Source organism: Leucopleurus acutus (assembly GCF_964270905.1).
Source record: "Leucopleurus acutus genome assembly, chromosome: 5".
Classification (NCBI taxonomy): Eukaryota; Metazoa; Chordata; class Mammalia; order Artiodactyla; family Delphinidae; genus Leucopleurus; species Leucopleurus acutus.
The window spans coordinates 342,094-627,347 of record NC_139147.1 but is presented as its reverse complement, the minus strand read 5'-3'; the positions used below and the strand labels follow the sequence as shown (position 1 = coordinate 627,347).

The following is a 285,254-nucleotide window of genomic DNA, read 5'->3' as shown; positions in this document are numbered from 1 at the left end:
GGACGGACGCAGCCCTAGCAGTTTACTGTCCATTAGGTGGTGTGACCCTCACAGCACTCCGTGTGGCAGGCTCGAACGTGCTCGTTGGACAGATGAGAAAACTGAGGGCAGAGCCCGGATATGAAGCCCAGGCTGCCGGATTCCAAGCCTGTGGGGTGCTGACTCCACTGATAGCGCCCTGTGGTCAGTCACATGGCCAGCGTCTCTCACAGGTCTGCACCTTGCCCCTCACTGGAGATTCAGTTAGGGATGAAAACCACAGTCATATAATTGTGTCAACATTACTGTGGGCTATTGCTGGACACTGTTCTAAGTGCTCTGATACAGCCACCTTATAAAATGACTCCCGTTCCTTTCCATACTTAGCAGATGAGAAAAATGAGTCCTGGACAGGTTAAAGGTACTTACCCAAACTGGCATGGTTAAAAAATTGGGGGCCCAAGATCTGAATCCAGGATGCCTGAATTCGGGGCACTTCACCACAGTCTAGGGTGGGTTTCAGAATGGTTTCTGGGCTGGGTGTGTCATTCACTGGTGATCAAGTCAAATCTTTCCTAACCTTCCAGTGTGTGGATGGACTCAAAGCTCTCTCAATATCAGGAACTTAAAAAGGAAAGAGTTCCTCCAAGTCTAAATGTAGGAGATGTCCCTGACATGAGCAGAGAAAAGGAATCCCCATGACGGAGGTTTCTGATTTCCATCTTAGCAGCATGAATCACGTGGGGTGGATGGATGACTGGGACTGACTGCAAGACCTAAAGTCTACAGGAGGACTTCTTAGCTGTGTAGCTTCCTCCGACTGGCTTCTGCTGTTGCTGGTCTGCTTTGCTGCAGTGACAGCAGTAAAACTGTTTTCTTTAAAATGCCTTGCTTAAAAGAGCCCTCAGGAAGATGTATCCTACTCAAAAAAAAAAAAAGAATGGGACACAATCATGGAAGTACAAGTTAAAAATCAATGAGGCTGTACTGTACACCCAGCCAAATGGCAGAATCTAAAAAGACTGACAATACCAAATGTTGGTGAGGCTTTAAAACAGCCGGACTCTCACACACGGCTGGGTGTAAGACGGCCCATCACGTGGCAAAACTGACAGTTTCTGCTGAAGCTATATATGCATCTCCCTATGAACTAACAAGTCCACCCAAGGTAAAACCAGAAAAAATTGCATATATACCTACCCCCAAAAACCCTGCAAGAACGTTCATGTTGGCTTTGTTCATAACAAACCCAAAACTGGAAGCAATAGTCCATCAACTGGATAATGAATAAATCAACTGTGGTGTAATTCATCGATGGAACATTACACAGCAGTGAAACAATGGACACATGGCAATATGGATGAATAAATCAACTGTGGTATAATTCATCGATGGAACATTACACAGCAGTGAAACAATGAACACATGGCAATATGGATGAATAAATCAACTGTGGTGTAATTCATCAATGGAACATTGCACAGCAGTGAAACAATGGACACATGGCAATATGGATGAATAAATCAACTGTGGTGTAATTCATCAATGGAACATTGCACAGCAGTGAAACAATGGACACTTGGAAATATGGATGAATAAATCAACTGTGGTGTAATTCATCAATGGAACATTGCACAGCAGTGAAACAATGGACACATGGCAATATGGATGAATCTCACAGACACAACACGGTGCACACTATATGCTTTCAATTGTATTAAACTTAAGAACTGGCAAAACCAATCTATCATGCTAGAAATCAAAAAAATGGTTATCTCTGGGAGAGAGTATTGACTGGGAATCATGATGGAAATGTCCTGTATCTTTTTTTTTTTTTTTTTGCGGTACGCGGGCCTCTCACTGTTGTGGCCTCTCCCGCTGCGGGGCACAGGCTCCGGACGCGCAGGCTCAGCGGCCATGGCTCACGGGCCCAGCCGCTCCGCGGCATGCAGGATCCTCCCAGAGCGGGGCATGAACCCGCGTCCCCTGCATCGGCAGGTGGACTCTCAACCACTGCGCCACCAGGGAAGCCCGAAATGTCCTATATCTTGATCTGAGTGGTGGTCACAAAGTATAAATGTATGTAAAATTCATTGGGTTATAAACTTAAGATTTGGGCATTTTGCTCTAAGCAAATGATTTCTCAATAAAAAAGAAGACAAGAGAAGTTAACAATGGTTAACTTAGAGATTGTTTTTATTGTGTTATTTACTTTTGGAAAAAAAAGTAAGTGTTTAAAATTCTAAAATTATGAGGTAAACCTCTTTGTGTTCACAAGGTAAGATATCCATGACATACTGTTGACTGGAAAGAGCATGTAACAAAACACGAAGTACAGGAGATTTCTGATTCAGATCAGAATGGGAAAGACCTTCATTCCCATAGGGCCAACAAGAAAAACCAAGACAAGATAAAAATTGTACATTTATATAAGAGTAAGAAGAGGGGAAGACAGAAGGAAGTCTTGAGAACTGGATTCCAGAAAGAAACAATCATGAGTGAGCAGAGAGACATGACAGCTCCCTGCTTCCACACTGAGGTCTGGGTAGAGTTAGCCTGCCATGGATGAAAAACCTTCATGGTAGCAGAGGGCTGTGAGCTGGACTTTGGGTGGCAGTATGGACTGATGGCACGAGCTGGAGTCTAGAAGAGCCACAAAGGCAAGGATGGAGGACTCAACCTGAACAATTCTCCTCCCCCACTCCAGGTCTTGCCATGAAAGGGGCATTGGAGTAGGGGTTGCTAAGCAGAGAGAAATCAAAAAGTCCCATGCTTTCTTTCAGTCAATAGAGTTGAGACTACAAGCAACCCTTCCCAGCCCAAATACCGACAAGATCCAGAAGACTATAGCTCAGAATTTGAGGCTGGGCTAATTCACAGGTTAACTCAGTCTGAAGAAAGATGCAATTTCTCTGACTCAGCTAGAGGCTAGGAGGAAGCTGAGTGACTAACTCCTCACCTTCACTGCATTCAGAGGAGACGGACTTCAGTCTCTAAGGAACAAACAGGACAAAACAAAAATACTTCACCTTTATTATTCTTTTCTACACAGTTTGCAGAATACAATAAAAACAATTATAAAACATGCAAAAAGCAGAAAAATGTGACCTGTATTTAAGAGAAATTACATTCTTTAGGGGAGACCATTGATGGTTCAGTTACTGGAGTAAGAATAAACTAAAACAATTATTTCAAATCTGAGTGAACAGATGGTATATTTTAGGAAGTGAATGTCAACACTAAAAAAAAAAAAAAAAAAAGGATGGGCTTAGGTTGGACAATGCAGTAGTCAGAATCAGTGAACTTGAAACAAAGGTCATTGGAAATTATCCAGATTGGCCGAGAGAGAAAAAAGAGTTTAAAAACATGACCAGAACATCTGTGAAATGAAAGATTTGTATCAAGTAGTCTGAGATACAAGCATTTTGGAATCCAAGAATAAGAGGAAAGAGAGACAATGGAAGAAAAATACATGAAGAATTGTTGGCCGAAAACATTCCAATCTTATGAAAAGCCACAAACTGCTGAAAGCCAAATATAAAGAGAAACATATGTCCGAGGAAGAATACGCATTACATAGAGCAATGGCTTTTCTTAAATGGCTGGTTTCATTGGAAACATTTGGAGGCAGAAGGCAATGGGGCAACACGCTTACAGTGCTGAGAGAAAAGCAACTTCAATCTAGAATTCTGTAACCAGCAAAATCATCCTTCAAAAAGGAAGGCAAAATAGAAATTTTCAGATAAACGAAAGTTAAAACAAACAAACAAACCTGTGTAGCAACTGAACCTCCACGACAAGAAACACTAAAGGTAGGTTTGGGGACTGAAGGGAAATGATACTGAATGTAAACATGGAGCCACAGCAGATGCTCAGCTGCAGCACTGTTGACATTTGGGGTAAATAACTCTCTGCTGTGGGGACTGTCCTGTCCATCATCCCTGACCTCTACCCACTAGATGCCAGAAGCACCAGCTCCCGGCTGTGACAACCAAAACTCTCTCCGGTGGGACTGAAGTCTGCAGAAGAAAATGAAGAACAAAACAAAGGGTGACGGACGGAGTGAGTGTGTCACCCCCAGATTCATATTTGAAATCCTAACTCCCAGTGTGACGGTATTAAGAGGTGAGGCCTTGGGGTGGAGCCCTCGTAAGTGGGGTTGGGGCCCTTATGGCAGAGAGCTGTCTGCCCCTTCTGCCACTCGACGACACAGCGAGAAGTCGGCCATCTGCTCCCAGAAGAGGCCCTGCAGCTGTACACCGCCCTGCTGGCACCCTGATCTTGGACTTCCAGCCACCAGGACTGTGAGAAATAAATTTCTGCTGTTTATAAGCTACCTACTCTATGGTACTTTGTTATGGCCGCCCAAACTGACTGACAGGAACTTTGTAGGTTAATATAAAAGAATATTTTCCTGGGTTTTTAGTTTTTGAAAAAAAAAACTGAGTTAAAAACAATGATAACAACAGCAAATTTTGTGGTTTGTAATTTATTTAGAAGTAAAATATAAGAAAAAAAATGAACAAGGGTCAGAAGAGGATAAATAGAAAAATACTGTTGCAAGGTTTTCATATTACAGTGAAATGGTGAATGTTAATTCAAAGTAGACTGATAAAATAAGTATATGTGTCATTTATAAAACAACCACTAAAAATATATAGTTAAAACCCAATATTAGATGGGCTTCCCTGGTGGCGCAGTGGTTGGGAGTCCGCCTGCCGATGCAGGGGACACGGGTTCGTGCCCCGGTCCGGGAAGATCCCACATGCCACGGAGCGGCTGGGCCCGTGAGCCATGGCTGCTGAGCCTGCGCATCCGGAGCCTGTGCTCCACAACGGGAGAGGCCACAACAGTGAGAGGCCCACGTACCGCAAAAAAAAAAAAAAAAAAAAAAAAAAAAAAAAAATCCAATAGAAGAGAAAGAGTGGAATAGTTATTTTTTAAAAGGTGAGAAAGGAGGAGGAACAAAAATAAACAAATAATAATAAATAGCCAGGCAGTAATAAGCAAACCTTATTAATAATTTGAGTAAATGAAAATGGCCTCAATCCTCCAATTAGAAGGCTGAGATTGTCAAACCAAATTTCTTTTAAAAGTAAAAGCCAATTATATGTCATTTATAGGAGATATCATAGAGATATAAATAGGTTCAAATCTAAAGAATGAAGAAGTTTGAAAACATTAATCATAAGAAAGCTGGAGTGGCTCTATTCATAAAAACTGAAGTAGGTTTTAAGACAGGAAGTGCTAGTTGTGACAGAAGAACACTTCGTAACGATAAAAGCATTACTTCATGAAGGAAACATAACAAATCTAAATATATTTGCACCTAACAATCCACTATTATTGTTGGAGACTTAGCTCTCGTCTCTTAGACAGAAAATATTAGTAAGAATATATAAAACCTGAACAACTATCTGTCAACCTACTTGACAAATATAAAACACTATACCTAATGTTTGAAAAATATATATTATTTTCAAGTTCACATTGAACATACTCCAAAATAGGCTATACTTTGAGCCATAAAATGTCAATAAAAGTAATAGCGTTGAGATCATATAGAATATGGAATTGGTTAGAAATCAATAACAGAAATATATCTGACTAAGCAGCTTTAACACACTAGAGGCATAATTCACAGCAGGGGCAATGACTCTGTACTGGGAATATTACTTGGTGGGTCTTTGGTTGTGGAAGGTGAGCCCCAGCCCCACCCTTCTATTCCCAGGGTCCAACTAGAAAGAGCTGCATTTCTGCATCAGGAAAAATGTTAATATACTGGGAAATCCCCAGATATTTGGAAAATAAACAATATATGTCTAAATAACATATCAATAAAAGAAATCACAAGGAAAATCAGAAAATATTTTAATTGATTGATCATTTTTCTTTGAATGACAATTCTTTTAGAGTATGTTTACAGCAAAATTGAGAGCAAGGTACAGAGGGTTCCTATATCCCCCACACACGCACAGCCTGCCCTGTTACCAACATGCCGCACCAGATGGTACATTTCTTATCAATGATGAGCCTGCATTGACACATCATTATCACCCAAAGTCTGTGGTTTACATTAGGGTTCACTCTTGGTGTTGTACATTCTATGGGTTTGGACAAATACATAATGACATGTGTCTGCCTTATAGTATCATAGTCATTTTCATGAGTATGATATACTCATATAATGTATCATTTTCACTGCCATAAAAATCCTCTGTGCTCTGTCCATTCATCCCTCAATGGTAATTTTTTAATACAGCATACTGTGACACCAAAACCACATGCAGTGAAAGAAAAAATAGATAAATTGGGCTTCATCAAAATTTAAAACTTTTGTTCTTTAAAGGATACTGTCAGGATAGTTAAAATACAACTCACAGAGTGAGAGAAAATATTTGCAAATCATGTGTCTGATAAGGGACTAGTATTCAGAATATATGAAGAACTCTTACAACTCAACAATAAAAAGACAAATAACCCAATTTTTAAATGGGCAAAGAATTTGAATGCACATTTAACCAAAGAATATGCACAAATGGCCAATAAGCACATGAAAATATTTCTCAAGATGATTAGCCATCAGGGAGATGCAAATCAAAACCACAGTGAGATACCACTCTCACCCACTAGGATGGTTGTAATCAAAAAGACAGACAAAAGCAAGTGTTAACACGGATGTGGAGAAATTGGAACCCTCATGAACTGTGGTGGAAATGTAAAATGGTGCAGGCACCTTGGAAGCAGTTTGGTAGCTCTTCAACATGTGAAACACAGAGTTATTATATGATCCAATAATTCCACACCTAGGCCTATACACAAGAGAATTGAAAACATATTGTTCACACAATGTTTACTCAGTTGTACATGAGTATTTATAGCAGCATTATTCATAACAGCTAAAATACAGAAACAGTCCAAACGCCCATCAAGTGGTGACTCAGCCAATGAAAGATGGAACATTAGTCAGCCGTAAAAAAGAATCAAGTACTGATTTATGCTACATATGCTAAGTGTTTGAAGCCAGTCACGAAAGACTGTATGATTCTAACTACAGGAAATGTCCAGAATTTGGAAGTCCACACAGACAGAGAGTAGATTGTTGTTCACCAGGGACTGGGAGAGTGTGGGATGGAGAGTGACTGCCAGTGGGGATGGGGTTTCTTTTCAGGGTGGTAAAAATGTTGTACTGGATAATGGTGCTGGTGCACAGGTTTGTGAATATACTAAAACCCACGGATTGTATGTTGTAAAGTGTGGATTTTATGGTATGTGAATTATATCTTAAGAAAACTGTTACTAAAAAATGGTGGAATATTGTAACCACCTTATTCCAATGATGAAATGGATAAAAACCTTGAAAGACAGACCTCACCAAAACTGACCCAAGAATGAATAGAAGTAGAATTCATGCTTCAAAACATCCCAATGAAGAAAAGGACAAGTTCAGATGGCTTCACTGGTAGATTATAACAAACATTTAAGGACAAAATATTACCTATTATCCACAAACCCTTTGAGAAAAAAAGCAAAGGAGCGTGGAATGCTTCCCAAATCATTTGATGAGACCAAAGGAAGCCCAACACCAAACCCTCACAAAACTAAAGAAAAGCTACAGAGCAACACCCTAAGTGAGCATAAATGAAAAACATTAACAAAATGTTAGCAAACCAAACAGCAACACACAAAGAAAGGACAACCCATCATGACCAAGTAGGGCTGACGACACTGATGTCGGGGAAGCTTTGAGGAGCTGCTCACGCACGGACCAATCAAGATACGGTGCAATGAACAGAGCCGTGATCAACAGATCCCGTGTCCTTAGGTTCCCTCTAGATAGGGTATTCTTGACACACGCTATCGTATTTTTCCCTCCTGTTGCAAACTTGCAAATTCAGCCTTAAATATGGAATGTTTGGCACGTGGCCTCCAAGCCAGATGTGACCCCAGTGAGGTTATCGCAGAGCTTAGGGAACATTTTCAAAGCATGAGGCAGGGTCTGGCATCTCTGACAAACAGCTTCATTTCCAGGGAATCTGCTGGAGGGAGGGCTGTCTGGCCTGCCAGGATTTTCATGAGAACAGATCTGGTCTCTTCCTCTGCTCGGACCCATGGGCTTTCCTCCTCTCTGCTGGCATCAGCCTCAGGTGGGTTGCAGCACCAGACTGGGTAAATGGGGCACCTGAAGCACCTGCACCACAGTGTAAGTCGTTATGTTTTATGCCAGTTAATTTGTCTTTTCAGAGCCCTTCAGTGCACTTGCTTTGTTCTGAAGGAAACAAATTCTAAATGTGTTTTAAATCCACGTGTGTATCACCCTGCTTTTAAGCAATCGTGAAACAGGCAAGCATACTCACGCAGGGCCCTAGATCCAGTTGGAGGCGGCCTTTCGCCTCCGTGTTAGAGGGGACGAGCTGACCTCCAACAAAGGCAGCAAGCGCTGAGACCTCACACGTGCTCCCCCTTCTCCAGGGCTTTTGCTCAGGGGCTTCTGACGAACATTGCTTGGAGGTTCTGGAATGAACTCGCAGAGTAAGCCAGGGACTGGCGGGCCAGCTTTCCTTCTCCCGTAAATCTCCTTCCCTCTCAGAAAAATAAAGGGGGTGGTAGCCAAAAACAGCGACCCCTCCACCTGGTGGTACCAAGAGAAGCCAGAGGTGCCCTCGGGGCTGCAATGCTGGGGAGCGAGGGAAGGGAAAGGCTCTCTCCTCCCATTTCTCGTCCTTTCTCCTCCTCTGGACAATGTGGCACCTGGGGGGCTGGTTATAGCCCCAGCCGCAGCCAGCAGTCCAGCTGCTACGTGCCCCAAACACCTCCATGTGCCCTTTAAGGGAGATGGTGTTATCTTCCATTTACAGATGAGAACAGTAAGGTTCAGATAGTAGCGGTTTGCCCAGGACCACAACTATCAGTGGCAATTTGGATTCCAACCCAGGTCTGCACAGCTCCAAATTCTGTTCTCTTCCAAATGAGCATAGTACCATGCTCCACGGCACTGAATTGTCGACAGGGTAAGAAAAGAGGAAGCTGGAAGCCCTGCTAAGGAACAGAAGGACCTACGTTTAGGTGTGGCTTTGGCTGAAGCACTTCGTGCGAATTGGGCCCCACGCTGTTTCTAAGGGAATATATCGGCTTCGTCTAAAGGGAACAGAGTGGTTCAAAATTAAAAGGAGACTTCGGGTTCCTGAACTTCTGCAGAAAGGAAGCAGGCCAGGAACACATCTGCAAACACTGGTCATCTCCTAAGGGGGACGGGGATGACTCGGGGGCCAACAAGGACTCAGAGAACAGAGCTGAGAGAGGAAACGTTTCTCCCAAGATGTGGGTGGGTCGGCGAACGGGCTGTAGACGGACGCCCAGCCAGACTTGAGACTTCTGGGAAGTAACAACCACTGGTGCCTCGCATGTCACTCCCGTCTGGTCAGGGGTGTCCACTGAGATGGGCCCGTCCCTGTCCACCGTGGCGTGTTGAGTGTGCGGGGAAGACAACTTGCCCCTTTTTCCATAAGCCTTTGAAACCAGAGGAGCTTTTCCCCGGGGAACCAAACCTGAGGGGTCTTATTCACACGTGGACTTGATTGGGGAAAAGATCCTCAACGCTCAGCACGTGGCTGAAAGAAGGATGGAATGAGCCTGTCTGGGGAGGGAGAGTCTACTCTGCTCCGGGGAGCAATACAGATGACTTCTGTCCAGAGAGCGATTGTGGCAGTTATAAGGCGTGGCCGCCAACTCTGTGACCCTTCTCCCTTCAGAGACGGCTGTTCACGACCCTTTCCTCTGAATCTGCGTGAGCTTGTGACTCCTGCCACTAACAGAGCACGTGGGAGGGACGCGATGGGGCCTCTGAGGCTGGACCTTCATAAAAGGCGGTGCCACTCCTGCCCTGGAGCTGGATGCTTGCCCCGGGGGCTCTGAGCCACCACGTGGACTTCCACCTTGAAGCTGCCGTTTTGTAGGGAGTCCGTGCGTGTATGTGCTCCCGTCCACATTTCCGGTTGGGCCCGTCCTTGGAGTCCCCCTAGCCCAGACACCATGCATGTTGCGTGAAGAAGCTTTAGTTGATTCCTGCCCTCAGCATTTCTTGTCTTGCCCCAGACACCGTGGAGGGAGCAGAAACAAGCCATTCCTGTTGTACTCTGTCTGAATTCCTGACCTACAGAATCTGGGACTGATAATCTTGTATTATCAATAGTGCATTTCATCATGATTTGCTAATCAGCAGTAGAAAACTACAACAAAAATTGAAAAACCTTTCTATTTAAAGGCCCTCACTAGCTAGTGGGAAGCGGCCACATAGCACAGGAGATCAACTCAATGCTTTGTAACCACCTAGAGGTGTGGGATAAGGAGGGTGGGAAGGAGACGCAGGAGGGAGGAGATATGGGGACATATGTATATGTGTAACTGATTCACTTTGTTATACAGCAGAAACTAACACACCATTGTAAAGCAATTATACTCCAATAAAGATGTTAAAAAAAATAAAATAAAATAAAGGTCCTCACTAAAAGAAAGATTAAAGGATATACTTCAACCAAAAATAAAACTAATTTGGGGGCTTCCCTGGCGGCGCAGTGGTTGAGAATCCGCCTGCCAATGCAGGGGACACGGGTTCGAGCCCTGGCCTGGGAAGATCCCACATGCCGTGGAGCAACTGGGCCCATGAGCCACAACTACTGAGCCTGCGTATCTGGAGCCTGTGCTCCGCAACAAGAGAGGCCACGATAGTGAGAGGCCCGCGCACCGCGATGAAGAGTGGCCCCCGCTTGCCGCAACTAGAGAAAGCCCTCGCACAGAAACAAAGACCCAACACAGCCAAAAATAAATAAATAAATTTATAAAAAAAAAAAAATTAATTTGAAGAAATGGCATGGGTTATAAAAAAAGTAGTTAACTTGTGGCATCCATAATAAATTACAGTTTGAAAAGTTTAGTCTTTTAAAAAGGTAAAACTAAATAGACAATAATAAGAAGATAGGGCAGAGTTCAATGACTAGTTAAAGCACACTAAGGTTTCATGTTCTGGAAAAGGATAGAAATACTGAGTAACTTTAGAGTTTCTTAGAAATTTTCTAATGTATAATGTATGATAAAAATTTAAGATAACCTCTAACAATATAGAAATATTAATCTTAGCTTCCAAACTAGCAGAGAAAGAGAGAAATATATATATATAGATAGATAGATAGATATACATATATATATATATCCATCAGAAGTCAGGAAAGAAAGAAAAAAGCAGAGGAAAAAAGTCCTAGTAAATAGAAAATCCAAAATAAAATGGTAGAAAAAAATTGTTACATATGTCAGTAATTACTGTAACTGTAAGTGGATTAAACTCATATTTTAAAGGATAAACATCAATAGATTGTATGAAAATAAAATAAAATCATATTCAATTAATGCTGCTTACATGAGACACACCTAAAATAAACCACACTGACAGACTAAAGATAAAGATAAAGAAAAATATAGACTAAGTAAACAAAACAGCATTTTAAACACTGTTTTTAAGGATGAGCAGCCCTGCCCTCTCTGGCTCCTAGGTAACCACAGTGCATAACCTGGGGCTTATCATTTGCAAGCAGGTAGGATGAGAGCGTCTTGTGGCCTCTGGAAAATGCACCCTCTGCGGTGGGCAATTTCGTCTTGCTCCTGACTACAATGGAGATGTTCTAGTTTCACTACTACGTTCAATATTAACTATGAATGTTTGATAAATATCTTCCTCGGGTTAAGAACATTTCCCTCTATTCCTACTTGCTGATAATTTATGTTTTGAATTAAATCAAATTTTATCAAATGCTGTTACTGCACCTATTATCATGATTGTGTGGATTTTCTCTCTATTCGTGTTGCGCTATCAGTTAGTATGTTTTCTAACGCTGAACAGGATCATTACCTCTTCTTTAAAGGATCAGTGCCTTCTGGAATCAGAGAAGAGCACACGAAGGCTTGATTTTGTTTACAATGTTTTATTTCTTAAAGAAAGCAAATATGACAAAATGCCAACTTACATTAAACCTAAGTGGCAGCTCCATGGGTGTTGGTAACATTGTTTCTGTATCTTTTTGTTTGACATATTACACCATTTTTAAACTACAAAGAATGAATAGCAGTTTGGACTTTACAGAAAACCAGATCATTTCAAACAAAAGCTCAAGAAAATTTCCTAGGGTACAGAAGACAATATGAATTGAAAAAATATGAGAGAAAACTTAAGATGTATGGAGAACAAATCTGAAACATCATATGTAAACATCCTAACCTCACACCATATGTAAAAATAAACACTCATAGATTGTTGGCCACAGAGACTGTTTTTATCTGATAGAGAAATAAATAAAAAATAGAAACTCAAGAACAGGGAAGACACACTATAAAGAGACAGTGGTGAGAAGTTAAAACTTAGTGAGAGGTGAGTGGGTTTAATTAATTGCTGTTTACCTGGTTATAAAATTTAATTCAAGTAATTTTTTAAAAGAAGTTATATATTTAAACTTTGTTTATTATAGTTACTAGTTCAAAATTTTACGTATAAAATCTCAAGTCATTTCAACAAAACGAGGAGGTATGGGGTATAAAATTACACTAGATTTCTTTTCTCTCACACCTGAGTTCAAAATCACTTTTGCACACTTGTGCATCACTTTCTGCGCCCCTTCGATATTTGTTAGGCATTTTCCCACCACCTGTTGGAATTTGCTCATGGGGTTGCACCTGGTTCATACTGAGAAAAGCAACAGTTGCTCGTGTCCCCATCCTTGTGTTCTAAGGGCTGAGCACCTTTGTGCTGGTGGCCAGGGCTCTCTCCCTTTCACTTCTCCATCTAGTGTCCTACAAATTGCCTGGGTGCCAATTTTCTACAGACTCCAGAGTGGGACCACTAGAGAGATCAGATTCAACTATGGACAGAGTCCACGGAGGAAGGCGACCCCAGGAAAGGGAGCTTATTCAAGTGCAGGAGGAGAAATCCCGCCTCCTCAGGGGGCACATAGGTGGGGCAGCTCTGTGGGAAAGGAAGGCAGGCTGGACACCCAGGAGGGAAGTGACCGACAGCCCGAGGCCCTCAGTGGCCAGAGCTCCCACCCGAGGTCTGACGGTCTCCAGAGAAAGGAGGACCAGGGTAGGGGGTGCGAGAAGATCCATCCTTGTCCCCAAAGGCCTCAATCTAGAAGGAACATGGTCCACTCCCTTTAGCAGTGAGCTCCTGGGCCCTGCACTCTCTCTAGCTCCTGCCTGGAACTATTTCCAAATACCTGACCCGGCGGGCAGACCTGATGGCCAAGGTCTCCTGGCATGTGCCTTCAATGTCCCCTGCCACACCCCTCCACCGCCTCTCACCTGCCACGTCCCATTCCTCGGCTGAATCACTGCCCCAGAGAGTAAAGGAGTCTGGGGGACGTAGTCCTGGCCAGGACGGCAGAAACCTTCCTCTCCAGAGCATGGAGGGCTTTGCTCAGCCCAGCAGTACTGTCCCAGACCCGCCCGCTTCTCCCCTCAGAGCTTCTGCCCAAAGAGAAGGGTGGTCCCCCTCTCTTCCACCAGAAAGCGTGGATCCAGCCTCTGCCCAAGGAGATGTGGACACTTCAGCCTCTGCGCTTTAGCCCAGCGGGGTCCTGGCTTGGGTGGGGGAGAGGGTGGGACTGGGAGCCTGGAGTCTGGGAAACCTGCGCTGCGTCCATCACCTGAGCAGAGAAGAGAACGGGGCCCACGTGCACCCGAGGGGCGAGTCCCGGGCAGAATCCCAGTCCCCTCCTCTGAGTGTTGGTGTGGCCGGCTCTGCTCTCTCCTCGTGGAAAACCTGTGGCCGTGGTCGGTGGTCACCCCCCGGCCCTGTGAGCCAGTCCACAGGCCCCTGTGAGGACGGGGCCGGCGTCCCACTGGCCAGACACCACTTCCTGGTGAGAAAGGGTGGCCACCTGCCCGCTCTCCCTAAGGGCTCCCAAAGGGAGGGGGTCCTGCTCTGTGGGGAGCTGTCTGTCCAGCGGAGAAGCACCTGGAGAAGCAAGGCCAGTTCGGGGCTCCTGCTGCAGGAACATGGTTCCTTTCCGGAAGGAGAAGGACCATACCACGTGCAGGAACCAATGGCCAAGAGGAGCAGTGCTGGCCCTGGGCCTGGTCGTCACGGTGGACACAGAGCCCAGAGCCCAGAGCCCGGTCCCCACCACTCACCCCACCCCCTGCTCCACCAAAGCCGGCTGTTAAATGCAAGTGACGCTACCGCGGCGTGCCACAGATGAGAGCGGGTGCCTGCCGGCGGGGTGGGTGGCAGGGACAGCAGCACTGCCGGTGGGGACTGGTGCCTGCACTTCCGAAAAGCCGGCCCGTGTCTGTGCCAGGACCAGCTGGCCCACTCCCGCAGGTGCTCAGCAGGAACGTCAAGTCTCCATCCGACTGAGCCCGTTTAGGACGGAGTAGCAGACGGAGGCAGACTCACAGGAAATCTGTAGGGTGATGGACACAGAGCAGTGAGACTGCGTCTCTCAGATGCCGTGTTGACAGAAGAAGCCAGATTCTATCCATAGAAAGTTCAAGGCCAGACAACACCACCGGTCTGCTAGAAATCAGGACTGTGGCCGCCCTGGGGAGGGGGCAGCTGGAGGGGCCCGATGCTTTTTTTTTTTTTTTTTTTTTTTTTGCGGTACGCGGGCCTCTCACCGCTGCGGCCTCTCCCACCGCGGAGCACAGGCTCCGGACGCGCAGGCCCAGTGGCCATGGCTCACGGGCGCAGCCGCTCCACGGCATGTGGGATCTTCCCGGACCGGGGCACGAACCCGCGTCCCCTGCATCGGCAGGCGGACTCCCAACCACTGCGCCACCAGGGAAGCCCGGGCCCGATGCTTTGTTCTCCATCGGGATGCGATGCACCAGGCGCCCATCCCAGGAGCTGGCTGTCACGTACAGTCGATGAGTGCGCTTTTCCATGCGTGCCACACTTCAGTAAACCGCGTGAAAGCTGCGGCCGGCACCAGGCCAACACGATGCTCTCCGGTGACAGCGGCAGGCATGCTGACCCTCCTGAGAGCCTGCTCGCTGCCAGGTGCCATGGTTCTCAGGGTTTTCTCAGCTGAGGCAGCCCCACGTCCACCTGAGGAGGTCACCACTATCCTAACCCCTGTTTCAGAGGGAGGAAACTGAGGCTCGTGGAGGCTGAGCTGCAGCCCCACATGACCCCTCCAAGCCCTCTGTCCGCTGCTGCACTGAAGCCGGCGGGGATCACACAGGGGGAGGCAGGGGCTGCGGTGAGAAGACGGCCCGCAGGCCTCAAGCGGAAGCAGCTGCCGGCCCAGCGCCACACCACACATTTCAACCCCCAGAACAAAACCAGGCGGGAAGGCGCACAAAACCACAAGCCAAGGTCGCATCCCTGCTCCTCCTCCTGTACCTGCTTCATCCACATGGAGGCCCCGGCCACCCGTCGCACTCTGGGGTATCTGGTCACCCGTCGCACTCTGGGGTATCTGGTCACCCGTCGCACTCTGGGGTATCCGGGGTCTGAATCAGTCAGAGGGGCTAGGAACCAAATATCCACAAAATACCAGAAGCTGGAAACAGAGGTTTCATTTCTATGTCTTATTTGCTCGCTGCATGTCTGGTGACCCGGCCCGACTCAGGCTCACTCAAGCCCACCAGGGCATCTCACGTTTCCCATTGCAGACGGAAAGACCCAATAACGCCAAAGGTCTTCTGCTAACCTTGCAATGTTGTCCCAGCTCCAGGTGTCAGAGGACACCTGGTGACAGCACCAAGGTCAACCAGGGGCTGGACAGGGGAGGGGCTCGCCCACCTGCTGTCAGAGCGGCTGCACCTGCCTCCGTCTGCCCATCGGAGTCCGGAGGTGACCCTGGTCTGGGCACTTGGGCCCACGTAGGGCATCCCATGGCGTGGAAGGAGGAAGATATGCCCAGTGGCCTGCCCGCACCCCTGCTGGGAAATGGACCCCGCAGGGCTGAGGTCTGGGTCCATGTGCCTGTCCACTCCCCTGTCGCCTGCCCACTCCCACACACCATCGAGACAAGGTCGGGGCTTGGTCTCCACTCCGGAAGCCTGGGCCTCTTGTGTTGCATCAGGAGCAAGGGCTGCTGTGAATCACCCCTTCCCTGTAACATGTCACTTGACTCTAAACAAACACGCTGAGGAGAACACATCTGCAGGAGGATTTCTTCTGAATCAGAAGAAAGGAAATGGGCCTTTGAGTGGGGAGAGTGCCAAGCCCCGCCTGGGGTGCACGAAGGGACGTGCAGGAGAAGGGGTGAGGGAGGCAGCACCTCGGCCAGCTGCCTTCTCAGCACACGGCCGCCCTCCAGGGTCCCAGGCCCTCCCTCACCCACCGGAGATCCACGGCAGGGGGGATGGCGGGGGGCTCACAGCAGGAGCCAGGCCCGCCCCACTCCCACGCCTCCCCCACCAGATTCCTAACCGCCACTCTAACCCTAACCGCCACCAGATTCCAGCTGGAGCATCGTGTGCGGGGCCTCGCAGCCTTGGGTGGGCAGCGACTCGTCCAGGTGGAGTGACCTCCTGACTTCCAGGAAGCCGCCCGTCAGCCTTGGAGGTGCAGACGAAATCACCCCAGCATGGGCTCCCGGCAGGTCACCCCACAGCTCAGGCCCCAGCTGGTGGACTCAGATCCAGGGTTTGCTGGGAACCACCGGCCTTTAGCAGAGGGTGGGGACCTCTGTCCTAGATGGCCCAGCGTTATTCCCTGGAGTAAAGCACCCTCCCCGTGGGCCCCTGATTTAAGGAGCTGCACATATGCTGCGTCCAAGCAGGTAACGGGCTCCCATGCTGTCACGGTGGGGTGAGGACGCCCTTCCAGGGAGAGTCGTGATTTCCCGCACAGCTCTTAGGTGCCCTGGGAAGGCCTCAAGTTTGCAGAGCCCAGGGCAGCCCAGAGGAGAGGCCAGGAGGCTGGACAGGGTCAGGGGACAGTGTGGGCCACCCTTGGTGACGACAGATGGAGAGGAGCAGACACCCAGGCCCGCTAGCCAGGTGTTTCCAGGACTTGATGACAGCGAAAGGGGTCATCTGACTTGGCGGTCACGGGAGGAGCAGTAACGACGCAGAGCAGAGGGGTGAGAGCCTCCGAGTGCCGGTCTGAGCCGTCCACAGCCTGACAGCAGCTCGGGGGTGGGGCATGGTGGCACCGAGCGGCAGGCACACGGCAGGGGAGCTCACCTGGCTGGGTGGTCCTACCCTCACCCCTCACTGAGATGTCCACCAGGGACAGGGGTAGGGGCCCTGGATGACAGGGTGGCCGTGGACATCGGGGGAGCAGACCGGGCAGTTGGACCCAACGCTTTCCGAGTCCAAACCCGGAATTCTTCTGTCCCAGCAGCCATGATCTTCAGGCACCTCCAAGGACTTGAGGGTCACCAACGGGCTAACAACATACATATGTTTGTTGTATTGTGTGACCGGGCGAAGGTTCCATGGCTCATCATGGACCCAGATGACCCACACGGGGACCCACCTGGCCGTGCTCTCACTGGGACCCCGAGTCCAAGCAGGGCTCCCTGCAGGCGCATCGCCCCCTTCCCCTCCATGTCTCCGCCTCAGGGGTTCTCTCTGTCTTACTGGCACACATGTGAACACACGTGCACACGCACAGACGCCACGTGCACGGCCACAAACAGATGAGCAGCCTGCCGAGACCCTCCCGCCCCTGCCTCGGACACGCCCCATCTCCCCACTGAGCTGAGAACGAAGTGCACGGCGGGGCTGGCGAGTCAACCGGGGGCTGACCCAGACCCCTCGGAGGAGGCAGCTCTCTACGTGGGGTAGAAGGTGGGAGCCACAGGCCAGCTGCTGCTCTGGAAGCCTGTAAATATTTAGATTCTCCGTCTCCTTCTGGTGGATTGTGATTTTTCCAAAGCCCTTCTCCTGCATGTGAACATAGAGACAGCACAGTTGGGCCATGTCCCATGAATAATATTTCTTTTTCTGTTTTGATAACATTTCAATCCTCCCGACTAGTAAAAAATGAAGACATGACGCACTTTGCCCGCACGCTAGAGCACTCTGGAAGGCAGATGGGCATCCCGCCCGCAGCGCAGGGGCTGAGCCCCGGGCCCTCCGTACATCCTGAAACCCACCCATACCTGCCCTGGGGTCGGGGCCACCCTTCCCCTCCTGGCTGGTACCCCCAGGGGCTGTGAGCTCGGCGCGCCCTGTGGTCCGCCTCTCTCTCAGTGGCCCCCACTTCCCTCGCATGTCTGTCCTGCCCTCTGCAGACTGAAGCCAGTCGGGCTACGAAGGCCGGAAGGGCTGCCTCCTTCAAGCTGCGGTCCTTGTCCTTGGACCACAGGGACACTCACTTGATTTTTTTATTTTTTTAAACAGCAACGTATATTTACTGAAATGAAAGGGGTTTGTATTATATTGATACATGGGAAAAAAGCAAGTTACAAACAGGTACCTGCAGAGGATCCTGCTTTTAAAAACAACGTATGGGGGCTGCCCTGGTGGCGCAGTGGTTGACAGTCCACCTGCCGATGCAGGGGACACGGGTTCGTGCCCCGGTCCGGGAGGATCCCACAACCGTGGAGCGGCTGGGCCCGTGAGCCGTGGCCGCTGAGCCTGCGCGTCTGGAGCCTGTGCTCCACAATGGGAGAGGCCACAACAGTGAGAGGCCCGCGTACCGCAAAAAAAAAAAAAAAAAAAAGTATGGGTGTGCAAATGTACGCATGTGTGGAAAATATTGTGGAAGATTATATACAAAAATATTACAAGTGGATCGGATGGGCTGCTGGGTGGGCTTACGGGGGATTTATAATATTACAAGTGGGTCGGATGGGCTGCTGGGTGGGCTTACGGGGGATTTATAATTTATTTATAATTTATTTATAATTTTTTTTTATACTTTTCATAGGCTCACATTTCTCGGGGGACCTGTGCAACTTCTTTTTCTCTTTTCTCTCTTTTTTTCTTTAAACCAGGAGTACAACTAAATTTTTTTGCGATATAATTCACATACCATAAAGCTCACCATTTTAAAGTGTAAAATTCAGTGGGTTTTGGTATATTCACAGAGAGGTGCACCACCACCATCATCTAATTCCTGAATATTTTCATCCAAAGTGAAACCCTCTACTCGCCAGCAGTCTTTCCCATTCCCCACGCTCTCAGGGCCTGGCAACTCTTAATCTACTTTCTATCTATGTGCATTTTCCTGTTCTGGGCATTTCATGTACATGGAACCATACAACATGTGGCTTCACGTGACTGGAGTCGTTCACTTAGTACAATGTTTTCATGGCTCATCCATGCTTTAGCGTAAGTCAGTACTTCGTCCCTTTTTACGGCTGAATTACGTCACTGTGTGGATGGACCACCTTTTGTTTACCCAGTCACCAGCTGATGGACGTACAGATTATTTCCATTTTTTGGCTATTATGAGTAATGCCGCTATAAGCATTGGCGTACAAGTTTTTGCGTGTCCGTTGTTTTCAATTCTCTTGGGTGTATCCGAGGGGTAGAATTGCTGGGTTATATGGTAACTCTATGTTTAACTTTTTGAAGAACTGGAAAACTGTTTTCCAAAGTGGCTGCACCATTTAACATCCTCACGAGCAGTGGATGAGCTTCCAATCGCTCTGCATCCCCCCAACACTTAATAATACCCGTGTCTTTTACGCTAGCCTTCGTGAGTGTGAAATGGTATCTCTTTGACGTTTTGATTTGCATTTCCCTAATGACTAATGATACTGAGTATTTTCTCACGTACTATTAGCCGTTTCTATGTCTTCTTTGGATAAATGTCTATTCAAGTTCTTTGTCCACTTTTTTTTTTAATTTATTTGATTGAACTGGGTCTTAGTTGCAGCAGGCGGGCTTCTTAGTTGCAGCTTGCGAACTCTTATGCAAAGTCTCAGTTGTGATATGCATGTGGAATCTAGTTGCCTGACCAGGGATGGAACCCGGGCCCCCTGTGTTGGGAGCTTGGAGTATTAACCACTGCACCACCAGGGAAGTCCCTTTTGTCCACTTTTTTTTTTTTTACAATTTTCTTTTTTTTAATTTATCTGTTTTATTTTTGGCTGCATTGGGTCTTCATTGCTGCGCGCAGACTTTCTCTAGTTGTGGCGAGCGGGGGCTACTCTTCATTGCGATGCATGGGTTTCTCAGTGCAGTGGCTTCTCTTGTTGTGGCACACGGGCTCTAGAGCACAGGCTCAGTAGTTGTGGCACACGGGCTTAGTCTCTCCTCAGCATGTGGGATCTTCCCGGACCAGGGCTCGAACCTGTGTCCCCTGCATCAGCAGGCGGATTCTTAACCACTGCGCCACCAGGGAAGCCCCGCTTTGTCCACTTTTTAATCGGTCTTTTCGTTGTTGAGTTTTAAGTGTTCTTTATACATTCTGGATATGAGTCCCTTATCAGATATATGATCTGAATTTCCATATGAATTTTAGGATCATCCTGTCAATTTCTGCAACAACAACAACAAAAAAGCCAGGTGGGATTTTAATATGGATTTTGATGAATCTGTAGATCAGTTTGGGGAGTATTGCCCTCTTAACAATATTATGTCTTTCAATTCATGTACATGGGGTGTCTTTCCACTTACTTGCATCTTCTTTAACTTCTTTCAAGAATATTTTGTAAATTTTGGCATATAAGCCATTCACTTCCTTTGGTAAATTTATTTCTAAGTATTTTATTCTTTTTCATGCTATTGTAAATGAAATTGTTTTCTTAACTTCATTTCAAATTGTTCATTACTAGTGTATGGCGTATACAGTTGATTTTTTATATTAATCTTGTATCTTGTCACCTTGCTAACTCTCTTATTAATTCTAATAGCTTTTTCCGTGTTCTTCAGAATTTTCTATAAACCAAATCACGCTATAAGAGAAATTTTGCTTCTTCCATATACTGTCCACAGATATTAACTTTAAATATAATGATATAGGCAGTTCGAAAGTAAAAGGATAGATAAAGATATATCATGCAAACATTAATCAAGAGTGACTGTATTAATATCAGATAAAGTAGACTTCAGACCAAAGAAAATAACCAACAGAGAGGGACGCTACATATGATAAAAGGATCCATGTATCAAGAAGACATCACAAACCTAAATGTGTATGTAGCAAACCACAGAGCTGCAAAATATAAATATATAAAGCAAAAAAAAGCTGAAAGAGAGACAAACAAATCCACAATTGTAGTTGATCACGCCAGCACCCCTGCATCAGCTTCTTATTGTTGCTATAACAAAATACCAAAAATTTAAAAGAACATAAATCTATTATCTTAGAGTTTGGGAGGTCAGAAGTCTTAAATGGATCTCCCTAAAATCAAGGGGTCAGCAGATGAGGTACAGCTATACAACGGGGTACCACTGAACAATACAAAGGAATGAACAACTGGCACACACACCAAAACTGTTATGCTGAGCGATGGAATCCAGATACCAGAGCTATACTTTATACGCAGTTCTGGGCTGGGCAAAATTAACATACGGCAATAGAAATCGCAACAGGGGTTACTTGGAGGTGAAGCTAAGGTATTGAGAAGAGGGGCTGCTTCTGGGGGTAGGGGGACCCCTAATCTGGGAGGTGGTATGTGAGCTACAATAGGGAACGTCTACAGAGCTGTACACTCAGGGTTTGCACTTTTTCCTAAATTAGATCTTGATTTAAAAATAGGCACAAACGTCCACAAAATTTCATTCCTCTGGAGTCAGTAACTCTTCTTAGGAATATTTACTAAATTAGTCTGAAATGTAAATATTTACTCAAATTCTGGAGGCAGTGTAAATGTCCAACAGCACAGAAAACCTCTCAGCACAAGGAAACGTTCCCTGTGTGGGAGCATCCAGGATCCCAGTGTGCGGATGGGGGCGACCTTCACAGAGGTGAGGGCCCCGCTCGTAGCACTGACCACACGGCCTATGCTTTGTAAATGGTGGCGACCCAGCCGTGTGAGGATCCCAGCAGTGACACAGGGGTGAATGGCTCATGCCAAGGGCAGAACGGCAGTGGGGACTTGGCCGGCACGGCCAGGTTCAGGTGGCCTGGTGATGGCTCTGCCCCCAGGCTGGGTGAGGCCAGGCTCCATGGTGGCGGAGGTGGGTTTGGGAAAACCTCTCAGAGGAAGGAAGGAAGCCTGCTGCTTGGACACAGACCAGAGGATGCTGGCCTGAGGGGCTAGGCCGAGAGGAAGGTGGAGCAGATTTGACAGCGACTCGGAGGTGCTGTCTCCAAGGTTCCAAAGTGGCTGGAGGGCTAGTCCTCTGTGGACCCAGCAAGGGGACACACTTGGCCTAGACTCGGGCCTGCTGGAAACTACACTGGGCCTGGAGACAATAGGTCCTGGAGTGAAGGACGTAGAGGGAAGGACAGGGTCAGACCGCCCAGAGGACAGACAGGAGAACTGGACGTCAGAGGGACTCACCGAGGCTGGTCACCCTAGGCCCAGAATTCTAGCAGGGGGGTGGCGGTGGGGAACGATGCCCCAAAGGAACCAGAGAGGACGGAGAAGTGAGACCACTGGACTTCTGTCCCGAGGACAGTGGCGGTGGACGTCCTAGGAAGTCCTCTGCTTGGAACTGCTGGCGTCAGGCGGGCTGAGCTGGGGACCCCGGGTCCGGCCCACCACCAGCCCTCCTTCTGTGGAGCTGCAGAAGCCCATCAGCTGATTCAGGGGCAGGCGGGGCAGTTTCCTCGGTTCTGCAGGCCGCCCTTCGGTTCTGGTCTCTGGGCAGGCTCGGGGAAGGCCTGGGGCCTTTAAAGGATGGAGCTCAGATAACCAGATTCTGGAATCACTCCTCCAGTTTTCCACACCACACCCCACTCCGGGCACTGTCCCACAGAGCGTTCAACTTCTGCGGAAAGCTGAGGTTAGGGAGGACAGACTCTTGGCTTGGACGTGGCCCCAGATGGCTTCCATCACGCCCCCTGACAGCTCTGGGAAGTCCCCCCTTCTCGGCCTGTGGCTTCTTGAAGGAAAGAGGCCAAAGCAGTTCAGCTCTGGGACCGTGGGTTTTCTGAGGATTTTGGCAGTTTGCCGGGGAGAAAAGGAAGCTGACCACAGAGAGGGCCACGAGGGCCGATGGGGGCAGAAAGAAACCGAAGCCTCAGAAGGGACGAAGAGCAGAGAACAAGGGAAAGAACTCAGACAGAAAGGGGCTGTGCGGGGCGCAAACCCCAGGACAGACAGAAAGCCCTGGGGCTGCCTGGGGCGCTGGACCCCGCAGTCCAGAGGGGGATAGGCATCTCTCAGATAATCCCCAATCCAAGAGCCACAAGCCCTGAGGGGAGGCCGGGGGCCCAGGGCTGGGTGGGATGACGAGGGCTCCTTACAGCGACAGGCTGGGCCCTTCCACAGGGAAAGGGCTGAGGGGAGCCCACTGCCCGGGCACCGCAGCCCAGACAGCGGCCCTGATTCCAGGCAGAGGTGCCCTCTGTCCACGGGAGATGGACAGGGTCCTCCCGCTGGTTGAGCAAATCCCAGACGCCTCCTTCTTCTGGGCCAGGAAAGGGAGCGGGGGCTGGACCATCAGCCCTGGGCCCAATAATGGGTTTTGGGGTTCTCCCATGGGGTCTGGAGTCTGACCAACTCCCCACAAACAGAACAACTAAAACACCCAGAAAAGCCACCAGCTGGGAGATGTCCTTGGGTTACGAAATTAACTCCCGTTGTCAGTGTGCAATAATATTTTCTCTGCAAAGACTTATTTTTCACACATTCACTCCTTCAACAACTTCCGGGTGAGTGTTGTCGCCACTCACTGTCAGCTGGGCTGAAAACAAGGCCAAACTCATAGCCAGACGGGAGGAGCCAGGACTCAAGGCCAGGGTGGCCTGACTTCAAATGGCTGCAAAGATAACTTGCCCAGGATGTGATGTATGGATCAAAAATACATTGCTGAAAGCAAAATAAAGTGAGAGTACAGCTCAGGACCGTTGTTTAAGCGCGCACAGCAGGCAGAGGTGTGACGAGGGTCTGTTCGCGGGCCTTGCAGGCTGACGCGGACACTGCCTAGCGCTCCCTGCCCATCAGGCCGCCCAGCAGCACGGCCCACAGACTGCGGCCCATGGGCTGCCGCCAGCACAGGCCACCTATGGTGGAGGGGGCTCGGGCAGGACTGAGTCTTGTCCCAAATGTGCCGTTCATACCCCAAGAGGAGAGGGCAGCCGGGTGCTCAGAAAAGCGTAGTTGAAAAAAAACAGATGAGTGAGGGAGGCTGAGGCTGGTGGCCAGTGTGGCCTGGGACAGCCTCGGGGCCTCCGGGGATCTCAGAGCCCAGCCCCAGGACTCCTAGCTCCCCCTGCTCGGAAGCTCGTGGTGGGCCCAGGAGCTGGCCCGACTGGGCACGTGCCAGGGGCCTCCGAGAGGCACTGGGACGTCAGCACGAAGCCATGTCCCTCAGATCTGAAACACGTGTAGGCAGCGGCAGCCAACCCATGTGTCACGAGGAAGTGAGCGGCCCAGAGCAGCCAGGGGCCCAGTGAGTCAGCAGGCACAGGAGGCCCCGAGGTCCTGTCCCTGTGGAGACGGCAGCAGGCGTGAGGCCCCTCAGCCCAAATCTCCTTGTGTCCCCTGAGGCACACGGCCCACCCCGACCACCACGATGGTCTCTCCACGCCCCACCCGCACCCAGCGGCGCATCAGAGCCCACGTGGAGGCTGATACATGTTCAGTAATTTTGCAGTTGCCAAACACACCCACTACCAAAAACTAAATTATATAAGCTTACAATTCCATAAGTTGTATTAAAGCTAAGGCAGTGGGTACTCAAAGCTCCTCATCACGGCTCTGTTTCCCAGGCCTCGTGCTCTGGAAGGGCTTCACTTCTGTGTGTGTGCTGTGTGGCAGCCCTGCCCCCAGGCCGCCCCTGACGGGGCATCTCGGCCCACACTCAGCCGCAGTGCCCCCTCCACATTGTGGCTCCACACCCCTCCACCCTCCCCTCCAGCCCCACCTCCCAGGGAACCCCATGCGCCACCGGGCCTGGGGCCTGGTACCCCCCCTGCACCCTGCCCAGGGGAGCACACGCCCTAGGTGGGCTGCCCAGCTGCCCCCTGGGCCTCCAGCTTCCTGACCATCTGTGCTGCAGCCAAGTCTCCTCTTGGGCATCTGCATCCACTCAGAGGTCCCAGCCCAGATTCTGGAGTCTCCCAGAGCAGCTCTGCCTTTAAAATCTTCACCTGGGGGTGTCCTCTCCAGCAGCCCCCACTTTTCCTCTGGCACCAATGCCAAGGAGTGTCCCACCCCCCCTCCTGCTCAGTCTGTCCCCTCTGGTTCCAGCCTGTCCTCACCCAGCCAGGACACGTGCATTCATGTCCATGCAGACTGACCAGCAAAGCCTCAGTTCCTCGAGTGCCAGGTAAGACAGGCTGGGCCTGGAGAGGAAGGCGGTCTGAGAGGGGATAGTAGCGGGAGCAGTGGCTCCAGGCCACCTCTTTAGAGGTCACTTGACTGCATCACATCTGTTTATTCTCTTCTCCGCCTGGACCATCTCTCCATTGGCTGCTGCTGCATGCCTCCCCCAGCTTGTGCCCACCCCAGCCAGGCCCTCAACAGGCATGTTAATGGCCCTGCACATTTGGAGGCATCCTTGGAAAGTTGGCCAACAGATGCCCATTGACTTCATCTGTTTAAAGTTCCCTCCTCCCACATCAGTGATAAGAAAAAGGGTCATTCCAAACTCAAGCCCTTTAGGCCACCATGGGTGGTCCCAGTGACCAGAGAATCATGTGTAGAGGGGCCAACGGCAGCTCCCACAGGAGCTATGGCACACATCCAGGCCCTGGAACTTCTATTGTCTCCATCTGCTTGGCCAACCTGACCAAGACATACCTTGGAAAACACCAGTATAATAATTATCTCAGTGGGGCTCCTGCAGCTCCTTTTTGCAGAACCTTAAATTCCATCACATGTAGCCCTGTAGACAGGTCTGGCTGAGGAGTTTCTGCCCACATCACAGGCAGAGCCTGACCCTCCCTCTTATCCTTCTCTCCTTCTTAGGTTTACAAAGCTAAGTGCTCCAAACAAGAAAAAGCCAGATAAATTCACACTCAGATCCTCACAATCAAACTTCTGAAAACTAAAGACAGAAAACTATCTTCATTGCAGAGATAAATGACACATTGCCTAACAAAAAACAGTAATTTGAATGACTGAAGATTTCTCTCCAGAGACCATGGAGGCCAGAAGGAAGTGGTACATTTTCCAAACACTGAAAGAAAAGAAAGTTAACTCAGAATTCTGTACACAGCAAGAATAACCTTCAGGAATGAAGGTGAAATAAAGACATTCTTAGATAAAGGAAAACTAAGATAATTTGCTACCACCAAATATACCCTAAAAGAATAACTAAAAGAAGTTCTTTGCACATAAGGGAAACCTAGGAAGGAAGAGCAAAAAGTATGGTACGTATCTGGGAAACTCTTCTTCTCCACTTGAGTTCTTTAAAATATGTTTGACGATTAAAAGCAAATTTTATAATATTGTGTCATGCAGTTTTCAGCCTATGTAGATATATTATATAAGACAACTACAACATAAAGGATGGAGAGCACAGCAACATACGTGGTGGTAGGATTTCTACAAGACACTTGAAATGGTAAAATATTTATTCTAAGTAGACTGTAAAAGTTTAAGTATGCATATTGTAATTGCCAGGAAACTACCAAAAAATGTAAAAAGATACATAATCAACAATGCAATAGATAAATTAAAGTAGAATACCAAAGAATGTTCAAATGACCAAAACAAAGGCAAGAACAAGGAAACAGAAGAATTTTTAGAAGGGGGAGGGGGGACAAAAAGCAAATAATAAAGTGGTGGGCCTGAATCCAAACAGATCAACAGCTACTTTCAATGTAAGTAGTCTAAATTAAAAGACAGGGATTAGAGTGAAGTAAGTCAGAAAGAGAAAAACAAATACCATATGCTAACACATATATATGGAATCTAAAAAAAAAAAAAAAAAACGTTCTGAAGAACCTAGGGGCAGGACAGGAATAAAGACACAGATGTAGAGAATGGACTTGAGGACGCGGGGAGGGGGAAGGGTAAGCTGGGACGAAGTGAGAGAGTGGCATGGACATATATACAGTACCAAATGTAAAAGAGATAGCTAGTGGGAAACAGCTGCATAGCACAGGGAGATCGGCTCGGTGCTTTGTGACCACCTAGAGGGGTGGGATAGGGAGGGTGGGAGGGAGAGGCAAGAGGAAGGAGCTATGGGGATATATGTATATGTATAGCTGATTCACTTTGTTATACAGCAGAAACAAGCACACCATTGTAAAGCAATTATACTCCAATAAAGATGTTAAAAAAATAAATAAAATAAATAAAAAGATTAGTTCCGAAACCAAAAAATATTTTAAAATTAAAAAATAAATAATAGTATATATACACTATATATATGAAATAAATATATAAGCATGTAAAATAAAATATAAATATATTAAAAATATATATGTATATATAAAAATAAAAGACAGGGATTTTCAGGATGAATTTTTAAAAATCACCCACCAATATACTATCTACAAGAAACTCATTTCAAATATAATATTGGTAGGTTAGTGTTTAAAGGATGGAAAAAGATATACCATGCAAGCACAGATTTTAAAATGGGGTGCCTATACTGATAACAAATAAAGCGGACTTCAGAGAAAAAAATTCATAAATTAACTTCAGAAAAAAATATCATAGATAAAAAGGGGAGTTAATGATAAAAGTGTCAATTCACCAAGAAGATACAACAATCCTAAATGTATATGCACCTAATAACACAGCTTCAAAATACATGAAGCAAAATTCACGAAGACAGAAGGAGAAGGAGAAACAGAAAAATCCAGAATTATAGTTGGAGATTTCAACACTCTCTCTGAAAACAAATAGGCTAGAAAATCAGCAAGGATAAAGAACTGAATATCAGTGTCAACCAGTGGGATCTAACTGATTTTATTAAATACTTCACCCAACCAGAGCAGAACACAAGTATTTTTCAAGTGCACAGGAAACATTTACCAAAATAAATGATACCTAGAGTCATTAAAAGTCTTTAACAAAGCTAAGAGAATTGAATCACACAAAGTATGTTCTCTAATAATAATGGAGCCAAACTAGATATCAATAACAGAAAGATAAGAAATATCTCTAAATGATTAAAAAGTAAATAACACACTTCTAAATAATCTAAGTAAAAAGATAAAGCCTCAGGGAAATTAAATATTATATTTAACTGAATGAAAATATAACATATTAAAATCTGTGGTATGCAGCTAAAGCAGCTCTTAGAAGGAAATTTATGACACTAAATGTTTATATTAGAAAAGAAGAGGGCTTCCCTGGTGGCGCAGTGGTTGAGAGTCCGCCTGCCGATGCAGGGGACACGGGTTCGTGCCCCGGTCCGGGAGGATCCCACATGCCGCGGAGCGGCTGGGCCCGTGAGCCATGGCCGCGGAGCCTGTGCTCCGCAACGGGAGAGGCCACAGCAGTGAGAGGCCCGCGTACAGCAAAAAGAAAAGAAGAAAGATCTCAAAACAATAATCCAAGCTTTCACTTCAAGAACCTATTTTAAAAGAGCAAAATATGTTCAAATCAAGTAGAAGGAAGGAAAAAATAAAGAAAAAGAATCAATGAAATTTAAAACAAGTTACTATGGAGAAAATCAATGGAAACAAAAGCCAGTTCTTTGAAGTAATTGAGTTCAATAAAACTTTGGCAAAACTGAATACCAAAAAAAAAAGGAGAGAAGACATGAATTACCAATATCAGAAATAAAAGAAGACATATCAAAATTTCAGATCTTGTAGATGTTAAAAGAAAACTTGGCAAATACTACAAACAACTCTGAACACATAAAATCAATAACTTAGATGAAAGGAATCAATTCCTCAAAAACTACAAACTACCAAAACTTACCCAAGATGAAACAGATGATCTAAATAGTTCTAAAACTCTTAAAGAAATTGAATTTGTAGTTAAAACCATTCCAAAAAAGAACTATCCAGGGCCAGGTGGTTTCACTGGTATATTCTACCAAACAATTAAAGAAGAAATAACGTCAATTCTACGTAATCTCTTCCTGAAAATAGGAGAAAACACTTCAAATAATTTCATGAGACTAGCATCAGCATCGTGATGTCAAAACTAGATAATGAAATCACAAAAAATAGAAAACAACGTACCAATGTTTTCCATGAACAAAGATGCAAAAATGATCAACACAGTGTTAGCAAAGAAAATACAACAATATATCAAAAGAATAATAAGTTATGCCAAGTGGGGTTTATTCCAGAAACGCAAATGTCCTTCAATGGGTGAATGGATAAACTGTGATACATCCATAAAAAGGAATACCGTTCAGCAACAAAAAGGAACAAACTACTGATACATGCAACAACTGGAATGGCTCACAAATGTATTATACTGAGGGAGGAAAGTCAACCTCAAAAGGTTAAATGCTGTATGGTTCCATTTATATAATATTCTTAAAATAGCAAACTTATATAGCTAAAGACCACAATCGTGGTTGCCAGGGGTTGGGATTTGAGAGAGAATGTGACTATAACGGGATAGTATGGGAGAGTTTCTTCGGGGTTATGAAAAAGTTCTACGCCCTGATTGTGGTCATGGTTACACAAATCTATAAATTCATGGACTCGATACTGAGAGAGAGGGGGAGGAAACTGGTGAAATTCAAACAAGTTGCTTAATTAACAGTTTGGTACCAATGTTAGTTTTCTGGTTTTGATATGCTTTGATTTGATGTTATATAAGATAATATCACTGGGGAAGCTGGGTAAACGTACTAGGGAACTCTGTCCTGTATCTGCAACTTTTCTGTGAATCTAAAATTATTTCAAAATAAATAAGTTTTTTTTACAGGGAGGCAAATGATTAGAACAGACACTTCACAAAAGAGGATATACAAATGGCCGGTGAGTCTGTGAAACAGGACTCAACTTCATCAGTCATGATGAAGTTCATGGTATTCCCTTGTCCATCTTCCGCGCACGGCTCAGCTCCAGGGTCAGCCCCAGAGCAGGGAGGACAGTTAGGTCCTCGTCACCAGGCTCTGCTCAGGCAGGAGCGCGTGACCCACACATGGCAAGGAATCTGCTGGGGCTTCTGGAAAGGCACCCTGCTCCAAGGAGACATCCCCAGGAAGAGCCGGGGCGCCCAGGGCCTCTGCCCCGGCTCTGCTGGCTGGCAGCCCGCGGAAGTGCCTCTCCAAGCCCCCTTGCGTGACTTCCTTTGCCAAAAATGGGAAAGAGTCTTGCATAACCAGACATCTGTACGAATCAAAATCCAGAGGAAATGCAGGCAAGTGCTGCGGGACAGTTAGAGGAGCTTCGCAGAGAAAAGGAGATCAGCACGGGAGCCAGCCCTGCCCCCTTGACTCGGGCCTCACGTGTTCTGTGGCTGTTTATTTGGGGAGAAAGCATGAACCCTGGGATTCGAACGGCAATTTCACAGTTTATTACAAGTTTTAAGAGTCTTTTCCAAGAACATTTCATCAGCTCTGTTCTGTGCACAATCATCTATTGCTTCCTCCCAGTGGGGAGCGAATTTATTTATTTTTTCACTCTTCCTATAGATCTGTTATTCATTAGGTGTGCTACTCTTATTTTTAAGTATGTAGATTTTTTTCAACCAGACAAACATTTAATTCAAGATTCGTACTGGGAGACTCCCTATTCCTGAGGAGGAAATGTTAGTTTTGCTTGGCAAACGGCAGCTTTTCATGGGCGACACGGATGGTCATACTATTTTTTAAAAAGCAGGTGATGGCAAAGGGCCCAAATCGGTCCCAGAATCAGGAGGTCGGGGACAGGCCAACAAAATGAACCCCTTCCTTCCTCTGGGTAGGACATGTCCCCACAGAATGAGCCCACCCGTGACCCAGGCTCTCAGGACCTGGTGACCAACCAGGGACCTCGCGTCCCTCAAGGTTAACCCGTCAACGTCCACTCAGTGGGTGACCTGGAAAAGAGGGCGTAGGGCCCGGCCCCCAGCTCAGAATGAAGGGGCAATGCTCTCAGAGTGGACAGAAAAGCGGGTGCCAGGGTCACCATGCCCGGCAGGCTCTATGAACACACTGGCAGGACAGAGCTCTCTGCCCACTTGCTCCAGGCAACAGGGCAGGGTCCCTCAGTCAGGAACAGCGGCCTTGCCCTGGGCCACCTGGAGCATCTTTTCCCAGGGGCTGCACAGGTCACGTGGAGGTCCAGCCCCTGCCACAGCACCACCCCACAGCCCGGCCCCCCAGGCTGGCACAGGGACCGTGTAGGACACGGACCAAGCTCCAACTCAGAGGGCTGGAGAGGGTCCCTCTCGTCAGCCTTCCCATCAGACACCCCCAGGCTTGGAAACCAGGTGGCCCAGGGCGGGGGCTGTTCAGCAAAAAAGAAGAGTGACAATACCTCTGCCGTGGGCTGCAGGCAGGGAGCTGAGGGAGGGACAAAGCAGGTGACAGGCAGGGGGGTGGCCAGGCCAAAGCTGGCCTGGTCCCAGAAGGCGGCAGGGAGCCTCCCCCCGGGGTCCAAAGGAGGGACAGATGGGCCTCAGCTGTGCCTGAGGAGGCGGGACGGGGTCAGATGGGGAGAGGAGGGGCGTGGGGCCTCCATCGGTCTCCACCCGATTTTACACAGAACCCCCTTCCCAGCCATTCAACAGGTAGAACAAAGCCTCTGGCTGACGTTGGGGAGACCCTGGGCCCCTAAAGTGCTGCGAGCTCCCAAGGGTGGACAGGCCCTGTCCGCTGTGGAGGTGGCCTGGGGGACCCTGGGGCCAGGCGGAGCTCTGGACACCTGTGCGCAGGAGCACAGAGTCAGGAGGGGTCCCAGACGGCGTGGTTCTGAGTTTACTCCCAGCTTCGCCCTGACAGGCCGTCAGTGACCCCTAACGCAAGAGGTTCACCGAGGCCTGTGCATCCTTAACCCACGCAGATCCGCAGATGCACCTCGCCTGCAGCCCTCCCCCGGGCAAAGACAGCTGCAACGCCCTGGGCCCTGAGCCCCCTCCTCTAGTCCCTCCCCCGCCCCGAGGCGTGCTGCACGGGGCTGCCGGGGGCGCTCAAGGACCGCGGGAGGAAGCCGGCTGGGGTGCGCGGCCTGGAGCTTTCCGAGGCTGCGCTGGTAGCTGCGAGTGGGGCGAATCCCAGCGCAGAGGGATGGACGCAGGATGTGCAGGACAGGCGACCGGGCTCCATCCCTGGCTGCACAGGGCGTCCCTGGGGACAGCCTAATGCAGTCCAGCCACTCCGTGAGTCACGCGGAGGCCCACATCTGGAACCCCTCAGGCCTGCCAGACTGGCTGGCACGCAGGCTTCCCGTGGAAAGCCAGCCGCCAGCCCCCGGACCGGATGGGGTGATCCTCCGGGCCCCGCCCACTGCCCCCTCCCTCTCCCTCTCCCTTTCTTATTCTTCTTCCCCTGAAAAATGGAGCTCAGCGGTCTGCCTTCTGGTGTGGGGTGCTACTGGGAGGGATGGGGGTCTGGGGATATGATGGGGAGGGCCCTGACTCACCTTCAAAACGTAGAGACAGCAGGAAGGCCAGGGGCTCAGGGCCCGCTGACCATGCCAGACAGCCCAACTGGTGCTCAGGCTGGCATGGGGGAGGGTCTCACAGGGAGCTGTGGGGACTCTAGACACGCCCCCGGGCTCAGGCGGAGTGGAGGCTGGTTACCTGTGTCCTACAGAGGGTGCTTGGGACCAGAGTCAAGGCCAGGGAACCAGCCTGAGGCTCCCCGAGGCTAGGTGAAAGGGGCCCTGGAGCTCCCAGCTAGGCAGCCTCATCCAGCAGAGCACATGGTGGAGGGTGAGGCTGCTGCTTACCCCACACCTATCCTGCCCTTCCTCCTGGGTGTTCAGGACAGCAGCCACTTGAAGATAACATGTGCCAGCCTCTCTTGCAGCTAGTGGCCCATGAGCTGTCAGTGGAAATATGGGAACATCACAGAGGTCACTGGGAGGAAATCGAATTTTCCAGTAAGAGCTCCCTCGGGTCCCTCCCTGACGTTTCTTGCTGCTGTCCTGGGATGCAGATGTGAGGGCAGCAGCTCCAGCAGTCATCATGAACCATGAGGTAACTGTTATATAGAGGGTGACAGAGCAGGGAGACAGGATCTGCGTCCTCCCTGATGGTGCTATAGAGGAGCCAAACTAAGTAAGAGAATAAACACTGTGGTCTGGTCACTGCCGGGGTCTGACCGTTAGGAAACACTCTGAGTCCAGCTCTGGGCTTGGCTGGGAGGCTCCATGGTGGGTGAATGAGGGTGTAGGGCTGTGAGGTGGGGGTGTGATGTCCCACCTGCTCCTTCCTTATCGTGTCTCCACAGGGCTCCTTAAATGTCTGCTCCCCGCAGCAGTGAGTCCTGAAGCCAGCTGGTCACAAGACTCGCCGGGAGTCTCACAGGAATATCGATTCTCCAGCCCCACTGACGCTCCGTCAGGCCCAACTTTCCCAGAGAATATTTCCTCCCCTCTGATGACCTATCATGGTGGTTCTCAGTGTGGCCTGGGGATCCTAGGGGCTCCCGAGATCCTTTCAGGGGGTCTGCGAGGCCAAACCTGTTTGTTTTTTTTTTAATAAATAAATATTTATTTATTTGGCTGTGCCAAGTCTTAGTTGCGGCATGCGGGATCTAATTTCCTGCCCAGGGATTGAACCCGGGCCCCGTGCGTTGGGAGTGCAGAGTCTTAGCCACTGGACCACCAGGGAAGCCCCCAAACCTGTTTTGATAATGATGTTTCCCTTCTTCATTCTCCTTCTCTCACACATATATGTTCAGATCCCACACTGCAACAAACCGTCAAGAAGTGACCTTTTATTAGGTTTTGGTGTCATGTCAAAGAGTACCCACAGTTATCTGAAAAGATTCTCAGAATAGTTTTCCTCCAGCTCCATGCGTGTATGAGGCCAGACTTCCGTCACAGATTTTACCCAAAACAACCTATCAGGAGAGTTTGAAGACAGAAGCAGGTCTGAGAATCCAGCTTTCTTCCGGATGTTACAGTCTTGTACAAGTGAACCAGAGTGCCACTCCTCCCACAGGGTTTGGTTTTGTTTTTTTTTGAAAATATAGGTTTTTCATTTAAAGTGTGTTATTTATGTTAACATGCAAGGGGTTTATCCTTTTAAATTTGAAATGGATCAATAAATGGATTTTTTAAATTTCTGTTTTAATTTCTAATATAATAAATATTGGCGGACGTGAAGTTCTGTGCAATTCCCGCTTCTGTCCAAGTGGAAGAGGTTTGTGGTACCAGATGTGGCTGTGGCTGAAGTCGGGGGGGGGTGGGAGCCAGAGTGGGGGCACCTGGATCCAGCACCCCTGCAGTCGGGAGTCACAGGACATGGGCCCCCAGAGTGAGGGCTTCCAGAAGAAAACGCTGGCCCTTCTCTCCCAAAGAGCCGTGACATCCTGGGCCCAGCATCCCGACTCCTTCACCCTACCCCCGCCCCTTTCCTCCCAGCTCTATGGTTACTCCCTCTCTTCCGCCCCACAATCCTTAGGGGAAAATGTAGTGTGTGTCTGGCAAAAGATGCAAGACCGCAGGACTATGGCTTGCCTCCCCCTCAAATCCCTACAGGATGCGACGATGTGGCTGGGTCTCCGCCACCGTCGCTCAGCAAAGGGCAGGCAGACCTCACTTGTACTGTACAAACACTGGTGCCTTCCTTATAAGTTTCATGATCAACCTTAGTGGCGTACAATTCACACAAAGCAAAGAGTACGTATATAAAGTGTACGGTCTCATGACCTTTTACAAATGCGCGCAGCGTATGCCGGCCACGCTCAGGCACAGGACACATCCGTCCCCCCGCCCGCCCAGGTCCCCACTCGTCTGCTCTCAGTCACTAAATATGGCTTTGCCTGTTCTAGAATTCACAGGAACAGACTCGCACGGCACACATCCCTCGGTGTCTGACTTCTCCCGCACACCCCGGGCTGTCACGTGTCAGGAGCTGGTGGTCTGATGGTGGAGCCGTGACCACAGTGTGGAACCGACCAGCCTCTCTCCTTGACCGGCTCGGGGTGTTTCCGCTTTTCCACTGTTACGAATAAAGCTGATGTGAACATGCTTGCAAAAATCTTTGTGAAGACATGTGTTTTTATTTTTCTGGAGGAAACACTCAGAGGTGGAAAAGCGGGGTCACCAGGGAAGTGTAAATTTAACTTTATACAAAATTGTCAGTTTTCCAAGTGGCCACACCACTTGAAACTCCCACAGTCAATGTGTGAGTTCACTTGCCCTCACCCACAGTTGGTAGTACTGTCAGTATTTTTAACTATAGACAAACTAGTTGGTGTTCAGTGGAATCTCACTGTGGTTTTAATGTACATTAAATTAATTACTTATGTTAACTATGATCTATGATACATATTATATATGTTAAAATTAATATATCTTCATAGTAAGTCTTAAAATCAAGTGGTTTAAAGCCTCCAACTTTGTTCTTCCATTAAAGATGATTTTGAATTTCCATATAAATTTTAGAACAAACTTTTCAATGTCTACTTAGCCTGGTGGGTTCGGCTGAGATCACATGAAATCTAAAGATTAGTCTGGGAAAGACTCTAAGCGTAATAATATTGAGTCTCCCACTCCATGAGTATGGTCTATTCCCTACCTTTTAAGTCTTCCGTATTTATCAGCAGTGATTTTTAGTTTTCAGTGGTTTTGGCCTTTGCAGCTATTTTCTTACATTTATCCTTAAGGATCATGTAGTCTTTGATGCTGTAGAAAAAAAAGCTTTTAAAATTTTTCATTGCTCAAATATAGAAATCCAGCTGAATCCACGCATCAGCGTGGCATCCTGCAGGAGAGCGTGGGCATGAGGCCTGCGGTGTCAGCTCTGCTCAGACAGAACGAAGCAGTGCACGGTGGGAAAGGACTCCAAAGGCACCTACTGGCCCACGTCCGGTGACGGGACGGAGCACTGTTCCCTCAGCCACCCTGATGCCCCAGAGCCCGGAGCCCCAGAAGTCAGTCTGTCCCTGGGTTTGTCTCAGCTGGAGCCCTCTCCCCACCCCAAGTGCCCTCTGGCAGGACTTCAGAGGGACTGCCAGCTTCCTCGCCCACACGGCCCACATCTGGCCCAAACACACGCGTTCCTTTCCCCCCTTCCCTGCGCGGGTCCCCGCTGTGTCCCCAGCCAAGCCCTCTGCCCCCTCTGCCCTGTGCAGCGGTTTGGCTGAGCCCCCAGCAAGCAGGCTCACCCAGGTGAAGGCCCCGCAGCAACTGCCCCCAGAGAAACGGCTTCCGCAAACCTCCCCACCCCACTCTGGACCCGCCCAAGACAGTGTGTGAGTGTGGACGCGTCCTAAGGGCTCACCCACCGGGCGCGAGACTTGCGCTTGGTGATCCGGACCCTCACCCGAGAGTTCCTCTTCTACTGCATCCTGGGCTCAGCAGAAACATCAGCTTTCACATCGTCTGATGCGTCCTCTGTGGCACCGAGCCTCAGCAGGCCAGCGCTCAGGACCCAGTCACGTCCGGAGCCTGGGGGGCAGGGGGCGTAGTGGCAGGAGCTCTCAGGCCAGCTGCGGGAAGCTGAGCACCGTCCCAGGGGACTAACAGGTGGGTAACATCTCAGCAACTCAGCTCGTAAGGGCTCACCGCTGTTCCTGCCACAGTTCAGAGCAAGCTGACCTGTGGGTTCACTCGGGGAGTCAGATCCTCCCCTCGGGTGGCGCTGCCCCCGCTGGCGCCTCGGGATCGGTCACTGGAGCCCTCCGCACCCAGGCCGGCGACAGGGAAGAGGGGCGTGGGGCCCGCACGGAGGACGTTCACACGCCAGGGCGGGAAGAGCAGCCATCACGTTCTCACGGTCCACGGCCAGAGCCCAGCCACGTGGAAGGAGGCGGGGGAAGGGCGTGTCGCCACGCGCTGCGTGAACACGCAGTGGGCCTAGGTTCAAGTCCCAGACCTGCCCCTCGTTACCTGTGCAGCCCAGCACGAGCTGCCCCTCGGGTCGGGGTCCCCTGTTCACCAAGGAGATGCTCTGTGCCTTCCTGACCTCCGCTGTGACTCTCTGGCCACTTGCCACTCTGAGACCCTCGGTGGTCCTCAGGGGCGACAGAGAGGCTGCAGCTCACGCCAGGAGGCCCCCCTCTGGTGGCTCCACCCGCACGCCCACCTTGCGAACACGCGCTGGCCTGACGGACATCCACCTGGAGAAGCCCAGAAACCCGCCACTCTGTCAGGAGTTAGCGGCGCCTGCCCCACAGGCCTCCGCTTTTCCCCAGCCTATGGCTCTTTTCACACAGTTTCGTCACTGGCTCATGTTTATACAAATTGTTCTCTAAGATATCAGTGACCATATCAGTGCTGTGCTGTACTATTGTAGAATTCTAGACAGAAAACTGGGAGAAATGGGAAACAAAGAAAGAAAGAAAATGCCATTTTGCAACTAAAAAACTGAGTCCACGTGGCAACAGATGAAAAACTTTTTTAAAAAAACAAAAACTAAGCAATTACTTCTCTTGCCTGTTCTTCATTAAATTGACCACATCTGTTGGTGCGTGATTGTGGAATGGACAAAAATACCACGTCCAAGTCCACGTAGGAACAGCTTCGCTTTGATTTTTGCCAACTTCACTCAGTCTTAACTTCGTAAAAGAAAGTGCTTTTTCATTAACCTTCAACTGACTCTAGAGAGGCCAAACCTGAGATTTCCTTTTACCAACTGAGAGTCTTCCGATACAGCCTTTACTAGAAGGCGCTCCCTGCGGAATCTCTGCAGCTCGTGTCATGTGACTCACACGATGTCCCTCTGCCCCATCCTCCAGAAAGAGAGCCGGTGCTTCTGGGCCACGAAACGTCTTTCCTTCCCTCGCTGCTTAGTCATCGCCCAAGTCACTTGGCAGTTGTCTGGGGCCCCCTCGAAATGTTTCCATTTATGGTTAGAATTTGGTCTTCCCAGTTTGGTCACACAGATGGGAAAGCTTAAGTGAACAGACAGCATCACAGAGCAGCCAGAGCGAGAGCCCAGGGGCTGGTGGCGGAAGGGGGCTCCGTGGGCGGTGACGGGACAGACCCCAGCCTGGCGAGGGGCTGGCCGGGGGAAGGGCCCGCGCCCACCTGGGGTCTGCACCGTTGCTGTGCTGCCAGGCACGCCTCGCAGACACCGTCACACACGGAGCACACGCCTGCTGGGGCAGCAGTGCCGCCACAGGGCCTGGAACAGTGGGTTTATCGCCCGGTGGGTTCTGTTTATTACTTGTCTAATGGCCCCAGGAGACTGTAAGTCTCGCTGGGGCAGGAACCACCCTGCCCACTTCAGGGAGGGGCAGAGGGTGAAGGGTGGGGGCCCCCCAGGCTGGTCGCTGCCTCAGCCCCGAGCGCACCCTTGAATGGGGCTGGGTGCCCATGATGGCCCCAGACACCTGGAGACCAGGGTAAAGGACTGCCTGCCCTGGGAACCGGCCCCCAAGCGCTGGCGCCTTCCTCGTGCCCGGAGGCCTCACTCCCGTCTCTTCTCTCCAAGGGCCCCGGCCCTCTGTGCAGCCCACCCCTCTTCCACACAGACTGCCAGGGCCTAGGTGGGCAGGGGTCTCCTCCACACCCTACGCCGCCGGGAAGGAGACCCCAACCACAGAGGAGTCTTTCCTCAGAGGAAACTTCCCATCCTTCTTTGAGCTATCAGCTAAAGGGCAGCCAATTTTCAAAACCGTAGTTTCTCCCTTTGTGTTACATTAAAGAGAAAAGTACTCAGTGTTTGCGTCTTAGTTCTGTCACCAGGACTACAGCACCTTGAGAGCTGGGGCTGTCTTCCCCACCAGGCCGGGGGCTCGGTGGAAGGAAGGAGGGCATTAAACTTTCTGTCCGTGAGCTTTCCTCCACGCCTCCCCTCAAGACACTCTCGTGCCCAGAACTACCATCCCTTCCTAGAAAGAACAAGGCTTTCCCATTTCTGGCTGGGCTTTCCTCGCTCGCCCAGGGAGAGGTCTGACCCGTCATCACGGCCTGGATACTTGTCTGTGTGCCCAGAACACGTCCGGATGAAAGCAGGTAGGGCTTCTCTGCCCCGGGCTGGTCCTCGTGTCCCGGGACGTGGGGAGTGGGTGACCTGGCCTTGCCGCCCTCATCTGCAGCTGCAAAGGCTCCTCGGGGACCTACTCATCCTCACTGTCAAAATACAGTGACGTGCCTCTCACACGAATAGAGGATGAAGACATGGCGGAGCTTCTCTCCAGCTCGCTGGCGAGAAGAGAGAGAGGGTAGGGCTGTTTCAGACAGTCCTTGCAGGAGCAGGGATGGTCTGTCCATGAGGACGGGCTCTCTGAGATGAGCGTGCCGAGTTACATCCTAGGAGTCAAACCGTAACCTTTAGAGTTATTGCAGTGGAAACCCTGACAGTGGGTTTTTTAACCTTTTTTGTAATTTGAGTGCCTGACTTTAGCTTTGATCGCCAAGGCAAGGCATCCCCTTCGAAGCCTGCTGTCTCGAATAAACACACTGCCGGCCACAGACTAGAGATAAAGAGCCAGGCCTCCTTCCCCAGCCCACCACCACCCAAGGAGGCTCCTTCCCCAGCCCACCGTCACCCACAGAGGCTCCCTCCCCACCCCACCGTCACCCACAGAGGCTCCTTTTCTTAGAGGTCGTGCTTGGTTTTCAATAGCTACCTGACCCTTTGGGCCTCCCGCTTTTCTCTTCCCACTCTTCAAACTGTCACTCTTATGTTTTAAATTCACCAATAAAGAGTGAGCCCAAGAAACCCTGGGCCTCCATCCTAGACCCCAGTAAAAGCAGAACCCCAGGCCCACACATGCTCTCTCTACCCACAACCTTGCTATGTAGCCCCAGGTGAACTGTGTAATTTCCAGGTCCTGTAAGTAATAAGTCTTCCAAAGTTTCCTGATAGTTATTGCTGAAAAAAGGCATCTTGCAATTATAATAAGAAACACAAGGACAGGTCCAACCACAACACTGCTTACTGATATAGCGAGACGGGCACAAAACAGTTACCCTTTTGTGGAAGGAAAATCACAATGGAGTCAGTGTTGCTCTAAATAAGCCGGGAAGCCACTGAGGAAGTGGGGCTCGTGCCCGTCTCAGCCCGGATGGAATCTGACTTTTTGACCACTTATTGTCCCAACAAATGCATCCAGGACATCTGACAGAAACTCAAGACACTCACTGGTCCCTCACCCTAAAATAGCTCCTGATTCCTCAGGACAAATGTTTCCTGACTTACGCCAATCACAGGTCTCGCTGGGCAACTTTAAGGACCTCGTGGCCTTTTGGCTTTGGGAGCCCCTGACTCTTTTTCTTCCCCAGCACACTCTTTCGGTTTTACCCAAAACTGTGTCTCCAGAATTGCAATTCTCAGGACCCCCCCAAATAAAGCTCTTTGTTTCTCGCAGCCTAGATACTGATTATTTTCGACACTTTCAACCAAATACAGATTATTTGCGTCTGTCCTGGAAAGAACCTGCGAGCCAGCATGAGACATCACAGAACCTGAGCCCTTGGTGAAGGGTGATGTCAAGTACAGGTGCACAAGGACACAGACCTAAATGACCGTGGAGTGCGCTGGCTGAACAACACCCCAGAATGACACTGAGAGGACACAGCACTCACCGTCTTGCTTTATTTCCAAGTTTTAAGTAACCAAAGGCTGCAAGCCGGGGTGTGAGAACATCAGTGCTTTCCTGACCTCCCCCATCCTTCAGTGTTTTTACTTATCTCTCATTTTTGTTCTTTTTCTCATATGTGGCCACCTCAAAAATATCAGAATATTGTTGTTATTCATAGTACTTGCTTTGCAGAGTAATATGTACCATATTATAAATTTTGAAAAATTAACAGAATGTTTTATATTTCTAAAGGGAGTGCTTGATAGTGATCAATTAAAAGTCAAGTTCCCACCCCAACTTCAGCCCTCCAAGCGCTCTGGGAAACACACCAGGGCACAGATGGGTAGACAGAGAGCCGGAACACCTCATACTGGAATTCTCTGAAGGTCAAAGGGGTCGTGTGGATAAAGGCATTTGTTAAAAAGTCACACCTACGAATTCATGATACTGGGGGAGAGGAAGCACCTAACTTTCCCTGACAGAACAGCCATGTGGCTTAAAAGTAAGAGCCCTTCGGGCTTCCCTGGTGGCGCAGTGGTTGGGAGTCCGCCTGCCGATGCAGGGGACGCGGGTTCGTGCCCCGGTCCGGGAGGATCCCACATGCCGCGGAGCGGCTGGACCCCTGAGCCATGGCCGCTGAGCCTGCGCGTCCGGAGCCTGTGCTCCGCAACGGGAGAGGCCACAACAGTGAGGGGCCCGCGTACCGCAAAAAAAAAAAAAGTAAGAGCCCTTCGCTTCCAGCCCTGGACTCACCGCTCACTGGGCAAGTCGCCTCCCCACCCACCCAGGCTCCTTTCTCCCTCTTGTCACAGGACTTGTGGTTCTAGGAAGACATGGCGGAAACTACTTAGTTTTGGAGGAGAAAAGCAACCAGGTAATGCCACAGTATTGCGGGACCTGCCTTTTCCTTTCCAATTCCCTTTTCCCACCCTCAAAAATGGCGTTGTGAAGCTCAGACTTTCCAGCTACTGCTTCACTTAGCCTTGCTTCTTCAGTGATGAGGTGCCCATGGTGAAAAAGAATTATCATGAGAATCCACTCAGCCAAAGCTCACAGTAGAAAATGGGTCACAGGGAGACCACAGTGAATCATTCTGGATGGGGTACAGAACACACATACCCGCCCCCGGCTGGCTGGGTCCTCTGGGAATTTCCAGCGGAAAGTCTTCACTTCTGACCCAAGAAGGACGGATGACCTGTCCCAGTGGAAACACTTACGGATATCAACGCAACTCTATTCAATTTAAAATTAATGCTAGTTGCCTTTTTATGGACCTACTTCTGCTGAACCCTGTGCGTTTTCTCAAGGGAGGGGGTGACGCATCAATATGGATGACATCAGGAAGAGTTTTCATGCAGGAATCATTTTTTGGTCTTGAAAGGTGGTCAAGATTTGGATAAATGGAGGCCGTGGGAAAGGCATTTCAAACACTGGGAGGAACATGAGGACCTCCTGCCCCATCCCTGGGGACTGGAGAGCATCTGCTCTGACAGAGCAAGTCACCAGCTCTCGCATTCAGGCTGCTATCGGGCGGAGAGCATCCCCTCACACTCTCCCCTTTATGCCAATGCTTTCCCTCCTTTCTGACTTTCTTAATTCTGTCCTGGTTCCCAGAGGCCCCAGGCTCAGTCTCAGAGCTGCGCTTGACTCTCCCTCACCCTTAAACCGCCCAAGGAGCTGTCAATATAGACCTTGCCTCGGTGGGGACCGCTCACCTCCACCTGCCCTTTCCCCTTCCCATACCTCTTTAGGCCCTCTACAGGACCCCTATTTTGGTTGTTGTAAGACATTCTTACGTTTTTCCCAAACCAGGCAGGAATTTCCCTAACTCCCAGCTGTATACAGCATGGACTCTGGTTCTGGTTTTCCAGAATGGTACGTTGTCTGAGATCTGGGTTTCAAGTGTGGAGTGCTAGGGGTGAAATTAGATGACTCGGCTCCACGGCAACGGAACAATGCAAGTGTACTCTGGCCAATAAGCACGGTCCTCTAGACACAACTGCCCCCCACACAGAAAACATGTACGTAGTCCACTTGTAGCAGGTTCTACTGAGGAGCGCCAAGGTGACATTCCCTGAGTCCCCTCTTCACCCGCTCTGCAAAAGAGGCAAATGCAAATGTGGAGGAAAGAGAACCAAGTGGGGCCAACATTTTAATATGAATCCCTCATTGCTTTGTTTATGAGATTCATCGTCAGTTCAACCACGAGTAGGGCGCAGACGAACAACCAGGCACTCGACAATTGTCCTAAACCTTTGGATAACGGCTCTAACTCTTCACGGCTAAACCCTAGGCTCTGATGATGTCACCCCCAACCTTCCGCGGGTCCTTTTCCCGCTTCGTCTGCACGGCCCGCTGCGGCTTTATCACCCCTTCTCACTGCTTTTCAATTACTGGCCTTAATAGGCCCGAAACAACCCTCATCTGCGGTGTTGCCCAGGACCACCAAGAAGCGGCCCCAGGGCCCGGCCTCAGATGAGGGGAGCAGCTCAGGAGAAGCACATCCCCGTAACTCCCAGGGGGCGTCCGACCCTAAATACCCTCAAGAGGCCTCCCACCTGGAAGGAAGCGGAAGCACACGCCCCCGCCGGAAGTCATAAGTCACGTGGGCCCGGGTCAGGCGGGCTCCTGGGAAGGAAGTCCTGGGAGGGAAGTCCCGCCTCTGCCGGAAGTCACGTGGGCCTGAGCCCGGAAGCCCCGGGAAGCTTTGTAGGTCCCAAGCCTTGGATCCCCTCGCTGGTGGCGGAAAGTCCACCGAGTGCTGAGGGTACTTCCAGCCCTGCCTGGGCGCCTGTCCAGAATCAGTTCTGGGTGAAATAGTTCCTCGTGGCCACCTCTGCTTCCCTTGCACAGCAAGTGGGGAGAAGGGAAGCTAATATTACAAAACTTGCAAAGGAAAGGGCGGCCATTGCTGCATTATTCACAACAGCCCAAAGGTGGGAACAGCCCGATGTCCATCAGAGGGTTGAATGGATAATTAAAATAGTGTATCCACACCATGGGATGTCAGCCACGAAAAGGAATCATGTACTGATAATGTGGACGAACCTTGAAAACATGATGCTCAGCGGAAGAATCCAGATGCCAGAGGTCACATATCGTATGAGTCAATGTATATCAATTGTCCAGCAGAAGCAAATCCACAGAGATGGAAAGCACGTCGGCAGGGCTTAGGGGGAGGAGTAGGGAAGGGAGCACCGCTTCACCCGTACAAGGCTTCCTTTTGGGGTGATGAGAATGTTCTGGAACTAGGTAGAGCTGCTGGTTGCTAAAACACTGGGACTGTACTAAGCACCACTGGATTGTACACTTTAAAATGGTTAAAATGATGAATTTTATCTGGAAGGAAGGAAGCCAGCCAGCCTAAGCCAGCCATCCGTGTGGTGGGTGCCTTGAGGCCAGGCACCGCGTCTGAGTCTTTCCGAGGGGCGCTGCCTTGGAGCCTAAGCCAGCCATCCGTGTGGTGGGCGCCTTGAGGCCAGGCACTGCGTCTGAGTCTTCCCGAGGAGCGCTGCCTTGGAATGCATCAGTGGTGATGCTGGCAGTTGTGCAGGAGTGGTGGAAGCGTACATGCTGGGGCTGGGGGGCATCTTACAGGTAGACAAGAGGCCAGTGACTGCCCAGAGGGACCCGCTGGCGGCAGAGCTAAGATCTACCCACTGGCATGCCTGCCCGGCACGCTGTGTGTGCACTGCCCTTTCCTCTGGGGCCTGGTTGGAAGAAGACTGGTCCCACCCCATTCCAGGCCATGGAAAAGGCACCGGCAGTACGTGGCATCTCGTCTACTCTGGAAAGACCTGAGTTGCAAAAGAGCTGGCGTCGGGTCCTGTGAGGTGAGTTACAGCTCCACTGGCCCGTGTCTCATCTGGTGCTCTGCCTTTTCTTTAAGTTCACAGCTTCCTCCCTTCCGGTCCTCTGATTCCTAATGTCTAATTGCTATAGCAGTCCCTCCCCACCTATTCATAACCACTTGATAAAGCAGCCCAGTGTCGTCTGCGGCTGGGTGGTTCTGCTTAATCCACTTAGCAATCTAACGCTCACAGTCAGAGCAGTGAGTCTCTCCTGACCGTGGCTGGGAGTTACTTCACGTCATGGCACTGCTCCCAGCACTGAGGCAGAGGGCAGCCGTGCCCACGTGGAGAAGCCAACTTGCTTTCCCGCCTCCCGAGTCTGAGCGTGCTGGGGTGGGGTGGGGCGGGGCGGGGGCGGCCGAGGCGGGGCAGAGCGCACTGTTATTGGAGACTGGGCTGCCTGGCTCTCCTTTCTGCGTGCACACAGACTTTCTCTGGAGTCAGTTTGGGTTTTCGTGGAAACTTTATTTTTGTATTTTTCCCTCTTGTTTCTCTGGTAACATCAAAAACAAACACACACACAGCTGTGTCACCTGGCTCCCAGCTACATTTTTCCAGCAGGCACCTAGGGCTGGAAACTCAGCAAGACTTGGACTCCAGAAATCCAAACTAACTCTCACTTAACTCCTTCTCCCCCTTTTCAGTCTGTGCCACAGAGCCAGGTGGACAAAAGTCTTCTTCCGGGTCACCAAGGAGAAAGGGCTGTGGCCGTTCTCTCTACCACCCTGGAGCAGGCTTCTCTCCAGATCAGGCCGGGGTGGGGGGAACTCTGCTCCCATGTCTTCCAGCCCTGCTCGTGATATAAATATAAGAGCAAAAAAGCTCGCAGCACTTGCCTTTTCTCCTTCCAACAGCCAGAGCTTTTGATGGTGGAATAGGCTTTCTGTACCCTGAGGCTCAGGATTCCTTGTCTCTGGAAATCACGGAATTTGGTGGCTAGGAAAGTATCGTTCCTTTATTCCAGCTGTTTCATTGTAAAATGAAACAGCTAAGGAGCAAGGAGAAGGCCACACAGCAAATTAGTGACAAAGCCCTCGTTCCCGAGCGCCAGCGTCTCCTTCCCACCGCTTGGCCGGTCCCCACCGAGGAAGGCTGCTGCGTCCAGATGGCCCCAGGCTCCAGGAACCAGCTGCTTCGCTGACTCGGTGTTTGCTGACTTGTTCTATTTTTGTTCTACATAAGGAATTTCACACTTCCACCCAGTTTTGAATCTCAAATATGTACTCTGACAATACAGAAACTGTCCTAACACACACTAACATGTCAACCAAATTCCCCTTCTATTCGTTAGTTCACCCAGTGGTTATTCAACACCTGCTAAGAGAAAGGCTTTGTATGGTGAGAATGGGAGGGACGGAGCAGACCAGGTCTCTGCTCTCAAGAGCTCGAGGGGCTTCTGGCCTCCTGCAGGGCAGCCGACAGACCACTGATGGGTGATGCAGGCCACGCCGACCACAAGGGCGAACACAGATCTGCATGGAAGTGTGCTCCCCTTCCGCGGTAGTTTCCAGCTCAGAATATTTGTTGCTTTGGCCTCTCAGCGGCACCATCTCATATTAACATTCACAGGAAACAGAATCGTAAACCCATTCCACAAACTCCGAGTGTCTCGTTATTCTTGGTGCAGGTACCCTTCGTAGCCCTCCTCTCGCCGGCTCACCCTTGGTGCAGGTACCCTTCGTAGCCCTCCTCTCGCCGGCTCACCCTTGGTGCAGGTACCCTTCGTAGCCCTCCTCTCGCCGGCTCACCCTTGGTGCAGGTACCCTTCGTAGCCCTCCTCTCGCCGGCTCACCTTTGGTAATTCCTCAGCCCAGACCTCTGCAGGTTGGATAAGCAGGAAGGAGACTCTCAGATTATCTCATTCTTATTTGCGAAACATGATTTTATTGAGCCCCACCGTACATTCAATGAGAATACGTGCAAAGATAAATACAATGTAATTTTACAGTACTTTACAGCTGACAGTAAAGTTTGGGGAGAGAATTTCAAGCAAAATAGTAATTTGAAAAGCAATATCTAACTCTCCCAACCAGGGCTTCCCTGGTGGCACAGTGGTGGTAGAGAATCCACCTGCCAATGCAGGGGACACGGGTTCGAGCCCTGGTCCGGGAAGATCCCACAGGCCGCAGAGCAACTAAGCCCGTGTGCCACAACTACTGAGCTTGTGCTCTAGAGCCCGTGAGCCACAACTACTGAGCCTGCGTGCCGCAACTACTGAAGCCCACGCGCCTAGAGCCTGTGCTCCACAACGAGAGAAGCCACCACAATGAGAAGCTCGCTTACTGCAACAAAGAGTAGCCCCTGCTCGCCGCAACTAGAGAAAGCCCGCCCGCAGCAATGAAGACCCAACACAGCCAAAAATAAATAAATAAATAAATAACTCTCCCAACCAGAAGCCCTTTAACTTATCTGGGCTAGAAATTCCTCACCCCCCTTAAAAATGTGTTCAGGCTAAAAGCCAAGGGAGAGGCTGTCTGTGGCCCAGGTCTCTGTGTAAGTGGTAAGCCAGTAAGGACCCACTGAGGCTGTCTGAGGCTCTCCTCCTGTGAGGAACCCCAGCCCAGGACCCAGGGCCAGAGGGAGGGCGGACCTGGGGCAGGTCTCTGCTGAGAGCTGGCAGCATTTGGGTCACATCAGCAGCTGGGGAGGCCTCAGGACTGTACCTGCACGAGTAGCCCTCGGTGGCACAGACTCCACTCCCTTCCGGGACGGTCTGCAGCTCCTGCTGCCATGGCGCCCCTCGCTGGATGCTGGATCTCAACCTACACACAGAAACTCGCCGTAAACCTGTCTCCCTTCATCTGGCTGTGGAGGAATGCTGATGGGAGCACACTTCAGTCTCAAGCAGGGCCCATCTGAGTCCTAACATGACTGTAAGCCATGCACCACTTACACGTATTTCCAGCAAAAACACCGAGCAAAGAAAATCGCTGGCCTTAATAAAAGATGCTACCATTTGAGAAAAAGAAGAGGTGCTAGTTAGTGTCTTTCAAGAAGCAGATACCAAGAAAGGATGCAGGAGGTGTCCTGGGGAAACCTCTGTGACAGATAAAGGGTGGAGGGGCTGGGGAAGGTGCGGGGGAAAGAGGAGGAGGGGGCAGGCAGTGCGGGCTCTGGAGCCAAACACACTCCTTCGTAAAGTCTGTGCGTCACAGGAGCGACCCGCTCCCACAAGCTGAGTCGTCGGGCTGCAGCATGCCAGGGCACCGTGGGGTCTGACAAGGGCACCGGGGGCCGTCAGTCACTCCTGCTGCCCCAGCGCGCCCTCCACGGCCGCCTGCCCTGCGCTGCACGGGCCCAGCTCCTCCACGCTTCCCACGGGCCTCGCTTCTGGCGGACACTTAGAGGAGGGGTCAGTGGGGTGGACCACAGCCCCCATCGCTGCAGCAGGTCTCAGCGCCGTGACAGACCCTGGTCCTCTCCCTCCTCCACCATCCTTTCTGAGTCCCCTCACGCTGGGCAGCCTTCAACCCGCAGGTCTCCCCGGCTTCCCTGGGGTGTGACTCAAGCCTTCATTCTGGAGGAGTCTGAGCCCTTGTGCACGAGTCCATTCACAACTAGGACTGGGAAAGGGACTGCCTAGAGGCACCCAAGTGAATCACAGGTGTCTTTCCCAGCCTCCATGGCGGGAAAGTGGTCCTGCTCTCTGGTGATCAGCGCCAGTTACCCTGCCAAGCTGGTGATTCCTTTTCTCGTCTGCTGGACCCTGGATATAAGCCATCCAATGTGCCCTGTTAGTCCAATGGCACCCTTTGGGGACTGGACCTTCAACCCTGTAGAGTCCGGAGTTGCAGGGACAGGAAGCCCCAGACCCTCCAATGGGCCAGAGGGAGCGATGGTAGGTGGGGCTACTTCCGCTCACACCCTCAGTTCCTGAGGCCACATATTCTTCCTGTTGGGGACACAGTGCCGTGTAAGTGTCTCTGATTCAGCACAGACGCTGCCTCCTGAAAGAGGGCACTCCCCTTTTCAGTGTCCCTCCTCGTCAGGGCTTCAGCTCGCCCTGAGAAAGCTGTTCGAGCCTCCTGGGAGGCCGCCTGACCCTGGGAGGAGCAGTGGGCCCCATGGTCATGTGCCCAATCCCACGCTCCTGTGCTGTGAAGTGGGTCCCCTGGTTGGATGCTATGCTCATGAGATTCCATGCCTGGGGACCATGTGGCTGAGGCCTTGTGAGCAGGTGAAACTGGGCCTGGAGTATCTATTCACCAAGCTCTCCCAGGATGGACGTAGCCCAATGTGGCTGACTCACCACCAAGCATTCTGTTGTCTCCTGAAGAATAACGGGGACCCAGTGCTGTTCTCTGTTGCTGCCAGGTTGGACATTCAGAGGTAGCTGAATCTTCCTTGGAAGTGAGTATCCATCCTGCTGGGTCCATCCCCACTATGGCCTGCATCTCTGCCCTGTGCTCATTGCACTTGTGTGCCCATCACGCTGGTTCTGGGGTAACTGATAGCGAAAACTGGCTGGTGTCTACTGGCCGAGTCACAGAGCCTCTTCTGTGGTGAGTGTTTCCTGGTGGGTGTTAACGAGTGATACAAAAATCTTCACACTTCATGTCCACTCCCAGAAGTCCATCCACATGCCTCCAGCCCAGAATCCTCATCCCTGATCCTGCAGCCTTTTCCTTCTGGGTTCCTGACCAGGCAACCGTGCAGTGCCTGCTGCCTGGGAATCTGTACATATTCTCATCTTGGCCACATCTCCTTCCCTACAGAGTGGGTGGCCAAGTGCCTGGAGCACTGCCCACTGGGTAGCTGTCTCCTCCATTGCCTTCAGAGATGTCCTTGCCTCTGGCTGGAGTGCAGCCACCCTCCATTTTCAGCCGGCTCCCATACTGAGCTGACTGCACTGTGAACCAAGCTCAGACCTTTCCCTCCTTCTGCATGTGGCCGACAGAGCCTCTCCCACATACGTGTGAGCTGGGGGAGGGGTACCACTGTCACTGCTGGGGTGACGTGAGAGTCAACACTACCTTGTCACACAGCTGACTCATCCCCTCTTTTCCATTTTTTGAAAGACCGCTGCTGAGCACACGTGGCTTTATGACATGGTGAGTCCAACAGGCTCTGCCTCTGCATGGGCTTTCAACACATGGTCAGTCGTCCCCTAGACAAGCGCTCCCTCCTATCAAGACAATAAACATTTCTCTGAGTGCCTGTGATTCTCAGCTATAGATGGAATGGGCTTGATCCCGAATCCCGCTTTCTCGTCGTGCCTGATCAGCATGACGTCAGCATGACGTCATCAATGTAACTGATCAACGTCCTTACGACAGAGGACAGAAAAGTTAACAGAACCTGAGGCAAAACAATAAGTGGGTATTTTAGTCCATCCCATACGATTACAGGCTTTTCTGATAGTCTCTCTAATTGAAATAGAAAAGAATGCATTCATCAAATCAGTGGCCACACGTCATGTACATGAGGTCTTATTAGTCTGTTCTAGCAGCAATACCATGCCCAGAAGAGCAGCTGCATTTGAGTTACTGCTCGGCTACTCTCGTGGTGGATTATAATCGTTCTCCAGGATCCACCTGGTGCTGCGGGGGTGAATTTCAATGGAGCTACGATAGGGAGCCTACATATTTAAGGTCTTTAACGGTGGTACTACTCTCTGTCATCCCCTTTGGAATGCGATATTGTTTCTGATTTACTATCTTGAGGGGTTGGGGAGCTAAGAGAATCCTTCACCTGCAAAACTGTGCTTATAAGAAATGCAAAAGGAACTTCTTTAGAAGGAAGGAAAATTATACCAGATGGAAACTGAAATCTACATAAAATAATGAGTACTGTAGGTAAATATAAAAGAATTTTTTTCATTTTAAAATTACTTAAGATAATTCACTGTTTAAAGCAAAAATAAGAACAATGTACTTTGAGGTTTGTAACATATATACATATAAAATGTAAAACAGCAACAGCCTACAGGGTAGGAGAGAGACATGGACGTTCACAGTTATGAGTTTATTACAATACATATGACACAGGATAATTGAAAAAAGTAAAAGATGTATATTTCAAACCATAGGGGGAAAAAAACAAATGTATAGCCAATAAACAAACAGAGGAGGTAAAGTAGAATATTAAATACCCAGTCAAAAATAAGGCCGAAAAAGGGCTTCCCTGGTGGCGCAGTGGTTGAGAATCTGCCTGCTAGCGCAGGGGACACGGATTCGAGCCCTGGTCTGGGAGGATCCCACATGCCGCGGAGCAACTGGGCCCGTAAGCCACAACTACTGAGCCTGAGCGTCTGGAGCCTGTGCGTCTGGAGCCTGCGCGTCTGGAGCCTGTGCTCTGCAACAGAAGAGGCCACGATAGTGAGAGGCCCGCGCACCGCGATGAAGAGTGGCCCCCGCTTGCCACAACTAGAGAAAGCCCTCGCACAGAAACGAAGACCCAACACAGCCAAAATTAATTAATTAATTAATAAACTCCTACCCCCAACATCTTCTAAAAAACAAAACAACTGACAGAATGGAAGAGAGAAATGAACACACCCCCAATTATAGTCAAGATTTCAACACCTCTCTCAATAATTGATAGGGAACAAAACAGACCATCTGCTGGGCCATAAAATGAGTCTCAACAAATTTCAAAGGAGTAAAATCATACAGAGTATATTCTGTGGCCACAGTGGAATAAATCTAGATGCCAGTAATAAAAGACACCTGAAAAATCCCCAAATATTCTGAAATTAGACAGTACTCTCCTAAATAGTACTTTGCTCAAAGAAGAGATCAAAAGAAAATTAGAAAATATTTTGTAATGAGTGAAAATTAAAATCCAAAATGTCAAAATAGGTGGTGGAGCTAAGTAATGTTTAGAGGAAAATGCATAGCTTTTTATGTGCTTATAATAGAACAGTAAAAAATCTAAAATCAGAGATCTAGATTTCCTTCTTAAGAAGCTAGAAAAAGAAAAATTAAACCAAAAATAAGTGGAAAGAAGAAAATTAAAAAGAAAAGAGTAGATATCAATGGAATTGAAAACATACCAAAAAATAGAGAAAAATCAATGAACCCAAAGCTGGTTTAATGAAAATATTAATAAAATTGAGAAATATCCAGATAAACTGATCAAAAGAAAAAACACAAATTACCAATATCAGGAATAAAATAGAAGTCCAGCACTACAGACCTTGCAGGTATTAAAAAGATAAGGGAATGTTATAAAGATCTTTATTCCTCCCCAAACTGACAATTTAGAAGAAATGGAAAAATTCATTAAAAGACACAAATTACCAAACTGAACCAAGGGGAAAAAAAATAGAAACTCTTCTACAGGCCAGGATCCCTCATGAGCATAGTTCAACAAGTCCTTAACAAAATCAAATCCAGCAATGTATTTTTTTAATGTATCGTGATCAAATTCAAATTTGATCAAATTTGTTGAGGTATTTCCAACAAACGCTAGATTCATTTAACTTTCAAAGATTTAACAATGCAATTCACTATATTAATAGAATGTCTTTAAGAACAATGTGATCATTTCAATAGATGTAGGAAAAGCATTTGCCAAAATTCAACAGCTGTTTGTAATAAAAACTCTTAGAAACCAGGCATAGCAGGAAATTTCCTCAACCTGATAAAAGATAGCCACAAAAGTCTCATAGCTAATTTCAGTGTAATGTGAAAGGCTGAATGTCCTCCTCTTAAGATAAGAAAAAAGGCAAAAATGAACTTGCTATATTAATATCAAAGTAGACTGACCATCCTTATTCAACATGGTATTCGAAGGCCTAGCCTTGCCCTAAGCCTGGCCTTTCTCCAAGAAAAAGAAATGAAAAGTATACAGATTGGAAAGAAAGAAGTGAACTTGTCTTTATGCACAGACAATATGACTGCATACCTTAAAAATCTACTAAAGAAATCTACTAAAAAGCTACTAGAATTGACATGGCAACTTAACAAAATCGCAGAATGCAAGGTCAGTAAGCGCCTTCCCCCAAGGAAATTGTGTTTCTATATTCCGGCAATGAACAGTCGGAAGTTGTAATTTTTGTGTGTGTGTGTGTGTGTGGTACGCGGGCCTCTCACTGTTGGGGCCTTTACTGGGGTTACCTCCTCAGTAAACTTACAACAATTCACTGTCATTCTCCAATACCCGTCTGTCTTCTGCGGAGGCCGGCACGGAGAGTTGAATGAGGGTGTGGTGGGAATCATTGCCCCTGCATCTTTCAGGTCCTTGGTGGTGGTACTAATCTCTGCATCCCTCCAGGGATGTGGTACTGCTATGATTTACTATTTTCCTGGGTAGAAGCAGTTTTAATGGCTTCTAGTTGGCCTTTCTCAGCATAATAGCCCCCACTCCACAGGTCAGGGAACCAATGTGGGAATTCTGCCAGCTGCTAAGTATGTCTATTCCAATTACACTTTCTGGAACTGGAGAAGTAACCACAGGTTGTGTTCAGGGACCCACTGACCCAATGTGAGACAGACCTGAGCTAAAACTCTATTGATCGCCTGACTTCCGTAAGCCCCTCCTCTGACTGGGGGGCCACGTTTTCTTCTCCTGAAATCAGAATCAGTTCAGATCTATTATCCAGTAGCCCCCAAAACGTCTGATTATTTACTCTTCCCCAAAGCACAGTTACTCTGGTAAAAGGCTCTATGTTCCTTTGAGGAAAGACTGGGAGAAAGATTACCAGTGTAACTTTTGGATGGTGGGCCAGTGTCCTTCCTCAAGGGAAGGACCTTCATCCAAGGGGTTCTGGGTCTGTAAACTAGCTCAAGGCTGGGAATTGACTGAGGGGCCATAACTCTGTTTTTATCATTTGAGTTAGACCTTTGTTCAGTTGAGCTAGAACTTTTCTGCTTATGCAGGGCAAGCAGGGATTTAGTAGACTTCCTATGTATTTCTCTCCCGGAACATCATGGGTAACCAGCCAGTGCTGTAGGTCTAGGCGAATCAGACAATTCTGATTGGTTTCTTGATTCTGCTGTTGTTATGGGGACCGTGCCCATCTTGCCTTTGGTGATTGAAAGCTATCACTTGGCCCCTGACACCCCGGCATCCAAATACTCCATTGCATTTAGGTTTTCCAATTGGATGGCTGCCGTTCCCACTATAAGGTCCGGGCTACAGAGAAGAATTATCGAGGAGCTCTTCAAGGATGTTGGGGCTCCCCTCACAAATTCATTTCTCATAGTGGTAGTGAAAGGTATGTCTTTTGGACCCTCCCAGGAGGAATGTGTAGGTCTTAAATGACAAATGCACTCGGGCATTGCAATCTCTTTAAGCTTCTGAACCATTTCCTCTACTTTCAACCAAGAGAGGTCAGGTGTTTCTGAGGTGCAGAGGGTGAGCCATCTTTTGGATCATGTTTCAGCCAACCAACCAACAAAACACACTGAGAGCCCTTTCTAGCTCCTGGGGCAGTAACATTAAATGCAGAATCTCTGCTTAATGGACCCATACCCATAAATTTGACCTGGTCCGGTTTTATGCTCCTTCTATCATGATCCCACACATTTAGGATCCGTTCTCACACCTGTTCCAGGATTTCTGCCCGTATAAACTAGAAAACTCAAGTCGTTCTTTTGGAGTGCGTGCAGCACACTTCCTCTTGTGTCACACTTTGTGCCTTACCTTTAGGGGTGTCTTGGGACTTGAGTCTAGATACAGGTCTAGAAGCAAAGACGAGCGGTGGGGTGGGTCCTGGGTACAATCAGCGTTGTCTTGTGGGAGGCCATTAAGGTTTCCCCAGGAATCGCAGGGTCAACCCCCTTAGATGAAGGTGGGAAGGCTGATACCCCCATGGATGAAGACTCTGCAGGGAAGGCCGTTTCTGCTGGGTTGGAGAGGTCTCTTCCACTGACAGAGAAGACTCGTCAGATTTTAGGGGCTTAATGTCCACAGCTCCAGCAGGGTCTTCCCACACATCCCCACCCGACTTATAGGAGCCGTTTCCTTCACACTGAATGCCCTCACATTAACAGTAGCTATTCCACGAGGCGATCACGTGGGTGAGGTTCTGCATTTGATTTAGAGCAGTTTCATCCCTCATATCCTTTAGGGCAGATCCAGAAGCTCTTAGATCATCGTGCACAGCTTGCGCTGGGAATTTGAATTCCTGAGCTCATCTTTTTCTTTCATCGCTTCATCCAGTGACATTAGGAGCGACCAACTAATGTCTTTATATGCCTTCGTTTTCCAAACGTTTGAAAGTATCATATGCAGAGTCACCCAGCTCTTTGTTTTTCATGAGTGGTCGATTAGGGGTACCCCATGCAGGTATTTCGTCCATCTCTATGTCCATGCCATGGGCTATCAGTGCTCTCTTGACGACTGAAAATAGTCTTTAGTGTCTTTAAAGCAAATCAGATTAGAGAGCTAATTCCAGAAACCCCAGAACTAACTCCCCTGGGACCTAGTATGCAGCTATTAATCTGGCAAACGCCCTTTTTTCCATCCCTGTCAATAAAGACCACCAGAGGCAGTCTGCTTTCTTCTGACAAGGACAGCAATACGAGTTCCCCCACCTAGCTCAGGGGCACGTCAAGTCTCCAGCCCTACCTCATAACGTAGTTCACAGGGACTTTGATCACCTTTACCTTCCACAAGCTACCACACTGGTCCATTACACTGATGATACTGTGCTCATTAGGCCTATGGGGCAAGAAGTAGCAGCTACTCCAGATTTACTGGTAAGACATTTGTGTGTCAGACGGTGAGAAGTAAATCCAACAAAAATTCAGGGGCCTTCCACCTCAGTGAGATTTCTAGGGTCCAGCAGTGTAGACAGGCTGAAATATCCCTGTTAAGGTGAGGGCGAGCTGCTGCGTCAGGCCCCTCTTAGAACCTGGAAAGAGGCATGACGCCTGGCTGCCCCGTAGGATTTTGGAGGCATCGTATTCCTCCTTTGGCCGCTACTCAGGCCCATCTCCCAAGTGACCTGGACAACTGCTGGCTCTGAGTGGGGCCCAGAACAAGAGAAGCCTCCTTGCAGGTCCAGGCTGCGGGGCAAGCTTCTCTGCCCTGCACCACAGATCCAGCAGATCCAATGATGCCTGAAGTGGCAGTGGCAGAAAGGATGCTGTCTGGAGCCTTTGGTGTAGGTGAATCTTGGCCCAGGCCTTTAGGACTTTGGAGCAAGGCCCTGCTGCCCTGTGCAGACAGCTACTCTCTTTCTGAGAAACAGCTCTCAGCCTGCCACTGGGCCTTAGATGAAACTGAATGCGAATGTGGACCACCGCATTACCATGAGACATGAGCGGCCCGTCGTGAACCAGGTGTCGTCTGGCCCACCAAGCCATAAAGTTGGAGAGGCACAGCAGCACTTCATCATCAAATGGGAGTGGTGTGTGTGTGAGGGGCCTGAGCAGGCCCTGAGGGCACAGGGAAGTCCCATAAGAAAGTGGCTCAGACGCCGCAGGTCCCCACGCCTGTCCTCTGCCTTCTCTCTCCAGCCAGCACCTATGGCCTTGTGGGGGATTTACTTCCTAGGATCCGTGACAGAGGAAGACAGGACTCGGGCCTGGTGTGCAGATGGCGCTGCACGATATGCAGCAGGACCCACAGGCGGGTGACTCCGGGACCACAGCCTCGCCCTGGGCCATCCCCCGAAGACCTGGTGAAGGGAAACCCCCCAGGGAGCCGGACTTCAGGCAGCACACCTGGCTGTGCACTTGGCTTAGAAGAAGTGGCCGGCTGTGTGGTCATACACCAATTCTCGGGCTGCAGCCCGTGGCTTGGCTAGACGGTCAGGGTCTTGGAAGGACCATGACTGGAAAACTGGTGACAAAGAAATTTGGGAAAGAGGAATACGGATAGACCTCTCTAAATGGAGAAAAAACGTGAAGACACTATGTCCCGTGAGAATGCTCCCCAAAGGGTGACTTCAGTGGAGAAGGATTGTAATTATCAAGTGGACAGGTGACCTGTCCTGTGAGTACCGCTCAGCCTCTTTCCTGGCCAGCCCTGCCGTCGCCCAATGGGCTCTTGAGCAAAGTAGCCATGGTGGCGGGGTGTGGGGAGCGACGAGTGGGCCCCCACTCACCAAGGCTGACCTGGCCACTAGCACTGCTGAGCGTCCAACCTGCCAGGAGCAGAGACCAACACTGAGCCCCTGATACGGCATCACTCTGCGGTGAGCAGGCAGCCACCTGGTGGCAGGTTGATTACATTGGGCCACTCGATCACGGAAAGGGCAGCATTTCGTCCTTACAGGAGTAGACACCATGGATTCAGATTTGCCAAACTACCACCCATGGACTTACAGAACACCGTATCCATCACGCATTCCACACAGCATTGCTCGCTTCACAGCAAAAAAAAAAAGTGTGACAATGGGCCCATGCTGAAGGAGTAACTCGCTCTCCCTCGTTGAGTGGACGTCCACCTTCTCCTGCCCTCGGACATTGCTGCTCCTCATTCTTGGGCTTTGGGACTCAGACCAGGACTTACAGCATCAGCCCCCCAATTCTCAGGCCTTTGGGCTTGGACTGAAGTACACCACCAGCTGCCCTGGGCCTCCAGCTTACAGAGGGCAGATTGCGGGGCTTCTCGGCCTCCAGAACCACGTGAGCCAATGCCTACAATTAATCTCCTCTTATGCATATCTGTATATAAGTGGATCCTTATACATATATCTACAGGACATATTTATATACAGGATCTATAGACCTATAAATATCCTATAGATCTATAGGCTGTATACAGATCTATTTCTAGATCTATAGATCGAGATATGAATATAGATACAGATCCCGTGGTCTGTTCCTCTGGAGGACCCTGACTGATACTCTTGCCAAGGCCGCACAGCCTGGGGGCGAGGAGCCAGTGACAGGCCAAGACCTCGTCATCCTTCGGGCCTCTTCCTGGACCAGATCACCATCCTGTACCTTCCTCTCCACGACTTGGCCCTGGCAGCCACCACGGACCACCCTGCACGGCCCATGGGGGCTGCCATGGTCGGAAGTGTCGGATGGGTTCCCTGTGCTGCTGCTTCCCCATCGGATGCACCTCCGGCCCTTCTGCTCCAACTGATACAGGAAGGAGGGCAAACACACTCTTCCCATGTTCGTATTTCAAGGTCTTAGTACCTGAGGGGGCTAGAAGGGCCTAAGGTAAGGTGGAAGGTTCTGGAAAGATCCTGCTTGCAGGCTGAGCCTGGGAAAGGCGACTTTGGCAGGGGAACTGACAAGAGCCACCCACATCCACCTGGCTGGGCAGGTGTACGGGCCCCACAACAGGGCCACCTGGGCTGCAGCCTCCTGGAATCCCCACCCCAGCACAGGGTCAGAACAGAAGGGGCATCCACAGTCCCCAAGAGGCCCCGGCAGAGAAAATGCTGTGGCCACTGGGGCCTGGGTGCTGGGCAGGGCATGTCCCTGGCTCTCAGCAGCAGAGGCCCCACTGTCCCCTGCCCGTGCCTCTGCCCCCAGGGGCCTCCTGGGATTCTCTGGAGAGGGTCCGAAATTCACGGTGACAGAGATTTAACAGCTGTGGTCCCCGGGGCCGAAGGCTGAGCTGTGAGGAAATGAAGAGCGTGGGTCCTGGAACCACCTAGTGTGGCTGCAAAGTGCCGCAGGGGCGCCCCAGAGAGGAGCGAGCGCCGCCAGGCTGGAGAGGCAGCCCCGCACAGCCACAGCCCTGCACCCTCAGGAGGGACCCCGGCCCGCCACGCTGCCAACTTATCAACCAACCGAGGGTCCAGGCCAGGCGTCCCAGATGTGGGGTCAGAAGTGCCGACGCAGCTGCCGTGCAACCGGACCCCGTCGGGTCACCAGCCTCCCCCATCCCAGCCCTCTCAGTGGCCCAGGGTGGACAGGGACGCAGGCCCCTGTGGGTCTGAGCGTCCAGGAGGCTACGCGGAGCTGCTCCCAGACTCCAGCCCCTCACAAGGCAGGCTCTGTGCTGGCGGGACCGTAATTAGAAACAGACCCGCGTGTGACTCAGAGGGAGAAGGCGCCACCCTCCCCCACCAGCTCACACGGGCTTTTTAACTGGGGGCTCACTTCCTGTGAGCCCCCGCTTCGGTCTGGCTGACATGTGTAGGCCACAGAGCTGATCTCATCCAGCTGGGATATTCTAGAAGGCTCTGCTCCCATGCACGTCTGGCCTGACTCCAGGAGAGGGGTCACCACAGCTCCTCATCCTTCCCTAGAGCACCTGGCTACATACATACACATGCATACATGCACACACATTCACTCACATGCATGCACACAGGCACACGTAGACACACATGTACACATGCATACATGCACACACATTCCCTCACATGCATGCTCACAGACACACATAGATACACATGTACACCTTCATACGTGCACACAGCACATTCCACCAGCTCCTCACGCCTGCAGGGACGTGGGATCCCAGCTCACTGAAGTGACCACTCAGGACTCCCAGGACGATGCTCTAGGCCTCTCCAGGGGCTCTGCTTTGGGAAAACGCAGCAGAGAGCAGGCCGTCTGCAGTGGGGATGGAAAGGGCACCCAGTCCCTCCTGCCAGCCCATGGCCTTCCCTCATCCCCTGTTGAAAAGCAGCCTTCATGCTCACAGCAAATCATTCCTGCTCTGTGGTGTCACCATGGGGGGTGTGCCTTGGGGTCTGTGCCGTGCGGGGTGTGAATCATGGGGTGTGTGTGCACCATGGGGTGCGTGCACCAAGGGGATTAAACAGGACACGTGCCACCTGCTCCTAAACCTGCCTCATCAGCCTGAGCACCTTCTGTACCCCATCCTTGTGTTACCTGTTCTCATTCCCTGGAGGATGGTCCAGATTAACTGCCCTGGCCACACCCACGTGGCCTCTGGCTTCCCAGCTCTAGAGCCCACTACCAGGTGAGCAGGGAATAGCCATGAGTTTCTTTTTTTTTTTAATTGAGGTGTAATTGACATAACATTAAAATAAGTTTCAGGTGTACAATGTAATAATCCGTTATTTGCATACATTACAAAATGATCACTACAGTAAGTCCAGTTTACATCCATTACTACACATACTTACAAATTTTTTTCTTGTGATGGGAACTTTCCAAGATCCACTCTCTTAGCTACTTTCAAATATGCAGCAAACACCCTATTATTAAGTACATGACATCCTGTGACATTTTCATTTTAAGCCGGAAGTGTGCATCTTTTGACCGCTTCACCCATTTTGCCCACACCCCGCCACCCACCTGAGGCAACCACCAATCTGTTCTCTATATCCACGAGCTCGGTTTTTTGCTTGGTTTTTTTGTTTGGTTTTTTTTTTTTTAGATTCCACAGGTAAGTGAGCTCATACGGTATTTGTCTTTCTCCGTTTAATTGATCTCAGCATAACGCCCTCTAGGTCCATCCATGTTGTCACAAATGGCAAGATTTCAATCTTTTTTATGACTGAGTAATATTCTATTGTATATATATACCACATCTTCTTTATTCACCCATCAATGGACGCTTAGGTTGCTTCCATGTCTTGGCTACTGTGAATAAAGTTGCAATGAACATGGGGGTGCATATATCTTTTTGAGGTGATGTTTTCATTTCCTTTGGGTAAATACCCAGAAGTGGAACTGCTGGATCATGTGGTAGTTCTATTTTCAGATTTTTAAGGACCCTCCGTAGTGCTCTCCACAGTGGCTGCACCAGTTTACATTTCCGCCAACAGTGCACACGGGTTCCCTTTTTCCACACCCTCCCCAGCGCTTCTCATTTCTTGTCTTTTTGGTGACAGCCACCCTGACAGGCGTGAGGTGATACCTCGCTGTGGCTTTGATGTGCACTGCCCTATGATCAGCAGTGTTGGGCACCTTTCTTGTACCTGTTGGCGTCTGTATGTCTTCTTTGGAACGTGAGCTTCTCTCTGGGAGTCTAGAGCACATTCAGTGGGTGCCGGGCGATGCCAGCCCTTGAGTCCAGTGGCATCAGAAAACAGCAGCTAAACCTGCAGGGCAGGTGCAGAGAGGCTGCCAGCCTTGCGAGGACTTAGCAGAAGGGAGCCCCCGGGAGTGTATTAGTTTTCTACAAACTGCAGCTTAAACGCACCCACCCTTAGCCCACTGTCTCTGGGTGAGAGGCCCACGAGGCCAGCTTGTCCTCACACGCTGACAGCCAGGACAGATGAGCTAGGGTGAGACTGGGGGCTCTGAGGACCCTCTTCCAGGCTCATTCGGGTCACTGGCTGCGTTCAGTTCTCTCTGGCCGTAGGACTCGGTCTTCTGGCCTCTGTCAGCTGGGGCTGCCCTCAGCTCCCGCCACAAGGTCACTCCATCTCTGCAACAGAGAGCCCTCACCTCCCTCACGCCAAATCCCCCCAGCTCCACCCAGAGAGAACTCAGCTCTGTAAGGGCTGTGTGGGCGGGTCAGGCCACCCGCATGGTCCCCCATCCTAAGATCGGCTGACTGGCAACCTCAGCTACGCTGCAAACGTGCCGTGGCACTCAGGCCTGGCCCAGGGGCCATCTCAGAATCCTGTGCCACGGGACAGAGCTGGCCTCCAAGCTGGACGCCGGGAAGGGCAGGTCTCCTGGGCAGCAAGGCCAAGACAGCCACCACACGGCCCCCCAAAACCTCGTGGGGCCTAGAGCGACTTCTCTGGGACAGCGGGACGGAGGAAGAGACACAGAGACATCGGCCGAATGATTTCATCTCCACCGGGTACCAGACACGCGCTGGTTCTGCAGAAAATGTGGGTGTTTCGCTGTTTCCACAGTTACTCCCAAACAACCCGAATTCCCTCCTGAGAAATTTGCCGTGACACATTCACCTGGACCCAACTACCTTCAGAACGTTCTTCTGGAGTGGCTAATAGGGCTCAGCGGCCCAGGCTCTGGAAAGCGCCTTGTAACAGGAGCTGCCGTGGCCAAGTCGTCTGGCCCGGGGGAGGGCTGTGGCCGTGTCTCTCCCCAGCAGCGTGACGCTTCCCTGGTCCCCAACCCTAGGGACTGAGAGGTGGGCCCAGAGTGGGCAGGGGGGAGGGGCTTGCCTCAGCATCCCTGCTGGCCAGTCACCACGTCTCTGGCGCCCAGATTCCTGGCACTCCCTCTCTCAGCACCCCACCCAAGAGGGCCGGGCGGGCAGGGCACCCCGAGCTCGAGGGCAGGTGGATCTAACCTGACCAGCGCTCAGGACCGACTGCTTGATGGAATCTCCGCTGGCGGCACAAGGGGTGGCAACGTCCTCGCCTTCGTGTGTCGTTCCCTTGTTCTCAGGCGGAGCGCCCTCACGTGGGGACTGGAGAACCTCAGCTGAAAGCCAGGGCATGTGCTTTGTCTCACTGACCTCCTCACAGGACGTGCCCGCCCTTTTTACCGGCGGGGAGACTGAGGCAACGCGGAGCCAACGCCTGGCCTCTGGCTGCACGGCAGACAAGGTGGGGCTCCAGGAGCCTGGCTCTCCATCAGCGCCGCGTGTGGGTGATGGTCAGAGGGCTCGGGCACTGAGGCGGACTCTGGAGACCCTGCCCACCATTCAGTGCCCAGATCCCGAGGTCCAGCGGGGAGCCATCCCTCCGCCATGCTGCAACCACGCGGCCCAGAGAGGCTGACCGGGAGCATCCAGCACGGGCAGTGCACGAGCCCAGGCCCAGGAGGGGCCCATGAGGCCAGGCTGAGAGGCGGGGACCTCAGGGGCTTTGTGCCAGGAGTGGCTTTCTGGATCCACAGGCCTGGCCACCCACCCCGGCAACCACTTGCCCTGCACCAGCCGTGGCTCCAACCACAATGCTGAAGGCTGGGCCACCATGGCAGGGCCTCTAGGAGGCCAAGGTCAGTCCTGGAGTGAGCAGGCAGGGCCAAGCTGCTGTCCCTCCTCCTGTAGGGAGCGACCTGGTCCCTCACCCACTCACTTAGGACCCACCGCTGCGTCCTCCGGGCACCACTGGGCCCTCCAGGGCCACCAGCAGCTGCCTGCCCCTCTCTCCCTCTGACCACCGGCCCAGGGGACCTTGTTCTTGGGTCCCAGAGACTCCCCCCCCCCAGCCCTGACCCACCCTGTGGGCCAGGCCTCGACAGCAGAGCTGGGCAGGGCACTGGGGGCTCTCGCTTTGGGGCCCTGTTCCGCCTGGTGCCGAGCCTGAGACTCCTGGCTACCAGGCAGCCACTTGGACCAGTGGGGAGAGAGGGCTCGGGGGGACCTGGCATCAGGCAGGACAGAGAGGACCAGAACCTCCTCCAGGAAGGCCACTCAGAATGGCGAGGCCAGGTCACCAAACACAGGCCAAGTGAGAGGACAGGCTGCCAGGGACCTGGGATAGGGCGGAGTGGCCGGGTAACCACGTAAGGGGGTCTCGGAGCTGGTGGAAGGGGGCTCCAGGAAGAGCTGGCCGGGGTGGGGCTTCTCCACGGGCCAGGCACAGACGTGGTGATGGGCACAGGCCTCTGCAGGACGGGCGGGGTAGCTGGGCCTCAGCCAGAGGAGTACGCAACCTGGCCAGACACTCAGCAGCTGGACCTGAGCTTGGAAAGGTGTCCGAGGGTGGCCGGGCTGCTTCCCCGTCAGTTTCCTGGGTGGACGAGGGCCTGCCCTCAGGAGGGGCGTAGTCCAGGCCCCCCAGGTGGAAGCAGTGACCCCAGCACCCCTCCCACACCTGCCGCCGTGTCCCCACGCCCGGGGTCTAAGTGTGTGGAATAACTGACTGGAGGGAGGGGTGGGGGGGGACATGTTGCTGGCCTCCCTCAACCTCGTCCTCGTGACCAGGACGGGCCTGTTCAGTGGGGCTGGATGTCCCCCCGGGCCGTTCAGGGCAGGGCGGTGGCAGCAGCAGCCTGGGCCCCTCCCGACCCTGGGAGCCCTTGATCTGAGGGGAAATGGATAGGGCTCTTGGGGCATTTCAGAAAATCCCACACCCGCGATTATCCTGAGCCCTGGAATCAGGACTCTCTTGAAGTCCCTTCCAACTCTCAAATCCGTTCCAGTCACCGCCCACAGAGCCGCTCACCCCCTCCGTGTAGGTCTGCAGGAATTCCGCGTCTCAAGGCTGTTAATCCTCAGACAAGCTGGTTCTGTTTAAGGTTTGATTTGTCGGACAATTTTGAATTTTCTTCCTGCCAGAAGGCGGTCCCATCAAAGGGAAGAGACCCTTCTCGTGGCTGAGGTTGCTGGGCCCTCCCAGCTGCGGCCCACGGGGAGAGGGGGGGCGCACACCAGCCGAGGGGTCTGCAGACGTCAGGAGACTCTCATCCCAAGGAAAGCCGGCAGGGCCCCCGGCCGGCTCTGGTACCACAGTCACCCTTTCCGATCACAGGGACCTCGCAGTACAAGTGGGGTGCTGGTGAGGACACGGAAGTCCCTGAATCCTGGGGGGGGCGGGCGTGAAATGGGTGTCCCTCCAGGGGGCCCCTGAGGTCCCTTCCAAGCAGGGGAGCTTTATTCATGATGCTTGGGCTGCACCCTGTGCTCAGGGGCCCTTCCGCCTCCTGGCCCGTCCCCGTGTTAGGCCACAGGCATCTCAGCAGTAGCAGCCTGACTTTGAGAGTCAGTTTCCGGCCTCTGGGTCTAAATCACCCCAGGTCAGCTGTGGCCCCAGGCCTTGCAATCCAGCTGTGGGAGAGGACCCAGGGCCCTGTCCCAAGCTCTGTGGTGTGCCCTCACCTCTAACCACGGCTCCCGTGCTGCCAGCAGTCTGCATCTGCGAACTCTCGCCATCCGGGGTGGCCAGGCCACAGCCGTTTGGGAGGAGTGGGGAGCGGGTGGGCACCATGGAGGGGGCTGCCAACCAGATAAGGCGCTGACCCCTCATGCCCGACGCAGTAAAGGCACAGTGGGAAGAGCAGGGGTGAGCCCAGGCAGGAACCGGTCACCATGCCAGTGGGAAAATAGGGAACACACGGGAGCACATGCAGTCTCACTGCCAAGCGTGAGTGTGCATCTCTAAAAATGTGAGAATAGGGCTCGTCAGGATGGATGCTGGTGTTGTTAAAAGCAGTTTTGGCTTTTCTCCTCCCTTCCCTATGGGACACTCAGTTGTGCTTCCTGGGTTCAGCTGGACGGCTTTCACATGATCATGCCAGACAGCACATATGTCCACCCAGTGGTGCTAACACCTGCCAGGTGAGCAGGGGAAGATGCCAGAGGGGCCAAGTCACAAACCAACGCTGTCCTGGCCCTGGCACCCTGCAGAGTCACTTCCACGGGACAGCTTGTCGACACAAGTGCTAGGAAGATCCCTTTGACGGAGGAGAAGCCACAGGTCGGGTGACTCCGAGGCCTGGCCAGCATCACAGGGCACAGGTGGGATTCTGGAGTCGTGCCCTTTGCGACTGGTCACTTGTGTGCCTTGGCCCGTGATCCTGACCACTGTCATCATGGACCAGCCAGAGGCACCGATCTCCCAGATGGACTGACCTGAACGGGGCTGTTCATCATCTCAGACAGAGAGACAGGCCCAGCCACACAGGGAAGCCACTGAAGTAGAAACGCTGAAGTAGGAGACAGACAAATGAAAGATAAAAATCAACAGAACAGAAAGCTGGTCGCTTGGAAAGACCAATAAATTTGATAAAACTGCACACACTGATGTGGAGAAGGAGAGGCGCCGCAGATTATTAATATCAGGATTGAAAGGGAAAACATAGCTATCGACCCAACAGACACTAGGCAGACAATAAGGAACAATAAAGAGACGCAATGATAAGAGAGAAGCATAAGCAAAGCCCCCACCGAACTGCCAACACAATAGGAATCACACTCGGAAGACCCTGGACTCACAGACTTCAGATCTGTTTTATCCCTGGTTCTTAAACACTAATGTAGAGAATTCTTCTCTCTCCACTTCATTTTCCAAAAAATGAAAAAAGGAAAGAAGAAAAGAAATATAACGACCATCTTTATAACAGTAAATTTAGACAACTTACATGAAATAAACAAATTCATTGATAGACACAAATTTTTCTAAACTAACTCAAGAAGAAACAGTCTGACATTTATTAAGGAAAATAAATTCATTATCCCAGAGGGCATCACTGAAGGATCCTATCAAACATTTAAGAAAGAAGTAACACCAATCCTGTATAAACTCTTCCAAAATATGGAGGAAAAGGGAACACTTCACAACTCATTTTATGAGGCCAGTATTACCCTGATACCCAAACCAGACAGAGATATTAAAAGACAAGCATAGACCGACATCTCTCATGAATATAGACACAAAACTCCTTAAGGAAACACTAGTAAGTTGAACCTACAAATTTAGAAAAAAGATAACATACCGTTACCAAGTGGGTTTATCCCCAAAATGCAATTTTGGTTGAAAATTTTTAAAAATCAAACAATATAACTCACCATATTAACAGAAAAAAGATGATGGACCCATTTGACCTCCTCAATAAATGCAGAAAATATATTTGGCAAAATACAACACCTGTTTATGAAAATACTGTAAGAAAACTAGGAATTGAAGGTAACTTTCTCAACCTAATAAAGAACATCATCAACAAAAAAACCAAAATTACCCCACAGCTAATATTGTATTTAACATGAAAACAGGAGACTTCCTCTCTAAATTCGGGGACAGAGTAACAGGTGTTCACTCTCACTCCTGCTACGTGACATCATACTGGAGGTCTAAATAGTGCATAAAGGTGAGAAAAGGAAATAAAAGAAATCTAGATTGGAAAGAAGTAAAACTGTGTATTCACAGGTGATATGATTGTGTACTTAGAAAATTCTACAGAATCTACCCAGAAAAAGCTGCAAGAACCAATAAGTGAATTTGGCAAGGCACAGAATCAATATACAAAAGTAAAAGGCAGAACCTCAGGAATGGTGGAGTGAGGACCTCTGTGAATCTGCTCCTTCTTAAAAGCAACGAAATCACTAGCAAAATCATCTAAATTAACTTTTTCTGAGCTCTGGAGATTAACCAAAGGATTACAACAACCTGAAGATTTTATTCAAGAAAAACTACTGTGCTTTGGTAAGAATAAACTACTGAAAAATGCTATGACATTAATGAACCTCAAAAACATGATGCCAAGTGAAAGAAGCCAGACACAAGAGCCCACATATTATATGATTCCACTTACATGAAACATCCAGAAAAGGAAATATATAGAGAAGAGTAGACTAGCGGTTTCTCGGGGCTGAGCGATGGAAAGGGGGCTAACTCTAAGTGGGCATGGGGGCTCTTACTGGGATGATGAAAACGTTCTAAAACTGATTTGTGACGATGATTACACCACTCGGCAGACTTACTGAAAATTACTGAACTGCATACCTGAATAGGATGAATTTTGTGTTACGCAAAATATACCTCAATAAATCTGTTTTTTTTTTTTAAGCTATGCATAGCCTTTGCTATTCTCTCAGTTCAACACCTAGAATTCTGGACCTTCAAAGAAATGGAAGCCTTGGTAAATACGCCAGGTTCTCAACTGGGTCACTTAGAAAGTTATGCTCTAAAAGTAATGAAGAACTGGTAATTTACCAGTCTTCACAGAGGCATAAACCTAGGTGTGAATTATATCGACCCCTGACTGGAGAAAGGAATCCAGGCCTAAACTAACTGCCCACCAAAATAAAATTAAACCCTATAAAAAGGAAGATAACATTAAGAAGAACCTCTACAATCTTTCACTGATAATGTCCAGCACTTAATAAAAAATCATCAGGTTAGTCAAGAGACAGGACTATATGACTCTACGGGAAAAAAACCAACAAGAGAAAAAGATTCACAAGTGGACCTGGTTTTGGAGTTATCATACATGAACTTTAAAATAAATGTGGTTAATATCTCCAGAAAATGGAAGGTAAGATAGAGAACTGAATAAGAGAACTGTAATCTAGAAATGGAAGATTAAATGGAAATTCTAAAAATTAAAAATACAGTGATTAATAGTAAGAACTCAATGGATGGAATTAACAACAGATTAGACACGGCAGAAGAGAGGATAAATTCGTTGGAAAATTGGTCAGTAGAAAATGGTCAAGACTGAAGGACAAATTAAAAACAGATAGAAAATACAGAAAAGAACATAAGAGATAAATGGAACGTGATGAAAATGTCTAACATATGTAAAATTTAAGGCCCAGATGGAGAATAAAGACAGAATGGAGCAGAGGCTATATTTGAGGAGCTAACAGCCGAGAATTTTCTAAAACTGAATAAAGATATATAACTGCAGACTGTAAAAAAGAAATCTACATAAGCCAAACAGGGCAAGTACAAAGAGCACCACTCCCAGGTGTATCACAGTGAAACACTGTAAACCAAAGGCTGCGTCTTGAACTTCTCATCCCACCAGTGGTGGTGGGTTTTCCCCTCCGTCACCTCTGGGTACATCTAAACCAAATAGAATTCGTTTACAAAATGCCTCAGAGTATTTATGCCTCCTCTTGACCAGCCGTGTGGTACTGAATTGAAAGGGCCCCAGAATGTCATGCAACTCAGTTTCTGCTGGCACAGGAAGGCCACGCCACCTTCTCAGGTTTTCTTCCCCCACCTGTCCTCCCTGTGAGCATCTATCTCTTGTTTGTGAGGCTCTCATGACACAGGATCCATTAGATCAGGTGTATGAAGGAAGCTCTGTGGATGCCACCTTGGGGAGCTGCTATCTTCAGGCTGGCTTCACTTCCCAAGAAATGACCAGACATGCAGGGGAAGTAAGGACCCTCAGGAGCGTCGCATGGCTGGACGGAGGCCACCATGCACTCACAGCCTCTTTCCATCAAGGGGGCAGCTCTTGCCCAACAGCACGTGTCCCCCAACCTTCCTGCCACCCGGTGTCCTGGCCCCAGGCAGGCCCCTCGCCGGGGTCCCCCTCTGTCCTGGCTCGCACTGGAGATGTGAATGGTGGTCCATGCCAAGTTGTCACAGCACCCTAGGTTGTCATGAATACAAGCACTCTGCTGCCCAACACCCACTAAGTTTATCCAGACCAGTGAGGTAGCTTTGGCTTAAAACCGTAAAAGGTGTCGCCCTCCCACCAACTTGGAACACACACTGTGACACACTGACTCCTGGCATCGCCCGTTAATGGCAGGTTTTGTCATTTCTGAGTCTGGAAAGCGGACAGTGGAGTTACTCTGTCGGCCCCATGGGTGAGGAAAGGAAAATGTGAGTCCACAGTCTTCTTCTAAATGCATTTCTGAGGCTGTGAAAGCCCCGCCCCGCCCCCCAGAATAGTCCCACAAGAGCCACTGAGCATGAGAAAGCCATGGAGGGCTTGTCCACATGGAACCACTTAAGGCCTCCCGCGGCCTAAGAACATGTGGGCAGAGGAGGAAATGACACTCCTTTTTAAAAAAAATTTATTTATTATTTTTGGCTGCGCTGGGTCTTTGTTGCTGCACATGGGCTTTCTCTAGTTGCGGGAGCCGTGTTGTGGTGTGCGGGCTTCTCACTGCGGTGGCTTCTCTTGTTGCGGAGCACGGGCTCTAGGCGCGTGGGCTTCAGTAGTTGTGGCTTGTGGGCTCAGGAGTTGTGGCTCACGGGCTCTAGAGCACAGGCTCAGTAGCTGTGGCGCACGGGATTAGTTGCCCCGCGGCACGTGGGATCTTCCCGGACGAGGGCTCGAACCCGTGTCCCCTGCATTGGCAGGTGGACTCTCAACCATGGCGCCACCAGGGAAGCCCCAGAAACGGCACTTCTTAATCCCTCAGGTGGGGCCGGCAGGGCCCACAGCCAAGGGCAGCTCCTTCCCTCACTAAGGGCACACTCACATCTTCAGGAATCGCTGGTCCCCCAGGCCTCAAAGCGCATCTGTGCTGCTCACCCCCGCACTCTTCCCACAGACAGGAGTGACCCTGGCACCTGGCTTCCTCCTGGACACCCCTCAGGGCCGTGAGCCCCCAGCCTCGGACCTCAGCCAGGTCCCTCACGGGGTGCTGCGCGGATCGGGCAGCGTGGCAGTGCAGACAGCAGCCCGGGGCCAGAGCTGCCAGGGCCGCTGGACTCAGGACACCTGGCTGAGGTGGGGCTGACCCGGGTTCTCCTCCGTACCCTTCTGCACCTCAGAATCCTGGGGGAACAGCTGTGCAGGAGCAAGGGGAAGGCTCCTCAGGCCCAAGGGACCATAAAGGCTAAGTGACGCCTCCAGAACTCTCTAAATACAGCCACAGCGGGAGGCGCTGGTGGTTTTCAGGGGAATGCGGGGTGTCTGCTTTCACTGCGGACACCTCGCAGACCCCCAGCCGAGATGGGCTGGACGCAGAGGGCAACTCTCAGGGTCTTGGTCCCCACGAACCTCCATAGAGTATCGGGCCCTGCAAAGCCTGCCTCTGAGGCTCAGGATTTACCGGCGCAGCAGCCCCCTCCCCGCGCTGAAGCCGGGCCCTGCCCTGCAGGCACAAAGGCGCAGGAGGCCGGCCTCGCCTCCCAGGCTGAGGTTCTCTTCCCAGGAAGGTTACCTGCGCCCTCTGCAGCCGAGAGTGCCGGGCAGCAGGTACCATGAGCCGCGTGCGTGCAGAGTCCGGCAGGAAGTGGGACGCCATCGAGTGACCGACGCTGTCATGACCGCCTGGATAGGCAGACAGAGCTGCGAGCACGGCGGGTGCTGATGGCCCCCACGGAGGACAGGGTGGGGACGCAGGCTCCCAGCAAGGCCGCAAAGTGCCCAGCCTCCCCCGGAGTCTGGTGTCCCGGGTGATCCCGGTGATCGGGAGTCGGGAAGCGTCTCTACAGGTGAGGGTCATCCACAGACACACGGCCTCGCTCCGGGGCCCAGGGACTGCCCAAAGCCCGCAGGGCGCTTCCCACCCACACCTCTGACGCCAGGGCTCCGAGCACAGGGCCGCCTGCACCCAGCCCGGCCTGCTGCGCGGACACACCTGCTCCCCGCCCGAGTCACCGGAGACACGGGCGGGGCGATATTCCTAAGAGTGGAAGGTGCGCCTGCCAGGCCTGTGCTTCTTCCTAGAAAGGGGACGCCAGGCGCAGCAACTCGTCTCTCACTTTGGGGGGACACCCTGGCTCACCCCCGACCCCCGGCCCTGCAACCTGCCTGAGGCGCAGCTCTCTGCATTTCACAGGGCTCCCCTCCCACATCTGGGCACACGCGTCCTAAGGCCCTCTGCTCACAGCCTCCTGGCTCGCCCTGCCCAGTGCCTGATGTCCTCACTGCGACGGGCCTGTGTCCTGTCCTGGGGGACGTCCAAGGGCCCAGTCCCCTTGACTGTGTTAGGACAGAGGGGAGAGCCGGCACGGCCCTGAGGCCAAACCCTGACCCCTCCCGCTGACCGCAAACTCTTTCTGACCATCTTTTTCTAACTGGGATGGAAAAGGACGTCATCACTGATCCACGGCCTTACTAACCTGCGACGAGGGTGTCACGAGGACGTCACACCTGGCGCAGCAGGTGCAGCTGGGCTGCTCCCTGGTTAAGCCTCGGGGGTCTACACTCTCCAGGACCAGCCAGTCTCCACAGCCCTTGTCACCACAGAGACCGACAGCCCACCCCGCCTGCATCCTCCAGGTCGTGACCTCCAGGACAACACGTAGTTTGTGGTTTACCTTCTGGGGCACGAGGGGGCCATGTCCAAGCTTCCCCTTGGGCTTCCCTGCTGGGCTGTCTGTGACCACACTGGCAGGGAGCCTAACGTGCAGTTACTCCAGTGGCCAGCTGCACACCTGGGGACAAGGAAAATGACCACTGAGTGGTCTGACCGACACTTTGGCCAGAATTCTTTTATTACCCGGCCTGGTAAACCCCCCCTCCAACAGGGAGGCCATGGTGACATTGTGGGTCTCCAGGTGTCCAGTGTCCCCTCAGATTCTGGGTCCATCATCCTCAGAACGTCTTGAGAGTTCCCTACCAGAGCGTTCGGGCCACCCACGTAACTGCTGTAGGTCTCTGGGAGCGTCGGGGAGCCTCACAGTAAAACTGGCCAAGGCGTGGCCCTGTCCTTCCTCGTGGCCGCCCGGCCACCTCTGCAGTCAGTGGCTCCGATGGGAACGTCGTGAAGTCTGGGAACAGAGTCGGGACCCCGCCCCTTCACTGGGCCCTGGCCTCGGCCTCTTCGTTCCTTCCTCCGCCATCTACCAGGGCAGCTTCAGCACTTCTATTCTGCTCACTGTGGGCCAGAACCTTCTCCAGGCCTCTGCGAGTCATCCCAGAATTGAGTGTGCCCGGTGACCTGAAGACGTGCCAGGAGCTTAAATCCCAAGTTCCGAGTAAGCGCCTCCAAGGTGAGAATTCCTGCTTTCACAGTCTTCTGTTCTGGCCTCTGGGTCAAGGACCCTCAAGTCCAACCCCAGGGCTGCTGCCCTGCGCCGGCAGGTGGGCCGGCTCTCCCGCAGCTCCTCTGACATACGACCTCCGTCCTTCTGACCCGGCCCACAGGTCCCCATCAGGTTACACTGGACTCTGTCCCAGCCATTGGCCTGGCAGCCAGGAGATGGGCTGGGGTGGCCTCCGAGGGGGGCATCTGTTGCCTTGCAGCGGGGAGGCCCCTGCAGCAACTCCCAGCACAGTGAAGTGCTGGCTCTACCAGGGAAAAGTGGGGCCCCGCAAGCTCTGAGGGCTCAGGGGTCTGCAGAGCCTCATCCTCAGGGCTTCCACCCGGACGTCCCCACCCAGGTTCAGGGTCTCGGGTTTACTCGGCTGGGGCCTGGCCGCCACCGACCAGCGACGGCCGAGCAGTCACCGCGCCTGGAGCCGGGTGCTCCCATCATTCTCAGCTGCTGCTCAGCCCTCGGTTCTTCCCCCGAAGGAGGTGGGATCTCTTTTTAGGACAAAGAGACCCTGGTGCTCACTCTGTGCCCTTAACCGCTGGCTGACTGCCTCAGTCTCCCGTTACCCCCTGCAGGGCCATCGGTGCAACTCAGCACTAGCCAGGTAGACCTCCGACCGCTTCAGACTCCTGAGTTGTCATACCTGCGAGGTGCTCCTTGTAACAGGACATTTTCCCAGGTCACCCCTGGTGGAATCTGGCAACTGGGCCTCCACCTTGTGCCAAGAACTCCCTGCCCCCCACACACCAACCGGGGCGGGGTCCCCAGTGCTGGGAGAGGCAGCACCAATGCCCCCTGCACTCCTGTGTCCACTGGGGCCCTCCAAGAAGGAGGCACCAAGGCAGGCGGGATGTGACTAGAAATGTACTGGGGCAATGGCTGCAAAGGATCCAGGAGAGGAGGCTGGGGACGATGGGGGAGCCCTCGGACCAGAGGTGAGACCCCTGGGAGGACACGGGGAGGGCGCTGGGGAGGGCGAGTGGCCGCCCACAGAGCAGCTCCTAGACTGTCCCGGCCATGTTGACAGGGGCACCTGGAGCCAGCTTAGCCCCTTAAAGGATTTGGGTCTTGCAGGAATGGGCCTGCGTTCAAAGCCCTGGGAGCAGCCCCCATGTGAAGTGTTGCCCCAGAGAGCACAGGTGGACCCAGCAGGGCAGCACCATGCAGGGCCCTAGGCGGCAGCACTCCAGGAACAGGGAACCTGGGCTCGTGTTCCTGGCCACCACGCAGCTGCCACACTCAACACACTTGCACACAGACACACAGCACACACACTGTACATCCACCCACACACTCATACACCGATACACACACTCACACAGCCACACCCCCACCTCAGTGCCCCCTGGCTCTGGCACCCATCCACACGGGAAAGGCCCCTGGGGAGGAGACAGTGACTGGTGCTGCCAAGGGACGGGTGGGCAGTGGGTGGTGGAGTGGCACTGATGGGCGTCCAGCCTGAGGGCCTCCGGGAGGGGCAGCAGGTGGAAGGCCGCATGCTGGAGCCAAGGAGTAACCGGCAAGCCCTTCAGGTGGCAGAGCAGGGCCATCCTGTCTCAAGGCTACAGGGGCTGCATGTGCCTCCCCTTCTGCTTCAAGTCACTACTGCTGGGCTCACTGAGGACACAAAGACCCCTGGCCTCGGCCACCAGACTGTCCCAACAGGAGAGGGGAGCCAGCTGCACCAGAATCAGGGCACAGTCGGAAAGAGGTGGCCAGGAAGACCAGCGGGGCTGCACGCAGTGGGGAAGTCCTCCTGGGCACACACAGGTGACCGAGAAGCTCTGGGGTCTCTCTCCTCTTGGGCGGAGGGGCTGAGTCAGAGATGTGCAACGCTGCTCATCTGAGGCTGGAGCCACATCTCCTGCTGCCTGGGCCCCCTTCAAGGATGGCGGTGGCACGCCCTATCCCAGAGCCCAGGGACCTCACCCCCAGTCCGCCTGCACCCTCCCTCAAGGAGGAGCACTGGTCCTGGGGGGCTGCCGCTCCAGGGTGGGTGGGGGAGTGGCGAACCCCACCACAGCCCTGACAAGGACCCTTCTCACCCTTTCCCAGACTCGGCTCAGGTAGGGCCATCACAGTGGCCCCAGGGCCCAGCCCCAAGAGCACCTGTGGGTTCTTGCAAGGAAACCGGGGCCCAGCCAGCACTACTAGGCCCTCGCTCCCCACCCAGAGCGCCTGAGGCTCCCACTGTCCTGGCTGCCCTTGCCCCTCCCCGGCCGGCCTTTCACCCCTGAGGGGCGGGGACCCCACAACGGGACACACGTTGTGATCAGTGGGTCACAGAGCTGCGTGTCCCTGCACGAGGAAGAAGACCCCAGCTCGCTGGTCCTGAGCAAGGGGGACGTGGGGAGGGGACGCCGGGCGGGAGGACCCTGCGGCCTCCCAGGGCTGCTCCCTCAAGGGGCGAGTGATTGGGGAGTCCGAGGCGCCCCAGGCCCCGGAGTAGACGCCGCTGGTCGCGGGGAAATGGGCGGGGGCGGGCAGCAGGCAGGGAGGTGGGCAGGCGTCCAGTCGGAGCAGCAGGCCGAGGGCGGGGAGGGGTCCTGTCCTCGAGGGGCCGCTCTCCCGCCCCGTCCCCAGACTCCCCGCACCCCTGCCCCCTCCGGTCCCCTCCCGGCCCCTCGGGTCCCCTGTCGGCCCCACCCCGCCTCCATGCGCGGGGCCGCAGCGCCTCCCGGTGGCCTCTGTGGGCGCGGGGCGGGGCGGGGCGGGGGCAGGGGCGGGGCCTAGCAGCGGCCCCTCCCCCTGCCCACTCGGCGCCGTCTCGCACCGACTGGACCCGGAGCCTCTGCGCTCGGGAAGAGTCCGGCGAGGGCTCCCGACGCGTGGTCAGGTAAGGCCCTGGGCAGCGCGGTCCGTCTCGGCGCCGGGACGCAGCGACTTGGCGTTCGCCGCGGGACGCGCCCGCCGCGGTGCCCCCACTTCCACCGCCGGCCTCGCTCGGCGCCCCCGGGTCCCGCCTGGGGCGCCTCGCGCGGGGGCCCGTCCGTCTGTCCCCGCCTCTCCTGGGGCCGAGCTGGTCTCCCGGTTCCCGGCGCGGTGCTGAGGCCACAGCGCCTGCCGTCCCTGCCCGGGTCCCCCATCTGCAGCCAGACCCTTGGCCGCTCCTGGGCGGCTTGGTTCTGTCTCGGGCCCGGGGACATCTCCGGAGGTTCAGGATCCCAGCTCACTCCCATGAGAGGACCCCCCCCCCCAACGGAACTGAGCACAGGGTCTCCAGGGGTGCTGGCCCCCCTCCTCAGCTCGGCTGAGAAGGAGCCGATGTCCCTCGTCCCCCTGGAAGGACTGGCCCCTAGAATGAACTCTGAGGGACCAGCTTCCCGGGCACTCGGACTGCAGGGGAGGAGGGGGTCTCTGCTACCCGGAAGCAGGGGTGAGCAGGGATGGGGAGAGCGCAGGCCACACCCCACTCTACCCAGGAGTCATTAGGAGCCCAGCCTGCCCCTATTCCTCTGAGGCTGGAGGGGCGCACCGGCATCCCCCCGACAAAATCTGTTGGTCGGGCCCCACACCCACCCAGGGCTCCTCACGGGCCCAGCAGAGCCCAGGACAGGGCCCAGCACCCACTGAGGGGGTGGGGAGATCAGCCGCTGAGAGTATCAGCTGATGCTGGAACAACAACCAAAAACGGCAGGGTGGCGCCCTGGGGTGCCTGCCATCCTGCCTGGGGGCCCCAGAGAATGGTCCCCTGAACCCAGGGAGAAAGCTGATGGCCCCTACACCCCCAGGTCACCCAACTGTCCCCAAGGGAAAGATCTGCACTTGTAGAGGGACACCCAAAAAGAAGGAGGGTTGAGGTACACAGATTTCCCTGGGTTTTGTTTACAGTATAGAAGTTCTGGCTTGGAGGCCATCTTGCGTTGGAGTTTATTCCCTGTCTGCCTCACCAGGGCCAGGAGGCTGGACGGGCGCTGGGGGCTCCCAGGAGGGAGGAAAGTGGTCTGCCTTCCTTCTGCCATTCCGAGGCAGGAGAGCTGGGCGGGGGAGAGGGCCTGGGCCCCCGGGGCACAGGTAACTGGAGGGGCTGGATGCAAGGGGCGCAGATGTGTCCCCTTGGCAGGACGTGGGTCTCAGTGGGCCACTGGGCCACTCTGGCCCCTGGGAAGCTGCCACCCTGGGCTGATGAAAGTGACCTGGGAGGCCAGTGAAGACCGCGGCAGGTTGGGGGCAGGTTGGGCATGTCCACAGTGGAAACAACAGGGAAGGCAACATCCAGGTGAAAGCCAGGCTCCAGCCGCTGGGTCACCTGGTCGGGTGGAGTGCAGCCCTGCACCGGGCAGGGCACATCCACGCCCAGCAGACTCTGCATCGCCGGCCAGCACAGGCAGCTCTGTTGTGCAGCAGGCCCGCCTGCGGTCCCTCAGGTGTCAGATGAGCTCCCTGGGATGGGCCGGTGCCTGGGAGAGGAGCAGGACCCAGGGGTCTTCCCGGGGCCTCAGCAGAGGGTGTGGGCCAAGCCCAGCCTCCTCTCTGGCGCTGCTTTTCATCTGTAGAACAAGGTCTCTAGGTGCACAGGGTATAGGGAGACCGTGTTTGTGGCCACAAGTGCTTTACAATGCTGGGAAACCTAGCTCTTGTGATTATTTTAAGAAAAACTCAAATAGTTCGATTCTTTTCCTTTAAACACAGCCCCGCGTTCCAGTGGGTCTCTCCTTCCTGTGGCTCCTTTCAAACATTTGTGCAAAGCCGGGGGACCCTGGTGTGGGGCACACCTGCAAAGAAGCAGGGTTTGTGGGGTGCTGCCCACTGAACAGGACCTGGGGGGCCGGTCCCCGCCCTGAAGCATGTGCTGGGATTGGGCCAAATCAGAAAGCAACACCCTGCAAAGACCGGGTGCAGATCTGCCGCGGAGATCTGAACAGGCCGGCGTCCCCACGCCCCGCCAGCGGTTAGCCTCCGGGGGCCCACTGTAGACCCTGTGACGGGCAGACGGAGGGTGGGCATCCCCGCTGTGGGGGACTGCACCTTGGAGAGCAGAGTCTGGGTCAAAAGTTCTGAAAGGCGTCAAGGCTTCCAAACCTGTTGTCAGAGCCACCAGAGGAGTGGAGACGGGCCCTGGTGCTCTGGCTGTGGACAGTGTCTGGTTTTCTGTCCTGTTTGCCAGTTTCATAGATGAGGGATGGTGCCTTGGTGGTTTGCCTGCATGTCCTTGGTTTTTGTGCAGCTCGATCACTGACCATTTGTGCTGCTGTTACTTTCCTCATCTTCCCCATCTTCCTAAGGGGCGCTCATTTTTTACTACTTTGTAAGAGATTTTTTTCCCTAATTTTTCAAAATTGTGGTTAAATACACGTAACATAAAATCTACCATCTGAACCATTTTTAAATGTATAGTTCAGTGCTATTAAGTACCTTCATATTGTGATACCATCACCACCGTCCATTTCCAGAACTCTTTTCATCTTGTAAAACTGAAACTCTGTCCCATTAAACACTAACTCCCCAATCCCCCCTCCCCCAGCCCCTGGCAACCACCATTCTACTTTCTGTCGCTATGATTTCTGAGATATTCAAAGTACCTCATATAAGTGAATCATACAGTATTCGTCTTTCTGTGTGTGGTTTATTTCACTCAGTATAATGTCCTCAAGTTTCATCCATGTCATAGCATGTGTCAGAATTCCCTTCCTTTTCAAGGCTGAATAATATTCCATCGTATGGATGGACCACATTATGCTTATCCATTCGTCCATCAATGGACACCTGGGTTGCTTCCACATTTTAGTTATTCTGAGTAATACTGCTATGAACATTGTTGTACAAATATCTCTTTGAGACCCAACTTTCGATTCCTTTGAGTCTCTATATCCCCAGAAGTAGAACTGGTAGATCATATGGTAATTCTACTTTTATTCTTTGAGGGGCCACCATACTATTTTCCATACAGCTCTACATCTGCACATTCCCACCAGCAATTCCAATTTCCCCTTATCTCTCCAACATTTCTTGTTTTCTGATACTGTCCATCCTAATAAGTGTAAGGTGATAGCTCATCGTAATTTTGATTTGCATTTCCCTAATGATGAGTGACGTTGAGCATTTTTTCATGTGCTTATTGGCCATTGGTATAACTCCTTTAGGGAAATGTCTGTTCAAACCCTTTGCCCATTTCTGAATCAGGTTGCTGGGGTTTTGGTTGTTGAGTTTCAGTTCTCTCTATATTCTGGATATTAATCCCTTATCTGATATATGATTTGCAAGTATTTTCTCCAATTATGTAGGCTGCCCTTTGACTTCTGGATAGTGTCTCTTTTGTATTGTTCTGCATTTATTATTAAAACCAACAGTCAATGGTAAGTGACAGACTGACTGCCTGTCTTTGTTCACTTTGGACGTTGAAGACTGGAATAGGAACACAGTATCACTTTTCCACAGCAGAGGTTAGCCCTGGCCTCTGACCCCCAGCAGCAGGTAGAGTCAGACTTCATGGAAGTGACAGTCACCATCGTGGGAGACACCCTCCCTTTCCTTTGGGCTCTTCTGTAGTGGAGAGGAGCACCCAGAGTTGGGCTGAAGACATCTGAAGACACAGGGAGAAGAGCCGAAATAATCAGACCTCAGACGGTACTTACGTGCTGAGAGGTACGTATGGACGTTTATAGTGCCAAAACAGGTGTGCTGTGGGGACCATCAGGTTAAAACTTCTAAACTTTATTCCTGTCAGAGACAAGTCAGACTAAAGAGGCTACTGCTTTAGGGGCAACTAGAGAAAACTGGTGTCACCCAGATGCAAAACAGTAGCGATCACAGTGATTCCAGGACTTCAAAGCTCCACAAACATGATGTGTTTTCTTTTGCTTGTTTAGGCTTTCTTCTCTCTTTTCTCTTTATGCTTCATTCTGTCTTTCTCCAGTTTCCATTAGGCTCTACCTGCACTCGCCACTGGTACCTTCAAGCTCACTTCTTTCTCCTCTTCATCTCTCTTGCTGCTTTGAGGAGTGGCTGTTACAACACGTCATAGTAGAGCAACATTCAGAATGCTCCTCTATCACAGTTCTGATTCTGGAAACTGGTGGTTTGGTGAATTGCGTCAGCTCATTTTGAAAAAGGCAAGCAAGTTGTAAAAAGGGGGTGGGGAGCCTTGAGGCCAGACGCTATGAACTCCCCAGGTCCACCATCCAGCCTAACAGACTGACCAGGCGTGGAACACGTGTGTGCCTGTATGACGCCACCTCATCCTTTGTCTTCTCGTGGGACCTGACAGCATCATCACAGAGAAGCTAACACCGTGGAAAGGTTTCTTTCAAACGTATGACAACCTTGCCTTGTTTTTATTCCTGAGTGGTATCTGCATCAGTGTTAGAACTGACTGACTGAATTCTTACTGCTGTCACCTAACATTTGAAGCCTATTTAAGGGTTTACTGTTTCTCTGAGTCCATATTTTCTATTGATAACAGGAGCAGAGGCAAGCAGTCCCGCTCTGGATTTAAAAGCGCCAGTTGCCGTCTCTCACAAGTGTAACGCTCGCAGAACTCATTATTGCCCCCCAAAACCCATCTCCATAATAACAAGAATTTCTTCTCCAGGTTCAGTATCTCTTAGAGCCTTCGCACTTGCTGTGTCTTGGCCAACTGACACAAACCCACACTTGGTCTGCAGTCATGGTTTGTAAGTGTAGCAGGACCAAGGCGGGCTGAGCACGGCTTTTCCTTCTGGAACACACAGCACTGAAGTCGTTTTCTCTGGGTCCAAGTAGGGTATTCTCCTCAATTGCTGAAAGCTCAGCCACACAACCCACCAGTAATTCTGTTTTGTCATTGCATTTCCACTCTTTTGTTGCAATTATTTTGGCTCTGTTTTGTTCTAATGAGTATCTGTTACAAGGCATTATTTCAAATCCACTGTCAGTTGCAAACATTCGCAAGTAAATAAATACGTGTTCCTTGAATAAATTCTCCTGCATCATTTTCTTTTATAAATTTATTTTGTTTATTTATTTATGGCTGCGTTGGGTCTTTGTTGCTGCGCGTGGGCTTTCTCTAGTTGCGGTGAGCAGGGGCTACTATTTGTTGTGGTGTGCAGGCTTCTCATTGCGGTGGCTTCTCTTTTCGTGGAGCACGGACTCTAGGCACGCGGGCTTCAGTAGTTGTGGCACGTGGACTCAGTAGCTGTGGCCCACGGGCTCTAGAGCATAGGCTCAGTAGTTGTGGCATGTGGGCTTCAGTAGTTGTGGTGTGTGGGCTCAGTAGTTGTGGCTCACGGGCTCTAGAGCGCAGGCTCAGTAGTTGTGGTGCACGGGCTTAGTTGCTCCTCCTGCATCATTTTTGTTGTTGCAAAGTCAGACATTTGACGGCTTTCTCCAAGTGCTCGTCTTTCTTAAAATGTTCGATCACTTCCTTTAGTTCTTCTTGCCTTCCTGTAAGAGACCGAAAGCTAGTATTCATTTTGTGTGTTTGAAAACCGAAATAGGGATCAAGAACCAAACTGGTTGCGAGGTCATCATTTTCAGAGTTCCTTGGTGGACATTCCAGAAGATGGTACATATCGACTGTGCCCTTCACATCCTGAATTACAATAACCTCGCCTCTTGTGCTACCCTGGGGTCCCAAAGGCAGCAGCTGGCCTGGGGACTCCTCATCCTGGGTCCCGAAGCCTCGTGTTCTGAGGCTTCGCTGCCTCCTCTGGTGCCAGACTGCCCTCCCCTCACAGCCCCAGAGCCTCACTGCCCTCCCCAAAGATGCATCTCCGCCCCCAGTGAACCGCTCAGACCCTGCCCGTGACTGGTGGAAGGACACAAAAAGGAGTGCCCTGGACCAGGCTGAATAGTGTCTTTTGATGCACAAATTTTTTAAATTTTCATGAAATCCAGTATGCCTATTTTTTTCTTTAGTTGCTTGTGCTTTTGGTGTCATATTCAAGAAAGCATTGCCAAATCCAGTATTGTGAAGAGTTTTGCCTTCTGTTTTCTTCTAGAAGTTTTATAAATTTAGGTCTTACACTTAAATCATGGATCCGTTTTGAGTTAATTTTTGTGTATGGTGTTAGGTAAGGTCCAACTTCATTCTTTAGAATGTGGATATCCAGTTTTCTGGCACCATGTGTTGAAAAAGACTGTCTTTTCCCCCACCGACTGGTCATGACAGCCTTGTTGAAAATTGTTTGATTACATACGTGAGGGTTATTTTTGGACTCTATTCTATTCCATTTGTCTAGATGTCCCTGTATCCCAGTGCCATACTGTTTTGATTAGTGTAGCTTTGTAGTAAATTTTGAAATCAGGAAGTTTGTTCCTCAGTTTGTTCTTCTCTTTTAGAATTGTTTATGCTATTCAGGGTCTCTTGAGATTCTTTGCGAATTTTAGAGTGGTTTCTTCCATTTCTGCAAAAGTCATTATTGAGATTTCGAGGGAGATTGCATTAAATCTGTGAATCACTTGGGATAGTATTGACATCTTAACATTAATTCTTCCAAACTATAAACACAGTATATCTTTCCATTTATTTATATCTTCTTTAATTTCTCTTATAAATGTTTTATATTTTTTAATGAGTCTTTCACTTCTTTGGTAAAAATAATTCCTAAGTATTTTATTCTTTTGATGCAAATGTAAATGGAATTGTTTTCTTATTTTCCTTTTTGTGTTATTCATTGTTAGTGTATAGAAATGCAACTGATTTTTGTGTGTTGACTTTGTTTCCTGCTACTTAGCTGAATTCGTTTATTGTAACAGTTTCTTTTTGTGGACTCTTCAGGATTTTCTACCTATACAATCATATCATCTGTGAACAGAGATAATTTTACTTCTTCCTTTACAGTTTGAATGCCTTTTATTTCTCTTTCTTGTCTAATTGCTCTGGCTGGGACTTCCAATACTATGTTGAATAGAAATGGTGAAAGTGGGCATCTTTGCTTTGTTCCTGACCTTAGAGGAAAAGCCTATAGTCTCTCACAATTGAGTATGATGTTAGTTGTGGGATTATTATAAATGTCTTTTATTATACTGAGGTAGTTTCCATCTATTCCTAGTTTGTTGAATTCTTTAATCATGAAAGGATATTGAATTTTATCAAAAGATTTTTCTGCATCAGTTGAGATGATCATGTGGGTTTTTCTTTCATTCTGTTAATGTGGTGTGTTACATTAATTGATTTTCATATGTTGAATCATCTTTGCATTCCACGAATAAATCCCAGTTGGTCATGATGTTTAATCCTTTTTCTATCCTGTTGAATTCTGTTTGCTAATATTTTGTTGATGATTTTTGTATCCATGCTGATAAGGGATATTGGTCTGTAGTTTTCTTTTCTTGTAGTGTCTTTGTCTGGCTTTGGTATCAGGGTAATGCTGACTTCATAGAATGAGTTTGGGGGTATTCCCTCCTCTTCAATTTTTTTGAAAAGTTTGACAAGTATTGATGTTAGTTCAATGCTTCCTAGAATTAATGCTTCCTAGTTTAAATGCTTCCTAGAATTCACCAGTAAAGCCATCAGGTCCAGGGCTTTTCTTTGAAAGGAGATTTTCAATTACTGATTCAAACTCCTTACTAATTACAGGTCTATTCAGAATTTCTATTTCTTCATGGTTTTGTCTTTGTAGGTTTTGTGTTTCTAGGAATTTGTCCATTTCATCTAGGTTATCTAATTTGTTGGCAAACAACTGATTCTAGTACTCTCTTATAATTCTTTTTATTTCTGTAGAATCAGTACTAATTTCCCACTTCCATTTCTGATGTTAGTAATTTGAGTATTCTCTTTTTTTCTTAGTCCATCTAGCTAAAGATTTGTCAGTGTTGTTGATCTTTTTGAAGAATTGACTTTTGGTTTCATTGATTTTTCTCTATTGTTTTTCTATTATTTCATTTATCTCTGCTCTAGTATTTATTATTTCATTCCTTCTGCTAGCTGTTAATTTGTTCTTTTTCTAGTTCCTTAAGTTGTAAAGGTAAAGTTAGGTTGTTAATTTGAGATCTTTCTTGCTGTTTTATGTAAACATTTGTAGCTGTAAATTTTCTTCTTCATACTGCTTTCACTGTGTTTCATATGTTTGCTGTGTCTTGTTTTCATTCTTATCAGTCTCTGAGTATTTTCTAATTTCCCTTGTGATTCTTCTTTGACCTATTCTATTGGTTGTTTAAGGATGAGTTAATTCCCACAATTTTGTGAATTTTTCAGTTTTCCTTCTGTTACTGACTTCTAAAGTCATCCCATTGTGATTAGAGAAGATACATTTTATGTTATTTTCTTTATAAATTTATTGAGGCTTCCACTGTTGTTACACTTCTCCTCATCATTGCAAGCCTCCCCCTCTCTGGTTGAACTGACTTCCAGGAGATTTAAAGGGCTGGCACCTTTTTTCCCCCATTCATTTTTCTCTTTTTCTCCTTTTGGGAGCCAGACATTGAAGATTATGACATTCAAAAGCAACTGCATATACAGGGGAAATTAGACAGGATTTCCCCCATGCCTGGGGGAAAGTGCAGGCTCAGGAAGGAAATGAGAAGACCTTACCTTTACTCCTCAGGCTGAACCTTGGCACAGAGACAGCCTACGACAATCAAAAACAAAAAATAAAAATGAAAACAAACAAACAATCAAGAACAGCAAACCCTAGGGAAGGACAAGAATCTGATTTCCAGAGTTACCATTTTAGATTCAAATGTCCAGTTTTTAACAAAAAATCAAAAGGCAAACAAAGGAACAGGAAAGTATGGCCCACTCAAAGGAAAAAATGTAAACCAACCAAAACTGTCCCTGAAAAAGACCTGATGGTGGATCTACTAGACAAAGACTTTAACACAGCCACCTTAAAGATGCTCAAGGAACTAAAGGAAGATGTGGAGAAAGTCAAGAAAATAATGTATGAACAAAATAGAAATATCAATAAATAGGAAACCTAGGTAGAATGCAAAACGATTTAATAGAGCTGAAGAATACAATGACTTTTAGTTACTTATTAGAGGGATGCAAAGGCCAATTTGAGAAGACAGAAGAAAGTGTTAGTGATGTTGAAGATAAGACAATGGAAATTATGAGTCTGAGGAGCAGAAAGAAAAAAGATTAAAGAAAAGTGAACAGAACCTAAAGGACATGAATACTTGTTTTGGGAGTCCCAGAAGGAGATGAGAGAGAAAGGGGCAGCGGAAATATGTGAAGAAACTTCCCAAATCTGATGAATGACATGAATAGAAACATCCAAGACAAGTAGGATGAACTTAAAGAGACTCACACTGATACACATTATAATCAAACTGTCAAAAGACAAAAACAAAGAGAGAATTTTGAAATCAGCAAGAGAGAAGTGACTCATCATATCCAAGGGATTCTCAATAGGATTACCAGAAGATTTCTCGTCAGAAACTTTGGAGACCAAAGGCAGGGTGTTGATATATTCAAAATGCTAAATGGAAAAACACCTGTTGCCTGAAAATTCTATATCCAGCCTAATTGTCCCCCAAAAGTGAGGGCAAACTTAAAACATTCCCAGATAAACAAAAGCTGAAAGAGTCCATTACTGCTAGACCTGCCCTGTAAGAAATGCTCAAGAGGGTCCTGCAGGTGAAATGAAAGGACACTAGACAGTAGCTTGAAGTCATATGAAAATATGAAGCTCTCAGTAAAGGTAAATACATGAGCAATTATAAAGCTATTATTATTATAACAATAATTACTGTAACAATGGCATGTAACTCGCTTTTTTTTCTACATGATTTGAAAGACTAATACATTTTTTAAATTATTAATCTAATATATACCCAAGAGTGGAATTGCTGGGTCATATGGTAGTTGTACTTTTAGTTTTTTGAGAAACCTCCATATTGTTTTCCACAAAGGATGCACCAACTTACATTCCCATCAATAGTGCATGAGGGTCCCCTTTTCTTCACATCCTCACCAACATTTGTTATTTGTGTTCTTTTTGACGATAGCCATTCTGACAGGTGTGAGGTGATATCTCATTGTGGTTTTGATTTGCAATTCCCTGATGATTAGCAATGTTGAGCATCTTTTCCTGTGCCTGTTGGCCATTTCCTCTTTGGAAAAATGTCTATTCAGTTCTTCTGCCCATTTTTGTTTTTATAATTGCTTCACAATACCGTGTTAGTTTCTGTTGCACAAAAAAGTGAATCAGCCATATGCATACACGTGTCCCCATATCCCCTCCCTCTTGAGCCTCCCTCCCATCCTCCCTATCCCACCCCTCTGGGTCATCGCAAAGCATGGAGCCCATCTCGCTGTGCTGTGCTGCTGCCTCCCACCAGCCAATGATTTTACATTCGGTAATGTGTATATGTTGATGCTACTCTCACTCACCCCAGCTTCACCCTTCCACCCCATGTCCTCAAGTCCATTCTCTATACCTACTTCTTTATTCCTGACCTGCAACTATGTTCATCAGTACCTTTTTTGTTTGTTTGTTTAGATTCCGTGTATCTGCATTAGCATACGGTATTTTTCTCTTTCTGACTCACTTCACTCTGTAGACAGACTCTAGGTCCATCCACCTCACTACAAATAACTCAATTTCATTTCTTTTTATGGCTGAGTAATATTCCATTGTATATCTGTGCCACATCTTCTTTATCCATTAGTCTGTTGATGGACATTTAGGTTGGTTCCATGTCCTGGCTATTGTAAATAGTGCTGCAGTGAACATTGTGGTGCATGTCTCTTTTTGAATTATGGTTTTCTCAGGGTATATGCCCAGTAGTGGGATTGCTGGGTCATATGGTAGTTCTATTCCTACTTTTTTAAGGAACCTCCATACTGTTTTCCATAGTGGTTGTATCAATTTACATTCCCACCAACAGTGTAGGAGGGTTCCCTTTTCACCATACCCTTTCCAGCATTTATTGTTTCTAGCCTTTTTGATAATGGCCATTCTGACTGGTGTGAGGTGATACCTCATTGTAGTTTTGATTTGCATTTTTCTAATAATTAGTGATGTTGAGCATCTTTTCATGTGCCTCTTGGCCATCTGTATATCTTCCTTGGTGAAATCTGCCCACTTTTTAATTGGGTTGTTTGTGTTTTTGGTGTTGAGTTGTATGAGCTGTTTATATGTGTTGGATATTAACACCTTATTGGTCATATCATTTGCAAATATTTCTTCCCATTCAGTAGGTTGTCTTTTCGTTTTGTGGATGGTTTCCTTCTCTGTGCAAAAGCTTTTAAGTTTAATTAGGTTCCAGTTGTTTAATTTTGGTTTTATTTCCTTTGTTTTAGGAGAGAGAGCCAAAAAAATATTGCTGTGATTTATATCAAAGAGTGTTATGCCCATGTTTTCCTCTAGGAGTTTTATGGAATCTGGTCTTACATTTAGGTCTTTAATCCATCTTGAGTTTATTTTTGTATGTAGTGTTAGAGAATGTTCTAGTTTCACTCTTTTACATTTAGCTGTCCAGTTTTCCCAGCACCACTTATTGAAGAGACTGTCTTGTCTCCATTGTATATTCTTGCCTCCTTTGTCATAGATTAACTGACCATACATGCATGGGTTTATGCACTGGGCTGTCTGTTCTTTTCCATTGATCTATGTGTCTGTTTTTGTGCCAGTACCATACTGTTTTGATTACTGTAGCTTTGTAGTATAGTCTGAATTCAGGGTGCATGATTTGTCCAGCTCTGTTCTTAAAACTAGCATTATTGTAACTCCACATTTTGTTTTCTACATAATTTAAGGGACCAATGCATTAAAAATAACATTTGCTTGTGTTTTGGGACACAAACTGTGTAAAGATGTAATTTTGTGACATCAATAACTGAAAGGGATAGGGAGGGAGCTTTTAAAGAAGCAGATTTTTTTATGTGTTGTTGAAGTTAAACTGGCATAAATTCAAATTATATTGTTACAACTTTAGAATGTTAAATGTAATCCCATGGTAACCATAAAGGAGGTACCAAAAGAATATGCACAAAAGGAAATGAGGGGGCTTCCCTGGTGGTGCAGTGGTTGAGAGTCCGCCTGCCGATGCAGGGGACACAGGTTCATGCCCCGGTCCGGGAAGATCCCACATGCTGCGGAGCGGCTAGGTCCGTGAGCCATGGCCACTGAGCCTGCGCGTCCAGAGCCTGTGCTCCGCAATGGGAGAGGCCACAACAGTGAGAGGCTCGTGTACCGTACGCAAAAAAAAAAAAAAAAGAAATGAGGAAGGGATGTAAATGTTTTACAACAAAAATCAGCTGCACACAAAAGAAAACAGTAATGCAGGAAATGAGGAACAAAAAAGCTATAACTACATAGGAAACAAATAGCAAAACTACAGAAGTAAGTCTCTCCTTATCAGTAGTTACTTTAACTGTAAATGGATTAAACTGTCCAAGCAAAAGACAGAGACTGGCAGAATGGATGTTAAAAAAATGAGATCCAACTATATGCTGTCTACAAAAGATTCATTTTAGAACCAAAGACACAAATAGGTTTGAAGTGAATGGATTGAAAATGTTATTCCGTGCAAATAGGAACCAAAAGAGAGCAGGCGTAGCTATATTAACAGCAGATTAAAATGGACTTTAAATCAAAAAGAGTTACAAGAGGCAAAGAAGGACATTATATATTAATAAAAAGTTTAAAACAACAAAAACATATTACACTTGTAAACATTTACACAATAATAGGCCATCAAAATTTTAAACCTTAAGAATATGAAACCTTGATCATGCATTGGGAATATGGTTGCCTGGCTCTTGGCATGTTTCCCCTCTGCTCACGTTGTTTTGTTTTAACGAAGGTGATATGTGGGACCCCAGTTATCATGAGTGTGGACTCGGAACCATGCTGCCTGGATTTGGATCTCAGCTATTATCTGAGCACCGAGGACAAGTTACCTGTCTCAGTCTCAGTTTCCTCATCTATGAAATGGGGATTATAATAGCACCAGTGTGCTATCCACAAGGGCTCTTGTGAGGGTTAAAAGAAAAGATGTAGTATAGTGTCTGGTGCAGAGTAATCATAAGACATTTCACTGTCATTTCATCTTTTCTATTTCCTTCAAAGACTTTTTGGTCCATGTTTTACACTCAGTTACTTACTTCTCCTGGACTTTATTTGGGTGTACTGTGTGAGGTGGGATTACTTTATTTCTAATCACATCGTGACCCCTTTTCCCAGCCTTCTCTCAGTGCTCTGAAAAGCAGCCGTCTCATTTCCTCAGTTCTCATATGGTGTTATGCCACTGCTGTGTGGTCTGTTGGCCATTCCAGCACCAAAACCACTAATGCTTTATTACTGTAATTGTATTCCATTATTGCACTTGATAACACAAGTTTCATCACCCTTCATTTTTTATTTTTCTCAGCTACTCTTTTTCTTCCAGGTAAATCTTAGATTCATTTTGTCAACACATAATGGCAAAAAAAGCAAAAAGTTTTATTGGAAATTTTAATCAAAATTACATTCAATTATAGATTCAGTTAGAAATAACTGATATTCTTAAATATTGTGTCTCTCATCCAAAAACAAAGTTTGTCTCTCCACTGTGTTCCTTAGAAACTTTTTCATAAGTCCTGCACATCTGTAGATTCTTATTAAGTTTATTCCTTGGATTTAAGTTGTTTTTCTTGCTAGTGTAAATAGTTATTTTTCCATTACGTTTTCTAATTGGTTGTTGCTGATAGAAGAAAATCTGTAGATTTTTGTGTATTTTTTTCTTATAATTGCCTCATTGAATACCTCTTTCTCTCTCCCCTAAACTTTGTTCAATTGATTTTATTGGATTTTCTAGGTAGACAGTCCCATCTTTATTAAGGACAGTTCCTATCTCTTCCTTTCCCAGACTTACATTTTGTTTCTGTTTACTGTCTTATTGCATTGGCTTCGAACACAACAGTGAATAATATAATGAGATCAACACTCTTTGTCTTTTTTATTTTTTGTACTCTAATGGTCATTCTTCAAGTGCAGGAGTTTTTAATTCAGAGTCAGTTCCATAGATGGACCCCCTGAATTAATGAGGACTTTGGTTTCTGTATATGAGTAATCTGTGCATATGTGTCAGGTGAAACTGTCCAGATTCTTAAAGGAGTCTGTGACCCACAAAGATAAGGACACCTATTTAGGTTTTGTGTAAAATTTGATAGTGGCTGTTGATTTGAAATTTATATCCTTTATAATATTAATCCAACTCCTAAGTCTCTTATGAGGTTTTGACTTGTTTGTTTAACCACAAATGGAAGTTTGGGGCTCTTTTAGAGCAATTACACACATACCTCGTTTTAATGCACTTCACTTTATTGCACCTTGCAGATGTTTTGGTTTTTACAAATTGAAGGTTTGTGGCAACCCTGCATTGAGCAAGTTTATCAGCGCCATGTTTCCAACCACGTTTGCTCACTTTATGTCTGTCACATTTGGATAATTCTTGCAATATTTCAGACTTTTTCATTATTATCTTGTTATGGTGATCTATGATCAGCAGTCTTTGATGTTACTACTACAACTCACTAAAGCCTCAGATAATGGCTAGCATTTTTTCTAGCAATAAGGTGTTTTTAATTAAGTTATGTACATTGTTTTTTAAGACATAACACTATTGCACACAATAGACTACGGTATAGTGTAAACATAACTTTTACATGCACTGGAAAACCAAAACAATTCCTTCAGCTTCCTTTATTGCAGTGTTTGCTCTATTATGGTGGTCTGGAACCAAATCCACAATGTCTCTGAGGTATGCCTGTACATGATTTTCTTTTTTATATTAATGTGACTTACATTAATATGTTTCCTAATGTTGCATCATTGTATTTTTAACTAACTTCATCTTAGTACTGGTTTAGTAGTCCTTAACATGCTACTATATTTTATTTCCTATTTTCAGTTAGGATTTTTGCAACTGTATTCAAAAGTGATACCTATCTGTAGAGTTCCTTTTAGGGATATCTTTTATCAAGTTTTAGTCTTAGGTTTTGCCAAGTTAACAAATGAATTGAAAAGCTTATCTTTTTATGTTCTGAAATAAGTTAAATAGAGTAGTGTTTGTTCTTGAAAATGCAAAAGAACTCACCCAAAAGCTGTTTGGGCCAGAGTCTTTGGAAACGTGTTTCCTTCCAGTGTTTCCATTCCTTCCAAGTCAGAGTCCAGCCAGTTCCTCACCTCCTCTCTAGAGGTGAGACCACTTTCCCAGAAAACGGTCTTTCACGTTTACTAGCTTAAAGCTGCACTTGGTATGCTCTTAAAAACAAACAACAATAAAAACTCTCCTCATCTATTATTATTTTACTCCTTAAATTTGTATATTTCTTTATTTGTGTTTACATCATTTTTATTCTTGCTTAGACTTGCTAAAATTTTTTCTATTTTATTGGCCTTTTTGAAGAACCAGCTCTTAGATGTATTTATTATTCTACTGTAGGGTTTTTTTCAACCAATTGTTTTTGGGGTTTTTTACCACTTTCTCTCTCTTGCTTTCCTGAGATTTATCTCTTTAAGTACTTTTTGTCCCTGTTCTTTAACCACATGCCTAATTTGTTACACTAATTTCTTCTTTTATAACATAAAGCATCTGAGGCTAGGTATTTCCCCCCGATTATAGCTTTGGCCTTCTCATATTTGTTTTTAAGTGTACATCGTCATTGTCACTAATTCCTATGTAGTTTTTGCGAGAGTTTTTCAATTTCAAGTGCTTTGTTTTGGGTTTTTTTCCCCTATGTCTTATTAGTGACAAATTTTGCATTGTAGCTCAAAGAATTTTATCTGTAAAATTTCCATTTTTTTAATAAATTAAAGCTTTCTTTGTGGCTTACTCTAGGATTGAATTCTGTAAAATTTTTAAAAGAGTGTGTGTTCCCTACTTGTAGGTTTTGAAAACATAGGTATATATGTAATATGTGGGTGTGTTTTAAGCACATTATCCAAATCCCTTATGTTTAGAAAATACATAATCCCTGCTTGTTACTATCAAAGTTTTATAAAACATGACATTCAGATCCTCTGTTTTTTTTAATATGATCTGCCAATAACATAAAAAGATGAGTTAAAGTCTACTTGGTTGCAGTCTGTCAGTTTTTTCTTTGATTTTTCACCGATTGTGCTTTAAGTAATATTGTGTTATGAAATTAGGTACATAAAGATTTATAACTGGACTGCAGCAGCTTTTATCTTTTCCTGGGCCCCATCCCTCATCCTCTGTCTTCAATTCTAGTGTCTCAACAACACTGCCCCGTCTTTCTCTCCGTTTGCATCCATCCCTCCCCACTCCATTTTCTTTACACCATCTGTGACTTTCTACATAAAGTGTGACTCATAAACCTCATTGCAATGGGTTTCATTTATTGACCCAATTTAGGAAAGTTTGTCTTTACAGGAGAATTTAAGCCATACACCTTTATTGTCACACTGATCTATGTGAAATTTCTGGCTTTTAATTTTATGCTTCAGTTCTTTTCCCTTCATTTTCTATATTTTACTGTACATCTCAAGTTTCTTTGCTTTTCATTTATCTTTATTCATTTCTCAATTGTTTGCAGAAATTCCTTGCAGAATATTTTTAGGAATGGTGTGTGGGTGGCATAGATGTGAACCCATTTACATCTGAGATGTTTATCCTTTTTTTATTTTTAATGGAAGTATAGTTGATTTATGATGTGCTAATTTCTGCTGTATGGCAAAGTGACTCAGTTGTACACATATATACATTCTTTTTTATATTCTCTTCCATTATGGTTTATCCCAGGATATTGAATATAGTTCCCTGTGTTATACAGTAGGACCTTGTTGTTTATCCACTCTATACATAATAGTTTGCATCTACTAACCCCAAACTTCCAATCTATCCCTCCCCCACCCCCCCATCCCCCTTGGCAACCACTAGTCTGTTCTCTATGTCTGCGAGTCTGTTTCTGTTTCGTAGATAAGTTCATTTGTGTCATATTTTAAGATTCGGTATGTAAGTGATATCATATGGTATTTGTCTTTCTCTGTCTGACTTAACTTCACTTGGTGTGATAATCTCTAGTTGCATCCATGTTGCTTCAAATGGCATTATTTTGTGGGTTTTTATGGCTAATATTCCACTGTATGAATATACCACATCTTCTTTATCCATTCATCTGTTGAGGGACATTCAGGTTGCTTCCATGTCTTGGCTATTGTGAATAGTGCTGCTATGAACATAGGGGTGCATGTATCTTTTGAATTAGAGTTTTGTCTGGATATATGCCCAGGAGTGGGATTGCTGGACCATATGGTAGCTCTATTTTTAGTCTTCTGAGATGTTTATCCTTATACGTGAAAGATAAGTTGGCTGGGGAGACATCCTTGGGTCATTTTATTTTCCTGTCAAAATTCTGAATTATTGTCTCATCTTCTGTCTACAACGTTGTGGAGAAAAAGTTTTATGCCTCTATTAGTGGTCTATTGCTGTGTAATAAAGTACCCAAAACTTAGTGATTTAAAACAATAAACATTTACTATCTTGTAATTTATTCAGGCCAGGAGTTCAGGAGAGGCTTCGCTGGGTGGTTCTCGCTCAGGGTCCCTCATGAGGTGCAGTCAGGATGTGGGCCACAGCCTCGGTCATCTAAGTCTTGGCTGGGGTGGAGGGTCTGCCTCCACGATGGCTCACTCACCACTGTCGGCTGTAGGCTTCATCACCTCCCCCATGAGCTTCTGCAAAGGCTGCTTGAGCATCTTCACGCTACAGCAGCCGGCTTCCCCCAGAGCAAGCAAGTGGAGAGGGGCCCAGGCAGAAGGCACCTGCCTCTTACGACCCAGTCGTGGAAGTCACACAGCATCACTTCCACGTTATTCTGTTGGTCATACTGGCCAGAGACCATTCAGGGGGTGAGAGGACTCTGGATGGGCAAGAGTAATTGGGGGCCACCTTGGAGGCTGCCTGCCACAGGACAAAGTGATTTTTCCCTTTGGGTGTTTTCTGTATTTTGTTGTTGCTATTGTGTTTTTCCCCTGGGTAGATATTTTTAGAATTTTTCATTACATTTGAGAGTAAGATTTTCCACCATACACTTTATTATGTGGGCTTCTTTTAATATATTATGTGTGTTTTGTGTGTGGTGTATGATGTGTGAGTGTGTGTGATGTGTGTGTGTGGCATGTGACGTGTGTGTGGTGTGCTGTGTGTGTGGTGTGTGATGCGTGTGGGGTGTGTGATGTGTGTGGCGTGTGACGTGTGTGTGGTGTGCTGTGTGTGATGTCTGTGTGTGTGGTGATGTCTGTGTGTGTGATGTCTGTGTGTGACATGTGTGGTGTGCTGTGTGTGTGATGTCTGTGTGTATGGTGATGTCTGTGTGTGGTGTGTGCTGTGTGTGTATGGTGATGTTGGTGTGTGGCATGTGATGTGTGTGTGGTGCACTGTGTGTGTGTGGTGTGGCGTATGTGATGTGTGTGTGTGATGTCTGAGTGTGGTGTGCTGTGTGTGTGTGTGGTGTGTGATGCGTATGTGGTGTGTGATGTGTGTGGCATGTGATGTGTGTGTGGTGTGCTGTGTGTGATGTCTGTGTGTGTGGTGATGTCTGTGTGTGTGCTGTGTGTGTGTGTGTGCTGTGTGTGGTGTGTGCTGTGTGTGTGTGCTGTCTATGTGTGACGTGTGTGCTGTGTGGGTGATGTCTGTGTGTATGGTGATGTCTGTGTGTGGTGTGTGCTGTGTGATGTCTGTGTGTGGCATGTGATGTGTGTGTGGTGCACTGTGTGTGTGTGGTGTGGTGTATGTGATGTGTGTGTGATGTCTGCATGTGGCATGCTGTGTGTGTGTGTGATGTGGTGTGTGGTGTTTGTGATGTCTGTGTGATGTCTGTGTGTGGCGTGTGACGTGTGTGGTGTGCTGTGATGTGTGTGTGTGTGGTGTTTGTGATGTGTGTGTGATGCCTGTGTGTGTGCTGTGTGTGTGTGATGTCTGTGTGATGTCTGTGTGTGGCATGTGACATGTGTGTGGTGTGCTGTGACGTGTGTGTGGTGTTTGTGATGTGTGTGTGTGATGTCTGTGTGTGTGTGTGTGTGTGTGGTGCTTGTGATGTGTGTGTGTGATGTCTGTGTGTGGCGTGTGACATGTGTGTGGTGTGCTGTGTGATATGTGTGTGGTGTTTGTGATGTGTGTGTGTGATGCCTGTGTGTGCTGTGTGTGTGTGATGTCTGTGTGTGGCGTGTGACGTGTGTGTGGTGTGCTGTGATGTGTGTGTGTGATGTCTGTCTGTGTGTGTGATGTGTGTGTGATGTGTGTGTGTGGCGTATGACATGTGTGCACATGGAGAACAGTGCCAAGCTGGGCAAGCCTCCCCTCCGTTCTGTCCCCTCTCATCTGTAGCAGACAGGACATGGTGGGCCTTACGGTGCCCTCTCTGCGGTCTCTCCTCCATGGGGCAGCGGGGTGAGGGGTAGTGGAGGACAAAGCCGGGCCCGCATCTCAGTGGTCAGCCCTGACTGGCCCCCTGACTAAGGTCCCACGGTGGCCGTCGCCGGTGGCTGATGGCTCTGGACCCTTGGCTCTGGCTGGTGCAGCCCGACTCCCTCTTGGCCTCTGGGTGCTTCTGAGCCCCTGGCCTGCCCCTCACCCCACCTTCTTAGTCCTCACCTCAATTGAGCGTTGCCCCCAGACCTCCCTAAACCAGACTCCTCTCGGCCAGGAGCTTCCTTCCTCTGGCCATTCCCTCAGTCTGGGCACATCCATCACCTCCTGCAGGAAGCCCTCCTGGATTTCCTGATACTCCCACGGGGCTTGCTTTAATCTCAGCAACTGTCGCCACCCTCGGGGTCATGACCGTTACCTGTAGCCTCACAGCCTCTTGAGCTAACCATGACCCCATGCGAAGGGAGGCAGGACCACATCCTGTGCACCCCTAACTACGCCAGGAATAACCCCTCTCACCTTAAACCCAAGTGCAAATTCACCTCCTCACAAAAATGAGAGGTTTCCACAGTGTTGAGGGGCATCACCACGAAAACAGCACCAAAGCGCCCCTGACGCCTCTGCTTCCCTCCAGAGCCCTCCAGGTGCCTCCTCTCGCACCCAGCCATGCGGGGGCCCAGGCTGCCAGCAGAGCCCAAGTCACCAGCAGGGCTGCATCTTCACCAGGTTCACCCTCTGTTCCAGGGGTGCCAAGTGAACCAGTTTGCAGGGTCCCCACTGGAACAGCAGGGTGACAAGCCCCTTCCTCGCCTTCCCACGAAGGGTTCCCCTTCCCCTCACACCATGTCCCCAGAGCCCAGCCAGCCCACCCCGCCGCACCTCGAGGTCCTCTCACTGCATTTGTCCGGCAGAGGGTGCGCTCGACTGCAGAGGCCACAGCATCAGGACCACCTCAGGCCCCGCAGAGACATGCCAGGGCACAGTGACCTCTCTAGAGAAGGGTCCCCTGCAGCCGGTGCAAATGTCCCACGTCCCTCAACAAAGCAGGACCTGGAGGCCACTGCCTGCCAGCCCTCCAGGCCTGTCCTCATCAGCGCCCATGTTCCACTCCCCAGGCCGTCCCCTCCCCCCAGTCAGCATGGCGTCCAGTACCAAGGCGCACCCCGGCCCAGCCTGGGCCTCTCTCCCCTCCCCGGGTGCCCCTCCTCCCAGTCGCCCCCAGCGACCCCTCTGCCCTGCCCACCGCAGGACCCTCTCTGTCCTCACTGATGCCAGTCACTGGCTTTTCAGTTCCCAGGACGCACCTGTCTGCCCAGCGCACCCAGGGTCTGCAGGGCAGGGAGGAGTGGCGAGCGTCCCACCCGGAGCGGAGCCCAAAGCTTGCCGTCTCTGCTCCCAGTCAATGCTTGTGGCCCATCCAGGGCAGGGGGATAGGAACCCCCTGAGCCCAGCTGCTGGCCGGCCGCGTGTGTGCCGCCCCCACCGTCTGGGGAGTAGGGCTCGGACCGTGCTGTGCGCGCGGGGCACCGTCTGCAGCGCCGCTCTCCCTTGCTGCAGGATGTCGGGGCGCATGCGCGCTGCCAAGATGCTCCCAGGCCCCTGCTCCGCCCTCCTGCTCTGGGGCCTCCTGGGGGCCGTCCACGCTCAGCAGCAGGAGGTCATCAGCCCCAGCACCTCCGAGAGGAACAGCTGCCCAGGTACCACCGGGGTGGGTGCGGCGAGGCCTGGGCGGGGCCGGGGGGCGAGGGCGGGGCGGGCTGCGTGGGGGGCGGGGCGGGCTGAGCCCGGCCCCAGCCCGCGCAAGGGCCCCCGGCGCCGCGGTGACTCGTGTGCGTCCCCAGAGAAGGCCGACTGCCCGATCCACGTGTACTTCGTGCTGGACACGTCGGAGAGCATCACCATGCAGTCCCCCACCGACAGCCTGCTCTACCACATGCAGCAGTTCGTGCTGCAGTTCATCAGCCAGCTGCAGGACGAGCTCTACCTGGACCAGGTGGCCCTGAGCTGGCGCTACGGCGGCCTGCACTTCTCCGACCTGGTGGAGGTGTTCAGCCCGCCCGGCAGCGACCGGGCCTCCTTCACCAAGAGCCTGCAGGGCATCAGCTCCTTCCGCCGCGGCACCTTCACCGACTGCATGCTGGCCAACATGACCCAGGAGGTCCGGCGGCACGTGGGCAAGGGGGTGGTAAACTTCGCGGTGATCATCACCGACGGCCACGTCACAGGCAGCCCGTGCGGGGGCATCAAGCTGCAGGCGGAGCGGGCCCGCGAGGAGGGCATCCGGCTCTTCGCGGTGCCGCCCAACCTGAAGCTGAACGAGCAGGGCCTGCGGGACATCGCCAACACGCCGCACGAGCTCTACCGGAACAACTACGCCACCATGCGGCCCGACTCCACCGAGATCGACGAGGACACCATCAACCGCATCATCAAGGTCATGGTGAGTCGCTGGGCCGGGGAGGCCACGCCCACCCGCCAGCAGCAGGGACGTAGCGTGGGGCCCAGAGCCTTGGGATCCGCTCACCCGCGTGGCAGGGGGCAGTCCACCGCTCCGGGCCTCAGTTTACCCCCTCTGAGTGAGGTGGCTGAAGAGGGTGGGCCCCGGGCAGGGTCCTGTCTACTCCGGTGTTCTGCGTCCCTGCCCAGACTCGGAGCTGACCATGTCTCCAGCTCCCCACTAACCAGGGTTTCTCTCTGGGTCTTTTCCGCAGAAACATGAAGCCTACGGAGAGGTGAGAGCGTTTCCATCCCTGCCGGGAGCTACTTGGGGCCTCTGACCCGGCAGAGACGATCACCCGCGTCCCACTCCCTGGGGCTCCCGAGGTCTAGGACAATGAGGGGGGCCCGGCCAGGGAGCAAGACCCCTCAGCTCCACGTGGGGCCTGAGACTCGAGTCTGGACAAAGGGATCCTGGCCAAAACCAGGCTGTTTAAACGCAGGAGGTCAGCGTTAGGGTCTACACAGCCGAAAGATGAGGGTCGAGGTTGAGGGTTGCCCTCTGGGCTGACGGGCTCCATCCACCCGAGGGAGGCCAGGAGGAGAAGGCAGGTGGCCAGCTGGGTGCCCAGCACGGGACCTGCAGCACAGAACCTGAAGCCTGAGCTTCCCCAGCACCAGCTCACAGCCCAGGATACTACAAGCGCACCCTTTCCTGGAGCAGCTGCTCGATACCACAGCGATTTAATATGCAAGCACAGGGGGGACTGGCCAGCAGCGATTTAATACTTTCTACTGTTGGTCATTGCTTAATGCAGCCTTGATTTCCAAAACTTGACTAGAGCACTGGTGTGGACCCCTGAACCCGCCCCTGGTGGGCACAGGGGCCTCCTGGGTACCTTCCAGGTCTGTTCCGTCATGCAGCCCCCAGCTCAGCGTGGCCCAGTGTCCAGTGGGCCACAGGCTGCACCCCCTCCCTCCCTCCTGGGACTTGTGGTGCTAGCCTCACGCGCTGCCCCTTGCTTCCTGTTTCAGTGCTACAAGGTGAGCTGTCTGGAGATCCCCGGGCCCCCCGGCCCCAAGGGCTACCGCGGACAGAAGGTAAGATGCCCAGACGACCCGAGGGGTCTGTTTCCCAGGAAAGCCCCCGACCTGTCTTGAACTCCAGATTTAGGGCCACTGCACCTCAGATGGACTCACCACTTCTCACCCTGGCAGAACTAAAATTCAGCTTTTATCAGCTGCCTTTTATATGGCATTTTGAGAAAAGGAGGAATACTTTTTAATTAAGATTTGCCCATAAAAGACTCCTGTAAAGTAAACAGACATGTTCAAGTGCATAAGGAAACATGAACTCCGTCACTCTTGGTAATATGGCGCTAACTCATACAGGGCGTTCAGGCCTGTCATTTGTTACATACGTAGGTTTTAAGAGGTTAGGTTGGCCCTGCATTTTCGTAACAACAGAGGTATAGCAGATGAAATCCTTCCACAATTACTGCCAGGGAATCAGAAACACCAGTGATTCATGTCAAACAGTGTAAAGGCAGGAGAGGGAAAGAGACCTCTGAGGACATGAGACAGAGCGTTTGAAACACCGTTACAGGGAAAGTTATTACCAAGTGGCTTCTTTCTAAATTCGGGAGAGGGGTGTCTGCTCGTCTGCCAGGCCGCTGGCCAGATGCATCTGCTGCCTCCCCACCTTGATTTATTCGTTTTTCTTTCATCTGCTTTCAGGGCGCCAAGGGCAACATGGGTGAGCCCGGAGAGCCTGGACAGAAGGGGCGACAGGTGAGTACCCTCCACACCCCATCCCGGCGGCCTCCGCTCCCCACGGCTGAGGTTACATCCACGGCCCTTTGCTCTTGCACAGGGAGATCCAGGCATCGAAGGCCCCATTGGATTCCCAGGACCCAAGGCAAGTTGCTGCGGACCCTGCCCAGGGGGCGGGACACGTGGGGACAAGCCAAGGGCTCCCTGGCTCCAGGCGGGGCCGGCCGCTGGGGTCAGGATGTGTCTGGCGTGGCCCACCGCTCCCACCCCTGCCCCAAGGAAGGGAGGCGCTTCTGCATTTCCAGTGACGTCCCTGGTGGCGCCTCCGCACCCGAGCCTGACGACCACCACCCCACCCCCATCCCCCCACCTCCCCGTCCCTCCTTCCTCCCCCAGGCCTGCTGGGTCCCAGCACACACACTGGTAACGCTGCTTTTCTTTCCTTCCGACCTCAGGGTGTTCCTGGTTTCAAAGGAGAGAAGGTGAGCGTGGACTCTGGGCGGCCAGACCTCACATGGCCCCAACCCTGGCAGCAGTGTCCGGCAGCGAGCCGGGGGTCCGTGCTGGGGCATGGGACCCGGTGTCGTGCTGGTAGTAGCCTTCTGGGGCCGCTCTGGCCTCGTGTTTTGTCCAAGGGTAGACTTGGGCCTAATGCAGTGGCATCTGTGATGTGTCAGCAGCGTTAACTAGCCTCGTTTCCTCCTGTGCAGGGCGAGTTTGGAGCCCAAGGGCGGAAGGTGAGTGGACAGGCGGGCGGGGGCAGGGCGCCTACCTCCCCACTGCTCAGAAGGAAGGAGCATCGGGGCTAACAGGGTCCCTCCTCCCTCTCCTCCAGGGTGCCCCCGGCCTGGCGGGCAAGAACGGGACGGATGGACAGAAGGTAGAGTGCGCTGGGGCTCCGTCCCTGGGCGGAGCAAGGGTACCCGCGAAATGACAACCACGCCCTCGAGACTCTCAGGTCTTCCCAGGGGCCAGGCCTCTGGGCATCTCTGGCCACTGCGCGCAACCTGTGGCTTGGGTGGCCCGTGGTTGCATCTACCCAGTGGACACAGGGCACACGGGAACCTTGCAAGAGCGGAAGTGGACATTTGCTCCTGAAAAGCAGGGCCGGCCTTGCAGGAATCTCCCTGCCTGGCCTGCAGACCCCACGTCTGGCCTGACTGGTGGTTCACACACGTGCACAGGTGCACACAAACAGCACACACACAAATGTCACAGGTGAGCACGCACCATGCATGCACGCACACATGCACACTCCTGGAGGGGGTACCACAGGCACTCATGCTCCCGGCTGCAACCCCGGAGACTCTGGACCGCCACCCTGACAGCCACTGACACACACGTCCACAGTGGGGTGCCCGGTGCACATAGACCCGGCACCACTGACCTCTGTCATCGGGGCTTGTATCCTCCGAATCCTGGCCCTGACGCACCTTCTGCTCCCCTCTTCTCCTTCAGGGCAAGTTGGGGCGCATCGGACCTCCCGGCTGCAAGGGAGACGCCGGGGATCGGGTGAGCACAGCGTCGAGGCTTTGCGTCGAGCCCCTGGCCCTGGGAGATGCTGGGCGCCAGGCGGGGGTGGGGAGGGCAGCCACCAGCCCTGCAAGCTGCAGCGGGAAGCCAGTAGCTGGGCTCCTCCCTCCAGCCCCTGCCCCGCCTGTCCCGGAACCCCGCCAGGGTTCAGCCGGGGTTGGGGTCACAACATGACGAATGGCCTCAGGGGCTCCCGGGTCAGGTGGAGGGTGGCTGCTTCCAGAGTCCCGAGGGGCTCCCGGGCCAGCGGCTTGTCCAGTCTGCCCACCCAGGCCGGGGGTCCCGGCAGCCAGTCCAACGATGGGGTGCTGGTCACCCTGCCCCTGGTCAGCTGGCCCTGACCCCACAGGGAAAATGCAAGCGCAGCTCCCGGCCAGAGCCCCAGCACAAGCCTCTCCCTTCTTGCAGGGCCCAGATGGTTACGTGGGGGAAGCCGGCAGCCCTGGGGAGCCAGGAGATCGAGGCTCCAAGGTAGGCGGCCTGGCCAAGGTGGCGGGCCGGCCAGAGCAGAGGGGGTCGCCAGCCTCCTGGGGGCCTTCTCCCTGCCTGTAGCACTGGGCCGAGACGCCCAGCAGAGAGGCCCTGGCCCTGCAAACCAGGCAGGGGGCCGTGGGTGCCCACACGGGGACCTGCTCCACAGACACGGGAGGGGAAGCGCGTGCCCCCAGCCCCGCCGGGGTCCTGCCCCACTGCTGGCATCTGAAGAGCATGAGGCTGATTTCTCCAAACCTTTCCAGGGGGACCCTGGCCGCCCGGGACGCAGAGGGCCCCCGGGGGAAAACGGGGCAAAAGGAAGCAAGGCAAGTGTTCCCGGCGGGCTCCGGCCGCACTCCCATGGTGCCGCATGGCGGGGGGTGGGGGCCCTGAGCGCCCCCAGCTTGTCTGTCCCTGCTGCCAGGTGACGGCGCACAGCACCGCGAGGGAAACACGGCCCCACCGGAGACGGCGGGCATGCGTCCGCACGGGCTGGGCCCTGCCCACAGGTGTTCGCCCGCCTGGGCAGGTCACGGCCGTAGCTGAGCTGTCTCTTCCCCGCAGGGCTACCAAGGCAACACCGGAGCCCCAGGAAGTCCCGGTCTGAAAGGAGCCAAGGGTGGGCCTGGGCCCCGAGGCCCCAAAGGCGAGCCCGTGAGTTCACCCGCGCACAGGCCCTGGGCACCCCGGCCGGCCTGCCGCACCCTCCCGCAGGGCTGCCTCAGCGCGCGCTGCTCTGGGCCTCTGGGCCCAGCGTCCTCCAGCCTCTCCAGCTGAGCCTCCTGGCCCCCGCACGGCAGCCGCCACGGAGGGCCGCTGAGGAGTGGCTTGCGGGGCCCAGGCACGCCCCTGCCGGACGCTCGGTACCCATTAAGTGGCCCCAGGGCCCCACCTGCCCCGCTGGCAGGACCCCCCGAGGGCTCAACCTAGACCCAAGCACACACTCTGCAGGTCCACACGGCGACCCCACCTAGCCGTCCCTGAGGGTCTCGCCACGGGGTGGGTGGAGCCCAGTCCCAGGGCTGACCCCCAGAGGGGACGCATCCCGATCCGGAGGGAACAGAGGGACTTCGCGAAGAGCTGGTCCAAGCTGGGTCCCAGTCACGTCACCTGAACTCCCGGACTTACAAGCTCACCAGCCCCCATCATTTCTTAAATCCTCGTCTGGGACCAAACCGACCCAGCAGAGGACAGGGTCTAGGCTGAGGCCCTCTGGGGGGGCCCCCAGACCCCACAGCCAGAGTCCCTGTGGGGAGAACAGAGTGTCGGGTTCCAGTGGGGCTCCCACCCTGGAAACCCACACTCCCACGTGCCTGTTCTCTGCAGGGGCGCAGGGGAGACCCTGGAATCAAGGGCAGCCCAGGCAGCGATGGCCCCAAGGGCGAGAAGGTGAGTGTCCGCGCGGGGGAGTCTCGGGCGCTGTCTGCCGTGTCTGTGTCTACACCGGAGTCTCACCGTGGTGCCAATGGAGCCCCTGTGACGAGGGATGACCAACACCCCCTCCACGGTCCACCTAGGAGAACAAAGGCAACCCCCGGGGCCTGGCCGTCAGGGTGCACTCCCTGCAGGGTCTGGGAGAGCAGTAGTTACTCCCTGATCAGAGGCCTGGGCAAGGACGGTTCCACGCACGCCATGCACAGCTGTGCAGGCCGTGCACTGCTCCACCCCCCAGCATCCCCCCCCCCCCCGCACACATGTGCTCCTGTAGCTGGCACAGGAGGTCTTTGTCTTTGTGGTGAAATCCAAGGGCAGCCATTTGCCTGTGAGATGTGGGGGAAGGTCTCAAAGGAGGGGCTCCCTCCTCTGGGACTGGTGACCCCTGCCCTGCTGCATGAGGCCAAGCTGGTAGGCCTGCTGGTCCAGCACCACCCTCCACCATCTGGGGCCTCATCCCCGGGGAGCTCATGATGCCCTCTCCTCACCTCCCCCAGACTAACCTGGCCTCTCTTCCCACAGGGGGACCCTGGCCCTGAGGGGCCCCGGGGCCTGGCTGGAGAGGTTGGCAACAAAGGAGCCAAGGCAAGTGGGGCAGCGGGTGGGCAGCCACAAAGGCCACATACCCTCCTGGGGTGGCACCGCCAGGGCCCCCTGCCCCTCTCCTGCCCTCCACCCTGCAGACCCTGCCTGGGGCCACTGGGGTCAGGGCTAAGGACCTTTTGGAGGGCAGCAGGGCCCCCTGCCCTTGCCGAAGTCCACAGTGAGTGACAACAGCGTCTCTGAAGTGCCCTTGTCTCTTTTCTCTCCAGGGAGACCGAGGTTTACCTGGACCCAGAGGTCCCCAAGGGACTGTTGGAGAGCCCGGGAAGCAGGTCAGTAGCAGGATGCCTGGAAGGGCCCATGGCTTTGCGTCCTCCTGTCCTCGGGCAGGCAGGATACTGTCCGCACAGTAAACCTGGGCAGCGGGACAGGGAGCCAAGGGCCCCCACGCACCTCACTCCGCCACCCTGCCCTGAGGGGTCAGGCTTTACCAGGCGGGGGATGTGCCGGGGGAGCCGGGACGTGGCACGCGGAGAGGAGAGACCCTCAGGACGGCCAGCCCTGCAGGGCAGCAATGCTGCCTGGGGGTCAGAGCTGGATGAGGTCAGCCTCGTCTGTGCCGACGCCCTGCTTCCTTTCTGCCCTCAGGGATCTCGGGGAGACCCTGGGGATGCTGGCCCCCGCGGAGACTCGGGACAGCCTGGCCCCAAGGTATACCCCCTCCCCACCCGGCAGGCAGGTTGGGCCAGGGCTCCTGAGTAAGGCTGCCGGGAGCATGCCTTGGTGAGGGAGGACATCAGGGGCCTGGGCAGCAACCTCCCATCCCAGCCCGTGTTCTCACCCTCAGGGGTGGCGTGTCCTCCAAAGGCGGGCCCTGCCCACCCACCCCCAGTCCAGGCCGACTGACTCAGTCTCCACCTTTTCCACTGGCACTGCCCTGACTGGCCTCCCGTGTCCCCTAGGGAGACCCCGGCAGGCCTGGCTTCAGCTACCCGGGACCCCGAGGAGCACCTGTAAGTCCTGGGGGGCGGGGGCAGGGACTGGGGAAGGGGGTGGGCACTGTCGGGAGGGCCTTCCATTGACTGGAAGGTTCCTGCTACTTCCTGCCAGGGCCCCCCGCCGGGCCCAGGGTGAGGCTGGGGTTGGGGGCAGGGGGTGACCATCAAGAGCAGAGCCAGGTCCCCCGGGAATCAAATGTTCTCCCATAGCCTCTGTGGCTCTGTACAGATTTCGATGCCCAAGCCCACCCGTCAGGGAAGGGAGGGGGCTGCATGGCCATCACCCCTCAGCCCAGTGCTGAGTGACCCCTGTGTTTGCTTCCCAGGGAGAGAAGGGCGAGCCTGGCCCCCGCGGCCCCGAGGTACGTACCGCGGGGTGGTCTGTGCAGCGGGCCTCCATGCTGAGCTCTGCTGGTGGGAGCGGGCCGCGCCCTGAAATGCCGCCCTGTGGGGCTGCATCTGACAGCCCCGCACTGCTGAGTACAGGTTCCTCCTGAAAAGGCGTGTCCCTCTTGGGCAGATCCCTGGAGGGCTGGGGGTCAGCAGGGGAGCAGTGCCAGCTGCCGAGCTCTCTGCGTTGTTAACACGGGTGTCCTGTGTCACAGGGGGGCAGAGGTGACTTTGGGTCCAAAGGAAAACCCGGGAGGAAAGGCCAGAAGGGCGAGCCTGTGAGTACCTCTGCGCCCTGTCGACGGTTGCCCGGGGCAGGGCCGCGTGGGGGGACCACCCAAGGTACTGCCGGAGCCCACCTGCCCTTTTCCTTCTCAGGCAGATCCTGGTCCCCCTGGTGAGCCAGGCCCGCGGGGGCAGAGAGGAGCGCCAGGACCCGAGGTAGGTCAGTCGCCCATCCCTTTGGCCCTCGGGCCACAGTCCCTGGGCCATCCAGGCCAACGGGCACCCCGAACCATGCAGGGGTCCTGGAGTGGCCACGTGAGAATAAGTCCAGCCCTCCCAGCCTCGGCCATGACAGGTGTCACCTCTCACTGATATCCTTCCTCCTTCCAGGGAGAGCCTGGCCCCCCAGGAGACCCCGGCCTCACGGTAGGTTTCAGTCGGGGTGGGACTCAGGGTCCTTCTCCCTCCTAAAAATCTGAAGGGCAGGTCAGCAGGGGTGAGGTCAGAGCAGGGGGTGGGCAGGGACCACAGGCTTCCTGCAGAAGCGCTTCCAGCCCCTCCCCAGGGTTTGCGCTCTGGGCTGGGGGCTGACCCCGCTGTGTCACAGGAGTGCGACGTCATGACCTACGTGAGGGAGACGTGCGGGTGCTGTGGTGAGTCGCGGCCCCCACGCGGCTGGACTGGGACACTTGTGTCCTTGGGGGCTCTTGTCCCGGGGTCAGGGTCATCTGTCCGAGTCCTCCCCTCCCGCTCACGTTCAGTGTTTCCCACGGTGCACCTGGCTGCACGCCCCTGGGGTCTCAGGCTGTCTCCCTGGGCCGGGGGTCAGCGTTTTCACCCGCCCGCCCCTCCCCGCCTGCTCGCCACGCCCTCCGCTCGCCACGCCCCCCGCTCACCCCGCCCCGAACGCTCACCCCTCCCTGCCTGCTCGCCACGCCCTCCTCTAGCCACGCCCCCGCTCACCCCGCCCCGCCCGCTCACCCCGCCCCCCCGCAGACTGTGAGAAGCTCTGTGGCGCTCTGGACGTGGTGTTCGTCATCGACAGCTCCGAGAGCATTGGCTACACCAACTTCACCCTGGAGAAGAACTTCGTCATCAACGTGGTCAACAGGCTGGGGGCCATCGCCAAGGACCCCAAGTCGGAGACGGGTCAGCGGCACCGCAGTTCGGGGGGTGGTCCGGCGGGGCAGGGGGCACCAGGCCGCATTCTCGAGCAGAGGGGCCGCAGGACGCCTGAGGTCCGGGTAGAAATCCACGGGAGGGGGCTCGGAGGGGTCCTAGCTCTGCCGAGGGCCGCCGTCATGCCCGCGCCCGCCCGCAGGGACCCGCGTGGGCGTTGTGCAGTACAGCCACGAAGGCACCTTCGAGGCCATCCAGCTGGACGACGAGCGCATCGACTCACTGTCCAGCTTCAAGGAGGCCGTCAAGAACCTTGAGTGGATCGCGGGCGGCACCTGGACGCCCTCAGCCCTCAAGTTCGCCTACAACCAGCTCATCAAGGAGAGCCGGCGCCAGAAGACCCGCGTGTTCGCGGTGGTCATCACAGATGGCCGCCACGACCCCCGCGACGACGACCTCAACCTGCGGGCGCTGTGCAACCACGACGTGACGGTGACGGCCATCGGCATCGGGGACATGTTCCACGAGAAGCACGAGAGCGAGAACCTATACTCCATCGCCTGCGACAAGCCGCAGCAGGTGCGCAACATGACGCTTTTCTCCGACCTGGTGGCCGAGAAGTTCATCGACGACATGGAGGACGTGCTGTGCCCGGGTGAGTCCGGAGGAGAGGAGGGGAGGGGCGTGTGGCCGGGGAGGGGCCAGGTCTCCGCAGGCCTCCGAGGGAGCCACCGGGACCCCCACCTCTTTTCCTCTCTCCTAGACCCCCAGATCGTGTGCCCGGAACTTCCCTGCCAAACAGGTAACGCGGGCACCGCTGGCCCCCCAGGAAAGCCGGCAGCCAGGGCCAGGGGGAGGGTTGTGCAGGGACCCTAGGAATTGCCGCTGCAGCCGCCCCAATGAGAAGCCTCGGATTCCAGACCCGCGGTGGCCTGGTCTCCGGGACCCCGGCACTTCTGAGGAGGGGGCTCAGGGTGCAGTTGACGTCTGGAGTCGCTCGGCCACCCCACCCACCTGGCGCATGTGGGGAGGGGGTGCGCTAAGCTCTCGGGCCGCTGGTCTCGAACACAGATTCACAGCCTCTTGGGCTGAGGTGCCCAGAGGCACAGACACCCCAGGGCCGCCCGGCTCTTGCAGGCGGAAGCCCTGGATCCAGTAAGTGAAATGGCTGGTCTTAAACCCTCAGGGAGGCGAGCACATCCACAGCCACCGGGGCAGCTGCAGAGCGGGCCTCTGCCCTGACGCCCTGAGCTGCTGCCTGGCGGCTGGGGTTTGCTCTTCCCTCCAGAGCAGATGTGTTTAGGGGGCCGTGCCTCGAGCCCTATGTGGTTGCACTAGAGTGGGAGGCTGGGGGCTGGGGTCCCTCGGGGCGGGGAAGGGGCAGGATGCATCGACCAGCTCCTCTGGGCATCCTGCTGCTGCCTCGGAGGGGCCCCCGGGGCCGGCTCTGGGTGGTGGGTCCTCCGCAGCAGGCGGGCGGCAGGGTGAGTCGGGCTGGACTGCTGGCAGGTCCAACACCGATGGGAACCTTGAGGCCTGCGCCCACATCCATGTCTGCCACAAGGTCAGTGTTCCGGCAGGCTCCTCCCAGGCGTCAGGGGGCCCCGGGCAGGTTCAAAGGTACCGAGGCCGCCTGAGGTAAGGGACCGTGTTGAGTTGGGGACGGGGGTCCACACACTTATTCTGACAGAGAACTTCCAAGGAAGTGCTCGCCAAGATTGTACCAATGACTATGCCATGGCCGTTGGCAAGCTGTGGGGTCATCCCAGAGACGGCCTGGGCTTGGGGTCCCCAGAGTCAGCTGAAGACGGTTGTGTGTAGCACCCAGAGCCACCCCAAACCCCAGAGGCTGGCCCAATAGCGCCAACCCCAATCTCCCCCGGGGGCTAAAGGGGGTTGGGTCCACACAGAGACCCAACTAACCCCTGGTCTGTGCCCCTGCCCTCAGGGTGCCTGACTCCTCCCAGGGTGTGGGTGCCGTGGTCAGCTTGGCCCCTCGAGGGCAGAAACCTGACCCAGCCCCTGGTGCCAGGGCCCAGCGGTGATTTTGCTGGGGAAGCTGTGAATTTCTCGCCATGGGGGAGTCCGCTGAGGGTCTCTGTAGATGTTCCTTATCAAGCTGAGGGCCCCCCATTCCTAGGTGCTGAGAGTCTATCGTGAACGAGTGTGGGATCTTGTCAGAGGCTTTTTCTGCACCTGTTGACATGATCAGCTGGCTTTTCCTCTTTAGCTTTGCTGACGTGATGGATTACGTTCACTGAGTTTTGAGCGCTGAACCAGCCTTCCAGACCTGGGATAGATCCCACTTGGTCATGACGTATAATACATATATATTGTTAGAGTTGATTGCTAATATTCTATTGAGGATTTTTGCATCTGTGTTTGTGAGAGATCTTGGGCTGTCGTGCCCTGTCTTGTGATGTCTTCGGTTTTGATGCTAGAGTAATGCTGGTGATCTCACTTCCCCTGAGCCTCCAGGACCTGACAGTGAAAGGGAACAGCCCCCTTAGGGACCCCTCCCCTGTTCTCCTAAGTCCCCCCTCTGCTAAACTCACAATCTCCTTCTCCTTTAAAGCGATTTGAAATTTCCCAGTAAATTAGACATTGTGCCCAGAAGGGAAGGAAGGAGCTGTAACTCCAGAATATGCATTTACAAATGCCTCCTTGACACGAGTGGACTCGGGCGCGCTCGCTGAGGGCTGCGCAGATGGGGCGCTGGGTGGACGCGGGCTGCCCTGGCACAGCCCTGACCTACTGGGCCAAATGGCCCCTTCCACCCAGAGGCTCAGCCACATCCTGGGCTTGGACCAAGGCAGGGGGGCAGCTCAACTGGGGCAGAACCACGAGGCTGTCAAAGAGCAACAAAGGCGGACGCCAGGCAAAGGCGGCCAAGGCAGGTCTTCTTCCGCGATAGCTGCTGCTCAGGGAGACCTGAGCCCTGCCCCCCACGCCAAGGCAGGAGGCTCCGGAAGGCTGGGCGCCCCAAAGGAAGGGCGCAGGGCAGGGCTGGGGCCGTGAGGCCGGGCCACCCGGGCGAGCTAACTGGACGTGTCCGAGGCACCCTGCGGACAGGAGGCCGTGTTGCGCCTGGAGCGAGGGGCCCGGAGGGTAGGCCCTGACCTCCCCCGGGACGGGATGGGACGGGAAGGGGAGAGCGTGGGGCGCCCTGAGCGTTTGCTCTCTGGTCCTCAGGGCAACAGCGCAGGGCAGGGAGGTTTACATCTGAAGGTGAAGGGCGGAGGATTTGTAATCACACGCCGGCTAGAGAAACCACCCTGAGAGGGGCTCTGGGGGCCCAGGTGCCTATCACAGGCCGGGCTGGAACAGGCAGGAAGTTGTCCCGGTAGTACTGAGCATTTTAAGGGGCTGGGGTCGTCCCAGGGCAGGGCCGCCAGCACCCGGTTAGCCTCAGCAGCCGTCTGTGCCAAGAGTCTTGCAGTTCTCGAGCTTCTGCTCCCCGTCTCCTCCGGGCTCCCCAAAGCTCCATTTGCTTCGCCTTGGCACCCCGTGCTGACCACGGGGGAGCTGCAGCCTCCCCGGCTCCTCGTCTGACCCCCTCGCTGGCCTCTTGGTCCCTCCTCGTCTCCGAGGAGAGAGGCGGCTGGAGCCCCGATCACGCCGACCAAGTCCCTGAAAAGCTTCTCTGGAATCCCCCGCAGATGGACCGCGGCCTGGCGGCGAGCCCCCGGTCACCTTCCTCCGCACGGAAGAGGGCCCGGACGCCTCCTTCCCCAGGACCATCCCCCTGATCCAAAAGTTGCTAAACGCCACGGAGCTCACACAGGACCCAGCCGCCTACTCCAGGCTGGTGGCTGTGCTGGTCTACACCGCGGAGCGGGCCAAGTTCGCCACAGGAGGCGAACGGCAGGACTGGATGGACCTGTTCATTGACGCCTTTAAGCTGGTGCACAGGGACATCGTGGGGGACCCCGAGACCGTGCTGGCGCTCTGCTGAGCCCACAGGGTGCGGCCCCCCAGCTGCAGGAGCTCCCAGGGGCTGCCTACCTTACACTGCGGGGCTGAAGACAGCAGGAAGCTGTTCTCTTGGTCTGGAGGCCGGAAGTCCAAAAGCAAGGTGTCCCAGGGCCGCGTGCCCTCTGGGCCTCTAAGGGAGGCCCTTCCTGCCTCTCCAGCTCCCGTCTCTGCTCTGTGGACACCTGGCCTCTCCCCTTCCCCCCCGCCCCACCCTGCCCCGGCCTCCCTCCTACAGGGACACTTGTGTGGCATTTAGGGCCGGATAATCCAGGAGGGTCTCCCCATTTCAAGGGAATTATTAATCAAATTCCGTCTGCAAAGCCCTTTTGCCATGTAAGGTCATAGTCACAGGCTCCAGGATTAGGACGTAGGCATCTCTTCGGGGCCATTATTTAGCCGAAAAGAAAGAGGGAAGACCAGAGCCTCATAAACGGCCCCAACTCCCGGATTCACCTCTGGCCTCTGTGCCCAGGTCACCCCTTGTGCGCTTCTCTCGCCCCCCTGGTTGATACATCGAGAACCCCCCCAAACCAGCAGTCCCTGCGTTTCTGACTCTGACCGCAGGGACTTAGAGGCCCAGGGGCACACAGGGAATTCGCTGGGCAGCTCCAGCTCCAGCTCCAGCTCTGTGGGTTTAAGCCAAAGCTGCTCTTCATCTGCACTGCCGTATAAATAAGCTCCTTTAAAAAAAAAAAAATTGCCAGAAACACTCGCTCCTCCGCGGGTAGCCCAGTACTGCAGGTGACACGCCCAAGAGTGTCCTTCAGGTGCTGTGCGCGCATCGCATACGTTCTATAAAAGCTGAAAAACAAGGCGTGTGAATGTGTGCTGTGGTCAGCGACCTGCTGGGGCGAACTGCTGGCTCGCCTGGACCTCGGGGATTGCCCATGCAGGGGGCACCTGGTGCCTGCGGGGCCCACGCGGGGTCCTGAGCCCCTCGTGGTTGGTGCCACAGGTCAGGACCTCCTTCCGATGGGACCCCTGTGCTCCCGGCCCTGGGTCAGCACGCCTGGGCTGTGAGCGGAGTCCCCTCCTGCCCAGGTCAGGAGGGTGCCCATGGGGCTGAGAGCTGGACCCACGAGGAAGGACCAGCCCCGCCGCTGCCGAGCCCCGTCGGCCGTTAGAGCTGAGATCTCGGGAGGGGCTTGGCTGCGCGTTCCTGGACGGAGACCCAGCCTGTGGTCCCGTGCGCGGAGCGGGTTTTCAGGCTGTGCAGAGGCGCCCACGTCCCTCAGAGGCCCAGCCTCAGCCCTGGTGGCAGCCTTGCCCTCACACTGTCCAGTATGTCCTGGGCTGGTGACTGCCCGGAAGAGGCAAGGGTCTCAGGTAAACGGGGAGTCACCCGGGCTGCCACACCTGTGCCCACTGCCCACCAAAGCCTGAGCCAGTCGAGGGGACACAGGCCCCTTCTCTCCCTGATGCTCCCAGGGCTGGGAGAAATACGGCCCAGCCTCCAGAGGTGGGTCCTCGCATCTGGGGATCTCCATGAGGTCTTTGTACACGATCACAGGTGTGATGACACCTCTCTCCCCCACCCCTACTCCCCATGCCCTGTGGTCCTTTGGGCGCATCCAGTTCTTGGGCCAAAAGAAGGGGCTTTACTGATCCCTGCCTGCCTGCCCGCGAGGCCTGAAGGAGGTCGCTGGGCAGGAATGGTGCTGGGAGAGTGGAAAGGGACCCCGCAGCCTCAGGTTTGGGGACATTTCCTGGTGGGAGCACAACCAGGGAGACAGGGTGGGAGCCTGGACCCACGTCCTGGGTGCTGTGGAGGGCTCCCGACCGCCGGTGACCTTGGGTGAAGCTCCAGCGGTCTGAGTGGCTCCTGTGGGTGCGGTATGCGCCGAGAGGCGGGCGCAGGGCGTGGCCGGGGCGGGCGTGGCCCGGGGGGCGCGGCTGGGGCGGGGCAGCGGGGCCTCACCCAGGTCGCCCGCGCACCACCCCGTCTCGCCCCCAGAGCTGTACGTGGCCCAGTGCACCCAGCGGCCCGTGGACATCGTCTTCCTGCTGGACGGCTCCGAGCGACTGGGCGAGCAGAACTTCCACAAGGCGCGGCGCTTCGTGGAGGAGGTGTCCCGGCGGCTGACCCTGGCGCGCAGGGACGACGACCCGCTCAACGCGCGCGTGGCGCTGCTGCAGTTCGGAGGCCCACGCGAGCAGCAGGTGGCCTTCCCGCTGACCTCCAACCTGACCGTCATCCAGGAGGCGCTGGCGAGCGCGCGCTATCTCAACTCCTTCTCGCACGTGGGCGCGGGCATCGTGCACGCCATCAACCAGGTGGTGCACGGCGCGCGGGCCGGGGCGCGCCGCCACGCCGAGCTGGACTTCGTGTTCCTCACGGACGGCGTCACGGGCAACGACAGCCTGGAGGAGGCGGTGCACTCCATGCGCAAGCAGAACGTGGTGCCCACCGTGGTGGCCGTGGGCAGCGACGTGGACGCGGACGTGCTCGCCAAGATCAGCCTGGGTGACCCGGCCGCCGTCTTCCGCGAGAAGGACTACGACAGCCTGACCCAGCCTGGCTTCTTCGACAGGTTCATCCGCTGGATCTGCTAGCGCCCCCTGCCCGCCCCCACCACCAGCCCCGCGACCCCTGCCCCGCGGGTGCTGTCCTCCTGTCCGTGGTGCTACTCAGACCCCACCTGAGAGGTCCAGCGCACTGAGGGCTCAGTCTCTCCGCGTGTGGGTGTAAAGTCAGGAGCGGAGGACCCCCGCCCACCCCAGCTCCTACCGGGGACCCCGCAGCCCTGGACACCCTGAGCGCACTGTCCCTCCTCACCATCCACCCTTGTCCTGCCCTCTGTGCCTTCCCGGGACCCCAGAGGCTTCACGGGGAGCACGTCTGGGGCTGGCCTCCCTCAGCCCAGCCTCATTCCCAGACTTGTCCTCCCGCGAGTGCCCTCCAGAGGCTCTCTGCCAGCCCTCGGGCCCCGCTCCCAGGTCTCTGGGCGTCGCCTCCCCCGTCAGACCGAGCGGTGACCGCAGGCCCTGCACCTCCCTGTGTGCACACACCCCAGCCCAATAAAGGCTCTGAACCCTGCTTGCTCCCCAGCTTCCAAGTGTCTGTGCCAGTGGGGATGCTGAGACCGTTCACATAAGCCCCAGGACTGATCATACCCTGGGTCCCCCGGGTTGCTCTGTGCACCCAGAGGGTGCCGGGCCTGGCCCCCTGTCCTTACAGGCACCCCACTCCCAAGGGCACCGACTGGATGGCCTCAACCGTGGAGTCCACCTTTGTCTAGTTGGCTTTGGGCTGAAAACAAAGTATTTGGTCAGTGAAGTCTCACTCTGTCCCCAAAACGGGGCCAGAGAACTTTAGGGATGTTTGCTGGTTTGCATAAGGATGTTTGTGGATAGAGATAGATGATAGAGAGATGATAGATGATAGAAAGAGAGGTGATACAGATAGATGGTAGACAGATGACAGGTACACAGATGAGAGAGAGAAAAACAGATAATTGATAGATTGATATACAGATATAGAGAGATAGGTACACAGATGACAGAGACAGAGATGATTGATATATAGATAATAGATGACAGGTACACAGATGAGACAGAAGTAGATAGGTAGATAACTGATTGATATATAGACGATAGATAGATAGGGGAGAAATAAGAGGCTCTTTCTGGCAGCCGCAGTGACTTTTTGTCCAGACGCCCAGGTCTTTTAAGTTCACCCTCTGGGAAGTGCCCTGTTAAATCCCAGGCTGTTTAGTCTGCTGGGCCTGGCCTAACAAAGTATGTCAACCTGGGGGCTTCAACAACAGCCTGGAGGCCAGCAGTCGGCAGAGTCCCGGTGTCCCCAGGCCGCGCCCCCGCTGACGGCTCTCGGGAGGGACCGTTCCAGGCGCGCCAGTTCCTGTCCCTCCTCCACGGCCCATCTGTGTCCACGTTTCCCTCTTGGACACGGACACAGTCATTTTGAATTAGGGCCCATTCTACCCCAGGATGACCTCATCTCAACTAATTACAGATTATGTTGCAACGTCTCTATTTCCAAATAAGGTCAGATTCTGAGGTACTGAGGGCTAGGACTTCGATATGGGAATTTGGGGGAGGGGGACACAGTTCAGCCCAGAACACGATGACACCCTGTTGACCCCCCTTTGGGGGTGACTGACTCACTTCCGCCTCTCCTGTCATTTGCCTAGACGGCCTGCAGCTGAAAGGCAGGGCGTCACACCGAGTATCTTCTCTTCCTCTGCCCCCCTCCCTCCCCGCAAAGAACAGTACGAAACGCCGGCACGAGAAAGAGAAGAGCCCGGCAGCCCCAGGCCTCAGGCCGCAGGGCTGGCGCCTGTGAACTTCCCGGGGTCAGGGCCGGTGGGGGGAGGCAGGGGCCCCTCCCTCCACGGATCTGGAGTTCTGTCCGCTCGACCCTGCACGGGGTCCCCTCTGCAGAAGAAAGGACGTCCCTCTCCGTGACTCCGGCCTACGACCCCGGAGAGCAGGTGGGCAGGGTCCTTCCCGGGCGCAGGCCACCTTGGGGACCCGCAGGGCGCCCGCCACGCTGGTGTCCCCCGTGCTCTCCCCTGGGGCCCCGACCTCCCTGGAGGGCAAGGGCACCAGCTCCCTCTCAGGCCCCACGTCCCCAGCCCTCCGCCCCTTGGAGGGACGCTCAGACACACTTCCTGCCACGTGTGGTGTCTGAGTTAGGGTTCTGCGTTTCCTACCAGAGCCTTCCCTCATACACACGGGACACCCTCAGGCCCTCTCTACAGCCGAGGTTAGCTGGGTCCCCACTCTGCCTGCTCACCGCCACCCAGCCCCACTCGGACGTGGATCCTGTCTCCTGAGAGCAGGGGGCATGAGTGAAGGAGACTCGGCACAGCTGAACCCAGATGGGCTCACCTGGGGCCAAGGCCACGGAAGGAAGCCAGCGGAGTGGCCATGGAACCCGCCCAGGACGGCCGCTGTGCAGGCATCACCAGCGTGCAGTCCTCGGGGGAGCCCAGCGGACTCCCCAGGCCTCCAAAGTGTGCACAAGGCCGTGGGTCCTCATACGGGGGAACCACACCCTATTCTGCGACCGAGACAGTGTTCGAGGTGGTCCCTTAGCCTGAGTGGATGTCATGCCTGTCACCTCCACCCCCACAGGAAGGACAGACGCAGGCCCTCAAAGTGGCCGTAAGGAGCCAGGCACACTCCTGCCTCTGAGAGCGGCACATCCCTCACCAGCATCGCCTCATGAGCAGCCCAACACTAAGGCCCCTCAGCGGCATCCCCTCAACAGCATCTCTGCACAAACACCTCCTCACCCAGGACCCTCACCAGTGTCAACATTCTAATGTCCCCACACCAACGTCCCACATTAATGTCCCCTCACCACCATCCGGTCATCACTCAGCAACGGCCACACCAATGTTACCCCACCCACAAGCCCTTACGATCTCGCCCCCACACTACTGTCCCCTCAATAACTTTTCACAGCGTCTCTCAGTATCGACCCGTCACCAGCCTCCTCCCCAACACCCTTCACTTGTTCCCCACACTGACTGCCCCTAGTGTCCCCTCAGAAATGTCCCCTCACCGGCATGCCTCTCTAACGTCACCTCACTAATATACCCCAGGAGCGTCCCTCACAGACGCTCCCTCAACATTTCCTCACCGACGGCCCACAGTAACACTCACACTGTCTCTACCATTATCACTTCACCCGTGTCCTCGCACAAATGTCCCCTCACCAAGGCCTCCCCACCAAATCTCCTCACACTGTCCCTCATGAACATTTGTCAGCAGAGTCCCCACACCAACATCCTTTCACTAACATACCCTCAAAGATATGCAGTCACAAACGTCACCTCAACACCCCCACAAGAACACCCCCTACTAACACCGCCTCAGCAAAGACCCGTCACTAACGCCCTCTCAGCAGCAAGCACCCTGTCACCCACACCCCTCACTGAGGCCCCCTCGCCGGCTCCCCCCGGCAACGCCTCTCACCATCACCCCTCACTGAGGCCCCCTCGCCAGCTCCCCCCGGCAACGCCTCTCACCATCACCCCTCACTGAGGCCCCCTCGCCGGCTCCCCCTGGCAACGCCTCTCACCATCACCCCTCACTGAGGCCCCCTCGCCGGCTCCCCCCGGCAACACCTCTCACCATCACCCCTCACTGAGGCCTCCTCGCCAGCTCCCCCCGGCAACGCCTCTCACTATCACCCGTCACACACGACCTCCCCAGGTGCTCCCGCTGACCCCTCTACACCACCGTCTCTTCCCCAGGCACAGGCTCCGCCTCCAGCCATCCCTAGAAAGGCCTGGGCAGGGCGCAGGGCTGGCGGACAGGGAGAGGACAGGACAGGGCTGGGGCAGGGCCCCATCAGCTCTCAGGCGGGGTTGAAGCAGAGCTGCAGCCCCAGCAAGGAGGCTGCCAGGACAAGGAGGCCACTCCAGGGCCGACGGGACACAGCCCCACAGCTCGACGGCGGCCGCTCGGGCCTGACTTAGCGCGTCCCCATCACGGCCGCCCCCGAGCACCTGAAGCCCTTCCCAGACCCCGGGACAACTCCCTCCAGGCCCAGGACTGGCGCTCCGACCAGGCCCAGCTGACCCTCCCAGGGCAGTCCCTGTGCCCCACCCCACCTGCACTCCATCAGGAAGTGAGATTCTCCCAGGACCACCCTGTCAAGGTGTAGCTGTGCTCCCCAGACAGAAGGGCCCTTCCCTGCCCCCAAGGCCCCATGCCCCACCTCCGGGCAGCCGGGGACGGACCTGTGCTCGCACGGCTGGGCCTGCTGCTGTCCAGGGATGTCAGAGGCGAGGGGCTGATGCCAGGACCTCCAGCCATGGTGTGAAGGGCCCGGGAGGGCACCCACCCAGGTGGGGATAGTGGGGGGGGGGGGTCCTAGTAGCATTCTCAGTGAAAAAAAGAGAAACAGAAACTGCAGTTAGATCCTTCTCCCCTTCCCTGTAGTTGATAAGCATATATATAATAAATTTGACTGTAAAATTTTTAACTGACTCTGTAACCAAAATGCTATTATAAACAGAATTAGAAACAAACGGGAGAGGAGCAATTGGTTCACGATGGCGGAGTAGAAGGACGTGGGCTCACTCCCACTTGCGAGAGCACCAGAATCACAACTAACTGCTGAACAATCATCAACAGGAAGACACTGGAACTCACCAAAAAAGACACCCCACATCCAAAGTCAAAGAGAAGCCACAATGAGATGGTAGGAGGGGCATAATCACAATAAAATCAAATCCCATAACTGCTGGATGGGTGACTCACAGACTGGAGAGCACTTACACCACAGAAGTCCACCCACTGGAGTGAAGGTTCTGAGCCCCACGTCAGGCTTCCCAACCTGGGGGTCCAGCAACGGGAGGAGGAATTCCCAGAGAATCAGACTTTGAAGGCTAGTGGGATTGGATTGCAGGACTTTGACAGGACTGGGGGAAACAGAGACTCCACTCTTGGAGGGCACACACAAAGTAGTGTCTGCATCAGGACCCAGGGGAAGGAGCAGTGACCCCATAGGAGACTGAACCAGACCTACCTGCTAGTGTTGGAGGGTGTCCTGCAGAGGCAGGGGGTGGCTGTGGCTCACCGTGGGGATAAGGACACTGGCAGCAGAAGTTCTGGGAAGTACTCCTTGGCGTGAGCCCTCCCGGAGTCCTCCATTAGTCCCACCCATCAGCTTGATCATCTCAGGCCAAACAACCAACAGGGAGGGAACACAGTCCCACCCATCAGCAGACAAGCAGATTAAAGTTTTACTGAGCTCTGTCCACAGAGCTACACCCAGCTCTATCCACCACCAGTCCCTCCCGTCAGGAAGCTTGCACAAGCCTCGTAGATAGCTTCATCTACCAGAGGGCAGACAGCAGAAGCAAGAAGAACTACAATCCTGCAGCCTGTGGGAAAACAAATATTCACAGAAAGATAGACAAAATGAAAAGGCAGAGGGCTATGTACCAGATGAAGGAAAAAGATAAAACCCCAGAAAAACAATTAAATGAAGTGGAGATAGGAAACCTTCCAGAAAATAAATTTAGAATAATGATAGTGAAGATGATCCAGGACTCTGGAAAAAGAATGGAGGCAAAGATCGAGAAGATGCAAGAGATGTTTAACAAAGACCTAGAAGAATTAAAGAACAAGCAAACAGATATGGGTAATACAATAACTGAAATGAAAAATATACTAGAAAGAATCAATAGCAGAATAACTGAGGCAGAAGAACGGATAAGTGACCTGGAAGACAGAATGGCGGAATTCACTGCCACAGAACAGAATAAAGAAAAAACAATGAAAAGAAATGAAGACAGCCTAAGAGACCTCTGGGACAACATTAAATGTACCAAAATGCACATTATAGGGGCCCCAGAAAGAGAAGAGAGAGAGAAAGGACCCAAGAAAATATTTGAAGAGATTATAGTTGAAAACTTCCCTAACATGGGAAAAGAAATAGCCACTCAAGTCCAGGAAGCGCAGAGAGTCCCAGGCAGGATAAACCCAAGGAGAAACTCGCCAAGACACACAGTAATCAAATTGACAAGAATTAAAGACAAAGAAAACTTATTAAAAATAACAAGGGAGGGCTTACCTGGTGGCGCAGTGTTAAGAATCCGCCTGCCAATGCAGGGGACATGGGTTGAAGCCCTGGTCCTGGAAGATCCCACATGCTGCAGAGCAATGAAGCCCATGTGCCACAACTACTGAGCCTGTGCTCTAGAGCCTATGTGCCACAACTACTGAGTCCACGTGCCACAACTACTGAAGACCGCACGCCTGGAGCCAATGCTCCACAACAAGAGAAAACACAGCAATGAGAAGCCCATGCACCACAACGAAGACTAGCCCCTGCTCATTGCAACTAGAGAAACACTGTGTGCAGCAATGAAGACCCAATGCAGCTAAAAATAAATAATAAATTTATATTAAAAAAAAAAGTAACAAGGGAAAAACGACAAATAACATACAAGGGAACTCCCATAAGGTTAACAGCTGATTTCTCAGCAGAAACTCTACAAGCCAGAAGGGAGTGGCACAATATATTTTAAATGATGAAAAGGAAGACCCTACAACCAAGATTATTCTATCCAGCAAGAATCTCGTTCGGATTTGATGAAGAAATCAAAAGCTTTACAGAGAAACAACAGCTAAGAGATTTCAGCACCACCAAACCAGCTCTACAACAAGTGGTAAAGGAACTTCTCTAAGTGGGAAACACAAGAGAAGAAAAGGACCTACAAAAACAAACCCAAAACAGTTAAGAAAATGGTAATAGGAACACACATATCGATAATTACCTTAAACGTGAATGGATTAAATGCTCCAACCAAAAGACACAGGCTCGCTGAATGGTTACAAAAACAAGACCCATATATATGCTGTCTACAAGAGACCCACTTCAGACCTAGGGACACATACAGACTGAAAGTGAGGCGATGGAAAAAGATATTCCATGCAAATGGTAATCAAAAGAAAGCTGGAGTAGCAATACTCATATCAGATAAAATAGATTTTAAAATAAAGAATGTTACAAGAGAAAAGGAAGGACACTACATAATGATCAAGGGATCAATCCAAGAAAAAGATATAACAATTAAATATATGCACCCAATATAGGAGCACCTCAATGCATAAGGCAAATGCTAACAGCTATAAAAGAGGAAATTGACAATAACACAGTAATAGTGGGGGATTTTAACACCTCACTTACACCAATGGACCGATCATCCAGACAGAAAATTAATAAGGGAACACATGCTTTAAATGACACAATAGACCAGATAGATTTAATTGATATTTATAGCACATTCCATCCCAAAACAGCAGATTACACCTTCTTCTCAAGTGCACATGGAACATTCTCCAGGATAGATCACATCTTGGGTCACAAATCAAGCCTTGGTAAATTTAAGAAAATTGAAATCATATCAAGCATCTTTTCCAACCACAACACTATGAAATTAGAAATGAATTACAGGGAAAAAAAACGTAAAAAACACAAACAAATGGAGGCTAAACAATATGTTACTAAAATAACAAGAAATCAATGAAGAAATCAAAAAATACCTAGAGACAAATGACAATGAAAACACGATGATCCACAACCTATGGGATGCAGCAAAAGCATTTCTAAGAGGGAAGTTTATAACAATACAAGCCTACCTCAAGAAACAAGAAAAATCTCAAATAAACAAACTAACCTTACACCTAAAGGAACTAGAGAAAGAAGAACAAACAAAACCCAAAGTTAGTAGAAGGAAAGAAATCATAAAGATCAGAGCAGGAAAAAAATGAAATAGAAACAAAGAAAACAATAGCAAAGATCAATAAAACTAAAAGCTGGTTCTCTGAGAAGATAAACAAAATTGATAAACCTTATCCAGACTCATCAAGAAAAAGAGGGAGAGGACTCAAATCAATAAAGTTAGAAACGAAAAAGGAGACGTTACAACGGACACTGCAGAACTACAAAACATCATAAGAGACTACTACAAGCAACTCTATGCCAATAACATGGACAACTTGCAAGAAATGGACAAATTCTTAGAAAGGTATAACCTTCCAAAACTGAACCAGGAAGAAATAGAAAATATGAACAGACCAATCACAAGTAATGAAATTGAAACTGTGATTAAAAATCTTCCAAAACCAGACAAAGATACTACAAAGAAAAGAAAATTACAGACCAATATCACTAATAAATATAGATGCAAAAATCCTCAAGAAAATAGTAGCAAACAGAATCCAACAACACATTAAAAGGATCATACACCATGATCAAGTGGGGTTTATCCCAGGAATGCAAGGGTTCTTCAACATACGCAAATCAATCAGTGTGATACACCATATTAACAAATTAAGGAATAAAAACATACGATCATCTCAATAGATGCAGAAAAAGCTTTTGACCAAGTTCAACACCGATTTATGATAAAAACTCTCCAGAGTGTGGGCATAGAGGAAATCTACCTCAGTATAATAAAGACCATGTATGACGAACCCACAGCAAACATCATTCTCAATGGTGAAAAACAAAGCATTTCCTCTAAGATCAGGAACAAGACAAGGATGTCCACTCTCGCCACTATTATTCAACATAATTTTGGAAGTCCTAGCCACGGCAATCAGAGAACAAAAAGAAATAAAAGGAATCCAGTTTGGAAAAGAAGTAAAGCTATCACTGTTTGCAGATGACATGATACTATACATAGATAATCCGGAAGGTGACACCAGAAAACTACTAGAGCTAATCAATGAATTTGGTAAAGTTGCAAGATACAAAATTAATGCACAGAAATCTCTTACATTCCTATGCACTAACAATGAAAGATCAGAAAAAGAAATTAAGGAAACAACCCCATTCACCATTGCAACAAAAAGAATAAAATACCTAGGAATAAACCTACCTAAGGAGGTAAAAGACCTGTAGTCAGACAACTATAAGGCACTGATGAAAGAAATAAAAGATTAAAAAAAAAAAGACCAACCGAAACAAAACAAAAAAAATCAAAGATAACACAAACAGGTGCAGAGATAAACCATGATCTTGGATTGGAAGAATCAATATTGTGAAAATGACTGTACTACCCAAAGCAATCTACAGATTCAATGCAATCCCTGTCAAACTACCAGTGGCATTTTTCACAGAACTAGAAAAAGAAAATTCACAATTTGTATGGAAACACAAAAGATCGTGAATAGCAAAAACAATCTTGAGAAAGAAAAACGGAGCTGGAGGAATCAGGCTCCCAGACTTCAGACCATACTACAAATCTACAGTCATCAAGACGGTATGGTACTGGCACAAAAACAGAAATATAGATGAATGGAACAGGCCCAGAGATAAACCCACGCACATATGGTCACCTTATCTTTGATAATGAAGGCAAGCATATACAATGGAGAAAAGACAGCCTCTTCAATAAGTGGTGCTGGGAAAACTGGACAGCTACATGTAAAAAAATGAAACAAGAACACTCCCTAACACCATACACAATAATAAACTCAGAATGGATTAAAGATCTAAATGTAAGACTGGACACTATAAAACTCTTAGAGGAAAACATAGGAAGAACACTCTTTGACATAAATCACAGCAAGATCTTTTTTGATCCACCTCCTAGAGTAAGGAAATAAAAACAAAAATAAACAAATGGGACCTAATGAAACTTAAAAGCTTTTGCCCAGCATAGGAAACTATAAACAAGACGAAAAGACAACCCTCAGAATGGGAGAAAATATTTACAAATGAATCAACGGACACAGGATCAATCTCCAAAATATATAAACAGCTCATGCAGCTCAATATTTAGAAAACAAACAACCCAATCAAAAATGGGCAGAAGACCTAAATAGACATTTCTCTAAAGAAGCCATACAGATAGCCAAGAGGCACATGAAAAGCTGCTCAGCATCACTAATCATTAGAGAAATGCAAATCAAAACTACAAGGAGGTATCACCTCATACCAGTTAGAATGGCCATCATCAGAAAATCTACAGACAATGAATGCTGGAGAGGGTGTGGAGAAAGGGGAACCCTCTTGCACTGTTGGTGGGATTGTAAACTGATACAGCCACTATGGAGAACACTATGGAGGTGCCTTAAAAAACTAAAAGTAGAATTACCATATGACCCAGCAATCCCACTACTGGTCGTATACCCAGAGAAAACCATAATTCAAAAAGACACATGCACCCCAATGTTCATTGCAGCACTATTTACAATAGCCAGGTCATGGAAGCAACCTAAGTGTCCATCAACAGACGAATGGATAAAGAAGATGTGGCACAGATATACAATGGAATATTACTCAGCCATAAAAAGGAATGAAATTGGGTCATTTGTAGAGACATGGACAGACCTAGAGACTGTCATACAGAGTGAAGTAAGTCAGAAAGAGAAAATCAAATATCGTATATTAACACATATATGTGGAATCTAGAAAAATGGTACAGATGAACCGGTTTGCAAGGCAGAAATAGAGACACACATGTAGAGAACAAACGTATGGACACCAAGGGGGAAAAGCGGGGGTGGGGGTGGGGGTTGTGGGATGAATTGGGGGATTGGGATTGACATATATACACTAATATGTATAAAATAGATAACTAATAAGAACCTGCTGTATAAAAATAAATAAATTAAATTAAATTAAAAAAAAAAAAGAAACAAACTGGAGAGACATTACAGGACATGTGACAAGCTGAGGGCTGTGTCTGCACTATAAGAAACCCCCAGATTCATAAGAAGGAAAGTGACTGCAAGGAAGTGGGCAAAGAGCCTCAGCAGACAGAAAGTCAAGTGAGTATAAACGGCCAACAGGCACGTGCTTGTATAAGACAAATCACTAATAATCAGTTAGACCCGAGAGTGCTGGGGCATCTTTCCAGCAGCATCTGGAAGCACAAGCATTTGTCCCAAAGCCTGTGAAACACCTGAGACCTGGGAATGGCCTCCTGTGGGGGGTCAGCTTAGGGACACCCCTGGATTTGCCTGGCAGAGCCTCTCCCAACTCAGGTGGGGGTCCCTTGAAGACAGGGTGTCCCCAGGCCGGAGTCCCCAAAGACAGGATCTCCCCAGAGATCAGAGTCTCCCTGGGTTCAGTGTTGCCAGGGGAGGGTCCCTCCCATCTGCCCACAGGGCACCCCCTGGTCTGTCATAAGAAACGGGCCACATGGTCGCTGCTGAGGATGAAAGGTGTCTGGAGGCAGAAGCCGGGCCCCCTTGGTCTTGCAGAAGGTCGTCCCACCATGGGGGAGGGGGCAGTACCTGGGGGGGAAGGGCACGGAGCAGCGCTAGGGGGCCCTCGGGGAAGGCGGGAGGCGAGGCGCGCGGGCTGCAGGGCCTCCCGTGAGCGCCCCGGAGCCGGACGAGCCCCCCCAATCCCCGCACCCGGTCCTGCGGGAGAGGGTGGGCGCGGCGGGTCTCCCCTCGCTCAGGGATCGGTGCCCCGCGTCCCGCTGTGCGGTGGGCGCCAAGCAGGGTCCTGGGTGCCGCCCTGAGATGTCCGGGCGCCGTGGGGAAGGAGAGCGGAGACCACGTGTTTTCAAGCCACACACACACACACACACACGCACACGCACACACACACACACACACACACACACACACACACACGGCGAGACCCCAGGCGCCTCGCCTTCCAACCCCTCCAGAGGAGGGACCTGGAGGAGGCGCGGAGCGTCCGGATCAGTGGGCTGGGGTGGAGTAGGGCCCGTGCAGCAGACGAGCTCCCAGATCACGAGGAGGGCCTCCTGGTCAGGGACGCTGTGATTTCCAATAAAAATAACGACCATGAGCAACTACAACTGCCTCACATGCAAGCAAGTAAGAGCGGATGAAGGGAGTCGTGAAGGAGCCGCGGCGCCGCCTGGGCAGCCCGGACCCTCGATGCGCCGTCTGGGGGGTGGATTCTAAACCCACCTGCAGTTCTTCCCCTAAGCCTCTTGGAAGGAACTCCATCCCTCCCCATACGGGCCTGCAGGTCCCCTCCCCAGGACAGCCCCCCACACCACCCCCGCCCCCACTGCTTCACGTGTAGGCGGGGCCCCTACGAGAGCCTCTGGCCTACACGGTTGCAGGCCCCTCGCCTGTGCCACACTCCACTGGGAGAATACGGTAGAGGTAACGGAGACCCTGCACCCCAAGCTCACGCCCTTTCCAGAGTTTACCCCTTGAGGACGTTCCTGGAGCTGTCCTTGCATTTGCACATATACACCCACACCGGCTTGCACACGCAGACAAGCACACCCACCACACAACTGCTCAGACACTGTCCTTGTCAGTTTAATTTGTAGGAGCTCTTCTATTGGTCATAGTAACTCTACCTGTTATCTATGTTGGGTTTTATCCTTCCAATAGGTTCTTGACATTTACTTTGGGATATGATGTCTTTTACCAAAACAAGTTGTTTTGGGGGGGTTGGGTTTTTTTTAATAAATTTATTTTATTTATTTATTTTTGGCTGTGTTGGGTCTCATTGCTGCGCGCCGACTTTCTCTAGTTGAGGCGAGCGGGGACTACTCTTCGTTGCACTGCACGGGCTTCTCATTGCAGTGGCTTCTCTTGTTGTGGAGCACGGGCTGTAGGCACGCAGGCTTCAGTAGTTGTGGCTCTCAGGCTCTAGAGCGCAGGCTCAGTAGTTTTGGCGCACGGGCCCAGCCACTCCGCGGCATGTGGGATCTTCCCGGACCAGGGCTCAAACCCATGTCCCCTGCATTGGCAGGCGGATTCTTAACTACTGAGCCACTAGGGAAGCCCACAAAGCAAGTTTTTAAGTTTTTAGATAGTAAGACTTCCCTGTAGAACATTTGGGTTCTCTGGCTTGCTCAAGGAGGATATACTCCCCAAATCATTTTCTTTTAATATCTTGTATGGTTACCTAGCAAGTACATTCATACTTTTTGTTTCTCCATGTGCACAGCCTGTCTGGAAGGAATTTCAGTGTGTGATGATTTTTTCAAATTATTTTTAACAGGAACTTCCTGGAGGCAGGAGGCTACAAACACAAACACGTGAATATATATTCTTCATTCTTCCTTCACTACGTAAAGAGAGCAGATCAAATGCAGCCAAGGACGCCCCCTGGGAAGGAGCTGGAGGCTGGCGGATATTTAGGGCCCGTCTAGTGCCCAATAGAAAAACAGGCTACGCACATGAACAGACTGCAGAAAGGGAAATCCATCGTTAATGATATGAAAAGACAGTCAACCTCAGATATAACAAAAGATAACTAAACCATACTGACACCCATCTTCCACCTCTCAAGGCAAAACCCCCAAAGTTGGACAATACACTCAGTTAGGAAGTGTATCTGTCAGCTGCTGCTACATAACAACCAGCCATGACGTCTCATGGATGGGACAGTTGAAATTTATTTCATTCCTGAATAAGCCAGGGCAGCTCTGCTAAGACTCCTGGGGCTGCCTCAGGTCCGACTCTCACCGAGGGGCTGTGGGTCAGTGGGGAGGCTCAGGTCAACGGCAGTGGCCAACTGGGGAAAGCTGTCCTTGGGTAGAGGTCAGGGGTTCCCAGGCAGGCAACAGGTGAGAAACAGGTGAGTCTCTTCTGGCCCAGTGGGCACCGTGCTCACCCCCTCAGCCCCCATCCCAGCATCTGAGAGCTAGGGACACACTCCACCGTCAGTGGTGAGAACTCCTCCGAGCTCTGCCACGGGAACAAGGGGAGATTGAGTGCAGTGGTGCAGCTGCTCGGGAGGGTGACACCCCAGGACTCAGCGGTCCCCCCACCCTGTGAGCCTTGTGCAAGATGCACGCGAGGTGGAGAGACACAGCAGACGCCAAGGGCACACACGACCCCGTTCACCCAGATGTCAGCCCACGGGGAAAACTGAGCCTTTGCGTGGGGAGTGTGCCCTTGTGCCGGATGGCCTACGGGAAGCCAGAGCGCGGTCACCGTGGAGCAGGGCCGTTGGGGTCAGGGGTCAGGGTGAGAAGGGGTCTGTGACGGGAGAAGGCCGATCAGGACATGCACCTTCCTGAATGTATCTTCTATTTCACAATGAAATGGTGAAGGAAATACGGAGAAAGGACGAGTGAATAAAGTAAGTAGGAGTCTCTAAAATAAAAGCTGATGTGAAAGGGCTCCGGGCCATGGCCTCCAGGATAACGTGTTAACTAGGAACAAAAGTCAGCATTTGATCTGCTCTCTTAACGCAGTCATGGAAGAATGAAGAGTATATATTCACATGTGTTTGTGTTTGCATAAACACTGAATGGGCGCAAAGAGGGAATTCAGTGATTTCCTGAAGAGGTTACGCAAGGGCTGCTGGGGACCCGGTGGTGGGAACTCTCTGCACAGCCCTGGGTTTTGAACTACGTGATGCGCTGCCTATTTTAAAAGAACAGGTTGGGGCCCTCCTGCAGCTCCTGGTGTCTCCTGGCCCTCCTAAAGTAACGCCGACGCGCGCGCGCTTACAGCTCCAAGCCTCAAGGATGCTGCCCTACTGGGGCAACACGGCTGCCTGCCCAGGCCTCTCCCACGATCCCTGCAGGGCCCCACGCACACCTCTCGCCCCCCAGGATCCCTCGTCCCTCCCTCGGGCATCATTGGCTCTGCAGCACCTGGACCAGGTCGGTTGCCCCCAGCCCAGGGGGCTCTCCACCGCACCCCCACCTCCCTCACTGCCCAGGCCCTGCAGGGACCCTCCTGGGACCCCCACCACTGGGCCTCAGCCCCTGAGCTTCCACTGAGGGAAGTCGGTGCCCAGGTGCCCAGTGCCCAGGACCCCCCTCCCAGAGCCCAGGTCCAACGCTTTGAGCTCTCCCGCCAGGACGTGGGGCCCGGCCGCACGTCAGCAGCACCTCCCCAGGAACTCCCGGCCCTCTGCCTGTCCTCACCTTGGCAGGTCCCCGCCCATCAGGCAGCGCGGCCTTCACCCCTCCATGTGACGGGCTCTTTCCCCCAGGACTCCAGGTGCTCTGGGACCCTGTGTCACCTTGGGCTGCACCTCCATCTCCCCCCACCTGCCTCCCACACTGGCACCCCACGGGTCCCCGTCCCAGCCGCTCGGCTCAGCCCTCCCCCAGCCCACCCACGGATCCCCTGTATGCACCCCACAGGCACCAGTGTGTCCTCACTTTACTGGAGGCCCCAGGTGACAGAAGGTGACACCACGAACCCAGACACACCTGCCCCCACACCCTCCCCTCTCTGGGCCCCATGGGATGTGTCTGGAGGGGCCTCCGGGGGAAGCAGAGTCCAGTGAGGTCCCCCGCCCGGCCATCACTCCCGCCGGGCCTCCAGCTGGTCCAGCACCAGTGCCGCCTGGGTCTTGGCTTCCTGCAGGAGGCCGGAGATGCGCTGGCGGACCTGACAGACACAGGGGCCCCGTCACCACCCCAAGCCCGCCACCAACCCCGCTGGCCCCACCTCCCCGCCACCTCCCTGGGCTGTCCACTCTGGGTGACCCCAAGCCCCTGACCTAGGGGTCCCCAGCTCCTCATGGGTCTCTTGGTGGTGACGGGAGGGGCCCCTCTGTCTTTCCTGAGATTTGGGGCCAGCCAGCCCCCACCCTCCCGGTCTCCCCACTTTAGCCATGACTGCCAAGGGCAGGGCTGTGTCCTTGAGGACTTAAGGGCCAGAGCTCAAGCGGCCTGTCTATCATCTCAATGCTTCCCTGATGGCCAAGCCCAGCCCAGCTGGAGAGGCAGGTGGGGACAGGCTGACGCTCGAAAAGGCCGTGGCGCTCCCATTCCGAGCCGCGAAATCACTTTTTAAAGATTGTCACAAAATCACAGAGACACATGGGCAGTGGCCAGGGCTGGGAATGGGGGTGACTGTGGGGCATCCTTTGGAGTGATGAGAATGTTCCAGACCTTGATAGAGGTGGTGGTCTCGCAACCCCGTAAGTGTGCTTAACGCCACTGAATTGTATCATCTAACACAGTGAGCTGCACGTTTTGTGAATTTTCCTCCAATAAACAGTAACAATGACATGATCACAAATGCTGAAGTGGGATCACTGCTTAGGCTGGAGACTGTTCTTTGAGACCCTGTGCTGCCAGCGCTACAGCCCAACCCACCTGGGAGAGACCCCAGCCCTGGCCAGAGCCCCCTGGGAGGGAACTAGGGGGTGCCGGCAGGCCCCCAGGCCACCTGCCTCCACAGAGGCGCTGAAAGACGGCTCCAGCCGTCCCCGACGCCTGCGTTCTGCCGCCCAGGCCTCGTCCACCCTCAGGAGCTGGAGGAACTACTCATCTGATGGACACTTCCCTCCCTTGAGGACCTGCTGGCCAGGTGCCCTGGGCCCCAGGTCTGGGAGCCACGGCCCGAGGGCAGCCTCCAGTGCCCTCGGCGGGCCCGGCCCACATCCCTGCCCACCTGGTCCTTAAACGCGTCATCGGTGACATCCTTCAGGTTGATGAGCACATTGAAATACGCGCCAAACACACCCGTCTCCAGGGCCTTCACCGCCACCTACAACAGCCAAGGGGCAGGGCCCTCGTCGGTACCGGGGGCAGCAGGGCCTTGCCCTGCCCACTCCTCAGCCCAGGGACACGGCCTGGGGGCCTCACGCCTCATCCGTGAAGACGGCAAACTGACCAGCCCAAGGGTTCCCTCCAGGCGGCACGGCCGGCCCTCTCCCCACAGAGAGAAGCAGCTCGGCCTGGCCCCCTCCAGAGGCGGATATAACAACCAGCCCAAGGAAACGAGGCTCCTCCCCTCAGGATGGGCTGCGGACACGCAGAGCCGGCCCTGACGGTCCTGGTCCCCAGCCTCTGCGCACGGCGCGGGCTGCGGACAGGGGTGCCTGTGCACATCTGCAAGCCCCTGGGTTCTGGAAGAGGGGCGGTGGGAAGGAGGGAAGGGACGGGGTCTGCGGGATGGTTAGGGGTGGCCTCTGGAGACACACTCGAGTTTCTGCTTCTCTCTGCCACGCGACCTTGCACAAGACCTTAATGGGTGACGGAGCCGGCCCTGCGGGCTGAGACTGACCGAAACGCCCTGTGAGCGCTTGTGCCTGCCCGGCTTGGTGAAGAGCTGTGATGCCCAGTGCCCCTCCGCAGGTCGCCCCCGCAGCGGGGCTCCACAGCGTACCTGCAGGTCCGACCGGCAAGCCAGGTTCGCGCACAGGGCCAGCTCCTGCAGCGCCGGCCACAGCGAGGTCACCATCTCCGCCAGCGCCAGGGGCACGGCCACCGCCCGCCTCAGCCCCTCCTGCAGGGCAGCCGCGCGTCTGGAAGCAAGAGGGTCAGTGGCTAGAGCCCAGGGCGCCCGGACACTGCTGGACCCACCTGATGGCTCCGCTCTGAGCAGACGGAACCAGGGTGGGGACCACAGGGAAACTGTTCTTCAATCACCACACATCCCAGTGGGGGACTGACTGGCACCAGGGCCTCCTGAGGCGTCCGGATGTCCGCAGCCAGCACTGCGCTCACCTGTCCTTGTCCTCAGGTGTGTTCTCGGGCAGCTTCGTTGCTTTCTGCCGGAGCAAACACAGAAACGCGCGGGTGACTGACTGTGATGAGGGGATACAGGAGCCTGGGGCAGGGAGGGGCTTCACGCAGGGCCCACACCACCCCCGAGGTCGGTTCCGTGGATTAGAGCTCTGGGCTCCTGACAGAGGAGGGCAGGCAACCCGGCGCAAGGCCCCACGTGGTCAGCACTGGAGGCTGGAGAGGAGGGTGGAGGGGGGCGTGTTCTCCAGCCCCAGGCCTCCCAGCCTCCAGGCAAGGCAACCGCACAACCCCCGAAGTCCAGGTGTCATGGTTCAGGCCGTGTCCGCGCATCCCCGAGGGGCCACACAACCCAGGCCTCCTCTGAGGAGCCATCAGCCCATGTGTCGCTCGCCTCGCCGCTGCCGGGCAGGCCTCCCCCGTCCCGCACCCTGTGCTGTGAGCACCCGTCCAGCCCCGCTCGCTCACACCAGCGCCCGAGGCCTGCCCACGTGCCGGGTCCAAAGGCGTAGCTGGTGGGGAACATGCCCTGCTGGTTTTGTAGGTTTCACCAAATCTCCGCCCAAAACCGTTAACAGTCAGCTGGTCCATCAACCCTGCATGAGCATAAAGGATCCCTGGACCCGACCTGAACCAGATTCGATCAGCATCCTGACCCGACCAGAACCAGATTCTGTGACCATCCTGGACCCGACCTGAACCGGGTTCTGTCACCATCCTGACGTTCCCTAGTCTCCCCGGGCGCCCCTCCGGCCTCCTGTCTCCTGTGACACGTGTCTTTTCCGTGTGGACCCACAGCAGCTCTTCCCGGACACGGGGACCTGCCGACTCTGCTGCAGACCCAGGTCGGGGCGGGGGTGGGGGGGCAGGAGGGTCTGCACTGGGCAGAGCTTTGCTGATTTTCGTCAAGTCTGACTTTCACGTGGCCACGTCTGTGTCTGGCTGAGGGGGCCTGCCCGCCCTCAGGGCTGCAGTCTGAGTTATTTTCTGATTCACGGTGAGGTTTCTCTGGTGACTCCACCTGAGATCGCGCATGTATTCGGTGCAAGATAAGGACGTTTTCTTATTTTTGTTCAAAAGTCTGTCTTCCTGCTGCTCACTGGGGACCTAGACCAGTGCAGTGTCTATCATACTCACACGCGTGTGTGTGTGATTGCCGGTCAGGTGTGTCTTCAGTCTAACCATTCTATGTTAGGTTTTCTCTAAACCACACCTCTTTGCTGACTACTTTTCTTTTTCCTTCCTGCCTTTGGATTAGGTTTTCATTTTTCTACTGTCCCCTCCAGTTGTTTTATATTTGTCTTATTTCTAATCTCTAGCGGTCAGAATTTTTAATATTTGTTTTTAATTACGTGTTATTACTTATATGCACACTGATGCCTCTTCAGTATCTGAAGTGCCTCAGACCACAGACAGCTAGAGGTGCCCTGAGAGAAGTGCAATAATTCTGGCCTGGGGAGGCCGTTTAAACTACGACACAACACCAAGGAAAGAGCAAAAGAAAGACTGAATATTCGACGACATGAAAACACAAGGCTCTTATGGTCAGAAACCAGCACAAGCAAAGTTGAAAGTCAAACAAGCTGAGACTCCCTGGCTTATGAAAAGGCCTAGGCAGCACCACGCAGAACAGAGAAGAAAAGTACACCTCACTTTCCTGAGAAGGAAATAAAACCGCTGCAGAAAGTATGAAAACGCTCCTCCCCCTGCCCCGCCCACGTGAGACGCTCGCACCAGGGCAGCACCAAGAGACGCACGTGACCACCAGGTCCAGTGGCCGCGGCATCGGGGCAGACGGCGGGAGGGCCACTCCAGGGCTCGATCCACACAACCTCTGCAAGGGCCACTGGGCAGCACCCTCCACGTGGGAAACACACCCGCCCTGGGGGGGAAAGCCCGTCCCCGAGTCGCTCCTACAGCCCGTCCACCGAGTGCCCAGTGACGGAGGCCAGCTGTCCACACTGCCTGTCCCAGGTGCTGACTGGACCTGGCCAGAATCCCCAACAGGGCCGGTCCAAGGCCTCCACCCCAGGCGACCCCGGAACACCGGGCCACTGAGCCGGGGGTGTCCCTGCTCCAGGAGGACATGAGGTGAAAGATGCAACTGGACATCTGCCTGCCGCCATTTGCGTAAGAAAGGAGGAGAAAGGGAAGACCCAGTTCTGCCCAAATGCACACAAACATCTCAGGGAGACGTACGCACTGGGACTGTACCTGCTTGGGCACAGGGGCAACACACCAGCTGCCCTCTGCCCCTGTGAACTCTGAACCCCTGAAGCCTTCACCCATTTTAAAAAGCAAATAAATGAAATTAAAACGTAAAAGAGCATAGGGGAAAGGTGATCAGTCTCTGTACCCCGCCCCCGGGGACCCAGCTTCTGTCGCAGGGTCACCTCCTCCCGCAATGCGACATCCTAGACTGTCCCCGTGCGGATGTGGCACTCACGTCGGGGTGCCCAGCCCAGCAGCCCCCGAGGTCGCCTGGCCCAGGTCCTCCTGCCCCGTCCCCCACCCACCCCCGAGGCGGCTCTGGATGCCTGCTGTCTGTCGGGAGCTCATTCCTTCCCAGGCGTGTCTTCCTACCCCCGTGGGGTACGAGCGCCCTCATTCCCACCTCTCCCAGGTCCTCTCTGCTGTATCTGCCTTCAGACACGCCTGGGGCTTCTTGACCTTGAATTCGGACCTCGACCTTCCTGCAAGTTCCCCATCCCCCGCCCGGTCTGATGGACGTCCCACCTCCGCTGCCCCCTGAATGGGCACTGCCTGGATGCAGCCGCCCACGTCCTGTGCTTCTGAAAGTGCCCGGCTCCCCGGGGGCCCTTTGTGTCTCATGGCTGAACATCTTCTCTGATCTCTGAGACCATGACCCACAGCGTTTCTTCTGTGAAGGTTCCTGTTCCCGCCCTTCCCGGGATGGGAGCTCTTCCTTGGGGACCTTGTTTTCCTCCGGCATCTGCAGGTCGGGTGTTACCCATCAGCGGGACTCAGGGACGTGGGCAGGGGGACGCTGAGCCTGGCTGACCCTCAGGACAGGTGCCCTTCTTGCCCCTCCCCCAGCCTGCAGAGACCCCGACCTGGAGTCACGCCTGCACCACACCCGCCGAGCTTGACCCTGCACGAGCGGGGGGAGGGGGGTGCCCAAGAGGGGCTAGACCACTGTCTCCTCCCTCCAGCCCCCGGGGTCTACAGACAACTGTGCTCGTGGCAGCCCCTCCCCCTCCCCGTGACCCTGACCCACTTTTCTCTCGTCTGGACCCCGTACTGTCCACCGACCCCACTCTCCCTCGGGGCTGCCTCTGCGGGGCTGGTGACGGAGGCCCGTCTGCACGCTCACCAGGTAGGCCTCGAAGGCCCGGGCGTCGGCGTCCACCATCGCGGTCAGCTCAGTCAAGGCCGTGTGGAAGGGTGGGACCAGGCGCCGCACGGTCGCGTCCAGGTGTTCGAACTGGCGCCGCCCGTAGGTCATGAGGCCGGCCATGGAGGCCAGCGCGGCACCCTGGGGAGAGTGCCCTGTGCGTGGGACCAGCCCCAGGCTGGGTGACGCCCCCAACCCCGGCCGTCCACCCCGCATCCTCGCCCAGGCCCCACTCACCATGGCTGCGCTGGCTGCGGCCACGGAACCGCCCCCTGGGGCTGCCGAGCGGGCGCCCACCTCACGGACGAAGGTGCGCAGAGGCTGGTCAACCAGGCTCTGTTCTGGGCTGACCTCGGGGACCAGGTACCTGCAGGGGTGGGGCTGGGAGTGAGGGTCTGCATCGTGCAGGGGCGGGAACAGGGTCCTGGGTCGTTGCAGCCAGGCTGTAAGGGTGGGGTTGGCCAGGCTGGGGGCCCCTGATTCGCAGCAGTGTGTGGGGGGGCAAGGATGTGGGTCCAATATGCAGAGTGGCTGCCCCGGGGAGGGGCTGTGACCAGCCAGGAGCTGCGTGAGGACAGAGTGGGACCTTGTCGGGACCCCACTGGGCCCCCCAGCAAGCTCCCAGCCCCACGCCTGGCGACAGAGCAGAGCTCTGGAGGACTGAGGGGGTCTCCACGCAGGGGCGGGGCGTGGGGGCTGCTCACTCGATGATCCGCTCCTTGGGGTTGAAGGGGGACAGGGAGTCCAGGCCCAGCCGGTTCACCACCTGGAAGAGGGGCCAGTGAGTGGAGTCCCCTTGACCGGCACGTCCCACCCCTGCCGCCCGCGGGGCACCCTGCCCTGGTGGGGAGCCTGCAGGGGCGCAGCTGCCGCACCCCATGCCCACCAGCAGCCCTGTCGGCTGAAGGCCTCACCGAGAGCAGGCACCCTGCCTGGGCTCCGGACACACCACCCACCCACCGTGCTGCTCCAGGGAGACCAAGGCCCGTGGTGACCCATCCTGCCCCCACAAGAGCCTGTGCCGGAAAGGGACCAAGAAAACTGCCTCTTTGGACAGGATTCCAGCTCCTCGGGTGTCAGGGTCTCTCTGGTTCTTAAAGGCCGGGAGCTGCCTGATCTGCCCAAATGTGAGACTTGATATGTGAGGAAAAGTGAATTTTACCCAAATTCGAAATTAAGTTGGAAATATCCCCATTTTGGAGTAGAATTCTTTCCACCAAAAACCACTCAGGACACTTTATAATGCTCAATGCCGTCACACTGTTCCAACCCCTCTGAGCCACACAGGTGACATGTTCCACACAAAACAGAAAATGACAAGTGCAGCTTGAGGGAAACGAAGCAGCAGGCCCCGGGGGACGGTCATGAGGTCTCCCTGAGGATGTGGAAATGGGGCAGAGAGTGCCCAAGGGCTGGCGGTAGAGCCGGCAAGCAGCCCGCCTGCCGCAGAAAACCTCAAAGTGAGGAACAGAACTGTCAGAATGGAATTCAGCACCCGGCAAATCTGGCAGAAAGTAAAGGAAACCATTCACAGCCAGAAGTGACCAGAGATGCCCAGAAAGACCTCCTCTCCCAGAAGCTGGGTCCACCCTGGAGACATCTGTGACCTCTCACGAGTAGGGTGGTCTCGAGCCCACAAGAGCTGTGTCAGACGGGAGACCCTTGAAAGAGGACATCTCCAAGGATGAATCTTGGAAAAACCGCCCATCACAGGAAATATTGGGATACTTCCCAGTCTCGGGCTTCCGTTTGGTGAAGCACGAAAAAAATCTTTCCTGGGAATTCTAACCTGACGGGGAGGTGGGCCACCGTTCACACAGAATTCTCTTCCTGTGTGGCACCAAAGCGCCAAGCAAAAGGCTCATCTAAAGTGGCCCAAACATCTAACAGAGGCAAACACGAACTAAACCAGGTGACCAAGAATTACCACAGACGAAACTCTAAAGAACAGGCCCTCACGATCCAAACTCACAAAGCGCGTGAAGAAGCACCACCATGAGAATCAGCAGACACAACAGTCTGCAAAATCAGACCTTCAAGGACTGCAGACCTCAGAACTTTCAGACAAAAAATATAAAATAATATGTTTTAAAAGACAGTAGAGGGCTTCCCTGGTGGCGCAGTGGTTGAGAGTCCGCCTGCCGATGCAGGGGACACGGGTTCGTGCCCCGGTCCGGGAAGATCCCACATGCCGCGGAGCGGCTGGGCCCGTGAGCCATGGCCGCTGAGCCTGCGCATCCGGAGCCTGTGCTTCACAATGGGAGGGGCACAACAGTGAGAGGCCCGTGTACCGACAAAAAAAACAAAAAAGAAGACAGTAGAGAGCGTCAAACACATTAATAAAGAATAAATAAATGTGGGAGAGGTGAAAGCTGCTTAGAGAAAAAGGATGAAGTTAGAAAATTCTCGATGCTCCTAATACTTGCGGCTGGAATTTTAAGAGGAACAGGTCACTTACACATTCTTAAACTACCTCCCCAGGGAGTTCTTATTAACAACAAAAGGAAAACAGAAACACTGCAGTGATAACCCTGGGTCAGGGATACCAGCTTGACCAGAGGACCCAGGTAACGCCCTGAGGGGGACACTCCATCACTTCTGTGCTACTCCTGCCGGAAATGCACAAGCACACACAGCCCTGAGACAGGTCAGACCGGCACCCAGCGAGCGGCGCTTCACAAAGCCACCAGCCGGTGCTCCACAGTCCGTCACGGTCAAGGAAAGACGGGGAGAACTGGGGACCTGATCCAGATTAAAGGCCATAAAAGACACGCCAGCTGAAACCACTGCTGCTCTGGGGCAGACCATGGACAGGGGGGCACGGATGCGATTTGATTCCGGTCTGCAGATTAGACGCCAGGCTGTACCGTGCTGGATTTCCCGGTTTTGATCATTGCACTGTGATTGTGTAAGAGAACGTCCTTGATCTTAAGAATTACACCCTGAATAAACAAGGGGTAAAGGGCACAGTGTCTTCAATCTACTTTAAAATGTTCCAGAAAAAAATATGATTATGCGTGGAATACAGAAATAGAGTGATACAGCAGATGGGCAAAATGCACCAACAGGTGAACCTGGAGAGCATAAAAGAGCTCCTGGCACTGTGCTCGCACCTCTTCTGTGAGTAGGAAATTACATCAAGATAAAAAGTTACACAAAACTTTGTAACTGCTAGAAAGAGAATAGACCCAGCCATAAACTGCATCAGTGATTGCAAAATGAAGCCTGAGAAAACCACAGTGAATACGGGGGAAAGAAAGCACAAAAAAGGCAGAATATTGGAAGAAAATGCTACCGCAGTGTAACGGGTGTCGGTAAAGTGAAAGGACCAAAAACTGGATCAAAAATACAATGGAAGAAAATATTCCTGAAGCTAAACAAGAATGAACCTGTGAATCACAAGAAACCCTGTTCCAGAGAAAAAACTGATGCGGAACAATCCACAGCAAGACTCCTGTGGCAGCGTCGTTGACCCTCAAGGATAAGGATGGAATTCTTCAAGCATCCAGGAGAAAGAACCGGCCACCAGGTCAGGGTTAGCCTTAGACCTCCGCACAGGGACATTCATTCCAAAGGTGGTAATGACGTGTCTGCAACGTTCTCAGGAAAAGACTGGTGACTTGAGGTTTTGGTTGTCCTACGGTCTTGCAAGCATAACGTCACAGAAAGACATTCCCAAACCTGCCAGAACCCACAGAATAAAGCCCCTGTGAGCCTTTCTTTAAAAATCTGCTTGTCTGTGAAATCCAGCCAGACAGATGGGAAAGGACAGAGATGCATAGTGACCTCACTTGTGTATAGAACCAAGATTAAACATCTGTGGGTATTTAGTATGTGTGGATATGGTTACAGAAGGTCAATGTTATACACTGACAATGTAAAAATAACAGCAAAGCAGTTTAAATCTGGAACAGAGATGACCACTCACACAAGCGCATTAATTTTTTTGTCTCTCTTCACCAAGAGTCAACAGACATTGTCTAATATTGATAAACAGCTAAAGGATTAAATACATTATTTAAACTTAAAAAGTTAAGCACCTAGAACTAATAAATGAATTCAGCAAGGTAGCAGGATACAAAGTCAACACACAAAGGTCAGTGCATTTCTAAACACTAACAGTGAACAACCCGAAAAAGAAATTACAAAGACAATTCCGTTTTCAATAGCATAAAATACTTAGGAATTAATTAACTTAACCAAGGAGGTGAAAGACTACAACGGAAACTACAAAACATGATGAAAGAAGGCAAAGACAAATGAAGGGGAACACGGCCCACGTCCAGGGCTGGAAAGACGGTGCTGTAAGACAGCACCACCACCCAAAGTGGCCTGCGGAGTCAGCGCGAGCCCCGTCACAGTCCTGACAACGTCTTTTGCAGAAATAGGAAACCCCATCCTGGACACTGGTGACAGCTGCACAACTTTATACACATACACCAGTGGCCAGTGCACTTAAAAATGGTTAAAAGACGACACATTTTATGTCATGTCTATTTTACCATAATTTAAACAACTGAAAAAATATTTAAGCACCAAAATAACCAGCTCCCTAAAAAATAGCACGAGTCTAAAAAATCAGGAAATAGAGAAGCAAGAAAGACAGCAGTAAACGCTGTGTAGTTACTTTCTCATTCATCTCCTGTGTCTCATGTTATGGGAATGTAGATTCTTTTCTTAAAGTGTATATTATGCTTTCAGATGATTATTTCTTCAAAGCTACATCACTGAGTATAAGCTCTGTTGGCTTCCGCCAGACAGCAAAAGGCAGACCTCCCTCTACCGCACTTCACAGATAGTACGTTTCTGACAAATTGAAGGTTTGTGGCAACCCTGCTTCAAGCAAGTCTATTGGCACCATTTTTCCAACAGCATTTGCTCACTTTGTGTCTCTGTGTCACATTTTGGTAATTCTTGCAGTATTTCAAATCCTCCTCCGGCACAAAGATCACGACTCTCTGTAAGCTCAGATGATGGTTAGCATTTTTTAGCAATAAAGTACTTTTAAAGTAAGTATGTACACAGCTTTTTTAGACATAATAGTATTGCAAACTTAATAGACTACAGTCTAGTGTAAACATAACTTTTATACACACTAGGAAACCAAAAAAATCGTGTGAGTTGCTTTATTGCGATATTCGCTTTCTTGCAGTGGCCTAGAACCAAAGCTATGCTATCTCCAAGGTGCCTGTGCTGATAAAAATTAAGTCAAACTGATACATTTGGATAAAGTTTTTAAATTAATAAATCAAAAAATAGAGATAAATATATTGTTATAAGGTAATTACCAGAATTCCTAAAAATAGACTAACTCCTCCATACAGCCCAAAGGAAACCACATACTCTCATGCCTAAAACTAGGACAACAGTAAGTCCAGACATACCTGCTAAATTAGTAGATACAAAAGGATAAACTCAACTACCAAAAGCTTTCAGAGAGGGCTTCCCTGGTGGCACAGTGGTTAAGAATCCACCTGCCGATGCAGGGGACACGGGTTCGAGCCCTGGTCCGGAAGGATCCCACATGCCACGGAGCAACTAAGCCCATGCACCACAACTACTGAAGCCCGCGCGCATAGAGCCCGTGCTCCGCAACAAGAGAAGCCACCGCAATGAGAAGCCCGTGCACCGCAACGAAGAACAGCTCCCGCTCGCCGCAACTAGAGAAAGCTGGCGCCCAGCAACGAAGACCCAACGCAGCCAAAAATAAATAAATAAATAAATAAAACTTTCAGAGAAATCCAATCACGCGTTCATTATAAGAAACGCCCTCAAGACAAAATGACTCCGAGGCCAGAGCAACAGGACTGAGAAGGACGGCCACACCCAGAGCAGGCGGTAGGACCTGGGACCAAAGGAACAACTTTGTGAATAACCCATGGACACTAGATTCACGCACCCAAATCCCAACAGGCAGGGAGCGGACAAGGGGCAGGTCCTTCCATCCGCGGGACGCGGCTCCAGGACAGGCACCGGGCCCCGTCCTCTCTGCTGAAGTTTCACAAGACTGAACACATTTTAGGTCACACAGAAAACCTCAACAGTGTCCCCCAGGTGAAAACAGTGTGATCTCAACTTCCAGGCACAGACAAGAAAACAAAGAAGGAGGAGGCCTGGCCCCGCAGACAGGGCCCCAGGCCCGGGTGCAGGCGTCCGGAGCCCCCGACCTGCTCCCTGACTCACCCCCAGCCCCACCCACCAGCCGGAGCCGCTGCCCCTCCTCCAGGACGAAGAGGTTCTCCTTCTCGCAGTAGAAGGCGGCCACGTCCAGCAGGGCCTTCAGAGGCACCAGGCCCACCAGCTGCGAGCCCACCACCGGGAGACTCAGCTCCTGCAGAGGTCAGAGGTCGGAGGTTGGAGAGTCAGCGCCCAGGGGGCTGGGCTTGAGAGACAGGGGAGAGGACCCACCCTGCTCACCTGGGCTTCTCTGCAGGTCTCCTCGTAGACCGTGTGCAGCCCTGTGACCTCAAAGTCCAGGAGGTTCATAGACACCTGGGCCAGGTTCTTCTCATCCAGGTACCAGCCGATGCCCTGCACCTTTCTCAGGCGTCCTGGCTGCCAAGGAGAAGGCTTGCCCAGCCCGGCCTGCCCAGCCTCTCCTGCACCCCGCACTGAGAGCCCCTTGCCCCTGCATCCCCCAGCCAGCCCAAGGGCTCCCTTCCACCCCAGACACCCGGACGAGGGGGGCCATGGCCTGAAGACTGTGCGGTGCAGCCGGGCAGCCGGCTTCAGGCAGGTCTGTTCCTCACTCGCCCATTCTCATCTGAGCCGGGAAAGGGCCTGCCCACCACGGGAAACCAAGGCCCCGAAGGGTCAGTGCCGCGGGACCCGCCCTGCACAAGCCACAGGCTCAGACCAGGTCGGGCGGCCCGGGCATCCCGCCCACATCCCTGTCCTGGGGCGGGTCTCTGCCTCCCACCCCTTGCCCCAGAGGCCAGCTCCTGGCCCTCACTGCCTGGGGTGACTCAGTCTACCGTTCGGGCTTAGGCAGACTCTTGACGTCAGCAGAGCACAGAGAAGCATTCGGGAGTTGCCGTGTTTTTGTACTGTGTTTGCAGACAACTGAGTGTTCAGCACGGAAGCTGGGCTCCCAGGGCCTCAGCTGCCTGGAAGGCCCAGGGCTCTGGGAGTGGGGCCTGACAGGTGGGCAGGGCCTCCTTCACCGGGTGTCTCTGTGTCTGTGTCCAGCTCGAACTTTCTGCAGGAGCCATACTCACACTAGGTGACAGCTATGATGGCAGACTTGGTGGATCGGGGCACCTGGGGGTACCTGGAAGTACCTGAGGCATCTGGAGGTACATGGGGGCACCTAGGGGTACCTGGGGTGCAGAAGCGGCTGTTTTCCTATCAGTGTGGAAATGATGCAGTATTTTAGCCACAGCTGCAGCCCTGCAACTTCCATGGAAAATGTCCTTAAAGACCTGCTCCCCAGCTTCAAAGCCTGGAACCCCGACCCTGCCGGTCCCCCGTGGCGTGGACCCCGAGGCAGGCTGGTCAGCAGCCCCACGCACGGGGCAGGGCCTGGCCCCTCCGGCGGCGGCACGGGTGCCCTCGCGGCGACCCCGCGCCCGCCCGCACCTGGCCCGCCCCGCGGCCCTGCTCCCGGAGGCCGAGGGCGATGCGGCGCGCTTGCTCCCTGGTGCCGAGCAGGTTGACGTTGAACGCGAGGAGGAACTTCCGCGCCCCCGTGACAGTGGCCCCCCAGCTGGGGACGAAGGAGCTGGGGCCGAAGTCGGGCGCCCACTCAGCCTGCTTGAGCTGGGGGAGACCAGTGGGTGAGGGAAGGGGGAGGAGGGCCCGCCCTGCGGGGTCCGCCCCCAGACCGCCCACTGGGAGGGGACACCGCACCTTCTCAGGCAGGGCCTCGTACTCGCCGGCCCGGATGGCCGGCAGAGACCGGCGGCTGGCCGTCCGTGCTGCCTCGCCGTAGAGGTACACTGCAAGGGGCCTGGCCGGTCAGGCCCTCGGCCGGCGGGCGCTGCAGGACCCCCATTCCCGCAGCTCCGTCTTGCTGGCAGCGCCCCCATCTCTGAGCCGCGTCAGATGGGTGTGGGTGGTCGCTGATGGGCACTCTGCATGGGCCAGGACCCGTCCTCTGCCCACCCCTGCTGCCCCTGCACAGATGCCCCAGAAAAAGCCATTGCCCGCCCACAACAGGGGCTGGAAGGATATTCGTGTTTCTCTCCAAAGTGCATTTTCATTGAACGAGCACCACGCCCGCAAATTAAGGAACGAGGAGGAGAGAAAACAAAACTCACCACCAGCTCTGACACCGGCACAGGGCAGGTGGCACCCCACCAGCTCTGACACCGGCACGGGGCAGGTGGCACCCCACCAGCTCTGACACCGGCACGGGGCAGGTGGCACCCCACCAGCTCTGACACCGGCACGGGGCAGGTGGCACCCCACCAGCTCTGACACCGGCACGGGGCAGGTGGCACCCCACCAGCTCTGACACCGGCACAGGGCAGGTGGCACCCGTCCGTCAGCCACATTGCCGGGGCTGGACCTGTGCCCGGCCCACAGGTCCGCCTGCTGCCCTGTGCTGGGCTTTTCCTTGACTCGGTTAATTCCCCGAAGAGACCGTTTAGGGGTCCCCGTCCGTCCTGCTCAAGTCCTTTACAGAGCGGCTCCTCGGTCCCTGCCTCCCTGACGGCCGGGACCCTGTCCCTGTGGTTTGTCCCATTGCAGGAGAAGCGGGACATATTCCTACCTGTCAAAAACCTGCATGGTAGGGTTTTTGGGTTTTTTTCTTAAAATGCAATTTTAAGGATGCAAGAGCAGAGAGCCTCAACGGATGGTTGAGGCTGCTGGGAGGTGAAGTGAAGTGAGGAGGGGCCTGCTGGGGGAGCCCCTGGGGTAGGCCGCCCTTCCCCAGGCACGCACCTGGCACACCCAGCTCCTCTGCCAGCCGCTGGCCAAAGGCCTGAGCACAGAGCACGCATTCGTCCATGGTGACGCCCCTCACTGGGATGAAGGGGCACACGTCCAGGGCGCCCATCCGAGGGTGCTCCCCTGCACAGAGATGGGGGCTGAGGAAGCTGGGGCCCGGGTGTGGAGCTCGGGGCAGACCCTGCACTCCAGCCCCCTGCACACGCACACCCGCACTGACCACAGGGCCCCGGGAGAAGCAGCCGCCGATTTCTGCGGCATCTCAGGGGTAAACCCCTCCCTCTCCTAAGAGCCGAGAGGATAAGTCCGAGCCCTCAGGGAGGGGCGCCGTCACCCGGCTGCCCTACAGAGGGTCCTTCTCAGAGCCCGAGTCCCACTGTGGGTCAGATGGCAGCTCCCGCGGGCCCCTCCCCCCAGGCAGTTCCTCTGAGATAAGCCTCCATCTCTCTTCACCAGTTGGGATCTCTTGTGAATTTCCTCCCCCTCTGTGGGCGTCCAGAGACCCTGCCCTTTTGACCAGCTCCCTGTGTGTCCACCGACCTTTGACCCTGCCGCCCAAAGAATGTGTTTGGTTTGTGGGCTGTTGACAGATCGGGCTGTGTCCCCCACCCCCGCCCAGGGCCTGCACAGAGTGCGATCACCTCTCTGCCAGCCACTCCAGGGCCCCCTGAAACGTGGACGGGGTCCAAGGAGCATCCAGCCAGCGCGATGGCCCCATGCCCCTGGGGAGCCCTGCGGGCGAGGCCGGTCGTGCGCACTCGGGCCCTCACCTCTGTGCCTGCCCATGTCGATGAGCCGGTGGGCGACCCGGGCGGCGTTGAGGGCCCCCTCCACCACGTCCTCGGGGCGCCCCACGAAGGTGTAGACGGTGCGGTTGGTGGAGGGGCCAGCGTCCACGTCCAGCAGCACGCAGCCCGGGGTCTGCACCACCGCTCGGGAGATGGCGTCGATCACCTGGGGACAAAGCCAGGCCTGCACCTCGGTCTCCCCACGTGGAAGAGGGGGCGGGAGCTGCAGGGGCCATGCCCGCCCTGCCCCCATTCAGACACGACGCGGGGCGAGGACCTGGACATATGGGGGCCGGCGCCCGGGCAGCACCCTCCGGGAGAAACTGAGGCAGGAAGCAGAACCCGGGCGCAGGGGCTCTCAGGGCCCCGAGAAGGTGACCCACAGGCCAAGGTCACGGAGGGGCAGCGCCCCAGCCCACAGGCCACCTGTGTCTGGGGGGCGGAGCGTGAAGGGCCCGGAACCTTCTGAGGCAGCAGGAAGGCCTGCCCAGCTCTCTGTGCCTCAGTTTCCTGCAGGTCACGTGGGGATGAGAGCGGCGCCCACCTCAGAAGGTGGGGAAGGGAGACGGGGTACCCCCCGGGGACCCTGAAATGGCCCTGGGGGTCGGGCTTCAGGGGCCCTGTTTCCACACAAGAGGCCAAGTGACCCCCCCGGACCCCAGGCCCAGACCTGGGCCAGGACCTGGCTGCCTGCCTGCTGCCACCTTCCTCACCCTTTCCAGAGAAGACAATCCCCAAACCGCACACTGAGCCGCATCCTCCTTGCCCTGAGCCCCTACACCGCCCCCCGCCGCCCCCGGTGCCTCACCTCCTGGCTCTTCCCCTCCGAGAAGTTGGGGACACATTCTACCAGCTGGGACATGGTCCAGGCCCTGCTGTAGACGCTCCTCTCGCCAGCAGAGGTGGGAAGGAGGCCAGCAGGGCCTTTATGCCCTCGGGCTGCGCCCCACCCCAGGGCCAGGCTTCTTATTAACCGAGTAGATGGGGGAGGGGCAGAGCCAGGACCCGAGAGGCTGCCAGTGGAGGGCGAGGACTGAGGCCTCCACCCACGTGGGCGTGGGCTCCGCGGAGGGAAGTGCCTGTGACCTGGACCCTCGGGGGAGGGTCCTTGGCAGGCGGCGGCTCAGGTCAGCCCAGGCTTGAGGCCCAGCTGGGTCCAGGGCCCCCTGGTAACCCTCTGGGTGACCGTCCGGTGACCCTCCAGGCCTTTCGTTCTTTGGCAGAACAGCCAAGCCTCAGGGCTTCAGGGGGGTGAGAGGGACCATGTGTGAGGCCCCGGCACCAGCCCTGGCTCTCAGCAGAGGCAGCGCGCCTGGTCGGGCAGGAGAAGGGGCAGGGGGTGAGTGTGTGCGGGGACGTGTCTGCCGGCGGGGCGGGCAGGTGAGGCCCAGCTCTCCCGGCTGCTGGCTGTGCTCCCCGAGGCCAGAGGGTCCCCACAAGGGCGACGCACCCCAGGTCAGCAGCACAGGGTCCTGAGCCCAGAGAGCCAGCTCGAGTCAACACCGTCTTGAAGTCCTTCGTGATTTTTGAACAGGGGATTGTTTCCATTCTGCAAAGGCCCACCGATCACATGGTCATCCTGGCAGCACATGGACCCCCACAGACCCCTCCCTCCCAAGAGCAGACTGCAGCCATCCATGCTCCTCCCGGAAGCAGGCCCCCACGCGGCCTTTGTGGGGTCAGCGTCTGGGCCAGTCACCACAGGGCCAGGAGAGGGGATGCCCAGATCTCTCGGGTCAGCAGCTCTCTGGTCCTTGGGAAGCCCACCCCTCCAGCAGCTGCTCACGGGGACTGGAAGAGGGAGAAGGGCTGGGCGAGCCCAGAGACCCTGGAGGCTAGGGGCAGGCCCGTCCTGTCCAGCTGTGGCTCCTTGGGCTGACTGTGGGAGAACGTGGGTGATGGCCGTCCTGCCCCCCGGGTCCCAGGAGGGGACGTGGGCACCCCGGCAGCACCTGGTCCTTTGCAGGGGCTTAACCAGGGCAGCTCTCCAAACTCAGGCCCCGACGCCAGGTCCCACCCGAAAGAGCCCGCAGGCCCAGGGGTGGGGGCCCAAAGTGCCCACCAGACGGCCCTGCGTCCTGCAGAGGGCCCCCAGGTGGTGGGGAGTCTCAGCAAGGGTAGTGTCTGGCAGCTGGGAGGGATGAGTTCTGTTAAGGGCTGAATTGTGACCCCTGCCCCCAAATTTATATGTCGAAGGCCTAATCCCAGCATGACTGTGCCTGGAGACAGGGTCTTTGCAGAGATAATGAGGTTAAAATGAGGTCACTAGAGTGGGCCTGATCCCATAGGAGTGGCATCCTTATGAGATTAGGACACAGACACCCACAGAGAGTGATGACCATGTGAGGACACAGGGAGGAGACGGCTGTCCACGTGCCCAGGGGAGAGGCCCCAGGAGGAACCAGCCCTGTTGCACCTGGATTGCAGATTTCAGCCTCCAGAACTGTGAGATGATAAAGTTCTATTGTTTAAGCCACCTCGTCGGTGGTATTTGTTACAGCACCTGAGCTGACTGAGACAGGGGCCAGTGCATCTGGGACACAAAAGGCTGTGACAACCAAGGGACAGGGTGCCCTAGCACCTTCATCCTCATACCTACAGCAGAGAAGGAACCAGGAAGGTGTCCTGACTGCACAGCCTCAGGGGGCCACCTGCCCTCTCCAGGCTTCAGGAGAGTTGGGGGCCAGAGGGCTCTGGCAGGAGTGGGGCTGTGTGTCCTACAGAGACGGTTCTGGGCCAGGGCTTGGCTACGGCTGGGAACGCAAGATGCAGGGACAGGACCCAGTGTGATGTTGGGACCAGTTTTTTTCTTTTCTTTTCTTTTCTATTTTTTTTCTATCTCAGGGGAGTGGGACCAGTTCTTGGGGGCACTTTTGAGACATTAAAATTTTTGGCAGGTGCTAAAAATAGCTCCTGAATAGGGGACCCTAGAAAGCTCCACCACTTACAGGAAAAAGCCATCTTACCAGCACCCGGTTGCTGGTTTCTACTACCACCTTCCAACCAAAGGGACCAGGGCTCTCGATCCCAGAACCAGGCAGAAAATCGACGCCCTTTGCACACTGGCTCCCCTTCCCCTGGGGGCTCCTGCTTCCTTGAATCATCTCCCAAGTAAACTGCCCGTCCTGCACCAGCCTCACCGGCAGGGCGCACCCACACAGCTGCACGCAGGCACGTGGTTTAAAGCGCTGCAGTCGCTGTCTTGCAATTCCTGACTTTTGAAAAAGGGGCCTGTGTTTTCACTCCACCCTGCAGATTCTGCAGCTGCCCTGCCTGCTGCGGAATCCTTGCCCCAGGCTCCGCCTTCGGGGAAACCCGCAGGGGGACGGACTGCTGCCCTTCCAAGAGGAGGCACTGCGACCCCAGGGGAGGGGACCAGGCGCCGTGTGTGCTGGCGGGTCCTCAGGGTTGGTGGCCTCGTTCCAAACACAGCAGGGCCTCTGCCCTCAAAGAGCAGCGGTAAAGAAGGAACAGCAAACAGACGACTTTTAATAGAGTGCGACCCGCTGTGCAGGTGTGGGCGGTGGGGCGGGCGGCCGGGCGCCGGCTGGCGTGTCGGGACAGCGCGGGCGTAGGCGTACCGGGCCCTGGCGCCCTCAGCGCGCCCTCCGGAGAGCGGATGAGGAGCGCGGCACCCGGGTTACAACACGCGTTTATTGCAGGGAGGCGCGGGTCGGAGGCTTCACGAGGCGAAGAGCGGGCGGCCGTCCTCCTTGGAGAGCTCGCACAGGCAGTTGAGCAGAAGCAGCGAGTCGCCCAGGAACTTGGGGGGCACGACGTCGATGACCAACTTGCGCAGGGCGGCCGGGCTGCTGTGCAGTGGGTTGGCGCGCAGGTCGGGCCGCTGCTTCAGGATGCCGTAGGTGTTGATGAGGAACTCGCTGAACACGGGGTGCACAGCACGCTTGTAGCCCAGCCTCTCCAGGCGCGCCGTCAGCGTCAGGTAGCGGTGCGTCGGCTCCAGCCGCTTCTTCTCGTCCACTGAGCCGTCGAGGGACTTGATGGACGTCTGTGGGCACAGGCGCGGGTGGGCGGGCAGAGCCGGGAACCCGCAGGCGGGGCCATGGAGTGGGGCAGGAGGTGAGGCCCAGGCCCAGGGCCGGGGGCAGGGCAGGGGCTAGATTCCCCTAGCGCAGCTGTGTAGGTGGTGACACTGAGGCCCACAGCCAGGCCCCCACCAGGGGAGCCGTCCCCCAGTTTCCCTCCAGCACAGTGTCAGGGAGAGCAGGGAGTGGCACCCCAGGCTCGCAGAAGGTGTCTTGCCAGCTGGGGCTAAGCGTCAAAGTACTCCCCCGCCTGGAGCCACTCCTGAGACTGTCCCAAGCTAGGAGCGGGAGCAAAGGGACTCATGGGACCAGCTCATCGTGTCCCCTGGCACATCTGCCTCAGACACCACTCAGGCTCGCCCAGGGCTGCAGCTGCGTGGGCACCACATGTGAGGGGGCAGCAAGGGGGCCCCGGGGCAGGGGGTGTTATAGGGCAGGGAGGGCCCCCAGGCAGGGAGGCGCACCTGCTTGATCTTCTCAGGGATGTTGGACACAGTGAAGCCATAGAGCCGGGTCACCCCTGGGAAGACATAGGCCAGGATGCGCCAGTCCAGCTGGAAGGCGATCTCCCCAACGATGCGCCCGTCCTTCTCGGTGCCGGCAAAGCTCTGGGTCTCAGCAAGGGGGAGGGGGGCGGGGGGGCCAGTGAGACAGGCCAGCCAGGGCTCGGAGGGTCAGGGGCCACCCACCTTCCTCCTGCCTGTGCTCCAGGGTCCATTTCAGGGAGAGGACCGACCCGAACGCAGACACTGTGCGTTTGCGGTGAAGCCTCGGGAGCCCGGCAGAGCCTTCCGCAAGGCCCTGGTTGTGACCTGAGGGGGCACCCTCCTCCCCACTGACACCTGCCCTCCACCGTGAGGCAAACACAAATTGAAAAGGAAACTTTGAATTTTCTGTTGCCAAAGGGGAAAGAGAGCTTTCGTTCCTGGCATGTTCCCGGAGCACCCTGACCCCAGGTCCTTTCTCCATCCCTCCCCCGCTCCCCACCAAAGACGGGCGTAAACACTTTGAAAGCCTGTCTCACAGCCCGGCATTATTTTCTTGCCCCCCCGAGTCTGCTCAGCACCCAGTCTAAGTTGGCCCCTCAGAGGCCCCAGCCCTGAGACCAGGAAACTCGGGACGGGCTAGGCGTGTCCCCCACCTGAGGGTGGGTCTGGTTAACTGAAGGACGTGTAAGTAACACGTGTGGATCCAGTCTGCGTAGCTCTGTCTCGGCAGCCCGCGTGCCTCGCATGCTGGGCTAGTGCTTGTTCGGTAATAAGACTTTCCTTCGTTGTGAATAGGATTGCTGCGCTGGCAGATTCTAATTTTAATTATTTCCCACCGTCACCCCGGCACATCAACCGCCCTCCCCTCCAAAACCTGCTCCCAAATCTCCCCTCCCCACAGCAGTCTCCGATGTCAGCAAGCCTTCCACCTGACAACCGTGATTCGATCAATACCCTTCAAAACCACTGTGCTCTTTGAAGGTCACACTGCCCACTGTTATCACCGGGTGCACCTGACCTTGAGAGACGGCTGGGTGAGAAAGGGCCTGCCTCACGATGCCCGGGGCGCCCTCACCGACCAGGACACGCCCGGCGGGGGGCGCGGGCTCTCGGCACAGCATCCGGTGCCTCCCACGCTCTGCCCTTTCTTCCCCACGGGAGACATTTAGTAACGTGCCCATTGCTAAAGATTTTCCTGCCACCTTCAAACCCGCCCGTGATCCAAACCCCTTCCGAGGGTGTCGGATGGTGCAGCCCTGCCAGGTCCGTCCACCGGGCGGGCAGTGCCCGTGATCCAAACCCCTTCCGAGGGTGTCGGATGGTGCAGCCCTGCCAGGTCCGTCCACCGGGCGGGCAGTGCCCGTGATCCAAACCCCTTCCGAGGGTGTCGGATGGTGCAGCCCCGCCAGGTCCGTCCACCGGGCGGGCAGTGCCTGTGATCCAAACCCCTTCCGAGGGTGTCGGATGGTGCAGCCCTGCCAGGTCCGTCCACCGGGCGGGCAGTGCCCGTGATCCAAACCCCTTCCGAGGGTGTCGGATGGTGCAGCCCTGCCAGGTCCGTCCACCGGGCGGGCAGTGCCCGTGATCCAAACCCCTTCCGAGGGTGTCGGATGGTGCAGCCCCGCCAGGTCCGTCCACCGGGCGGGCAGTGCCTGTGATCCAAACCCCTTCCGAGGGTGTCGGATGGTGCAGCCCTGCCAGGTCCGTCCACCGGGCGGGCAGTGCCCGTGATCCAAACCCCTTCCGAGGGTGTCGGATGGTGCAGCCCTGCCAGGTCCGTCCACCGGGCGGGCAGTGCACAAACGGGATAGGTGCTCCGCGTGGAGAGCCGGCCCCCCGGTCCTGTTACCCACAGACACCTGTGCCCACCGAAGGCTCAGGACCCCTAGCACACAGAGAGCTCGGCCTGACTCCCCAGCCATGCCGGCAGGGCTCAGTGGCCCGGGGAGTTGCTGAACTGCCCCTGCGGGCTGTCTGTGTGGGCGTGAGCGCTGGGCTCCAGGACCAGCCCTGCCCGTGACCTCGTTCTGCTTCCCTCGGCCCCATCCTGTGACTGTCCACACAGCCCCCCATCCCAGAACCCCGCCCGGTCACTCTCCACAGGAACGTGATTGCCAGTCAGCACGGGCTTATCAAGGCCAGGTATCGGCAGCCTCCTCCTCTGTGGACACCAGGAGAGGCTGGGGGGACATCCGTCCTTCCGCTCCCTCGGCCGGGCCTGTGCAGGTGCTGAGTGGGGAGGACGAGGCCGAACTCAGAGCACTCCGGGTCTCAGGGGATGTGGGCCGGGCAGATGGGAGGGCCAGCATGGGGGCCGAGGGGGTGTGGGTGTCCGGGGCAGAGGGCCTCCCCTGAGCCACAAGACCCAGAGCCCTGTGAGGGCCCTGGGGTCACAAGGTCACAGGGTTGGGGGAGGCAGAGAGCCAGGTGTCCGAGGGCCCAGGAGAAATGCTGGGCTGAGCCTGTGGAGACAGGGAGCCACAGAGGGTGTCGAGAAAGTAATCTGGCGGCTGCGGCCGGAGCCGCAGGACAGGCTCTGGACTCGGGGTTAAACCGGGGGTGACGGGGAGGTTCCTGGTAACAGGGGCTCGGACCCCCTCAGAGGGGCCCTTGAGGCCCCGAGCAACCAACCCAGCTGAGCCGGGCTGCTTCCGTTCCCTCCTCCAGGAGCATCTCTGGTCCTTCCGTGGTTTGACTTATCCTCATGATGAGCCTTCGAGGGGCCTCAGACTCCACTTACACACAAAGGAACTGAGGTTGAGGGGCTCGCTGCGTCCCAATGACTTTTAACTCTTTTTATTGAGATGTAACTCACATTATAAAATTCACTCTTTCAAATATGCAATCCAGTGGCTTTTAGTATATTCACCAAGTCGTATAGCCATCACCACAGTCTACAAAACCCTGTACCCAACTAGCACTCACTCACGGTTCACCCTGCAGCCACACACCCACTTTCTGACCCTATGGATTTATCTACTCTGGACATTTCATATCAGTGGAATCCCATAATATGTGGTCTTTCGTGACTGGCTTCATTCACCCAGCATGTTTTCATGGCACATCCATGTTTTAACGTGTGTCAGGACTTCAGTCCTATTTATGGCTGAATAACATTCCGTTGTATGGATACAGCACATTCTGTTTATCCATTCCTCCATTGACAGGCATCTGGGCTGCTTCCATTTGTTGGCTAATATGAATAATGCTGCTATGAACGCTCATATAAACATTTTTGTGTGGACAAATGTTTTCAGGTCTTTCGGTGATATACCTAGGAATGGAACTGCTGGGACACGAGGTAACTCTATGTCTAACTTTTTGAGGAACTGCCAGACTGTTTTCCACAGCGGCAAGGTGTGTAGGTTCCAATTCCCCCACTCCCTCTCCAACACTGCTTATTGTCCGTCTTTTTTTTTTTTTTTTTTTTTGCGGTACGCGGGCCTCTCACTGTTGTAGCCTCTCCCATTGCGGAGCACAGGCTCCAGACGCGCAGGCTCAGTGGCCATGGCTCACGGACCCAGCCGTTCCGTGGCATGTGGGATCTTCCCGGACCGGGACACGAACCCGCGTCCCCTGCATCGGCAGGCGGACTCTCAACCACTGTGCCACCAGGGAAGCCCCGTCCGTCTTTTTTATTATAACCATCCTGGTGGATGTGAAGTGGTGTCTCACTGCAGTTTTCATTTGCATTTCGCTGATGGCTGAGGATACTGAACATCTTTTCACGTGCTTATTGGCCATTTGTCTGCCTTCTTTGGGGAAATGTCTATTTAAATTCTTTGCCCATTTCTAATTGGACTGTTTGTCTTTTACTGAGGAGTTGTAAGTGTTCTTATATATCCTGGATACTGTTCCCTTATCGGATACATGATTTACACATATTTTCTCCCACTCCGTGAGTTGACTTTTCACTTTTGGAAATGCTCCTGTGAAATACCAAAGTGTTTACCTTTGATGAAGTCTGATATATCTGTTTTTTCTTTTGTTGCTCATGCCTTTGGTGTCACAGCTATGACTCTCTTGCCAAATCCAAGGTCATAAGAGTTATGTCTATGTTTTCTTTTAAGAGTTTTATGGTGTTAGGTCTTTTAAGTCTGTGATCTATTTTTAGTTAATTTTCTACATTGTGTGAAGTCCAACTTCATTATTTTGCACCTGGATATCCACTTGCCCGGCACCGTTTGTTGAAAAGACTCTTCTCTCCCCACTGAATTGTCTTGGAACCCTTGTTAAAGATCAAACCTGTAAATGCATGGGTTTATCTCTGGACTTATTCTATTTCATCGACTTGTATGCCTGTTCTTATACCAGTACCATGCTGTTGATTACTGTAACTTTATAGTAACTTTTGAAATTGGGAAATGTGTGTCCTCCGATTTTATTCTCCTTTTTCAAGATTGCTTTGCCTATTCTGAGTCCCATGCATTTCCATACAAATTTTAGGATCAGCATGTCAATTTCTGCAAAGGAGCCAGGTGGGATTTTGATAAGGATTTGCATTGAGATTTGTGGATCAATTTGGGGAGTTTTGCCATCTTGATAATAGTAAGTCTTTTAAGCCATGACTGCAAGATTTTTTCCATTTATTTAGGTCTTAATTTCTTTCAACCATGTTTTATGGTTTTCAGTGTTCTCCTTCCTTAATCACTTAGCAGTGCTGTAGAAGGTGCCCAGGAATTAAAGCTGAGAACCAGATACACTGCACAGAAACATGTTAGGGAAAATGGGGCCCATGGAGGAGCAGGGTGCAAACTCCCCCTTCTGTATTAATACATTTATCTCATCAGAAATCAGTCCTTCTCCCTGCTTCCCTAAAGTATAAAGTAGGCAGAAGAAACGAGCTACACCTGAGAGGATCTAGAAATCATGTCTAGCCAACTTGGGCCTTCCAGGATCCAGCCAAAAACCTATTCCTCAAAGAAAAAATGTCAGTAAGATTGATAAACCTCTATCCAGACTTATTACAGAAAAAAAGAAGACAAAAATTACCACTATCAGAAATGAGAGATGGCATCACCACAGATTTTACAGACATTAAAAGGATAATAATGTAATATTAACAACAACTTTATGCCAATAAATTTAACAACTCGGATGAAATGAACCAATTCCTTAAAAGATACAAAAGCTCACTTTTGTATCTTTTTTTGTGAGTGAACTACCAAATCTCACTCAAGAAGAAATAAAAAAAAATTTGAACAGCCTTATATCAACTAAGGAAATTGAATTTGTTGGGGTGGGGAGAGAATGTTCCTACAAAGAAAATTCAATGCTCAGATGGTTTCAGTGATGAATTTTACCAGACACCTAAGGAATACATAATGCCAATTCTACACAAACTCATCTAGATAATTAAAGAGAATGGAACACTTTCTTCCTCATTCACTGAGGCTGACATTAACCCAATATCAAAGTCAAAAAATGACATTATAAGAAAACTGTAGACCAATATCCCTCACAGACTGCAAAAATTCTTAACAAAAATGTAGTAAATTGAATCAAACAATACAAAAAAGTATAATACATCATGACCAAGTGAGGTTTATCTCAGTAATGCAAGGTTGGTTTATAATTCAAAAATCAATCAATGTTATTTACCATATTAACAAACTACAAATGAAAACCAAATGCTCATCTCAATAGGTGCAGAAAAAGCATTCAACAAATTCCAAAATACATCCAGGATAACTCTGAGCAAACAAGGAATTAAAGGGAACTTCCTCAACCTGATGGAGGGCATCTACAAAACTTAGCTAACATCATACTTAATGGTGACAGACGGAATGCTTTCCCCCTACATCCAAAAAAGACAAGAATGCCCACTGTCACCATTTCTATTCAACACTGTTCCAGCCAATGCAATAAGACAAGAAAAAGAAATTAAAGGCATACAGATTAGAAATGAAAAAATAACTTTGTCTTTATTCACAAATGACATGATATCTAGCCTGAAGAATCTAAAAAAAAACTACTAGAACAAATATGTGAGTTCAGTTAAGTTGCAAGATACAAGGTTCTATTTGTCAGGGTTCTTTAGAGAAACAGAAACAGAACCATATGTGGTGTGTGTGTGTGTGTGTGATTATGAAAACTGACAAGTCCCAAGATCTGTGAGGGTGAGTCAGCAAGCTGGAGGCTCAGAAGAGCTGATGATATAGTCTCAGTCTGAGCTCAAGGTCTGAGAAGCAAGAGAATCAGTGGTGTGGCTCCAGTTCAAAGGCCTGGAGGCATGAGAGCTGAGATTTCAGTTGCAATCCAAAGGCAGTCAGGCAGGAGGAATTCCCTCTTACTTAGGAGAGAGTCAGACTTTTTGTCCTATTCAGGCCTTCAAGTGATTGGATGAGGCCCACCCACATTAAGGAAGTCAATCTACTTTACTCAGTCTATTGATTTAAATATTAAACTCATCCAAAAACATCCTCACAGAAATACCCAGAATAATGTTTGACCAAATATCTGGGCACCTAATGGCCCAGTCAAGTTGACAAATAAAATTAACCATCATGGGGTCAATATACAAAACCAATTGTGTTACTGTATACTAGAAACACTCAGAAATTCATATTGATAAAAACAATACTATTTATTTTTCAGCATCAAAAACATGAAATACTAAGGGATAAATTCAACACAAATGTGCAAGATCTGTACACAGAAGACTAGAAGAAGAAATATTGCAGAGCAATATTTTTTTAACTTATTTATTTATCTATTTATTGGAGGCGTTGGGTTTTCGTTGTGGTGCGCGGGCTTCTTATTGCAGTGCCTTCTCTTGTTGCGAAGCACGGACTCTAGGTGCGCGGGCTTCAGTAGTTGTGGCACACGGGCTCAGCAGTTGTGGCTCACGGGCTCTAAAGTACAGGCTCAGTAGTTGTGGCGCATGGGCTTAGGTGCTTTGCGGTATGTGGATCTTCCCAGACCAGGGCTCGAACCCGAGTCCCCCGCATTGGCAGGCGGATTCTTAACCACTGCTCCGCCAGGGAAGTCCCGAGGGTGTGTTGCCTCCCCGTCGGGGAATCGAACCCCGGTCTCCGGCATGACAGGTGGGGATACTCACCACTATACTAATGAGGACGGCGGCTTGAGCGATATTTTTAAAGAACTAAATAAATGGAGAGATATACAGGCATACCTTGGATATATTGCTGATTCAGTTCCAGACCACCACAATAAAGCAAAATATCACACTAAAGCAAGTCACATGAGCTTTTTTGGTTTTTCAGTGCACATAAAATTAGTTTTACACTGTACTGTAGTCTGTAGTGTGCAATAACATTACGTCCAAAAAAACCCCAATGTACATACCTTAATTTTAAAATATTTTATTGCTAAAAAATGCTAACCATCATTTGAGCCTTCAGTGAGTCACAACCTTTTTGCTGGGGAGGGCCCCTGCCTCAGTGCTGATGGCTGCTGACTGATCAGGGTGGTGGTTGCTGAAGGCTGGGGTTGGTGTGGCAATTTCTTTAAAAAGGTAACAATGAAGTTTGCCACATTGACTGCACCTCATTTCAAGAATAATTCCTCCGTAGCATGCATTGCTGTTTCATAGCATTTCACCCACAATAGAACTTCTTTCAAAATTAAAGTTAATCCTCTCAAACCCTGCTGCTACTTTATTGACTAAGTTTATGTAATGTTCTAAATCCTTTGTTGTCATTTCAACAATCTTTACAGCATCTTCACCAGGAGTAGATTCCATTTCAAGAATCCACTTTCTTAGATCATCCATAAAAAGCAGCTCCTCATCTATGAAGGCTTTATCCTGAGATTGCAGCAAGTCAGTCACATCTCAGGCTCCACTTCTGATTCTAGTTCTCCTGCAGTTTCCACCACATCTGCATTTATTTCCCCCACTAAGGTCTTTTTTTAAAAAAATAATCGAATATTAGGGTTTTGTTTTGTTTTGTTTTTGGCTGCATTGGGTCTTCGTTGCTGCGCCCAGGCTTTCTCTAGTTGCGGTGAGCAGGGGCTACTCTTAGTTGCGGTGTGAGGGCTTCTCATTGAGGTGGCTTCTTTTATTGCGGAGCATGGGCTCTAGGCATGCGGGCTTCAGTAGTTGTGGTGTGCGGGCTCAGTAGTTGTGGCACACGGGCTTAGTTGCTCCACAGGATGTGGGATCTTCCAGGACCAGGGCTCGAAACTGTATCCCCTGCATTGGCAGGTGGATTCTTAACCACTGCACCACCAGGGAAGCCCCACACTGAGGTCTTGAACCTCTCAAAGTCATCCATGAGGGTTGGTACCAACTTCTTCCAAACTCCTGTTAATGTTGATATGTTGACCTCTTCCCGTGAATCATGAATGTTCTTAATGGTATCTAGAATGATGAATCCTTTCCAGAAGGTTTCAATTGACTTTGCCCCGATCCATCAGAGGAATCACTGTCTGTGGTGGCTGTAACCTTACAGAATGTATTTCTTCAGTAATAAGACCTGAAAGTCAAAATGACTCCTTGATCCATGGGCTACAGGATGGATGTTGTGTTAGCAGACATGAAAACAACCTTTATCTCATTGTGCATCTCCATCAGAGCTCCAGGGTGACCAGGTGCATTGTTGATGGGCAGTAATATTTTGAAAGGAATCTTTTTTTCTGAGCAGTAGGTCTCAGTAAGGAACTTAAAATATTCAGTAAACCATTTTGCAAACAGATGTGCTGTTATCCCGGCTTTGTTTTCCATTTATAGAGCGCAGGCAGAGTGCTCTTAGGATTTTCAGATGATAAATGCATAATTCTTCAGGGCCTTAGGATTTTCAGAGGATACATGAGCACTGGCTTCAACTTCAAGTCACCAGCTGCATTAGCCCCTAACAAGAGAGTCAGCCTGTCCTTTGAAGCTTTGAAGCCAGGCAGTGACTTCTCCTCTCTAACTGCAAAGTCCTAGATAGAATCTTCTTCCAACAGAAGACTGTGAACAACCAATTTTCAATGTAGATGCCAGCAAGGTTTTCTTGTAGAAATGGGCAAGTTGATTCTAACATTCATACAGAACCTAGAATAGGCAGAACAACTTGGACAAAAAGAACAAAGTTGAAGAACTTATACCATCTGATTTACAGTCTTATTATAAAGCTACAGTCATTGAGACACTGTGTATTGGAATCAATACTGACACAGATAAATGCAGCAGCACAGAGCCCGGACCACTCTCCCCAGCAGCGCCTCCCACCCTGCACCCACCCCTGGCCCGCTGTACCGTTAAGGTAGACGCTCTTCCTGGTCCTGTCCCCGGAGGGCAGGCTGCTCTCCAAGAAGCACACCTTCTTGGGCCGGCCCACCTCCCTGGGCTCCAGCAGGCTCTTGTCCGCCAGCGGGTCCTGCAAGGAACTCAGGAGCGGGGACAGCTTCCGGTCAGAGCCACGGGGTGCAGACAGCTCTGGGGAGCTGAGGAAATTCTTGAAGGGCACCTGGGAGGAGGTCGCACAGCCCGGGGAGGCATCGTCCTCGCTGGAGAGGGGTGTGTGTGAGCACAGCAGATCCTCCAGGGAGGACGCCTGCAGCTGGGAGGGTGCATCAGGGCCACCGTTGAACCTTCCAAAATCTGGAACTAGGGCAGGGAGGAGAGGAAGGAGACGTCAGGCTGAGGTTCCCGAAACATCCCGAGAAGTGCAGAGACCACTTTAAGAACACGCACACACCCTGCCCCGGCTCTGACACCTGCTCCCATTCATGCTTTGGAGGAGGTGACGGACACGTGGGCGAAACAGCTATGGGCGCCGGCGCCCAAGGACACCAGCAGCCTCAGGTTCATGGGCACAGTGAGCGTGGTGCCTCTGATGCCTCCTCCAACCTGTGCATCCACACACTATGACAGTGACTGTTATGTGCTTCTTAAATTTTACAGAAATGGTATCATCTGACACATGTTTTATTCTGAAACTTATCTTTCGTTGAGATTTATCCACATTGACTGAGTCATTTGGTAGCTCACTGGTTCATTTAACCATTCCCCGGCACACGTGCACACACACTTGCACACAGTCACAGATTTCTTTAACCATCATCCCACTGAGGCATGTGGGGCTGTTTCCAAATTTCCTTGTAAAAGCAAAGCCCTGATCAGTGTCCCTCGACGTGCATCCCCTGCCAAACACACAGCCCACAAACTGCCAACGGGACACGCCTCAGGGACTTACCAAGGCTGAGGCATCAAGGTCCCCAGAGCTGGATTCTTCCTCTGGCTCAGCCCCAGAGGAGCCTGGAGCCCTGTGCTCAGGATGCAAATATCCCGAGGGGAGGTGGGCTGTTCCAGCAGTGGGCAGGGGCTGGAAAAACACCTCATGGACTTGGGGAAGAGCCACATCTATGAGGGATTGTTGTGTGGCCAGGTGGGTTTGCACTTTTCATTTAGTTTCTATTTAGTGAATTGAAATTCCCTTCTGTTATTCCTAAGCCTTAATAAATTTGTGTTAAACGTTAAAAAAAAATTTTATTTAATCCTCAGTGAAGTCCAAATTTTCAGGTCACATTACAATAAAACTGTAATGAAAAATGAGAGTCAATAGAAAACTCCATCTCCTCAGAATTAAAAGCATTCTCTTAAGTAATGATCAAATCAAGGAGGAAATAAAAATAGGAAGAAAATGATTATTGAAAAGTACTGAAAATCAGAACACTATATATACTACGACATCAGTACATTTAAAACTGTATTTAGGGACCTCCCTGGTGGTGCAGTGGTTGAGAATCTGCCTGCTAATACGGGGGACACGGGTTCGAGCCCTGGTCTGGGAGGATCCCATATGCCACGGAGCAACTAGGCCCGTGAGCCACAACTGCTGAGCCTGCGCGTCTGGAGCCTGTGCTCTGCAACAAGAGAGGCCACGATAGTGAGAGGCCTGCACACCACGATGAAGAGTGGCCCCCGCTTGCCGCAACTAGAGAAAGCCCTCACACAGAAACGAAGACCCAACACAGCCATAAACAAATAAATAAATAAATTTAAAAAGAATAACAACCCAAGCCAAGCTGTAGGATTTGTTTAAAAAAAAAAAAAACTGTATTTAGGCGGACTCTGGGAGGGCTCACGCCAAGGAGAGTACTTTCCAGAACTTCTGCTGCCAGTGTCCTTGTCCTCACAGTGAGACACAGCCACCCGCGCCTCTGCAGGAGACCCTCCAACACTAGCAGGATTTCAGAGAGGATTTAACATGTAACGGGAAGAACTCTGCTCTCAGTTTGAAGTCTGGGTTTTCGATAAGCAGTGGTCCCTTGGTATCATTAGATTGACTATTGATTCATCTTCGTCTACATCAGTCAAGATCTATCATCTGAGTTTCTGATGCTGCTGACTCTACATCTGAACCTGGATGTTTTAAGAGCATTACAAACTGAGCAAGTCTGAAAATGAACTGGTGGATAAAAGTAATCATCTAAATTCTCCTAGGGAGAGAGCAGACAGCAGAAGCAAGAAGAACTACAATCCTGCAGCCTGTGGAACAAAAACCACACTCACAGGAAGATAGACAAGACGAAAAGTCAGAGGGCTATGTACCAGATGAAGAAACAAGATAAAACACCAGAAAAACAATTAAATGAGGTGGAGACAGGAAACCTTCCAGAAAAAGAATTCAGAATAATGATAGTGAAGATGATCCAGGACCTCGGAAAAAGAATGGAGGCAAAGGTCGAGAAGATGCAAGAAATGTTTAACAAAGACCTAGAAGAATTAAAAAACAGACACCTAGAAGAATTAAAGAACAAACAAACAGAGATGGGTAATACAATAACTGAAATGACAAATACACTAGAAGGATGAATAGCGGCAAAACCGAGGAAGACGGGATAAGTGACCTGGAAGACAGATTGGTGGAATCCACTGCCGCGGAACAGAATAAAGAAAAAAGAATGAAAGGAAATGAAGACAGCCTAAGAGACCTCTGGGACAACATTAAATGCACCAACATTCACATTATAGGGGTCCCAGAAGGAGAAAAGAGAGAGAATGGACCTGAGAAAATATTTGAAGAGATTATAGTTGAAAACTTCCCTAACATGGGAAACGAAATAGCCACCCAAGTCCAGGAAGTGCAGAGAGTCCCAGGCAGGATAAACCCAAGGAGAAACATGCCAAGACACGTAATAATCAAACTGACAAAAATGAAAGACAAAGAAAAATTATTGAAAGCAACAAGGGAAAAACGACAAATAACATACAAGGGAATTCCCATAAGGTTAACAGCTGATTTCTCAGAAGAAACTCTACAAGCCAGAAGGGAGTGGCATGGTATTATTAAAGTGATGAAAGGGAAGAACCCACAACCAAGTTACTCTACCCGGCAAGGATCTCATTCAGATTCAATGGAGAAATCAAAAGTTTTAGAGACAAGCAAAAGCTAAGAGAATTCAGCACCACCAAACCAGCTCTACAACAAATGCTAAAGGAACTTCTCTAAGTGGGAAACACAAGAGAAGAAAAGGACCCACAAAAACAAACCCAAAACAGTTAAGAAAATGGTAGTAGGAACACACATATCGATAATTACCTTAAACGTGAATGGATTAAATGCGCCAACCAAAAGACACAGGCTTGCTGAAAGGATACAAAAACAAGACCCATCTATATGCTGTTTATAAGAGACGCACTTCAGACCTAGGGACACATACAGACTGAAAGTGAGGGGATGGAAAAAGATATTCCATGCAAATGGAAATCAAAAGAAAGCTGGAGTAGCAATACTCATATCAGATAAAATAGACTTTAAAATAAAGAATATTACAAGAGACAAGGAAGGACACTACATAATGGTCAAGGGATCAATCCAAGAAGAAGATATAACAATTATAAATATATATGCACCCAACATAGGAGCACCTCAATACATAAGGCAACTGCTAACAGCTATAAAAGAGGAAATCAACAGTGACCCAATAATAGTGGGGACTTTAAAACCTCACTTACACCAATGGACAGACTATCCAGACAGAAAATTAATAAGGAAACACAAGCTTTAAATGACACAATAGGCCAGATAGATTTAATTGATATTTATAGTACATTCCAGCCAAAAACAGAAGATTACACTTTCTTCTCAAGTGTGCACAGAACATTCTCCAGGGTAGATCATATCTTGGGTCACAAATCAAGCTTTGGTAAATTTAAGAAAATTGAAATCATATCAAGCAAAATTTCTGACCACAACGTTATGAGATTAGAAATCAATTACAGGGGAAAATATGTAAAAAAAACACAAACACATGGAGGCTATACAATACATTACTAAATAACCAAGAGATCATGAAGAAATCAAAGAGGAAATCAAAAAATACCTAGAGACAAATTACGATGAAAACATGATGAACCAAAACCTACGGATGCAGCAAAAGACTTTCTAAGAGGGAATTTTATAGCAATACAAGCCTACCTCAAGAAACAAGAAAAATCTCAAATAAACAAACTAACCTTACACCTAAATGAACTAGAGAAATAAGAACAAACAAAACCCAAAGTTAGTAGAAGGAAAGAAATCATAAAGATCAGAGCAAAGATCAATAAAACTAAAAGCTGGTTCTTTGAGAAGATAAACAAAATTGATAAAATCTTAGCCAGACTCATCAAGAAAAAGAGGGAGAGGACTCAAATCAATAAAATTAGAAATGAAAAAGGAGAAGTTACGACAGACTCCGAAGAAATATAAAGCATCCTAAGAGACTACTACAAACAACTCTATGCCAATAAAATGGACAACCTGGAAGAAATGGACAAATTCTTAGAAAAGTATAACATTCCAAGACTGAACAAGGAAAATTGAAAATATGAACAGACCAATCACAAGTAATGAAATTGAAACTGTGATTAAAAATCTTCCAACAAACAACAGTCCAGAACCAGATGGCTTCACAGGTGAATTCTATCAAACATTTAGAGAAGAGCTAACACCCATCCTTCTCAAACTCTTCCAAAAAATTGTAGAGGAAGGAACACTCCCAAACTCATTCGAGGAGGCCACCATCAATCTGATAACAAAACCAGACAAAGATATTACAAAAAAAGAAAGTTACAGACCAATATCACTGATGAATATAGATGCAAAAATCCTCAACAAAATACTAGCAAAAAGAATCCAACAATGCAGTGAAAGGACCATACACCATGATCAAGTGGGATTTATCCCAGGGATGCAAGGATTCTTCAACATAAGCAAATCAATCAATGTGATACACCGTATTAACAAATTGAAGAATAAAAACCATATGATCATCTCAATAGATGCAGAAAAAGCTTCTGACAAAATTCAACACCCATTTATGATAAAAACTCTCCAGAAAATGGGCATAGAGGAAACCTACCTCAACATATTAAAGGCCATATATGACAAACCCACAGCAAACATCATTCTCAATGGTGAAAAACTGAAAGCATTTCCTCTAAGATCAAGAACAAGACAAGGATGTCCACTCTCACCACTATTATTCAACATAGTTCTGGAAGTCCTAGCCACGGCAATCAGAGAAGAAAAAGAAATAAAAGGAATACATATTGGAAAAGAAGAAGTAAAACTGTCACTGTTTGCAGATGACATGATACTATACATAGAGAATCCTAAAGATGCCACCAGAAAACTACTAGAGCTAATCAGTGAATTTGGTAGAGTTGCAGGATACAAAATTAATGCACAGAAATCTCTTGCATTCCTATACACTAATGATGAAAAATCTGAAAGAGAAATCAAGGAAACACTCCCATTTACCATTGCAACAAAAAGAATAAAATACCTAGGAATAAACCTACCTAGGGAGATAAAAGACCTGTATGCAGAAAACTATAAGACACTGATGAAAGAAATTAAAGATGATACCAAGATGGAGAGATATACCATGTTCTTGGATTGGAAGAATCAATATTGTGAAAATGACTATACTACCCAAAGCAATCTACAGATTCAATGCAATCCCTATCAAATTACCAATGGAATTTTTACAGAACTAGAACAAAAAGTCTTAAAATTTGTAGGGAGACAAAAAAGACCCTGAATAGCCAAAGCAATCTTGAGGGAAAAAACACTGAGCAGGAGGAATCAGACTCCCTGACTTCAGACTATACTACAAAGCTACAGTAATCAAGACAATATGGTACTTGCACAAAAACAGAAATATAGATGAATGGAACAGGATAGAAAGCCCAGAGGTAAATCCACGTACCTATGGTCAACTAATCTATGATGAAGGAGGCAAGGATATACAGTGGAGAAAAGACAGTCTCTTCAATAAGTGGTGCTGGGAAAACTGGACAGCTACATGTAAAAGAATGAAATTAGAACACTCCTTAACACCATACACAAAAATAAACTCAAAATGGATTAGAGACTTAAATGTAAGACTGGACACTATAAAACTCTTAGAGAAAAACATAGGAAGAACATTCTTTGACATAAGTCACAGCAAGATCTTTTTTGATCCACCTCCTAGAGTAATGGAAATGAAACCAAAAATAAACAAATGGGACCTAATGAAACTTAAGAGCTTTTGCAAAGCAAAGGAAACTACAAACAGGACGAAAAGACAACCCTCAGAATGGGAGAAAATATTTGCAAACGAATCAATGGGCAAAGGATTAATCTCCAAAATATATAAACAGCTCATGCAGCTCTATACTAAAAAAACCAAACAACCCAATCCAAAAATGGGCAGAAGATCTAAATAGACATTTCTCCAAAGAAGACATACAGATGGCCAAGAAGCACATGAAAAGCCGCTCAACATCACTAATTATTAGAGAAATGCAAATCAAAACTACAATGAGGTATCACCTCACACCAGTTAGAATGGGCATCATCAGAAAATCTACAAAAGACAAATGCTGGAGAGGGTGTGAAGAAAAGGGAACCCTCTTGCACTGTTGGTGGGAATGTAAATTGATACAGCCACTATGGAGAACAGTATGGAGGTGTCTTAAAAAACTAAAAATAGAATTACCGTATGACCCAGCAATCCCACTACTGGTCGTATAGCCAGAGAAAACCATAATTCAAAAAGACACATGCACCCCAATGTTCATTGCAGCACTATTTACAATAGCCAAGAAGCAACCTAAATGCCCATTGACAGAAGAATGGATAAAGAAGATGTGGTACATATATACAATGGAATATTACTCAGCCATAAACAGGAACGAAATTGGGTCATTTGTAGAGACGTGGATGGATCTAGAGACTCTCATACAGAGTGATGTAAGTCAGAAAGAGAAAAACAAATATCATATATTAACACATATATTTGGAGCCTAGAAAAATGGTGCAGATGAACCGGTTTGCAGGGCAGAAATAGAGACACAGATGTAGAGAACAAACGTATGCACAGCAAGAGGAGAAAGTGGTGGGCGGGGGTGGTGGTGTGATGAATTGGGAGATTGGGATTGACATATATACACTAATATGTATAAAATGGATAACTAATAAGAACCTGCTGCATAAAAAAATAAATTAAATAAATTTTTTTTTAAATTCCGTATTTAGAGGGACCTCCCTGGTGGCACAGCGGTTAAGAATCTGCCTGCCAATGCAGGGGACATGGGTTCAAGCCCTGGTCCGGGAAGATTCCACATGCTGCGGAGCAAGGAATCCCGTTCACCACAACTACTGAGGCTGCGCTCTAGAGCCTGCGAGCCACAACTACTGAGCCCATGTGCTGCTACTGAAGCCCACCCGCCTAGATTCCATGCTCTACAACAAGAGAAGCCATGCAATGAGCAGCCCATGCACCACAACAAAGAGTAGGCCCCGCTCACCACAACTAGAGAAAGCCTGCATGCAGCAACAAAGACCCAACGCAGCCAAAAGATAAATTAAAAAAAATACTTTATAAAACAAAAACTGTATTTAGAGTGAAATTAGTAACTTAAATCCTTTAATTACTTCTAAAACATCACCAAAAAATTAAACATTCATATGGGAATGAACTCTTGAAGAAAGAAAAAGTTAGAAAATAATAAAAATGGCAGCAGAAATAAACTCGAAACATCTCTGGGAAGCCCAATGAGATAGCGAAACTGTGGAAAGCTACTTTAGAGAAACAGAAAACATAAAGGAATAAAATTGGAAATGAGAAAAGTGATATAAGAATGACTAGGAAGATAATGTTTAAATTATAAAAGTATTGATATTATATACAACTGAATATTAATTGAAAATTTTAATAAAAGGAGAGATCATCTGGGAAATTATTTTAAATGACTCAGAAGCAGAAAACCTAAATGGACCAATAAGCAAAAAAGGAAAACCTAGAAGTTACAGAATAGTCATGCTGCAAAGGGCTGCAGGCCTGGGTGATTGGTTGGTGAGTGAGTTCTTTCAAGTTCCCAAACAATTCACAATCCCTACATCATATAAACGAGGTTGGAACACTGAAAAAATTAAAAGATGCTTGATAATTAAGGTTATAAATTGTCACAACTCTGATATCAAATCCCTGCAAAGACAGCCCACAGAAAGGAAACTGTAGCCAGATTCATGTAGGAACAGAGTCCAGAGATCGTAAGCAAAGCCCCAGCCAAACAGATGCCACAACAGACACAGCTCAGACCCAGGACCCACGGGGTCTCTCAACGAAACAGCATAACAAGACCCCACAGACAAGCTGTGAGAAGCAGCTGAGGGCACTTCCGCCGATGCCGAAACGAGGTCATAAAAATTTAACAAAATAAGCCGTTTCTCAATTCTTATCTTTTTGTTCTTTAAAAATAAGGACTACGGGCTTCCCTGGTGGCGCAGTGGTTGAGAGTCCGCCTGCCGATGCAGGGAACGCGGGTTCGTGCCCCGGTCCGGGAAGATCCCACATGCCGCGGAGTGGCTGGGCCCGTGAGCCATGGCCGCTGAGCCTGCACGTCCGGAGCCTGTGCTCCGCAACGGAAGAGGCCACAACAGTGAGAGGCCCGCGTACCGCAAAAAAAAAAAAGGACTAGAAAGACTCTTCCCCAGCACCCAGACTGCACACCCCCCGATCCCTGGGCAGACAGGGCCATTCACTGCCCACCACCCACCAGGAGGATAGCAGGGAGGCCGCCAAGGCCAAAGGTCCTGGGAGTTCTGAGGAACAAAGACAAAGACAGAAACAAGTGTATGAGCTGCCAACCTCGTTTAAAATGATCGTTTGTAAACAGAGCAACTACAGACTTAGAAAACATAGGAGAATGAACTGAAAAACTTAGCAGAATAAAACAGCTTATGAACAGGCTGGATATAGGATAAATATCTACAAATCAACAGCTTTCCAAAACACAGCAACACTGATAACGAAAATACAGTGGAAAAAGAAATCCCATCCATGATTACAACGAGTAACATAAAGTGCTCCAGGGATAAACTAATTAACGTGAAAGATTTATGTGTGAGACCTGGCTGAAAAGGCTTGAAGAAACAGAGCCAAAAGAGCTTAACAAAAGTGCAGTAGATGAAATCATCCTCTGGGTAAATGTACGCAGAAGAAATGTGAAAAAAATTACCCCTGCCTTCTGAGCCAGTGGTTCTACTTTTAGGAAAACATACCCTAAGGAAATAACCCTAAATATAAAGTATTTTGCTGTGGTATTTACCTCGGCGTAAGAAAAAAGAACTGTCATTTCAAACATAAGAAGAGTTCATTCAATTGTGGTTCATCTGATTTTTGGAATATTACACAGCCATTTGAAATATATTTATAACAATACAGAAACAGCCACATCACGGTGTTAAAGGGAAAGAGGCAGAGAGATACTCAGAAACTGCTTAAATCACCTGACACTGCACCCAGGACAGCAAGGAGTCCAGGCAACAGCGGAGGCTCCGTGACTCGAGGGGCTCGGGGACCAGGATGGTCTGAAGGAATCAGGCCCAGGAGGGAGGGGCCGGGGCGGTCGAGGCCGCCCCGCCTCTGTCCCTTGGATCATGTGTACCATCTGCTCGAAGCGGCCCCAGGAGACCCCGGTGTGGCCTGGCTCAGCTCCCACAGGTGAGGTCGTGTACTGGGAAGCTGCAGGGTGTAGGGGCCGCGGCCTTTTGGAGAGGGCCCCAGTGTCCTCTTCAACGTTTCAACTGCACGTGGCCTTTGACCTAAGGGTTTCCCGACAGCTACCCCTCGGCAGGCCGCAGATGCACACGTGGGGCCATCCGTGGTCACAGGGAGCTGGAAAGGAGCTCCTGTCATGGGGTCCAGGCTGAAGGGCTTGTGGTGAACCCACAGGGAACAGTGTGCCCTCCAGGAGAGGGCCGATGGGCAATGACAGCAAGATGGACGGTTGGGGAAATCAAAGTGTAGAACGGCTCAGCCCCATTTACGTAACTAAAAGGATCCCTAGACACACACAGAGCCACCGACAATGTCAGAGAGACACCGAGCAGACGCTGGCAGCGGCCGCCTCTGGGAGTGGGGTCAGGAGCTCAGGCTCAGCCTGGGGGCAGTTACGTTCCCTGAGCGACTCTGGTAAATGGGAAAGACAGGTCCTCAGAGCACATCCTGTTTCGAATGCAGACAGTGAGCCGCTGCTGCGTGCAGTTCTCCCGTCTGCACCTTGAGATGCTCGCAGGAACACCCGCTGGCTCTCCAAGTCCAGCCCCAAGGCCAACGCTGCACCCTCTGCCAAAGGCTGAACCCTGGGCATGGAGGTGACCCTGAGGATGGCTGGGGCCCATGCCGACCTTGGCCCACGCCCTGCAGCTGGGGCTCCAAGGCCTCTCTGTGGAAGGCCTGGTGGCCGCGGGCTGGCCAGGGGCTGGGGCTCCTCCTAAGACTGCTGTCCGGCAGGATCTGGGCTTGCCCACAGGCGGGGTGCTGGCCATGGTCCCAGAGACTCTGGCCCGACTTGGACTCTGACGGGGAACAGCCCAGCCTGAGCGAGGGCCTGCACCTCGCCCGCAGTCCACCCTTCCAGCCCAGTGAGGGGGGGCCCAGAGAGCCTGTGCCCACTGACCACGTGGATGGCTCTGAGCCCTGAGGGTAGGCCCATTCTTGGGATGAAGGGTGACAGAGTGGCACGAGGCAGGTGACTCTTGACAGTTGTCACAGTGCAGGCGAGGCCTTGGGACAAGTGCCCCATGAGCCTCCGTGCACTAGACGTCCCTCGTAGGCTGCGAAGGCGGCACGGACGCTCTGCAGGCGTCACACGCGGGACACAGCACCGTGAGGCCAGCCCCTCCTCAGCAAGCGCCCCGGGACAAGTGTGTGTCCTGAGCTCCAGCAGGGCCCCCTCCTTTACCCTCCATCCCCCACGAGGACCCCCTGCTTGTCTGAGCTCCTTCCTCAAGGCCCCCCTGAGGCTGAAGGTGTGGAGATGCCGTGAGGGACCCTCGCACCCTGGGGACACGCTCGCTCACGGGGCCCTGCGCCCACAAGCTGCGTGCAGGGGGCTGATGGGTGATGGTGCCACCTTCCACGTGGGCCTGCTTGCTCAGGGTGGCAGCAGGCATTCGGTGGACTCCAGGAGGTGACCACACAACGGAGGGCCCCGGAGCAGCCGGGCATCCTGCTGCGGAACTGGCAGCAGCTTTGGAAGCAGCTTCAACTGCTTCCAAAAGGAAAGGAAACCATCTCATACCCTGTCGTTAAAAATGGCTCATCCCAAGAGATGGCAGGTCCACGGGCGCGGGCACCCCCAGGCGAGGGCTGGGGTGTGGACTCTGCCCGCCCTACTGGGCAGTGAGTGATCACCACCTCCAGGGACAAGGAGGTTGCCTGGTCAGGGGCCCACTGTCCACATCCCAACCACTCAGACCAAGGTCAGGGCTCCAACCACGCCCTAAATCATACTCCACATGTGAAAATGCTTAAAGCACAGCCAACTGACCTTCACAGCAAGTGTCACGGCCTCTGCAGCGGCTCCCACAGGGCGCGCTGTTTTACGGTTCCTCACTCACTTCCTGCTGGTGATGCTGCAGCTCACCCCTCCTGGGCGCCCTTCCCACTCCTGTCATGGGGTCCAGGCGACGGGCCTTGACTGACGGCCAGCGCGGCGGGCGAAGCTGCCCTGGACGAGGGCTGAGCGTGCCCGGTGGGCCCGGCTCCCAGGAAAGGAGAGGCGCACACGGCCCGGCCCCGCCAGCACCCCCGGGCTGACCTTGGTGGACCTGGACGTGCTGTTTGTAGCCTCTGTGACAGCACCTCGGCGGCCACCACGGACACAGAGCCCCACCAGCCCAAGCGGGCAACTTGTCCGCCCTCCTCCCAGGTGCGGACCCGCCTGAGGACACAGGCCCGGGCTCACCTGCACTGCAAGGCGAGCAGGCCTCAGGGTAGGCAGGCGCCTTGGGGATGAGCAGGGCGCAGCCCCCGCGCCCACAGCTCTCCTGGCAGCTCTCACTGAGCGGCCGCTTCAGCATCTGGTTCTCCTTCATGAGGCGCACCTGCTTCCTGAGGTCTGCGTTCTCGATCATGAGCCTGTTCACCAGCTCGCTGCCCTCAGCCATGGCCGCGTCCTCAGTGCTCACGTGCGGGCCCGTGGTCCCATGGAGGTGGAAATCCAGAGCCCAGGGGCGCTCCAGAAACACCAAGAGAAGAGCCCGGAGTTCCACGCCCCTGGCCTTCCGCAGCCTTGTGATGTCGCCCTTAAAGCAGCGGTGCCCTGCGGCCACGAAGGAGCGGAGGGGAGGGGGTGGGAGGGTGGGGAGGGGGTGCCTGCGACCTCGCGGGACGGGCACCCCAGCACAGGGAACAGCGCAGGCGGAGGCCCAGACAGGAAGGTTCTGGCGTGTCCCAGGAACAGCAAGAACTCTGGGCCGCACCCCTGAGGGAGAGGAGGCCGTGGACGCAAGGAAGGCGGGCCGGGAGCCCCTCGATGGCCCCCACAGCCCACGCAGCCCCAGTGGGTTCGAGGGGGCTGGCAGCTGGAGGCCACCTGCCGACCACACTCCCCTAGTCCAGAGGGTCCAGGCAGCACGTCAGTGTCCCCACACAGGCCACCAGCACTGAGTGTCAGGGACACTGACCATTACTGGACCCGAGGACCCCTGGCCAGGGCCCAGGGCCGTCTGGACCAACCACATGCAGAGTCCTGCCAGATTGCAGTCCTTGGTCAGGGTGACCTCCGTGACCCCCCTCCACTCCCACTAACTACCCAGGAGGGAGGGGCATAAACTCAGCACTGTTTCCTGGCTCCAAAGGCAGCAGGTGGGTCGCCTGCTGCTCTGCCTGAGGACACAGCCCAGAACAGGAGCAGGGTCTTCTCTCCCCTTCAGCGGACGCCTCGATGCCTCGAGGGCAGGGGGAGGGGGAGGAACCTCCATGCAGAACGCAGCCCTGCCTTCCCCAGACTCACAGCTTAGCGTAACGTCGCCCACCCAATCTCGGGTGGGATTTGCGGAGAAGGGTTGCATCCCGAGACAGAGCTGACAGGTCGGCGGGAACGTGGACAGCGGCCTCTGAGGAAGGCCCCAGGGCAGATGCCCCACCAGCCTACTGAGAACAGGGCCGGGCGTGAGTAGCTCCCCTCCGCTGGCCCCTCCCCTCACACTTACAATGCCATTTCTTTCCCCCCCCAAGAAAACCCTCTCAAGGTGGTACCCTCCAGCCATGGACCTGGGAACATCCTGCCAGTTTCCTGGTCATAATGCACTTCCCTTCTAACACATCACTGGATTCAACTTCTAATATTTTAAGTATTTTCTATATTCATGAGGGAAATTGATCTGTATCTCCTTTTCTTGTAACGTCCTGGTCTGGTTGTAGAGTCATATACAATATGACCAATATGACCTTATATATAAGGTCATATTGACCTTATACAATGAGTTGCAAAGTGTTCCCTCCTCCATTTTCTGGATGTTGTGTTACATTGCTATTTCTCTCTTAAACGGTTGATAAATTCACCAGCAAAGCCAGTGAGCTTAAAGTTTTCTTCCAGGAAAGCTTTTAGTTTCTGATTCAATTTCTTAAATAGACATAAAGTCACTTAAGTTTTCCATTTCTTCTCATGCCCATCTAGACAACAACTGTGTCTTTTGAGGAATTTGTCCACATCATCTACATTGTGGAGTATTGGCATTACATAGCTCATATTTCCTTATTATCTTCTCTGAGGTGTTACGCCTCTGAGGACTAATAGGTCCAGCCGAGGCAGAAAACCAAATGTGCAAGTGCAGAAACAGTGTTAGCAGGTTTTTGCAGGAGCATGTAAAGCAGAGCATGTGGGAACCGTGTGATCCAGGGAGAAGGGTGGCCAGGCTTAGGGGGGCAGGCTGGACGACTTATTTCTGCAGGATCTATAGTGAGGTACCCTTTTGTATTCCCGATATAGGTTGTTTTCTTTCTTACTTGGTCAGACTAGAGGCTTGTTACTTTTCTCAAAGCATCAACTTTTGGTTTCATTGATCTTCTTTTATGTTTTCTGTAGCATTTGACTTCTACCCTTTTGTCTGGTATATCCTTCCTTCTACTTACTTTGGTTTTAAGATTCTTAAGATGGACAATTAAATCATTGATTTTTTTTTTTTTTTTTTTTTTTTTTGCACGGGCCTCTCACTGCTGTGGCCTCTCCCATTACAGAGCACAGGCCCCGGATGCGCAGGCTCAGCGGCCATGGCTCACAGGCCCAGCTGCTCTGCGGCATGTGGGATCTTCCCAGACCGGGGCACGAACCCGTGTCCCCTGCATCGGCAGGCGGACTCTCAACCACTGCGCCACCAGGGAAGCCCAATCATTGATTTTAAACCTTATCTACAGCATTAATATGTAAGCCTCTAAACATTTCTCTAAGCACTGCTTTAGCTACATCCCACAAATTTTGAGGTCATGTTTTTATTTTCATTCAGCTTGAAATATTTTCTAATTCCCCTTGTGCTTTTATTTTTTACTATAGATGATTTAGAAATGTATTGTTTCATTTCCAAATATTTGGGATTTTCTAAGTCTTTTTGTTACTGATTTCTAATTTAACTCCACGGTGGTCACAGTACACTCTGTACAGTTTCAATCCTTTTGAATTTCTTGAGACTTGTCTCATGATCCAGCATATGGCCTATCTTAGTGAATGAGCACTAGGAAAGAATGCCGGGAGCTGTACAGATGCCAATTCCTCAAGTTGGTTGAAGGTTTTGTCTACAGTTGCTGAGACAAGTATTACAGTCTCCCACTTCAATTGTGTATTTGTCCAATTCTTTCTTTAGTCCCACCAGTTTTTGCTTCATGTATTTTGAAGCTCTGTTATTAGGTGCACATACATTTAAGATTGCTATGCCTTCTTGATGAATTGACATTTTTTTTGTTAGTAAATGTCTTTTTATTTCTGGTACTATTTCTTTTCCTGAAATCTACTGATATTAATATAGCACTTTTTCTTCTTATTTGTGTTTTTATGTTATGTATTTTTCTAAACTTTCACTTTTATCCTGTCTGTATCTTTACACTGAAAATTTCTATGGACAACATTGATGGGTCATGCTTTTTCATCCAATGTTAACAATCTCTAGTTAAAATCTCTGCCTTTTAACCAGAGTGGTTGGCCCTTTACAGTTAATAAAATTATTTAAATGGTTGGTGTATTAGTCTTCTAGGGCTGCCATAACAAACGAGCACAGCCTGGGTGGCTTAAACAACATTTATTTTCTCACAGTTCTGGAAGCTAGAAGTCCAAGACAAGGATACTGGCAGGGCTGGTCCCTCCTGTGGCCTCTCTCCTCGTGTGCAGACCACCCACCCTGGGTCCTCATGTGGTCTTTCCTCCGTGTGTGCGTTCCTGGTGTCTCTCTCTCTTACAAGGACACCAGTTCTACTGGATCAGGGACCCACCCTTAGGACCTCATTTAACCTTAATTATCTTCTTAAAGGCCCCATCTCCAGATGCAGTATCATATGAGTTTGGGGGGAGGGGACACAATTCAGTCCATAAGAGTTGGGTTTAAGCCTATTATCTTATTTGTTTTCTATTTGTCCCATCTGTCCTTTGTTCTTCTTTTTCTCGCCTTCTTTTATTTTAGGAGGGTTATTTTATTCCTTTATTAGTTTGCCAGCTGTACCTCTTTCTTTTTTAGTGGCCTCCTCTAGGGCTTACAGCAGGTCTCTTCTGCTTACCACCGTCTACCTTTACGTAGCATACCACTGTATACACGAGGTAGGAGCCTCCATCCTCCTGCAACACCCTTTGTGTTGTCGTACCTTTTACTTCTTATGTTAAAACCACCATTATTATTTTTGCTTTTAAAAGTTAATTTTAGGGACTTCCCTGGTGGCACAGTGGTTAAGACTCTGCCTGCCAATGCAGGGGACATGGGTTCGAGCTCTGTTCCGGGAAGATCCCACTGCTGTGGAGCAACTAAGCCCGTGCACCACAACTACCAAGCCCACGTGCCACAACTACCGAAGCCCGTGCGCCTAGAGCACATGCTCCGCAACAAGCCACTGCAATGAGAAGCCCGTGCACCGCAACGAAGAGTAGCCCCCGCTCACCACAACTAGAGAAAGCCCACGTGGAGCAACGAAGACCCAACATAGCCAAAAATTAAGTAATTAATTAAAAGAAAAAAAGTTAATTTTAAAGAAAAAATCTTTTAGACAAAGGGAGAAAGCTTCTATACTTACCACACACTTCCCACCTGGTGCTCCTCATTCTCTGAAGATTGGCTTCCACCCAGTATCTCTTTCCCACACCTAAACAACTGAACATTTCTCGTAAGGCAAGGCTGCTGGACGAGTCCTTCAGCGTTGGTTTGTCTGGAAAAGGTCCACTCTGCCTTCATTTGTTTTCTTTGAATATGGAATTTAAGGTTTCAACACTTTGAAGACGTCATTCCGGCATGTCTGTTCCTGATGAGAAGTCGCTTGTCATCCTTGTCTTTGCTCACCAGTACCTAACGTGCCTGTTCCGTTTGCTTTTAAGATTTATTCATCCTTGGTCTTCATCAGATTATCATGAGCCTTGAAGTGGGTTTTGGTGGGGTTTTTGGTCTGTCTGCTGAGGTTCATGGATCTGTGGGCTTACACGTCTTGTATCTGGGAAAATTTCAGCCATGGTTTCTTCCAATGTTTTTCTGCCTGCCTTCCACCCTCCCTCCCGCTTTTCTAGGTCTCAGATGACACGTGTTGGACCACTCAGTATTATCCAACAGGCCACTGAAGCTCTGTTTGATGTTTTAAGTCTTCTGGCCACCGTCAGGCCGCTTCAACACTCACCTATTCCTAGAGGGCCCTAGGGCAAGCCCTGCTCCCCTACCTTCCCAAGAACCAGGGGCATCAGGGAACACGAGGTCTCAGGCTCGCTGCATCCTGCACAAGAGGCCTGGCCGTGGGACAGGCATCAGAGGCTGCCTAAAGCCACCAAAGCAGCTGTTCTCCACCATGTGCAGCACGGGTCTCAAATGGCCCCTGGGGCACCACTGCCCTGGGAGGAAAGCTGCAAGTCACATACCAATAATAGTCATCACATAGAAACTATTGGTTGAATTATTTTCCCTGAAGAAAACAAGTAACTCTGAAGTTATTGCTATCACCCTAATCCTGAGTGAGGAAAGAGGGTTTTCAAAACAGCACCAGAAATTCCAAGTGAAAATGCCAGGCACATGTCTTTGAGGGGAGCCCAAGGTCAAGACATGCTGCCCCAGTGCCCCTAGTAAGTTTACCGAGCTCTTCGGAGCTGTGTCTTCAGCTTCCTACGGCTGCCACTTGCGAGGGCGGTTCTTGTGAATTCTGCTGTGACCAGACGCCTTGTGGAGAGGCGCAGCCCAGACGCCCCCTTCCCACAATCAGTGAGAAAGCTGAGCACTGACTTTGGAGACCAACAACAGCAAGAGAATCAAGCCCCTGGCAGGTACCTCATGTGTGACATCCCTGCCAGTCCCCTCTAACTTTCTTGCCTTTGTGTCCCCTTGTCTTGTGTTTCTAACCTTATAAATAAAACTTTACATTGCAGATGGAGAGATGAAAATAAATCAAGCTGACCAATTAACCTATAATTAGTTGCTGAGAGTTGAGAGAAGAATGAGGAAGCAACAGTTGATTGTATCAATTGTTCAAACATTTTTATTGTCTGAATAAAATTTAAATCTACATATCAACATTGGTTATGTTCAGTAAGGAAAGTATTTTCTTGGAGATAAGTTTCCATTGTGAGTTAAGCATTTCCAGTTAGAGAATCCCTCAAAGGGTCAGACCTGAAGTTTACATCCTGCTGAACAAGGAAAGCTAACCTGGCTCCAGAGACAGCTTCCCAGCACAACATTCAAAACTTGCTCCTGATAACCAAAAAAAAACAATTTGGATTCAAGACACGTTACCCATTCTCCCAGGACAGAGAACTTGACTTTTAATCAGGTTGAGGCAAATATTTTCCCCTCAAATAACTAGAGGTGCATCCTGCTTATCTTGGAACAATTTCTCTTGTTCCCTGAGACTGAGGGGTGGTGGTCCAACATGGGGCACGAGGGACCCCAATCTATGACGGTTTCCAGGATGAAACAAAACACATGCACGACAAGCCTCTGCCTAAGGGGCTCAAATGTCTGTGTATTAAGGTAGCTGGTAAGATAGGTGACCTTCCATAATGTTTCAGTGTAACAGTTGATTTTCATTTCTTTCCCGGAAGCTTTATGTTTCGTCCAGTGATCTGATCATGGCTGGGCAGTGACCGCTGCAAGAAGCAGACCGTTGGAAATCACCGTCTGCGCTGCTGGTGCAAGAGCAACCCTGACAGATCTCAAAGGGGCCCAGCGCAGCTTCCTCAGCAAAATAAACCCTAGTTTAAAAACGTCTGGGGCAAGTGCTGACATCCAACTAGTACCAGCTGAACACCCGCTACGTTCCACAGTGTGGCAGCCGGTGGAGCCAGCAGGACCTGCCAGCGTGTACACGCGCCCAGGCCCTGCGGGGCTCAGAGCAGGTAGAGCACCACCTGGGGCAGGAGGGCAGTGGGGGGCAGCTCAGGCAAAGGCTGGACGCAGGCGAGCCCCGGGCAGAGTCAGGGAGAGCGCTCAGGGGCCACGAGAGCTGCGGAAGCAAGGCCACGTGGTGCAAACCTCAGAGAGCACCCTAAGGGTCTGGGCAGGGATGGCGGGCGTAGGGGGGCACCCAGGCGTCTCTCTGGCTGTCAGAGGGAGGGTGGTGCACTGGGGCCGTGCAGCCAGGGCAGCTGTCAGACAGGGAGAGGCACAGAGGAACAGCAGAAGGAGAAGGCCCTGGGGAGGACGAGAAGCAGGTGGGCCCCTGGGGCGACACCAGGCCTGGGTTTGACCCTCATCGACACTCTCAGTGACCCTCACAGCCACACTCCTGCTCATCCTCGTAGGTCAGAGGCAATTCCAGGGTTTGGATTTTCCATCCTGAGCCCCAAGTCCACACACACTAAGCCAGACGGGTTTAGAAGCCAGAGGGGAATTCAGAGGCTCGCCACCTGAGAGGCAGCACCCTGGAAATGTGACCCTCCCTGCAGCTTGGAGCACAAAGGGGGGTGAGGGGTGTCCCCAACACACATCAGGGTCCCACTGCTGCGTGGCCATTAAAAACCCCTCACCCTTCCTCACGCTCAGCCTCCCATCTGTCACTACAAGACGACTGCCACCTCTGAGGTAGCGATGCTGGCGCCCCACGGGCCGGCTGAGCCATGACGCGGCGCTGGCGAGCTAGAGACCCGGGGCAGGCCGGCCTGCGGCGTCTGGTCCCCGATCCTCACTGAGCCTGAGCCGCCACGGTGAACAGGCAGGCCCAGCCTCTCCTGCCAGGCCGTTGCAGGCGGCTGTCCCATCCCTCAGCCAGAGACAGAGACAGGAAGAGCCGGTCCTCGAGGGCCCGAGGCAGGACGCGGACGAGGCACAGCTGCTCCGCTCCTGAGGACTCAGTCATGGTCAGGAAAGCCCTCCCAGCCCCGCGCCCACAGAGGGGACACATACCACGCCAGGCGGCACCACGCAGCGCACTGTGCTTTACCCACCCTCACGGCTCACCCTGTTCCTCCCCTCTCCCGAGCTCGACCAGCTGTTCTCAGAACTAACGCTACGCTGAAAATCAAGTCTGAAGGCACCAGCCCTGCTCGTGCCACAGGCCCAGGCTCAGCGCTTCCGCCGAAGCGGGCAGGGAGGGGGCTGCCTCGGCCCCTCTGAGATGCCCCAGCCTCGCCTGGAACTCGCATGACCAGACGTGCTCTCAAGGGTGGCCGGCGAGGGCGCTCTCGGGGTGCAGGCGGGAGAAGCGCCCAAGGGCCCAGATGGGGAAGACGTTTCTGTAGCTCGTGTAGCTGATGGCACAGGACTTGTTGAAGACCCCAGCGATGTTGTCCTGAAAGGACACAGGGAATGAACACAACGTCTCCACCAGGTGGCTGGATAGCTCCCTGAACCGGGACCCTGGCTGGAGGGCTGGCCGGCTGACCTCAGCAGGCGGGGCCTACCACCACCCCAGCTCTCGGACCCCAGGCCCTGCAACAAACCCTCCAGCCCAGGCCACCAGCCCCTCGCAGCCCCACCAACCCCAGACTCATCCAAGGCGGGGCCAGCCTCACGTGACCTCATGACCCCATGCCCTTCCACACTTCCTTCTGAGTGAGGGGCTGTCAGGATCAGCCCAAGGGTGTCCTGGCCCGTGGGCTTCTCCCCCGCCAGCTCCTTCCCCGACGCCACCAGCCCTGCCGCCAAGCCAGTGCTTCAGCTGCAAACGGCCCAGGCCTTCAGGCCCCGCCACCATCACAGACCTGCTTCCAACACAGGCCACTCACCGGTGGTGTTTGTGACTCTCAAATCCCCAAGGTGAACCCCACCCGCGGCCCCATGAAGGACGTGGGGCCAGGTGCGCGCCCACTCGTACCTGGGGCCAGGTGCGCGCCCACTCGTACCTGGGGCCAGGTGCGCGCCCACTCATACCTGGGGCCAGCTGCACGCCCACCCGTACCTGGGGCCAGTCGCCGTTGGGCAGCTGCTTTCCAAGCAGGTAGCTGACTCCTCTCTCCAGGGCCACTACGTCAGGGTGCCTGCAGGGAGACGGGCACTGAACACTCCCACCACCACTCTGCACGAGCCCCCCTCCGGCTGCAGACAGACCTGAGTCCTCACCCTCACGCAGCCAAGCACAGGGACAAGGATGTGAAACGCTGCACGATGACAGAGAGACCCGAACTGCCAGACCCACCAGTAACAGTCAGCCCACCAGACACCCCGAGGAGCAGCAAACGCCACCGGGGCAGAGGCGAGCGGGCAGGAGGGCAGCCCACGCGTGGCCGGGCGAGCAGTCCCTGCCACGAGGGGCTGCTCTCCTGTCCACCCGGCCACTGGTCTTCAGGGCCCTCTGAGGGCCACCGAAGCCACATGTGCAAAGCTTGCTTGTCCCAGCCTGATGAGACACCAGAAGGCTCGATCGCTCAGGACAGAGCTCAGCCTGCCCGCTCCTGCCCACACTACCTGGCCTTCCTTTGAGGGGGCTTTAGGGAGATTTCCTAGGGGCCCCAAACCCAACAGGGCAGCACAGACTGGGACACCGTGTGCACGTCTGCGTGCACACGTCTGCGTGTGTGTGTTGTGCACACGTGCCTGAGCACGTGTGTGGCTTAGGGCCGGCTGCAGACATAGAGCAGGTGCTGCCACACCTCACGCTGCTGACGGCCCTGCTCCCCTGGCTGTTCCTGTCGGGGGGCCTCTTTGCAGGACCTGCCACCTCGCCCTGGGAGCCTGTTGAGGGGGCCCCGCAGGCCTCGCATCCTCCCACTGCTGCACTCGGAGCTCAGCTGCCGTGCCCGCCCAGGCTGCCGGCTCACCGCCCTTCCTTCGCCCAGCCCCGCGGCTCTGGGAGAGGCCTCGTCGCCCCCACCTGACGGCCATCAGCCCCATCAGGGCCCAGCACGTGTTGTGGATCTGGGACCGGGCGCTCTGCACGTAGCGCCGCTGCTCACAGGACTCGAAGTCCTCCCCCCAGCCTCCATCTGCCATCTGTCGGGACAGCAGGAAGTCGCAGGCCTGGGAGACCTCTGCACAGGCAGCCCTGCAGAGACCAGCAAGACAAGAGACACCATCATGCCGGGCAAAGTCCCTGCCCCCCTTCTTGCCCTGGCCAGGTCCCTCAGGGTCACAGAGAGGGATGCGTGGGCCCCCGCACTCAGGACCAGCCCACCGTGGGACGTGAAGGGGGACAGAGGCGCTGGCACCGCAGGGCTGTTGGAAGGTAAAGGGAGATGCCGTGCATCTGCAGATGGCCTCCTGGACGTGACCCACCAGCAAAGCAGCCCTCGGGGAGGTGTCTGGAGACAGCTGACCCGAGGCCTCCTCCCTTCTCTCAGCCAGTGTCCTGGCCTCGTGCCGCTCCAGCTCGTACTTGGGTGTGGGGCTTGGGTATGGGCGGGTTAGCTGGGGGAGGGCAGAGGGCCAGAGGCTTCCCTCCCCCACAAGAGCCCGGAGGCTGCGCAGAGCAGTGAGGCACAGTGGCTCATACATTTTCTGGTATCCTGATCTTAAAAACATTTAAGAACACCCCCAAAATCAAACAACAAAGGGAGAAACACCCCCAGCAGAGCGTCATGCTGAGAAGACCCCCATCCCGCCAAGGTGGGAATGTCCACACTCACCCGTCGTGGTAAGTGTGCCCCATGCAGGCGAAGGCTTCCAGCCCAAAGTAGGTGCCGTAGGTGAAGCACACCCCCCAGGAGCTGGAGGAAGAAGGGGACAGCGCCCAGCCCCTGAGTCCTCGTTCACAGCGGGCGCAGGGTCTCCCTCCAGCATGGGGGTGTACGGGGGGCTGCAGCTGTCTTCAGGAAAAGTATCCACAAGGCCTCAGCACTAAGACAGACCTACCCAACCTGGCCTCCGTGGGCGGCTCCATGTGCTGGATCCAAAGCCGGGTGAGAACAGATCCAAAGCCAGAGGAGGGGTAGAGCCACCAGGCCACCGCGCCCTTCCAACGCCCTCAGCCACGCTACCTTAGCAGCACGCTGAGCAGTCACCACCGGGGGAGGCTGGGCATTCAGAAAGGAGCAAGGCCCACCAGGAACATGTCCAGAAACCCCTGGGCAGCACAAGCACCCCACACGCATCTGCACCCACAGGCATCACTCACCCTTCCCAGGAGCCATCAGGCCTCTGCTTCTGCCGACAGAACTGCAGGCCCCGCTCGAGGGTCTCCCTGGAACACAGCAGGATGAACATGCCCAATGAACAGTCCAGCAAAACAGCAACTTACCTGCTACCCCCATTCCCCCCACTCTACGGCCTCAAAAGAACGAGCATGGTCTTCCTTAAAAATACGTAAAAACAAACAGTTCAGGGAGGAGATACAAGGTCGAAGAAGCAGCGATTACAGGCCACAGGAGGGGAACAAAGTGGCAGTGAAAAGAAGAAATTAAGGAGAGGAAAACCTCAGGGACGAACCCACATTAGAAGCAGCTACAAACAGGATCAATATCACCGAAAACAAGGTCAGTGACACAGGCTTGAGTAAATCACATAAACGAAAATTTTAAAATAAACAAAAAATGAGAGAGAAAATACATTCAGAGGACAAAGAAGGTCCATCACAGGTCTAACTGGTACTTCCAAAGAAGACCTGGTTCTCTGAAAGGACTAGAGGTGAAGGTATGAATACAGCCTTTAGCGTGATCCGCCCCCCTCACGCTCACTCGCCTCCAGGCACCCAGCCTGTGTCATCCCTCTCGAGCGGCAGCCCCTTGTCCTGTTTGTAGCCAGCTGATCCCTGCACAGCTGATGGTCGCTGCTTCCAGCTCCCACCTGGCTGGCAGACAGACTCACTGGCTCTACTGATCCCTCCCTTGCTGGTTCTCATGGAGCCGCCATACAGAAGCCCACGTGGCAGGAAACTAAGGGTGGCTCCAGCCAACGGTCATCAAGGAAATGGGGCCTGAGGCTGACAATCCGCAAGGGATGGAAACCTGCCAACAACCACGCACGCCTGGGGCAGACCCTCAGTCAATGCTCAGGTAAGGCCCACCCCTGGCCAGCATCCTGACTGCAACCCGGGGAAATCCCGAAGCAGAGGGCCCAGCTCAGCCATGCCTGGACTCCTGACCCACAGAAACTGCGAGGTGCTAAACGTGTGCTGTTTTCAGCCACCAACTCAGCAAGACATGTTAATACAAAGAATGGACGTACAAACAAACAACATTAGCAACAGAAAGAGCGGTATGCCTATAGCTTTAGTGGAAATTAAAAAGTAAAGAGAAGATAAGAAAAATTCATGCAATACATTTGAAAACTTAGACAATACGTAAAAACTACTCAGAAAATTAACGTATTGAAACTGCCTCAAGAATAAAGAGCCTGAATAGTCCTACAACTACTAAAGATATACGTAAAAAGCATAAACTTTGCCCAGAAAAAGAACTCCAAGTCTAGACATTTTTTAAGTGAATTCTACTAAATTATCAAGAACAATCATTCTAACCTTACACAAACTCTCCTAGGAAATAGAAAGAGGAAGGAACACTTTCCCTAGTTCATTTTGGGAACTCAGCATAAGCTTCTCAACAAACCAGACAAGAGGGATATGGTAAAAATTTCAGGCTGTTCATTAATGGGCACAGATGCAAAACTCTAAATTAAATATTGGGAAACTACATACAGTAGAGATATACCAATACTAAGTGAGGTGCATCCAGAAATGCAAAGGTGTTTTAACATTAGAAAAATCTACAATAATTATCTACAATATTAAAAGATAAAGGAGATAAATGTATAATCATCTCAATAGAGATAGAAAAATCATTTGCTAAAATACAACACCCATTCACAACAGAGAGAAAAAACAACTTAGCAAACTAGGAAGAGAAAAGAGCTTTGTTAACCTGAAAAGGGATAATTACCAAAAACCTACAGGAGATGTCATTCTTTTTTTTTTTTTCATCCACATCACACAGCTTGTGGGACCTTAGTTCCCTGACCAGGGACTGAACCCAGGCCCCCAGCAGTGGAAGTGCAGAGTCCTAACCACTGGACCACCAGGGAATTCCCAAATGTCATTCTTAATGGAGAAATATTAGAAACATTCCCCTTTAAAATCAGGAAATATGACAAAGATGGCACTATTACCACTTCTGCTAAGCAGAAAACTGAAGTCTTAGCCAGGGCAATGAGACAAGAAAATAAACTATAGGCCTATGGATTGAAAGGAAAAATATGTCATTTACAAGTGATATGACTGTCTACAGAGAAAACCCAAAAGAATCTACCAGCAATTAATTAGAATAAAAAGAGTTACCCAGATGGATTCGTTGGTGAATTCTACCAAACATCTAAGGAAGAAATTGTACCAACCCTACAATCTCTTCCAAAGAACAGAAACAGAGGGAATTTTGCCTAACTCATTCGATGAGGACAGCATACCAAAAACAGACAAAGACATTATGAGAAAGGAAAACTAGGGATAAATATCTCTCAGTAGCACAGATATAAAAAGTCCTCAATAAAATATTCGCAAATCAAATCCAACAATGTATAAGAAGAATTACATATCACAAACAAGTGGGATCTATCCCAGGTATGAAAGGCTGGTTGAACATTCAAAAATCAATTAATGCAATCTATCAAATCAACTTCTTTTCTAAAGAAGAAAAAGAAAATCACAGGATCATATCAATAGCTGTAGAAGCAATATTTGACAAAATCTAACACCTATTCATGATTTAAAAAAAAAAACTTTCAGCAAACTAGGAACAGAGGGGAAGTTCCTCAACTTGATAAAGAGCAGCCACAAGAAACCCACAGCTAACATCATACTTAATGGTGAGAAAAACTAGACGCTTTCCTGCTGAATCAGGAACAAGAATGTCTACCCTCACCACTTGTATTCAACTTCATACTGGAAGTCCTAGCTAATGCAATAAGATAAGACAAGGAAATAAAAGGTATACATATTGGGGAAGAAGAAATAAAACTGTCTTTGTTCACAGATTACATGGTTATCTATGTAGAAAATCCCAAAGAACCGACCAAAAAACTCCTGGAACTACTAAGCAATTACAGCAACGTTGCAGGATAGAAGGTTAATATACAAAAGACAACTGTTTTCCTACCAGCAATGAACAATTAGATTCTGAAATTAAAATCACAATACCAATTATGTTAGCACCAAAAAAAATTTTAAGTACTTAGGTATAAATCTAAAAATATATATATACAAGATCTATAAGAGGAAAACTATAAAATTATGATAAAAGAATCAAAAGATCTTCCCAACTTGATCTATATATGCAACACAATCTCAATCAAAATTTCAGCAAATCATTTCATAGATATCAACAGATTCCAAAGTTTTATGCAGAGGCAAAAGAAACAGAATAGAAAACACACTATTTAAGGGGAATAAAGTTGGAAAACTGACACTACCCGACTTCAAGACTTACTGTAAAGCTACGGTCATCAGGACTGTGTGGTATCAGTGAAATACACAGATAGATCAATGGAGAATAGAGAGCCCAGAAACAGACCCACACAAATACTGTCAAGTAACCATTGGCAAAGGAGCAAAGGCAATCCAATGGAGAAAGGAGAGTCTCTGACAAATGGTAATGGAACACCGAACAGCACATAAAACATAAATAAATCTAGATATAGACCTTACACCATTCACAAAAATTAACTCAGAATGAATCACAGATTTTTGTCTTTTCATGTAAAACACAAGACTATAAAACTCCTAGAACATAACATAGGAGAAACTCTAGGTGACCTTGGGTTTGGTGAAAACTTTTTAGATATAACACTCCAATCACAATCTATGAAAGAAAACACTGATAGGCTGTACTTCATTAAAATGAAAAACTCCGGCTCTGCAGAAGACATTGTCGACAGAATGAAAATGTAAGGAGCTCTTTTGCCCCTTTCCTGTTTGCCCATTTCTGTTGCCCTCAAACCTTACAGAAATGAGGTCACTAGGTGACATTTAACCTAACTCCTGACTCACGCTCTACTGAATGCACACCATGCCTTGCCTAACCTGTCGGTCCTTTCCCTAGACGAAAAGAAGTAGGAATTAAGAACCGAGCAGTTAAAGAGTGACTAGCTGTCTGCCCCCAGCAGCCCCCTTAGCAATCCTGCAGGCAGGCCGTGTGGGCAAGACAACATCTGAAGAAAGCTCATGAGGAGTCAGCCAGCCTGCACGCAAGGAGAGGACACAGAGCTTGACCTCCTGCCTTGATGGTTCACTGAGATTCTTTCCCCTTTTCCCCTTTAAAACCTGTCAGGGCTGAGCAGAATCTCTGGAGTTGATTCGGGGGACATGAACCCACCTTCTCCCCACATTGCCAGCCTTCTGATTAAAGCAACCTTTCCTTTCTTACAACACTTGCCTCTCAAGTATCGGCTTTTGAGCGGAGAGCAGCCAGACCTGAGCTTGCCACAGACTGAGAGAAAATCTTTGTAAAATACATAGCTGACAAAGGGTTGCTATTTAAAATATACAAGGTACTTCTAAAACTCAACAATAAGACAACAACCCAAATTTAAAATGTGCAAAAGATCTGAATACACACCTCACCAAAGATATACACATGGCAAATAGATACATGAAAAGATGTTCAGCATTATATGTCATTAGGAAGTCACAAATTAAAACAATGAGATATCACTACACACCTATCGGAATGGCCAAAACCCGGAACGCTGACAGCACCAAATGCTGGCGAGGCTGTGGAGCAACAGGAACCCTCATCACTGCTGGTGGGAACGCAGAATGGTGCAGCCGCTTTGGAAGACAGTTTGGTGGTTTCTTACAAAACTAATATACTCTTACCATATGAGCCAACCATATGCTCTTTGGTATTTACTAAAATGAGCTGAAAACATGTCCACACAAAAACCTGCACAGGAATAATTATAGCAGGTTTATTCATAATGCTAAAACTTGGAAGCAACCAAGATGTCCTTCAATAGGCAATGGATAAACAAACTGGTACATGAAGATATGAAGAAACTTTTACATGCATATTACTAAGTGAAAGAAGCCAGTCTGAAAAGGCTACAGACTGTATGATTCTAACCATATGACATACTGGAGTGGTTCCCAGGGGATGGGTGAGGGGGGAGGATGAATAGGCGGATCATGGAGGATTTTAAGAGCAGTGAAACTATTCTGCATGATAGAGTAATGATGGACACATGTTGTATACATGTGTCAAAACCCATGGAACGTACAACACAAAGAGTGAATCTGAACGTAAACTATGGACTTTGGATGATAATAATGTATCAATATTGGCTCATCAATTGTATTTAAAAAGTACCAAATTAATGCAAGATATTAATAACAGGGGAAATGGAGTGGGAGGGGGAGCGAAATGGCTGAACAGGAACTCCCTGTGCCATCTTTCTGTAAACCTAAAACTGCTCTATAAGACAAAGTGTATTAATTTTTTTAAGTTTAACAGATTGTCTAGCTATAAGATCAATATCAAAATCAACTGGAGAGGCTCCTGGATGGATGGCAGAGCCGGCAGCACCGGGAACCCCTCTCCCGCCTGGGCAAATACTGCACTGGCAGAATGTGCCCAATGTAACTGTTCTGGAAGTCTGCAGTCTGCCGAAGGCTTGCAATTTCCAGGGGAAGGTTTGGAGGGTTAAACTGCTCTCAGCTCTTAGCACAGGAACAGCTACCCATTCCCCACCCCAGGACCCAGGAGGCAGCTGTGCGTGTGTCCCTGGAGCATCTTGCAGGACCTAGGGTGGGCAAAAAGGACCCTGTCCTCCAAAAACTGGGAATCGGCTCTGAATGATGCTTCTGATCACAGAGGAGCAGGCAGAGAGGCAGGAGGCCACGGCTGTTGCACCTGCCCCCAACTGTTCCAGCCCCTGCCCTTCTGGCTGAAGTGACTTCCAGGGGATTTAAATGCTATTCACAGTAGCATTACTCACAATGGCTAAAATGTGGAAGCAACCTAAGTGTCGATCATAGATGAACAGATAAGCAAAATGTGGTTCATCCATACAATGGAATATTATTCGGCTTTTAAATGGAATGAAGTACTAATAATACCTGCTATAACGTGCATGAACCTTGAGGATATTACTCTCAGCGAAATAAGCCAGACACAAAAAGACAAATATTATATGATTCCACTTACACATGGTACTTAGAGTAGTCAAAATCACAGAGACAGAAAATAGAATAGTGGTTGCCAGGGGCTGGGAAGAGTGGGGAAATGGGAGTTATTGTCCAATGGGTATCCGTTTTACAAGATGAAAAGAGTTATGGGGATGGGTGGTGATGATGGTTGCACAACAATGTGAATGTGAATGTATTTAACACCACTGGATTGCACACTTAAAAATGGCTAAGATAGTAAATTTTATGTTACATGTATTTTAACACAAGAAAAAAAAATCAGTAGCATAAGAATCCATGAGTCCACACTAACAAATAAGCAAATAAGTAAACAGAGGCAAAGAAAAGTTTTTAATAGAACATCAACAAATACATATGAAAGGAATGACAATTTTGCAATCGTTATATGAACAACTGATGCAAGCAAGAATCATCATCAGGTGCTAAAACGAATGGGTAGAAGTATGATGAGAAACAGGATATTTACATAGTTTAAAATTGTCTCCCCGAGAGGGCAGACGGGAGAAGCAAGAAGAACAACAATCCTGCAGCCTGTGGAACAAAAACCACATACACAGAAAGACAGACAAGATGAAAAGGCAGAGGACTATGTACCAGAGGAAGGAACAAGATAAAACCCCAGAAAAACGACTAAATGAAGTGGAGATAGGCAACGTTCCAGAAAAAGAATTCAGAATAATGATAGTGAAGATGATCCAGGACCTCGGAAAAAGAATGGAGGCAAAGATCGAGAAGATGCAAGAAATGTTTAACAAAGACCTAGAAGAATTAAAGAACAAACAAACAGAGAGGAACAATACAATAACTGAAATGAAAATTACACTAGAAGGAATCAATAGCAGAATAACTGAGGCAGAAGAACGGATAAGTGACATGGAAGACAGAATGGTGGAATTCACTGCTGCAGAACAGAATAAAGAAAAAAGATGAAAAGAAATGAAGACAGCCTAAGAGACCTCTGGGACAACATTAAACGCAACAACATTCGCATTATAGGGGTCCCAGAAGGAGAAGAGAGAGAGAAAGGACCCGAGAAAATATCTGAAGACATTAGAGTCAGAAACTTCCCTAACATGGGAAAGGAAATAGCTACTCAAGTCCAGGAAGTGCAGAGAGTCCCATACAGTATAAACCCAAGGAGTAACATGCCGAGACACATAGTAATCAAATTGGCAGAAATTAAAGACAAAGAAAAATTATTGAAAGCAGCAAGGGAAAAACGACAAATAACATACAAGGGAACTCCCATAAGGTTAACAGCTGATTTCTCAGCAGAAACTCTACAAGCCAGAAGGGAGTGGCATGATATACTTAAAGTGAGGGAAGGAAAGAACCTACAACCAAGATTACTCTACCCGGCAAGGATCTCATTTAGATTCGATGGAGAAATCAGAAGCTTTACAGACAAGCAAAAGCTAAGAGAATTCAGCACCACCAAACAAGCTCTACAACAAATGCTAAAGAACTTCTCTAAGTGGGAAACACAAGAGAAGAAAAGGACCTACAAAAACAAACCCAAAACAGTTAAGAAAATGGTCACAGGAACATACATATCGATAATTACCTTAAACGTGAATGGATTAAATGCTCTAACCAAAAGACACAGGCTTGCTGAATGGATACAAAAACAAGACTCATCTATATGCTGTTTATAAGAGATGCACTTCAGACCTGGGGACACATACAGACTGAAAGTGAGGGGATGGAAAAAGATATTCCATGCAAATGGAAATTAAAAGAAAGCTGGAGTAGCAATACCCATGTCAGATAAAATAGACTTTAAAATAAAGAATGTTACAAGAGACAAGGGAGGACACTACATAATGATCAAAGAATCAATCCAAGAAGAAGATATAACAATTATAAATATATATGCACCCAACAAAGGAGCACCTCAATACATAAGGCAACTGCTAACAGCTATAAAAGAGGAAATCAACTGTAACACAATAATAGTGGGGGACTTTAACACCTCACTTAGACCAATGGACCGATCATCCAAAATGAAAATAAATAAGGAAACAGAAGCTTTAAATGACACAACAGACCAAACAGATTTAATTGATATTTATAGCACATGCCATCCAAAAACAGCAGATTACACTTTCTTCTCAAGCGCGCACGGAACATTCTCCAGGATAGGTCACATCTTGGGTCACAAATCAAGCCTCAGTATATTTAAGAAAATTGAAATCATATCAAGCATCTTTTCTGACCACAATGCTATGAGATTAGAAATGAATTACAGGGAAAAAATGTAAAAAACACAAACACACGGAGGCTAAACAATATGTTACTAAATAACCAAGAGATTACTGAAGAAATCAAACGGGAAATCAAAAAATACCTAGAGACAAATGACAATGAAAACACGACAATCCAAAAACTTTGGGATGCAGCAAAAGCAGTTCTAAGAGGGAATTTTATAGCTATACAAGCCTATCTCCAGAAACAAGAAAAATCTCAAATAAACTAACTAACCTTACACCTAAAGGAACTAGAGAAAGAAGAACAAACAAAACCCAAAGTTAGCAGAAGGAAAGAAATTGTAAAGATCAGAGCAGAAATAAATGAAATAGAAACAAAGAAAACAATAGCAAAGATCAATAAAACTAAAATCTGGTTCTTTAAGAAGATAAACAAAATTGATAAACCATTAGCCAGACTCATCAAGAAAAAGAGGGAGAGGACTCAAATCAATAAAATTAGAAATGAGAAAGGAGAAGTTACAACAGACACCGCAGAAATACAAAGCATCCTAAGAGACTACAAGCAACTCTATGCCAATAAAATGGACAAGCTGGAAGAAATGGACAAATTCTTAGAGAGGTATAACCTTCCAAGACTGAACCAGGAAGAAATAGAAAATATGAACAGACCAATTACAAGTGATGAAATTGAAACTGTGATTAAAAATCTTCCAACAAACAAATGTCCAGGACCAGATGGCTTCACAGGTGAATTCTATCAAACATTTAGAGAAGAGCTAACACCCATCCTTCTCAAACTCTTCCAAAAAACTGCAGAGGAAGGAACACTCTCAAACTCATTCTATGAGGCCGCCATCACCCTGATGCCAAAACCAGACAAAGATACTACAAAAAAAGAAAATTACAGACCAATATCACTGATGAATATAGATGCAAAAATCCTCAACAAAATACTAGTAAACAGAATCCAACAACACATTCAAAGGATCATACACCATGATCAAGTGGGATTTATCCCAGGGATGCAAGGATTCTTCAACATACGCAAATCAATCAGTGTGATACACCTTATTAACAAATTGAAGAATAAAAACCATATGATCATCTCAATAGATGCAGAAAAAGCTTTTGACAAAATTCAACACCCATTTATGATAAAAACTCTACAGGGGGCTTCCCTGGTGGCGCAGCGGTTGGGAGTCCACCTGCCAATGCAGGGGACGCGGGTTCGTGCCCGGGTTCGGGAAGATCCCACATGCCGCAGAGTGGCTGGGCCCGTGAGCCATGGCCGCTGAGCCTGTGCGTCCGGAGCCTGTGCTCCGCAACGGAAGAGGCCACAACAGTGAGAGCCCCGCATACCGAAAAAAAAAAAAGCTCTACAGAAAGTGCACATAGAGGAAACCTACCTCAACATAATAAAGGCCATATATGACAAACCCACAGTAAACATCATTCTCAATGGTGAAAAACTGAAAGCATTTCCTCTAAGATCAGGAACAAGACAAGGATGTCCACTCTCACCACTACTATTCAACATAGTTTTGGAAGTCCTAGCCACGGCAATCAGAGAAGAAAAAGAAATAAAAGGAATACAAATAGGAAAAGAAGTAAAACTGTCACTGTTTGCAGATGACATGATATTATACATAAAGAACCCTAGGGCTTCCCTGGTGGCGCAGTGGTTGAGAGTCCGCCTGCCGATGCAGGGGACACAGGTTCGTGCCTCGGTCCGGGAAGATCCCACATGTCATGGAGTGGCTGGGCCCGTGAGCCATGGCTGCTGAGCCTGCGCATCTGGAGCCCGTGCTCCGCAATGGGAGAGGCCACAACAGTGAGAGGCCCGCGTACCACAAAAAAAAAAAAAAAAAAAAAAAAAGAACCGTAAAAATGCCACCAGAAAACTACTAGAGCTAATCAATGAATTTGGTAAAGTTGCAGGATACAAAATTAATGCACAGACATCTCTTGCATTCCTATACACTAATGATGAAAAATCTGAAAGAGAAATTATGGAAACACTCCCATTTACCATTGCAACAAAAAGAATAAAATACCTAGGAATAAACCTACCTAGGGAGACAAAAAACCTGTATGCAGAACTGTAAGACACTGATGAAAGAAATTAAAGATGATACCAACAGATGGAGAGATATACCATGTTCTTGGATTGGAAGAATCAATATTGTGAAAATGACTATACTACCCAAAGCAATCTACAGATTCAATGCAATCCCTAACAAATTACCAATGGCATTTTTTATGGAACTAGAACAAAAAATCTTAAAATATGTATGGAGACACAAAAGACCTGGAATAGCCAAAGCAGTCTTGAGGGAAAAATTGGAGCGGGAGGAATCAGACTCCCTGACTTCAGACTATACCACAAAGCTACAGTCATCAAGACAATATGGTACTGGCACAAAAACAGAAACATAGATCAATGGAACAGGATAGAAAGCCCAGAGATAAACCCATGCACCTATGGTTAACTAATCTATGACAAGGAGGAAAGGATATACAATGGAGAAAAGACAGTCTCTTCAATAAGTGGTGCTGGGAAAACTGGACAGCTACATGTAAAAGAATGAAATTAGAACACTCCTTAACATCATACACAAAAATAAACTCAAAATGGATTAGAGACCTAAATGTAAGACCGGACACTATAAAACTCTTAGAGAAAAACATAGGAAGAACACTCTTTGACATAAATCACAGCACCTTTTTTAATCAACCTCCTAGAGTAATGGACATAAAAACAAAATAAACAAATGGGACCTAATGAAACTTAAAAGCTTTTGCACAGCAAAAGAAACCATAAACAAGACGAAAAGACAACCCTCAGAATGGAAGAAAATATTTGCAAATGAATCAACGGACAAAGGATTAATCTCCAAAATATATAAACAGCTCATGCAGCTCAATATTAAAGAAACAAACAACTCACTCCAAAAATGGGCAGAAGACCTAAATAGACATTTCTCTAAAGAAGATGTACAGATGGCCAAGAAGCACATGAAAAGCTGCTTAACATCACTAATTATTAGAGAAATGCAAATCAAAACTACAATGAGGTATCACCTCACACCAGTTAGAATGGGCATCATCAGAAAATCTACAAAAAACAAATGCTGGAGAGGGTGTGGAGAAAAGGGAACCCTCTTGCACTGTTGGTGGGATTGTAAACTGATACAGCCCCTATGGAGAACAGTATGGAGGTTCCTTAAAAAACTAAGAATTACCGTATGACCCAGCAATCCCACTACTGGTCGTATACCCAGAGAAAACCATAATTCAAAAAGACACATGCACCCCAATGTTCATTGCAGCACTATTTACAATAGCCAGGTCATGGAAGCAACCTAAATGCCCATCAACAGACGAATGGATAAAGAAGTTGTGGTACATATATACAATGGAATATTACTCAGCCATAAAAAGGAACGAAATTGGGTCATCTGTTGAGACGTGGATGGATCTAGAGACTGTCATACAGAGTGAAGTAAGTCAGAAGGAGAAAAACAAATATCGTATATTAACGCATGTATGTGGAACCTAGAAAAATGGTACAGATGAACCGGTTTGCAGGGCAGAAGTTGAGACACCGATGTAGAGAACAAAAGTATGGACATCAAGGGGGGAAAGCAGCAGCAGGGGTGGGGATGGTGGTGTGATGAATTGGGTGATTGGGATTGACATGTATACACTGATGTGTATAAAACTGAAGACTAATAAGAACCTGCTGTATAAAAAAGTAAATAAAATAAAATTTCAAAAATTAAAAAAAAAAAAACTTTCTTCCACAAAGAAAAAAATATTAACTTTACAGTGGGGAAAACAAGTGGCCATCTCCTTAATCAACGGTCAGTGTTGACACATGCTTCCTAATATGATGCACTGAGAAGCCCCATCACTTTTGTTACTTGCTCGACAAAAATGCTTAATTTTATAACCTGAATCTTGTCATGGGCAAACACAGAAAAACATACATTGAGGACATTCTACAAAATAACTTGCCATATTCTTCAAAAATGTCAGTCATCAAACACAAGGAAAGACTAAAGAACTGTTCCAGGTTAAAGAACTAATATATGACAACTAAATACAATGACCCTGGATTAGACCTTGAGGAAAAATGTTTCCATAAACCACACCACTGGTACAACTAGGACAATTGAAATAAGTTCCATAGATTAAATAATGGTATTATACCAATGTTAATATTGTGACTCATATTTACATAAGAGAATAACCTCATTAAAAAAAATACTAAAGGAAGCCACAACAATGAGAAGCCTGCACACTGCAATGAAGAGTAGCCCCCGCTCACCGCAACCAGAGAAAGCGCGCGCACAGCAACAAAGACCCAACACAGCCATAAATAAATAAATAAATTTATTTATTTTTAAAAAATACTAAACGTCTTCCCTGGTGGCGCAGTGGTTGACAGTCCACCTGCCGATGCAGGGGACGCGGGTTCGTGCCCCGGTCCGGGAAGATCCCACATGCCGCGGAGCGGCTGGGCCCGTGAGCCATGGCCGCTGAGCCTGCGTGTCCGGAGCCTGTGCTCCGCAACGGGAGAGGCCACAACGGTGAGAGGCCCGCGTACCGCAAAAAAAAAAAAAAAAAACGAAAGTATTTAGGGATTAAGGTAATCACATTTGCAATTTACTTTCAAATGGTTCAAGAAAAAACATATGGGAGGGAGTATGATGAAGGAAATACAGTAAAATGTTAAAAGTGGAATTAATTAGAGAAGCTTCACCTAAAGCTGGAGTCAAGACAGGCCTGTAAGGGAAATGCTCAGGCCCACCAGGCATCATCAATTACCCCAAACAGGAAAAAATGGCCCTCCACATCTCGGGCAGGAAGGTGTCTCTGCTTACTATCCCGCAGGAAGAAGAAAACTCTCTTTCCCACGACAGCCCAGCCAATCAGAGACAGCAGCAGCCCATCAATGGGAAAGCCTCCATACTCTGGATCCCCAACCCCTCCAACAGACTCTTTGGTTATCACAGCCCCTATAAAAGCAAGTTCCCTTTCTTATTCTCTGGATTTTCCTGTGATCTGTCACAGTTCGCATGTCCCGAATTGCAATTCCTCTGGCTATTCTGAATAAACTCACTTTTGCTGGTAAATTAACGGGCTATTATATTATAAAAGTTAACACTAGCAACTGAGCAATAGCTGGAAGAGGTAAACAGGAGTGCTTTTTCCCCCTTTTATAACTTTCCTATAATTTTGAAGTTAATGAAGAATTTCAAGTCAATCTAGTAAAATGGAATATCCCATATACGCATTACTAGAGTAACTGACGCCCTCAAACTATACCTAAAAACACTCCTAAATTAAAAAGCTTAATATGACAAGTTAATATATTTGTTTAAAAAATAAAAACTTATGTTCAAACTCTCTAGAGGTAAAAATAATAAAGTAATTGGGAGAAACTACCTGTAACATAAGATACAGAATTACTTATTGTGCTTAATAAACATGTAAGGCAAGAAGAAAAATCATCCCAGCAACAAAGTGGGAAAGGGTATGAATGGCAATTCATATGTGAAAGAAGAAACAGAAATGACCTATAAACGTCTGGAAAGAATATTTTAGCTCAGTAATCTCCAAAGAAATACAAATGAAGTAAATCCACCAGAAAACTATCATAATTTACCTTCCAAAGCAGGAGTTTTTACACAATAACAATAGTTATTCTGTGCTTATCACATGCCAATCTCCCAGTGCTTTCGTGTGGTATCTCAATCCTCCCAGTTCCGTGAGGCTGTACTATTGCCGCATGTGGCAGGGGGAACCTAGGCAGGGGGTGAAGTGACTAGACTAGGATCTCAAGCAGAGAAGGGGCAGGGGCAGGCGCATCCACCCAGACAGGCTGACTCCAAGCCCACGTGGCTCTAGGGAAGAATAATGGTCCTGAACAAAGACTTAACAAGAGGATACTGGCTCAGGTTAAAATGGGGAAAAGCTGTAAAACAGCAATGAAAATTCAGAAATAACCATCACAACCCATACTGGAGGAGAATGCCAAACGACAAGGGAAGTTATCAGCTGCTCTCAGGAACCTCACGGTAAACGGAGCCAGTTACGTGCAAGGTGCACCGTGGAGATCAAACAGTCAGAACACCCTCTTCTCAGGGGTGAGGAAGGGCAGCTGGCTTTCTTTCTGCTGCTTTTCTGTATCGTCCAAGTCTCCTTCAAAGAGCTTGTTTTACTTTTATTATAATAATTCTTAAAAAGATGTGTAAGGGCTTCCCTGGTGGCGCAGTGGTTGAGAGTCCGCCTGCCGATGCAGGGGACACGGGTTCGCGTCCCGGTCTGGGAGGATCCCACATGCCGCGGAGTGGCTGGGCCCGTGAGCCATGGCCGCTGAGCCTGCGTGTCCGGAGCCTGTGCTCCGCAATGGGAGAGGCCACAACAGTGAGAGGCCCGCGTACCGCAAAAAAAAAAAAAAAAAAAAGATGTGTAAGAAGGAAGGTCAATCCTGTGAGGGCATCTCTGAGGACAAGGTTGCCAAAGGAAAGGACCCCAGATCACAAGCACAGCACACAGCCAAGGGACCAGCCTGGCCTGGGTCACAAATGAAGACTAGACACAGTGCCCGCTTGTGCCCCCTTGTGGCTGCACAGCCTGCCAGACAGAGGGAAAGCAGCAAAAACATGACTGGATACTCCTCCAATTTTTTTGGAAATAAAGCAACATGCTCCTAAATAACTCATGGGCCAGAAAACTCACAATAGAAATAGAAAATGCTTTTAACTGAACGATACATCAAAACTTACTTATAAACTTAAGTGTACATTTAAAAAGAAAGCCTGAAAATCATTTATCTAAGCATCCATCAAAGAGAACTTTCTCCTCTGTGGGAAGATTTACTGCAACTTCTTATTTTTCAAACCGTGGTCGCAGACCATTGGTGAGTTATGATTAACATTTATTTAAATTGAAAATATACATATTATTTATACCTAGATAAAGGGATAGTACACATCTTTAATTTTAGCTATACCTTATAGATTTATTAATAGATTTATTTATTATCTGTATGTAAGCAATAGTTTCATAAAGTACAAAATAGGATGCACACATGCCATATACCGAAAATAAGAAATACGTGTCCATTTATTACACTGCTGTCTCAGTTAGTTGTACGGTTTTATACACAAAGGTATGGGCATGATGTACACTGCGTCTCTCACTAAGGAATGGCCCATGCTGGAAAACGGCCACTCTTACACGACGGCAAACTGAGCAACAGAAGCACCGCGCGGCCAGCTGGACAGGCCATTCCAACCACAGCCACCCTTTCTGCCCTGTACACACAGCGATGGCTCCTTAAGGCCAGGCTGCAACCTCTCTGATAGGCTCAGGCTCTGTTGCCTCGCCTTTTCAGATTGCAGCCAGGGAGCAATCTTATAACTACTTGCAAGCCTGGGAATTCTGGTGGCGTTTTCCCATACAGTTATAGCTCAGCGATCAGTTTAGAGGTTGTTCTCCATCCTTCAAATCTTTATTCTGCCTACTCAACGCAGAGCAACCCTCTTCAGCAGTGATGTGAGGATCCTGCAGCCCCTGCCTGTTCTATGTTTCCCAGTCCAGTAGAGCAACATTGGGATGAACCTGTAGACACCAGAGAATCTCATAATGTAATTTCCAGAAAGCATATCTTTTATTTTAACTGCATTATGTAGAAAGAATTTATATTCATTTAATGTCGTTCACAGGCAATTATGCTATCCTCTAAGAGTGAATGTGTAATTATTCTGTAACAACTTCCTTGCATCATTTTTTCTCTAGGTAAGCTTTATAAGTCTTTGAAATTGAGAAGATAACATTTGAACTAATAAAGTTGAAAAATCAGCATTTTTTTAAAAAAGAGGCTTTAAAAAAAAATACAGACGCTATAGAAGTTCCCTCGCCAAAGCTGATTCATGTAAGAGCTAAAGGTTGTTTGCAAACTTACTAGAAAATAGAGATCAAAGAAAATGACTGTATATGAAAAGTTGGATGCGTGTTTTCAGTAGAAGGTATGAGGGGGACTTCCCTGGTGGCACAGTGGCTAAGACTCCACGCTCCCAATGCAGGGGGCCCAGGTTCGATCCCTGGTCAGGGAACTAGATCCCACATGCATGCTGCAACTGGAAGTTTGCATGCCACAACTAAGGATCTTGCCTGCCACAACTAAGGACCCGGTGAGCTGCAACTAAGACCCAGTGCAACCAAATAAATATTAAAAAAAAAAAAAAAAGGTATGAGGAATAAGGATGCATTTTTGTTGAAAGGAAAAAAAGAAAGTAATTTTGTTGTAAGTAAAATGATTGTTCCAGAATAAGAAAGGAAAAAGGACAAAACTTGAATGGATATAAAAAGCTGTAGGTTTATAGAAAAGGAATCTGGAGAAAGGAATTTTATGTGTAGTCACGTTGACTAAGACTGGAATGGATTTATACAAGTTTTTAAAAAAGGAAGAATTTTAATATCAAAATTACACTGGTTCTGGGACTTCCCAGGTGGCTCACTCGTTAAGAATCCGCCTGCCAATGCAGAGGACACGGGTTCGAGCCCTGGTCGGGGAAGATCCCACGTGCCGCAGAGCAACTAAGCCCGTGCGCCACAACTACTGAGCCTGTGCTCTGGAGCCCGTGAGCCACAACTACTGAGTCCGTGTGCCACAACTACTGAAACCCAACGCCTAGAGCCTGTGATCCGCAACAAGAGAAGCCACCACAATGAGAAGTCCGTGCACCGCAACGAAGAGTAGCTCCTGCTCGTTCCAACTAGAGAAAGCCCACACGCAGCAAGAAAGACCCAACGCAACCAAATATAAATTAAAAAGCAAAAAAAATTACACTGGTACGAAATTAGAATTTGCTTTTCTCTGTTAAAAGGATAGTTTTCTTAGATTATTGGTCTGCTCTTAATAAGAAAGGGTAAACAAATGTTTTTCTTTACCTTTAATGTAATATGTCTAGAAAACTAAGATTCTATGATTTGTCTTTATTGGGTCTTTGATTACTTAAGAAAACTGAGTCTTCTCTATTAAAAGAGACAAGCTCTTTTACAACTATGTAACTTTTCGTATGTGTTAAATTTCATGGGAAGCATTTTCAAATAAGAAGTGATGCTGAACTTTTTTTAGGAAGTATTTATGTGGAAATTATTAATAAATATTCCAAGACTTCCCTGGTGGCACAGTGGTTAAGAATCCGCCTGCCAATGCAGGGGACACGGGTTCGAGCCCTGGTCTGGGAAGATCCCACATGCCGTGAAGCAACTGAGCCCGTGCGCCACAACTACTGAGCCTGCACTCTAGAGCCCATGAGCCACAACTACTGAGCCCACGTGCAACAACTACTGAAGCCCACGCGCCTAGAGCCCGTGCTCCACAACAAGAGAAGCCACCACAATGAGAAGCCTACACACTGCAATGAAGAGTAGCCCCTGCTCACCACAACTAGAGAAAGCCTGTGCACAGCAACAAAGACCTAACACAGCCATAAATAAATTTATTGAAAAATAAATAAAATAAATATTCCAGTAATCATATGAAATTCCCAAAAATCTGGTATGCCCTGATAAAATTCCAGCTCTTTTCATTTACAGTTATTATTTTACTCTGATGCTTTTGCAAAAATGTTCCTGCAAAAGTGCTTCATCTTCAAAGAGATTCATGGAAAAGACCCTCACAAGTACTCTAGAATGTAGGCTTCTGATAAGTGCTCATTCATTAGCGTTCTGTTTTCCAAAATTAAAGGACCCTTTTTCTCCTCTTTTAAGCTGTCTGCAACTTACAGCAATTTAGTAAACATTTATCTTTTTCTCCCTACCTGGTCCCTCAAGAATTCTGAAACTCCTATTAAATATTCTTATTTTTCATAACAATACATATTTGCAAAAGTTAAGTAAGAATCTGTTCTTGTAACAGGACACAACTGGACAAGTCCTTGGCTTGGCCTCTTAGCCTAAAGAGACTTTAAAGATCCAATATGAGATTCCTCATGAAAAGTTCCAACGAAACAGATTTTAAAGAGCCTATATGGTCAGTCGCTATTCCTGCTGCACTTATATAAATTATCAGGCCAAGTTTATTGAAACTAGACTCAGTTATCTTTGATAGAAATGGAGGTGATTATAGAGAGAAAAATTATGTTTCAATAATACACCTTTATGTACATCAGATTCTAGTACTATTAATTGCCTTTTAAATTTGTTTTCTAAGTGTAAACTGGACTGAATCCTGAATTCTTCTGACTTCCTCCAATATGTGTCTAGAACTCTTACAATTTTCTTCCACTCTTTTGATTTTTGAATCACTATGAAACTAAAACTGCCCTTTTTCCGAAGCCCTGCAAGCAAAAGCTGGACAACTTGATACAAACTTCAACAGCTCATGTGAGGACGATTCTCATGCCTGTTGCTGTGTGGCCACTCAGAAAGATCACCAGAGACATTCACACTGAAAACCAGGAAAATCTGTCTAATTGCCACACTTGTCCTCAGTGCATCTGAAGATGCTTAGAACCCAGCATCTAGAAATCGTCTCAACTAGCTGCTCTCCAAACTCAGAAACTGAATTTATAATTTCCTTGAATTATTTACCATTATTTTTCTTTTGTTTCCATAGCAATGCCTCTCATTGAATTACCTGATTGCGCAGATCATATAGAGGCCTAATTTATGTGGAAAGACATCTACGATGCTGCCTCCTGAAGTAAACACCCAAGGTGCATCTTGTCCTGAGGAACACTGAGGACATGTGATTGCTGACACAGCATGCGCGCCTCCGTAAACAACTGTTAAAGTTTTCGTAGGCTGACTTAGAAAGGTAATACCCGAATCTGATTATAGCCCATTTGATTTACTTAATTGATTAAATTTGGGCTCTGGGAAATTTTTCAATCTTGATTATTGTTCTTTTTATAGTCATCACATTAATTTCGCAACAGTTTTAAATGCCTACCAGCAGCCACTCACATACCAAATGGTATCCATCAGGATCAGACAACTGGATGAAATTTGCAATAACCACATGAATGATGAATGAGGGTGACTACATGGCCCTCCAACCTGTCAGTTCAACTAGTGAAAACAGCCAATACGTGACTCTTCAGCCTGACTACAACAACGGTGGAGAGAGAGAATAACACGACACTGGTTGGTGATACTCTCAGCCGGCTGAGACAATGACCAAAATGGGGAACTGTTAAAATCAAAAACAAACAGAGCCCAGCCTCGAAAATTCCCTGAGCAGACAAAACCAGTTTAATCATACAAACAAAGGCTAATTTAGCTTATTTTGCAAGACTAACTTGACCTGGGTCATTTCTTGTTTACACCTCTGGAAATCATAAAGAAACTTGAACTGCTTCCCAAGGTTGATACGAGGTAATCACTGAAAATTCTAATATTGTAACCAATCACTGTGAAGAATAAACAGTTACTGCCTTCTCACAATATAAGCGCTTTATAACAATATATACCCGAGCCTCATTCAATGCTTTGGTTTGTGCACTCTTGGTTTGCAAACTGTCTTTGTGGTGTGTGCGTGATAAATTTTTACTAATGATTCATTGGCTTTACTTTTAGCTATTTATGAACCTTTGACAAAATCCTAAACAAAATACTTATCAAATTGAATCCAACAATATATAAAAAGTAAAGCACGTGATGACCAAGCTGAATCTATACCAGGTTTACCAAGAGCCATGAAACAACAGAATCACACAAGGATGAAGGAAAATCTACAAGAACTGCACAGAGCCCCATAACACAGCAAGTCCACATCCACGTCCTCAAGAACTGGGAACCTCTGTGCCCCGAAACACAAGTCTGAGATTGTTCACAGCAGGATGATTCATAATAACCCCCTGAGAGGCCCTGAAGGATATACAACAAGCACAGGCATAAACAAAGCATGGCGTCTGCATTCGACAGTGGGGAGAGAGAGACGTGGGCTTCCGCGTTGGGATCACAGTGGGCAGAAGAGAACCAGGCGGGGAGCTTCTGGTAATGTGTTTGCCCGACGTGGTCACATGGGTGTGTCCACTTCATAATTAATCCAAGGGCTATATGTATGGTTTGTGTACTTCTCTAAACATGTGCCAGACTTCAACAGGAAAGGTTTATTTAAAAACTACCATTATTTGGGCACAAGTGGAGCTGGGGGTACAGGCATACCTCATTTTATTGTGCTTTGCTTTACTGCACTTCGCAGACACTGTGTTTTTTACAAACTGAAGGTTTTTGGCAACCCTGCATCGAGCAAGGCTATCAGTGCCATTGTTCCAACAGCATTTGCTCACTTCATGTCTCTATCACATTTTGGTAATTCTCACAATATTTCAAACTTTTTTATTATTATTATATCTATTATGGTGATCTGTGATCAGTAATCTTTGATGTTACTATCACAAAAAGAATTTGACTTGCTGAAGGCTCAGATAATGGTTAATATTTTTAGCAATAAAATATTTTTAATTAAGATACATACATCGTTTTCTTAGACATAACGCTATTGAACACTTTACAGACGACTATATAGTGTAAACGTAATTTTCGTATGCCCTGGGAAACCAAAAATTCACGTGACTCACATTACTGTGACATTTGCAGTGGCTGGAATTGAACCCACAGTATCTCCTAGGTACACACCTTTATGTGTCTTCTTTCAATGTTACTAAGAAGATGCAAAAAAATAACTCATTTTTGTGTTATAACTGTGCTACTCTGACCCCCAGTGCACACATTTGATATACTTCAGGCCTACAGCAGGATTCAGGAGCATCTGAGACCCCTTCCATTTTTAAATGAGTTTTATTCCAGAGCCCCCTGCCTGAGATGGGCCCCCTGCCTGAGATGGGCCCCCAGCCTGAGCACCCCAAGTGAGCAAATGGCTTGCCCTCAATGACATCAAGGTTGTCTGATTTCTTGGCCCCAAGCTAATGGTACCCACGCTGTGTGACTGAGCATCCCTGTGCCAAGGCCGCCCTTACCTGATCTCTCCGGCCCTGTGGTCTGGGAACTGCTTGTGGAAATGCTTCAGCGCCTGCATCACAGCCGAGGTGCACTCCACATATGTGTAGTCAATCATGATGTCCCCTGGGAAAGAAAAGGAAGGCTTGAGAAATGTGAACTTTACCTCAGCTGCCCAATTCGGCAATTCAGGCCAAACCGTGACACAGGAGAACGCCGTAACATGCAGAGCCTGTACAACACATCACGAGCCTGACCATCCTCCAAAGGCACGGAGGAAGCACCACCAGCGAGCAGCCCGGTGACGTGGCCACCAGGTGGGAGGGAGGCACCTACACAGGTGACCTGGAGGCCCATCTGTGCTGCAGGACAGCCAGGCCAGTGGGAGGGTAACAGGGAAGCGCACACAGCAGAGCTGCAGCCCACCCTGAGAAGGCCTCCACAGGAGCACATCTGCCAGTTACAGGAGCCCGACAAAAGCAGACCCGGAGGAGGGTACAGGGGCGCACGCAGATGCAGCAGGAGGACACAGGCAAGCGGGTCCCCACTGTCACCTCCCTGTGAGGAGCTGTGGGCTCCGTGAGGAGCATTCAGGAGACAGGCCGGCCTCCACGGAAGACAGAGCAGGAGCCGGCCCAGGCTTGGGCCAGAGAGCTGGTGTGAATCCCACCCACCTCCGAGAGGCAGACTGCAGCTTTTCTACCCACAACCAGGGTCACCGCACCCTGGAAAGTCGAGAAGCACGGAACACTCTGGTGCCTGGGGGCTCCTTAGAGCATCCGCCCGCATCTGCCAGAACGTTTGTTGGTACTGCCCCCCGCCAGGGGAAAGAGCTCCAGGCTCTGGCGAGAGGGCCAACCTCAGGCATGCAGGGCCCCTGAGTCTGTGGCCACGTAACTGGCCGACCACTCACCGAAGATCTCTGAGGGGTTCAGAAGCTCCAGAAGGTGTCCCCCACGCTTGGTCTCGTAGGTGGCAAACCCTCCATCAGGGTTTCTCATGCTCAGCAACTAAAACCAGAGGGAACATCCTGAGAATTCACCCATGCGCTGAGCACGTGCAAGGGCCCACAGGCTGTGGCACAGCTTTCTAGAAACACCCCAAGGCTAGGAACCAAGGAGCAGGGATGGGAAACAGGGAGCCGGTTTTCATGTTAAACCAGGACCCTCAGGCGCCCAGAACAGTGGGCTGCAACCTTTATCAACCGGGTACTCCGTGACCACCCGGGACCACTCCCAGGCACATGCATGCTTACCACTTATAAAGCACACGTGCGCCACCAAATTATGTGATCTCCACCGTAAAAATTGGAAAAAACTTGGGTGTGCTAAGAGGGTCTGTGGTGGGGTGGCCAAGACTCCACGTGCGCAGTGCCCTCAGCCGTGTGACCAGAGCCCCACACCCAGCAGCCTCACCACAGCAACAGCATCGAAGAGCCGCTCTCGTGGGACATGCTTGGTGACAAAGGGACACTTTTCCTGCAGGAGAAGGAGGGACTTCAAGGCCTCAGCTGTGCAGTCGGCAACAATCCAGCCACAGTCCAGTGTGCTGAAGGAGAAGCCGCCCTGGAAAGTGTGGGGCTGTAAGGGTGGAGGCCAAGCCCACACCTGGCCACCCCAGGCCATGGCACCTCGCACGCCTGCACAGAGCCAAGGCCCATCCACAGCGGAGGTACAGCCACAGCCCCAAGCCACACACACGTGGACGGCCTCCAACTTCCAGCACAAGGACTGCAGCCTCTGCCCGTCACCGCCTTCAGGCTCTACTGTGGGACGGGCACAAGCAACCCGCTGTGAGAACGCAGCCATGGCCATGCCCATGCCCCCACGTGCTGTAAGAACTGCCCTCCCCACTCCTCCCCTCATCACTGCCATTCATGTTCTGACAGCTTATTTAATGTCTGCAGGTGCTGCTAAGTGCACACAGTGTGTGACATGGTGGGGTGAAGCCCACAGAGCTCAGCTACTGCATTTATGCACAACTCTTCAGTCAGGAATATCTTGGGTACATCAGTGGAACCCCGCACTGTGCATCTATCAGAACAGGAAGCCGAGGAGAGAGCCCTCCTCGAGGGCAAAGCCCGGCTAACTGAGGCGGGTGGGGTTGGCCGCGGTACCTTGCTCATCTGGCGGTAGTACTTCTGGTAGTCGGGGAGGTTGTCTGGGACCTGGTGAGAATCCGAGGGGCAGGAGGGAACACGTCACCACCATAGTACACGGACACTGGGCAGGGAGGGGCCAGCACAGCAGGACATGCAGGGACCCAGTGCCCCCGCCCTCATGGTCACCAGTGCCAGTGGGAACCCTCCAGGTAGCACCCACGTGGCCCACTGCCCCCACCCACAATCAGGGCACGCCCTGGGCTGGAGGGGCACCCTGCCTGTGCGAGGCACGGACCAGGCCTGGTCTCACCTGCGAGACCCGGAGATACTCATGAGCCTTCTGCAGGCAGGACGAAAACTCTGGCCTGTGTTGTGCACCCGCCTGGGAAAGAGGAGGGGGTGAGCCACTAGCCGGCACATGCCTGCGCGCGTGGCTGGTCCCTGGACGACCCTGGCGATACCCGGCCAACACTGGGAACCAGGAGCAAACCCACCCAAGTCTCGGGGCTCTCGGGTTTCTGCCGCCAAGTCAGAAAGACATGGTGGAGCGACAGCAGAAGAGATGGTCCACACCACCCTGGCCCCAGCCCCAGCCTGTGCCCACAGGGCCCCTGCCCATCTAAGGCAGGCCCCCACGTGGCCCAGACTCCCCCCCAAATCCTGCCAACCTCATTCCCACCAGCATAAAGACACGCTCCTGTTTCTCTCTAGTACGTGCTCAGAAGCATCCGTAGCGAGCAATCGGAGCACTGAGAAGAGCCTGGAGCCTGCTCCCCCTTACGAGGACCCCACCACCTCGTCACCTCGGGAACAGCCCTCACAGGGCTCCTTGCCCCCGAAGACTTCAAGCCAGCCCCACACCCAGAGCTGCCAGCAAGACCACTGTCTCGGAGCCCAGGTAAGCGAAGGGTCAGGGCCGGCAGGTGCCGTGTCCGGCTGGATGCAGGGGTGGACATACAGGAAGAGCAGGTGGAGGCTGGAGAATGAGGGACAGAGCCACATACCTCCAGCAGAGCCTGGATGGCGAACGCGGTGTCCCAGATCTGCGAGCCATTGGTACCCTGTGCAAAGAGGACAGCCCTACAGCAGCCACCTCCCACCCCCACCCCAACTTCCCAGATCTGATGGGTGCCTAGAGGGCCAAGGAAGGTGCAGGGGCATCCACCAGCTCCTACAGAGAGGTAGGAGTCCAGCCGACTCCTCACCCCAGGCTCTGGGCTCTGTACCCCTAAAGCCCACGAGGCCCTGAGAGGGACTGGTCCTGCAAGGAGACGTGGGTCAGGCAGCCAGGCCACCAGCCAGGACAGAGCTCCTCAGAGCACTTCCAGGATTTGGAAGACCACCGCCATGGCCTCCACTGCTTGCCCACTGGCACGGAGCCCAGACAAATCGGTGGCACTAAGGGACACGAGACACTGCAGCCTGGCAGGACAACGTGTGGGAAGAACACACACAGCGCCTGGCCAAAAAGACCTGAACCGGATCAAGCCTCAGGCCGAACTGCCAGTTTGCAGAAAATCTGGGGTGCAGAGCAGGCAGAAGGTAGACATGCTAGGGACAAATGACCCAGGAGAGAAGGGCACCAGGAGACTGTAGGACAAAGGCAACAGCAAGGATCAGCCTCCCGGATTGGATCCTGATACCAATGAACACACAGCAGAACCCCACCGGGGGCTGCCGTGAACACAGTGCGGACGGCACGGCAGTTTTGTCAGGACCAGAAGCCCTCGTAAGCTCCAGGGCTGGAGGTGTCAAAGCGGGTGGGGAGCCACATGAGGGCTCGTCACCCTCCTCTACTTCACGTGTTTCAGGAATATTTTCACACAAGACTGGCAGCGTGGGGGCCAGGGAGCTGGAAGTGGGGCTCAAGTGCACCTGGCAAGGGCACCTGGGGGGGTGGTCTGCGCTGGGCGGGGCTGGGCCCACGTGCACTCGTCCCAAAGGGCCCAGAGGTCAGTGTGACCCAAGGACATTGCTGGAGGTGCCACATTTGCACACTGAGTGACAGGAGACAAAAGCTCCCGGCTCGCTGACCCCAGGGTCCCTGCAGCCGGGACAGGACCAGGTCAGCCCAGGCTGCCCAGTGACCCAGGAGCCCCACCCCCAGGGACACGCACAGGACGTAAGCTGGGGGAACAGCATCTACAACACCCAGACACTGGAAACCAGCAAACGGTACAAAACAGAGGTGCAGTGTACGCGGAGAGGGGCCACAGGAGTGTGTCTCAGGACTCTGAAGGTGGTACCTCTGGGATGCTCAGCTCACGGGGCAGCAGAGGGCACGGGTTCTACTCTGACCGCATCCTGCTGCTGTCCTGACCCCGCTAACCAGACCCAGCATGCGAGCTGTGAGATCATCAGCTGTCCAGCAGCAGCTGGGCTGGCGTCTGAGAACCACCATGGCCCTCGTCCCCCCCGAGCTGCAGCTCTGAATGACTCTGGTGTACAGACTGCTCCCGTGGTGTGGCTGCAGGCCCTCAGCTCTCCCACCACCCCCCAGGGCCTGTTAGCATCCCTGCCTAACAGCACACACCCAGGAGGTGCCCGGCGGTGCCCCTCAGATGCGGGACAAGGGGGACCTGCAGCCACTTACCACACGCTGACAGAACACATCGGGAGGAGTGACTTGGGATCTTAACAAACCCGAAAGGCAGGAACGGTTGCAAGGAAGCAAGCAGCTGTGGCCCTACAGCCCTTACCTGCACTTTCATGCCGTCGAGGCCCAGCCTGCGAGGAGAAGAGTCCATGTCAGGGAGCAAGGGCAGAGCCGGAAGTCAGGGGCCCAGAGCCCGTGTCCCAAAAGCAATGCGCCCACGCAGCAGGGGACACGTGAGGACAGCTCCCACCCCCCCACCCAGCTGTGTGGAGGGCCCACCAGGGGAACAGGCCTCCCTCAAACACAGAGTTCCCTGCATGGGACACGCTGGTCTTCAGGCCCTCACCGCCACACTCACCAGAGGTAATCGGGAATCCTGGACAAGTGCTCCTGGAAGGCAGAGGAGGCCGGCCCTTCCCTGTGCCAGCACGCAAGCATGTTGATGGTTTTCGAGATCTGGAGGAGACGGCCCTGTCAGGGCTCTGCTCCACACCTGCCGGGGTTCCCGGGCTTGAGGGCCGCAGACCTACCCCACCGAGGCCCCAGCACGGCCTTGCTGCAGGCCAGGCCTTCTGTTCTAACCACTTTCCCAAGCACTCACTGCTACCAGGCTGCAGCCCTGCCCTGGGAGAGGTGGGAATGGGCCAAGGCACGTGTGCCAAGGAGGGAGGGGGACAGCAGCAGGGAAAAGACAGGGTGACCTGTAGAGGTGACGGGAGCCCAGCCAGCTGGTAAGAAGAACCGCCACGAGGGTGACGGGCAAGGCAGGGACCCCTGAGTGGGTACATGGGTTGTGGTGTGTCCTGAGCTGCCTGAGATAACTCAGGGGATGGAGGTTAGGGCTGAGGGCCACAAGAGAGACGGAGCGACTCGGAGGTGAGACCAGAGGCGCAGGGCCTGACTGCTCAGAGCAGATGTTCTAGAGGCCCAGCTCTCCCACCCCAGGACCTCCTAGGCCAAGGTCCAATTACAGTGCGTTTCTAACTTGCTTTACGCAGCCTTAGGTCAGAGCCCACGCAGAATCCCCTGGCGCTGAAAGGGAAACAACTGGCCCCTCGGTGGGGCGGTGGCAGTTGACGTCCCCCGGGTACCACCCGGCCTCGAAAACACCTGGGAGCAGGGTCACGCGTGGGGCTCATGGACACTGCGCCCACTGGGCTCCCACAGAGAAGCCGTGGGCTGACCCAGCACGGCGGCCACGGTCACAGCCGCCCGAGGCTCGCTACAGCGCAGCGCTGCCTCCTGCACCCAGTGCCCTAAGGCTGCGGGGCAGCCTCCCGACCCTGCACTGGCCACCCGGGCTCACAGCCCCACGGGGCAGAGCAGAGTCAGGAGCCCAGAGGCTCTGAGAAGCACGTCTCGAGTCACCAGCCTCAACAGCAATCAGGAGTGGAACGCAAGCACCCTGGTCCTGCAAATCCCATAGGAGAAAGGCAAATGGTGGGTTATTAGGGTTGGGGAAGGGGAGAGGACTGGGGGAGGAAAAGCAGCCCACCCCACCGGCCAGAGAGACCTCAGGAGGCGGCCTCAAGAAGCAGTGCTCCAGACACACCAGGTGGTGGGACGGGAGGGCGGGCCAAGCACAGGGGTCCTGGGGTATCAGAGGCCCAGGTCCCACGTAAAGGTGTGACAGCCTCCAGTGGGAGACCTCACCTCCAGGGAGACCCCCACTCCCAGCTCCATAGACACAGGCCTCTGGGCAACCCGCCCCCAGTCCTCGCCCACCCCAGGCCCAGACAGCCAGTGGGCGAGGGGCGCTGACCGGGCCGATGCTGAGGTACTTGGTGAAGCGGTCGTCGGCTGCGATGTGCTCGTACAGCTTCTGGATGGCCCGCTGCCGCAGGCCGGCGCTGTGGTGGCGCTCGTACAGGTTGAGGATCGCTGCGAGGGAGGGGGGGCGTCAACAGGCACCAGACACGGAGAGGAGTCCCAGCCCCAGCACAGACCCCCCAGGGCGGTCGGCCCACGGCGGCCAGTCTCTGGGCCCCCCCTTGTCACCCCCTCACCCACTCTCCTTGCCTGCTGGTGCAGCCCCCTCCCTGGCATCCTGGTGCTGCCCTGCAGTCCCCGCAGCCGTGCAGAGCATGTTGCCTCCCAGTGCCGACAGGGCGGGTCCCGGCTCCCACCCCAGGGCCCGTCTGCAGGACCAGTGAGGGAACGAACGAATGAATGAGGGGGAACGTGGCCGCCTGCTCACACAGCACCCGCCAGGCTCCAAGGGGAGGCCACTCGGCTCTGAGCAGCCAGGAGGACCCACGGGAGATGGGCTTGGACTGGCCTCGTGGGGTCCCGCCCCTTCTATCCCACTGAGGAGGAACTACCGGCCCCTCAAGGCCCTGGGCTCCGAATCCTCTGTCCAGGAGCCCGAGCCCCAGGTGGGTCTGCTGGACACGAGGTGTGCATGCCGGCCCCCTTGTCCCCACAAGACCCCAACGCCAGGACTCATCGTAGGGCCGTGTCCCTACGCGTTCCCTGTCACTATAGGTGTCGACCGACCCCCGGGGGGCCCAGCCAGCCCCTGGGGGCACCCACCATATACCACGTGGAGCAGCCAACTGTGCGGCGTGTACAGCTCATCGGGGGCCACGCTGTCCCTGTGCGCCGGCCAGTCGATGCGGCCGTAGTCCTCCACGTAGAGCTCCTGAGGGCGGCAGCGCCTCAGCCCCAGACCTGCCCGTCCCCTCTGCTGCCTGCCCTCCCGAGGGCAGGCCCCGATGAGCACCCTGCTCCCCAAGCCCCATGTCAGGGCTGCTCCCCAGGGACACACTGGGGCCTGGCCTTTGCTCACAGGTGCCCTGCAGCCCATCCCACTGCACAAGCCCCCAGGCAATCATTTAGGGCCAGGAGGCGGACGCTCCACTCTGTGGGGCTCTCAGCTCCGTGGGGCCCCCCGAGAGCGGGCATATGTGGTCAGGCTCACCTGGCGGAGGCTCTGGACCAGCGGGTCCTCCTCAGCGCTCAGCCGGATACCATAGCAGTAGGCCATGGGCAGGTACACCTGCCGGCAGTGGCACCAGATGGTGGAGGGATGCGCGGGCATCCATTCAGGAAACAGCCTGGCGGGACAGAGTGTCAGCAGGGCCCCCCACCACTGCAGCCCGGGGCCCTTTCAAGCCTGAACACGGGGTGGACGGCTGTCTCCGGCCCAAGTGGGCACAGCCGTGCTCCTGAGGGGCGCAGCCCACAGAAGCCGACAACTTCTCCTGGCTCACCAGGTGCCTCCTAAAGCCAGGAGACTTGGCTCCTAAACAGTGAGGACTGCCTGTGGGTTCCCAGTTGTGACAAACGTGCCACAGTAACAAAAACGTTAATCACGGAGATACTGAGAGAGGGGTCTACAGAAACGCTCTGGACTATCTCTGCAACTTTTCTGGAAATTGAAAACTATTCCTAAATAAAAAGTTCACCTAAAAATCTTCAGGACTGCCACATCTTCTCAAGGCCTGTGTCTTTGATCGTTACCTCTGCTGTGCTTCACCCAGATACGCAGCCTGACGTGAGCACAGCTCTGCCAGCCTCCCAGGTAGGGGCGCGCCTGGGCTGTTTTCTCCACCCGCCCCTTTCAGCCTCCATCCACGAGTGAGAGGGGAGGCCACGTGGAGGTCATGGGGAGGTGAGCCCGCCTCCCCTGCTCCCAGGCGTAAGGGTTGGACAGGTGTCCTCAGCCCCACCACACCTGGTCTCACTCTCGAGGGCTCCTCCACTCACTTTAAAGGGCGTTTGCTACACTTTGGGTAACGTTTCCAGCTTTCCTGCAGCTGAAGCGGTTCAGGGTCTCTGGTCCTTCATCCTGCACACCTGCCCTTTACACTCTAACCTATGCCCTCCAAAACAACTTCCGCCAAGACTAGCAGTGCCCTAGTTACCGAGAGGCCCGGCAACCATGGCCTGGGCCCTGCGGCGTGGGGATGCAGCCAACGCAGTCCCCCACACCCGCCTCTGACACCACACCCCTCCCAGCGCCTGCTCAGTGCCTTCCTCTGCGGCTCCTTACACAGCGGGTAGGTCCGAGGTCCAGCCAGCAGGCCCACCGGTGAGGAACGCTGGAATGGCCCCAGACCACTTCCTGCCCCTTCCAGAGTGGCCAGCCTTGGGCAGGTCTGCCCCGGTGGAGGCTGGGCCGTCGGCCCTTTCATCAGGCCCCTGCTGTCATCTCCTGATCGGCCCCTTCACCTCGCACCTCTCCTCTACCGAAGTCCCCTAGCGCAAGGGCCCCCCAACCTCCCTGACAGCTCCCTGCTCCAGGGACCTCACCTCCTGAAGGTGATATTGGGGTACTTATGTGTATATGAATGTATTCGGGACACATGTCCAGAGACTTCATTAGATATTCACAAAATGTTTAAAATCTCTGGCTTATAAGTATCACACAATATGGAATTAATGTTGATTTTGCTGAGTTTTTAAGCACTATTGTAGTTCTGTTAGAAGAAAATTCTTATCTTTAAAAAACACACTGAGGGCTTCCCTGGTGGCGCAGTGGTTGAGAGTCCGCCTGCCGATGCAGGGGACACGGGTTCGTGCCCTGGTCCGGGAAGATCCCACATGCCGCAGAGCGGCTGGGCCCGTGAGCCATGGCCTCTGAGCCTGCATGTCTGGAGCCTGTGCTCCACAACGGGAGAGGCCACAACAGTGAGAGGCCCGCGTACAAAAAAAAAAAACACACACACACTGAAGAGTTCGCAGGGGAAACAGAATGTCTGGGATCAACTTTAACATTCACCAACAAAAAAGACAAGGGGGACAGTCAGCACGGCACACCCAACACTGGGCTGGGGAGGCCTGCATGGGCTGTCACCTCCTTTCCTTTATTTCTATAGATGCTCAAAATGTCCATAACAAGACAGTCACAGGCATCTATGCAACAAAGGCAGCGCGTCACGCCCCACACCAGAGGTTCTGTAACCAGCGAGGCGGGACCCCACCCACCTGCCACATGGCCCAACGCCCCTGCACCTCCCTCCCTCCTGCCCAAGCGGGAACCCTCTCCTATCGTCTGTAGGACTCAGCCAAGCAGGGGCTCTGCCAGGAGCCTAACGCCACCCAACTCCACTGAACGGACAGCCCCTCATCCGACTAACAGGCAGCAAGTGACCCAGGGTGGCACCACTCTACTCGCGAAGAGAGTGGTGACCGTAGATGGGGAAGCGTACCACATTTCTGGGAACAGAGTGTTGAGGCCTTCCCAGCTGTACACGTTCAGGACAGCCAACCAGAACTTCCCCCAGGAGGGGATGAACACAGCACCACCTGTGGGGAGAGAACAGGCCCCATCACCTGCCTCTGACTGTGAACACGAGACCCTCAGGAATCGGGTCCCCTTCAAAAGGCAGGCCTGCTAAGGATCCTCTCCCTGTGGTAAGACGCAGGCTCCAGAACCACTTGGGACCACCCAACACCAGGGCTGCTGGGTGGGACCAACGTCTTCCCCAGAACAAGCCTATCTGGCCCCTGCCCCCAGGAAGTAGAAGCTGGGAAGGTGAGAGGCCCAGGCGCACACGGCAGCCCCTGTCCACACGGGCCTGGAGGTGATGAGGGAGTTGACTGTGCACGCTCGGCCTTCTCCCTCCTGAGTCCACCTGGCTGTCCTGCGCAGCACTGTACCCACGCAGCAGACGGATCTGGACTGTGGCTGTGGGGATGCTTGTGGCCCCGTATTGGAGCCACCCCCAGCAGCACTGGTCCCAAGCACAGAAAAACCATCCTGGACACGATTCACAAGGAGGTCTCACCCCAAACCCAGGTGTGCAGAAGGCAAAGAACCCACAAAGCTACTAGGGAAGCATGGCCTGAAGACATTCCTTCCCAGACAAGGAACCAGAAATCAGCCTTCGGACCTCACACTAGTGAGCCCAGAAGCTGACGATGGATTCGTTACAAGAGCAACACACGTGTGAAGAATGCAGGCTCGTGAGAAAGTGCAGCAGGAGGCGTCACCCAACGTGGCAGGTCAGGAAGTGACATGCAAGGTGCCAGGCGAAGCGTGAGAAGGAACCCCCGAGGCAGCGGGGCTGGCTGGAAGGTGGGACATCCCAGGCAGACGAAGCGGCACATGCGGAGCCCTGAAGCAGGGGCTTCGAGGTGCTGATGGGAAGCCCCTGTGTGCGAGCACAGAGCAGGGGGGGGCGAGCAGACTGAGGAATGTCCGTGAGGGGAGGGCAGGCGGGTGAGACGCTCCGGGCTCTGCAGAGGAGCAGTGAACGTTCTCGAGGCAGCAGGAGAAGAAGGGCATCCCCAGGCCGAGGGGAGGGAGTCACCCCAGGAGCCCTATAGGACACACAGGAGAGCGAGGGCGGAGGGTGCAGGCAGAGCCCCACCAGCTCCCACCACTCTCGTGTGGCCAGGCTGCCCCCGGGAAGGAGAACTCCCACAAGCAACGCACGAGCACGTTGTTCGTGAGTCCTTTTGCCCATTTGTGAAACAAACAGAATTATATGGCGACCTTTATTTGTGTTTTAAAAATTTACTGGCAAGGTTAGACAGCTTCCTCCTGTTCTGCTTTGACACCTTCCTGGCTCATGTGTTTTGCTGTATGTGAAGTGCAGGTGCACCTTTCTAGTTCCCATTTTCGAGCACTCATTATGCTGAGGTAACGTGAGCTCTTTATTACGTAGCACGTGCTATGCAGGGTGTACCTTTCTTGTGAAGAATATTCCGGGCTCGCACCAGGTCAGGATCGTCAGGCCCCACACCCAGAATTCTCAAAGACACATAGTTGAGCGCAGTCCCAAACACCGTGGACTTATCCTCAATATGCCTACAGAAGCAGGAGACAGGTGAGAAAATGACGTCTTCCATTACTCGTAAGAAATTAAGCAACGCTTCCGTTAAATTTCCTCAGCAAATCAAGAATGACATAACAACACGAGAAGCATCCAGAAGAGCCACTCTCCAGGAGGAGCTCCTGCACCTCCATGACACCTGAGCAGTTCCAAAACTGCCCTCAAGACTTTCCCGGTGGTCCCGCGGCTAAGACTCCGTTCTCCCAATGCAGGGGGCGCAAGTTCGATCCCTAGTGGGGGAACTAAGATCCCGCATGCTGCAGAGCACAGCAAAACTTCCCTCCAGGACCTGCCCGGCCCTGTCCGTTTACCTCCCATGGCTGCATCAACATGACCCCAGGCAGTGGCCCATCAGCAGACCCTACATCACTACGGCCCACGGAGCAAGCTCCAGAGGCAGCATGCCAGGGCAGGCGCAGGCACTGGTGAGACCTCAAGTCTGTCCCAGAACCCAGACGGCAAAGAGCTGGGATCTGAAGCTCGAGATGCCCACGACCCCATCCAGGAGGCAAGCAGAGCTGAGCTGTCCTCCTAGGATTCTGTAAGGAAGGCTGGTGGTGTGGAGTTCGCCAGCCCAGGAGGGGCCCACGTCCTGGTTGCAGGACAAGAAGCACCAGGGCCCCACAGCCAGGTGGGCAGGCAGTTGACCACCTTGGGACAGGGCCGTGCTCCCAGAGCGAGCGACACCACAGAAAGGCAGGCTGAAACATGGGGAGAACTGCCCGGCCTGCCTCTCCCTGCTGCCATCCCAGGATCAAGGACAATTTTCTTCTGCCTTAGTGATGACAGCAAATGGTCTTCACTGTGCTATATGGGTCTCAGGAGTCTCTCAATCAGTCATGAAACTCATTACAACACGAGCTGCAAAACCGAGGCCCGGAAAGTGAACAGGCCCATTCTGAGAGCCCCAGGGAAACCCGGACCCAGCCTGCATGTAGCCTCCAGCCCATTTCCCTTCTGACAGGCTCTCCCTGCCCACCCGGGGCCAGAGCTACAGTCACCCCACCCTTGACAGGTGCATCTCCCACATAAGAACAGGGGTGCACGTGCATGCGTACACACGCAGCGACGCAGGGTTGGGCAGACTCACAGGCCCCAGCCGCCATCAGGAAGCTGCACCGACCGCAGGTACCGTGTAATCTCTTCTCTGTATCCAGCCGGCAGAGGAATGTGCGCCACGTAGCACGTGATCAGGAGGCCTGTGCGGCGGAAAACATACTCCTCAGCAGGCACTCAGCACTGCTAAGCCCAGGCCCCATTCCTCCTGAGAACCCCAGGTAACAGGCACCTGTCCGCTAGGGTCTCCTTCCTGTGGAAACAAGCCTGGGAAGGCTATTATTCCCGGCCCCATCAGGGACTTTAGAACTGGGGCCCCAGGCGCAGCAGCAACAGCACACGTGACACATATCACATGGGGCGTGCAGAGCCCACCCAGCCACTCCCAAGGTCCCACACTACTGACGTGCCTACGGGAAAGAAACACTAAACAGGTCATCCCTGGATGGGGTAGTTTACTCGCTTACATTTACGTTTTCCTGTTTTATTAATTTTAATAGCACACATCACTTTGCAAGATGGACAACAATAAATGTTACCCACAAAGAACCTTCTGTTCCCAGCCTAGCCCTCCTGAGCATGGTGTTCACAGGCTACCCCCCGCCCCTCCACCCTACCCCTGGCCTAGGCTCCATCAGCCATGTGCCCACGGCACCAAGCACACGGGGTCTCAGGTAGGCCCCAGCAACAACGTGTCATGGAATGGATGCCCAACTACGGCCAGAGGCATGAGAAGCCCCAGTAGCCACACCCACACAGGCACACTCTGGAAAGGCAGATAGATATGGAGACAGCACAGAGGTTCACAGAAATAAGCCCAACTCCTTTCATAACAGGTATGATGCTGTCAAGACAGGGAAACACACACGCAGGAAGCAGAGCAGGTCTTCCCCATTTTACAGGCGAAGAAACTGAGGCACAGCCCCTAAGTGGTGGGGCTGGGGCTGGAGCCCAGGAGGCCCAACCCCAGAGTCAGTGATCACCACAGTGATGCTCAGTGCCGCACGGGCCGCACAGAGTCATGACCTCCATGAGCATTTGCCAAATGAAAGCAGGAAAAGACAGGTCAAACTTCAGCCAGCCATGGGAGAGCCCTGAGACGGCACCCCAAACAGGCCAGTGTCCACCCGGGAGAGATGGTCTGTCCAGAGCCCAGAGGGAGAGAGGGAAGCCCCAACCCACGGCCTGCAGGGGCGGTGGGGCAGCAGGCTGAGCCCAGAGCTACAGCAGCAGGCACAGACCAATGCAGTGTCCCCATGACCAATCACCCACTGAGCGCCTGGTGCCAGGCACGTGGGACCAAACCCAATTCCCATCATCCCCACATCACAGATGAGTCAGCCAAGGCATGGTGAAGTCCTGTCACCTTGCCCAGGGTCAGAGCAAGCCCGTGCAGTCACTGCTTCCCCATGAAGATCCTTGGGGAAAGTCTCAACAGGCTCCAGGTCAGACCAAGGGAAGGAAGCCCAAAGACTTGTCCCCAAGGATCAGGCCCCTGGGTCCCTAGTCAGGAAGATACAAAGCTGTACAGTCCAGGAGGCAGCAGGGCTTGGAGTCAAAGCAGAGATGGGAGCTTGATGGACTCCCAGTGCTACTGCCACTAAAGGAAAAGGTCCTTCTGCATAAATGCAGGGAATTTTCCGGATTACAAAGCTGAGCATTTCTTTAGAGAAACATTCCCAGGATGCAAAACAGACTTGTCTAGCCAAACCAGTTCAGTACCCAAGGGCTCCAACTGCAGTCCTCCTACAACTCACCAACCTGCACCTACAGGTCCCATCTGAGCTCTCCTGGCCAGCACTTCAGGTGAGTTCACACACACAAGCTGCCTACACAGGACTGAAAAGATTCCTGCCCACCTCTGCACCTTGGCATAGGCTAGGCCCCCCACTGATGCCCCTGCTCTGCACTGGGACTCAAGAGCCTCCCCTGGCCCCCAAAGCACCCCCTGCTTCCTTTTTCAGAACGCTAGCTAGCTGGGCCTTCGCTCCCATCCCCCGGCAACGACAGCAGGACAACTCAGGCACAGGGCAACCTCCCCAGCTCTTTTCTATGTGAGCTCCCAGTTTTTCACCTGTTCACGCATTCACACCTCACACGTTCACCAAAGGCCTGAACCAGATCAAGCCAAGACGCCAAGGATGCCCCAGGGTGGCCCCGCCCACAGGCCACAACAGCACCTTCCTACCTGGCAGGAGGAAGAGCGGGCCACCGTAATCACCCGCCCAGTGGCCATCCTCAGCCTGCAGTGCAGCGTAGAACGTCATCCCATTGAGAGCCCCCTCACGGGCTGTGTGGGCTTTCGGCAAGTCCTTAAAGTAACTCCTCTGCAAAGAAGAAAAAGGAGTGGAGAGCTAAGTGGTCTGCAGCTAGGCCAGAGGAGGCCTTGGCACTTAGAGACCAAGTCAAAGTAACAAACCTGAATTGCTTTGAAAGTTTCAGCTGTTTCAAGAAAAGGCCTAAAACTCTGATGATGGTATTGCCAATCTTAGCAAATGAATGGTTCCACATCCTCATGGTTCTGCGTTCCAGTCACACATTTGCAAATTTCTTCACAACTTCTCCAAGACATCTTGAATAAAGCAGGTGCCCAAGTGTGTGGGGCGGGGCACTGATGCCCACCCAGACCTGGAACTCAGGCCTCCCTCGGGCAGGGGCCACGGGATGGCACAGTGACAGGGAGACCCCATTTCTGTGTCATACTCTCTAACTAACTGAATTTCTCTTATGAAATTCACTAGATCAGAAACTTCTTTTTCTGAACAAAAACGAAGTTAGAGCAGTTTCTTACCCACAGCTTAGTGATAAAGGGATTGAAGCAAAGGAGCCCATTCACTTCATGCTCCATCTTTACCTCGATTAACTCCGGTAGGAAACAGCTTTGGCGACACGAGACACAGGGGCACAGTACACATCCCTTCTGTTTTACCAGAGAAAAAAATGCCCTTCACATCTAGCTGCTTAAGGCTCCCTACCGGCTCCTGGTGCCCACTGCCAAGAAGGGAGGCAGGGGGTGTCGGGTGGTGTCCCAGACACTGCACGTGGCGAGCAGAATCAACTTACGGTGTCCAAGCCCAGTAAGTGAGCTTCCAGGCCAGACTGCCCTCGGCCAGGGTCTTCTCCTCCTTGGAAGTATGCCCACGTCTGCCTCCCCCTCTCATTGCTGAGACGCCAGCGGCTGAGGTCGGTGGCGGGCTCTGTCTTATAGGGTCCCCCTCTTCGGCGCAGACACCTGGAAGCGATCGTGCCCCAGTGACCTGCTCGCCAGGCCAGAGGCCAGAGGCGCAACGAACTTCCCGTTTCACCCCAACGACCTGCGAGCAGACCACTGTTTCCCTTACCTTGCAAAATAAAAACCCCCTTGGCGCGCTTCTGCACCTAAACACCGCGCCATCATTTCTCCAGGAGAGGAGACTCAGGCCACAGGGACCGCCGCCCACGTCCGGGTCCCCACCCCGACCCCCAGCCCCACCCGGCTCTCCTCGGCCCGGCCCCAGAAGGCCCCCGGGCGACACCGCCGGAGGAGAGCGTGCCCCTCCCCGCCCCTCCCCGCCCCAGGGCCGGTGCCGCAGGTCTCCACTGACCGCGGGCGGGGCCGGACGGCGCAGCAGCCTCGCTGGACGCCCCCGACCCAGTGAGACCCCTCCGCTGCGCCCCCGACCGCGCCCTCCCTTCTCGAGGGGCGCGGGGACTCACGTGCCCTCCGTCATGACCGCCGCGCGCTCCCGGTTCCCCTCAGCCTGCGCCCCGCAACCGGACCAGCCACAACCTGGTGACCCGAGAACGCGATGGGAAGATGCCCGCGCAGCCAATCAGAGAGCGGTGAGGGTGGGTCCGGGGCGTGGCCGGCCGGCTCAGTGGTGGAGCGCGAAGGTCTGAGCGGTGGGGGCGGGGCCGGAGAACACTGAACGAAGCGGATCGTGGGGCGGGGCGCTGAGTGGGAGGGACTGGGTGGTTAGGCGGGGCTTGGTGAGTGGGCGAGGCCGGGAGGGACGCGACTGCCCGTCACGCCTGCCGCCGGAGTCTGTCAGCCTCCGAGCGACTCGTGGGGCGAAGCGCCAGGACGAGGCCACCAGGGGGCGCCTGAGACTGAATGACACTTGGGGAGGGTCCCACCCGAGGCCGGAAGGCAGGAGGTCTGGGGAGCGGCTAGTGCCCTTGAGGAAGGGCCAGAGGCCGGAGGCTGTAGGTGAGTGAGTGAGGGGAGACATGGCCGCGAGGTCCCGCGGAGGGCGCGACGCGCGGGGGAAGAAGGGGCGCTGGCGGGCACCTGAGAGGAACTGACAGGAGAGAGCTGATGGGAGGGCAACTGACAGGAGGGGAGATGACACCAGAGAGGAGCCGGCAGGAGAGGGGCTGGCGGGAGAGGGGCTGGCGGGAGAGGGGAGCCGGCAGGAGAGGGGCTGACGGGAGAGGGGCTGGCGGGAGAGGGGAGCCGGCAGGAGAGGAGAGCCGGCAGGAGAGGGGCTGGCGGGAGAGGGGCTGACGGGAGAGGGGCTGACGGGAGAGGGGAGCCGGCAGGAGAGGGGCTGACGGGAGAGGGGCTGACGGGAGAGGGGAGCCGGCAGGAGAGGGGCTGACGGGAGAGGGGCTGACGGGAGAGGGGCTGGCGGGAGAGGGGCTGACGGGAGAGGGGCTGGCGGGAGAGGGGCTGACGGGAGAGGGGAGACGGCAGGAGAGGGGCTGACGGGAGAGGGGCTGACGGGAGAGGGGCTGACGGGAGAGGGGCTGGCGGGAGAGGGGAGCCGGCAGGAGAGGGGCTGACGGGAGAGGGGCTGACGGGAGAGGGGCTGACGGGAGAGGGGCTGGCGGGAGAGGGGAGCCGGCAGGAGAGGGGCTGACGGGAGAGGGGCTGACGGGAGAGGGGAGCCGGCAGGAGAGGGGCTGACGGGAGAGGGGCTGACGGGAGAGGGGCTGGCGGGAGAGGGGCTGACGGGAGAGGGGCTGGCGGGAGAGGGGCTGACGGGAGAGGGGAGACGGCAGGAGAGGGGCTGACGGGAGAGGGGCTGACGGGAGAGGGGAGCCGGCAGGAGAGGGGCTGACGGGAGAGGGGCTGACGGGAGAGGGGCTGACGGGAGAGGGGCTGGCGGGAGAGGGGAGCCGGCAGGAGAGGGGCTGACGGGAGAGGGGCTGACGGGAGAGGGGCTGACGGGAGAGGGGCTGGCGGGAGAGGGGAGCCGGCAGGAGAGGGGCTGACGGGAGAGGGGCTGACGGGAGAGGGGAGCCGGCAGGAGAGGGGCTGACGGGAGAGGGGCTGACGGGAGAGGGGCTGGCGGGAGAGGGGCTGACGGGAGAGGGGCTGGCGGGAGAGGGGCTGACGGGAGAGGGGAGACGGCAGGAGAGGGGCTGACGGGAGAGGGGCTGACGGGAGAGGGGCTGACGGGAGAGGGGCTGACGGGAGAGGGGCTGGCGGGAGAGGGGCTGGCGGGAGAGGGGAGCCGGCAGGAGAGGGGCTGACGGGAGAGGGGCTGACGGGAGAGGGGCTGGCGGGAGAGGGGAGCCGGCAGGAGAGGGGCTGACGGGAGAGGGGCTGACGGGAGAGGGGCTGACGGGAGAGGGGCTGGCGGGAGAGGGGAGCCGGCAGGAGAGGGGCTGACGGGAGAGGGGCTGACGGGAGAGGGGCTGGCGGGAGAGGGGCTGGCGGGAGAGGGGAGCCGGCAGGAGAGGGGCTGACGGGAGAGGGGCTGACGGGAGAGGGGCTGACGGGAGAGGGGCTGGCGGGAGAGGGGAGCCGGCAGGAGAGGGGCTGACGGGAGAGGGGCTGACGGGAGAGGGGCTGACGGGAGAGGGGCTGGCGGGAGAGGGGAGCCGGCAGGAGAGGGGCTGACGGGAGAGGGGCTGACGGGAGAGGGGAGCCGGCAGGAGAGGGGCTGACGGGAGAGGGGCTGACGGGAGAGGGGCTGGCGGGAGAGGGGCTGACGGGAGAGGGGCTGGCGGGAGAGGGGCTGACGGGAGAGGGGAGACGGCAGGAGAGGGGCTGACGGGAGAGGGGCTGACGGGAGAGGGGCTGACGGGAGAGGGGCTGACGGGAGAGGGGCTGGCGGGAGAGGGGCTGGCGGGAGAGGGGAGCCGGCAGGAGAGGGGCTGACGGGAGAGGGGCTGACGGGAGAGGGGCTGGCGGGAGAGGGGAGCCGGCAGGAGAGGGGCTGACGGGAGAGGGGCTGGCGGGAGAGGGGCTGACGGGAGAGGGGCTGACGGGAGAGGGGCTGGCGGGAGAGGGGCTGACGGGAGAGGGGCTGACGGGAGAGGGGAGCCGGCAGGAGAGGGGCTGACGGGAGAGGGGCTGACGGGAGAGGGGCTGGCGGGAGAGGGGCTGACGGGAGAGGGGCTGGCGGGAGAGGGGCTGACGGGAGAGGGGAGACGGCAGGAGAGGGGCTGACGGGAGAGGGGCTGACGGGAGAGGGGCTGACGGGAGAGGGGCTGGCGGGAGAGGGGCTGACGGGAGAGGGGAGACGGCAGGAGAGGGGCTGACGGGAGAGGGGCTGACGGGAGAGGGGCTGACGGGAGAGGGGCTGGCGGGAGAGGGGCTGACGGGAGAGGGGCTGGCGGGAGAGGGGAGCCGGCAGGAGAGGGGCTGACGGGAGAGGGGCTGGCGGGAGAGGGGCTGACGGGAGAGGGGCTGACGGGAGAGGGGCTGGCGGGAGAGGGGCTGACGGGAGAGGGGAGCCGGCAGGAGAGGGGCTGGCGGGAGAGGGCAGTGCATCTTCAGGCAGGCCGAAGGCTCTGCCGTGGGGCTTCCGAGGTAGCGGTGCCAAGCACCTCCTGGCCCTGGGAGGGAGCCGCGCTGGGAGAGCTTGTGCCACTCAGAGAGAGCCCTGAAGTTTCGCGGTCCCGGCGACGTAAATGTGGAAGGCCTGGACTGCAAAGGGAAGCGAGAGGAAGATGGAGAACGTGCTGAAAGGGCTGGGGGTAGTTGGGTGAGGATAAAGTGACCGCAGGGTGCGCAGCAGGAGCCGGGGGCTCCGCGGAGTTGGAGGAAACTGCGGACACCGAGGTCCCAAAGGCGGCTCTGCAGGAGCTCACGGACAGCCCCACCATTTCTTCGTCTTCCCCACAGAAGCCCTGACATCAGGTCACAGCTTCCCCAGCTAGGTGAGTGTTTCTGGGCCCGTCCCTTGAGTCCTATCCCCGTGCCATGAACCCCAGCAAGCCAGGGGGCAAGGGGGGATTTGCAAATGAAAGCGCACATACACCTTCCCCTAGTGGAATATCAGGCTGTTAGATGGTCAGTAAAGGACACTTGCCTCTCCCTATCCCAGTTCAGAAACCAATGAAGAAGACGCAGCAATAAGAGGTTTGGATGTCACAATACCAGCCTTGCTACAGAGAAGAAACTAGTTTGGAAGACATGGCTTAGATGGACGATCAAGACGGCTAGCTACTTCCACCTCTAAATCAGACACATAGACCTCCCAGCCTCTGGCCCAGGGGGACAACTGCAGCTTCCACAGAGCTGTCCCACCAAGCACCATGCAGCCAGGTGCCAACAAGCAGATGGATGCCTGTCAGCCTACTGACCCCAGAAGGTGTACCCAGAGGAGCCTGAGCACGGTCAACCCTGTCTGTTCTCCTAAATTCACCAGTTCACACTTCCCTGGGAGAGGGAAAAAGGCTGGAAGTTTTTCTCCAGGGACGGCCCTCCACTGTGGAAACACAAAGCATGGGAATAAGGGCTCCAGCCTACATGGACATCTCAAACTCTGACTCTGGTCAAGCTAAGGGAGGAAATAGGTTTCGCTTGGAGCAGAATTTGAGTTTTGATATTTTACTGGACTGGACTTTTTATGAGCAAAACAATAATCCTCTTTTTAAAATTTCTAAGATAGGGGGGCTTCCCTGGTGGCGCAGTGGTTAAGAATCCACCTGCCAATGCAAGGGACACGGGTGCGAGCCCTGGCCCGGGAAGATCCCACATGCCGCGGAGCAACTAAGCCCGTGCGCCACGACTTCTGAGCCTGTGCTCTAGAGCCCACGAGCCACAACTACTGAGCCCACGTGCCGCAACTACTGAAGCCTGTCGCCTAGAGCCCGTGCTCCGCAACAAGAGAAGCCACGACAATGAGAAGCCCGAGCACCGCAACGAAGAGTAGCCCCCGCTCAATGCAACTAGAGAAAGCCCGTGTGCAGCAACGAAGACCCAACACAGCCAAAAATAAAGAAATAAATTTATAAAAAAAAATTTCTAAGATAGGAAAAACCTATAAAATCTATCTGAGAATCACAGATAAGAGTTTCTAGGGAGAGTCATGAGAAAAAATAATGCTTCTCTCCACTTGCACCCTACCAATTCCTGCTTGTCCAATAAACAGGACACGGAAGACTCTGAGGTTTTTGGCATGGACAACTGGGCATATGATAGTGTCATTTCTAAAGTAGAGAAGAAGGTTTGGGGAAAACTTTCAACTTAGATTAGGAACATGTTAAGACAGAGATGCCCATTAGACATTCAAGTGGATAGGCTGAGTAGACAGGCTGGTATTCGGGAGAGAAGACAGAACTAGAGAGAGAAACTTGGGAGTCACCTGTTTTCAGGTGATGTTTGAAAACATAAGGTTGGATGAAATCAGCTAGGGCGTGAGTGTTCCAAAGAGAAGAATTTCCAGGATCAGTCCTAGGGCACCAACCATTTCCAACCTAGAGGAGGAGGAGTGGCCAGAGAGAGGAGAAAAACTAGAGGAATGTGGAGTCAGGGAAGCCAGGTGAAGACATGGTGATCTGTGCGTAGATTTTAAAGGGATTGTAAAATGAGGTCTGAGAATTGGCAACTAGGTGTGGCAAGACAATTTACTGGTGACTGACAAGAGCAATCTCAGGAGATGTGAGAAGAAAAGCCCAGCAGTAGTTAAAAAGGTGGGGGGGGGGGATTTCCAATTAAACATGTCAGACTGAGCACAGGTATTGACTTCCGTTTCCCACCTAAACCCTACTTACATAAAGTAATAAAAGAGACAAAAATGCATAGTAGTGAAAGAATGGGAGAGGAAGCACCAGTAAACGAGGGAGGTCAACAAAATTGGAGAGGCCAGGAATGCAAGGAGGAGTACTCACTGCCTTAGCAAGCCAGAGGAAGCTGCAACCCACTGTCGGGGTGAAGCCACTGGGGAAAAAGACCATTCTTGCCCGTGAGCCCCAGGAAGGTGCGGAAGTTAGAACTGGTGTAAAGTTTGAACAAGAAGCAATCTGACAATAGACCCCTTCCCCTACCTGGACGGAAGCCTGCAGCAGTGGAGTCAGAGCAGGTGTGAACTCAGGCACAAGACATAGCTGAGGGCCACTGAAAGCAGGGTGTTGAGTGAAAGTCTCCACTGTTGTGGCAGTTCCACTTCTCCCACTCAGCCGTATAGCTCCGGGCAATAGGAGGATTTCTCTGTAGCAAATGGCCCTCCCCCCAAAGACCTCCAAACATTGGCCCCTGGGACCCAGTGGAAAAACAGAGAAGCCTATCAGCTGGCAGGCTGTATCTGTTGGCACAGAGCTTCCAGCAAGCTCCTCAGAGCCCGATCATCAACATGAGCCAAACATTTGAGGAAAACCTCTACCACGAAAGGCAACGAAAAAGGAAATTTTTTTTTTTGGCTGCATTGGGTCTTCGTTGCTGCGCGCGGGCTTTCTCTAGTTGGGCTGAGTGGGGGCTACTCTTCGTTGTGGTGCGGGGGCTTCTCATTGCGGTGGCTTCTCTTGTTGCAGAGCACAGGCTCTAGGCGCGTGGGCTTCAGTAATTGCGGCACATGGACTCAGTAGTTGTGGCACATGGGCTTAGGTGCTCCGAGGTATGTGGGATCTTCCCAGACCAGGGACCGAACCCGTGTCCCCTGCATTGGCAGGCGGATTCTTAACCACTGCACCACCAGGGAAGTCCCGAAAAAGGAAATTTTGAGAAATGGAGATGATTGAAAGTCGTAGAAGAGGACTTTGATGAAAACATGTCCTCACAGAGATAGATGGTTCTTGTTTCATGAGTGCAACATCCTGACATACTCTTTCCCTCCCTGACTTATTTTTTTCTGTGCTTATCACCAGTTAGCATACCAAATGTTTTGCGTAATTATCTTGTTTATTGTCTATCTCCCCCACTAAAATATAAGCTCTGTGAGGGCTGAAATTTGTTTCATTTGTTGCTATAGCCCCAGCACCTGGAATAATGCCTGGCATATGGTAAACATTCCAAAAGTATATACTGAGTAAATGAATGAATTAATAGGAGTCGTCTCTAATAAGAAACATTAAGAAAAAGACTCTCAGAAATTAAAAATATGGCAGCAGTTTAAATTTTTTTAAACTTTTTTAATTGAAGTATAGCTGATGTGCAATTTTATATGTTACAGGTGTACAATATAGTGATTCACAATATGGTAGCAGTTTTAAAATCACTAGAACAGGGAGATAGAGAAATTTTAGAATAGTAGAATAAAAAGATAAAGATATACAAAAATTGAAAAGAAAATTGGAGCATCGATACAGGTGGTCAAACATCTGAGTATTAGGAGTTCCAAAGGGAAACCGTGGAGGAGAAAATTGTATTAAATAATTTCCTAAAATTCCCAGAATTGGGGAAAGTTTTCTGGATTGAAAAAGCATGGGAGAATATTTTCTAAAGATGCCTGCAAAATCTCCCATCTCACATGCTCTTTTACAATGTGGTCTTACCACTCATCCCCACTGAGAAATAGGACCTATGTCCCATCCCTTGAATCTATAACCAGATGCTTGTAACCAATACAATGAAGTGGAAGTGATCCTGCACAGATTCCAAAGCTGGGCTTGCATTTCGCTCACTGGGGCACTTGCACTTGGAGCCCTGAGATGCCATGTGAGAAGTCCTATCTGAGGCCACCTTGCTGTGAGGAAGCCAAGCCACGTGATGAGGTCACATATAGCTACTCAGGTCGAAAGCCGCAGCTGAGCCCCTAGCCAACAGTGCAACATCACCTGCCCGCTATGTAGTGAGCTGTCTCAGACATCCAGCCACAGTCAAGACTTCAGATAACCACAGTCCCAATACCTGCATTCAATACCTGACTGCAACTGCATGAGAGATCCCAAGAGAAAGCTGCCCAGCCTGTCCTTCCCAAATTTAAGCTATGGTTGGGGTAGTTTGTTACATAGCAAAAACTACTGGAAAAAAGCACTACAACATGCCGAGCACAATAAATTCGGCAGGGAATAAGGGAGGCAAACCAATACGTCAAGCATGTTGTTGAGAAATTTGAGACCACCAGGGATAGAAATGATCTTAAAAGAAACTCCCAGTAACAAAAAACAAACAAAAACGCAGAGGAATAATTTCCAATGTAAAATTCTACTTCCATTCAAATGATGAATCTAACATAAGGGTAGAAATAAAGATCTTTTAGATACGCAAGCTCAGCAGGCTCTAAAAGATGAGCTCCATCAAAATGAGAAAGCAGACCACAGAAGAGGAAGGTATACGACTCAGAATCCAGACGTCCAAGGTGGCACAGACGGGGGATTTCCCAGCAGTTCATTTCCAGAAGAAAATGGAGCTAGCATATTACCTGAGGCACCTGAGTGTTGGGAGGAGCTTCACACTTAGCGAGGAGAGGTTTGGGTGAAGTAGTGCTAGGAACACAGAAAACCAAGCAAATGAAAAAGCAAGACAGTTGACTCCAGGTACAACTGAAAGTTGTCCCTAAAGGAAATGTAATCATAAACCAATACAGGGCTCGACAGCAAACGGTATTAATATAGTCATACTGAACTCTGAATGCAGATTTCAGCTAACATCTTAAATCGTTTTGGGAGACTAGTGGGAGAGGAAATGTAGTATGCATGTGTGGGTGATACATGTTGCAGAGAGGATAGTATGAGAGCTAACTCATTTTCTATTGTAGGAAATCAACAGATGTCTAAAATCGAGATTAAGAAATAGCATTACTTAAGTCTTTACTGATAAACATGAAGTTAATCACTGAAGAAATCCCTAAGAGTTGATGAGTGTTTGTTCTGGCGGATGCAGGGTTTGGCTGGTAGATGTGGTGGTGGTAGGATGAGCAAGTTCTGTTCCTAGTGCTTCTTTTTTCTCAATGAAATACGAAGCAGGTCATCATCTAGGAATGTTGTAGATTTGAAGAGAATAAGAAGATATGTAATAGTTCCCTCAGAGACTCTAGGGGATGTGGGATATAGTAGGGAGATGCTGAGTGCCAATTTAAGACTGACGGTCATACTCAGCATCAAGTCTGTTAATACCTCTTTCTGTATATGGCTCAAATGTATCCCTTCTCTCCACACCAACTGCTAGCAGACTCAGGATTATACCCTTCTTCTTTCACCTGGACAGCTGCAGCATCCTCCTTTCAAGATCCATTGCTTGTCTTACTGTTGTTCCCCATATGCAGTTTTTGAAACAAAATGTGACCAAACCACTCCTTGCCTAATATCCTCCAATAGCTGATTCCCATAGCACTCACAGTAAAGCAGCAAGGGTCTCGGCGGTCTGGCCTATCCCCTCACTTGGCAGTACTACGAAACTGGCACCTCCAGGTTTTCATCACATCCTCTTGGGTATACCACTGCACTCCTCTCCAAGAATTCTGCTCTGTCCTCTGCCCAATCCCCTTGTCTCCCCCTGCTTCCAATGCAGGCACATGCCCCATGCCTCAGAGAGCTATGTACATATACAGTTGGCTCAGTACATCTGTTGGCTCTCTGAGGTGTGAGCTGGGCAGGCCGGGTGGGCAGGGTCCCTGCACCTTATTCATCCCTGCACTACTGATTTGGCACATCAGGGACTGCAACTGTTGCTAAGACAATGAATGACCACCGTTACACACTGAAATGTAAGAGCATGTGTTGGTGGACAACAGTCAGAAGAGATCATGAAAACAGGTAAGAGTATCAAAGACATTACACAGGAGAAAACAACCTTTCATTCTGAAAACTGAGGAAGACCTCAATGGATATTCCAGTGGTTTATTTTTGCATGATTAATAATCACATTCCAACATGCATCAAGCATCTGAGAATAACATTATTTTGAGTTAAAAGAACATCTTCTAGACCCTCTCTCAGGTCCAGCAGCTCAAATGTCCACCATGTCCAGTAGTGCAGAGAGATGGAGCTCAGAGGCAACGTCCTCTTCCCTTGAACTCTGGATCAGCCTTTCTAGGCGCTTCAGCCGTTCGGTCACAGACGTGCCTGTTGCCTCTGACATCTGCAGTTGCTCCCCTGTCCTGTCATTCTATTTGAACAGAAAAAGAAACCAAAAATAGCTTTGGGATACCCACGAGCCAAGATATATTTTCTTTAAAGGCACTGGATCTGACTCGCGTTAGAAACCTCTTCTGGGGCCTGCTAGGCTCAACAAACCCCTCTCTTGGCATCTATCACACATCCTTCCAGCCCCTTCCAGCATATACACGTACAGCTGCCATCATCTGCCATGGAATGTTTCCTCTTCTGATTCTTTATTTATATTTAAAATTTTCCTTTTCTGGCCATGCCGCATGGCATGTGGGATCTTAGTTCCCCTACCAGGGATCAAACCCAAACCCCCTGCACTGGAAGCGCACAGTCTTAACCACTGGACTACCGGGGAAGTCCCTCCACTTCTGATTCTACCATGAACAACTTCTAGTCGTTTTTATAAGATATCGTTGTCAAGAGCTACGAACTATGCCATCATATGTATTGTAATTGCTGAACCAGACTCTCATCTTTGGATGTTTGGTTTCCACTTTCATGTACTATAATTAATGCTACAGTGAACAAAAATACATTAACTTTTGTCATCAGTAATTTCTTTAGGGCAGAATTGTTAAGTCAAAGGGTACAAATATTTTTAAGGTATCTGCCAAACTAATAATTGGAAATAGTATGTCATCTTAATTTGTTTTTCTCCGCAATTGAAGGGCTTCCTAAAAGCCAATCCAGGAGCATACATTTTGCCTGTCCAGCATTATACATATAAACTCTGCTTTTGTTTCTTTTATCACTGAAGGAAGAATGGTGAAGTAGAAAGACCTTGAGCTTCGGAGCCAGCTGGGTCTGGCTTTAAAAAGCAGCTTTGCCACTGACCAGCTGAACACTCTTGGGTGAGGCCCTTGACTTCTGTGAGCATACCCTCCTCATTCATTAATTGTCCTCACGGAAAATTAATACCAGAAGGGAGGTCCGGGTGATGCCAAAGCTTGGACAGTATGTGCTCCATAAACCGAACCACTGTTGTCACCTTTGTTATTCTCCTCCAAACTTTACTGCATGTCAGCATAACATGGTTATGGGTTTTGTTCAGTTCTTAAGCATGTTTCAATTCCATTCTTCATTCATTTCATAAGCAGACACTCGGAATTAGTTGGGCCACTATAATACTGACAGATTAAGTTTAAGAAAAGATCTAATTTAAGCTAATTTATTGGTCATCATGACATCATACGATGACTCCAGACATTACTTTTTTCCCAGTCATTCTCTCAGTTGTTAAGTCTAATATAAATGCCAAATGTACTGTCTTCTCACCTGAAGGCTAGTAGTTGTAGATGTTTTCATCACAGGTTCGATAGTCTGAGGCAGAGACACCAGAGTCTGAGGAAGGTAGAGTGGAAGGGAAGTTGAATCTGTACATGCTCCCGAGTCCTCTGACAACCACTGCTGAAGTTGATCTTCAAACCTGAAACATTTGAGCATTAGGAAGCAAAAATTTAACTGTCACTCACTTTTCTCCTATATATGCTTTAAATTTTTTAAAGCTCTGCTTTTTACTAAGGGTGGAACTAAGTTATGACATCAACTAAGAAGCAAAAAAGCACTGTTTAAAAAAATTTAGTATCTTCTCTTTAACTTATAAAACTGATTTATATTTAATGAAAAAGGTGGCATTTATCCAAAACAACTTCTTTTTAACACTACTTGTACTTCTCTCACTTGGTTTATCTTCTCTGGCTTATTTTGCTATTATGTGTCTATAATTAATTTGGATCTCTTTGGATTATCCAAAATGTATGGATTGCTGCTTTAGTTTAAAATTAACCCAAAATAACATCGCACTGATACCTAACATACTCCAGAGCTGTCTACTCCATGTACTTGTTTTTTAAAGAAACATAATCTGGTCCAAACTGCTTAAATGATACAGACCTAGGAAAATCTACTTTTAGAAATCATGACACATTCATTCACTCTCCCAACACATATTTATCAAGCCTCCCCCAAATGCTAGGCATCATTCTGGGTACCAGCGACACAGCACTGACACAGAACAGACAAGGCCCAGCTGGAGGCAGCTGACACTCTAGTGAGGTGAGACAGACAAAGGAGACGTCCGAAGACGAGAAAGACAAGGCAGAGACATGGAGACAGGGAGGACTGGTGAGATGGGTAAGGAGGTCCTCACTGAGTAGATGTGAGCAGAGGCCAGAAGTGAGCACAAGGTGGGCCAAGGGGAGGGGCTGACCTTGCCTACTGGCTGGACACGGAGGCTGCTGGAGAGGACAGGGCAGGGGGAGGCATGAGGACGACAGTGGAAACTCCCTTCTTGCCGTCTCTTCTTTCTCAGTAAAACCATGAACACGGGTGGTGGGAGAGGCAGAGGGAAGCCCTGCTCCATCCAGCTCCTGCATAGCCGCAGTGTGGGAATGCCCCAACGCCCAGGCTGGCCAGACGGGCAGAGCGTGCCAGCCACGTGCCACAGAGGCTTAGTTAGCCAGCTACACTCACTCCCCACTAGGAGACTCGGGACTTTCAGTGATAAACAATCAACGAAACCGATTTCAAATAATAAAAGTCGAAGGCACACTATCGAGGGCACTGCCTGTCCTCAAAGAGCTTATCCTTCACACGTCTGACCTGCCTTCTTTTTTAAACAGTCTCGTCCCTGGGATCCTTGCTAACCCAGCATGAAGCGGCCTAAAGGACAAAACGAACCCCGGAAAGGGGCTTCACCTCTTGCTCTCCTCTTTCTCCAGCAGCAGGCTGCTGGACAGACACTGGGCCAGGAGCTCCTGGGCAGAGGCTCTGTGCATCAGGTCGTCGGTGCCGGGAATCCGCCCCTCTCGGCCGCGCTTCACACCTCTCTTCCCTTTGCGGTGCCCGTGAAGTAACGGAGTGCGAAGCTTGTTTGCAGAAGGATGAAAAGATCTTATCCCCAAACTGTAAGTACACGTTTTGAAATGCTTACGGTCAGGAAAGAGAGGGAGAAAGGGCTCCTCTGGCATCAGGTAGAGTGCAGTGCTTTGGGGTCAGGCACAGGCACAGAGGAAGGGCAGCCTCTGCCTTGCAGCAGCTTCCCCTCTCCTGGGCAGCAAGGCTCCCGAAGCTTCTCTACTCTGAGTTTTGCTTCCCATTCCAGGGTCATCAGCAGTCTCTGTTATTCCCTAATACTGGCAAGGTTCTTATTTTTCATGTAGCTCCTAAATCCATCTGGATTTTTTTTTTTTTTTTGCTGTGATGCGAGGCCTGCGGGATTCTAGTTCCCCGACTAGGGATTGAACCCAGGCCCTGGGCAGTGAAAGCGCTGAGTCCTAACCACTGGACCGCCAGGGAATTCCCCTGGAAGTAATGTTTACAGCAGCGGGAGATGAGGGTCTAATGCTTTTTCTAAACAGAGGCCAAAGTCTGTCCTCTCTGCACTAATTTCCCACATTTGGCGTGGTACTTTTATCACATATGGTTCTGTTCTTGCACTTTCTATTCTGACCCATTTGTCTACTGTAACTTTATTATATGTTTTGAGATCAGGCTGAGAAGACCTTCCTTGTTATTCTTATTCAAAGTTTTCTCAGCAATTGCTACACATTTTCTCATCCTGATGAATTCTAGAATTAACTTGTCAAGACCAGGCGGAAACATCCTTTTGGGCTTTTGATTAGAAATGCCCTGAGAACTGACATCTTTATAGCATTGCATCCTCCAGTCAGCAAAGCCTAGCCTGCCCCTCATTTATTCAAGGTTTTCTTTGCACCTTCAGGGCTCTGAGAATCCCCTTCACAGGGGTTTGGCGCCTCTCCTGGTCAGTTTGTGTCCATATGTTCTAGATTTGTTGCTGCTGTGAATGAGAATTTCTGTACACTGTAGGCTGATCTGTCTGGTCACCTTGCTGAATGCTGAACAGTTCTAAGGGTGTGACTGTTGATGATCCTGAACTGACAATTTTACTGTCTGGAAATAATTGGTCCTCCTCTCTTTGATATTTATGCCCTAAACTGGGCAGGGTCTCCAGGACAACAGTGGACAGCAGTGATGTCAGGGCAGCTCAAGGCTGGTTCTCACTTCAGTGTTTCTGATGTTTTACCGAGAAGCATGGGGTTTGTTAGTAGTTTTGTGGCAGACAGCCCTATCAAGCTAAAGAACTGCTCTACCCAAGTTTCGTAGGAATTTTATCAGGAATGGGTATAAACTGTTTTCTTGGAGAGGGAGAAGGAATGGGTATAAATTTTAAGGAAAACTTTTCAACACCTAGTGAAATGACCGCTTATTTTTCTGTTATGGCAGCAAATTACACAAATAGTTGTGTACTACTGTTGATATTGTATAGCATGGTATAAAGCGAGCCTGTGAGTTTTATATGTACTGCAAAACTGCATGTGCTAACATCTTACTTAGTATTTTTGAACCAGGTTTGTAAGTGAGATCAGACAACAGCTTTCTTTTGTCTGCACTCTCCTGGTTATGTTACGACTTCAGGGTCAGGTTTGTCCAATAAATGAAATGCGATGCTTGTTTCCCTCTGCTCTACAACAGTTTCTACTACATGGGAATGATCTGTTCCTCTAGCATCTGTCGGAATCTCCCCACAATGGGCTGGATTTCATGTATAGGATGTGAATTTCTGCTGTATACTCTGTTAGAGAATACCGTTCACTCTCTTGGCTGTGGGATGACAGAAACGCACACTGAACACAGATCTCACCGGCTCTGACTCAACTGTAGCTCCTTCTGCGTCTGCATTCTGGCTTGTTCCCACGACAAAGGAACGTCGTAGTTTTTCAAATGGTTTTTAAAAAAATACACACATATCTGACCATCTTTAGTCAGTGCCTCTGAGAAAACGATACAAAAATAAGAAGAGAAAAGAATATCAAAAGAGCAACAGGTGACCACTTGATGTCTGCTTAAATTCACTGACTTAAGGACTAGCCCTTCCGATTAAAGTCACACAATTACGTGACTCCCATGCTTGAGCTACATATGCTCCAAGTTTCCATGGGTCATTCAAGGTCCAGAGAGGCTCACGTCCAGACCTGCATGGCCAGTGTGACTACTCAGAGCAGTCTCTCTAAAGCCAGCCTTGGGGGCCCATTTCAGGGAGATGAATGCAGGCTCTCCTGGAACCTTCTCAGCTCTTCCCAATGTTTATAAGTCACCTGGAGATCACTGGCTTGGAGAGGTAGCCCTAAGCAGAGGAAAGGCGGGGACCCGCAGGAAGGAAACAACCATCAAGTAAACATCTTCCTTTGCTGAAACTGGACCAGGAAAGTCTCCTGAGGAGCCGGCCCCTGGCACCAAGCACTAACTACCTGATGTGACGGGAAGCCTGGGGGGTGTCCAGTCCCTCAGCCTGTGGTTGATGCACAAGGCGATGATGTCATCCCACGGGATCTCAGCAACTGAGGGCCGCGCCCCCCGGCCTGGGGAGGGGCTCCCGCTCTTCCACCTGCAGTGCGTGCCGCGGAGCAGGCTCTCCACCTGGGACTGCAGGACAGGCTGCGTCTGGAGAGAGCTGGGGATCTGGGAGGCGTACTGGACAACCATGGAGCACACGGGGAGCCAGGGAGCTGGAGAGAAAGCGCCACAGGAGTCACAGACCGTGGTGCAAATCTACATGCCATGTTCTTCACTCTGTATTTTCCTAGGAAAAGGCAACTCTGTAGCCGAGAAGTCTGCCTTCAACTCTGAATACAACAGAACCACAGCTGTTAAGAAAAGAACATCTCCCTCCCCACATCCAGGTAAGGGATGCAGCCACCCAGGTCAAACTTCACAACAAAGGGTCCATCCTAGAGGCTCTGACTGCACAGGCCTGCAGGTGCATGCAGGAATCCGTATCTGACCAAGCACTCAGGGACGTCTGGTCCCAGAGGCACGGGCTTCTCTTGGGGAGCCCCGACCTAGCTCACGGCAGAGGATTTGCGCAGTGCAGTTTATTCCCCATTGGGTTCCTTCAGTAGCAAATGTCTGTTAGACCTACTGGAGAGTGCACCTCAAAATTTAGAATGAAGCCTGAGGCCCCTGTTCCAATGGTCTAAAGGAGAATGGCCCTGCTAAGGCCATGTGCTGCGCCACGTGAGCACAAACAGCCTTGTTCCCTCCTAACAGCATCAGCAAGGGAAGGGGCAGCCTCCTCACAGCACAGGGACCCATAAAGTCCACGTGGGAACAGCCTAAAAGCCTCACTCGGGCACAGCCGGAGCCACAGAACGAGCTTCTTTGACAAAGAAGGAACACTGGTGTTAAAGCAGCACTGAGTGCCGTGGCCCCAGCAGAGCCAGCAGCGTGGGGACAGGACTGCACAGTCCCCATGGCTTTTGCTCCCAAATGCCATAGCACAGGCAGGATGGGACCTGCTGTTAACTGAGGAGTCCCAGGCCTTGGGTGCAGCACTCTTCCTGACACCTTCCTCCTGAGACTGAACAGATACCCACAGACCGCTCAGATGGTGGTGAAGGGCCAACAGGGCTCACTCCACAGAACCCCAGCTCGTCCTGACTCCTGAATCCAAAGGCAAGTGTGGACGGGTGCAGCATGGGGCCGGGGTGCCCGGTGGAGAAGGGCCACCTCACACTGGTGCCCAACACCGGCCAGGGAGTCTCTACAGCAAGAAGGAGGCGGGGAACTCGGCCGCAGCACACTGCTTCCCAGCCAGTACCCCTCAGCACGAGCACGCACCTCCCGGGGGCGGAAGGTCCATCTGTGGGAGCTGGAAGCCAAGGATAGCCTGCCTCAGCCAGGCCAGGTGCTCCGGGGTGTTCCAGTGAAGGTGAGGAAGCAGCCGGCTGCCCCCTGCCTCGGCAAACTCAGTGACAGGCCAGGACAGGTCACAGAGCTGCTCGGAGGACACTACAGAGGCCAGGAAGCTCAGCACGCTGTTGAACAGTTCGATGACGGCACTTGGCTCCTGCGGGGCCAGGCCGCCTAGCCTCCGCTCTCTTCTGTCGTGGAAAAACCGGCCGCTAAACTCCCGGCTAACCCCGTCTTCCACGTACTGAATGAGGGTCTGGCAACAAAGGTCAAGGGCACAGGGGCAGTGCGAGACCAGCCACTGCACAGCCTGCGAAACCTGAGAAGCAAAGACAGTGGGGAGAGATCTGGTTCAACAATTCACGCTGCTTTTCAGGAAGAGATTCCTGAAGGCGCCCCTCCCACAGCTGCCACAGCAGGTGCCACCGGAGAAGCAGCCTCTCAACCACACCAGGAAGGGGAGCAGAAGCTTCCACTGCAGTTGAGTTTGGTCTCCCAGGGCCCTGGAGACCCACACAGCAGGGACCCCGAGAAGGGCTCCCGTGCCCCTCGCCCCCGAGGAGCGTGGCCTGAAGGACCACCCCGGAAGGGCTGGAGGCCCAGGAGAAACCAGCCCTACACATCCTCTTCACCTCACACAGAAAAGGAAGCCACGTCTTCCCGTTCTTAGAAGGACTCACAGCTTCACTACGTGCCTGGATGCTTTCACATCCTGTAGTTATCTTTCCTCCTGTACTTATTACTTTTATTTTAATTCTTGGCACTTCTTTGCCTAAATGTAATTATCAGCACAGACTTCCTTTTTCTAAGGAAACTTCTGATAACATTATTTCTTCATATTCCAAGGACAACCACTTACAAAAATAATTATACATCTGTCAGATACAAGACATGAATTGTCATATTTTAAATCCATAACAACAAAACCTCTAAAAAAATTTACACAAACAATTTAATTTATTGCCAATAGCAGGACTGTGGGCAAATTTTATCTTTTATTTTGATTTCTGCTTATATTTTTAGAAAGTTTCCTGTCAAAACATAAAATTAAAGATGCAAGCAGTAACATACACTAAATTCAAGATAGAGTGAAAGGGAAAAAACTGAAAATATCTTGTCGGACCTTTAAAAATGATAAAACCTTACCTTAGTCGTGCCTTGTAAGTCACTAATGGAATCAGGGATCTCAATAACGGTATAATCTGAAATCAGCTTAGCTGAAACCAAATCCTGTAGCATCAGACCTTTAAGACAAACAGACGTAGGTCACCTGTCTCCTGGTAGAGGTCTGCAGGCCAGCAAAGGCATCTCACTGCTCTGACCCTGCCCAGCCCTGCCCCCAGTCACTGCAGCAGCTGCTGTCACATGACTCCGGACACCACACTGCCAGCACTTTCTCATACCCCCGGCTCTACCCACTTATTTAACATGCCAGCTCATAAATGGAACTGCCTTCACACACCAGCTTCCACTTCCTTCTCCACGGCGTCCCCTCCCGGGCTGGACACAAGAACCACCAGCGGAAGCGCAGGCTGGAAGGGCTTGGCCTGCAGGAGCTGCTTGATCTGCAGCAATGCCGACAGCCAGTACACGTCCTCCTCCGCCACGTCGTCGCTCTTCACTTTGGGGGGAAGCAGCAGCATAAGCCCGCTGGCTCCCAGGAGCTCCTTCTGTGTCTCCGCAGCATCGAGGGCATAGTCGCTAAGAGCACCGTGGGCCACCTGGAACAGCACCCAGGCCATCAAGATGGGTGCACCAGGGGACAAATCAACAGTGAGCTTCGGTCCCAGAGTGAGCAGAGCCAGATGCTCACCTCACGCCGTGAGGCCGAGAATTAGTACGGAAATTAGTCATAGGTAATGCAGCCTCTGGCTAGACTTGTGTTGGAGCAATTTAATCTTAACAGTTACCTCAAACAGGCTTGTAAAAAACGAGTAAGCCGGGACTTCTCCAGTGGCTTCCCTGGTGGTTAAGAATCTGCCTGCCAGTGCAGGGGACACGGGTTGGATTGCTGGTCCAGGAAGATCCCACATGCCGTGGAGCAACTAAGCCCGTGCACCACAACTACTGAGCCTGTGGTCTAGAGCCCATAAGCCACAACTACTGAGCCCACGTGCCATAACTACTGAAGCCCACGCACCTAGAGCCTGTGCTCCGCAACAAGAGAAGCCACCGCAGTGAGAAGCCTGCACACTGCAATAAAGAGTAGCCCCCGCTCGCTGCAAATAGAGAAAGACTGTGTGCAGCAACAAAGACCCCACGCAGCCAAAAATTTTAAAAAATTAAAAAAAGAAAGAAAGAAAGAAACCCAAAGGAAACAGATACCGCATGGCACATAGAAAACTTATGCAAAAATCCTAATTTCCTCTGAGGATGCCTCTGGAAACAGTCATAAGATGATATGAAAAAGTCAAATAAGGACAAGAAAAAGGAAATCAATAATATATATATTATTAAAAACTCAATAGAACATTTGGAATACAAAGTCAAGGAAATCTCCCAGAAAACAGTATTAAAAAACAAGAGAAAATGGGATAGAAAGGATTAAGAGGCTCAGACGCTCAACTGATGAGGCCAACATCAGTCTAATAGGAGTTCAAGAAAGAAGAGAATCAATGAGAAGGAAAGCGGATGTCATCAAGATGCAAAACCGTCAGTCTCCAGCCCACAAGGACCCACCAGGCCCAAACGATGAAACGATGAGGGAAGGAAGTCAGCACCAGGGCCCCAGGGACAGAGTGCAGGCTTCCAAAGAGAAACAAAGTGGACCACAGAGAAAGGAACAGAACAGTTTCAGACATCTCAACAGCAAAGCTGGACGGCAGGTGACAGTGGAGCAAACTAGAAGGAAAATAACTTTCAATCCATAATTCTACAAACCTAGCTAAACTATGAAGCAAATGTGAGAGTAAATACATTTTCAGACAGGCAAGAATGCCAAAAATTCTCCTCCCACGCATTCTTCCTTTGGAAGAAAGTGGAAAACGTGCTCCATCCAACAAGATACTAAACCAAGAAAACATCGTGCTGCTGCTGCCAATTGCAACACCGCGTAAGTGCTTGATGTGTCGGACTGCGCTCTGTATGTATAACTCACTTGGTCCTCAAGGGTCCCTGTGCACAGTGGCGCCGCGGAGCAGCTGTGTGGCCCCAGGCTATGTGTTTTGGCTCCTCCCTCCCTGGCAAAACCGCATCATGAGTAAGAGCACTGACCCACAGGCGGCGCCCGGCCACGAGGGCCCGGCCACGAGGGCCAGGGCTAGGGGTGGAAGAGCGGGACCGAGCTCTCGGTCTGGAGGGCTCGGCGGAAGCCACAGCGTGGGACACGTTATCCGCCTCAAGGGGAGCAGGAGGGTGGCACCTTCGCAGAGGGAGGGACAAGGTGAAGTGACAGAACACTTAGGAAACTCTATTGAGACACGCACAGCCCATGTGCCGGCACATCTGGGTAATATTAACGAAAGATGAAGATAAAACTACTTAAGTAAGATAATGAGACAACTACTACTTGCAAAAAAATAAACAAATGTCGTCACAGAACACTTGCTGGTTCTGGGGCAAATAGCTGTCACACAGCATGCGCGCGCACACACAACACACGCACCCACGTGGCCCCACTTGCTGAGATAATATAAAGTAATGATGTAGCCACCTGGAAGATGGGGAGGCTGAGAGGAACTGGGGTATTAAGAGTTCACGCCTCCCACAGTGGGGTGTGCAGCCCCAGGATGGCCCCCATGATGCCACCTCCTCGTGCTGATGTCCGTGCACCGTCACCTGCCCTGAGTGTGAGCTGGGCCCAGTGACACGCTTCTAACGGTATCAGACAAACGTAATGGGGTGCCACCTCTAAGATTAGGCTACAAAGAGATTACGCCAGCTTGCTTAGCTGATGGCAGCCAGCTGATGCCCTGTTGTGAGCTGCCTCATAGAAGCCCACGTGGCGTGGCCTGCAGGGAAGTGAATCCTGCCAACAACCACGAGCGTGAGCTTTCCGAGGAGACCAGAGCCCTGGCCTACATCTTGACTTACACCTGGTGAGGAATCCTGAGCCAGAGGGCCCATCTAAGCCCCACCTGGACTTCTGCCCCACAGAAACTGTGAGTAACAAACGTTTGTTATTTAAAGCTGCCACATTTGGATATTTTTTGTTTTTTGGTTTTTTTGGCCGTGCCACACAGCACGCGGGGTCTTAGTTCCCGAACCAGGGATCGAACCCAGGCACCCTGCAGTGGAAACGCAGAATCCTAACCACTGGACCGCCAGGGAATTCCCAAAGCTGCCACATTTGGAGGTAACCTGCTATGTAGCAATAGATAACTAATACACATATTTTAATGCAAAGTCAGCAGAGAACATCTAAAGTGGATAAATAAGAGAAATGGCAGTGTAAGGACATGATATGGAAACAGGACAGAAGTCAAGCCTTGGGGAAAGGAGCTAGAAGAAGGGGCAGGGGCTGCAGTTTCTCATCATACATCATGTGGTGCTATCTGAGTTTTTAACTACATGCAAGTATTATTTTGACTTAAAATTTTAAGAATAAAGGCAAGAACAAACTAATTGTCCAGTAGGTGAAGTCTGACTTTGTCATCATAGGAAAAAGGGAAGAACACGCCCCAGGATGTTTCTGTTGCCTCTGAATGGTGAGAGCTTAGATGGCTCTTATAATCTTTATACTTCCTCTGTATTTCCTTATGTTTTTAGTTTTATATATGTATTACTTTCACATTTAAGAAATACAATAAATAGTATTAAAATGGAAAGAAACAAACAAAAATTCTATAGTCAAACTACAGTTTGAAGCAGTTCCAAGGACAGGAGGAACATGCCCTACAGTGCCACATGCAGATGTCCGGGTGTGCCATGAACGTGCCTGTCAGGAAAAGCAGAGGTCAGGCGTGGAGACTTCAGGTCAGGACACGGTGGGCAGGGCCGCTTTCACTGGGCCCCGCTCTGAGTGTGCCGCCGGTCGTGATCGCCACACTATGGGAGGCACCAGGCCCAGGTCGGCCACCTGGCCACAGCAGCAGCTACCAACACCAGGTCTGCTCAACATTGAAGCCCACACTTCCTGCCCTGCACTGCTATTTTGTAAGTAAATAAAATATACATCTGGTTTTACTTCTGAACACACACAGTAAAACCTCAAATTCATTTATGCAGGTCTGAATCTAATGAGGAAACAGGTTCTCATTAAACAAGTATCTCTCAGGGAACCAATTAAGCTCAGTATTGCACAAATACCTATAAAGAACAAAAATTAGGGACTTCCCTGGTGGCGCAGTGGTTAAGAATCTGCCTGCCAATGCAGGGGACATGGGTTCGATCCCTGGTCTGGGAAGATCCCACATGCTGTGGAGCAACTAAGCCCGTGTGCCACAACTACTGAGCCTGTGCTCTAGAGCCCACGAGCCACAACTACTGAGCCCACGTGCCACAACTACTGAAGTCCGCGCACCTCGAGCCCGTGCTCCGTAACAAGAGAAGCCACTGCAATGAGAAGCCCGTGCACTGCAACGAAGAGTAGACCCCGCTCGCCGCAACCAGAGAAAGCCCACGTGCAGCAACGAAGACCCAACGCAGCCGAGAGAGAGGAAGAAAGAGAGAGAGAAGGAGAGAAAGAAAGAGAGAGAGGGAGAGAAAGAGAGAGGAAGGAAGGCAGGAAGGGAAAGGAAACGAAAGGAAAGAAAATTAGAACTTATAATCAAAAACTGAGGACAACTTTAATGTAAAACAAAAACAAGTAACCTGAAATGCCCACTACTGAACCTAAGTGAAAACTGCATAGGATTAAAACACATTAGTCTTTGGTAAGACCTGATATATCAGGAAGCTATTTAACAAAGATTTCAGCAGCTGACAGACCATACGAGACGCAACAGCCACTGCATTTTTTTGTAATGCTCTGTCTCATCCCTCTTGGGTTAGTTACCAGAGGTCCGTGGAATTCAGGGCTTCTGAATTATAGGTGAACATATGGACTTTTCAGGATTGTTCTGGGTTTTCACCAAGTTCTCAAAGAGAGGTCTGTGACCCAAGACAGTTAAGACTCACTGCACTCCCGAGAATCTAGCCTGGTCTCTCACACCAAGGGGTGTGCATGGGATGTCGTCAAGACGCAAGGAGGAACCGATACGACACTTGCTTCTGAGCCTCCCACATTGTTTCAGGGCCACTTCAGGGAAGCTATATGACTCCAATCATGTCTGGGAGTGAGCGCAAATGAGAAAATCACAGAAGTACATGCACTAAGTGATGGTCACTCACCTTGACGCACACACTGACAGAAACTGTCTGATTCCCTTTGCTGCTGAGAGTGTTAAAGAGAGTGAGTGTCTGAATCCCACCAACATCACGGTATGTGTCATCCACTGAGCCATCATCTCCTATGAACTTGACTTTTAACCAATTTGCTAGAACTCTGTGAATAAAAGAAAATAACGCTTGAAGGAGAGTCTAATCCTAAATTTGAACTACAAAGAGAAATATTACACAGATGTAAATACACAAACACCAAATCTTACTATAAAGGTGATCTGAACTAATAAACAGGCTGTGATTTTTTAAATGGAGTTAGGAACTCTACTGGGTTATATATTTGAGAGGACACTCATTCTAATGTGATCTATGATTATTTATTTATTTATTTATGGCTGTGTTGGGTCTTCGTTTCTGTGTGTGGGCTTTCGCTCGTTGTGGCAAGCGGGGTCCACTCTTCATCGCGGTGCGCGGGCCTCTCACTATCGCGGCCTCTGTTGTTGCAGAGCACAGGCTCCAGACGCGCAGGCTCAGTAATTATGGCTCACGGGCCCAGATGCTCTGCGGCATGTGGGATCTCCCCAGACCAGGGCTCGAACCCGCGTCCCCTGCATTGGCAGGCAGATTCTCAACCACTGCGCCACCAGGGAAGCCCCATGATTTATGATTTTGAAGCACTAAGAAAAGATTCTGAGCAACAGAAAAGGTCCTTAGAGTTTACCATACAACCCAGCAATTCCACTCCTAGGTATATAACCAAAAGAACTGCAAACATATGTCCACACAAACACTTACACGTCAATGTTCACAGAAGCGTTATCATAATAATCAAAAAGTGGAAACACCACAAATGCCCATCAACTGATGAACAGAGAAATGAAATGTGATATATTCATGCAATCAAATATCATTCGGCCATAAAATTAAGGACTAATATATGCTACAACATGAATGAACCTAGAAAACATTATGCTAAGTGAAAGATGCCAGTCATAGAAGACTACGTGTTTTCGGGTTCTATTTGTATGAAATGTCCAGAACAGGCAAATGAATAGAGACAGAAAACAGATTAGTAGTTGCCAGGGGCTGCAGGTAAGAAGGGATGGACTGATCATGGGCATGGATTTCTTTTTAGGTGAAAAAGTGTTCTGCAATTAGATAGTTGGGATGGTTATACAACTCTGTGAATATACTAGAACCAGTGAAATGTACACTTTAAATGGGAGAAATTTATGATATGTGAATTACATCTAAAAAAGAAAAGTAACATGTTCCATAGTTGCTTTAGAAGTATGTTATCTGGGGCTTCCCTGGTGGCGCAGTGGTTGAGAGTCCACCTGCCGATGCAGGGGACGCAGGTTCCTGCCCCGGTCCGGGAAGATCCCACATGCTGCAGAGCGGCTGGGCCCGTGAGCCATGGCCGCTGAGCCTGCGCATCCGGAGCCTGTGCTCCGCAACGGGAAGGGCCACAACAGTGAGAGGCCCGCGTACCGCTCAAGTATGGTTTCTGGAAGCAACTTGGTTACAAGAAACAATGCCATGCCAATGTCAACTTTTTCGATTTCTTTTTAAAAATGCCAGAAGTTTTTTACCTAAGGAAAAAATGGAACTATAGCAAACAAACTAAACTGTCTTCCCCAAGAGTCTAAAATGAAGCAGGCTCTCATCAACATACCTCAGCATAGCTTTAAGTCACAATCAAGTCTGAAATGTTTTTGGACAAAGACTGTTGCCAACGATACAAAATAAAAATGTGAAGAATCTAAAGCGTCAACTTCAAATAACAAACAAAACAGCCTGCAAAGCTGAGCATCAAAATGAAAGCAGGCGTCAGAGGCCCAGGAGGAGAGGAGCACACTGGGCTGACACCCGGCCACCCCCGTGTGCAACACTCAGCTGCCAGATGCTCTGGAGAAGTCACCCCGCCTCCCGGCCGCTTGCTGAGCATCTAGCCCCACAGGGGGAGACCTGCCTGACCTGCCAGGACTCCCTGGGGACTGCTCTTCTCCATCAGGCAACACCAGCACCAACTTCCAAAACACGCGCTCCTGCCGCCCCGGGAGGTGCTCAGCCACGAGGGATGGCAGGTCCAGGGGTGCCCATGCCGCGTCACTGGAAGGGACAGAGCACCACAGGTGAGCCACCACGCGAGCCCCCGGCAGCAGCAGCATACACGGCGGGCGGGGGGTGACCAACCTCAGCAGCTGCTGGTAGAAGTGCTGAACCTTCATCTGGTGCGCCACCTTGTTTCTGAGACACCTTAACCTGCGAAGGAAGAACCACACAGAGCCTACGTGAGGCCCACTCAGCACCCACCGAGGAACCTGATAGGCGCTTAGTGATGTTCTGAGTGCAAAGTAATTGGTTAGTGAGTGTCTCCCAGTGGGGAATACTTAGGAGACCAAGAAACCTTTGCCGATAGAGACACAGTTTAGTCAGAGGACTTGTTCATTCCATAAATATCAAGCAATTATCTACTGTGTTCCAGTCATGGCAGATCAGCAGTAAACAGACAAAACTCCTGCCCCGCTAGAACACACGCCTTGTAGGGAGAGAAGGGCCTCTGTTAGTGGGTGGCGTGACAGGCGCGGTGGGCAGGCTGTGGACTTACACAGGGTGGTCAGAGGTGATATGGGAGCAAAGACTGAAGGAAATAGGGGCGCCAGCATGTGAGTTCTGGGGGACAGGCCAGACCAAGTCAGGAATGGGCCTGGCAGGTGCACAGAATGAGCACAGGGAGAGCAGCGGGGGCAGCCAGAGCGCAGGGTGGGGGCCCCTACGAAGGAACTCAGAGAGCAGCCCAGGGACGTCGACAGGGACGTGAGGCGACCTGACTCTGATGTGGTGGTGAGGACACCAGGCTGCAGGGGTCAAGGGCGGAAGCCAGCAGACGGGACAGGTGGCTACGTGAGAGGGGTTGGTGGTGGAGGTGGTGAGGGTAGAGCCGCAGGATGGTGGATCTGAGTCCAGGTGTGGCCCAGCCCAGGGAGGACAGGCTGGCATGCTGTGAGCCAGAGGAGGCACCGAGTGCAGCAGGGCAGGCAAAGACTAGGTTCCGATGTTGAACTGGGGACGCGGGAAAGAGGCCTCGGCTGGAGATGCACGAAGCGCGCTGTCAGCGTGTAGGATGGAAAAAGATTACCAGGGGAGGAGGCAGAGGGGAAGAAGAGGGGCCGGCGGCTGTGCTGGAGGGAGGGGGAGGGGACAGAGAGAGGGCCGTCCCGACACAGGTGACACAGCCAGGACTCCAGGAGGCAGCGGGCCAAGGCTGAAGGCCCCAACACGCACAGCACATCAGAGACAGGCCAGCACCATCACCAACCTGCTTGCAGACGCAGGCACAGGATGTGGGGACGTGGGCAGCTACACAAAGTTTGTTAGAGGCGTGGAGCTGGTGATAGCCCAGGCGAGGACAAGATGTGCCTCGAGACCCCAGCAGGGTGGGCTGCCACTGCGCCTCTGTGTCGTCTTCCTAGGCCCCCACTGGGAGGCTCCTCTCCAGAGGCGACAGCGGCCTGGTCTGAAGAGAGAGGCCGAGCCCTGAATGGCCAGGATTGGGCAGCTGAAGCCAGGACCTGGGCAGGGAGCCGGGTACATGCGGGGTGGCCAGGAGGAGCGGCAGGGAGGGCCATGCGAGGGGACACAGGGAGGGGGCCTGTAAGAGAAGAGACCTGATGGCAGGAGGGGGAGTCGCTAAAATGCTGCCACTGCAGACCCAGGGTAGCAGAGGGGTCGGGGTGGGGGTGGGGGTGAGGCCAACACGGACCTCTGGCTCCACCACTGAGAATGGACACGATGTGTCCTTAAGCTAGGAAGGCAAGGAGGAAACAGGTAATTCCAGGGAAAATTCGATTGGCAGGACCAGGAGTGTTTTAAGGGGAAAAGGCAGGTGAAATCACAGCAGGTAGAGCAATTCTCAATCCGAAAACGCAATCCTGCGTCCGCCTTCACCTCCTCTGACTCCACCCATCTTCCCTGCAAACAGACGCGTTAATCCACACCCTCGATGAAGCCAGTTGGGGCAGGAGGCGCTTAGGAGGCCCTGGGCTGCTGACCTGGTGCAGGAGATGCCCACTCTCCCCGCGTGGCCCAGATCCAGGAGGCCCTTGGCCAGGTTCTCCTCTGCAATGGGGCACTCTGCGCTGGGCGCCAGTGCCCTCAGCCGGTCATTCATGTCCATACAGCAGGGCGCCGCAGGGAAGGCCCGCATCTGGCGCCTCAGTTTCTTCCGGGCTGCGACACCTTCCCTCCACCTAGAGGAGAGACCAAAGTATCATCACTGGGTGTTTTTGCCATGGGGACAAGGCAAAAACATCTCCAGCATTAACATGGGAAACATTTTCTGCCAGTATGTTTAGGTCTTTTTCAGCAACAGTTCTCAAACTGAGAAATGGATCAGAACTGAAACTCAAGGTATGGGGGACACATGATAACAAATGAGTGGTGGGCAATGAAACTACTGAACTTAAGAGTGAATGCTGAGGGACTTCCCTGGTGGTGCAGTGGTAAGACTCTGCGCTCCCAATGCAGGGGGCTGGGTTCGATCCCTGGTCAGGGAACTAGATTCCACATGCATGCCGCGACTAAGAGTTTGCCCATGCCGCAACTAAGGAGCCAGTGAGCGGCAACTAAGGAGCCTGCGAGCCGCAACTAAGGAGCCCGCATGCCACAACTAAGACCTGGTGCAACCAAATAAATTAATTAATTAAAAAAAAAAGAGTGAACAATCTCTGGAGGCCAACTTGCCAATCTGGATACAAACACAGATCCATACACCCTTTGACCCAGCAGACACCACCGACAGGATTTTCTCTCCAGACATGTGTGCACCTGTGTGAAACATCTGCACAAGGATGCCACTGCAGCAGTCTTTGTCACAGCTAGAGAGAGAAAGCCATGTGAAAGTCTACCAGTGGGAGCAGGCAGGTCATCTACCATGTGCTCTGGCAACGCCACCTCAGTGCACTGACGGCAACGGGGAGAGGCCACCGCGCTGCTGCAGTCAGGTCTCCGCCCTATGTCACAGAGAGTCAAGAAAAGTTTGGCACAGAGCAGGGAACGTGCTCCCACCTCTGCCAACCACCACACAAAGGTCAGAGGTCCTCGTGGGATGGAGACTCATTTCTCACTGATCCCCTTTTACACGGCTGCAACTGTCAAGTACACTGTTACTTTCTTTAAATGTTATTATGAAATGAATCATTATATAACATATGTAACACATGTACACCCATTTTAAAGATTAATGATAAATCAAACACCCACATCCTTCCATGCAGTGGAGAATGGGTGGCCAAGACCAGCAGCTGATCCCCACGGGCCCTGCTCAGTCACACACCCTCTCATTCCCAAAGGTAACCACTATGCTGGGTTTATGTTTGTTATTTTCCTTCTTTAGGGTTGTACTACTATATATAAATCCAAAACAATCCATTTAGTTTGAATATACAGTTTGTATGTTGCACACATTTCCCTAAGAATTGCTTTCTTTCACTATAAATTATGTTTCAGAAATTCATCCATGTGGGCGCATACAGCTATCATTTGGCTTGTTCATGGCCCTCTCCCTGTGTCTAGCACATTGGGTAAACAGCAGAAGGCTACCTATAAGTATCTGTTGAAATATAGAGCGGTCCCCCCACCCCAATCTAATTCTTTACTTAGTTTATACCCTTTAGGAAGGAACATGTTACATGTGCATATTATCAGCTGTTTCTGAAAGTATAATCTTTGTAAAAGACTCTCCCTGTATGCATTGATTTTATCTGTAAGGACATGGGACTCACCGCTGGAGATACTTGCAGAAGCACTGAAGTTCCTGGAGGGTCTCTTTTGCAGTCTGGAAAATTTCCTCCCCAAGAAACAAGTCCACCAGGTGTGCACAGACGTCCTCACAGCAACGGGCCATGCGGAGCCTCTGCTCTGTCTCCACTGCACTCCTAGGGAAAAGGGCAATCAGCATGAGACACTGCACCCAAGGCCCCACCCTGAGGGCCTGCCTTAAAAGCATGAGTCCACGTCCTTGATACTGAAATGTAATGATATCTTTGCTGCAAGGAAAGCTTGAAGATTTCACTTTATATAATGCACAGACATCTGGAAATTTCGAGAAAAAAGAACTAAAGTGGTACAGGGTACAAGATTATAGATCCAACAGGGCCCTTATAAATAGTCAGGAGATAACCCTGTATCTTATAGTTAGAAATTTAATTTTTAAATGACCATTGAGACAACTGAAATATCTTCTCATCAACAACATCTGATGTTTGCAATTAGAAATGTCTCAAGTATATGATAGCTGGCTACAGAGGCTGACAGCCTAAGGTCATGTGACAGTGGCCCTCAGATAAACCAGAATCTGAAAGAGATTTTTTATAACAAAATCCTATCAACCAAGGGATCACAGAGGCCTTTATCAAATATATTTAGCCATTAAGTCAAAGAAGCCCAGACAGGCAAGACCCATTTCCGATAGCTGTCCTCTGTGGTGATGGAGACAGCCCTGGGCCGAGCTGTAGTCCAAGTCTTCTGGAACTGCAGAGAACAGCAGTTTCCCTGCACGTCAATGAGTCCTAGGTTTTACATATCTCTTTTTTTTTTTTTTTTTTTTTTGCGGTACGTGGGCCTCTCACTGTTGTGGCCTCTCCCGTTGCGGAGCACAGGCTCCGGACACGCAGGCCCAGCGGCCATGGCTCACGGGCCCAGCAGCTCCACGGCATGTGGGATCCTCCCAGACTGGGGCACGAACCCGTGTCCCCTGCATCGGCAGGCGGACTCTCAACCACTGCGCCACCAGGGAAGCCCTACATATCTCTTAATACCCCTTCCTGGGATTAAGAACAGACAAACACCCATCATTTGTGAGGTCTCTTGCTTATAGTAAACAGTGAAATAGACTCCCAATTAATAGAAATGGAAAGAAATATTAATTAAACAATATACTCTGCCTCCTGGCTATATTCCCCATCTGCACCAGAGGCTGCAGACCTATCTCAGGGGAACTTAAACGCAAGGACAGATTTCCCAGCACAACTGAACCTCTTTCTTCCCTGAAGCTTGGCACTGAAATTAATAAAGTTCTTAAGTGAAATAGCTCAAAGGAATCTTTTAACATACGAAACAAAGGAAAGGATCTTCTACTTGAGAAAAACTAACGATGAGTAACCTGGTGTCGAGAAGACCACCAGCGAATTCTTTTGCTGAAAGACACATCCCCATGCCCAGGGCAGGGTCAACAAGGAGGATGAGAGTGAAAGTGAGGGCCTCCCTGGAAGCAACGCACACAAGAACAGGGACAGCCTGTCAGTATCTGGCTAACCAGAAGATATGCTCCTTGTCAAAATGAAATCCAGCTAGCATGAGCTGGACCAGCCTGGCCACGGGGCCTCTAACCCTCCTCCCAGCCGCCCACCCGCCTCACGCTGCAGGCGCCAGCGCTTCACTTACTTCAACTCCTGGGAGCAGGTTTCCCTCACACGTTCTGTCACCACGAGCTCTGTCAGCTCTGCTGCTAGGTCCTGGCTCAGCTGCATTAACACCAGTTCTCTCTCTTGTTTCAACCTGAGGGAAAAGGAGCACAAGAAGTAACAGGTGTCACACTCTGTGACCTTGAGAGCGGGGATCTGAGTTGTGCTGCCTGACCCCTCCGGTTCCACCAGACAGGCCACACAGCCATGCCCACTCCAGTTCCCTGACCACCACCCACACCCCCTCTGGCTGGGGAGGGGCTGCTGCTTACAAGGTGGGACCTGCCCACTCCCTGGGCCATAGCATACGAAGGCACAGGGCGAGCTGTGGATCTGATACGAGTGCAGTGGGCAAAAGAGAGAGCATCGTAGGCCAGGGCAGGTTCTCCCCTTGTCCACACACTCCACCCCCACGGGCACTGCAAGGATGAGACACCCTCACCTCTCTTCTTCAGCCCGCCGCCTCTCTTCCTCTTTCCGCTCCCTTTCCTTAGTCACTTCTTCACTTGCAATGTGCCTCAAAATGCCCATGGTTGCAGCTGTTAACAGCTCCTCCATAGCAGCATTGGAAACACTAGACAGAGCAAAGTGGACATTGCTCTAAATAAATAATAAAAGCCACACAAACCGTATTACTAGACTTCTAATACTAGCAAGGGAAAAAATACCTATTTGCCTTCCAGCATAAAAACGAAGCCCATGGTTAGGAACACACACTCCATCAAAACTGACTCAGGAAAAAAAGAAAATCTAAATAAACCTATAACTAGTTAAGAGATTGACTCAGTATTTTAAAACATCTTCCAGCAAAGAAAAATCCAGGATGAGAGGGCTTCACTGGCAAATTCTACCAAACACTTAAAGAAGAACTAACACCAACTTTTCTCAAACTCTTCGAAAAAACCAAGGCACAAGGAACACTTCCTAACACCTCTATGAGGTCAGCATTCCCCCGACCTGATACCAAAGCCAGACAAAAACACCACAAGAAAACTAGTGACCAATATCCCTTGTGGACATTGAGGTAAAAATCCTTAACAAAATACTAGCAAACCAAAATTAAGCAAGATACTGAAAGGATTATACACGACCAAGTGTATAATCTCACACTACCAAGAGAGATTTATTCCTGGAATGCAACAAATGCAAATCAATGTAATACAACCACATTAATAAACTGAAGGGGGAAAAACCCACAAAATCATCTCAATTAATGCAGAGAGAGCATCTGACAAATTCAATACCATTTCATGATAAAAACACTCAATAAATTAGGAAGAGAAGGGAACTTTCTCAAAATGATAAAGACCATATATGAAACACCCACAGCTAACATCATATTCAGTCGTGAAAGATAGAAAGCTTTTCCTCCAAGATCAGTAACAAGACAAGAGTGCTCTATCTGCCATTTCTATTCAACACCGTATTGAAAGTTATAGCCAGAGCAATTAGACAAGAAAAAAACATCCGAACTGGAAAGGAAGAAGAAAACTACGTGTATTCACAGATGACAGGATCCTGTATGTAGAAAATCCTAAGGGATCCACTCAAAAGCTATTACAATAAAAAAAAGTTCAACAAGGTTGGAATATAAGGATCAACACCCCAAAATCAATGGCATTTCTATACACGAGCAATGAACATTCTGAAAGTGGAATTGAGGAAACAATTCCGTCTACAATAGCGACAAAAAGAATAATATAATTAGGAACAAATTTAACCAAAGAAACAAAAGACTTGTACAATAAAAATTATAAAACGTTGCTGAAAGAAATTAAGGAAGACATAAACAAATGGAAAGACATCCAAGTTCATGGACTGGAAGACTTCATATTATTAAGATGCCAGTACTACCCAAAGCAATCTACAGATTCACTGGAATCACCATCAAAATCCCAACATAACTTTTGCAGAAGTAGAAAAACCCATCCAAAAATTCTTATGAAATTTAAAGGGTCTCCAAATAGGGAAACAGTCTTCAAAGAGAAAGTTGAAACAAAGCTGAAGGACTCGCACTTTGAGATTTCAAAACTTACAACTTACTACGAAGTTATAGTAATCAAATCAAAACAATATGGTACTACCATAAAAACAGACATATAGGGCTTCCCTGGTGGCGCAGTGGTTGAGAGTCCACCTGCCGATGCAGGGGACACGGGTTTGTGCCCCGGTCTGGGAAGATCCCCCATGCCGCGGAGCCATGGCCGCTGAGCCATGGCCGCTGAGCCTGCACGTCCGGAGCCTGTGCTCCGCAACGGGAGAGGCCACAACAGTGAGAGGCCCACGTACCCCCAAAAACAAACAAACCAAAAAAACCAGACATATATGCCAATGGAATATAGTGCCCAGAAAGAAACCCTCACATATATGGTCAACTGATTTTGAACAGGGCGGCAAGACCATATGAAGGGAAAAGGACAGCCTTTTCAACACTGGTGCTGCGAAAACTGGATACCCAAGAACAATGTTGGATCCTTATCTTACACAATATATAAAAACAAAATCAAAATGGATCAAAAACCTAAATTTAAGAGCTGAAATTATAAAACGCTTAGAAGAAAACACAGGGGAAAATCTTCACATTATTGGATTTGACAGTGATTTCTTGAATATGATACCAAAAGCACAAGCAACAAAAATAGATAAATTGGACTGTATAAAAATTTTAAATTTTTGTACATCAAAGGACACTATCAAAACAGTGAAAAGACAATCCACAGATTGGGAAAAAAATACTTGCAAATCAAATATTGAAAAAGGATTAGTATCCAGCATATGAAAGAACTCCTACAACTCAACAACAAAAAAATTCAAGAATGGGCAAAGGGCAAATGAAGCAACTGACAAAGGATTGATCTCCAAAATTTATAAGCACCTCATGCAGCTCAATAACAAAAAAACAAACAACCCAATCCAAAAATGGGCAGAAGACCTAAATAGACATTTCTCCAAAGAAGATATACAGACTGCCAACAAACACATGAAAGGATGCTCAACATCATTAATCATTAGAGAAATGCAAATCAAAACTACAATGAGATATCATCTCACACCGGTCAGAATGGCCATCATCAAAAAATCTAGAAACAATAAATGCTGGAGAGGGTGTGGAGAAAAGGGAACACTCTTGCACTGCTGGTGGGAATGTAAATTGATACAGCCACTGTGGAGAACAGTATGGAGGTTCCTAAAAAAACTAAAAATAGAACTACCATATGCCCCAGCAATCCACTACTGGGCATATACCCTGAGAAAGCCATAACTCAAAAAGAGTCATGTACCAAAATGTTCATTGTAGCTCTATTTACAATAGCCCGGAGATGGAAACAACCTAAGTGTCCATCATCGGATGAATGGATAAAGAAGATGTGGCACAGATATACAATGGAATATTACTCAGCCATAAAAAGAAACGAAATTGAGCTATTTGTAATGAGGTGGATAGACCTAGAGTCTGTCATACAGAGTGAAGTAAGTCAGAAAGAGAAAGACAAATACCGTATGCTAACACATATATATGGAATTTAAGAAAAAAAAATGTCATGAAGAACCTAGGAGTAAGACAGGAATAAAGACACAGACCTACTAGAGAATGGACGTGAGGATATGGGGAGGGGGAAGGGTGAGCTGTGACAAAGCGAGAGAGAGGCACGGACATATATACACTACCAAACGTAAGGTAGATAGCTAGTGGGAAGCAGCCGCATAGCACAGGGAGATCAGCTCGGTGCTTTGTGACCGCCTGGAGGGGTGGGACAGGGAGGGTGGGAGGGAGGGAGATGCAAGCGGGAAGAGATATGGGAACATATGTATATGTATAACTGATTCACTTTGTTATAAAGCAGAAACTAACACACCATTGTAAAGCAATTATACTCCAATAAAGATGTAAAAAAAAAAAAAAGAATGGGAAAAGGACTTACATAGACATTTCTGTAAAGAAGATATACAAGTGACCAATAATTACATGAAAAGATGCTCAACATCATTAGTCATTAGAGAAATGCAAATCAAAACTACAGTGAGTTACCACTTCACACATTATAATGGTTATTATTTAAAAAAAAAAAAGGACAGCAAGTGTTGGCGAGAATGTAGAGCAACTGGACCCCTTGTGCACTGCTGGTGGGGATGCAAAAATGGTGCTGCTGTTGTTGAGAACAGTTTGCTGATTTCTCAAAAACGTAAAAATATATCATATGATCTAGTAATTCCACACCTAAACATATACCCGTAAGAACTGAAAGGGACTCAAACAGTTATTTGTGCCCCAGTGTTCACAGCAGCATCATTCACAATAGCCAAAAGGTGGAAACACCTTATTAAGCACGGGTGAATAAATAAAATGTGGCATATATACATGTGTATGTGTGTGCATATATTTAACGGAGTATTGTTCAGAAATAGATCTGGAAGTAGACAATGGTGATGAATACACGACATTGTAAATATACTTAATGCCATTGAATTGTGAGCTTAAAAATGGTTAAAATGGTAAATTTTGTTATATTTTACCACAATAAAAGAAACAAACCCATGGAAATCTTACTTTTAGCTCCATCAAACAGAAAGTATGTATCTAATTCTAGTATATAAAAAACTGAACAAACCTATGAACAAGACTGACCCTTCTGTGTAAACTACATTTATACAAGGAAATATCTGGTTGGCCAAAATGTGCCTTCGGTTTTTAAGTATTGATAATACCATTTCGTATAATTGTGTCACTTAACATGTACTAGAATTTTTACAAGTTTGAAATCCTTAAGAAAGTCTGACTTACTAAACTTGGCAGATTTTAATTAACTATTAACTCCAAAAGTTGCTTAAGTGTCTAGAAAGATTTTGATTATTAAATTTATCAAGACTAGATGCTGGGCTTCCCTGGTGGCACAGCGGTTGAGAGTCCACCTGCTGATGCAGGGGACACAGGTTTGTGCCCTGGACCGGGAAGATCCCACATGCTGCGGAGCGGCTGGGCCCGTGAGCCATGGCCGCTGAGCCTGTGCGTCTGGAGCCTGTGCTCCGCAACAGAAGAGGCCACAACGGTGAGAGGCCCACGTACCGCAAAAAAAAACAAAAAACAAATGACTAGTTGCTTAAAGTGTTCCACAAAATCAGCTTTATAAAATTTGTAAGTGTAGTTTGAAATGTCTAAGGAAATTTCATCATGGTGTTAAATGCAAATGGTATAAAATGTTTAAGGGAATTTAATCTGTCAAATTTATAAACTGTGACTGAATCCAAGATCAAGTAAAGTGAGTGTTTTTATTTTTTAACAGAGAATGAACTAATTATTACTAGATTTTTTTTATTACTAGATTTTTGATCACGTTTAAAGTTGAAAGAAAAACAGGTTTCTAATTTACAACTTTAATAAACCTAATGCTACTCAAAAGTCATACACACATAGAAACTACCTGCAAACGACAAACGCAGGTCAGGAGCGTGAGGGACTATACCCACCAGCGAGCAGGACCGACACTGAAGCCTGTGCAAAGGGGTGGCTGTGATCTCTTGTCGAAGACTGAGAGCAGCTTTCTGAGAGGAAGCGTCTGGCGGGAGCACATACGGCCTCAGAGCACGAGAGGCACCGCACTTACCCCAGGGCTGTGGCTGCGAAGGCTGCCCCGGCAGCGCCAACTTCCTCGCAGTCCCTCTGAAGAACCTCCCGGATGAGCTCATCCACCACCTGCGCCAGGTCCTAAGGAGAGGGCAGACGGGGCCACGATCACTGGCTGGGGACGCCGCCCTGATCCAGCCCCAGTGCACCACCAAGCCATCGCCTCCACAGCCTAAGGTACTAAAGGTCTTCCCGGAACCACAGAGACATCATGGACCATCCGCCCAGCTCAGAAATCCCTCCAAGACCTCATCACCAGAAGCTGTTTGGAGGCGTCTAATGACCCTTACACGGGGCTCGGCTGTGCACTCCTGGAAAGGGTTCCTGCTAATAACCAGAGAGGAGCCTTCTGGACGTGCCAGGACAAGCCTGCTGCCTGCTCAACGATGGCCATTCAGACGGCCACAGTGCCGCACCCCAACGTCACACGTGTCCGGCTTCTGTGGCCCTGCCTCATTCCCCACCTCAGGCCTCCTTGATCCCCCAGTGGGGTGGTGCCCAGTGCCTGCCCAAGCAACAGGGTGGCGAGATCAAGTCACATGACCTGTGTGGTGGGTAGGCCCTGCTCAGCCCCGGGGCCACCTGTCAGAGGCATGCTGACCCCAGGGACACCCCAGGGACACAGACAGTGGTCAGACTGGACAGCAGAGGCAGCTGGATGTTTGCCCACGACGGGCCCTCAGAGCCCTGACAGGAAGGTTCCTTACCTCGTCCGAGTACACAGGCGCAGACTTTGGGGGAAGGAGCTCCAGCTGCACGGGGGGCTGCACGGGGGGCTGCACGGGGGGCTGGAAGAGGCTGGGTGCCATGCTCAAGGGCAGTGCCGGGAGTTGTGGAGGAGAAGCTGGCACAGGGGTGGGCAGGGGCTGCAGGAGGAGAGCCGGGAGGGTCTCGTCCCCCTCCGTACTGCACTCCTCTCCTCTCCCTACACCTGGAAGGAACAGGCAAACGTGGGCACCGAGGACAAGCCCTGGCCACCCACAGTGACCCTAAGGACTGGCCACCCTCCCCAAGCTGACCGCCACAGGGCCCCTCCTGGGCCACGAGCCGGGGGGCCGTGTGCGCTTCACCCGTGGGAACAAAGCACTGTGGCGCCAGGGAGCCGTTCAGGCAGCACCGAGCTGATGTCGCCGGGCCCCAGGATGAGGCCTCCTAGAGGGGAGCGCAGCTGGTGCCCTCCTGAGAGCACAGCCTCACTCACCCGCCACGTCCAAGCCGGGTCTCTGAGTGCCCGTGGGCAGCTCCGCAGCCAGGCTGTCCCCGACGTACTTGTTCTGGGAGTTGAAGCTGCACACGGGGGTGTGACGGGGAACAGGGGGTAATGGCCCTCCATTCACGATCTCCCCAACGGACACCGTCAGCTTCCTGGTAATAAACACCGACTTCCTGGCCTTGGATAAACCCTCTGGTTCCAGGAACGAGGACCGGTTCAGCTCGACACAGCTACCCAGATCACAGAGAACCCATGGAGAGGCGTTACACAGGCGAGAGGCCACCCTTCACCTCCTCAGTGCCCTGCAGTCACTGCGTCGCCAGACAGCCATGTGGAACTGAGGGGAGGCAGCAAAGGCCACGCCCAAGGCCCAGCCCACGGCATCCACCACTGCCAGCGTTTCCTTCTGACTCGGGAGCCACCTGGCCTCACTGTTAGCAGCCCTGGGTGCAGCAACGCTCCCCTACACGCTCCCGGCTCATCCCGTGAGGGCAGGTCTGCAGGCAGCAGACGGGGCCAGGGCTGAGGAGTCAGAGGAGGATGGGTTCAGGGAAACCCCGGATCCGGACACGACAGGCTACAGATTATGGAGCCATTTTCTGGGAGAGGGTCCACAAGTCCTACCACGTTCTCAAAACTCTGACTGCAGCAGAGGAGAGGCCCTGGCCTGGCCAGAGAGGCCATCCTCAGGGACAGAACAAGGAAGGCCCCAACCTCGACCATCAGCTTCTTGAGTAACTTGGGAAAAGTCAGGAAGAGTCTGAACCCTAACCTGCTGAGGAACAGCGTGTGGCCTGGGGACATCCCCCGCGGTCCTGAGCCTCGCCTGCTCCCCTGCAGCCCAGGCAGCGGAACGTGCCTTCGCCAGGGCCTGGCGCGCAGCTGGCGCTTCCCAGCCTCCCCAGGGTTAACAGGGAGAGAAGGAGAGCGGCCCGGCGGTTCGGGCCTCTGTGCTTACCCGTCGGAGACAGTGAGGCCGTGGCAGCTGAGGAAGCCTGTGGCGTCCTCTCCGTCTCTGAAGAGCAGCATGCGTACCACGCCGTCCAGGGGAAAGGTGGTGGAGCGCTGAGTGCTCGCGGTGTACGCCACGTTGAGCGCTCGGAGCGCGTCCTTGCGGATCTGAGAGAAGCCAAGTCACTGAGTCGCAGAGGGTCAGGCGCTCCGTGACCGCAGACGGCTCAGTCCCTCTGGAAAGCACCCCGGGTCCCAAGCTTAGCGCTCATCGGGCCGTCTGCTCAGCAGAATGCCCAGAAATGATGCAAAGCAAACAGTTTCACATACGGAAAAGGCTGGGCCACGAAGGCTTTACTTATAAGAAAAACTAGAAAACCAACCACCCACCAGCAGGGCAGGGAGAGTACACTGTGCATCCGCCACTCAACAGAAAGCCGCGCAGCTGCTGAAAATTACTGCAGAGATGATGGAATGCCATGGAAAGCGTGTGACATGAAACTGAGTAAAAGTCAGAGAGAAAGTTGCTTCGCAGCATCACACTGAGCATCTTAAACACGGGGACAGAGGGAACCATGGAGGCACAGACAGGTCAGTTTGATCCCAGGACCCCGGTGGCCCTGCCTCTCCTCTTCAGTGGGCTCCAACCAACTCAACCCAGATCTACAGTGTTGCTTCAAGGCTGGCATGCACGTCCATGCTGAGTGTCCAACAGTGGGCAGACAAGACCCCTGTCCTCACGTAGCTGACGTGGCAGGAGACACCCACGCTGAACAAAACGAACGTACAAAATGCACAGTGCGTTTAACAGTGACAGTGCAACAGAAAGAAGAGCTGTGGAGGAGGGCAGGGCACGCTCTGCCTAGAAGGGGAGCCCAGCCCGGCCCTGGTGGAGGGGAGCTCTGCGCGCTCGGATAACAGCCAGCGCAAAGGCCCTGAGGCAGGCGCGTGCTGGGGGCTGGGGGGCTGGGGGTGGAGCCAGGGAAGACAGGAGAGGAGATGAGGTCCAGGAGACAATAGGCCACTGTGGGCCACTGTTAGTGAAACGCTTTGTCTTTCTAAAGAAAAACACTTAGATTTCTGTTGAGTTTAAAATTATTAAAATGGGTACAAATGGTCGACTATCACTGGTATTTATCAACTGCACAGAGTTCCCCAAGCAGCATGTCGTTAGAAATCTTTTCATTTGTTCCAGAGTTTCAGTTCTCTTGGAAACTGTCGGATCTGACAATGAGCAAACTTGCAGAAGACTTTGCCTGGGATGTGATGGTGGGTTTAGTCACTGTTTACCGGAGGACTTGTGACCAAAGAAGAAAAATGACCTGGAGTCACAAAACCAGCCAGGCAGGTTCCCGAGATCTCCCAGGCAACCTCCTCCCCACCCGGCGGCTGCCAGGGGCTCCCAGCAATGACTCCAGGCGGCACTCTCCCGGCATTCCCCCCCCACCACCCCGCCCGCCCGCAGCTACGGGACAGCACAGGGGCTGCTGTGTGAGGTGGGCGTGCAGGCTGCTCTACTGTAGTCCCTGAGTGCTTCAGAAGGCGAAGACCTGACTCTGGAAATCTGAGACCAGGAGTTCACACTCTATGCAAATCCTGAGGTAAGAGACTGGTCTTGCCCCGTCTTTGTAACCCCAGTGCAACAAAGAGCAGGCACTTTAGATATTTACCGAAATGAATTTAGCAACATCAAGCTCACTCCAAAAATGAAGACTGATAACACTAATAAGTTCTAGGTCAGGGGTTTGTGCATGCAGTTTGCTTTTTGGCTTGTTTCCATGGAAGATGATAGTTCTGAACGCAAGTTATCATTCTGAAGAGATTTCTCTCATCTGAACCAGAAGAAGAGTATTTCCCACTGCACAGCCTTTCCATTGGTGATCAACTGTGCCAACCCCATAAACAGGTAACAGCAGTATCCCCTCAGGGGCTGCTGCACGAGACTTAGCCCAGGACCCGCTGAGATGCTCCTGTCATAAAGAAGCTCTCAAATGTCACAAGTAGCAACCAGCTTTCTGTCAATTCTGCAAGTACAGTGTCAGTACTCACCTGATTAAAGTAACAATGCAGAAGACAAGCATTCAGATAAGAAGCTGACTGGACCAGTTTGAAAAATCGCACAAAATTGTTACTGTTCAACGCAGCAAAAGCCTGAACAGCGAATTTCACCTCAGAGGAGTTTCTAACGGCAGGATGGAACTGCTGCACTTCTCTGTTAATTATAGGAGACAAAAGGGGTTAGAATTTGACCTTTAATTAGACAAAATTTCCATGAGAATAGATCTGACAATAAAACAGATTTCAACTATACTGAAAAAGAAGGTCTTGATATGGTCACATGTGCCAATATGTTCATGGTTTACCAATGTCAAAGCCACCACTCAGGCTGGATTGGTAACAAAGATTTTCTTTAAAAAGATGATGAGGGACTTCCCTGGTGGCGCAGTGCCAAGAATCCACCTGCCAACGCAGGGGACACGGGTTCAAGCCCTGGTCCAGGAAGATCCCACATGCCGCGGAGCAACTAAGCCCATGTGCTACAACTATTGAGCCTGTGCTCTAGAGCCCGTGAGCCACAACTACTGAAGCCCGCGCGCCCCAACTACTAAAGCCCGCGCGCCCCAACTACTAAAGCCCGCGCACCTAGAGCCCGTGCTCCACAACAAGAGGAGCCACCGCAGTGAGAAGCCTGCGCACCGCAATGGAGAGTAGCCCCCACTCGCCGCAACTAGAGAAAGCCCGCGCGCAGCAACAAAGACCCAACGCAGCCAAAAATAAATAAATTAATTAATTAATTTTAAAAAGATGATGAATAGTAAACAAATTGAAGCAATAATTTAAGAATTGATTATCAAAGAGTTACTTTAATGCCAACTGACTGCCAGCTGTGTGTTTGAAGATGACGCCTAAGAAAGTTTAACTTTGTTTTGTTTATAAATAAACGGATTTGGGGACTTCCCTGATGGTCCAGTGGTTAGGAGTCCGTGCTCTCTCTGCTGAGGGCCCAGGTTCCATCCCTGGTTGGGGAACTAAGATCCCACAAGCTGTGCAGTGTGGCCGAAAAAAAACAATTATTAATTATTCAAGAATTACTCAAGGTAGGGGACAAATGCCTATCATATACGAAAAGACTACACAGCCATTTTCCCTAGTTTATCTCCAAGACTTAATTTAAAATCAGTCACACACATACACATTCTGCAAGCTGACAGAGTTTCAGCATAAAGAAGGGAAACTGGGGACCCAGTTTACCAGTGACAGGAACGGAAGGCTAGTGGACTCTAACATATTTCTCATATAAATGTCTCCAGAGAGATCAGGCCAAGGTTTAATATTCATTCTTAATATCCCACCCTTAGCATTTGTTTCACACGACTTTTTCCTCTCCTGTGACTTAGACCTTTTTTTTTTCTTTTTTTTGCGGTATGCGGGCCTCTCACTGTTGTGGCCTCTCCCGTTGTGGAGCACAGGCTCCGGACGCGCAGGCTCAGCGGCCATGGCTCACGGGCCCAGCCGCTCCGCGGCATGTGGGATCTTCCCAGACCAGGGCACGAACCTGCGTCCCCTGCATCGGCAGGCGGACCCTCAACCACTGCGCCACCAGGGAAGCCCTGTGACTTAGACGTTTGACGAGGTCTGTGTGCACACGTACATGAGGCAACACGCTGGCAGCTCTGATAGGGGACCCTGAGCTTTCCTGTCCTAGTTCACTCGCCTTTTCTGCTCATACAGCAGATTCCTTCCTCGTGCTCTCCCACTGACAAGGAGAACCTGTCCTCAGAAAGGACCTGGGGCCCACTCTGGATGCACTGGTGCCAGCAGGCATCCCCAGCCTTCTGCTCCCAGTGGCTCAGCTCCAGGGGCTGCACAGCCGAGCCCAGCTTTCTCACTAACGTCCCAGCGTTCGACACCAGAGAAAACTCAGTGCTCCCAGCACCACGAATCCTAAGTGCTCTCTTCCTGGTTAAGCTCTGCCTTTCCCTATGGCTTAGGCTGGCTTCTGAACTGGGAAGTTCACCTTAGGATGTCCCCCTTGTTGAGATTGAGCAGAACGTTGTAGCCCTGGAACTCCGCTTCACTGGCACAGAACACGCCCTTGTTTCTCAGGTCTTGGTACATCTCCTTCAGACTCTGAAGGCACTTGGTCATGTTCTCATTGTTGATCTTGGCATCAAAGGAGGACATGGGCTCCTCACACATGAAGTGAGCACAGTGGATGTGAAACCGGGTGCACTTCTCAATCAGAGACACCGTCACTGGGTCACACAGGTGCTGCTGAGTGATGTCCTGGACACGGGTGAGGCGCAAGATTACACGTGCACATGCGCTGTATGCACACACGCACACACACCTTACACACACGTTTCTCGTATACACATAGATCTCATTAACATATTCCCATACATAAGAATCAACTATTAGAAAAAGCATGCTTATTACCTGAATTTCTCAGATTTCAATTTGAAACAAAGCCCATGAAGTACATTTTAACAGGACTTTGTAATGATTTTAAGTAACAGTATTTTTTGTTACGGATGAAATGTAACTGAGTAAAATGACAAGAACTCTCACTTTCACTCTGGACTTCACAAGTGGCTGATACCTTCCGTATGCCCCGCGTGCGGTTCCACACGAAGTCGTACCAGTCCCGCAGGCTGCCCTCCTTCTGGTCCATGATCTGGGTCACCAGGTAGTCCATGGTCCTGCTAAGCACCGCCGAGGGACGCAGCTCATGCGGCAGGGGCTCCTCCTGGTCTGCTGAGGAGCGGCTGTACTCCTTCACGGCTGCCGCGTGGTCCACCTGAGGGCAGGGAATAGAGACGAGCAGCTGGGTGGCAGATGCTAGGCCAGCCTCCCAGCTGCTGTGCCCGAAAACGGGGAAAATCACACACACACGCTTAAGTAAGGTCAATACTACAGAATACAATTTTAAAACGTAAAATTTCTCTTTGAAGGTAACAATTAAAATTCAACGACAAAATAGAGAAACTTGTTTTTGGCAAACATGACAAGAAGTGAAGATAAGAGGCTATCACATCAACACACAGAGGAATTTTAGTGAAGACACACCTGCTTGGCTCCAAGCACAGAGGTGTGACAGGTAAAGGACGTTAAAGATTCTAAAAGATCTCAGCCACGCTCAAGCACCAGATTAAGTCTACACGGACCAGAAATGGAGCCGGCAGTGCGGAGGGCGAGGTGAGGCAGGGGAGCAGCAGGGCCTGGGGAAGGCCCTCAAGAGTCTGGAGCTGCATCTTCCACCTGCAAGGAGAGGCTGAAGAGGTGCGGCTGAGGGTGCAGCAGAGACGCCCAGAAGCCCAGGCCCTGGGCACCGGCTGTGAGCTGTCATCACCGTCTCCTGGGGCAGGAGCGCTGGGCCTTTGCCTTGACAGCTGCTGCCTAGCTGGGGACCCTGAGTCAGGCGGAGGCAGCTGTGTGAAACCACCGGCCAGGAAAGGAGCAGAAGCCCGCAAGCAAAATTAACAGCAAAAGAATCTAAAATGGTGCAGATTTCTGGGGAAACAATTGGGAACGTGCACTGACACATATTCAGGAACCTTAAGAAAGGTCACACATCTGATACAGCACTTCATGCGTAGGATCCATCAGAAGGAAGGAAGCTGAATACCTTAGAGGCATTACACACAGTATGCCCAACAGAATTCTTAATAACGCTGAAAAATCAGAAACAGCCTAATGATTGCAAAATGGGGAGTTTGGACAGAGCTACATAATCAAATAATATGCCTACGTTCAAAATTTTGAATGCTTATTAAGACTTTACCGTAACAAAAGAAAATGCTCCTATAAAATGTTAAGTGAAAAAGATTCATACAAAATCATACCTAGATCATCATCTCAAAAGCACAAAATATAAGCATAAAAAAGGACAGGAATAAAGCTGTGAAAAGAAAAAAATGGGAAAATTTTTTTTAATTTATGAAACAAATCTGTGTCTATTTCTTTAGGGAACCATATGGTCCAGTCACCTTATGCAAGACTGCTTCCTACACACCTCACAATGCAGACAATGGAACACAACTGTTCATAGCACATCCCCACTGCCCTCTAGAAAAGTAAACACCAGACCAAATTTGGACAGAAAGGACCAGTGCAGCCTTCCCTCCCCTGCACACGCCCCTCCACCCCAGTGATTAGTACGGCCAGCAGCCTGGCGAGCACCCTGGGGGCATGGCGCTCTACCTGGTCAGTGCCTGGGACCACTTCAAACACACTAAGCTGGCTCCGGGTCTCCCGCATGTATCGCTCCTTCTCGGGACACATATCCGGGCACGTCCCAACAAAAGTCCTCGCTTTGTCCAAGTCGGTCCTTTTCACCCGAGCTGAAGGCACCAAGTAAAAAGTAAGAATGCACCACACAGTTACTAGAAAGTCAGAGAAGTGCACTTTCATAATGATAAAAGGAGAAATAAAAATAAACATCCAACCACAAAGGAAAAGAAAGAAATTTTAAAAACACTGGGCCTTAGAGAAAGGGACGCACAGCCTACCACACCAGGTGACAGGCCATCAAGGCCCATGAAGACCCTCCAGGGTTTCTCCCCTCTCCAGATGGGTCTCCAACAATCACAGACCTTCAGGGCACTCTTGGGGGCGGGGGGCGGGGGGGCGGGGGTGTGGGCGCACACGTGGGTGTTTATGGCTCTTATAATGACCTCAATGACACACAATCATGCTACAGTATTTTTGTTAAAAGGATCAATTTGTTAAATGAAAATATTCAAAATTTGCCAGTATTCTAAAACTCTCAGTATTTCATCATGTTTTTAGTATAACAGGAATCACATAATGGAAGTTAGCTGGGTCCTGACCTAAATAAACCACTATGATGACCCACAAAATTAAACGGTTAACAAAAGTATCTTTTAAATGAAATGGAACGCAACAACCTAAAATTTAAAACATTCACATCTTATTTTTATTATATTTATTTATTTATTTTGCTGTACGCGGGCCTCTCACTGTTGTGGCCTCTCCCGTTGCAGAGCACAGGCTCCGGACGCGCAGGCTCAGCGGCCATGGCTCACAGACCCAGCCGCTCCGCGGCATGTGGGATCTTCCCGGACCAGGGCACGAACCCGTGTCCCCTGCATCGGCAGGCGGACTCTCAACCACTGCGCCACCAGGGAAGCCCTCTTATTTTTATTTTAAAAAAGTCCAATATCTAGTAATAATTTTTTTTTTTTGCAATACAAAAATCACATGATAATGACATAATGTATGATGGCAGGTTTTATTACTGTGTTAAGGAGACGCTGTGATTATTCCATTACAGCTTCTCCAGAGAGGAAAATCCTACAGGTTAAACTTACTTTTGAAAAATGTTTGCAAAGAAGGGTACATGTGCTGTTTTATTTCGGGTCACTGCACATATTGCTTAGTGTTAATAGGACACTTGCTTTTTGAGTAGATTTTAAATACATTTGCGTGGTTCAACATTCCAGAAGTGCAACAATGTCCAAGATGGGGCGCCCCCCTGCCTTGCTCCCTTCCTGACCATCAGCGTGAGCGATCCTTGCTCACCTCCATGACTTTTACACACACATAGGCAAGTATGCTTACGTATATGCGGACACACACACACTTCCCCCTTTTCTGTACACAACTGGCAGACATTTCCCACGCCTTGCTTTACCACTTCACAATAAATACCGATCATTTTTCCAGAAAGAAACCCCAGTCTTCTTTCAGGCTATTTAGAATCCCACTGTATGGACCGTTTCCAATCTCTGTCATCACAAACAACCTTGTGAGTGAATCGTACACACGTGGTGGGGTAGTTTGTGGGACGCACTCCTGGAAGTGGAATTCTGGGTCAAAGGCGTGAGTGTCCCCAAGCCTGAAGACACTGCCAACTTGTCTCCCCGGGAGCAGCCTGCCCAAGGATGCAGCGCTGGGGCCCGATGGGGAGATGCCGCCCTAGCGGGTGTGGTTTGCATCTCTCAATCACTCGATGCTGTGTGACGGGCCAAGGGCATCTGCATCTTCCCATTTCTATTTTTCATGTTTAAGAGCCAACTCTTTCTTTTTTTCGGCCACACCGAGCAGCTTGCGGGATCTTAGTTCCCCGACCAGGGACTGAACCCAGGCCCTCAGCAGTGAGAGCAGCGAGTCCTAACCACTGGACCACCAGGGAAGTCCCAAGAGCTCTTGACACTTCCTTTTCTGAACCTCTCAGACCTTACTCGTCTTTCTACTGGATTTGGTCTTTTTCATACTGACTCTACAGGACTTTCTGTACCTGGGAAATCAGCCCTTTGTCTGTGATGAGCTACAGATTTTCCCCCTGGATTGACATCTTTTATTTGTGTAGTTTTATTTGTGGTGATTTCTGTTAAATAGGAAGTTTTTATTTTTTTAATGTGTGCTTTCTCAATATCTAAAAACTGCCCTTTTAAATTATTTAATCTAGCGTGGATCAATGGTTTGTTGCCTTTCTTCCGAAAACAAAATTACATTACAAACACATCTGCACTATCTCCATGTCTACACTCACGGCCTCAGGAGACTAGAAAGCAACAGAGATCATACGTGCAGACTCAACGGCAGTGGAGCCCACGGACGGAAGTCACCCCTTCCCTCACGGCTCCCGAGAAGACCGCCTCAGCCGAGTCGCAGCCCGTACCTTGCCGCATGACTCTGTCCCTCTGGTCAAGCAGGCGGTACTTCTCCTCGGATGTCTCAGCCACAGTACCTATCAGGGCACTGAGAGACGACACACACAGCCCAAGACCCTCGGAGCCCTCGGAGCCCTCGTCAGACGGGTCTCCCTCAAACTGAGGGGGCTTCAGAAGACTCGGCTTCTTCACTGGAGAGCTACAAGGAAGATGACATGCTAAGAGCTGTGTGCCCATCAGGCATTCGGGTCATTTCCACATCCGAACACTTCCCTTATCCTCCAAGATACCCTGCGCTCCTCTACAGCTGGGAAGGCCAGCGCTGAAGAGAGGCCGCCTTGACGACACTGGCGATGACGTGAAGGCATTACTCATACTGCGCATAATTCGTGTTCTTCAAAAGTGAGATGCACCCATTTAAACAGCTGAAATGAATTATCTGTCGACTTCTATCTCAAAGAAATGAAACTAACAGTGGAATAAAAGAACGTTTTAACGCCATGAGAAAATACCATGCCTACACGTTTTCATACACAGCTCCCCTTCAGTAGAAGGATGTACTAAAAAGAACCGGGCATTCTCTGTCAGCTTCCCCATGTTCTAGCTGGCTTTCAACATTCCATGAACTTGAATGTCAAAGAAGATGTAAGGAAAGGAAAAAACAAAAGCAAATCCGCAACTAAACTGGTGACTGCAAAACGTGAGGAAAACTATGCATTGACCAAAATATGTGAAGAAGGATTGAACAGAAGCAGGCCTGAAGTGAAAGGAAGGTGAGGTCACACGGGAGTCTGAGGCCAGGAGCCAAGGGGAGGGAGGGAGGGAGGAGCCTTCGGGAACAGAGATTCCACACACACGGGGAGGTCTCTGAAGTGCACACCAAGTGCCAGACCTGGCCTGAGAGCTGCACACGGCTGCACAGTTACAACAATTGCTAGAAGCGATTATTAGGAACACGTGGTTTACAGCCAATTAGATGTTTTAAGGGGAAAAGTGATTACCTATACACGTATACGTCAGACGGGCTGACGACAGCAACTGCCTGGGCTGTGGGACTGAGGGAGGTGAGGCGCCCGGGCCTTTTCAGGGCCGCCTCCCTCTTCCCCTTCTGCAGGCCCTCTTCCCACCCTTCAGCCCCTACTTAGGTGTCAGCATACCACCCGCTTCCCTTTCATGTTGTCATGATGGCTATGAAATCCCTCCTGTTTAGTGACAGTAGAAGTCACAGAACCCACTTGCCCTGTAAAACAGGCATTCGGAAGGACCAGCCGCACCTTTTATTCAGGGTGCCGGCTGCAGCCCTGGCCACGGGCTTGCCAAGAGGGGAGTGCTGAAAGGGTGTGTCCTCGGTGCCCGGGCCAGCTTCACCGTCACCTGGCTGCTTCTCCTTGAGGGAAAAGGGTTTCTTGTTGGGACCTAAGGACACAAGAGTCAGAACAGAGTTTATGATATCACAAGTCACTCGACACTGGACTTTACTTTTTCTTGAAAAAGTAATATTGTAATTGTGACAGGATGTTACAAAGGATCCCAAGGAAATATTACAAGGCAGCCCCACCCCACCCCCACCCCACTCAAAGCTCGAAGGCCTTGCACACAAAGCAGCAGAGACTGTGCAAAGATCAACTGAAAACTCACTTGTTTTTTTCTTGTGCCAGAAGATGGCCATATCCTTATGCAAACCTTTCCCCTTCTTCCTAGCCAGGGCTGCAGATGCCTGGAAAACAGTCCACAACACAAAGTACGAGGACATCAGGAGGCCAAAGGAAATGAAGCTCTCAAATGCAATTAGCAGAATTCTATGCAGCGGAGCTACACCTCTGCCAGCCACATGTTCTGACCACACCATCTGCCTTCAGCCCCGGCAGCCACAGCCCTCACCTACCTTGCCTGTCTCACAAGCATGTATTTGCCCTTCTCCTTTTCGAAATTAATCACTTTACCATGATAGAACCCATAAACTTGGCCTTACTGGCATTTGGTGAGATGAGTCTCACCAGCTGACTTACTGTACGGGAACAGAAAGACTGCCAAGTCACTCAAACCCAAAAGGAAGCTGCAGAATGACACCCACGGGGTACAATTTATCATACAATATACATACACCAAACCAACCATATGTTAGTATACCTATAGATGTGCCTATGAAAATGTTCAGGAAAACACTCACCACGCCAGATTACTGGTGCTTGCTCTAATGGGAGCGATGGGGGTGATGAAGGACCTCAACTTTCCATTATCAATGAACAATGACAATGACAATGTATTTATATACTTTATTTCTTACGTATTTTTTTAGGGTTCAGCTGGAAGAAAAAGCACATTGCAATAGCTAGAAAATAACTTTAAAAAAATGAGGATTGCTGTACGACCCAGCAATTCCACTCCTAAGTATATACCCAACAGAATTGAAAGCAGGGTCTTGAAGAGATATTTGCACACCATATTCATGGAGGCATTATTCGCAATACACAAAAGATGGAAACAACCCACGTCCGTGGACAGATGAATAGATAAACAAAATGTGGTAACACCCATACAATGGAATAAAAGAATGAAATACAACCACATGAATGAACCTTGAAGACATTATGCTAAGTGAAATAAGCCAGACACAAAAGGACAAATATTGCATGATTCCACTTATCTGAAGTATCTAGAACAGGCAAATTCATAGAGCTAGAAAGTAGATGAGAGGTCACCAGGGGCTGGGAGAAGGAAGGAATGGGGAGTTACTGTTTAATGGTTACAGAGTTTCTGTTTCAGAGGATGAAAAAGTTCTGGAACTAGACAATGTAATGGCTGTATAACATTGTGAACGTAATTAATGCTGCTAAATTGAAAAAAAAAAATCAACAGAAGGGAATAAATGGCAACCCCCCTAAAACTGCACATTTTTTTGGCACAGAACTTCCACTCTCAGGAATTTAAACAAAGGATATATTCAGAAACATATGCACAAAAATGTCCACAAACAGAAAGTTAGCCAAGTAGGTAAACAGGATAGAATGCCATGTAGCACTTAACAACCCCATTCTCATCTACACTGTTCATGGATTTCAGAAGCTACTAAAGATTGCCACGTGAAGAGGTTACCAAACGGTATATGTGGTTGTGACCCCGTGTGCGTAAAAACAACGTGACTATATATTTACAAAGACGTCTACCATGATCTTCATAGTTGATATCTTAGAGGATAGAACTATGGGTGATTTTGTGCCCCCTGCCACAGGACTTTCTGGGTTTTTTCCCTATGTTGACAGGTAATACTTCTATCATTTAAAAAAGTATGAAAACATGCTTTGTAAATTTTTATAGAACATAGTTTTTCCCCACAAGAATATTCAGAAAAAATAACAAGATATATAAAGCTGCATAGCGTGAGCAGCTCATGTAAGTGTGCAGCCTACAACCAATGTGTTATGCGCATATGTGCACATACACAAATTTAAAGTCAAGGTATATAAGCGATTAACAGCAGTTCTCCCTGGAGGATGGGATTACAAGAAGATTTTACCTTTTCTGCATTGCTCTGAACGTTTACAGTGATCATGTACTATAACCACATAAAACAAAATCAAAAACAAAACAAGAAAACTCAAACCTGAAAAAGTGCTATGTGGTTACAGGGACACTCCCACGTGACCTCGCGGGAATCATTCGCCCAGCATTTCTGAACACCGCACTCAGTGGGGACTGCAAGCTTCTCACAAATGACTCTAACTTATGAAATAGATAGTGCTATTCCAATCTCTCTAAGTTAAGACATTAGAGTACTTTTCTAAATTCTAGCAAGCAAATAACTGATAGATTTTAAAAAACAGGTTTTAAAGTGACAAAGTTCACTTTAACTTTGTCGGAGTACTCACATGATCAAAAAAATACACCACTGCAAGCTTTTTGCTGCGCCTGGTACAGATGCGCTGCACTTTAGCAATTTTGCCAAAGTGGTTCTCCAGAGTGGTTCTGTCATTGAGATAGTCAGGGATGTTCTTGCACTGGATCGCTGTGACTTCAGCAGGAGAGAAGCCCCCAAGACCGTCTGTGCTCTCACTTCTTTTACTCTGACGGCCAGGAGTTCCTCTTAGAGAATCTAGGGGATCAGAGAACGGGGACAGAAATGTATCAGATGCAATGTTTTCAAACAATAGGAGGCATCAACCAGGTAAGAGCAAAGGAAATTTTCATGGATCTAAGACCTGCTCTGAGATCCTATGGTATGTTAGGATCCCTAATGTTTACAGGGGGTTTACTACGAAATTCAAACTAACATCCAGGGAAATTTACCAAGAACTTGCCAGCAGAATTTACCGTACTTCGTACACACCTTCTTTTTTATCTCTACTTTCAGTTTCTTCCTCTTTATTCACACCTGGAAGCCGGGAAGGTGCCAGGACAGACTGACTGCCTCCTGGGACGGCCAAGTGGTCATTTTCCCCAGACTCAGCACAGCCAGTTTCCTTTTTAGATTCCTTGTTGCCCAGACGACCTACTTCTTTATTGCTTTTGAAGACATCCTGTATTGTCCGACCGAACAAAGTGCCTCCCCGGGGTCGATTCAAGCGGACGGGTCGTTTATCTGGAGGATGATCGCCCCTCAGCAGAGGGTCCAAATCTTCTGCTGCATCATGACCGTGCCTCCTTGGGGACCGGTCCTGGTCCTCCTTCCTTTTCAGTCCTTTCATGAGGCTGGGAAGTGGCTCCATTTGGGAAACAGCTTCTTCGCATCCTTGTCTGACACCTGTTTTGCTAACTGGGAAGGGTTCACCCAAGGACCCTGAAGAAGATATGGGGAAGCTAGTAAAGCCACTATTAGAACTTCCAAATAGTGCTTTTGGGCCTCTCTTCTCTTCCTCCGCAGTTTGACTTGACAAAGCAGAAGTAAAGGCAGATGATGATGAATTATTATTACCTGGTTTTGAAAAGGTAAAATTTGAATTGGTGGCTGAACTACTCGTCACCTGAGAAAAACAAAATGGGGCCAGTCCCCCATGTCCACTACTGACTGGGTGGGAAAATGTAAAAAGTCCGGAAGTAATTTGGTTCTGAGTTTTCGCTGGCTCGGATTCAGCCCCCAATATTGGTCTGAACATTGAATTCTCCAGAGGTTTAAAGCTAAATTCTGTTTTCCCAAAACCAGAGCTTGCTATTTCTCCAGTCTCTGGTCCAAAAGTAGAAGTACTTGGGAATGCTCCAAGGTTGGGTGATTTAAAACTAAATCCTGGGTTTCCAGGCACAGATGAACTTGAAGACCCAGAGGTAGCTACAAAGGGCGGAATGTGTTCAAGTCCAGAAAAGAGCCCAACATTTGAGGTTTGGGAGAATCCTAATGTTTGCACTGAAGAAGAAGGACTTTGTCCAGAAGATGCTGGAAAGCCGGACACCTGTGAAAATCCTGGGCTCTTCCCAGATAATGTATTGTTTTGTCCAAAAAGAGAGGGCTGACCAAACCGAAATGGTGGCTTAGCTTGAAACGTCCCTACGGAACCACTGGAAGATGGTGGAAAAGCACTAGGCTGCTGCCCACTGAAAGGATTAGCTGGATTCATCTTCTGATCCAATGACTGGCAGGTAATAAATACGCGCAGAAAAGTAGTCCCCTTCCTCAAACGATCTGTTCAGCTAGGGAGCCCCCCCTCATCTTCACAATACACTGAAAGACAAAAATTCAGACCATCACAGCTATGTAGTGCTGGAAGACTAAGAAAAGAGTTTTTAATCACATGTCAGGTAAAGCAAAGGGCTAAGTATTCTTATTTTCTGAGAGCCAACTGGTGGGGTTGTTTTGTTTTGTTTTGGTTTGGTTTTGAGTGCGGGGTAGAAGTTGGTACAAATAAATTACTTTGTTATGGAGCTTTAAAGCATGATCGTCTAAAAACAAAAATTCAAAACATTTTACTGAATCGGTAAATTCACGGTAAAACCTCAAATAATAATATGAAAATACATGCCATTACTCTTTTCAACTTAAAGACAGGAGGTTTCTGACGTCTTTCAATCTCGACAGCCAGAGAATTAGAAAGCAACACTGTTAAAACATTAGTGTTTCAGTGTTTCCTCCCGTCTAATTTTTCTCCGAGTAACCAGAGCTCCAAATACTCTTTCCAGACAAAGAAATAATTTGCGTTTTTACACGCGGGCGATTACCCCCAGGAGCTGGCTTGAAGAACAAGAGTGCTCACGCAGAGGCTGCCCCACCCCAGACCGCCGAGGGACAGGGGCACCGGTGCAGCGCAAGCCAAACCTCGGGCGGCGCGGTGGGTGGCCCCGCACCCGCTGTGTTCCCCCCCGCGCCCCCAGTGTCCTCCCGGCGTCCCTGGCCCCGCGCCCCTGCCCCCCCCCTCCGTTAGCGACACGGGCGCGGCGGCGGGAAAGGGGGAGACCTCCGCCCGCCCAGGCCCCGTGCCGCGCTCAACATCCGGCTCAGGGACGCCGCCGCCCGCCGTCCCACGGTCCCTTGGCGCCGGGCAGGAGCCGCCCGCAAGGACCGCGACAGCCAGAGACTCACCGTTTCACTGCGCGCAGCGAGCAGAAAGCTACGCGGCCCCACTTCCGGTCCGTCCCGCGCCTGGGCCCCGACGCGCTCGGATTCCGCTTTCTGGCCGGGCGGCGGCGGCGGAGCTTCTGGTACGCGGCGTCCAGGCCCGGGCCCGCCGGCTTCCGCCCGGTAAGTTCCTCCTCCCCAAAGAGGGGCGGCGGGCGTTCCCCGCGGGCGGCCCGGAGCCGACGAGGCGCTCTCCGCCCCGCCCCCACTGTGCACTCCTTCACCGTTGGGCCCTTCCTCCCCGCTGCCCCGGTTTCCTAGTGGCTGTTGACGTCTGTCTGGCGCGCCCGACTCCACAGCGTGTACGCGTCCTTCCGAGTTACGGCTTCCTTATGGTGAAGGGCACATTCCATGACGTTTTTCAACGAATTGCACCAAACAGGATGAATTGAGCGTGTGCGCGCGGGTGTTTCTGCAGAATTTAGGATGGCTTTCTGACTCGTCTGCCTCTTATAGGGCGCAGTGGCTCCGGCCGCGATGAGCTTGGTTGTGAGGAACCTGCAGCGGGCGGTGCCCCTGAGGCGGGCGCGGCTCCGCGAGAAGGTGCAGGCGGTGCGGAGAGCCCTGGGGGTGCAGAGGTTCGACCTGGGGGTCGTCTGTGTCGACAACAGAAAGATTCAGCAGATTAATAGAATCTACAGAGACAAAAATACCCCAACAGATGTGCTTTCCTTTCCATTTTACGAGGTAAAAGCTGTTTTCCTGTTCCTGTCTGGCCTACCTTCCTCTGTAAATCCCTGTTAATTATACCACAGACACGATTTTAAGTTTTACTTTGAAAAATTTCAAATACACACAAAATGAGAGCGTACCGTGTGACCATCCCCTCTTGATCAGATCCTATCGCTGGAGGAGGGGAGGTGATTGCCCCCCTGACCCCACGTTCTGTATCAGTGAATTAGAGAGAAAGTGCTTCTGCAGTTTTAAGTGTGACTCAGTAATGCGTATGTATAGACTGAAAACTTTTAAATAACTCTGAGAGTAAAAGGACAGAATTGGGTGACTATCTTAAACAAATCCGTGATATCAGGTCACTACCTATGTTATGTGAACGATCGATCCGAGGCTCCCCACGCTGTTCGTAACAGCATAAACTGAGGCAGCCCTTTCGGAAGGCAATCTGGCAGTGTTCCTGAAGTAAATCTTGATTACTGTTTAATCCACTAGTGTCACACCTAAGGAAATAAATGGAAAGAAAATAAAATGTTCAATGTGTAACATAAAAATGTATTAAAGTATCTACTTATCATCTTCCCTGATAGGAAGTAAAAATATTAACACCCTAAATATCAAGCCATAGGTGACTGGCTTAGTGTGAACAGGCCTCAACTGAATGGACTGGTCTTTATGGTCTTTTTGTGGGAAAATGAGACAGATTATTTGTTTACGACAAAACAACAACTGGAAAAAACAGAAATGTAAGCTGTATCGATGTGGTGATTTAGCTCCATAGAAGTTAGGCAGCTGGGTGGTTGTGCCTTAGGAAGGATGAAAGAAATGGAAGGTTCATTTGACAGGGTGGGAACATCTTCAGTCAGTCGTGCGCAGTGTCTCTGCCACAGTTCCCAACTTGTCTGCCTTGGGACTAGCGGCACAGGGTCTTTCGGGGTGAAATCTGTAGGCCTGTGGTCGGTTAGTGTTGTGAGGTCGAGTTCTCCAAATGTGTGTTTCCTCATTTTCAGAACCTGAAAGCAGGGGACATTCCGCAGCCTGAGTTTCCAGACGACTATAATTTAGGAGACATCTTCCTGGGAGTGGAGTATATCTTCCAGCACTGCAAAGAGAATGAAGATTACTATGACATCCTGACTGTAAGTGCTGAAATGACAGATCCTGATTGGCAAAGCAAAGGCTGATGTCCTCCACCCAGGCCATGAGAAGAGGTGGAGGCGACACGGGCATACACACCATCGTCCTCATGTAGGACAGAGGTTACTGGGGGAGACCCACAGGCAGGGGCAGCGCCCTCTCACCATCCCTCAGAGGGGAGAGCCTGGGCCGTGGGGTCTGCGTGCCCCATGGCACCGCTGGGTGAGGGGAGAGGACAGGGCGCATCTACGTGGATAACCGAAGGGGGAGCCCCAAAAGCGGCCTTGTTCTTAGCTTCACCTCTGGAGATCAGCAGGCTGTGCTGAGCCAGCTCGGACCTGCTGCGCAAGCTTCTTACCGAACTTTCCAAAGCAGGCAGGATTCTGGCCTCCAGGACCTTCAGGTCTGTCTCCTCAGCTTGATGCCACGAAGGGCGGTGGGAGTGTTCTGGAAAGTGGTGTGTGATTGAGTCGTGTTTTAACGTTCCTGTGGGTTCAATTGAGGTGTTTTCCTTTGGCCGAACAGCCACACCCTGAATTACCATCTTTGGGGAGCCTAGTGCTTCCGAGGCTTGAAGCAGAGCTTAGAGCTTCCCAGCAAGACGCCCTGTGCTCAGGCGTCAGGGTGCTGCCAGGAGGAGGGTGTGCTTTCTCCCTGGGAGTTGGGGCAACTGCAGCATAGACAGGACTAGTCAGCACAGGTCTCAGCTCTGGGATCTCTGTGGCCAGCAGCTGTGCACCCCTGGGGGCTCTGGGCTGGGGGGCAGTTGTGGACCTCTTCCACTCCCCCACACCTCCTGAGGATTCTCTTGCCCCCAGCGGAGGGCCAGCCCACACTCCTAGGGCCCTCATCCCCCGGCACAGGGCCAGGCCAAGCCACTGTCCTCCCAGCTGGTGCCCAGGTGCACGTTGGCACCTTCTAACAGCCCGGGGTACCTTCCCCCTTCCCCTGCCCTGGTCCTCCGTGTCTCCACAGCTACCCACCCGTCTGCCCCTTCCCCACCCCAGAGGAGGTCCTGATCTCCACATCCTGCCACGGGCCAGGCCTACTGCCGCTCCCCAGACCCCACCCCTGTGACCTCACCACCTGCCCACAGCCCTGCCTGGGCCCGGAGGAAGCTTCCTAACCTCCCACCAGGCATCCACTGAGCTCTCCCTGACTTCCTGCCCGTCCTCCCTGGCTCATGGCTTGGTCCTGACTGCCCCCTGAGGCAGCTTCTTAATTGTTCTGACAGGTGACTGCCACCCACGGGCTCTGTCACCTGCTGGGCTTCACACACAGCACGGAGGCCGAGTGGCAGAAGGTAGGAGCCATCCCCTGTCCCCAGCACACACACGGGGGGCATTGCAGCCCGAGGCCCCAGGAGCCGGGGCTGCACCACCTGCCCCTTGCAGTCAAGTATGAAAACCAAATGGAGAAGCGCAGTGAAATAAGGAACTTAGAATGCCTGCTTTATAAAAAAGACAGTGTTTGTCTTAAATATCGGACGCTCTAAATGCTGTTAACTGCATTGTTTATTCACTGTTGAAAGAAAGGTCTGAGGAGAGACACTACATTCCATAAATTCTATAAAATTCAAATGGCTTAAAGTTAAAAACCTTTACAAGAGACAGTGTGATGGTATTTGTCAATGGAAACGGGATCTAGAGCGTGCGGGTGTCTGATCCAGACCTGTTAGGTAAAGTTCTGTTTCCTGGAAGACTGCCACTGTTTACTCTGTCTGTGAAGGTCTGTGTTGGTAGATGCACTGTATTGTGTTTTATTAACTCGAATTACATTTGTAATCAGATGGGTTCCCTGAACAGCATGGAAGAAAAGCATTTTTTCCTTAACGAGGTAGTCTCCGGGCAGTGGGCCTCTCCCCGGCCTTCCTAGGCTGCTGGGTCCACACGGGCCACACCCTGGCTGCCCCCCACCACCACCCCCCACCCCGCCCAGCCCTGCTGTGGCCGCCTGGCTCCCCTGCTCAGCCCCACTGCTTCCCACATGCAGGCAGCATCTCAGGAAAGCCTCCAGCGGGCTTCCCACCAGCCTGCCCTTTCCCCGGGGGGCCGTCCTCACCCCCGCTCCCGTGCTTTCAGGGCCGGGCCACCCAGTCTGGCCCCTTCTCCTGCGACCCAGGCAGGCGCTCCTCTTCATGCATAGACCACCGCCCCAGCACCTGTTCCCAGCCCCCTGCTGGCTGCAGGGTTCACACGCCACCGGGCAGCACGTTGGTGCTCCCTGTGCACTGGGACCGTGGCCTGCCTTGGGCTGTGTGGGAGGCCCCGGGCCTCGGGGAGGGAACCCCAGGGCCCGAGGAGGCCAGGTCTCTGGGCCAATCTGGACCTGTTTCTGCCCCTTTCTTTCAGATGTACCAGAAGGAGAAGCAGGTTCTCGAGGAGCTAAGCAGGTACACAGGAACCAGGCTTCAGCCCCTGAGCAGGGACCTCTTCTGACCGAAGTGCTGCCGTGTGGAGGGAAAGTGGATCCCCCCCGCCCCGGGCCCCAGGGGTCAGGGCTCCCCGCGCGGAGGTCCCTGCTGGCCACTGCTGTCCTGTGGGGCTGCACAAGTGCCAGCCCTAGCAGGCGCTGAATTCCACGAGTGGAATTTGCCTCTTAAAACACGAGAGAAGGGCTTCCCTGGTGGCGCAGTGGTTGAGAGTCCGCCTGCCGATGCAGGGGACACGGGTTCGTGCCCCGGTCTGGGAGGATCCCACATGCCGCGGAGCGGCTGGGCCCATGAGCCATGGCCGCTGAGCCTGCGCGTCCGGAGCCTGTGCTCCGCAACGGGAGAGCCCACAGCAGTGAGAGGCCCGCGTACCGCAAAAAACAAAAACAAAAACAAAAAACATGAGAGAAATTTCCACTCATTTCTTTGTTCAGGACACAGTAGGTGTGTTATTTTCAGTGTTGTAAATAAAATAGTTCCAAGTGCTCAGGATGCAGAGGTGGGGCGTGTCGGCCGCCTCCTCCCTGGGGCTCTGCCTTTGACAAAGAGGCATCTCCCACGTCTGTATCCCTTCAGGACAAATCAAGCAGCCCAGGTGGGCCTGCCCCCACTTCCTGTTGGAATCCTGCTGGATTCGGTCCCATCCAGTTCTCAGGAGCGCTGGGGCCTGGAGCCTTTGCTTGGTGTCTCTGCAAGGTGAGGGACAAGGCTGACCCTCGAGGTGGCCGCAGGGCCAGGCCTACCCACCGCAGGGCACCCTCAGCACGCCTCCTGCCGTCACCCACCCCTACCCATCGGTCGCGGTCAGGCAGTTGCTCACAGACTGTGCTTGAGTCCTTTGCCGTGGCCCCGGCATGGCAGAGCTCCGACTGCCATGTCCCATCCTCCTGTAGGAAAGCCTCCCTCCTGTCAGTATATCCTGCCGTGTGAATATGAAAATAAACCCAGGAGTTTACCCCAGAGCTTTATCCAGAGCTGTGCACAAGCTTCGGGCATCACGGTGGAAGCAGTGATGGAAGCAGATCTGGAAGGGGCAGGCGCCGAGCCAACCCGGGGCCTCCAAGCACTGACCACAGTGCCACAGACCCTCCAAGGAGCTCTGAACTGGTCATGGCGATAAAACACAGCCTCTCGGGGACCCTGAAACCCCAAGTACTATGATTCTAAGAATTTGGTTTCTCCCATAAATCGATCAGAAACATGAAAACGTGTTTCCCACTGGATTTGTGTCCTGAGCCTGGACTTTCCCTGGCTCTCGGGAACACGGGCCCTGTCATGTTCCTGAATCATTGGCCACGTGACCTATTTGTCGTCAGTTAAGCTCGTTCTCGGTTTAAAGTCTAACATGGCAAAGACCAAAGCTAACCCCACAAAGCTCTCCCCAGGCCTTTTTAAGGGACTGAAGGGGTCCTGAGACCCACTGGTCCTATCAGCGAGTATTTGGAGGTCACCACCTGCCATTGGAGCTGACCCTCCAGAACCTCTGGTCATGTCCGGAACACAGGCAGGTTTTCTCCTGGGCACGGGCCTGAGCAGAATTGCTGGGAGCTGGAGGCGGGAGGTCCAGCTTTATAGCTGATGCCTATGAGTGTTTCCCCAGGGCTGGATGGTTTGTCCCCGCCAGCAGCCGTAGTAGTGGCCCCCAGGTCCTGCTACCTGGTGTCAGGTACCGAGCAACCTGCGTGTGCCCTGACCCTCTGCTTGGATGGTGTCCACATGTGCACTGTGGCCATCCTGCATTTCTCTTGTCACCAGTGACCCTCTCCATCGGCATCCCCTCCACCAGAAGGGTGACTGGTCAGGTCTTATTGCCCATTCTCTACTGGTTTTTCTTTTTTCTTATTAATTCTGGGGTGTTTTTATATATGGTTGAAAACATGCCTTGAATTTTAGTACAGAATACGACCTGAATCTGAGAGAAGGCCGCCCCACGGTCTGTCAGCAGCCGTGCCGTCTGCCCACCCCGCCCGGGCACGTGCTGTCACGTCCCAGAGCTTCCTGCAAACCCAGCATTGCCAGAGCAGCGCTCCTGCTCTGGATGTCGCTGGCATCCCCAGCCCTTTACTGTCCTAAGTGTGTTCTAGATTCAGCTCCCAAGGCCGTGACGCCCTGGAGGTGCTGTGCCAGGTCCGCAGGCCGCTGAGCACGTGCAGCGCCTCTCGCTTCGTGTCCTCGACATCTTGCTGAGGGGACTCCCGCCAGCAGCCCCGCCAGGGTGCCAGGCATAGCTGGTCAAAGGAAGTTTTCTCCCAACACTTGCCACTAAGTGCCAGGAGCCAGTGCAGCCCCCACAGGCGGAGGTCAGGCCCACAAGACTGCCCCCCACTCTAGCCCAGGGGACCCACTGTCCAGCACCGCCAGAAGCCAGGGCTTCCCACAGCCCCCGCCTCTGGTTCAGTAATTTGCTAGAATGGCCCACAGAACTCAGGGAGACACGGGTTTCTTACAAGGGACACAGATGGACAGCCAGATGGAGGCGTCCATAGGGTGACATCTAGGGGCTTATGTCCCCGTGGAGCTGGGGTGCACCCCCCAGATGTGTTCACCAGCCCCATCTGCTAGAGGTTTTGTGGAGGCTCTGTTAGGGTGGCGGGGCTTGATTAAATCGCTGGCCTCTGCTGATTGGCTCAGCCTCCAGCCCCTCCCCTCCCTGAGGTTGGGGGCGGGGCCTGAGTTCCGGCCTCTCATCAGGGCTGGCTTCTCCGGCGACGAGCCCCATCCTGAAGCTGTCCAGCGCCCGAGTCACCTCGTTAGCACAGTCGCAGGAATCCAAAGGTTTTACGAGCTCTGTGCCAGGAACCAGGACAAAACCAGATAGACATGTCGTCTTATGCTGCGGTATCACGCCATGCCACCACTGTACTCCCGGCACCCGGGCCCCAGAACCCGCCTCCCCAGCAGCCCCACCCTCACTCCCAGGGCCTGCTCAGACCTCTTCAGCTTCCCCAGGTTGGCATGCCTCGGGGTGCTTTCCCGCCCGGGCCCTCCTCAGCAGTGACCGCCCCTCCTGCAGGCCCCCCAATGGTGGCCTTGCCGGGCTTTTCCCGGCACCGGACTCTCCCGGACTCAGGAACATGTTTCCTTCAACCCGGTTGACCCAGCAAGGCCAGGTGTGCGGTCGTAGGAAACATGTATGTTGGTATCTGCCCCTGGCTCCTGACGTGGGGCTCCTCATAAATTCCCAAGTGACAGGAGCACCAGGAGCCCCTTTTGTCCTTATGAGGTGACTCTGGGCGGCTCCTGGGTGGAGGCTGGTCGCCAGGAAGACGGAGCCAGGATGAGAACCTTGGAGCTTACAGCGCCACCCCACGCCCATTCTCCAGAGTAGGGAGGGGACTAGAGATGGAGGTGCCCGTGGATCAGGCCTGCGTGCAGCCCCCAAAGCATAAGGCTCGGGGGGGCCAGGTCGGCAGACACAGCCACATACCAGGAGGGTGACACACCCACTCCACGGGGACACAGGTGGCAGCCTGGATTTGTGACTGAGCCCTTAACCCGTGGGATCCGACACCATCTCCCGGTGGGTGGTGTCAGAACTGGACTGTAGGACACCCATGCGGGGGTCACAGAGGACTGCTTGATGTGGGGAAACCCCACACATTTGGTGACGGAAGTGAAATGTTCTGTGTGAAAGTAAAGGACACTCACAGGTGAGAAAGACATAAGAGGGAAGGCGGGGCTTTCCTGACTTGGGAGGTAAACAAAACTGAGTTTTTCCAATTTACCAGACCATCCAAACATGGTGAACTTCTGTCAAATCTCTTCCCTCTATTGAATTAACAATTACGTTGAGAAATAAAACCAAAGGGAAAAGCCATGTTAGAAAACGTCAAACTGAATGGGAATTCCCTGGTGCCCATTCCCCGCCCCGCGCAGGCCGCAGTGCTGGGGGAGAAAGAAAGAAAGAAAACATCAACATGAAAATCAGGAAATCGGCTCAGACGTTTAACTGCACATTTAAGAAGACAGCGGCGTCTGTCGTCTGTCGAGACGAGCTGCACTCAGGCACGCAGGCCCTGGCCCTCTCCTCGCTGGGCAGCTGCACGGGGCCGAGGTCAGCCCAGGGGCGCCTGTGTGCAGCCAAAGGGCAATTCCAAGGTCATCTCGCTTCCTCTGACGACGCTTCTGGCAACTGCGAGGGTCCAAAAATGTAAGGCTGGAGCAGGGGTCCTGCTCGAGTGGAACCTGGGGAAAGAGACCATTTATCCCAAAAGGGGCCGATGAAAACACGCGTAATACTTGAAAATGACACTTGCGAGAAAATTCTATTAAAGCAGCCAGGAAGCATAATTCCACCAGAGAAAATAAAAGAGGGGCAGAGAGTGGAGTAAAGATAACTCGTCCCGTGGGGAGAATCCAGCCAGAGGCAGATGGAAGACAGCCCTGCCTCGGCCCAGCCTCCAGTGCTCGGCTTCAGGAGGAGAAGCTACGTGAGTGAACCGGCCTGCAGCTCTGCCCTCACACAGACACACCAGGCACATGTCCTGCGGCTGCTCCCTTGCTGTGAGGAGCCGGGGCCTCTGCCCTGGGCCACCGGGCACCACGAGTGGCACTCTGCTCGTGGCGTTTCCCCCAGGAAGGTTCAAGGTTCAAGGTTCGTGTGGCTACCTCAGTCGACCTTTCCTCTCCTGGCTCCTGAGCTGTGTCTCCTCGTGACCCTCCCCGCCCCGCATCCAGGGCCGCGGCTGCCCACCCCCTGGGGGAGCACGAGGCCCTGCCGCTTACCCGAGCCCGCGGTGGGGTCACAGGCCTGGAGCCTGTGTGGGCAGAACGCCGTCGGACACAGCCCTAGAGGAAGGAGGGTGTCTCTGGATGCAGCTGGCTCACAGACACCACGCTCAGGTGGGTCTCGCCGCCAGGGCTCCGTGGGGGCCCTCACAGCTGGGCTTATACTGGGCCCTCCCCTGCTGGGCTGGACAAATGACCCAAGCCTCGGGCAGCTCCCCTGGGAGGAGGGCATGGGGTCCACACCCAGCCGTGGCAGCTAGGACTGAGGCTGCCAGGGTTACCTCCCACCCCCGCCACACCCCTCCCTCGGGAGCTGGCAAGGCCTCCCCAGGCTCCTGCTGCAGCTACAGGCCTGACAGAGGGTGAGGAGGGCCGACCCAGGCCCTGGGGTCCTCCCGCCCCGCAGGCTCAGGAGGCTGGCCCGGAGCCCAGCCCGGACTTACGTGCCAAGGGCAGCCACTGAGGGACGGGCCACGTGCCACATGGTGGGCAGGAAGCTGGCAGCAGGAGGGAGGGCAGTGGCAGAGACCACCGGGGGCCACGTGGAGTAACCCACTGGGGAGCCAGGAGTGGGGCTGGCCTGCAGCGGGGCTGGGGGCGCGTAGTGGTGATGGTGGCACACAGAGGGCGGCTTCTGCCTCTTGGCTCGCAGGACGGCGGGGCGAGCCCACTGCGGGTCCTCAGCATGACACACACCAGGGCGTTTCAGCGGGCCCCCGGCTGCTCCTGGGCTCCCCTCCCCTCCACGTGGTTCCTGACTCAGGATGGGGTCAGGGTCAGAGCAGCGGTGGGCAGGGGTCCAGGAGGGCAGGAGGGTGGGGGGCAGGCTCCAGCAGAGCTCATCTGGCTCAAGGGGGCCGCTGTCTGGGCCCTGAACTGGGCAACCCGTTCCTCATCTGGGTGGGACTCTGGGGGGCGCTTGGGAGCTTCAAGCTGGAGCACAGAGCTGGAGCTCTGTGTTTTTCAGAGCTACAGAGGTGCGTGGATTTCCGGAGGAAGAGCCACCAGGTCCTCTGGTCTTGGTTTGGGTGTGGAGCCTACCTGTGGGGGGAGGCGCAGGGGGGCGGGTGCGAGTGCTGATGGGGGCAGGGCTCTGAGCATCAGGTTCTGCATGAGGATCTGGTGCATCTGTGCGCTCTGCATCAGCATCATCTCCACCATGTCTGAGGGAGGACACGGAGGGCTGGGTCACGCACGGCCGGCCGCCGGTGACCGGGCCACTCCTGGAGCGGAGCGCAGGCGAAGCAGACACAGAGCTCTACGCGCAGGCGTGGAGGCCTGTGGGTCTGCGGGTCCCGGGCTGTGTGCTCAGACGCGTCCTTTTGAACCCTACTGACGGTGGAGCCTTCTTGCCACTGGATTCCTCTCGTCCGTCCGCTGGGCTGCGTGGTGGCCCCGACGGTATCCACATGCTAATCCCCAGGACCTCTGAATGTGGTCTGATTTGGAAAAGGGTCTTTGCAGGTATGATAAGGATCTTGAGATGAAATCAGCCAGGGGAGCCCTAAACCCAAGGCCAGTGTCTTCCTGAGCGAGAGGCAGACGGAGCTCTGAGACAGAAGAGGAGGCAAGACGCAGAGGCGGCGGGCGGAGCCCCAGGAGGTGGAGGGGCAGGAAGGACCCTCCCCGGGACCTGCCGCACCTTGAGTTTGGAGCTCAGCCTCCAGACTGGGAGCAGACACAGTCCTGTCATTTTAGGCCACCGGCTTGTGGCGCTTTGTCGCAGCCACCCCAGGAAGCTAATATATTCACCAACTCGGGACACTAGGAAACGCTAATTTTGGTCAGTGTGGGACATAAATGTTGCTTCTTTCCACAGCAGCTAGGCCCTGGAAATTAGGTAGCCCTCCAGGCTCTGTTGGCCTCACCAAAGGAAAGCGAGCCTCTAAGGACCACTCACACTCGCAGCCAAGCAGATGGGGCCTCCGGGCCTGGGCTGGGGCTCCCGCGCGCGCTTTGGAGCTGGGCTGCAGCAGACAGCCTCCCCCTCAGGCCGCGCTCCCGGACCTCCCTGCAGGCGTGGACTTGCCAAGCCTCCACAATCACGCGGGCCAAGTCCTTAAAGCACATCTTTCTCGCTGTATTACACACCCTGCTGGTTCTGTTTCTCTGCAGAGCCCTGACTGGCACAGATGGCGCAGGGCCAGGGGGCTCTGGGGAAGGGGCCAGAGCCAGACTGCTAGTGCAGAAGCTGAGTCTGGCAGCCCCACAGGGGGCAAAGGCCCTTGAGGAGACCCACGTGGGTCGGGGCTTGGGAAGCCCCGCCCACAGTGCGCCCTCTGAGAGGGAGCCCTCCCCATCAGCCCCGCAGGGCCCCCCCGAGTAAAATCGCGCATGAAAAGATTAGTCGGCGGATGTGGGGGTAGCGAAATGGACCCACATCTACAGCCTCACCACCAGGGCACACGTCAGTGCAGTGGGCAAACAGTCTTCAATAAAGGGCAGGGGGTCAAATAAAGGGCAGGGTATCCATGGCAAAAATAATAGCATTGATCCCTAATTCACAACACACACAAAAATCCATTGCAGGTGGATCGTACATCTAAATGTGAAAGGCAAACAGAGCCCCAGAAGAAAATACAGAAGAACGTCTTCCTGACCTTGACGGGTAAAGACTTCTTAAACAGGACATAAAAGGTACCAACCATAAAGAGTAAAGCCTGAAAAACTGAACTTCACTAAAATTAAGAACTTCGTTTTATCCAGAGACACACACTATGAAGAGAGTGGAAGGGCCACAAAAAGGACTTGCTGTTTGCAATACATATGTCAAAATGACCCATTTTTAGAATACATAAAGAATTCCTAGAAATCAATAAGAGAGGCAGAAAACCGGAAAGAAAAATGGGCAAAATACTTGAATGGGAACTTCACAAAAAAGCATATTCAAGTGGCCAAAAATATATGAAAAGGTGAAGTGCAAATTAAAACCAGAAGCAGCTACCATGGCCTGCCCACCAGATTGGTGAAAATGAAAAATTCTGAAAACATCAAGTGTTGGTAAGTTGCTGTGGGCAACCGAAATTCTCCTCCCCTCCCGTGGGGTGCACATGGGTCCAGGCACTTTGGAAAACTGTCTGGCAGTATTTCCTAAGCAGCCGTCCCATCCCCGGGTGTGTGCCCCACAGACACGAGCACGTCCATTCACCAGAAGGCACGCAGAGAAGCACTGCGGCAACAGCCCAGCTGCGCAGAAACGGAACGCCCAACCCCCCAAATGGGCCCACAGTCTGAGGGACTGAATAGCGTGGTGGCTAAAGAATGGCCCCAGCGATGCCCACATCCTGATCCCAGAACCTGCGAATGTGTTCCGTTACACAGCGAAAGGGACTTGCAGATGTGATGAAGTTAAGAATCTTGAGATGGGATGGAAGCGACAGGAGTCTCCGCCCACGGACGAAGGGATAAGTAAAATGGGGTCCAGCCACACAGTGGGATATTACTCATCCTTAAAAAGGCAGGATGCTCTGACACAGGCTACAACATGGATGAACCTTGAGGACATTATGCTCGGTGACATAAGCCAGACACACAAAGACAAATACTGTGTGCTTCCGCTCTTATGAGGCATGTAGCCCAATCAAAATCAAGAAGGTGGAACACAGCCTGGTGGGCGCAAGGGGCTGGGGGAGGGGGATGGGAAGCTGTTCACTGGGGACAGAAACTCTGGTTCACAGAGTTTCAGTTTTACACGACGGAAAATTCTAAAGATCTGTTGCACAACACTGTTGAATATAGTTAGCACGACTTAAACATGGTTACGATGGTCAACTTTATGTTACGTGTTTTTTACCACAATTTTTTAAATTAACTTTTGTTAAAAAGGATCTTCAGATAGGGAGATTATCTTGGATTATCCGGGTGGTCCCCATGTTATCACGGGGTCCTTAGAAAGTGTTGGGAGAAAATAACTATCAACCTACACTTGAATATCCAGCAAAACTAGTGTTTAAGAACAAGGGGAAATAAAAAGAAAGTGAACACTAAGGCAGCTTCAAAAGCCTGTCCTGCAGGACCTTGTAAAAGACTTGTTCCCAGGTGATAGGAAGGGATTCCAGGAGGACAGTCTGAGATACAATAAAGGGTGAGTTAATTCGAATGTATCTGCTGTATGACGTTATACCAGTGTCTTTTCTGTGAAGTTTTCCAAAAAGGTAGAACTGACATGGAGAGCAGTCGCGGGGAGTGGGGTGGAGTGGAGCTCCAGAAGCCGCGTATCTACTTCATAGGAAGCAGCCCAGCAGTTCTCCAAAGGGGTTGTTGCAGTACATTGGAGAGTCCCTATTTTTACATTCAAATATTTGATCCACTTGGAATTTGTTTTGGTATAATGAGTGGGGTAAGGAACGTGACTTGACTTTTCTGAATAACGAGCTACTTACTGTTTCATTTTTACCAGTGATTTTAAATGCACTTTTTAAAGGCACACAGACACTTGCGCGCACGTGCGCGCGCGCGCGCGCGCACGCACACACACACACACACACGCACAGGGTATGCTGGGTTCACCTCTAGAGCCTGACAGTCACTAAAGTTCATCTGGAAAAACCAAGGAGGGTGGTGAGGAGAGACCAGTGCGCTGTCCTCTCTGCACCTCCAGGCCACCTTCCTGTGTGTCACGGTGAGAACGGTCCCCCTGGGGAGCTGCAGGCCGCCATGGACCAGGCCTGACATGTAGCACGTACACAGTGGTGCTACAGTCCGGCGACAGAGTTGAGAACACTCATCAGGTGATTCTACACACAAGTCTGCCTCGGACTCTCAATACCTCCCATCGTCAGGAAAACGCAAACTACAACCCCAGCGACCGACTACCACCCCTGCTAACACGGCTGACCGCACCACATGCAGGTGAGGGTGTCGAGGAACTGGACCTCTCACACATGGCAGTTTTAAGCACACACCTGCCATGATTCAGCCGTCCCAGTCCTAGATATTTACCCAGGAGAAATAAAAATGTACATCCAGGCTCAGATGTGAGTGTCCATGGAGCTTTTGTGGTGATAACCAAAACTAGAAACGACCCAAGTGTTCATCGACAGGTGAAAGGATAGCAAACCAGTCCATCCACACAATGTAAGGTCACTGGGCAATTTCAAGGAGCCATGGTTTGCTACGCCCAACAAGAGCGATGAGTCTGAAAACAGTGCCACTGAGTGAAAGAAGCCACACAGGAAAGAGTGCATACTGTGTGATTCCATTCATACAAAAATCTAGGAGACGCAAACTGATGCAGAGTGACAAAGCAGGTAGGACGGCGGGAAAAGGTGCCTGAGGTGATGCCGTGTGTTCACTGCCTTGATTTAGTGATGGGTTCACAGGTGTGTACAGGTGTCAATACTATCAAATTGTACACTTTAACGGTGTGCAATTTATTCTACGTCACCTCAATAGAGCTGTTCTAAAATTCAAGTATTTAAAAGTTACCTAAAGAGAAAAAGCAGTTTAACCAAGGGTTTTTTGAAGCTAATCACTGGATGAGTTGGGCTGGAACACAGTTCTTTCAAATCTGAGTCCAAGCTTCTTCCCTCAGGGATATCCATCAGTAAGGATTTTTCAAAGTGAAATTATTTTCATGTTGGTAAATACATAGCTTCAGTTGAGTAGTCAAAAGCTGGCCCTAAAACACTACCCAGCTTACAAAACTATTTTTTCAGTAGAGAATTGCATAAACCCGTGACAACATTCGTTATGAACACTTACCTTCCTTGACGCTTCCTGACTGCTGAGTGGGGAAGGCCTGGGGAGGGGGGATCTGTGCGATGAGTGGCTGCTGAGGCAGCTGCTGGATGATGGTGGTGGGAGGTGGGGGTGCCTAGAAGAGCCAGACGACCCATTACCTGAATGTGCCCCGGGAATAGTGACCTACAGAACCACCCACCACCCATCCACCCACCACCCACCCATCAATCCATCCATCCAACATCCACCCACTGTCCACCCATCAATCCATCCCCCATCCATCCATCCATCCACCATCCACCCATCAATCCATCCATCCAACATCCACACACCATCCATCCATCCACCATCCATCCACCCATCCATCCATCCATCAATACACCCATCCAGGGGCTTCCCTGGTGGTGCAGTGGTTGAGAATCTGCCTGCCAATGCAGGGGACACGGGTTTGAGCCCTGGTCTGGGAAGATCCCACATGCCGTGGAGCAACTAGGCCCGTGAGCCACAACTACTGAGCCTGCGCATCTAGAGCCTGTGCTCCGCAACAAGAGAGGCCGTGACAGTGAGAGGCCCGCGTACCGCAGTGAAGAGCGGCCCCCACTCGCCGCAACTAGAGAAAGCCCTCACACAGAAACGAAGACCCAACACAGCCAAAAATAAATAAATAAATAAATTAATTAAATTAAAAAAAATACACTCATCCATCCACCAGCCATCCATGGGGGACTTTAAATGAGAAACCCTAGAGGTTAAACAGATGGCTGAATAGATAAATATTTGAGTCTGGGTATCACTTAGGACATGGAATGTTATGGGCTGAATGTTTGTCCCCCCACAAATTCACATGTTGAAGCCCTAACCTCCAAAGTGACTACATTTGGAGATGAGGCCTATGAGGAGGTGATAAAGGGAACGAGGTCGTAAGAGTGGGGCTCTAGTCTGATAGGGCTGGTGTCCTTGTAAGAAGAGAAAGAGACACCAGAAGCTGTCTGCCCCGTGAGGATACAGTGAGAAGGCGGCCACCCACCAGCCAGGAGAGCACGCTCACGAGAACTGCATTGGCCGGCACCTTCATCTGGGACGTCCAGCCTCCAGATGGTGAGAAGGTAAACGTCTGATGTTTAAGTGCCCAGACTGTGCTATTTTGTAGTGGAGCCCAAGCTGAGTAAGACATGGCGTTTTTCATGTTTCCCACGTTTCCTGGATTTAGTGGGCTAAGCTCATCCCTGCTTCCATTGACTCTGCTTTAATAGAGGCATCCAAGGATCTCGGCATGGAAATACCCTCTGGCTTCCCTCCTGAGTTAAAGTAAACGCACAAAAATTTGGGGCACACACCAGGCGTTGATTTCTATTTTAATCCCCTGCCCTGTCCCTTCTCTCTCAGTTCACGGAAAGGATGGCATGGACCAGGGTTGGCAAACTTCCTGTAAAGGGCTGGACAGTGTATCGTTCCCGCTTTGTGGCCACACGGCTTTAGTTGTAACTGCTCACCTCTGCCTTCGTAGCTGGAAAGCAGCCCCAGACATGTAAGCACTTATGAACCCTGAGATGTGTGTTTCATATCATTTTCATGTGTTACAAACTATCATTCTTCCCCTGATTCTTTCCCAAACATTTAAAAGTGTACCACCCCTCTCAGTTCACAGGTCCTACTGACACAGGTGGCAGCCAGCTTTGGCCTGTAGCCACAGTCGGCCACCCCCCCACAGGCCACCCCCCGCCCTGCACAGACCAGCAGGCAGTCACAGCGGTGGTGCTCTCGCGGCAGAGGGGACCTCCTACCCCAGAGTCTCTGGGACATTCATCCTAGCCACCAAGGCCCCTGCCTGCTCTCGTGGTGTCATTGGGGCTGAGACTGAAACACCCAAGCATGACTGGGCCTGAGGAACTGCAGTAAGTATGCGCACGTTGGGACTGGGGGAGCCTCCTGAACCTACACCCTCACCCCACCATTCCTGGGGCAAAGGGGGCTCTGGGGGCTCTGCTGGCACGCCCCTTCCCTCTCTGTTCCCTCCACGTGGGCTGCCAGGTCCCCTCCCAGAGGATAAACGCCCTCCAGGTCACGGACCCAGCCTGTGGGCACCACCAACCTCCCTGGCCAGCCGATCCAGAACCTTCTCAACTTGGCCCCGCCCACCTCCTGCCTGGTCTTCTCCTCATGCACTCAACCCCCGAGGCCGCAGCCTGCCAGGCCCCAGCTGCCACCCCTCCTTGCTCTGGGCATCCAG

At 51.4% G+C, this 285,254-nt stretch overlaps 6 protein-coding genes and 1 pseudogene across 13 annotated transcripts; 2 read left to right on the top strand and 5 right to left on the bottom strand.

The window, feature by feature from the left end:
* Nucleotides 1–78,770: 78,770 nt before the first annotated feature.
* LOC309961972 (histone-lysine N-methyltransferase KMT5B-like) lies at nt 78,771–79,967 on the bottom strand (annotated as a pseudogene). Its single transcript has 2 exons — nt 79,738–79,967; nt 78,771–79,410 (listed from the first exon to the last, which is right to left on the bottom strand). The product of its transcript is annotated as a histone-lysine N-methyltransferase KMT5B-like (transcript).
* Nucleotides 79,968–95,296: 15,329 nt separating this feature from the next.
* COL6A2 (collagen type VI alpha 2 chain) lies at nt 95,297–111,656 on the top strand (the record flags this gene model as incomplete). Its single annotated transcript, XM_082839070.1, has 27 exons — nt 95,297–95,435; nt 95,580–96,178; nt 96,450–96,470; nt 97,210–97,275; nt 97,912–97,965; nt 98,048–98,092; nt 98,403–98,429; nt 98,658–98,684; nt 98,783–98,827; nt 99,406–99,459; nt 99,889–99,951; nt 100,218–100,280; nt 100,519–100,608; nt 101,281–101,343; nt 101,911–101,973; nt 102,201–102,263; nt 102,580–102,642; nt 102,894–102,944; nt 103,256–103,291; nt 103,535–103,597; nt 103,698–103,760; nt 103,935–103,970; nt 104,152–104,197; nt 104,541–104,693; nt 104,866–105,318; nt 105,427–105,465; nt 110,593–111,656. 27 exons carry the CDS (start codon nt 95,297–95,299, stop codon nt 111,189–111,191), a joined length of 3,084 nt encoding a protein of 1,027 aa, XP_082695196.1. The 3' UTR covers nt 111,192–111,656.
* Nucleotides 111,657–126,172: 14,516 nt separating this feature from the next.
* Nucleotides 126,173–142,478, bottom strand: FTCD (formimidoyltransferase cyclodeaminase). 5 transcript variants are annotated; one of them, XM_082840310.1, is made up of 14 exons: nt 142,365–142,478; nt 141,539–141,722; nt 140,763–140,891; nt 139,725–139,813; nt 139,455–139,634; nt 138,294–138,431; nt 138,076–138,207; nt 132,581–132,642; nt 132,114–132,243; nt 131,856–132,017; nt 128,504–128,547; nt 128,163–128,301; nt 127,446–127,541; nt 126,173–126,414 (listed from the first exon to the last, which is right to left on the bottom strand). In XM_082840310.1, exons 1-14 carry the CDS (start codon nt 142,416–142,418, stop codon nt 126,199–126,201), a joined length of 1,755 nt encoding a protein of 584 aa, XP_082696436.1. In that variant the 5' UTR covers nt 142,419–142,478; the 3' UTR covers nt 126,173–126,198. The 5 variants fall into 5 exon arrangements, with proteins under 5 accessions (XP_082696436.1, XP_082696433.1, XP_082696432.1 ...); XM_082840307.1 differs by having other exon boundaries at nt 126,235–126,434; XM_082840306.1 differs by having other exon boundaries at nt 126,235–126,434; nt 141,539–141,740; nt 142,365–142,470.
* A 3,638-nt stretch (nt 142,479–146,116) lies between these two features.
* SPATC1L (spermatogenesis and centriole associated 1 like) lies at nt 146,117–167,470 on the bottom strand (the record flags this gene model as incomplete). The annotated part of the gene is made up of 3 exons (XM_082840409.1): nt 146,117–146,210; nt 155,277–155,643; nt 167,269–167,470. 3 exons carry the CDS (start codon nt 167,468–167,470, stop codon nt 146,117–146,119), a joined length of 663 nt encoding a protein of 220 aa, XP_082696535.1.
* A 5,519-nt stretch (nt 167,471–172,989) lies between these two features.
* Nucleotides 172,990–215,502, bottom strand: LSS (lanosterol synthase). The gene is made up of 23 exons (XM_082839939.1): nt 215,460–215,502; nt 214,827–214,995; nt 213,952–214,090; nt 211,798–211,906; nt 210,561–210,682; nt 209,079–209,175; nt 206,846–206,981; nt 206,458–206,566; nt 205,688–205,806; nt 204,284–204,381; nt 204,029–204,056; nt 202,334–202,390; nt 201,640–201,711; nt 201,345–201,395; nt 200,644–200,793; nt 200,142–200,238; nt 199,249–199,354; nt 178,020–178,085; nt 177,532–177,612; nt 176,781–176,951; nt 175,869–175,947; nt 175,112–175,259; nt 172,990–173,619 (listed from the first exon to the last, which is right to left on the bottom strand). The coding sequence occupies exons 1-22, from the start codon at nt 215,471–215,473 to the stop codon at nt 175,128–175,130; spliced, it is 2,202 nt and encodes a 733-aa protein (XP_082696065.1). The 5' UTR covers nt 215,474–215,502; the 3' UTR covers nt 172,990–173,619; nt 175,112–175,127.
* Nucleotides 215,503–224,687: 9,185 nt separating this feature from the next.
* On the bottom strand, nt 224,688–268,386 carry MCM3AP (minichromosome maintenance complex component 3 associated protein). 3 transcript variants are annotated; one of them, XM_082840226.1, is made up of 29 exons: nt 268,339–268,386; nt 266,158–267,483; nt 265,700–265,923; nt 263,469–263,547; nt 263,105–263,246; nt 261,839–262,029; nt 259,396–259,535; nt 257,795–257,992; nt 257,210–257,478; nt 255,241–255,403; nt 253,199–253,359; nt 252,229–252,470; nt 251,735–251,958; nt 251,008–251,108; nt 245,847–245,978; nt 245,385–245,498; nt 243,725–243,877; nt 241,994–242,191; nt 240,135–240,203; nt 239,916–240,050; nt 237,948–238,101; nt 233,140–233,398; nt 232,824–232,921; nt 231,606–231,996; nt 230,237–230,494; nt 229,630–229,759; nt 227,664–227,870; nt 226,242–226,392; nt 224,688–224,964 (listed from the first exon to the last, which is right to left on the bottom strand). In XM_082840226.1, the coding sequence occupies exons 2-29, from the start codon at nt 267,377–267,379 to the stop codon at nt 224,806–224,808; spliced, it is 5,964 nt and encodes a 1,987-aa protein (XP_082696352.1). In that variant the 5' UTR covers nt 267,380–267,483; nt 268,339–268,386; the 3' UTR covers nt 224,688–224,805. The 3 variants fall into 3 exon arrangements, with proteins under 3 accessions (XP_082696352.1, XP_082696354.1, XP_082696353.1); XM_082840228.1 differs by lacking the exon at nt 245,847–245,978; XM_082840227.1 differs by lacking the exon at nt 268,339–268,386 and having other exon boundaries at nt 266,158–267,535.
* Nucleotides 268,387–268,612: 226 nt separating this feature from the next.
* YBEY (ybeY metalloendoribonuclease) lies at nt 268,613–273,653 on the top strand. Its single transcript, XM_082839916.1, has 5 exons — nt 268,613–268,709; nt 268,831–269,061; nt 270,057–270,185; nt 271,418–271,486; nt 272,535–273,653. The coding sequence occupies exons 1-5, from the start codon at nt 268,707–268,709 to the stop codon at nt 272,619–272,621; spliced, it is 519 nt and encodes a 172-aa protein (XP_082696042.1). The 5' UTR covers nt 268,613–268,706; the 3' UTR covers nt 272,622–273,653.
* Nucleotides 273,654–285,254: the final 11,601 nt, after the last annotated feature.

Excerpts from the sequence above, each read along its gene's own strand:
- FTCD (XM_082840310.1), bottom strand. The coding sequence starts at position 142,418 with ATGTCCCAGCTGGTAGAATGTGTCCCCAACTTCTCGGAGGGGAAGAGC. Across the intron at positions 140,892-141,538 it reads CGACATGGGCAGGCACAGAG|GGGAGCACCCTCGGATGGGC; the intron begins GTGAGGGCCCGA and ends ATCTCTGTGCAG. Across the intron at positions 128,302-128,503 it reads ACACCTGAGGACAAGGACAG|ACGCGCGGCTGCCCTGCAGG; the intron begins GTGAGCGCAGTG and ends TCTTGCTTCCAG.
- LSS (XM_082839939.1), bottom strand. Across the intron at positions 205,807-206,457 it reads GCTGCTCCACGTGGTATATG|CGATCCTCAACCTGTACGAG; the intron begins GTGGGTGCCCCC and ends CCTCCCTCGCAG. Across the intron at positions 201,396-201,639 it reads AGTATCTCCGGGTCTCGCAG|GTCCCAGACAACCTCCCCGA; the intron begins GTGAGACCAGGC and ends GATTCTCACCAG.
- MCM3AP (XM_082840226.1), bottom strand. The coding sequence starts at position 267,379 with ATGAATCCAGCTAATCCTTTCAGTGGGCAGCAGCCTAGTGCTTTTCCA. Across the intron at positions 263,548-265,699 it reads TGGTGTATTTTTTTGATCAT|GCATCTGCAGCCCTGGCTAG; the intron begins GTGAGTACTCCG and ends ACTGTTTTCCAG. Across the intron at positions 245,979-251,007 it reads TTCGCAGCCACAGCCCTGGG|TGTTTCCAATGCTGCTATGG; the intron begins GTAAGTGCGGTG and ends TGCTCTGTCTAG.
- YBEY (XM_082839916.1), top strand. Across the intron at positions 269,062-270,056 it reads TTTCCTTTCCATTTTACGAG|AACCTGAAAGCAGGGGACAT; the intron begins GTAAAAGCTGTT and ends CCTCATTTTCAG. Across the intron at positions 271,487-272,534 it reads CGGAGGCCGAGTGGCAGAAG|ATGTACCAGAAGGAGAAGCA; the intron begins GTAGGAGCCATC and ends CCTTTCTTTCAG.